The following is a 288,358-nucleotide window of genomic DNA, read 5'->3' on the forward strand; positions in this document are numbered from 1 at the left end:
TTTTTCTCCCCCCCCCCAAAAAAAAAATTGGTGCTTTCAAGACTGAGATCGATTGTTGTTGGGTAAGAAGGGTCTCCTTATTTAAGGAAGGATATACTTGCATTGGAGGCAGTTCAGAGAAGGTTCACGAGGTTGATTCCGGAGATGAAGGGGTTGACTTATGAAGAAAGGTTGAGCAGGTTGGGCCTATACTCATTGGTGTTTAGAAGAATGAGGGGGGATCTTATTGAAACATAAGATTCTGAAGGGGCTTGACGAGGAAAATGCAGAGAGGATGTTTCCCCTCGTGGGGGAATCTAGATCTAGGGGGCATAGTTTCAGAATAAGGGGGCACCCATTTAAATCGGAAATGAGGAGGAATTTCTTCTCTGAGGGTCGTGAATCTTTGGAATTCTCTTCCCCAGAGAGCGGTGGAGGCTGGGTCATTGAATATATTTAAGGTGGAGATAGACAGATTTTTGAATGGTAAGGGAGTTGAAGGTTATGGGGAGCGGGCAGGGAAATGGAGTTGAGGTCAAGATCCGATCAGCCATGATCTTATTGAATGGCGGAGCAGGCTCGAGGGGCCAAATGACCTACTCCTGTTCCTACGTCTTATGTTCTTATGTATCAAGGGATGTGGAGTTAAGATCCAGATCAGCCATGATCTGATTGAATAGACTCATGGGGCTGAATGTCTTACTCCTGTTCCTATTAAAAACATTGCCCAGCCAGTGGATTCATGCCATCACTGGATAATGATCAGTATTTGGCTCCCTCATCAAAGAGTCTAATTACAGGCATGATCACAACAGATGGTTTGAACACCGGTTGACAAATACTGGCACATGCTTTGTGTTTCCTTTCAACACTGTCCAATTCTTACTTGGATGAAGTAGAGTCGGTGCGGATTCCCGTTTTACACCCTGCCCGATTTTACTCTTGGTCAGACTTCAGTCGGACAGAGTGCAAGACGAATGCTGACACTCAAACACATCCTCTTCCCGCAGGGTGGGTCAGGTTAAAGTCAGGGCTATAATGTTACGGTCTTCAATTCCTGTTGAAATAGTTACGATAACATGAAATTTGTAGCTGGTTAAAAATTAAGATTTTAATTGGAGAGCTCTTTCAAAGAGCCGGCACAGGCACGATGGGCTGAATGGCCTCCTTCTGTGCTGTGTCATTCTATGATTCTATAAGATTGAAATAGGGTGATGAAGCGATGGAGGAGGACCTGATCTTTCTGTGCTCTCTGGGCCTAGGCACCTCTGTATCCAGCTATTGTGGGTTTATATTTGTTGCCGTCAGCCTCCGGATGATCCAAAGCCTGTGTGATGGCCCAGAGACCTTTGTTCCACAGTAAAATCCTGCTTTTGATCGTACCAGGGCTGATAGTTCAGAACTTTTGTAGGTTTTGTCCTCAATCCCTTTAGATGACACCAAAAGGGGAGAAACACAAGTAGGCCTATGATGGCCAGAGTGGACTAAATGTACTGGCTCCATCAAATCTTATCAGTGCCCATGTATGCTCTTCCCATTATGGATTCTGCAGGGATGTTTCAGTTCTAGTCAGGATTTGGCACCACACTTCAATCCTGCCCTCTACCTCTCGTTCCTCCTTTAAGACCTACCTCTTTGATCAAATTTTTGGTCACCTGCCCTAATATCTCATCTGGCTCGGTGTCAAATTTTGTTTGATAACATACCTGTGAAGCACCTTGGGACGTTTTCCTACGTTAAAGATGCTATATAAATGCAAGTAGTTGTTGTTGTTGCTGCTCCACCACCTCTGTGCTATCAGACTGCCCATCCAACATCTAGTCGGGTAAGCATTGACATCCTCCAGTTAAACATTGGAAAGACCGCAGATATCATCTTCAGCCTCTGCCAAAATAACTGTACCTTCGCCACTGACTCCATTCCCCTCCCCAGCCACTGTCTCGGGCGAACCAGACTGTTTGCAACCTCTGTGTCCTGTTCACCCCAAGCGAGTTTCTGACTCCATATCCTCTCTGTCACCAAGACCACCCACTTCCACCTTTAATGTCACCCACCTCGGCCCATTTGCTGCTGAAACCCTCATCGTGCCTGTGGCACCACCAGACTTGACTATTCCAGTGTACTGCTGGCTTCGCATCCTCCACCCTCTAAACTGCAACTCATCCAAACTCTGCTACCCATATCCTCTCGGCACCAAGTCCCGCTCTCACCCATCACTGTTAGCTCCTGGCCATTTTAACTTCTGCATTTGTCTAAATTGCTCCACGGCCTGATCCCTCCCTCTGTAACACCTCCCCACCCCGAACTCTCTGCTACTCTAACTCCAGACTCTTGTGCCTATCCAAACACACAGTTACAGACACTCCCAACTCCAGTCTGTACAATGCCATCCAGCGCATTGCTGATGAAAACATCGAATAGGATTGGTGACTGACTGACTGGTCCACAAACTCACTTCCCTCCTGTTTCGAGATGGTTTCAGTGAGTCTTGATGTGCCTCAATAATCCCGAGACTCGATGTTAGCGGAACAAAACAAGGCTTTTATTAACTTAGAAGATAACACGCAGTGGAGAGAGGTATCTTCCATCTGGAGCTCTGCAGTACTGGATATGAGGCCAGACTGAGCTGGCTTACATAGAGGCCAGGTATGGGCGGAGCCCTACACACAACACATTCCATACATTCCAATATACAATACAATGGTGAGGAGAAACCTGAAACCAACCACAGTCACAGGCAATACAATGGTGAGGGGAAACCTGAAACCAACCACAGTCACAGGCAGTGATGAATGGAATATTTCATCACATTCACCCCTTCTATAGATTTAGTCTGTTCGGGGGCTTGGTAGTCCTCTGCGACCGACGTGGCTGTTGTGGTGTCGCGGGTGTCGGCTGGGTGTCCCCGGTGGCCTCCTGGGTCTCTGCCGGGGGTGCCGCCAGGGTTGTTGAAGGGGTAGTTGGTGGGGGTGCCGTTGGTCGATGTTCTTCCGGGGGTGATGAAAGAATAGTGGGTGGGTAAGAGTTGCTGTGGTCGTTGTTGCTGCTATTGCCGTGGTTGTTGTCGTTACGGGCTGGGGCGACGTCTTTTATTGACACGGTGTCCTCCCTTCCGTCGGCATGCCGGACATATGCGTATTGGGGGTTGGCGTGGAGTAGGTGCACTGGCTCCACGAGAGGGTCCGTCTTATGGCCCCTCACATGCCTTCGCACGAATACCGGACCTGGGGTGGAGAGCCATGACGGCATGGATACGCCTGAGGTGGATTTCCGGGGAAAGCTAAACATTCGTTCATGAGGCGTGGCATTAGTGGCAGTACACAATAGTGACCGTATCGAATGGAGCACATCTGAGAGGACTTCCTGCCAGCGGGAGATAGGGAGGCCCTTGGTCCTTAGAGCTAGAGTGACTGCTTTCCATACTGTCCCATTCTCTCGCTCCACTTGACCGTTACCCCGGGGGTTGTAGCTGGTGGTACGGCTCGTGGCGATACCCCTGGACAGCATGTACTGGCGTAGCTCTTCACTCATGAAGGACGCCCCCCTATCCGTGTGGATGTAGCTCGGCATACCGAACAGGCAGAACAGGCTGTTGAGGCATTTAATGACCGTGGCGCTGGTCATGTCTGGGCAGGGGAAGGCGAATGGGAACCGGGAGTATTCATCCACAATGTTCAGGAAGTAAACATTGCGGTCGACGGACGGGAGGGGGCCCTTGAAATCTAAGCTGAGCCGCTCAAAGGGCCGTGTAGCTTTGATTAAGTGGGCTCTATCAGGGTGGTAGAACCGAGGCTTGCACTCAGCGCAAGTGCGGCAGTTCCTGGTCAGAGACCGAACTTCCTCAATCGAGTAGGGTAAGTTGCGGGACTTTATGAAGTGGAACAGCCGCGTGACCCCTGGGTGGCAGAGGTCGTTGTGGAGGGTCTGTAGCCGATCCCCGGTGGCGCTGGCACACATCCCTCGTGAGAGGGCATCTGGGGATTCGTTAAGGGCCCCTGGCCGGTAAATGATGTCATACTCGAAGGTGGAGAGCTCGATCCGCCACCTAAGAATCTTATCATTTTTGATCTTCCCCCTCTGTTTATTATTGAACATAAACGCTACCGACCGCTGGTCGGTAAGTAGGGTGAAGCGTTTGCCGGCTAGGTAGTGGCGCCAGGGGCGCACTGCCTCCACGATGGCTTGGGCCTCCTTTTCCACGGAGGAGTGTCTGATCTCGGGCCCTTGGAGGGTCCTCGAGAAGAAAGCTACGGGCCGCCCCGCCTGGTTGAGGGTGGCCGCCAAGGCAAAGTCAGACGCAGCACTTTCCACTTGAAATGGAGTGTTCTCGTCCACTGCCTGTAGCGTGGCCCGCTCAATATCCTGCTTAATGCTTTTGAAGATGGCGTGGGCCTCAGCAGAGAGCGGAAAAGAGGATGCTTTCAAGAGGGGGCGGGCTTTGTCGGAGTAGTTGGGGACCCATTGGGAATAATAAGAAAATAACCCCAGGCACCTTTTCAGGGCTTTGGGAGTGTTGGGCAGGGGCAGCTCCCGTAGGGGGCGCAATCGGTTGGGGTCTGGTCCGATTTCCCCATTCTCCACCACGCTGCCTAGTATGCAGAGGCGCGTGGTGTTGAAAACGCACTTGTCCTCGTTGTAGGTGAGGTTGAGTTTTTGTGCGGTTTTCAGGAACCTCTCGAGGTTCGAGTCGTGATCCTGCTGGTTGTGACCGCAGATGGTGACGCTGTCGAGGTAGGGGAAGGTTGCCTGCAAGTGGTGGTCATCGACCATGCGATCCATCTCCCTCTGGAAGACCGAGACCCCATTCGTCACCCCAAAGGGGACTCTGAGGAATTGGTAGAGGCGTCCGTTCGCCTCGAAGGCGGTGTACGGGCGGTCCACTGGTCTGATAGGGAGCTGGTGGTACGCTGACTTGAGGTCGATGGTGGAGAACACCCGGTATTGGGCGATTTGGTTCACCATTTCTGATATGCGGGGTAGCGGGTAGGCGTCTAGTTGGGTGTACCTGTTGATCGTTTGGCTATAGTCGATCACCATCCGTTTCTTCTCGCTACCCCTTACCACCACCACTTGGGCGCGCCACGGGCTATTGCTGCATTCAATAATGCGCTCTTTCAGGAGCCTGTCTACCTCGGTCGCGATAAACCGCCTGTCCTCCCAGCTGTACCTCCTGCTTTTGGTCGCTATTGGCCGGCAGTTAGGGGTAAGGTTCGCGCATAGCGAAGGCGGCTTTACCTTCAGGGTAGCCAGGCCGCACACTGTGTGGGGCGGCTGGGACCCACCGTACTTGAGCGTGATGCTTTGGTGGTTGCACTGGAAATCCAGGCCCAAGATCACGCTCGCGCATAGATTCTTCATGATTAATACTTTACAATTATCGTATACAGTCCCGTTAACGGACAATTGTACCGTGCAGTAACCCAGAATGGTCGATGTCTGGGTTTTATCAGCCATAGAGATGGTACCCCGAGTAGGGACCACCTTTAGGGAGAGTTGTTGTGCCAGTTCAGGGTGGATAAAACTCTCCGTGCTTCCGCTGTCAATTAAACATTTAACCCGGCACCCGTTTACCTCGATGTCCACCATTGATTTGGATAGCGGGTGGGGCCTGGTCTGGTCCACTGTGACCGATGCCACTGTAGGGCCCTGATCGAGACAAGATGGCGTCCATGCTGTCTGCTCACAAGATCACAGAAATCACAGAAATCACAGAAACCCCACAGTGCAGATAGAGGCCATTTCAGCCCATCGAGCCTGCACCGACACATATCCCACCCTATCCCTGTAACCCCTACACCAACACATATCCCACCCTATCCCCGTAACCCCACGTATTTAATCCCCCTAACACTAAGGGTCAATTTATCATAGCCAATCAACCTAACCCGCACATCTTTGGACTGTGGGAGGAAACCGGAGCACCCGGAGGAAACCCACGCAAACACGGGGAGAATGTGCAAACTCCACACAGACAGTCACCCGAGGCGGGATTCGAACCCGGGTCCCTGGCGCTGTGAGGCAACAGTGCTAACCACTATGCCACCGTGCTGCCCCCCCGATGGCGGACCCCACGAGGTCGGGCAAGATGGCGTCCAAGATGGCCGCTCCCACGGTGCACACGCGGCGGTGGCGGGTTTTGGTTTTCCGGCGGGGTTCCCTCTGCACACCTTCCCGAAGTGCCCCTTCTTACCGCACTTAAAGCAGGTGGTGCCTTTCGCCGGGCACAGGTTTCAGGTGTGCTTTGGCTGCCCGCAGAAGTAGCAGTTGGGTCCCCGACGCATCGCGGCTGTCGTCGGGCTTCTGGGGGGGAGAGCGGGGCCCCGACGGTGTCGGGCTGCCGGGCGGAGAAGATGCCTTCCAAGATGGCGGCGCCCTTGGTGCACACGTGGCGGCGTGGACGGCGCGGGCTGAAGAGTAGGCGTCCGAGTTTCTCTGGGCCACATCCAGGGATCGCGCGGTGTCCGCAGCCTGTTTCAGGTCCAATCCCGTTTTTTCCAGCAGTCTTTGCCGGATGTAAGTGGAGCTGAGGCCTGTGATAAAGGCATCGCGAACAAGCTCGTCGGTGTACACTGCGGCTTTTACATCTCGGCACTTGCAGTCTTTGCCAAGCATTTTCAGGGTGCCTAGGAACTCCTCCACCGATTCCCCAGGTCGCTGTGCGCGAGTGGCGAGCAGATGCCTAGCATACACCTCATTCGTAGGCTGCTGGTAATGCGCCTTTAAGATGTCACAGGTGGCCAGGTACGTGTCGGCATCTTGGATGAGGGGGTAAACCCGGTGGCTTACCCAATTCCGCAGAATTCCGAGTTTCATACTCGCAGCGTCCGTAGCGTCTTTGACGGCTGCGGAATTGTCCAGGAAGAATTCCATACACATAAACCAGTGTCCGAAGCGTGCTGATGTGTCCGGAGCATGCTGATCCAAATCCAAACGTTCGGGTTTCAGGAGTTGATCCATTGTGTTGAAAAATAAGTTAATAAAATTGATGTGCCTCAATAATCCCGAGACTCGATGTTAGCGGAACAAAACAAGGCTTTTATTAACTTAGAAGATAACACGCAGTGGAGAGAGGTATCTTCCATCTGGAGCTCTGCAGTACTGGATATGAGGCCAGACTGAGCTGGCTTACATAGAGGCCAGGTATGGGCGGAGCCCTACACACAACACATTCCATACATTCCAATATACAATACAATGGTGAGGAGAAACCTGAAACCAACCACAGTCACAGGCAATACAATGGCGAGGGGAAACCTGAAACCAACCACAGTCACAGGCAGTGATGAATGGAATATTTCATCACAAGTCTCTCATCCACCTTTGCATAAACTGCGGAGGAAGAGTACACAGCACGGGTAAAATTCAGAATTTGCTCATGTACTCCATTAGCTTCCAGCATCTTCATGAAAGTTGCATGACTCGCTGGATGAGAATAACATTACATAGAATTTACAGCACAGAATCAGGCCATTTGGCCCAACTGGTCCGTGCCAGTGTTTCTGCTCCACACGAGCCTCCACCCACCCCTGTTCATCTCACCCTATCAGCATATCCTTCTATTCCTTTGGTGTCTTCAGCCATGTTGTGGGTGCTCGGTACAGTTTCCAGTGATGTACAAATTTATACTAGGAACAGCTCTGTAAATAGTAAACACCGTGCACGGATTATGCGTGAACATTGAGTGGTTTTGTGTTGTAAATACTGACCTTTTGCAATCCCAGCAGGATTTCACAAGGGGCCATTCACCATGTTTGAACATTCAGAGGAGACTCAGCCTGGACTGTTGGCAGAATGAGAATCTGCAGTTGTTTGCGATGCTTTGGTGTTTTTTCTCTGAATCCCTTCTTTCATCAACTTGTTTTCTTCGCCCCTTCACAAACAATTGGCTTTCTATGTATTGTTTGAATGAGGCCAGACTGCTTTCATTGTTTTACATTAAAACGCGCAGTGATTAATCCAAGATCTGTAACGCAGTGAATGATAAACTTTAAACTGGTAAATTCTCATGTTACGCGATTAAGTGAGTCTTGCTGATATGCTAATTGTTAAATTTCAACCTTTCTCTGCGCAGGGAGACATCAGCCAAGCCTATTCCTATTGACCCTATTCGAGCAATCGGATGTAGATGCCCCAAAAAACTGAAGAGGAGAGGTTGGGTGTGAATATATCAGCCTGATTCAGTTCAAACTCTTTCCCCTGCACACTCCCGGCATTGCTGTGTGCGCGAGTACACAATACTGTAAATGCAAATTTAATTTCCACCACACAATGGCCAGAATGCATAGTAGATTCATGACCACAGTCAGAGCATGTGCAGTCAGGGGACAAGTAGCAGAATGGATAGCAAGCTGGCTACAAGAGGGTAGGGGTTAAAGGTAGTTACACAGACTGGGAAGTGATGGTCCACAAGAAGTGGTGCTGGGACCACTGTTGTTCACCATTTGCATAAACGATTTGGACTCTGGAATCGGAAGCACAATTTCAAAATTTGCAGATGGCACAAAATTGGTGGGTGCAGTTAATACACAGGACTGCGACAAGATACAGGAAGACATTAATAAAATTGCAGAATGGGCACGTAACTGGCAAATGAATTTCAATATAGATAAGTGCGAGTGCTACATTCTGGAAGGAAGAATAAGGAGGCCACATACTGCTTGGAAAATAAAAGTCTAAATGGGGTAGGGAAGCAGAGGGATCTAGGGGTACAGATACACACATTACTAAAAGTTGCGACGCAGGTTAATAAGGCCATTTAAAAAATGCAAACATAAAGCACTTTCTAGAGGGATAGAATTGAAAAGCAGAGAATTTATATTAAACTTGTATGGAACCTTGGTTAGACCACACTTGGGAGTACTGTGAACAGTCTGGTTTCCATATTATCAAAAGGATATAGAGGTACTGGTGAAGGTGCAAAAAAGATTTACTAGAATGATACCAGAACTGAGGGATTATACCTATTGTATCTATCAAGCGCCACTTCATGACCTGCTCACCGATGCTCAATTTGGGCTCCGCCAGGACTACACTGCTCCAAACATGGACAAAAGAGCTGAATTTCAGAGGTGAGCTGAGAGTAGCTGCCCTTGACATCAAGGCAACAACACTCAAGTGTAGTCGCTGTTGTAATGTAGGAAACACAGCAACCAATTGGCACAGATAATTTGTTTGTAGTGATGTTGGTTGAGGGATAAATATTGGCCAGGACACTGGGGAGAACTCCCTTGCTCCTCGACTAGTGCCATGGGATCTTTTATGTCAGACGAGAGGACAGACGGGGTCTCAGTTTAACGTCTCATCCGAAAGATGGTGCAGCGCTCCCTCAGTACTACACTGGGAGTGTCAGCCTAGATTTTGCGCTCCAGTCTCTGGAGTGGGACTTGAGCCCACGGACCTTCTGACTCAGTAAACAGCGACCCTCAAGTCATTCTCGGTATCAACAGACTCTTGCATTTCTGCTTTCCCCCCAGATGAGAGTGGAACAGTCTTGTGCACATCCCCAGAGGCCGGGATGAACCAGGCGTACGTGTTGGGCGGGGGAGGTATGGGGGGAGGGGGAAGGGCAGTGGGGCCCACCATGGTCACCAAGCCTAGGTCACATCCTGAAGGACCCCTACATAATGGAAACTACTGCCTGGATTGGCCCCTACGTTGCAACAGCGACTATGCTTCAGAAGTATTTAATTGATTGTGAAGTGCTTTGGGACGTCCTGAAGTCATGGAAGGCGCTATAGAAATGCAAGTAACTTCTTTCTCTACCTGTAGTTTAGGGGTTTAAGAACATAAGAAATAGGATCGGAAGTCGGCCATTTGGCCCCTCGCGCCTGCTCCGCCATTTAATAAGATCATGGCTGATCATCGACCTCAACTTCACTTTCCCGCTTGATCTCCATATCCCTTGATTCCCAAAAGTCTACTGATCTCAGTCTTAAATATACTCACCGACTGAGCATCCACAGCCCTCTGCGATAGGGAATTCCAAAGATTCACAACCCTCTGAGTGAAGAAATTTCTCCTCATCTCAGTCCTAAATGGCCGACCCCTTATCCTGAGACTGTGACCCCTAGTTCTACATTCTCCAGCCAGGGGAAACATCCTCCCTGCATCTACCCAATTGCAGGAGGGGGGATGGGGGTGAGGTGTTCCCAGTAGTGTAGCCCCACAAGCTGACATCCAGCACTGTGTTTGGCCGAGATGAAAATGGTGTGACCCCGCAAGGGTCAGCGTGGGGTCAGGAGCAGAGGTCACTGGCGCCTGCTAAGCCACACTTTGAAGCTGGCGGAGCGAGGCAGAAGACTTTCGGCCTCATTTCCTTTTAGAGGAGCGTGCATAGAATCCTCTTCAGGCACGATTTGCACGGCCCTCAGGTGTGGATGGCAGCCGTGGAGATTCTCTCCTTAGAGCAGAGAAAGTTAAGGGGAGATTTAATCGAGGTGTTCAAAATTATGAGGGGTTTTGATAAGAGTAGATGGGGAGAAACTGTTTTCACTGGCAGGAGGGTCGGTAACCAGGGGACACAGATTGAAGATAATTGAACAAAAGAACCAGAGGGGGAGATGAGAATTTTTTTACGCAGCGAGTTGTTGTGATCTGGAATGCGCTGCCTGAAAGGGCGGTGGAAGCAGATTCAATAGTAACTTTCAAAAGGGAATTGGATAAATACATAGAAACATAGAAGATAGGAGCACGAGTAGGCCCTTCGAGCCTGCTCCGCCATTCAATGTGATCATGGCTGATCATCCAAATTCAGTACCCTGTCCCTGCCTTCTCCCCATATCCTTTGATCCCTTTAGCCTCAAGAAATATATCCAACTCTTTCTTGAATATATTTAATGAACTGGCCTCCACCGCCCTCTGTGGTAGAGAATGCCACAGGTTCACCACTCTCTGGGTGAAGAAATTCCTCCTCATTTCAGTCCTAAATGGCTTACTCCTTATCCTTAGACTATGACCCCTGGTTCTGGACTCCCCGACCATCAGAAACATCCTTCCTGCATCTAGTCTGTCCAGACCTGACAGAATTTTATAGGTTTCGATGAGATCCCCTCTCAATCTTCTAAACTCCAGTGAGTATAAGCCCAATCGACACAATCTCTCCTCATACGTCATTCCTGCCATCCCAGGTATCAGCCTGGTGAATCTTCGCTGCACTCCCTCCATGGCAAGAACGTCCTTCCTCAGGTAAGGTGACCAAAACTGCACACAATACTCAAGGTGCGGTCTCACCGAGGCCCTGTACAACTGCAGCAAGACATCCTTGTTCCTGTACTCGAACCCTCTTGCTACGAAGGCCAACATACCATTTGCCTTCTTAACCGCCTGCTGCACCTGCATGCTTACCTTCAGCGACTGGTGCACAAGGACACCCAGGTCTCTTTGCACTTCCCCTTCTCCCAATCTATTGCCATTCAAATAATCTGCCTTCCTGTTTTTGCCACCAAAGTGGATAACCTCACATTTATCCACATTATAGTGCATTTGCCATGTTTCTGCCCAATCACCCAACCTGTCCAAATCGTACTGGAGTTTCCCGACATCCTCCTCACAGCTTACCCTCCCGCCCAGCTTTGTGTCGTCTGCAAATTTGGAAATATTACATCCAATTCCCTCGTCCAGATCATTAATATATATTGTGAACAGCTGGGGTCCTAGAACCGATCCTTGCGGTACCCCACTAGTCACTGCCTGCCACTTGGAAAACGACCCGTTTATTCCAACTCTTTGCTTTCTGTCAGCCAACCAGTTCTCTATCCAAGTCAATACCTTGCCCCCCAATCCCATGTGCCTTAATTTTGCACGCTAATCTCTTGTGTGGGACCTTATCGAAAGCCTTCTGAAAGTCCAAATACACCACATCCACTGGTTCTCCCTTATCTATTTTACCAGTTACATCCTCAAAAAATTCCAGTAGATTAGTCAAGCATGATTTACCTTTTGTAAATCCATGTTGACTTTGTCCGATCCAGTCACTGCTTTCCAAGTGCTCTGCTATTACATCTTTTATAATAGACTCTAGCATTTTCCCCACTACCGATGTCAGGCTTACCGGTCTATAATTCCCTGCTTTTTCTCTACCACCTTTTTTGAATAGTGGGGTAACATTAGCTACCCCTCCAATCCATGGGTACCATTCCAGAGTCTATCGAGTTCTGGAAGATGACCAGTAATGCATCTACTATCTCTAGGGCCACTTCCTTAAGTACCCTGGAAGTACTTGAAGGGGAAAAATTTTCAAGGCTATGGGGAAAGAGCAGGGGGGAGTGGAACTAATTGGAGAGCTCTTTCAAAGAGCCGGCACAGGCACGATGGGCCGAATGGCCTCCTTCTGTGGCGTAAGATTCTATGAGCACAGAATGAAGCTTTGTGTCCTTGCGACAGAGCCCAGCATACTGACGGCAGTGGACAAACGTCTAGAACTGTGAAGGAAAGGAAATAAATAGCAACACACAGGAAGAGGATTACAGATTTTATTTAACATTGTTTACCTGGAGGTATCTGAAAGTTGTGTCGGAACAATGTTGACAATTTTGCATTAATTCTTTGATTATATAGGGTTCGCAGAAATAATGAACAGTTTGTAATTAAAGTACTTTAATTTGCAGTACATGAGGGATCTAGAACAAAACATTACAGATCAAGATTATGATGGACTCGCTGAGTAAAATGTATCTATAGCTTGCCAAGTAGAAAATAAAGTGCACGCAGAACATACAGAAAATGAAGCACAGTTTAACCGTGACCTAATTGTTTAAATGTTCTTAAAAAATATATATTTTAGAACATGTTTCACCAGCAACAATTCAATACAAAAATCGATTTACCCAACGGGCCATTGATTGTCATATTCTTGTAAAGATCAGTAACATCTTAACATTAAAAAAAAAATAAAGTATGTGTCGTCCACTGTGTTCTAACAATTCTCTCCTTCACGTGACACAGCAACAACAGGAGATGCCGAATGTTCACAACTCTCTTCAGCCCATGTTGTTCTGAGGGAAGACGGGAGCTGGAATGTATTAACGTATTAAAGTTACCGTGGTTATCATTACAAAGAATTGCTAAATGTTTTTTATTATTCGTTCATGGAATGTGGACGTCGCTGGCAAGGCCAGCATTTATTGCCCTCGAGTAGGTGGTGGTGAGTCACCTTATACAACTGAGTGTCTCGCTCGGCCATTTCAGAGGGCAGTTAAGAGTCGACCACATTGCTGTGGGTCTGGAGTCACATATAGGCCAGACCGGGTAAAGACAGCAGATTTCCTTCCCTAAAGGACATTAGTGAACCAGATGGGTTTTTACAACAATCCAGTAGTTTCATGGTCACCATTACTGATACCAGCTTTTTATTCCAGATTTATTTCATTAACTGAACTCAAATTCCCCAGTTGCCGTGGTGGGATTTGAACTCATGTCTCTGGAACATTAGTCCAGGCCTCTGGATTACTAGCCCAGTAACATAAACGCGATGCTACCATAATGTATATTTGCAGCTTTTAACAAACCCCTAAGGAACTTACGCAGGTTATTATAAAGGTTAATATTAATGTTGAATTGGATTAAAGTTAACTAGCTCACAGGCCACTGACATAATGTAACCCGTACAGAAAAAAGGGAACATATCCTTTATCTAAAAATTGCCAGATCGATTACCCAGACAGTATGCGGCATTAGCATGTTTTTATTAGATAAAATATTGCATAGTTACTGTCAAACATTAAAAACAGGATGTGATGACTACACCAAGCCTTTGCACAAGCTAGAGATTCACGATCAGGTCAATGCTTAAGGCCAAGGCACCACAGAGTTAAGAGATGGGAAAGGAACGTCTGCACAATACACCTCCCTAGAAAAACGTGAAATTATATCACCTACCCAAAAAGAAGCAAGTGCACTCGATGGCAGTTTGAGCATCTCAAACAGAAGACATTATGAAAGTAGTGTACACCTGAAGCGGGTTGTACATTCGGTGTCCTGTAACTAGCAGAGTAGATAAAGGGGAACGAGTGGATGTGGTGTATTTGGCTTTTCAAAGTGGATGCGGTGTATTTGATAAGATGCCACACAAGCGGTTATTACACAAAATTAGGGCTCATGGGGTTGGGGGTAATATATTAGCATGGATTGAAGATTGGTTAACGGACAGAAAAGAGAGAGTAGGAATAAACGGGTCATTTCCGGGTTGGCAGGCTGTAACTAGTGGGGTGCCGCAAGGATCAGTGCTTGGACCTCAGCTATTTGCAATCTATATCAATGACTTAGATGAGGGGACCGAGTGCAATGTATCCAAGTTTGCTGATGATACAAAGCTAGGTGGGAAAGTAAGCTGTGAGGAGGACACAAAGAGGCTGTAAAGGGATTATAGATCGGTTAAGTGAGTGGGCAAGAACATGGCAGATGGAATATAATGTGGAGAAATGTGAAGTTATCCACTTTGGTAGGAAAAATAGAAAAGCAGAATATTTTTTAAATGGTAGGACTGAGATGTGAAATTTCTTCACTCAGAGGGTGGTGAATCTTTGGAATTCTCTACCCCAGAGGGCTGTGGAGGCTCAGTCGTTGAGCATATTCAAGACTGAGATCGATAGATTTTTGGACTCGAGGGGATTCAAGGGATATGGGGATCGGGCGGGAAAGTGGAGTTGAGGTCGAAGATCAGCCATGATCTTATTGAATGGCGGAGCAGGCTCGAGGGGCCGTATGGCCGACTTCTGCTCCTAATTCTTGTTATGGAAATCGAACTTTTGGTATAAACCGAGGCGAATTATAACTAGCCAGCAACCAACCTGAAAATCCTTCCCAAAGTCTTGAGAGAAGTGGCGGTAGGGATTGTGGATGCATTGGTGATCATTTTCCAGAACTCCCTGGGCTCAGGAAAGGTCCCGGCAGATTGGAAAACTGCTAATGTAACACCCTTATTTAAGAAGGGAAGTAGGCAAAAAGCTGGAAACTATAGACCAGTTAGCCTAACATCTGTGGTTGGCAAAATGTTGGAGTCCATTATTAAGGAAACAGTAACAGAGCATTTGGATAAACATAATTTAATAGGACAGAGTCAGCATGGTTTTACGAAGGGGAAGTCATGTTTGACAAATTTGCTCGAATTCTTTGAGGATGTAACATACAGGGTGGATAAAGGGGAACCAGTGGATGTAGTGTATTTGGACTTCCAAAAGGCATTTGACAAGGTTCCACACAAAAGATTACTGATCAAGATAAAAAATCATGGGATTGGGGGTAATATACTGGCATGGGTGGAAGATTGGCTATCTAACAGAAAACAAAGAGTTGGGATAAATGGTTCGTTCTCAGGCTGGCAATCAGTAACTAGTGGTGTTCCGCAGGGGTCAGTGCTGGGACCCCAACTCTTTACAATCTATATTAATGATTTGGAGGAAGGGACCGAGTACAACATATCCAAGTTTGCCGACGATACAAAGATGGGAGGGAAAGCAGTGAGTGAGGAGGACATAAAAAACCTGCAAAAGGGCATAGACAGGCTAAGTGAGTGGGCAGAGATTTGGCAGATGCAATATAATGTTGGAAAGTGTGAGGTGTAGTGTATGTACCTTTAAGAGGAGAACTACTTTTACAGCTCCTGTATACTGTAGTACCGGCAGTGACCACACCTGTATATAAACCCTGAGTAGGGATCTGTACTGTTAGTTTTTAGAATACCCTCATCCAGTAAACACCTGTTGATTGTTCATCTGCAGTCTCCGTCTATTTATTGAAGAACACCATACCTAAAGATTCACGGATTTAACAGTGGCGACGAGGCAGATTCGAACCTACCTGCAACTCTGCATTTCCTCCCAGGGATTCGCTCCTGGAGGACAGGGGAAGAAAGTCGAGGCCAGAAGCACGGGCATCGACCACGAGCAACCGCCCAGTCATCCAGCAGAGATTGAGCATCGCAGGGGAGGCTGTTGAGAGCTGGGCTTGGTTCTCCAGTCACGACGATCCAGCGCAACAGGCTGGCAACAGGTACGGCGCAGACCCTTCCCAGACAGCGGCGGCTGGAGCCGACCGACGGCACAGAAAAGGCCGAGCAGCGTCAATGGGGTAAGAGAGAGGGTAAAGCGCACAGGGCGCAGCCGGGGGTTGAAGACCGAGCGGCATCGACGGAAAACAAAAAGAGAGAGAGGGTAAAGCACAGCTGGGGTTCAGGACCGAGCAGCGTCAACGAGAGAGGCGCGCAGGAAAATGCGCAGAGCGCAGCCAGTACTCAAGGGCTGAGCAGCGTCCGCGGGGGAAGAAAGGAAGCGCGGGAGACGTCATTTGAGCCGCAGCGGAGAAGAAGGGAGAGCGCGGGAGATGCCATTTTTGAAGCCGCAGCGGAGAAGAAGGGCGAGCGCGGGAAGAAAGGGAAGCGTGGGAGACACCATTTTGAGCCAGCGGAGAAGAAGGGAGAGCGCGGGAGACGCCATTTTAGCCAGTCTAACCACACCCAGGGATGCCGAAGAGTGGCAGTGTCACAGCATTCGACAATGAAGTCGAAGATTGGGCGACATATGTAGAACGCATTGAAGTGTACTGCAAGGCGAATGAAGTGCCAGATGCTAGGAAAGCACTGGTATTGTTGAATTCCATGGGTGCAAAAACGTATGGCTTACTGCGAAACCTAGTAACCCCAGAGAAGCCAGTAGAAAAGGATTTTGAAAACATAGTGGCAATCCTACAGGACCACTTAAACCCCACAACGCTGCTGATAGCAGAAAGATTTAAGTTTCACAAAAGGAACCAGCATAAAGACGAAAGTAATGCTGAGTATTTAACGGAACTGCGCAAGCTATCGAAACACTGCCAGTTTGGAATGGGACTAGCAGATACGTTAAGGGACAAGTTTGTGTGTGGGCTTCAAAGTGAAGGAACCCAGAAACGGCTTCTATCAGAAAAGGATCTTACGCTGGACAAGGCTTTCAGCATGGCAGTATCACACGAAGCAGCCGCACGGGGCGCTGCAGAGATACAACGGAGACCGCAAGAATATGGCACCAATGAAATGTCATATGGAGCAGTGAAGTGTTATCGCTGCGGCAGAACAACACACGACCAGAAGGATTGTTGGTTCAAGGACCAAGTGTGCAGACAGTGTGGAAAAGCAGGACACATAGCAAGAGTCTGCAGGTCGGGAAAGAAAACCAGCAGCTAGAAATCTCCACAGGAGAAGTACAAAAAGGTACATAAGGTGACGGAGAGTAGTTCAGACGAACAGAAAAGTGATACAGACTCCGGAAGCAAGGAGCTGGGTTGACTGAAACTACATAATGTAATCAAAATGGAGGATCACCAAACTATCTGGGTCACGCTCAAGATAGATGGAGTCCAAGTGAAAATGGAATTGGACACAGGATCAGCCCTAACAGTCATAAACCGAAGGGACTATAAGCGGCTATTCTCACATATACCCTTGAGAGATACAGAGATTGTCTTGAAGACGTACACGGGGCAAAAAGTCTACCCCAAAGGAAAAATAAGGGTGAACGTGATATACAACGGCAAGGAAACACCAAAAATGGACCTATATGTATTGCCAGATGGAGGACCACCACTACTAGGACGTGAATGGATCCGGAAGATACAGTTAGATTGGCATTCCATACAAGCACTGACGGTAGAGGCCAAAAAGGATGACGACGTCACACCTGGACGACTGTCAAAAATGTTAAGTGACGCACAAGAAGTGTTCCAGGAGGGACTTGGAACACTAAAAGGCATAACAGCGACGATCAAAATAGAGGAAAATGCAAGCCCAAAGTTTTTTAAGGCCAGACCGCCCAGCCGTCGAAGCAGAGCTGGAAGGTTTGGAACGTTCAGGAGTACTGTCCAAAGTGGACTGGAGCGAGTGGGCTACACCCATCGTTCCTGTAATGAAGAGGTCATTGAGCAATATGCCTGGGGAACCAAAGAAGGTCCGCGTCTGTGGGGACTTTAAGGTGACAGTGAACCCAGTCCTTCACACGGTACAATATCCGCTTCCGCGGATTGAAGATATTTACGCCTCGCTATCTGGAGGAAAATGCTTCACTAAGATTGATCTGGCCCAGGCGTACCTGCAAATGGAGGTAGAAGAAGCCTCGAAACAATACCTCACGATCAACACTCACAAAGGTCTCTACCAATACAACCGGCTGGTATTCGGGGTAGCATCAGCTCCGGCTATTTGGCAAAGGGCAATGGATCAAGTCCTGCAAGGGATTCCAGGGACCTAGTGTTATTTGGACGACATCCTGGTCACGAGCGAAAATGACAGTGATCACCTCGCCAACCTGGAGCAGGTGCTCACTAGATTGAAGGAATATGGGCTCCAAGCTAATCGCCACAAATGCGAGTTTTTCCAGAAGCAGATCTCGTATTGTGGCCACGTTATTGATGAAGAGGGGTTACATAAGTCCCCTGAAAAGATTGGGGCAGTAGTCAAGGCTCCAGCACCGGAAAATGTGTCACAACTGAGGTCGTTCCTCAGGCTGGTGAACTACTACCATAAGTTCTTGCCAAATTTGTCTACAGTATTACACCCACTGAACACCCTACTGCAAACGGGGGTACCATGGAAGTGGAATGATGAATGTAAACGAGCTTTCCTGAAGTGCAAAGAATTGATCACATCAAAAGAGGTGTTGGCTCATTTCAACCCAGCACTACCAATTCGGTTGGCGTGTGCTGCATCACCCTATGGTGTTGGAGCGGTGCTGTCGCACAAATTCCCGGACGGTTTGGAGAGGCCAGTAGCCTTTGCGTCTCAGTCACTAACCTCAGCCGAGCGCAACTACACCCAGATTGACAGGGAGGCCCTCAGCCTAGTGTGGGGAGTGAAAAAGTTCAACCACTATCTGCACGGGCAGAAGTTCACCTTGCTGACTGACCACCAACCACTTGTCTCCATCTTTAATCCAAAGAAGGACGTTCCAGTGATGACTGCACAACGGCTACAAAGATGGTCCCTTTTTCTAGGGGCGAACCAATATGAAATAGAGTATAAGGGCACGAAACAGCATGGAAATGCTGATGGGCTATCACACCTGCCACTGCCTACTGCGGAGGAAGTACCAGCAGTGGACCCTGTCGAAATATTTTATTCAACTATAATTGAACACTTGCCAGTAACTAACGCGGATATAGAGAAGGAGACCCGAAATGATCCGACACTGTCTCGGGTATATGATTTGACGGTGAAGGGATGGCCAACACATGGCGACTCACTGTTGCCAGCATTCTCATCCAGAAGAGAACAGCTGTCAGTATGCCAGGGGACATTGATGTGTGGATCCCGAGTGGTAATTCCACCCAAGTTAAGGGAGAGAGTGCTCAATGAGCTTCACGAAGGCCATCTGGGAGGGGTGAAAATGAAAAGCCTTGCTAGGGCTTATGTGTGGTGGCCGGGGATCGATCAATAAATCGAGGACCTAACAAAGAGCTGCTCAGGATGCCAGAAGGTCCAAAATGCACCACCACATGCCCCTCTACACCCATGGGAGTGGCCCTCCTCTCCATGGCAATGGGTGCATATTGATTTTGCTGGTCCATTCATGGACTCAATGTTCTTAATAGCAGTGGATGCGCACTCGAAATGGCCTGAGGTGATCAAAATGTCCTCCACCACTACGGAGAAAACGATTGCAGGAACGGCTTGCAAGAGCAGATTTTCTCTGATAACGGACCACAGTTTGTGTCCGAAGAGTTTCGGAAATTTATGAGAAGGAATGGGGTAAGGCATTACACATCCGCCCCATATCATCCAGCCACAAATGGATTGGCTGAGAGGTTCGTACAAACCTTTAAAAAGGCAGTAAGGGTCATGTGCGATGACGACATTCCACTGCAGCATAAGGTGGACAATTTCCTGTTAGCCTACAGAAATGTGACACATGCAGTTACCAACCAGACCCCGGCCATGATGTTCTTTAACCGAAGGTTGAGATCTCGTCTGGATTTGCTCAGACCAAATGTACGAAGAAATGTTGAGAATAAGCAATTCCAGCACATCAATGAGAAGCCGACAAGGAGCTTCAATGTAGGACAACCAGTCTTGGCCCGCGACTACCGAACAGAGAAATGGCAACCAGGAACGATATGCACACGGCAGGGGCCACTAATGTACACAGTGGATGTTGGGGAGAACATTGTGAGACGCCATGTCGACCAGATCCTAGCGTCGCAGGAACGAGTCAACCCCATGTCTCGCATACCTGGTGATGAACCCGACATACCGGTAGCATCTACCCCAGAAACAGTAGCATCGGAAGCTGATGAACTAACCGACGACAGGGGGCCAGAATTGCCTCCGCACCAATAGCAAGACACTCAGGAAAGGCGCTATCCAGAAAGGATCAGGAAGCCGCCCCAAAGACTGAATTTATAAATGTTCTATTTCAGTTAATGTGCATGTTGAAAGTGTTAACTGTTAAATGAATGTTATGGTACTGTTAATCTAAAAGGGGAGGAATTGTAGTGTATGTACCTTTAAGAGGAGAACTACTTTTACAGCTCCTGTATACTGTAGTACCGGCAGTGACCACACCTGTATATAAACCTTGAGTAGGAATCTGTACTGTTAGTTTTTAGAATACCCTCATCCAGTAAACACCTGTTGATTGTTCATCTGCAGTCTCCGTCTATTTATTGAAGAACACCATACCTAAAGATTCACGGATTTAACATGAGGTTATGCACTTTGGCAGAAAAAATCAAAGAGCAAGTTATTATCTAAATGGAGAGAAACTGCAAAGTGCTACAGTACAAAGGGATATGGGGGTTGTAAAGTCTGTGGGTTGTTTAGTTAATTAATACACAGACTACCAGAGTAACTTAAAACAGGACTTTACTATTCGAAGGTCAGGGCGAATCTGCCCAATAAATCCTGACACAACACTTATATACTGGTGTGGTCACCGTCGGTATTACAGTATACAGAAGCCAAACAAAGTAGTGCCACACCTAAAATAGTTCTCTTAAAGGTGAACGGTTGCATACAATAGTTCTCTTAAAGGTAGACGGGTACATACACTACAATCCTCCCTTTTTAGCTTACAACATACTTATTCCCCATTAAACATAACATATAATCAACTTCATGTAAAACAATTCACAGATATAGTCTCTGCGGGAAACAGTTCACAGATTCAGTCTCTGCGGGAACAGTTCACAGATTCAGTCTCTGGTCTTGACTCGGTCCGAACAACATCTCTGTGGTGTAGCCGGTTCACATTTCTAGCGTGACTCATCCAATAGTCTTTCCCTTGGCTTAACAGCTTGAACTTCCGTCCTGCTGAACCAGCAGTGCTGACTTTTACAAACAGCTGGACTGCCTTGGTAATTTTTCCTACTTTCCAACTGATTTGGCCCCCTTCGTAGGGCCCACGTACATGATCTGATAGAAGTGATAATGATTTAGATGGTTATCGTCTTCTGCTTCGTCTTTTTCTTTTCTGCTTCTTGGAGACTCTCGGGGCTCCCTTATCCGCTGCCAGCTGTAGCACCACCATCTCCCTATGTTCCTTAGACTTTAAGTGCTTCATCCTGATTTCTGCACTTTGGGAGTTTTCATCACAAGCTGGGCAGACCAAGTCATCGTAATATTCCGTGTCACTCAACAGGTCATGGTAATATTCGGTGTCGTCCTGAGCTAGTCTAGCGAGAGGGCCTGCTACTTCTTCCTTACCCAACTGGACGTTAGCCGACTGTTGTTCCCTCCCTAGACATCTTTCCTGAAGAGACTTCTTCATGCGTTCATATTCATCCCGCTCTTCCTGGGTTTCCTGCCAATCCTTCACTAATGACCTCATTTGTGATTCCAATACTTCCCCTTCCATCGGGGATTGATTGATCGGGCTATTCAATCCTTCTACTGGAGCAGCTGTTTCAACATTCTGTAGTTCACATTGACGTGATTCAGCGTACTTTCGGCAGCCCCGTAAAATCTGTGTTGCAACCTCAACTATTCCCCAAACTTTTGAGAGCTCCGAACCCCTTCCCTTTGAAGATTGAAGCTCGTGTTCAAATGGTTCCCATTGCAGAGTCTTGTCTCTCAGCATATGAAGGAGTTGGCTGACCGTTAACTCTTCCACGGGGACCCTGTGGATCAGAGTCTTCTCCATTTCATCCACCTTTTCCTCCAATGCTTTCACTTTTTTTTCTCTTGTACTTTGGCTTTAAGCGCTCGGAGAAGTTGCGCCTTGATGCTCTCTAGCTCATGTTCAGGGGCCATTCTTACAGTCTCTGTGTTTCTTACAGTTGCCTTTTCTTTCACTGAAAGAATTCCCAGTTGAATCTGTTCTTCAAGTTGTTGAACCTCGGTCATTGCCGCCTCATATTTGTCTTGGGTTTCCTTCAATATTTTTATGAGTTCTTGGACATCTTGACTTTCATGTTCTGCCATGTCTTTCACCTCTAATTTCTCATCTATGGATGGAACTTCTACCGATGAGTCTGTCTTGGCCTTGAGCTCATCAAGAATTTCCTGCAGCCTTTGGACTTCTTGCTCATGTTCAACCTTTAGTTGCTCATATGCTTCCACTGAAACTAGCTTTTCGGAGGTTGCCGAGTTAACCCCCTCCAGGATTGTAGCCTGGGCCTGTTCATACTGTTCCTTCAACTTCTCAAACTCTGCTTGTAAGGAGTCGTAGAGAAGAACTGGAATAAAATCCTGGCTTCCTGAAGATTCCTCTTCATTTGCTTCTTTCTGCAAATATTCTAACTCCTGAACATCATAAGGGAGATGTGATCGGTGATTGGTCACGATGGCTCTATGGTCGCTCTCTGCTTGAGCTAGCTGCTTCTGTTGTCTTTCCAGATTCTCCCATTCGGTGTCATAGAACTTTTTCATTGTTTTCATCTCTTGTATGAGACGGCAACTCAATTGTTCTAATTGTTGTCATAATTTGAAATAAAGTTGAGTCCGAGCTCGGTGTTCTGCCGTCATGGATATGTCCTTAAACTGAACAGACTCAGAATTCTCTGTCAAACTATGTTGTCGTTGTTCGGTGGAGATCTGTTCTGAAACTTTGTTCTTCTCTGGAGCATAAGCCTTTCTGCATGCCTTCGTTTTTCCAACCTTAGTCGGCAAGTCCATTTTAGCCTTGTCTTTCACATTTGGGTTGGTCTTATCGTCATCCGATTCAGAATCTGAGCTGATTGTCTGCACCGAGTCCTCACTCGTTATGGCTTTTAGATAGTGCCATTCCATGTCTATTTTCTTGATCCACTCCCGTCCTAGAAGTGGTGGTCCTCCCTCAGGTAGTACATATAAGTTCATTCTTGGGTGTTCTTTACCCCTATCTCTCACCTTGACTCTTATCTTTCCCATGGGGTATACTTTATGCCCCGTGTATGTCTGCAATACGAACTTGGTATCTCTTAAGGGTATATGTGAGAATAGCTGGTGGTAATCCCTTCGATTTATGACTGATAGAGCTGATCCAGTGTCCAACTCCATTTTCACTTGGACTCCAGCTATTTTTAGCATGACCCAGATAGTTTGTAGGTCAGCTTCCTTACTCACATTGTGAATTCTCAGACTACCCAGCTCCTGGCCGTTTGGGTCTGAGTCCGAATTCTGTTCGTCTGAACTCTTCTCAGCCACCTTGTGTACCTTGTTGTACTTTTCCTGTGATGGCTTCCTTTGGTTGTTGGTCCTTTGGTTGTTGGTCTTCTTCCCTGACCGGCATACCTTAGCTATGTGACCCAGTTTGCCACATTTCCTACATTCCTGGTTCTTAAACCAGCATTGGTTCTGGTCGTGTGTTGTCTTCCCACAACGATAGCATTTTGTTGTTGTCGAGGTAATTTGATCCACACTGAGTGCCGCTGTCTTTAGCTGCATTTCCGCAGTTCCCTTCGCTGCGGCTTCGTGCGATGCTGCAATAAGGACAGCCCTGTCAAGTGTAAGGTCGTTCTCTTCGAGTAGTCGCTTTTGCGTTCCTTCCTTTGCCAATCCGCACACGAACTTGTCTCGCAATGCCTCTGTCAGATTCCCTCCAAACTGGCAGTATTTCGCTAGCCTACGCAGTTCGACCAAGTATTCTGTGTTGCTTTCGTCTTTCCGTTGCGTTCTCGCATAGAATTTGAATCGTTCCGCCAACATCAACGGTGTGGGGTTCAAGTGATCCTTCAGAACAGCCACAATATCATCGAAAGTCTGATCCGCCGGTTTAGCCGGTGATAGTAGATGCTTCAAAAGCCCGTATGTCTTCGCGCCCATCGAGTTTAGCAAGGTTATAGCTTTGTCATCTTCTTCTATTTTATTGGCCTCACAATAGATCTCAATGCGTTCCACATACGTGGCCCAGTCTTCTGCCTCGGAATTAAAATCGTTGATGTTACCACGCCTAGGCATCTTCCTCTCTTCCTGATAAACACCACGAATTATTTCTTTAAATTTTTTTTTTTTTTTCCAAGATGGCGGTTCCCACGAAAATGGCGGTTTCCCGCGCTTATCTTCTCTCCCCGCCCACTTCAATGGCGGTTTCCCGCTTCTGTCTTCTTCCCCGCCTAATGGCGGCTTCCCGCGTTTCTTCCCTGGCGGGAGGGGTACACTTTCCCCACGGGCGACGTCCGCTGGCTTTCAGGTTCACAGCCTGCGCGTCGGCTTCAGTGCTTTCCCTTTTCTCGGCAGGGCAACCGGCGCTGGGTACACCCCGTTGACGGCGAACAGTTTCAGCCACTGGCTGGCTCTCGCTCAGTTCCCCTTGCTCGGGCTCTGTCTCTCTCCCGCTCGCTCGGCTCTACCGGCGCTGGGTACACCCCGTTGACGGAGAACAGTTTCAGCCGCTGGACTGGCTCTCGCTCAGTCTCCCTTGGTCGGCTCTGCCTCTCCCGCTCGCTCGGCTCCCAATCGCGCCTCCCAGCCCTCTCGCAGTCCGGTGCTTCCCTCCCCGGCTGCGGCTGAGTTTATCTCTTCCCGCGCCTACATTCCCGGTCGCAGCGCTTCGTGGCTTCGGTCGCTGCCCGGCCTTTTTCGCCGGTCGCGGTCTAGCTGTCTCACGACGCCGTTGCGTCCCCCAGCCTGTCTGTACCGCGGCTTCCTTGCTCCACGCTGCCCCAGTCTCAGCGCCTCTGGACCCGACTTCTGTCCGGCTCCTTTCCCCCTCGACCGTGGTCGAGTGCACCGCCCTTATGCTCCGGTTATTCTTTTTACTTTCCCTTACTCACAGTCACCGTGGCCGCCTTGCTTCTCGTGCTGATCGGCTCACTCCTCACCGTGGCAGAAGGGACAGTCAGTGCCTGTTGCTGATGGAAGTCTTTGTCTCTAAATTCTTCCTCCTTTCTAGTTCTGCAGCCTCGAGTTTTCTCCCAGCAGAACGACGAGGGCGGTTGCCTCTTCTCGACGCTCGTTAACTGCTTCGGAAGTATTGTTGCCGCAGGGTACGATCGGACTCGTCGCCACTGTAAAGTCTGTGGGTTGTTTAGTTAATTAATACACAGACTACCAGAGTAGCTTAAAACAGGACTTTACTATTCGAAGGTCAGGGCGAATCTGCCCAATAAATCCTGACACAACACTTATATACTGGTGTGGTCACCGTCGGTATTACAGTATACAGAAGCCAAACAAAGTAGTGCCACACCTAAAATAGTTCTCTTAAAGGTGAATGGTTACATACAATAGTTCTCTTAAAGGTAGACGGGTACATACACTACAGGGGTCCTGGTGCATGAAACACAAAACGTTAGTGTGCAGGTGCAGCAGGTGATCAGGAAGGCCAATGGAATCTTGGCTTTTATTGCAAGGGGGATGGAGTATAAAAACAGGGAAGTCTTGCTGCAGTTATACAGGGTATTGGTGAGGCCACACCTGGAATACTGCGTGCAGCTTTGGTTTCCATATTTAAGAAAAGATATACTTGCTCTCGAGGCAGTTCAGAGAAGGTTCACTCGGTTGATTCCAGAGATGAAGGGGTTGACGTATGAGGAAAGGTTGAGTAGGTTGGGACTCTACTCATTGGAGTTCAGAAGAATGAGAGGCGATCTTATCGAAACATATAAGATTGTGAGGGGGCTTGATCGGGTGGATGCGGTGAGGATGTTTCCACTGATGGGTGAGATTAGAACTAGGGAGCATAATCTTAGAATAAGGGGCTGCCCTTTCAAAATTGAGATGAGGAGAAACTTCTTCACTCAGAGGGTAGTAAATCTATGGAATTTGCTACCCCAGAGAGCTGTGGAAGCTGCAACATTAAATAAATTTAAAATGGAGATAGACATTTTCCTAGCAGATAAGGGAATTAGGGGTTACGGGGAGAGGGCAGGGAAGTGGACGTGAGTCTAGATTCAGATCAGCCATGATCCTATTGAATGGCGGAGCAGGCCCGAGGGGCCGTATGGCCTACTCCTGCTCCTATTTCTTATGTTCTTATGTTCTAAGTAACAACCTAAACTAATCATTTCATGTTGAATCGCTGCTCTTATTTTAATTGCCCCCTCTCCCCCCAGTTTCCGCCAGGCGGAGGGAGTTACAATCGGGGCCATTGCTGCGGTGACGGACTTTATAGTGAGCCTGTACATCCATTAGACCCAGTCAGCAAGGCATCAGTAAATATCCCGCCCGCGCTCCAAATACAGCATCAAATACAGCTGATACTAGGGCCAAAAGGGTTAAATTGTGAGGACAATTTGCACAGACTAGGCTTGTATTCCCTCGAGTTTAAAAGATTAACTGGTGATCTAACTGAGGTGTTTTAAGATGATTAATGCATTCGACAGGGTAGATAGAGAGAAACTATTTCCTCTGGTTGTGGGGGGCGGGGAGTCCAGAACAAGGGAGCATAACCTTAAAATTAGAGCCAGGCCGTTCAGGGGTGATGTCAGGAAGGGTAGTGGAAATCTGGACCTGTCTTCCTCACAAAAGATGTTGAGGCTAATTGAAAATTCCAAAATTCAGATTGTTACCCTGATCATCGACCTGAAACGTTAACTCTGTTTCTCTCTCCACAGACGCTGCCTGTCCTGCTGAGTATTTCCAGCATTTTCATTTTTTATTTCAGATTTCCAGCATCCACAGTATTTTGCTTTTGTTGGTAGATTTTTGTTGGGCAAGGGTATTAAGGGATAGGAAACCAGAGCGGGCCTGCGTGGGAACACTGAGCATTGGCGGCAGGTAAAACTGGCGGCAGTGAGTGAGGAGCAGCCCGACCAGAGCAGCCCTGCGTGGGAACACTGAGCATCGGCGGCAGTGAGTGAGGAGCAGCCCGACCAGAGCGGACCTGCGTGGGAACACTGAGCATCGGCGGCAGTTTAAAACTGGCGGCAGTGAGTGAGGAGCAGCCCGACTAATTCAACAGCAGGGGGGAGAGGTAAAAAGTAATCAAAGTGTGACGTCACCAGGAAGCAGGTAAGTGATTGGTTGGTGAGTACTTTTCTCTTTTTTTTAAACTTTAACTCTGGTTTATAGTTTCTAAGGTCTCTCTAGTGTAGCAGGGACTGTTGGTAAACCAGTTAACTGTAGTGTAATTAGTGGGATTGATTGATTTAATTTAAATTCAATTAATTAAAGGGTACGTCATGGCAGGACAGCCGGGCCCCGTGATCTGCTCCTCCTGCGATATGTGGGAACTCAGGGACACTTCCTGTGTCCCTGACAACTACATGTACAGGAAGTGCATCCAGCTGCAGCTACTGACAGACCGCATTGCGGCGCTGGAGCTGCGATTGGATACATACTGGAGCGTTCACGATGCTCAGGACATCGTGAATAGCACATTTACGGAGTTGGACACACCACAGGTAGAGGTTGGACAGGAAGAAAGGGAACGGGTGACCAACAGGCAGAGTACTAGGCGCAAGCAGGTAGTGCAGGGGTCCCCTGTGGCCATCCCCCTCTCCAACAGATACACCACTTTGAGTACTGTTGGGGGGAATGGCTTATCAGAGGAAGGCAGCAGCAGCCAACTTCCTGGCACCAGGGGTGGCTCTGCTGCACAGAATGGGAGGAAAAAGAGGGGTAGAGCTATAGTAATAGGGGATTCAATTGTAAGGGGAATAGATAGGCGTTTCTGCGGCCACAAACAAGACTCCAGGATGGTGTGTTGCCTCCCTGGTGCAAGGGTCAAGAATGTCTCCGAGCGGCTGCAGAACATCTTGGAAGGGGAGGGTGAACAGCCAGTTGTCGTAGTGCATATAGGCACCAACGATATAGGTAAAAAGCGGGATGAGGTCCTAAAAGCGGAATATAGGGAGTTAGGAGATAAATTAAAAAACAGGACCTCAAAGGTAGTAATCTCAGGATTGCTACCAGTGCCACGTGCTAGTCAGAGTAGAAACAGAAGGATACTTCAGATGAATACGTGGCTAGAGGAATGGTGCCAGGGGGAGGGATTCAAGTTCCTGGGACATTGGAACCGGTTCTGGGGGAGGTGGGACCAGTTCAAACCGGACGGTTTGCACCTGGGCAGGGCTGGAACCGATGTCCTAGGGGGAGTGTTTGCTAGTGCTGTGGGGGAGGGTTTAAACTAAAATGGCAGGGGGTTGGGAACCTGAGCAGGGAGACAGAGGAAAGGGAAACAAGGATAAAAGCAAAAGATAGGAAGGAGAAAAACAAAAGTGGCAGTCAGAGAAATCAACGGTTTAAACCAAACATGGCCACAGTAAATAATAATTCTAATAGGTCTAAGAGCGTTAAAAAAACAAGCCTGAAGGCTTTGTGTCTTAATGCGAGGAGCATTTGTAATAAGGTGGATGAATTGGCTGCGCAAATAGGAGTAAACAAATATGATTTGGTTGGGATTACGGAAATGTGGCTCAAGGAAGGCCAGGACTGGGAACTCAACATCCAGGGGTATTCGATATTCAGGAAAGATAGGCAAAAAGGAAAGGGAGGTGGGGTAGCATTACTGGTTAAAGAAGGGATTAACACAATTGTAATGAAGGATATTAGCTCTGATGAGGTGGAATCTGTATGGGTAGAATTGAGAAATACTAAGGGGAAAAGAACGTTAGTGGGAGTGGTTTATAGACCTCCAAACAGTAAGGCGGAGGTTGGGGATGGCATTAAAAGGGAAATTAAAGAAGCGTGCAATAAGGGCACAGCAGTCATCATGGGTGACTTTAATCTACATATAGATTGGGCCAACCAAATTAGTAACAATACTGTGGAGGAGGAATTCCTGGAGTGTTTACGGGATGGTTTCCTGGACCAATATGTCGAGGAACCAACCAGAGATCAGGCCATCTTAGACTGGGTATTACGTAACGAGAAAGGATTAATTAGCAATCTTGTTGTACAAGGCCCCTTGGGTCGGAGCGATCATAATATGATCGAATTCTTCATTAAGATGGAGAATGAAGTAGTTGACTCGGAGACTAGGGTCCTCAATTTAAATAAAGGAAACTACGATGGTCTGAGGAGCGAGTTGGGTAGGATTGATTGGGGAATGGCACTCAAAGGGTTGACGGTGGATAGGCAATGGCAAACATTCAAAGGCTGAATGGATGAACTACAGAATTTGTTCATCCCAGTTTGGCATAAAAATAAAACAAAAAAGGTGACCCAACCGTGGCTAACAAGGGAAATTAGGGATAGCATAAGGTCCAAGGAGAGGGCATCTAAATTGGCCAGAAAAAGCAATAATCCTGAGGATTGGGAGCAGTTTAGGATTCAACAAAGGAGGACAAAGGGATTAATTAAGAAAGGGAAAATAGAATATGAGAGTAAGCTTGCAGGGAACATAAAAACTGACTGTAAAAGCTTTTATAGATATGTGAAGAGAAAAAGATTGGTGAAGTCAAGCGTAGGTCCCTTGCAGTCAGAATCGGGGGAATTTATAATGGGAAACAAAGAAATGGCAGACCAACTAAATACATATTTTGGTTCAGTCTTCACAAAGGAGGACACAAATAACCTCCCAGAGATGTCGGGGAACATAGGGTCTGATGAAAGGGTGGAACTGAAAGAAATCAGCATTTGTAGGGAAATGGTGTTAGGAAAATTGATGGGACTGAAGGCCGATAAATCCCTAGGGCCTGATAATCTACATCCCAGGGTGCTTAAGGAAGTGGCCCTAGAAATAGTAGATGCATTGCTGGTCATCTTCCAGAACTCGATAGACTCTGGAACGGTACCCATGGATTGGCGGGTAGCTAATGTTACCCCACTATTCAAAAAAGGTGGTAGAGAAAAGGCGGGGAATTACAGACCGGTAAGCTTGACATCGGTAGTGGGGAAAATGCTAGAGTCCATTATAAAAGATGTAATAGCAGAGCACTTGGAAAGCAGTGACTGGATCAGACAAAGTCAACATGGATTTACAAAAGGTAAATCATGCTTGACTAATCTACTGGAATTTTTTTGAGGATGTAACTGGTAAAATAGATAAGGGAGAACCAGTGGATGTGGTGTATTTGGACTTTCAGAAGGCTTTCGATAAGGTCCCGCATTAGAGATTAGCGTGCAAAATTAAGGCACATGGGATTGGGGGCAAGGTATTGACTTGGATAGAGAACTGGTTGGCAGACAGAAAGCAAAGAGTTGGAATAAACGGATCGTTTTCCGAGTGGCAGGCAGTGACTAGTGGGGTACCGCAAGGATCGGTCCTAGGACCCCAGCTGTTCACAATATATATTAATGATCTGGACGAGGGAATTGGATGTAATATCTCCAAATTTGCAGACGACACAAAGCTGGGTGGGAGGGTATGCTGTGAGGAGGATGTCGTGAAACTCCAGTACGATTTGGACAGGTTGGGTGATTGGGCAGAAACATGGCAAATGCACTATAATGTGGATAAATGTGAGGTTATCCACTTTGGTGGCAAAAACAGGAAGACAGATTATTATTTGAATGGCAATAGATTGGGAGAAGGGGAAGTGCAAAGAGACCTGGGTGTTCTTGTGCACCAGTCGCTGAAGGTAAGCATGCAGGTGCAGCAGGCGGTTCAGAAGGCAAATGGTATGTTGGCCTTCGTAGCAAGAGGGTTCGAGTACAAGAACAAGGATGTCTTGCTGCAGTTGTACAGGGCCTTGGTGAGACCACACCTTGAGTATTGTGTGCAGTTTTGGTCGCCTTACCTGAGGAAGGACGTTCTTGCCATGGAAGGAGTGCAGCGAAGATTCACCAGGCTGATACCTGGGATGGCAGGAATGACGTATGAGGAGAGATTGTGTCGATTGGGCTTATACTCACTGGAGTTTAGAAGATTGAGAGGGGATCTCATCGAAACCTATAAAATTCTGTCGGGCCTGGACAGACTAGATGCAGGAAGGATGTTTCTGATGGCCGGGGAGTCCAGAACCAGGGGTCATAGTCTAAGGATAAGGGGTAAGCCATTTAGGACTGAAATGAGGAGGAATTTCTTCACCCAGAGAGTGGTGAACCTGTGGAATTCTCTGCCACAGAGGGCGGTGGAGGCCAGTTCATTAAGTATATTCAAGAAAGAGTTGGATATATTTCTTAAGGCTAAAGGGATCAAGGGATATGGGGAGAAGGCAGGGACAGGGTACTGAATTTGGATGATCAGCCATGATCTCATTGAATGGCGGAGCAGGCTCGAAGGGCCTACTCCTGCTCCTATCTTCTATGTTTCTATGTGAGTAGATGGAGTCGAGATACAGATCAGCCGTGATCTAACTGAATGGCGGAACAGGCTCCAGAGGCTGAATATCTTCGTCCTGTTCACGTGTCTGTGCATGTTTCATTCTAGATTCAAACGTTTTACCACTTTAAAGGCATTGTATAAATGCAAGTTTTTGTTATTGGGGTTGGGGGTAATATATTAGCATGAATTGAGGATTGGTTAACGGACAGAAAACAGAGAGTAGGAATAAACGGGCCATTTTCAGGTTGGCAGGCTGTAAGTAGCCGGGTACTGCAAGGATCAGTGCTTGGGCCTCAGCTATTTACAATTTACATCAATGACTTAGATGAAGGGACCGAGTGTAATGTATCCAAGTTTGCTGACGATACAAAATTAGGTGGGAAAGTAAGCTGTGAGGAGGGCTCAGAGGCTGCAAGGGGATATAGATTGGTTAAGTGAGTGGCAGGAACATGGCAGATGGAGTATAATGTGGAGAAATGTGAAGTTATCCACTTTGGTAGGAAACTTAGAAAAGCAGAATATTTTTTAAATGGTGAGAGATTGGGAAATGTTGGTGTTCAGAGGGACCTGGGTGTCCTTGTATATGAATCACTGAAAGTTAACATGCGGGTACAGCAAGCAATTAGGAAAGCAAATAGTATGTTAGCCTTTATTACAAAGGGATTGGAATACAAGAGTAAAGACGTCTTACTTCAATTATATAGGGCCCTGGTGAGACCACACCTGGAGTATTGTGGACAGTTTTGGTCTCCTTAACCAAGGAAGGATATACTTGCCATAGAGGGAGTGCAACGAAGGTTCACCACTGATTCCTGGGATGAGGGGATTGTCCTATGAGGAGAGATTGAGTAGACTAGGCCGATATTCCCTAGAGTTAAGAATGAGGTGATCTCATTGAAACATACAAAATTCTTAAGGGGTTTGACAGGGTAGGTGCAGGGAGGATGTTTCCCCTGGCTGGAGAGTCTAGAGCCAGGGGTCACAGTCTCAGGATAAGGGGTCAGCCATTTAGGACTGAGATGAGGAGGAATTTCTTCATTCAGAGGGTGGTGAATCTTTGGAATTCTCTACCACAGAGGGCTGTGGATGCTGAGTCGTTGAGTATATTCAAGGCTGAGATCAATTGCTAGATTTTTGGGCACTAAGGGAATCGAGGGATATGTAGATCGAGCGGGAAAGTGGAGTTGAGGTCGAAGATCAGCCATGATCTTATTGAATGGCGGAGCAGGCTCGAGAGGCCGTATGGCCGACTCCTGCTCCTATTTCTTATGTCCAAATCCGAGTCCTTCAAAAACCGCTCCATTATATTTCTGGACAACGCAAAGTTAATGAGACAAAAACCTTTATGTACATTTGATTTTTAGTTTAATTGAAGAAAGATAGAAAGACAATACAAGAGTCACGTGTTTGCTCAGAGCTAAATTAAGTAACTTTCCCACCCAGAAAGCAAAAATTTGCAGCATATAAATATATCTGTAGGACAACCTGAGGAACTCCACTTTTACATTTAGAAAGTTTTAGCGAGTAACATTGTAGATCAATAGGCTGATTATGTCTATTTTTTGCATTATGTGCACTCTCATAATTCCACTACTGAGCCTGCAGTAATACTAGATAACAGTATACACCGGCAATCTAAACTATCAAAACTAAAGTTAGTTATGAGAATTTGGAAGCTTAACCGGTCGATTAGTGAACAGTTTACGCCAGAGACCCAGGTTCGAATCCGGCCTCGGGTGACTGTGTGGAGTTTGCACATTCTCCCCGTGTTTGCGTGGGTTTTCTCCGGGTGCTCCGGTTTCCTCCCACAGTCCAAAGATGTGCGGGTTAGGTTGATTGGCTATGATAAATTGACCCTTAGTGTTAGGGGGATTAAATACGTGGGATTACAAGGATAGGGTGGGATATGTGTTGGTGTAGGGGTTACGGGGATCGGGTGGGATATGTGTCGGTGCAGGCTTGATGGGCCGAAATGGCCTCTATCTGCACTGTGGGGTTTCTGTGATTCTGTGATGTGGGCGTCGCTGGCAAGACCAGCATTTATTGCCCATCCCTAATTGCCCTCGAGAAGGTGGTGGTGAGCCGCCTTCTTGAACCACTGCAGTCCGTGTGGTGAAGGTACTCCCACAGTGCTGTTAAGGAGGGAGTTCCAGGATTTTGACCCAGCGACGATGAAGGAACGGCTGATATGTAGTGTAAACCTTCTGTCTGTCACAATACATTGAACACCGTCGACTGTTACAACTACAGCAGAATTTACACGTTATTAAACTTGTCTCCAAACCTTTCTCTGTTCTACAAATCGACAGGTGCCCACCTCCCCCACCCCTACATCCGCTTGTTAATTTGACAGATTAGCGACGGAAATATCAGCTTGCTGGAGTTCTAATCAGATAGCATTGTGTGCTATTTGCATCGTCAGGTTAAACATATTGCACAGTACAAGAGTTTAGGTTAAAATTGTATAACAAAATCTGTTTGTGTGTAAAAAATAAATGTTTCTTCATTGAGAAACTGCATCATTACGCATACATGACCCTTACTCACGCCATCACATTATGACCATCTTTCTAATGCTGTCTTACAGAACAAACGACAAAATTAAAAAGGACAGAGAGCTACACATCAGTAGCTTACATTGATTCAAACACAGTAATTTGCCCATTAGGAGGAGGACATTTGCCATTCACAAAACAATACCAGCATTCAACTGTTTATATGCATTAATACAATGTTCCCTTTGTAACCACAGATCACGTTATTCCGCTGGTGTTGCCCTGTGCGGCTGTGCAGTTTTACAGAAGGAAGCTACCTTGTTTGACAGTGAGTCGTTGGCAGATAAATCGAATGTTAGTCCCTCACAGCTGACTTGGATTCTACCCGATTGCACAGAATCGATAACTGGATCGCAACTCAGGAAAGAATCAGATTGTGACATGGTTTCCCCTCTCCTCCCCCCCAAGCCCCAAACCTGGTCTGCGCTGGCTCACCTTGGTGCCGCATTACACAGTAGGTTTTTCTCACCGAGACCTTCCCACCACTTGACCTGGTGCATCATCACACTCTGGAACATTTCACATGAAGGGTTAGGTCATAGAGAGTCCGATTGCAAGGCCTTGCATATAAACATGAATGGCTACGGTGGAAATGATATTAAGCTTTGCAAAAACGTGCAGCTATGGAGCTCGAATTTTATGCATGCACATTTGACGTTATCGGGTGGGCGAGGAATTACAACAGATGCTGTTCATTCTTTTTGAAACTGTATTGAAATAATTTAATTGATAATTACAGGGCCTTCTAGATTAATAAGGTCTTGTTGGTTTAGCACTTGATCAGGATTTCTGTTGCTAGATAATGTCTGGCTTTCACTGGTGTGGACCCTCTCCACTTCTGCCTCCTCCTTGTGGGCAAATTGTCAGTCACGGTGGTTCTGAACCTGCTCAGGAGCTTGGTACGGGATTCTGAAGACCTCAATGCGGAGGTGTGATGCGATCTGAATGCAGACAGCAGTGCAGTAAATCAGCAAATCGCACAGGGAGAAGATCTGAAAAAAAATCAAAACCGGGCTCAGATTTTACATCTCATGAACCAGCCAACAACCACTTGCATTTATATAGCGCCTTTAACGTAGTAAAACGTTTCACAGGAGCGATTATCAAACAAAATTTGACACCGAGCCACGCAAGGAGATATTAGGACAGGTGAAAGAGGCGGGTTTTAAGGAGAGGCGGAGAGAAGGAATTCCAGAGCTTAGGGCCTAGGCTGCAGAAGGCACAGCCGCCAGTGGTAGAGGGATGGAAATCCAGGATGCGCAAGAGGCCAGAATTGGAGGAGTGCAGAGAGCTCCGAGGATTGTAGGGCTGGAGGAGGTTAGAGATTCGGGCAGCAGAGCTTTGGATGAGCTCAAGTTTACAAAGGGTACAAGGTGGGAGGCGGGCCAGGAGTGCGTTGGAATAGTCAATGTCTGGAGGTAACAAAGACATGGGATGAGGGTTTCAGCAGCAGATGAGCTGAGGCAGGGGTGGAGACGGGCCGATGTTGTGGAAGTAGGCGGTCTTGGTGATCATCCAGTACAACAACACCCCCTTACACTTGGAGAACACCTTCAACATAGAAAAACACCCCATGGCAGTTAATGGAGGAGAGATTAGGAAGGGTGACCAAAAGCTCGCTGTAAGGAGGGTTTTAAAGGACCCCAGAATCCCAGAAACTTATTAATTTTCCTTTGGTTGGCTGCATAACAGGTTGAAATCGCTGGTTTTAAAAACATTTTTATCAAATTATTTAGTTCCAGGGGAGAGCTCACCTCTAAAATTAAGAGGTCAGGTTGCACAGACTAGACTTGTATTCCCTTGAGTTTAGAAGATTAAAGGGTGATCTAATTGAGGTGTTTAAGATGATTAAAGGAGTTGTTAGGGTAGATAGAGAGAAACTATTTCCTCTGGTGGGGGGAGTCCAGAAGAAGGGGGCAGAACCTTAAAATTAGAGCCAGGCCGTTCAGGGGTGATGTCAGGAAGCACTTCTTCACACAAAGGGGAGTGGAAATCTGGAACTCCCCCCCCCCCCCCAAAAAAAAGCTGTTGAGGCTGGCAGGGGGCGTCAATTGAAAATTTCAAAACTGTGATTGATAGATTTTTATTAGGCAAGGGTATTGAGGGATATGGAACCAAGGCGGGTAGTTGGAGTTAAGATACAGATCAGCCGTGATCTAACTGAACGGCGGAACCGGTTGGAGGGGCTGAATGGCCTCCTCCTGTTCCTAAAATGATTGAATGTTTGGTTACAATTAAGGAATAAGAAGGGAACTGTTACTCAATTGGCAGTGTATTATAGAATGTCAAACAGTGGAAACGAGACAGAGAAAAAGACAAATTAGAGAAAGATGGAATGCCAATGGTGGAATGAAGGAAATCCAGGATGCGCAAGAGGTCAGAATTGGAGGAGCATTTCTGGGGATGACCCAGAGTGGGATCACTCTGCTTATAAACCTGTGCTGTGCCGATATTGGGTGCAAAATAGTCTGAATTTCAATAGTCACATCACAATTTGAGCACAAACCACCTCCAATATGACAGTGGACAGAATGGGCTCAGTATTTCGTACCAACATTTAATTCACAATCCCAACTTTTTCTCCAACATTTGAGGTTTTGGAACACGGAGTAACAATGCTTTGAATTGTCTAAATTTGTATTCTTTGCAAAGAAATAAACATAAGGTACTTACCATCGCTGCCCATAGTACAAAGTACTCATTAATAAAACTATTAAAGTATTGGTTCAGGAACAGGAGCCCAGGCCCGATGAACGCTGTATCTTGTAGTTTCATTTTACTTCTTGTCATATGTGCCACCTACAAAATCAACCAGGAAATGTTTCAGCGATGAACAGTACGCAGAACTATGACAGATTTGGTAAGCATTCAGATTATAATAGAAAATCATACAGCATAGAAGGCGCCCATCATGCCTGCTCTTTGAACGAGCTTTCCAATTAGTCCCACTCCCCCGCTCTTTCCCCACAGCCCTGCAAATTCTCTCCCTTCAAGTATTTATCGAGAGTGAGATAAACCCATCAGTCCCACTCCGTCCGAGCCCATTGATTACTCTATCCTGAACACGCCTTTTAACCTCCTGCTTTAGGTAACCAAGTTCCTTTGCATCTCTCCAGGAAAAAATCCAAATTCAGTACCCTGTCCCTGCCTTTTCTCCATATCCCTTGATCCCTTTAGCCTTAAGAAATATATCTAACTCTTTCTTGAATATATTTAATGAATTGGCCTCCACTGCCTTCTGTGGTAGAGAATTCCACAGGTTCACCACTCTCTGGGTGAAGAAATTCCTCCTCATCTCTGTCCTAAATGGCTTACTCCTTATCCTTAGAAGTGTTACTATTTCTATAATCCCTCAACCCCCTTCACTATTTGAGAAATTATTTCCGCTGGTTGGGGAGTCTAGGACTAGGGCACATGGCCTAAAAGTTAGAACCAGGTCTTTCAGGAGTGAAGTTAGGAAACACTTCTACACACAAAGGGTGGTAGAAGTTTGGAACTCTCTTCCGCAAACGGCAATTGATGCTGGGTCAATTGTTAATTTTAAATCGGAGATTGATAGATTTTTATTAACCAAAGGTATTAAGAGATATGGAGCAAAGGCGTTTTTTTAGAGTTATGTCACGGATGAATCATGATTTCAATGAATGGAGGAACAGGCTCGAGGGGCTGAATGGCCTCCTCCTATGTTCCTGAGAGACACTGATCTAGCTCCTTTTCTAAGGCAGCAAATGACCCCCAAAACCAACTCCCTTCTCTGGGGAGTTTGTAATATTACAGTTGAAAACTTATACTGAACACGGCAGGCATTGTCTTACTGGAGTTTGCAGCAGCTGACACCAGTGTTCCACACAAATAAACAACAAAAAAACAAACCCGATGCACTGCAATAGCTTTGTTACTCAAGCAACCCCCTGGGAGGCAGCGCCCAGTAAATGTGGGTTAGCAGCTGCTCCAAGTGATTCTGATAAAGTTGAGAACACCATCATCAAATAGAGTTCACAAAGAATCATACAGCACAGAAGGAGGCCATTCGGCCCATCGTGCCTGTGCCGGCTCTGCGAAAGAGCTCTCCAATTAGTCCCACTCCCCCTGCTGTTTCTCCATAAATATGCAATTTCTCCTTTTCAAGTATTGATCCAATTCCCTTTTGAAAGTTACTATGAATCTGCTTCCACCGCCCTTTCAGGCAGCGCGTTCCAGATCACAACAACTCGCTGCGTAAAAAAACATTCTGCTCATTTTCCCCCTCTGCTTCTTTTGCCAATGACCGTAAGTCTGTGTGAAAGCACAATCAGAACAGACAGAATTCTGCTCTGCACACTTGAGCGAGCCGGCGATTGAGGGATTAATGGTTGGGACAGCCTACCATCCTGTGCGGTGGTGGCGCTTTGGGTCATGGGAGTTGGATTTCCAATAGCCGTATAGCGTTGAAAGGAGGGACCCAATAAAAAAAAAAGGCAACACTTGTCACTTCGATTTGTTTGAAATTAACGTACCACTAATTTGTTCGTGATTTTTGAAGCTACGCATCCGAATGTTAAAACGTAGAGGCAAGGGTGATTCTCAAACAAACGCGTTGTGGATTTTTTGTAGATCATTGTGGCCATGATTAGAACCAGCCCAATGTGCAAGGCTGGTGAGAGGACACTGGTACCCTAGAAAAATAAGGAATGTAACAATGAACATCAGCAGCTACAGGTCGATAATAACTTGTGGAAAATACGCTGGTCTTCATTGGCTCTGCATACCGCTATCGTGGACCCGTTCTTGCCTGTGCCACCAGTGAAGATGACCCGGAAGTAATTGGTTAAGGAATAGATTGCTCCCCCTATTATTCCGAACACAGGTAGCATCTTCATTCTCAGTCCTAGTACTGGAATCTTTATTGGAAGAAATAATCAAAAGAACTGGATTAACATCAATAGTAAGACGGTAAAATGTGCTGTGAGTGCACCACACAACAGAACCACGATCAATCTATTGATGGCTGAGGCACTGTTAATGCAGAACTCAAAAACACCATCCGTCTTCACATTCTGACCCTCACTCACTCACTCGGCATAATTACAACACAAGTTTAGAAAGAGTATTACCTTTCTTTAGCCATCCCGTGTAAAGTTTTATGGGCAATGTCCAGAGGCAGCAGAACACAACAAAAAAAGAAGTAAGCAACATAAATTTTGTGTCAATACCTCTTTGGACTGCACATGTAAACGGAATTTCATCACTACGAGCCTGTTGTGTCCCGGTTACGTGCAACTTAAGGCTTGTAACACGGGGGCTCCCGTCACAAAGGAAGCCACTGCCCGAGATCGAAGAGTCGTAAACATCGCTCGCTGGACTGAAATCTCAATTTTAAATAAGACGATAAATCTTCATTTCAGTTAAGTTGGAGGAAAAGCAAATTGCCCGCCTTGCACTGTTGTACTTTCTAAATTAAAATGACCTCCAAGCACTGCTAGAGAGGAGACAGAAGCAATGTTTCCCCCTAAGGTGCGTGGCCGTGCGTTGATCGGGAGGTCCCGTGCAGGTCGCTCACCGGCTGGTGCCGCTGGAAAAGACACCGCGCATGTACGGCAAATTTAAAGGGACCACGCACGAGTAAAAAAAAAAATTAGAGGGAACATTGGACAAAAGTAAAACAAATTACAATTGAGACTCATCTAAGAGTAACTGTCCAGGAAGAATGAGCTTACTATATCATCCCCTCTATAAAGGATGAAGTAGGGTGGGAGGAGGCTCGTGTGGAGCAATAAACACTGGCATAGACCCGTTGGGTGAATGGCCTGTTTCTGAGCCGTAAATTCAATGTAATATGTTAACCCCCACTCACCCATGGACAACCTCAGCTCCAATTGAGCAGAGGAAGTGAAAAAACAAGAATAAAACCAACAACAGCAGTGCAGTAACTGGGAACAGCTGCTTAAACAATAACAATGAGCAATAGTAACGGGATCTTCCCCGTGACCATACACGCTCCTGCTTACACAGAGAGCTGTGGAAGGATCACAGAGCATCAACCTCTTTCCTACTCCGAGATACTCCGTACTAGAACAGAAATGATTCTTACGGACCGCTCATAAATCGAGTAATTGAGACTCATACTAGAATGCAAAAACGTGCACGGCTAATTAACCCTTTACCAGAGGAAGAGGAGTGAGGAACGTGGAATAGGAAGAATGAACAAACTTGCATTTTGACATCTCTCAAAGCCCCGCCAAACCACTTCACAAACAGCGATTTACTCTAAAGGGCAGTCAATGCATACAATGAATTGCTTTGAAGGGCGGTCAACTACATAGAGGAACGTGGCAGCAATATCAGGGTACAGTGAAATCCCACAAACAGCAGTGAGGCAAATGACCAGTTAATGGTGTTGTTTGAGGGAAGAATGTTGTCCAAGGCATCTCATTGCCAGAACAAACACGTTTCAAGATGAGTAACGCATTCTGCGATAACCTAGGTAACAGGAAAGTGGTGTCTCCTGGAAAGAGGCAGGCACTTTGCGATTTCCCCCACTGGTTGATTGATAGAGCAGCAGGGTGGCAGGTATTGACAACAAGGCAATTACTAAACATCCAGTATAATGTTCAGAGAGTCTATGAAGACAAGATACACAATCTCACCAAATGTCATTAACGCAGCATATTTTTAAACACACATTTTTGATGTAGAACATTAATAATCCACAGACCAACCCAGCCCTAATTAACGGTATATGTATAGCACTTATTTCAGACTAACTGTACAGGGACGATCAGAAGGTCCCTTCAAAAAGAGCAAACAAATGAACTACTCTTCCCGGATCACACAGCAACTGAACTTGCTCTGACAATAAAACTCCGCCCGTTAAACGGGAAGGAGAATCTGAGCCCGCCGAGGCGGATCGCTGGATCAGAGCGGGCTGACTCGGATTCAGCCAGCATGACCTCTGCCGTTTTGCAGTTAGGCCGCAGACGGGCGTGATGGGACCCACGTGGGAGGGTGCAGCCCCGTCACTGCCGGCCCCTGTGTGCAGGTCTGTAGCCCGTCAGGTGAAGCCGGACATGCCACTCCCCGGGGCCAGGGTCCAGGACAGGGGGTAGCAAGGATGGCAATTCAAAACTGGGCGAATGGAATGGGGCGGGGGAAGAGAACAAAACCAGTGACCGTGGGTTGTACTTTCTCTGGTACAGCTCAGATTTAAACGCCACCCTCCGGTGATATCTACAGGTCCACGGTGATATTACAATCTCGGTCACCGTGCAGAACCAATCAGAAGTGAGGTGTGGGTGGAGGTGGGGGGTGTTCAGAGACACGTTCAAAGACTTTGCCTCAAGACCCCCCTCGGCCCTAGAATAGAATCATACAGCACAGAAGGAGGCCATTCGGCCCATCGTGCCTGTGCCGGCTCTTTGAACGAGCTCTCCAATTAGTCCCACTGCCCCCTGCTCTTTCCCCACAGCCCTGCCCCATACCCACTCTCCCCTATCGAATACCCTCTTGTCCCATATCCTCGGTCCTCAATCCCATACCCCCTGTGCCATATCTCATACCCCCATCTCCTACCTCCATCCCATACCCTCATACCCCCGTCCCGTATCCCATACCCCCAATCTCCTACCTCATCCCATACCCACTATTCCCCAGCCTCTCGCTGTTTACCCTCTTACATCTCCCGATCAAATCTGGAGCAGCCTGACGGGAGACTCACAGATCTCCGCACCCACGGCCCTATCCTCATCCTCTCGGCCCAGGTGGACAGATGGCATCTGAAGGGAACGCACAGCTCGGGTTAAGGGGATACAAAGCGCGTGCTGTGCCGGAGATTTAGAGAGCTGGACTCAACGCTAGCCTTGGACTATTGCTGTTTGTGGGATCTTGCTGTGCACAAATTGGTTGCCATGTGTCCCTGCATTACAGCAGTGACTGCACTTCAGGATGAATTCATTCGCCCGAGGATGTGGAATACCCGACATAAATAAATCAATCCAATTCTTTTATTCTAGTTACAGCTCGGCCTCGCACTGCAGCTCATCAACAAAAGCAGGCAGCCATCACTTAAAGTACAGCTCACCTCGTAATCCCAAAGCGTCGCTCCTCCAATGGCAGACAAGAAAAAGATGAGTATTATGCAGATTTGAACTTCAGTTACATCAACTCTGATCGGACACAGAGAGATCAGTGGTTAAAACTGCTGTCAGTTAACGTACAGCCAATCAGACAGCCACCAAGCCAAACACTTTGTGGCTGATTCTAGAGCCGGCATCGCCCAAGGGGAGCCTCAGCTGCCTGACGCGCATGAATCAGGAAATCTCAGGCCCGCAACCCACCACCCTCCGCCAATGCTCCCTGTAAGCTGCGCTTCGTTCTGCGCGGCCTGTTTCTGTTGGTCCCTTTAAATCTCCGCGCATGCACAGTATCTACAACGGAGAAGCCGGTGAGCATCCTGCGAGGGACCTTTGCCATAGCTACGCCGCCTCGCGGGAACATTGCTCTCCGCCCTTGCATTCTAATCACCCATTACCTCATGGTATGGGTGGCTGGACGGCTGTGCGGCTCCCCCATTGATTAACCTGCGCTCGTAGAATCAGCCCTCTTAGATGTTACATACAATGAGCCTGCGTGTGTGCAGTAACATCAAAACATAAGTCACTTTAGTAACACGCTCTCTCTATATTATTACAGTTTACATCGTAAATTGGTCGTACGCTCACAACGAGTCATCGCACGCAAAGTCGGGTAGAGGATCCAATTGGCACAGATCGATTTCAAATGCTTAATACACTCGCACTAATATCCTGTTGGTGTTATTTTTAAGCAGGCTTTAACACTGTTTATTTTAGATGGGTTAACATCTGATAATCATAGAATATTACAGCACAGGAGGCGGCCATTCGGCCCATCGTGCCTGTGCCGGCTCTTTGAACGAGCTCTCCAATTAGTCCCACTCCCCCCTGCTCTTTCCCCATAGCCCTGAACATTTTTCCTTTTCAAGTACATATCCAATTCTTCTGCATTTTGGCTATTAAATATATCAAAACTGTACAGTAGTGGAAACTGTGAGTCGTGAAAGCCGTGCAATACGATGGGCTGAATGGCCTGTTTCTGTGCCGTGATTCAATAATAGTTTATGACTCGAAGCTCCAATCCAATGAGCAGCTCCTGCTTGCAAAATAGAAATTACACAGTATTCACAGCACAGAAACAGGCCATTCGGCCCAACGGGTCTGTGCCGGTGTTTCTGCTCCACACCAGCCTCCTCCCACCCCTCTTCATCTCACCCCATCAGCATATCCTTCTATTCCGTTCTCCCTCATGTGTTTATCCAGCTTCCCCTCAAATGTATCTCTGCTATTCGCCTCCACCACTCCCTGTGGCAGCGAGTTCCACATTCTCACCACTCTCTGGGTAAAGAAGTTTCTCCTGAATTCCCGATTGGATTTATTAGTGACTATCTGATATTTTTGGCCCCTAGTTCTGGTCTCCCCCACAAGTGGAAACATCTCTATGTCTACCCTATCAAACCCCTTCATAATCTTAAAGATCTCGATCAGGTCACACCTCAACCTTCTCTTTTCTACAGAAAAGAGCCCCAGGCTGTTCAACCTTCCCTGATTAGTACAACCTCTCAATTTTGGTATCATTCTAGTAATTCTTTTTCTTGCACCTTCTCCAGTGCCTCTATATCCTTTTTATGATAAGGATACCGGAACCGCTCACACTACTCCAAGTGCGTTCTCTATGGGAATGCACCGGAAGTCAATGTCCAGTTCTGCACTCACACTCAGTTACTTCTGCCTTTTGTTCATGCAGCTACATTCTTGGACACATAACCTCCCTCCTCCCCATCTTCCCCCCTCCCCATCTTCCCCGCACGAGAGAGAACTATCCCCATGGGTAGATCCTGTGGGGTGGGGAAAATAAAACATGCGGACTTACTTGCCAAATCGTAGGGACCCGGAAACGTAGGTCTGCCAGTGAGCGCAGTAGAACATAAAGACGCCAATAAAACAGCAGAAGAACATCAGGTCGGACTCGGTTCCCAGGCGAACGGCCAGGCAGCTGCCCAAACCAATGATAACTACAAGAAAGAGAAAGGAGCAACAGAGTTACAACGCGGCAGGAGGAAGCACTACAGGCTCACCGTCAGCGCTCTAAGTTGCAGTTATGTGAGAGTTTATTAAAGTTCGCAGAGAAGATGGCTTTTAAAGCGATCAGAAACAAATTCTGACCCGTTTTTGATCTCCCGCTTTCTCTGGCACTCAGCGGAGGTGCTCTGGTCCGCAAATCAACAAACGCATTTGCTGCCGGAATTGGAATGAGATTACGAAGTATTCGAGTATTCACAGCACAGAAACTGACCATTCGGCCCAACTGCTCCGTGCCAGCGTTTATGCTCCACACGAGCCTCCTCCCACCCCTCTTCATCTCACCCCATCACCATAACATTATATTCCTTTCTCCCTCATGCGTTTATCCAGCTTCCCCTTAAATGTATCTATACTATTCACCTCAACCACTCCCTGTGGCAGCGAGTTCCACATTCTCACCACTCTCTGGGTAAAGAAGTTTCTCCTGAATTCCCGATTGGATTTATTAGTGACTATCTGATATTGATGGCCTCTAGTTCTGGTCTCGCCCACAAGTGGAAACATCTTCTCTACGTCTACCCTATCATAATTTTAAAGACCTCTATCAGGTCACCCCTCAGTCTTCTATTTTCTAGAGAATAGAGCCCCAGCCTGTTCAATCTTTCCTGATGGGTGTAAGCTCTCAATTCTGGTATCATTCCAGTAAATCCTTGTTGCACCCTCTCCAGTGCCCCGAAATCCTTTTTATAATATGGAGACCAGAACCGCTCACAATGTGGTTTAACCAAGGTTTTATGCGAACAAAGACGGATGGGAAAAGACCCACTGGTCCATCCGGCCTCTCCCACACAGTAGTGATGACTTATATATCACAATATTATACAATTCCCACTCACCCGGAGCCATGTGATCTCCTGGGAGAGGCAAAATAGAATCAGCCTGTTCAATCTTTCCTGATAGGTATAACCTCAGCGCTGGTATCATTCTAATTAATGTTTTTTGCACCTTCTCCAGTGTCTCGATATTCTTTTTATAATATGGCGACCAGAACTGTATGCAGTACTCCAAGTGTGGTCTAACCAAGATTCTATACAAATTTAACATAACTTTTCTGCTTTTCAATTCTATCCCTCTAGAAATGAACCTGAGTGGTTGGTTTGCTTTTTTTTTTATGGCCTTATTAACCCGCGTTGCTACTTTCAGTGATCAGTGTATCTGTACCCCCAGATCCCGCTGTTCCTCTACCCCCACGTACCTGTGGAAAAGGAATCACAGCCATGGTCGAAAAGCTCCCCGAGCGGAGAGCTGCTATTGGTTCTTCTGGCTTGTTTCCCATCGATGGCGTCCAAAGATTGGTAAATAAATAACCCCAGGCCGCACAGCACGTACACGTACGCTGGTGCCTGTTAAAAGGGAGAATACCAGGTCACAGATTAAATGGTCCAACACGAGCAAACGCCTCAAGAGACTGCTTAATACAGTGCTTAGCACCAGTCAGATCAGCCGTGGTCTAACTGAATGGCGGAACAGGCTCGAGGGGCTGAATGGCCCACTCCTGTTCCCGAAACAGCTTTTTAAGTGTCAGCCGTGGCTCAGTGGGCACCACTTTCGTCTCTGAGTCAGAAGTTTGTGGGTTCAAGTCCCACTCCAGAGACTTGAGCACAAAAACCTAGGCTGACACTCCAGTACTGAGGGAGTGCTGCACTGTCGGAGGTGCTGTCTTTTCAGATGAGACGTTAAACCGAGGTCCCCTCTGCTCTCTCAGGTGGACGTAAAAGATCCCACGGCACTATCTGAAGAAGAGTAGGGGAGTTCTCCCCGGTTTCCTGGCCAATATTTATCCCTCAATCAACATCACTAAAGAAATACGTTACCATGTCATTTATTTAATGGCTGTTTGTGGGAGCTTGCTGTGCAGAAATTGGCTGCTGCATTTCCTACATTACAACAGTGACTACACTTCAAAAGTATTTCATTGGCTGTAAAGCGCTTTGGATGTCCTGAGGTGGTGAAAGGCGCTAGAGAAATACAAGTTCTATGGGGAGGAGGGGGGAGGTATGCCATTTCTCCTCTCTCTCTATACCCTCCCTCACAGGACTGGATGGAGTCTGGAATCACGGTGCTGTAAGAATAGCTGACGTGTCCCTACGGGGAGTAAGCATTCCATTGTACTAGTTACATATGGCAAATAAAATTGAATTGAATTGAATCTGAACTCTGCTCCCCTTATCACAAACCCAGAGCTCCAATAACAACCGTTATCAGCCAGTGCACTCAACAAAACGCACCTAGCTCATTCTAGCTACACAACTCCTGCACACACAAAGTCAGATAGGAAAGATTGCACTGGGTAAGGTCCAGTTTTTCCACAATCCTATCCACGTGAACCTATTATCATTTAGGACACGTGTAGAAAGCAGAGGTTACAGGAGAGAATTCCAGAGCTTAGGACCTTGACAGCTGAAGGCACGGCCGCCAATGGTGGAGCGATTAAAATCGAGGATGCGCGAGAGGCCAGAATTGGGGGAGCGCAGAGATCCCGGGGGTGGTGGGGGGGGGGGTTCTAGAGCTGGAGGAGATTACAGAGATAGGGAGAGGGGCGAGGCCACGGAGGGATTTGAAAACAAGGATGAGAATTTTTAAATCGAGGTGTGGCCGGACCGGGAGCCAATGTAGGTCAGCGAGCAGGGGGGGTGATGGGCGAACGGGACTGGTGCGAGTTAGGACACGGGGCAGCAGAGTTTTGGATGAGCTGAAGTTTATGGAGGGTGGACGATGGGAGGCTGGGCCAGGAGAGCGTTGGAATATTCGAGTCTGGAGGTAACAAAGGCAGGGATGAGGGTTTCAGCAATGTTGCATAAAGCTCAAATAAATAAATTCGGAAACTACAGCCTGTTCTGCTAGTGTTGATGCAATGCCCATCCAGAGAGGTTTACAAACTGCTCACTGAGTCATCGTACAGGACTGATCTTCAGCGCTACAGGAAACAATGTACAAAAGCTTTCCCCGAGTTCTCCACCGCACCCCAAACTAAATCTTACTCTGTCCTGCACACTACAATCGTGGCTCGGGTGCCTTGCTGAGGTTGTTGGTATTCTGGTGTCAATATTACAGTGTGGCGCATCCCTTCCCGAAACCATCGTGCATTGTTTTTGTTTCCCAATGGCCAACTTCTTAACATCCTTTTATGAAGCTCAAGTCAAGCTCGAGGAACAGCACCTCATTTTTCAATGAGGCACTTTGCAGCCTTCTGGACTCAACATTGAGTTCCACAACTTTTGCTTACAGGCCTTCGAAGTAGCTGGGGTCCTGCGGTTTGAGAAGAGCTGATGGCATGGTGATGGGGGTAGGCAATGCGATTACTGGATTGGAGAACCTCACTATTCACTCTTCCCCTTACATCAGATATGATGATCATCTCGCCTCTAGTCTTCCTGCCCTCTGCTGCCTCAGCCTGCCCGCACCACTTTCCTCTGTGCTGTAATCTTGGTAAAACCCACTACTTATTTAAATATTCAGAACTTGACCGAAATAAAGCATCAACTAACGTCATCCTGCAGCCACTCCATTGGTCCCTCTTGACTTCCATCATTCCTCCTTCCCTCTCCTGCCGTGACAAATCAGTGGCTAATTCTCCGAGAGAATGCTGATACCTTTGGCTCACTTTGCCCCAACTCGATGACCATGGTAAAGAAACCACTTCCCCCTCTAAACACCCTCTTCTCCATCCAACCCGCCCCCTCCCTCCAACTCCCCCCTCCTCCCTCCAACTCCCCCCTCCTCCCTCCAACTCCCCCCTGCCTCCAACTCCCCCCTCTTCCCTCCAACTCCCCCCTCCTCCCTCCAACTCCCCCCTGCCTCCAACTCCCCCCTCCTCCCTCCAACTCCCCCCTCCTCCCTCCAACTCCCCCCTCCTCCCCCCTGCCTCCAACTCCCCCCTCCAACTACCCCCTCCTCCTTCCAACTCCCCCCTCCTCCCTCCAATTCCCCCCTCCTCCAACTCCCCCCTCCTCCAACTCCCCCCATCTCCCTCCAACTCCCCCCTCCTCCAACTCCCCCCATCTCCCTCCAACTCCCACCCTTCCTCCCTCCAACTCCCATCTCCCTCCAAGCCCACTGACTTAAGAAAACGACAGGAAACTTTCGATTATCTGGAGGTTAAATGTCCGGAAAGCTCTATCTACCGGCAAAATTCAGGAGCCGTTTCCTATAAGTTTTTTTACTTCTCGTTGCTTTTTTTCCCCCCAGTCAGGCTCTGCAAGGTCTAGCTGAAGCTGTTACTTAGCTACAGAGACACTTGCAAGCTACGGCCGACTGTTTAGGAGCTCAAAAGCTCCGTATATTTTAACATTCGCACTGGTTTGTCCGGCAGTTTTGATCTAACGGCAACAACTCGGTCCCGTCGGTGCCGGATATCACAAATGTTCCTGTACTAGGACGGTGGCATAGTGGTTAGCACTGTTGTCTCACAGCGCCAGGGACCCGGGTTCGAATCCGGCCTCGGGCGACTGTCTGTGTGGAGTTTGCACATTCTCCCCGTGTTTGCGTGGGTTTCCTCCGGGTGCTCCGGTTTCCTCCCACAGTCCAAAGATGTGCAGGTTAGGTTGATTGGCTATGATAAATTGACCCTTAGTGTTAGGGGGATTAAATACGTGGGGTTACGGGGATAGGGTGGGATATGTGTTGGTGCAGGGATTACGGGGATCGGGTGGGATATGTGTCGGTGCAGGCTCGATGGGCCGAAATGGCCTCTATCTGCACTGTGGGGTTTCTGTGATTTCTGTGATTTAGGCACTTTGCCCCTTCTCACCCTTTCAATGCCCATACATCAATCAGTACTTTCCCCAAGTTATAGAAGATGTAGTGGACTTCCAGATACTCTTCAAAGCTCTGCCCTAATCTATCATTTGCAGTACTTTATTTAATCTCAATTATATTATTATTCGCTTCAGATGTAACGATTGAGAACAAATGAAAGCACAGGGGAAGGGTCAGTTACAATGGCAGACATTGCAAGAGACACTCACTATAGTCTGTGACAAACCGCAGCCTCTGATATCATTCTGCATGATTCACAATCGTATCATGAAGAGAAATGGTACCAAATTTCCCCCTAAGGTGCGCGGATCGATCGGGAGGTCCTGCGCGGGCCGCTCACCAGCCCCGCCGCTGGAACAGATAGCCTGCCTGTGCGGCCGCGCAGCAAATTTAAAGGGACCGCGCACAAAAAAAATTAGAGGGAACGTTGCCCATCACTCCCTCCCGATATATGAGAGCGCATGGAAATTGCAGGCAACCTTTTGACAAGGGTTATTGGTTAGGAGGGAGGAGGCAGAGAGTAGGGATAATGGATATCTGCACCAAGTTTGCTGGCACATTAAGTCGTGTAGAGGGGAGCAGAACGTTGCAAAGGGACATTGAGAGATGAAGTGAGTGGGCAAAACTGTGGCAGATCGGAGTTTAATGTGGGGAAAGTGTGAGGACATCCATTTTGAACCCAAGAAAGATCGATCAGCGTTTTTTCTAAATGGTGACAAACTGTGGAGGAGCCGAGAGATTTAGGGATCCGTGTACAGAAATCACTAAAAACTAGTGGACAGCTACAAAAAATAATTAAAAAGGCTAATGGAATGTTAACCTTCATCTCAAGAGGGCTGGAATACAAAGGGGTGGAGGTTATGCTACAGTTTAAAAGAATTCACGCACAGGCATCTTCCACCCTTTAAGTCATCCTCGGTTTCGAGGGGCTGCCTAAGAAGAAGAGACAGTTGTATAAAGCTCTGGTTAGACCCCTTCTGGAGTAGTGCATTCAGTTCTGGGCACCGCACCACAGGGGAGTTATATTGGCAACATCCATCGCCCCCCTCTCTGCATATCCATCGCCCCCCTCTCTGCATATCCATCGCCCCCCCTCTCTGCATATCCATCGCCCCCGTCTCTGCATATCCATCGCCCCCCCTCTCTGCATATCCATCGCCCCCCTCTCTGCATATCCATCGCCCCCCCCTCTGCATATCCATCGCACCCCTCTCTGCATATCCATCGCCCCCCCTCTCTGCATATCCATCGCCCCCCTCTCTGCATATCCATCGCCCCCCTCTCTGCATATCCATCGCCCCCCTCTCTGCATATCCATCGCCCCCTCTCTGCATATCCATCGCCCCCTCTCTGCATATCCATCGCACCCCTCTCTGCATATCCATCGCCCCCCTCTCTGCATATCCATCGCCCCCTCTCTGCATATCCATCGACCCCTCTCTGCATATCCATCGCCCCCTCTCTGCATATCCATCGCCCCCTCTCTGCATATCCATCGCCCCCTCTCTGCATATCCATTGCCCCCTCTCTGCATATCCATCGCCCACCTCTCTGCATATCCATCGCCCCCTTTCTGCATATCCATCACACCCCTCTCTGCATATCCATCGCCCCCTCTCTGCATATCCATCGCCCCCCTCTCTGCATATCCATCGCCCCCCTCTCTGCATATCCATCGCCCCCTCTGCATATCCATCGCCCCCTCTCTGCATATCCATCGCACCCCTCTCTGCATATCCATCGCCCCCTCTCTGCATATCCATCGCACCCCTCTGCATATCCATCGCCCCCTCTCTGCATATCCATCGCCCACCCCCTCTGCATATCCATCGCCCCCCCTGCATATCCATCGCCACCCTCTATGCATATCCATGGCCCCCCCTCTCTGCATATCCATGGCCCCCCTCTCTGCATATCCATGGCCCCCCCTCCCTGCATATCCATCGCCCCCCCTCTCTGCATATCCATCGCCCCCCCTCTCTGCATATCCATCGCCCCCCCTCTCTGCATATCCATCGCCCCCCCCTCTGCATATCCATCGTCCCCTCTCTGCATATCCATCGTCTCCCTCTCTGCATATCCATCGCCCCCCCTGCATATCCATCGCCCCCCCTCTGCATATCCATCGCCCCCTCTGCATATCCATCGCCCCCTCTCTGCATATCCATCGCCCCCTCTGCATATCCATCGCCCCCTCTCTGCATATCCATCGCCCCCCTCTCTGCATATCCATCGCCCCCCTCTCTGCATATCCATCGCCCCCCCGCATATCCATCGCCCCCCTCTCTGCATATCCATCGCCCCCTCTCTGCATATCCATCGCCCCCCCTCTCTGCATATCCATCGCCCCCCCTCTCTGCATATCTATCGCCCCCCCTCTCTGCATATCCATCGCCCACCCCCTCTGCATATCCATCGCCCCCCCTCTCTGCATATCCATCGCCCCCCCTGCATATCCATGGCCCCCCTCTCTGCATATCCATGGCCCCCCCTCTCTGCATATCCATGGCCCCCCCTCTCTGCATATCCATGGCCCCCCCTCTCTGCATATCCATCGCCCCCCCTCTCTGCATATCCATCGCCCCCCTCTCTGCATATCCATCGCACCCCTCTCTGCATATCCATCGCACCCCTATCTGCATATCCATCGCCCCCCTCTCTGCATATCCATCGCCTCCCCTCTCTGCATATCCATCGCCCCCCTCTCTGCATATCCATCGCCCCCCTCTCTGCATATCCATCGCCCCCCTCTCTGCATATCCATCGCCCCCTCTCTGCATATCCATCGCCCCCTCTCTGCATATCCATCGCCCCCTCTCTGCATATCCATCGCACCCCTCTCTGCATATCCATCGCCCCCTCTCTGCATAGCCATCGCCCCCCTCTGCATATCCATCGCCTCCCCTCTCTGCATATCCATCGCCCCCTCTCTGCATATCCATCGCCCCCTCTCTGCATATCCATCGCCCCCCTCTCTGCATATCCATCGCCCCCCTCTCTGCATATCCATCGCCCCCCTCTCTGCATATCCATCGCCCCCCCTCTCTGCATATCCATCGCCCCCCCTCCCTGCATATCCATCGCCCCCCCCTCTCTGCATATCCATCGCCCCCCCTCTCTGCATATCCATGGCCCCCCCTCTCTGCATATCCATGGCCCCCCCTCTCTGCATATCCATGGCCCCCCCTCTCTGCATATCCATGGCCCCCCCTCTCTGCATATCCATCGCCCCCCCTCTGCATATCCATCGCCCCCCTCTCTGCATATCCATCGCACCCCTCTCTGCATATCCATCGCACCCCTATCTGCATATCCATCGCCCCCCTCTCTGCATATCCATCGCCTCCCCTCTCTGCATATCCATCGCCCCCCTCTCTGCATATCCATCGCCCCCCTCTCTGCATATCCATCGCCCCCCTCTCTGCATATCCATCGCCCCCTCTCTGCATATCCATCGCCCCCTCTCTGCATATCCATCGCCCCCTCTCTGCATATCCATCGCACCCCTCTCTGCATATCCATCGCCCCCTCTCTGCATATCCATCGCCTCCTCTGCATATCCATCGCACCCCTCTCTGCATATCCATCGCCCCCTCTCTGCATATCCATCGCCCCCTCTCTGCATATCCATCGCACCCCTCTCTGCATATCCATCGCACCCTCTCTGCATATCCATCGCCCCCTCTCTGCATATCCATCGCACCCCTCTCTGCATATCCATCGCCCCCTCTCTGCATATCCATCGCCCCCCCCTGCATATCCATCGCCACCCTCTCTGCATATCCATCGCCCCCCCTCTGCATATCCATGGCCCCCCCTCTCTGCATATCCATCGCCCCCCCTCTCTGCATATCCATCGCCCCCCCTCTGCATATCCATCGCCCCCCCTCTCTGCATATCCATCGCCCCCCTCTGCATATCCATCGCCCCCTCTCTCTGCATATCCATCGCCCCCCCCCTGCATATCCATCGCCACCCTCTCTGCATATCCATCGCCCCCCCTCTGCATATCCATGGCCCCCTCTCTGCATATCCATGGCCCCCCCTCTCTGCATATCCATCGCCCCCCCTCTCTGCATATCCATCGCCCCCCCCTCTGCATATCCATCGCCCCCCTCTGCATATCCATCGCCCCCTCTCTGCATATCCATTGCCCCCCCTGCATATCCATCGCCCCCCCCTGCATATCCATCGCCCCCCTATCTGCATATCCATCGCCCCCCCTGCATATCCATCGCCCCCCTCTCTGCATATCCATCGCCCCCCTCTCTGCATATCCATCGCCCCCCTCTCTGCATATCCATCGCCCCCCCTCTCTGCATATCCATCGCCCCCCCTCTCTGCATATCCATCGCCCCCCTCTCTGCATATCCATTGCCCCCCCCTGCATATCCATCGCCCCCCCTCTGCATATCTATCGCCCCCTCTCTGCATATCCATCGCCCCCCTCTCTGCATATCCATCGCCCCCCCTGCATATCCATCGCCCCCCTCTCTGCATATCCATCGCCCCCCTCTCTGCATATCCATCGCCCCCTCTCTGCATAGCCATCGCCCCCCTCTGCATATCCATCGCCTCCCCTCTCTGCATATCCATCGCCCCCCCCTCTGCATATCCATCGCCCCCTCTCTGCATATCCATCGCCCCCCTCTCTGCATATCCATCGCCCCCCTCTCTGCATATCCATCGCCCCCCTCTGCATATCCATCGCCCCCCTCTCTGCATATCCATCGCCCCCCTCTCTGCATATCCATCGCCCCCCCTCTCTGCATATCCATCGCCCCCCCTCCCTGCATATCCATCGCCCCCCCCTCTCTGCATATCCATCGCCCCCCCTCTCTGCATATCCTGTGTAAAATCCACACTCACTGGAATCCTGTTCTTGTATTATGTATGAAAATAGGATAAAGCATCTACCTGGAATTACGTGCAAAGGGACATGCTACAGCAGCACCGGGAAATAGCAAATGGACGTGATAGGATTATAATCAGGTAGGAATGCACTGGGGTTGTGGAAATTTGATACAAATCAATCATTAAAAAGTGAGAAGGCTAGAGCGTACGGCAATTAATGTTTATTACAGAACAAACCCTTCTCTTGAATTCGCATTCTGGAATTTACTACCATAAAACCCAATAAATCTAAAATGAGGACCAGTTATAAATCTCACTTCGCAAGCACACCTACAAACTGTGGATTGGGGCATACAGACAGAGATGGTATGAGGGACAGATTCTAAATCTACGTGGAGAGACTACAGAAGCTGGGAGTGTTCACCTTGGAGCACAGAAGGTTAAGGGGAGATTTAACAGAGGCGTTCAAAACCATGAGGGGTTTTGATAGAGTAGACAGGGAGAAACTGTTTCCAGTGGCAGGAGGGTCGGTAACCAGAGGACACAGATTGAAGATAATCGGCAAAAGAACCAGGGGGGAGATGAGGAGAATGTTTTTACGCAGTGAGTTGCTGTGATCTGGAATGCGCTGCCTGAAAGGGCGGTGGAAGCAGATTCAATAGTAACTTTCAAAAGGGAATTGGAGAAATACTTGAAAGGGAAACATTTGCAGGGCTCTGGGGAAAGAGCAGGGGGAGTGGGACTAATTGGAGAGCTCGTTCAAAGAGCAGGCACAGGCACGATGGGCCGAATGGCCTCCTTCTGTACTGTGTCATTCTATGATTCTATTGTCTTTTTCTCTAGTTTGATGACGGAATGTACGACTTTAAAATGGGGATTCAATTACGTCTGTACGTCCTGGTGTAATTATCCCCACGCCCTCTAAGCCTGCCTCACCCAACGTCTACATTTGGTCATAACTCCACGGGAGATCGACTGCGTATACTATTAACCCTTTAAGTGCCGTAACAAACTGAAAGTTTGATCCTTGGCTCTGAAACAAGATTTTAGGGTTTTATTTTTAAACCTTGCTATCATTTGGGTGTCCACGTTGCAATAAAATCTACACGGGGCAGACACAGGAACAGGAGCAGGCCATTCAGCCCCTCGAGCCTGCTCCGCATTCTATTAAAAGAAAGCAAGACTTGCATTTATAGAGCGTCTTTCACAACCAAAGCCCTTCACGTGGTATGAAGTACTTTTGAAGTGCAGTCACTGTTGTAATATAGGAAGCGCAGCAGTCAGGTTGCGCACAGCAAGATCCCACAAACAGCACTGTGATAATGACCAGATAATCTGTTTTTTAGTGATGTTGGTTGAGGAATAAATATTGGCCAGGACAGCGGGGAGAATTCCCCTGCTCTACTTCGACGTAGTGCCATGGGATCTTTAGAATTACATACAATGTACAGCACAGAAACAGGCCATTCGGCCCAACTGGTCCATGCTGGGGTTCTGCTGACGAGACACTCTGTTTAAACATTTAAAACCAATGATTCTGTATCACAGAGCACAATCTTTCTCAGCTTATATCCAAGCATACTGTCCCGATCACATTCCGCCTGCAAATTACAGTCTACCCCTGTTTATGGCACTTGCAATCCCTACTTTAGCTTCATCACAAATGAGCCATATTAAGACAGAAAGACATCAACTACAACTTGCATTTAAGAACATAAGAAATATAAGAATTAGGAGCAGGAGTCAGCCATACGGCCCCTCGAACCTGCTCCGCCATTCAATAAGATCATGGCTGATCTTCGACCTCAACTCCACTTTCCCGCTCAATCCCCATATCCCTCGATTCCCCTAGAGTCCAAAAATCTATCGCTCTCAGCCTTGAATATACTCAAGACTCAGCCTCCACAGCCCTCTGGGGCAGAGAATTCCAAAGATTCACAACCCTCTGAGTGAAGAAATTCCTCCTCATCTCAGTCTTAAATGGCCGAGCCTTTATCCTGAGACTGTGCCCCCTAGTTCTAGACTCTCCAGCCAGGGGGAAACAACCTCTCAGCATCTACCCTGTCAATCCCCCTCAGAATCTTGTATGTTTCAATGAGATCACCTCTCATTCTTCTAAACTCCAGTGAGTATCGGCCCAATCTACACAATCTCTCCTCATAGGGCAGCCCTCTCCTCCCAGGAATCAATCTAGTGAACCTTCGTTGCACCGCCTCCAAGGCAAGTATATCCTTCCTTAGGTAAGGAGACCAAAACTGTGCACAGTGCTCCAGGTGTGGTCTCACCTGGGCCCTGTACAATTGTAGCAAGACTTCCTTACTCTTATACTCCAACCCCCTTTGCAATAAAGGCCAACATGCCATTTGCCTTCCTTATTGCTTGCTGTACCTGCATGCTAGCTTTCTGTGTTTCTTGCACGAGGACACCCAGAACTCTCTGAACACCAACATTTGAAAGTTTCTCACCATTTAAAAAATATTCTGTTTTTCTATTCTTCCTACCAAAGTGAATAACCTCACATTTCCCCACATTATACTCCATCTGCCACCTTACTGCCCACTCACTCAGTCTATCTATACCCCTTTGCAGACTCTTTTGTGTTCTCACAGCTTACTGTCCCACCTAGCTTTGTATCATCAGCAAACTTGGATACATTACACTCGGTCCCTTCATCTAGGTCATTCATCTAGACTAGATGCAGGAAGGATGTTCCTGATGGTTGGGGAGTCCAGAACCAGGGGTCACAGTCTAAGGATAAGGGGTAAGCCATTTAGGACAGAGATGAGGAGGAATTTCTTCACCCAGAGAGTGGTGAACCTGTGGAATTCTCTACCACAGAGGGCGGTGGAGGCCAATTCATTAAATATATTCAAGAAGGAGTTCGATATATTTCTTAAGGCTAAAGGGATCAAGGGATATGGGGAGAAGGCAGGGACAGGGTACTGAATTTGGATGATCAGCCAAGATCCCATTAAATGGCGGAACAGGCTCGAGGGGCCGAATGGCCTACTCCTGCTCCTATCTTCTATGTTTCTATTAATATAGATTGTGAATAGCACCTTTAACATAGTAAAACGTCCCAAGGCGCTTCACAGGAGCGTAATCTGAAAAAATTTGACACCGAGCCACCCAAGGAGAAATTAGGACAGGTGACCAAAAGCTTGGCCAAAGAGGTGGGTTTCAAGGAGCGAGAGAGAGGCGGAGAGGTTTAGGGAGGGAATGGTGGAGTGAAGGAAGTCGGGATGCGCAAGAGGCCAGAACTGGAGAAGCGCAGAGATCTCGGGGGGGGGGGGGGGTTGTGGGGCTGGAGGAGGTTACAGAGATAGGGAGGGGCGAGGCCATGGAGGGATTTGAAAACAAGGATGAGAATTTTAAATTCGAGGCGTTGCCGGACCGGGATCCAATGTGGGTCCACCGCCATCTATTTACCGCCTGACGGAGTTCAGGATTTACAAAGGTAGATTTATTTTTGGGCTCAGTAATGAGTTGATCGTGTGATGTAGATCTACTTCAAAGTGACTTTACTCTGACCCGTTGCCTATAACAGGGTTCACTGCTATAGCCCAGGGGTGTTCAAACTACAGCTCATGGGCCAGGCGTGGGTTGGGAGCCCTGACATGCCTCTCTCCCACCAAGTTCAGACAGGACAGTTCGATCTGTGTTTGTATTTCTTAGTTCTGGGCTTTATCTGTCTGACTGTTCCCAGCCCTGATGGCTCGTAAGGGGTCGAGATGAGTTGCAGAGAGCAGTGGGGGATGGAGCGGGAGAGCGGAGGAGGCGGTAATTGAGGTTGCGAACAGTCAGCGAGAGTGGGTGAGGGGGGAGGTATCGGCACTTGGTGCGGGGGTGGGTGAAGTCTGGTTTTCTTAGCTCCCAAGCGGATGGAGAACAGCACCACCACAACAACTTGCCTTGCATTTACAGGAAACTTTGTGCTATCCGGCACCGACGGGACCGAGCTGTTGCCGTCCCATCAAAACTGCCGGACACACCAGCGCTAATGTTGAAACATACAGAGATTTTGAGCTCCGTATCTGGCAACAAACCCTGTTGCTTAGCAACAGCTTCTAAACAGTCGGCCGTACCTTGCAAGCGTCTCTGTAGCTTAGCAACAGCTTCAGCAAGACCTCGCAGAGCCTGACTGGTGAAAAAAAAGCAACGAAAAGAAAAAAAAACTAACGAAACGGCTCCTGATTTTTGCTGGTGGCTCGAGCATTCCGGACAGTTAACCTCCGGATAAACCAAAGTTTCCTGTATATAGCGCCTTTAATGTAAATCAGACAAAGATTGGACACCGAGCCACATGAGGAGATATTGGGACAAGTGACCAAAAGCCAAAGAATGTCTTAAAGGAGGAAAGAGAGTTGGAGAGGCAGAAAGGTTTACGGAGGGAATTCCAGAGTTTCGGGCCCAGTCAGCCGAAGGCAGGCCACCAATGGTGGGATGAAGAAAATCCGGGATGCACAAGAGGCCAGAACATGACCTACCTTGGGAGGACTTGGTGAGAGGCAGGTTTGATTCGATAGGTTCGATGTTAGGTGTGACAGGCAGGCGTGACAGAAAAGACATGGCAGGAAATTGCTACGTGAAGCAAGTGTTACATTTACAGCTTCTGGTCCGAATTAGAAGCTCCACAATCCAGTTCACACACAGCTGGTGGCAACAAGAGGCCCGCAGGCAAAAGAAAAGTTGAATTAGCAGCGGGGCAGATTTCAAGTGTGTGCACGAGCAAAAGCCAGCTTGGGCGGCACGGTGGCATAGTGGTTAGCACTGTTGCCTCACAGCGCCAGGGACCCGGGTTCGAATCCGGCCTCGGGTGACTGTCTGTGGGGAGTTTGCACATTCTCCCCGTGTTTGCGTGGGTTTTCTCCGGGTGCTCCGGTTTCCTCCCACAGTCCAAAGATGTGCAGGTTAGGTTGATTGGCTATGATAAATTGACCCTTAGTGTTAGGGGGATTAAATACGGGGGGTTACAGGGATCGGGTGGGATATGTGTCGGTGCAGGCTCGATGGGCCGAAATGGCCTCTATCTGCACTGTGGGGTTTCTGTGATTCTTTCTGTGATGACTCGCACATAGACTCTGCCACTCACTTAACCGATCTATATCCCCTTGCAGCCTCTGAGCCCTCCTCACAGCTTACTTTCCCACCTAATTTTGTATCGTCAGCAAACTTGGATACATTACACTCGGTCCCTTCATCTAAGTCATTGATGTAAATTGTAAATAGCTGAGGCCCAAGCACTGATCCTTGCGGTACCCGGCTACTTACAGCCTGCCAACCTGAAAATGGCCCGTTTATTCCTACTCTCTGTTTTCTGTCCGTTAACCAATCCTCAATTCATGCTAATATATTACCCCCAACCCCAATAACAAAAACCTGCATTTATACAATGCCTTTAAAGTGGTAAAACGTTTGAATCTAGAATGAAACATGCACAGACACATGAACAGGAGGAAGCTATTCAGCCTCTGGAGCCTGTTCCGCCATTCAGTTAGATCACGGCTGATCTGTATCTCGACTCCATCTACTCACATAGAAACATAGAAGATAGGAGCAGGAGTAGGCCCTTCGAGCCTGCTCCGCCATTCAATGAGATCATGGCTGATCATCCAAATTCAGTACCCTGCCCCTGCCTTCTCCCCATATCCCTTGATCCCTTTAGCCTTAAGAAATATATCTAACTCCTTCTTGAATATATTTAATGAATTGGCCTCTACTGCCTTCTGTGGTAGAGAATTCCACAGGTTCACCACTCTCTGGGTGAAGAAATTCCTCCTCATTTCAGTCCTAAATGGCTTACCCCTTATCCTTAGACTGTGACCTCTGGTTCTGGACTCCCCCGCCATTGGGAACATCCTTCCTGCATCTAGTCTGTCCAGGCCTGACAGAATTTTATAGGTTTCGATGAGATCCCCTCTCAATCTTCTAAACTCCAGTGAGTATAAGCCCAATCGACACAATCTCTCCTCATACGTCATTCCTGCCATCCCAGGTATCAGTCTGGTGAATCTTCGCTGCACTCCCTCCATGGCAAGAACGTCCTTCCTCAGGTAAGGTGACCAAAACTGCACACAATACTCAAGGTGCGGTCTCACCAAGGCCCTGTACAACTGTAGCAAGACATCCTTGTTCCTGTACTCGAACCCTCTTGCTACGAAGGCCAACATACCATTTGCCTTCTTAACCGCCTGCTGCACCTGCATGCTTACCTTCAGCGACTGGTGCACAAGGACACCCAGGTCTCGTTGCACTTCCCCTTCTCCCAATCTATTGCCATTCAAATAATAATCTGCCTTCCTGTTTTTGACACCAAAGTGGATAACCTCACATTTATCCACATTATAATCACTTCTCTGCAGTAAGACTGGTGTCTGATGACAGGAGAGTGAACACAGCCTTTCCTCCTACTGTTGTGTACGTCCATGGAAATGTAACTGAAATCTGCCCTTTCCCAAAGAGACACAAACGCACATTTTTTGCATTCAAGATGTCACTTGTACACAAACCTAGAAAGGCAGCCCTGCATTTTTTTTTAACCAGGGTGCAATCTCAACAAACTCCTCGCCCCAGATGGGGCACTGACTCCAGACCCCAAGACCAAACCGCTGCCTCGCCCCTCCCACACGAACCCTCCTCCACCCCTCCACTGGCCTGCATCTCATAGAAACATAGAAAAATAGGAGCAGGATTCGGCCCTTCGAGCCTGCTCCGTCATTCAATATGATCATGGCTGATCCTCTATCTCAATATCATATTCCCGCTCTCTCCCCATACCCCTTGATGCCTTTTGTGTCTAGAAATCTATCTCCTTCTTAAATATATTCAGTGACTTGTGGTAGAGAATTCCACAGGTTCACCACCCTCTGAGTGAAGAAATTTCTCCTCATCTCAGTCCTAAATGTCCTACCCCGTAGCCTGAGACTTCGTTCTAGACACACGGACCGAGATCAGGCTCGCGGGCTGGGATCAGGCACGCGGGCCGGGATCAGGTACGCGGGCCGGGATCAGGCTCTCGGACCGGGATCAGGCACACGGACCGGGATCAGGCACACGGACAGGGATCAGGCACACGGACAGGGATCAGGCACACGGACCGGGATCAGGCACACGGACCGGGATCAGACTCTCGGCCCTGTTCCTGGGACTAGGGACAGGGTCACTGGCAAGGCTTGGAAGCTAAGCAGAGCCAGGCCTGGTTAGTACCTGGAGGGGTGCCCATCAGGGAAGACCAGGTGCAGAAGGTCACGGAAGGAGCCCCGAGGAGGGGCGGTTGGTGAGAAGGTCACGGAAGGAGGAGCGGCTGGTGAGCAGGCCCGGGCGTTGGGCTGAAGATTGTCGGACAGGAGGAATGGTGGAAATGGAATGGCGGCGCGCACCGACGCAGCGGCTTTGCTTCTCCCAGTCATGGGAGCTTGCAAGATCACATTTCGTTGTTCATGTACTTGTGCAATGACAATAAAGTTGAATTATTATTATTATTATTATTACGGACCGGGATCAGACTCAGGGCCCGGGATCAGGCTCTCGGACCGGGATCAGGCACACGGACCGGGATCAGGCTCTCGGACCGGGATCAGACAAACAGAGACCCTCAGACCGGGATCAGACTCTCGGACACACAAACCGGGATCAAACCCTCAGACACACAGACCGGGATCAGGCTCTCGGACCGGGATCAGACACACGGACCGGGATCAGACTCTCGGACCGGGATCAGACACACGGACCGGGATCAGACTCTCGGACCGGGATCAGACTCACGGACCGGGATCAGACTCTCGGACCGGGATCAGACTCTCGGACCGGGATCAGACTCTCGGACCGGGATCAGACTCACGGACCGGGATCAGACTCTCGGACCGGGATCAGACTCACGGACCGGGATCAGACTCTCGGACCGGGATCAGACTCACGGACCGGGATCAGACTCTCGGACACACAGACTGGGATCAGACTCTCGGACTGGGATCAGGCTCTCGGACCGGGATCAGGCTCTCGGACCGGGATCAGGCTCACGGACCGGGATCAGGCTCTCGGACCGGGATCAGGCTCTCGGACCGGGATCAGTCTCACGGACCGGGATCAGACTCACGGACCGGGATCAGACTCACGGACCGGGATCAGACTCACGGACACACAAACCGGGATCAAACCCTCAGACACACAGACCGGGATCAGGCTCTTGGACCGGGATCAGACACACGGACCGGGATCAGACTCTCGGACCGGGATCAGACTCACGGACCGGGATCAGACTCACGGACCGGGATCAGACTCACGGACCGGGATCAGACTCACGGACCGGGATCAGACTCACGGACCGGGATCAGACTCTCGGACCGGGATCAGACTCTCGGACCGGGATCAGACTCTCGGACCGGGATCAGACTCTCGGACACACAGACTGGGATCAGACTCTCAGACCGGGATCAGACTCACGGACCGGGATCAGACTCTCGGACCGGGATCAGACTCTCGGACACACAGACTGGGATCAGACTCTCGGACTGGGATCAGGCTCTCGGACCGGGATCAGGCTCTCGGACCGGGATCAGACTCGCGGACCGGGATCAGGCTCTCGGACCGGGATCAGGCTCTCGGACCGGGATCAGGCTCTCGGACCGGGATCAGGCTCTCGGACCGGGATCAGGCTCTCGGACCGGGATCAGACCCACGGACCGGGATCAGACCCACGGACCGGGATCAGTCCCACGGACCGGGATCAGACCCACGGACCGGGATCAGTCCCACGGACCGGGATCAGTCCCACGGACCGGAATCAGACTCTCGGACCGGGATCAGACTCTCGGACCGGGATCAGACTCTCGGACCGGGATCAGACTCACGGACCGGGATCAGACTCACGGACCGGGATCAGACTCTCGGACCGGGATCAGACTCTCGGACACACAGACTGGGATCAGACTCTCGGACCGGGATCAGGCTCACGGACCGGGATCAGGCTCTCGGACCGGGATCAGGCTCAGAGCCCGGGATCAGACCCACGGACCGGGATCAGTCCCACGGGCCGGGATCAGACCCACGGGCCGGGATCAGACCCACGGGCCGGGATCAGACCCACGGACCGGGATCAGACCCACGGACCGGGATCAGACCCACGGACCGGGATCAGACCCACGGACCGGGATCAGACCCACGGACCGGGATCAGACACACGGACCGGGATCAGACACACGGACCGGGATCAGACACACGGACCGGGATCAGACACACGGACCGGGATCAGACACACGGACCGGGATCAGACACACGGACCGGGATCAGACACACGGACCGGGATCAGACACACGGACCGGGATCAGACACACGGACCGGGATCAGACACACGGACCGGGATCAGACACACGGACCGGGATCAGACACACGGACCGGGATCAGACACACGGACCGGGATCAGGGTCGAGGCTCTCGGACCGGGATCAGGCTCACGGACCGGGATCAGGCTCTCGGACCGGGATCAGACTCACGGACCGGGATCAGACTCACGGACCGGGATCAGACTCTCGGACTGGGATCAGACACACGGACCGGGATCAGACTCACGGACCGGGATCAAACTCTCAGACCGGGATCAGACTCCGGGCCCGGGATCAGACTCCGGGCCCGGTTTCAGACTCAGACCGGGATCAGACTCTCGGACCGGGATCAGACACAGACCGGGATCAGACACACGGACCGGGATCAGACTCCGGGCCCGGGATGAGACACAGACCGGGATCAGACACACGGACCGGGATCAGACTCCGGGACCGGGATCAGACACACAGACCTGGGATCAGACTCACGGACCGGGATCAGACTCCGGGCCCGGGATCAGACACAGACCGGGATCAGACTCCGGGCCCGGTTTCAGACTCAGACCGGGATCAGACTCTCGGACTGGGATCAGACGCACGGACCAGGATCAGACACACAGACCCGGGATCAGACTCCGGGCCCGGGATCAGACACAGACCGGGATCAGACACACAGACCCGGGATCAGACTCACGGACCGGGATCAGACACAGACCCGGGATCAGACACACGGACCTGGATCAGACTCCGGGCCCGGTTTCAGACTCAGACCGGGATCAGACTCTCGGACTGGGATCAGACACACGGACCGGGATCAGACTCTCGGACTGGGATCAGACACACGGACCGGGATCAGACTCACGGGCCCGGGATCAGACTCACGGACCGGGATCAGACACACGGACCGGGATCAGACTCACGGACCGGGATCAGACTCCGGGCCCGGTTTCAGACTCAGACCGGGATCAGACTCTCGGACTAGGATCAGACACACAGACCCGGGATCAGACACACGGACCGGGATCAGACTCAGACTCCGGGCCCGGATTCAGACGGCCCCGCTCCCCCCGGTTCCCCCCCCGGCCCCGGGCTCACCTGCTCGCGGGCCCCCGGGCAGTAGTAGACGAGCAGCAGGCTGCTGGCCAGGTTGATGACGAGGCCGAGCATGGTGATGGCGTTGGGCGCCAGCCAGGCGGGGACGAGGCCCAGGAGCCAGGCCCAGAAGTGCTGGAGCGGCGGCTCAAGCAGCGAGCGGCCCCCCGCGCTGTACCGGTGCTCCTCCAGCCGCCTCAGCTGGGCCTCACTCAGCGGCTGCAACAGGCGGCCCATCGCAGCAACCAGCCCCGCCGCCAATCCCCGCTGCCGGCAACCGCTCTCCCCAGGCTGCGGCCCGTCACTGGGCCCGGGGGCGGGGCCTGGGCAGAGGGCGGGGTCTGTGGGTGATTGACAGGGCGGGGGCGGGGTCCGGTTCAGGGGGCGGGGCTAGGCTCAGGGGGCGGTTTGATTGACAGGGCGGGGCGGGGCCAGGTTCAGGGGGCGGGGCCTGGACAGAGGGCGGGGCCCGAGTTGATTGACAAGGAGAGGGGCAGGACAAGGCTCAGGGGGGCGGGGACTGTGGGTGACTGACAGCGAAAGGGGCGGGGTAATATTCAGTGGGCGGAGTCTGGCTCTGGGGGTGGGGGCCGTGGGTGATTGACAGGGAGAGGGTGGGGCAATGTGCAGGGGGCGGGGTCTGGCTCCAGGGGCGGGGCTGCAGGTGTTTGACAGGGAGAGGGCAGGGCAAGGCTCCGGGGGCGGGGGCTGTGGGTGACTGACAGGGAGAGGGGCAGGCCAGGCTCAGGGGGCGGGGTCTGTGGGTGATTGACAGGGAGAGGGGCGGGCCAGGCTCAGGGGTCTGCAGAGAGTGAGAGAGTCTGCAGAAGGTTAAATTCCTCCTCTATGCAGATGACCTGGTTCTGCTGTCACCAACTAAGGAGGGTCTACAGCAGAACCTGGATCTGCTGGAGTCGTTCTGCCAGACCTGGGCCCTGACAATAAATCCCCAAAAAACCAAAGTCCTTGTGTTCCAGCACAGATCCAAACATCAGGGACCCAAAATAAATTTCACACTAGGAACAACCAAAATTGAACAAACCACTAACTACACATACTTGGGCTTAAAAATCAGTTCTACGGGAAATTTTCATCTGGCTGTGAATGAACTAAAAGAGAAAGCAAGATGGGTTTTCTATGCCATTAAAAAATCAATCCAAATAGAAATCCCAATTAGCATTTGGCTCAAAATTTTAAAATCAGTAATTGAACCAATTGCACTCTATGGCAGTGAGGCGTGGGGACCGCTAACACAACAAGAATTTGCAAAATGGGACAAACACCCAATTGAGATCCTACATGCAGAATTCTGTAAAAGTATCCTCCGGACTCAAAGGAAAACCATAAACAATGCATGCAGGGCAGAACTAGGCCAATATCCATTAATAATCACTATCCAAAAAAGAGCCACGTAATTTTGGAAACACCTAAAAATGAGCAACCCCCACTGCTATCATTACGAAGCCCTGAAATGCCAAGAGAGGACCATAAAGAAGAATACCCTCAGTCAACTAGTCCTGGGACTCAGTGAAGTAACTACTAACACTACTAACAATAACCAGCCCCAGGACAGTGACAGCGTAACACAAAGAATTCGACCCAACACAATCGTCACTAAGCAAAAGGAAAAATATCTGTCATATTGGGCAGAAACAACAAAAACCCAAAACAAACTCAATTGCTACTTGGCCCTAAACAGACAATACAACATGGCTGATTACCTGACCATGGTAAAGGATAGCAAACTGAGAAAAACCTTGACAATGTACAGACTTAGTGAACATAGCCTGGCAATCGAAAAAGGTAGACACAGGCAGACCCGGCTACCAAGAGAGGACAGGATATGCTCTCACTGCAGTCAGGGAGTGGTGGAGACAGAGATGCACTTCCTCACAGCTTGTAGAAAATATCAGGGCATAAGGGAGAATTTCTACCCAAAATTCACAAAAATATGCCCGGAATTCAGAAATTTGAATGACGACCAAAAACTCCCATACCTACTAGGGGAAGAGAGAAATTGTGTAACCTTAGCGGCACACTATGTTACAGCTTGCCATAAACAGAGGGACAACCACTAAATATAAGAAAAGAGTATATACAAATTATATGAATGTATATTTATACACTCAGGGATATATCTGTTTATACACTGTATGGATAGATCTGTATTTATGTGTTCAACCATGAATGTTTTTCGATGCTTTGGCAACATAAGATGTACCTTGTCATGCCAATAAAGCGATTTGAATTGAATTGAATTGAATTGAGTGCTGTGAGTTTGGGTAAGTGTGTGAGTTCTTTAATTGTTATTTCTCTTTAAATGATTCTTGATAAGATTACTTAAGCAGTTTAAGTAAAGGGGAAAAGTTGAATATTTGGGATTCTGTTGGTTTAAGAAGAGTAAAATAAGGTTACACTGCAGTAGGAGTAAATTGGCACAGCAGGCAGTGGAAACCAGTTTTCTAACCAATCAGCAGGGGTGACTCATTTGACTGTAAACAAACAAACAGTATAAAAAGACCAGGCTAGTGCGAGTCTGCAGAGAGTGCTGTGAGTTAGGGTAAGTGGGGTGTTAGGTGCTCTTTTCAAACTTTAACTCTGTGGGTTGTAGTTAATAAGGCCTTTCTGGTGCAGAGTGACTGTTGGTAAACCATTTAACTGGTGTAATTAGAGGGATTGATTTAAATTAAATCCAATTAATTAAAGGGGATACTAGCATCTATAATCGGGCAGAGGGTGTCCATAACTAACAATAAAAAATTTAATTAATTACATAGAATGGAGCAGGTGATGTGTTACTGTTGCGAGATGTGGGAGCTGGTGAACCCCATTGAGGCTCACGGTGATTACGTCTGTGACAAGTGTCTGCTGTTACAGGAACTCCAGCTCCGTGTTGATGAGCTGGAGTCTGAGCTTCAGACACTGCGACACATCAGGGAGGGGGAGAAGTACCTGGACTCTGTGTATCAGGAGGTGATCACACCTATGAAGTTAATTAATTCAGATGTAGCCCATGGTCAGGGACAGGACAGTGTGACTACAAGTGAGGCAGGTACGGGGATCCAGGAGGTAGACCTGGAGGAGCCGCAGCCCTTGCTCTTGTCCAGCAGGTTCAAGGTTCTTACTCCCTGTGGGGACGGGAGCAGGGACTGCAGGGAGGATGAGCAACCTGGCCACAGCACCGTGGAACGGGGGGCCATTCAAGAGGGGGGAGTAACTAGAAATGTTGTAGTGGTAGGGGATAGTATTATTAGGGGGATAGATAGAGTTCTCTGCAGCCGAGAGCGAGAGTCCCGAAGGCTGTGTTGCCTACCTGGTGCCAGGGTTAAGGACATCTCCTCTGGGCTGGAAAGAAACTTGCAGTGGGAGGGGGTGGATCCAGTTGTCGTGGTCCATGTTGGTACAAACGACGTAGATAGGACTAGGAAGCCGGTTCTGTTAAAGGAGTATGAGCAGCTAGGGGTCAAATTAAAAAACAGAACCTCAAGGGTAATAATCTATTACCTGAGCCACGAGCGAATTTGGCTAGGACAAATAAAATTAGAGAGTTAAATGCGTGACTCAAAGACTGGTGTGGGAGAAATGGGTTTTGCTTCCTGGGACACTGGCACCAGTACTGGGGCAGGAGGGAGCTGTTCCGTTGGGATGGGCTTCACTTGGCCAGTGCTGGGACTAGAGTCCTGGCGGATCATATAACTAGGGCTGTAGAGAGGGCTTTAAACTAACTAGTAGGGGGGAGGTTCCTAGAGAGCAAATAATAAAAATGACAACAGAGAAGGTCATAGACTTAGGTAGCAGTGGGGAAATTAAAAACCAGAGCGTGTCAGGAAGGGGCAGAAGGTATGGAGTAAAAGGTAAAGTAATAAAAAGGGCAAAAGCAGGAACTAAGTGTCACAAAACATATTTGAAAGTTCTCTATCTGAATGCACGTAGCATTCGTAACAAAATAGACGAGTTAATGGCATAAATAACTACATATGGGTATGATCTTGTGGCCATTACAGAAATATGACTGCAGGGTGACAATGCTTGGGAATTAAACATACCAGGTTATTTAACGATCAGGAAGGACAGGCAGGAAGGAAGGGGAGGTGGGGTGGCTATGTTAATAAAGGAAGGAATCACTGTAATACAGAGAAATGATATTGGGTCAAAAGATCAGGATAATGAAACAGTTTGGGTGGAGGTAAGGAATAATAAGGGGAAAAAACACTAGTGGGCGTAGTCTATAGGCCTCCGAACAGTTGCAACTCTGTTGGACGGAGTATCAATCAGGAAATAGTTGAGGCTTATAATAAGGGAACATCTATAATTATGGGGGATTTTAACTATCATATTAATTGGACAAATCAAATTGGGCAGGGCTGCCTTGAGGATGAGTTCATTGAGTGTATTAGGGATGGGTTTCTTGAGCAGTATGTAACTGAACCGACCAGGGGGCAAGCAACCTTAGATCTGGTCCTGTGTAACGAGACAGGATTAATTAAAAATGTCCTAGTAAAGGATCCCCTTGGAATGAGTGACCATAACATGGTTGAATTCCATATTCAATTAGAGGGTGAGAAGGTTGGATCTCAAACAAGCGTGCTAAGCTTGAATAAAGGAGACTATGAAGGTATGAGAGCGGAATTGAGTAGAGTGGATTGGGAAAATAGATTAAAGGGTAAGACGATACATGATCAGTGGTGTACATTTATGGAGTTATTTTACAACTTCCAAAAAATATATATTCCACTGAGAAGAAAAGGGTGTAAAAGAAAAGACAGCCATCCGTGGCTAAGTAAAGAAATTAAGGATAGTATTCGACTAAAAACAAGGGCATATAAGGTAGCCAAATCTAGTGGGAGGATAGAGGATTGGGAAAACTTTAAAAGACAGCAAAAAATAACAAAAAGATTGATTAAGAAAGGGAAGATAGATTATGAAAGTAAATTAGCAAAAAATATAAAAACAGATAGTAAGAGTTTTTATAGTTATATAAAAAGAAAAAGGGTGGCTAAAGTAAATGTTGGTCCCTTAGAGGATGAGACCGGGAAATTAATGGTGGGAAATATGGAGATGGCAAAAACACTGAATGAATATTTTGTATCAGTCTTTACAGTAGAAGACACTAAGAATATCCCAACACTGGACAAACAGGGGGCTATGGGGGGGAGGAGCTAAACACGATCAAAATCACTAAGGAAGTGGTACTCGGTAAAATAATGGGACTCAAGGCGGATAAATCACCTGGACCTGATGGCTTACATCCTAGGGTCTTGAGGGAAGTGGCGGTAGGGATTGTGGATGCATTGGTAATAATTTTCCAAAACTCCCTGGACTCAGCAAAGGTCCCGGCAGACTGGAAAACTGCTAATGTAACACCCTTATTTAAAAAGGACAGTAGACAGAAGGCTGGAAACTATAGACCGGTTAGCCTAACATCTGTGGTAGGTAAAATTTTGGAGTCCATTATTAAGGAGACAGTAACAGGACATTTGGATAATCATCATTTAATAGGACAAAGTCAGCATGGTTTTATGAAGGGGAAGTCATGTTTGACAAATTTGCTGGAGTTCTTTGAGGAAGTAACATTAAGGGTGGATAAAGGGGAACCAGTGGACGTAGTGTATTTAGACTTCCAAAAGGCATTTGACAAGGTGCCACACAAAAGATTATTGCTTAAGATAAAAAATCACGGGATTGGGGGTAATATTCTGGCATGGGTAGAGGATTGGCTATCTAACAGAAGGCAGAGAGTTGGGATAAATGGTTCATTCTCAGAATGGCAATCAGTAACTAGTGGTGTTCCGCAGGGGTCGGTGCTGGGTCCCCAACTCTTTACAATCTATATTAACGATTTGGAGGAGGGGACCGAGTGTAACATATCAAAGTTTGCAGATGATACTAAGATGGGAGGGAAAGTAGTGAGTGAGGAGGACATAAAAAACCTGCAAGGGGACATAGACAGGCTAAGTAAGTGGGCAGAGATTTGGCAGATGGAATACAATACTGGAAAGTGTGAGGTTATGCACTTTGGCAGGAAAAATCGTAGAGCAAGTTATTATCTTAATGGCAAGAAACTGGAAAGTACTGAAGTACAAAGGGATCTGGGGGTTCTGGTGCACGAAACTCAAAAGGTTAGTATGCAGGTGCAGCAAGTGATTAAGAAGGCCAATGGAATGTTGGCTTTCATTGCTAGGGGGATAGAATATAAAAATAGGGAGGTATTGCTTCAGTTGTACAAGGTATTGGTGAGACCGCACCTGGAATACTGCATACAGTTTTGGTGTCCATACTTAAGAAAAGACATACTTGCTCTCGAGTCAGTACAAAGAAGGTACACTCGGTTAATCCCGGGGATGAGGGGATGGACATATGAGGAGAGGTTGAGTAGATTGGGACTCTACTCATTGGAGTTCAGAAGAATGAGAGGCGATCTTATTGAAACATATAAGATTGTGAAGGGGTTGGATCGGGTGGATGCGGGGAGGATGTTCCCGATGATGGGTGAAACTAGAACTAGGGGGCATAGTCTTAGAATAAGGGGCTGCTCTTTCAAAACTGAGATGAGGAGGAACTACTTCACTCAGAGGGTGGTAGGTCCATGGAATATGCTGCCCCAAAAAGCTGTAGAAGCTACATCATTACATAAATTTAAAACAGAAATAGACAGTTTCCTAGAAGTAAAGGGAATTAAGGGTTACAGGGAGCGGGCAGGAATTTGGACACGAGTCTAGGTTCGGATCGGACATGGCCCTGTGGGTAGCGGAGCGGGCCCAGGGGCCGTGTAGCCTGATCCTGCTCCTATTTCGTGTGTCTAATTCTGTTAGATTCAGGAGATGGTTCTGTGATAGTAGATTGGCGGTTAGGATCAGATCAGCCATGATCTTATTAAATGGCGGAGCAGGTTCGAGGGGCCGATTGGCCTACTCCTGCTCCTATTTCTTATGTTCTTATGTTCTTATGGGGCGGGGGCTGTGGGTGATTGACAGGGAGAGGGGCGGGCCAGACTCATGGGGCAGGGGCAGCTGATGATTGACAGGGAGAGGGCGGGGCAAGGCTCAGAGGGCGGGGGCTGCGGGTGATTGACAGGGAGTGGGCGGGCCAGGCTCAGGGGGCGGGGGCTGTGGGTGATTGACAGGGAGAGGGGCGGGCCAGGCTCAGGGGGCGGGGCTGTGTGTGATTGACAGGGAGAGGGGCGGGCCAGGCTCAGGGGACGGGGGCTGTAGGTGATTGACACAGAGAGGGTGGGGCAATGTTCAGGGGGCGGGGTCTGCGGGTAATTGACAGGGAGAGGGGCGGGCCAGGCTCAGGGGGCGGGGGCTGCGGGTGATTGACAGTGAGAGGGCGGGGCAATGTTCAGGGGGCGGGGTCTGAATCTGGGGCATGGCCAGGTTCAGGAAGAGGGGCCAAGCTCCGGGGGCGGGGGCTCTGGGTGATTGACAGGGTGGGCCGCTGGGCGAGAAAGACTTGTATTTATATAGCGCCTTTAACGTTTATGCTCCACTCGAGCCTCCTCCTGTCTTTCCTCATCTAAATCTATCAGCATAACCCTCTATTCCCATCTCCCTCATAGGCTTGTCCAGCCTCCCCTTAAATGCATCGATACTATTCTAAAAATGTGACACCATTGTTCAAGAAAAGGTGTAAGGACAATCCTAGTAACTACAGGCCAGTCGGTTTAGCATCAGTGGTGGGTAAAGTTTTAGAAACAATAATCAAGGAAAAAATTAACAGGCACTCGGAGAGGTTTAAGCTAATTAAGGAGAGCCAACACGGATTTGTAAAAGGCAGATCGTGTTTGACTAATTTAATTTTTGATGAAGTAACGGAGGATTGATGAAGGGAATGCAATGGATGTTGTCTACATGGATTTTAGGAATGCATTTGACAAAGTACCACATAGAAGGCTGGTTAACAAAATTAAGGCTCACACCTTGAGTATTGTGTGCAGTTTTAGTCGCCTTATCTGAGGAAGGATGTTCTTGCCATGGAGGGAGTGCAGCGAAGATTCACCAGACTGATACCTGGGATGGCAGGAATGACGTATGAGGAGAGATTGGGTCGATTAGGCTTATACTCGCTGGAGTTTAGAAGAATGAGAGGGGATCTCATTGAAACTTATAAAATTCTGACAGGACTAGACAGACTAGATGCAGGAAGGATGTTCCCGATGGCGGGGGAGTCCAGAACCAGGGGTCACAGTTTAAGGATAAGGGGTAAGCCATTTAGGACAGAGATGAGGAGGAATTTCTTCACACAGAGAGTGGTGAACCTGTGGAATTCTATACCACAGAAGGCAGTTGAGGCCAATTCATTAAATATATTCAAGACGGAGTTAGATATATTTCTTAAGGCTAAAGGGATCAATGGATATGAGGAGAAAGCAGGGACAGGGTACTGAATTTGGATGATCAGCCATGATCTCATTGAATGGCGGAGCAGGCTCGAGGGGCCGAATGGCCTACTCCTGCTCCTATCTTCTATGTTTCTATGTTTCTATGGAATAGGTGGGTCAATGGCAGCTTGGATAAGGAATTGGTTTAAGGATAGAAAACAGCAAGTTGTGGTAAATGGCTGTTTTTCAGACTGGAGGATGGTAGACAGAGGTCATAGAGTCATAGAGTCATAGAGTAATACAGCACGGATAGAGGCCCTTCGGCCCATCGTGTCCATGCCGGCCATCAAGCCCTGTCTAATCTAATCCCATATTCCAGCATTTGGCCCGTAGCCTTGTATGCTATGGCATTTCAAATGCTCATCCAAATGCTTCTTAAATGTTGTGAGGGTTTCTGCCTCCACAACCCTTTCAGGCAGTGAGTTCCAGACTCCAACCACCCTCTGGGTGAAAAAGTTCTTTCTCAAATCCCCTCTAAACCTCCCGCCCTTTACCTTGAATCTATGCCCCCTAGTTATTGACCCCTCTACTAAGGGGAAAAGCTCCTCAGCATCCATCCTATCTATGCCCCTCACAATTTTGTACACCTCAATCATGTCCCCCCTCAGCCTCCTCTGCTCCAAGGAAAACAAACCCAATCTGCCCAGTCTCTCTTCATAGCTGAAGCGCTCCAGCCCTGGTAACATCCTGGTGAACCTCCTCTGCACCCTCTCTAACGCGATCACATCTTTCCTGTAGTGTGGCGACCAGAACTGCACACAGTATTCCAGCTGTGGCCTAACCAGTGTTTTATACAGCTCCATCATAACCTCCTTGCTCTTATATTCTATGCCTCGGCTAATGAAGGCAAGTATCCCATATGCCTTTTTTACCACCTTATCCACCTGTTCCGCCGCCTTCAGGGATCTGTGTACCTGCACACCCAGATCCCTCTGACCCTCCGTCTTGCCTAGGGTCTTTCCCTTCATTGTGTATTCCCTTGCCTTGTTAGACCCCCCAAAGTGCATCACCTCGCACTTTTCCGGGTTAAATTCCATTTGCCACTGTTCCGCCCATCTGACCAACCCATCTATATCGTTCTGCAGACTGAGGCTACCCTCCTCGCTATTTACCACCCTACCAATTTTAGTATCATCCGCGAATTTACTGATCATACCCTTTACATTCATATCCAAGTCATTAATGTAGACCACAAACAGCAAGGGACCCAGCACCGATCCCTGTGGTACCCCACTGGCCACAGGTTTCCAGTCACAAAAACAACCTTCGACCATCACCCTCTGCCTTCTGCCACTAAGCCAGTTTTGTATCCAATGTGCCAAGGCACCCTGGATTCCATGGGCTCTTACCTTCTTGACCAGTCTCCTGTGCGGGACTTTATCGAAGGCCTTACTGAAATCCATGTATACCACATCCACTGCGTTACCCTCATCCACACACCTAGTCACCCCCTCAAAAAATTCAATCAAATTAGTCAGACATGATCTTCCCTTGACAAAGCCATGTTGACTATCCCTGATTAATCCTTGCCTCTCCAAGTGGAGACAAATTTTGTCCCTCAGGATTTTTTCCAGTAATTTTCCTACCACTGATGTTAGGCTCACTGGCCTGTAGTTCCCCGGTTTTTCCCTACTACCCTTCTTGAATAATGGTACTACATTAGTGGTTCTCCAGTCCTCTGGCACATCCCCTGTGGCCAGAGAGGTCCTGAATATATGTGTTAGAGCCCCCGCAATCTCCTCCTTTGCCTCACACAGCAGCCTGTGTTCCCCAAGGGTCAGTGCTGGGGCCACTGTTTTTGTGATATATATAAATGACCTGGATATTGGAATACAGAGTAGAATTTCTAAATTTGCCAATGACACCAAACTTGGGGGGGTGGCAAACATTGAGGATTGATTGCAGCAGGACATAGAAAGGCCAGCAGAATGGGCAGACAAGTGGCAGATGGAATTTAATACAGAGAAGTGTGAGGTGATGCATTTTGGCAGAAGGAACAGGGAGAGGCAATATACACTTAATGGCACAGTTTTAAAGAGTGTGCAGGGACAGAGGGACCTGAGAGTTAATGTGCATAGGCCCCTGAAGGTGGCAGGACATATTGAGAGAGTGGTTAGCAAAGCATGTGGTGTCTTGGGCTTCATAAATAGAGGTATTGAGTACAAAAGTAGAGAAGTTATGCTGAACCTTTATAAAGGGCTGGTTAGGCCACAACTGGTGTATTGCGTCCAGTTCTGGTCACCACACTTTAGGAAGGATGTGAAGGCCCTTGAGAGGGTGCAGAGGAGATTTACCAGAATGGTTCCGGGGATGGGGGATCTTAGCTACAAGGACAGGTTGGAGAAGCTGGATTTGTTTTCATTAGAGCAAAGGAGGTTGAGGGGTGATTTGATAGAGGTGTACAAGATTATGACGGGTTTGGATTGGCTAGACGGGGAAAGGCTGTTCCCACTAGTTGATGGTACAAGGACTAGGGGACACAGATTTAAGGTTTTGGGCAAGAGATACAGGGGGGACGTGAGGAAAAACCTTTTGATGCAGCGAGTGGTGATGACCAGGAACTCGCTGCCGACGGAAGTGGTGGAAGCGGAGACACTCGATGTTTTCAAGGGGAGACTGGATAGGCACTTGAGGGAAATAAACTTGCAGGGCTGCGGGGATAGAGCGGGGGAATGGGACTGACTGGATTGATCTACAGAGAGCCGGCACGGACTCGATGGGCTGAATGGCCTCCTTCTGTGCCGTTATGACTCTATGACTATGACTATTCGCCTCAACCACTCCCTGTGGTAGCGAGTTCCACGTTCTCACCACTCTCTGGGTAAAGAAGTTCATTCTGAATTCCCAATTTGATTTCTTGGTGACTATCTTATATTGATGGCCTCTAGTTATGCTCTTCCCCACAAGTGGAAACATTCTCTCTGTATCCACTCTATCAACATTTTTCATAATTTTAAAACTTCCATTAGGTCACCCCTCAGCCTTCTATTTTCAAGAGAAGAGACCCAGCCTGTTCATCCTTTCCTGATATGTATACCCTCGCATTTCTGGTATCATCCTTGTAAATCTCTGCACCCTCTCCAGTGCCTCTATATCCTTTTTATAATATGTCGACAAGAACTGTACGCAGTACTCCAAGTGTGGCCTAACCAAGGTTTGATACAGGTTTAACATAACTTCCCTACTTTTCAATTCTATCCCTCTAGAAATAAACCCTAGTGCTTGGTTTGCTTTTTTTATGGCCTTGCTAACCTGTGTCGCAACTATTAGTGATTTGTGTATTTGTATTCTGAGATCCCCTTGTTCCTCTACCCCACCTAGACTCCCACCCTCCAAGTGATAAGTGACCTCCCTATTCTTCCTACCAAAATGTAATACCTCATATTTATGACTAAAAGCTTGGTCAAAGAGGTAGGTTTTAAGGAGCGTCTTAAAGGAAGAGAGAGAGTTGGAGAGGCGGAGAGGTTTAGGGAGAGAATTCCAGAGCTTAGGGCCCAGGCAGCTGAAGGCATGGCTGCCAGTGGCGGAGCGATTAAAATCGGGGATGCACAAGAGGCCAGAATTGGAGGAGTGCAGAGATCTCGGGGGGTTGTAGGGCTGGAGGAGATTACAGAAATAGGGAGGTGTGAGGCCATGGAGAGATTTGAAATCGAGGCGTTGCTTAACTGGGAGCCAATGTAGGTCAGCGAGCACAGGGGATGTTGGGTGAATGGGACTTCACAACCTCACAACGTCCCAAAGTGCTTTACAGCCAATGAAGTACTTTTGAAGTGTAGTCGCTGTTGTAATGTAGGAAACGCGGCAGCCAATTTGTGCACAGCAAGCTCCCACAAACAGCAATGTGATAATCACCAGATAATCTGTTTTTTATTGATATTGATTGAGGGATAAATATTGGCCCCAGGACACCAGGGAGAACTCCTCTGCTCTTCTTTGAATAATGCCATGGGATTTTTTACGTCCACTTGAGAGAGCAGACGAGGCCTCGGTTTAACGCCTCATCTGAAAGACGGCACCTCCGACAGTGCAGCACTCGCTCAGCACTGCACTGGAGTGTCAGCCTAGCTTTATGTGCTCAAGTCTCTGGAGTGGGGCTTGAACCCACAACCTTCTGACTCAGAAGTCTCTTGTTTCTTTTCTGAGGGAGAGCTGCATTGTTAGTCTATTGGATGAGATATTACTGTTGCGTTTGCAAAGATAATCCAGAGACCGTAAGCAGAGTTCAGTTCATGGTGCTTTTATAATGGCTGCTCCACACACACACTCCCAGGCACAAACAATTGAATACCTATACACAATACAATGATAACAGCACTATCAAACTCCATGTGCTCAGGCCAAGGCAATCGAGTACCTATCACCAATGTCAGACATAACATTTCCTCCCCCCTCACAGAATTTCAAACATGAAATGTAGTGACAAAGTCCTGTAGGTGGCCAGGGCGAGAACGTGTACGAACAGGCCGAAGTGCGGACTGGTGAAGAGCAGGCTGAAGTGGGGACTAGTGAGGAGCAGGCTGAGGCACAACATCTGCTTGGGGGTTGGCTGGCTGAGCCACATGTGCATCCCGCCACTCTGGGGGTAAGGCTTGGGGATTAGGTCTGTATAATCCCGCATCAGGGGGTGCTGGCACCTTCCGAAGGCGGCTGGCATGCCACCGAGAGCCGTCAGTGAGGCAGAAAGTGGCTGGTCCAAGTTGGCGGCTGATTTGGAGAGGGGAGGACCAGAATGAAGCCATCTTATTGTTGCAGTGAGGCCTGCGGACTCTGACCCAATCGGAGACTGAGATGTTGGGGGCCTTGGCCCTCTTCGACTGGTCGAAGCAGAGTTTCATCTTCTCCTGCTGTCTAATAATAATAATAATCAACTTTATTGTCATTGTTAGTGCACAAGTGCAGTACAACGAAATGTATGCTTGCGGCTCCCAAGAGTGTACATTTAGATTAAGACATTTAAACATTCAACATACATTTGGCTTGTAATACATTAACATAAACATAACCATAGTAAAGTGCATTGGCAGATGTGCAGGCTTTGGAGTTTATTTGTGGAGTTCAGTAGGATGACAGCCCTGGGAAAGAAGCTGTTCCTAAATCTGGTCGTACGGGTGCGAATGCATCTGTAGCGTCTCCCAGATGGCAGGGGGGCGAACAAACTGTGGCTGGGGTGGGTAGGGTCTTTGATGATGGTCCGTGACCTCCGTAAACAGCGTTTCTGGTATATGTGCTCTATGGTCGATAGCCGGGTGCCGGTAATGCGTTGGGCAGTTTTGACTACCCGCTGCAGGGCTTTCCGGTCATAGTAGCTACAGCTGCCATACCATACTGTGATACAGTTCATCAGGATGCTCTCTATTGTGCAGCGGTAAAAGTTAGAGAGGATCAGGGGTGACAGGTTACATCCCTTCAGCCTCCTTAGGAAATATAGGCGCTGCTGGGCCTTCTTCACCAGAGAGGAGGTATTGAGGGACCAGGAGAGGTCTTCCGTGATGTGGACTCCGAGGAACTTAAAGCTGTCCACCCTTTCCACCACAGCCCCATTGATGTGGATGGGGGTGTGACTTCCGCCTTTAGACTTCCTGAAGTCCACAATGATTTCTTTGGTTTTCTTGATGTTAAGGGCCAGGTTGTTATCGGCGCACCACTTCACGAGATGCTGGACCTCCTCCCTGTAGGCTGACTCATCGTTGTTGGTGATCTGGCTTACTACCGTGGTATCATCCGCAAACTTGATGATGGTGTTGGAACCATGAACAGCTACACAGTCGTGGGTGAAGAGGGAGTAGAGGAGGGGGCTCAGCACACATCCTTGTGGGGCCCCTGTGTTCTTGTGGCTTGTGACTGTGGCTTGAGCCGGTGGAGCAGGGCTCTGAGCTAGCGAGGGGCGGAGCCTGCCAAGGGGCAGCATGAGCTCACGGCCTAGCATGAGGGATGCAGGTGAGACCCCTGTAGTGGAATGCTGGGAGGCTCTGTAGTGCAGCAGTGTGTGGAGGAGGGCCTTGTCAAACGCACACCCCTGGGATAGGTGTGCTCTGAGGCCATTTTTCAGTGTCTGGTTAAAACGCTCCACCCCCCCATTTGACTCGGGGTGGTATGTGACAGATGCCCTTGCTCTCAAGGTAAGAGGAGAGTTCCGAAGAGGCCATTTGGGGGCCATTGTCTGTGGTGATGGCCTTTGGATGCCCCCAGTGGGAGAAGAGGGACTCAAGGATATCAATGATGACCCGAGAGGTGACGGAGCCCACGGCAGTGACCTCTGGCCATTTTGAGTGCAGGTCATAGGTCACCACTAGGAACCGTTGATGGTGGGGGACACCATGGATCTCCCCGCAGACGTCCAGCTGCAGGTGCTCCCAGGGCTGAGAGGGCCAGGCAAGGGGTTGCAGGGGTGGAGGAGCTTGGTGGCCAGTCTTGCCACTTACAAGGCAGGCTGCACAGTCCTTGACCAGGGCCTCGATTTCCCTGTCGATACCCGGCCACTACACTAGGTCTCGGCATCGTTGTTTGAGCTTCACTATGCCCAAGTGGCCCTCATGCGCCATGGATAAAACACGCGCACGAAGGGCACTTGGGACCACAGTGCAGAGCCCACGTGCAACACAGGAGTCATTCCAGCAGGAGAGCTCCTCTTTAACTCTGGAGTAGGCAGACAGTTCCTCAGGCACCTTGCGAGACCAGCCATCTCTGATGAAGGTGCACAGCTGGGAGAGGGCCGGATCCTGTTCAGAGGCCTCTTTGAGCTCCTGGAGAGAGACTGTGGTTTGGAGAGACATGTGCAGCATCTGGACAATATCCTGTTCCACATGGTCAGACCCGACGAGTGGGGCTGGGGCAGAGACAGTGCGGGAGAGCAGATCTGCAACAACATTGTCACGTCCTGGTGTGAACTGGAGACTGAAATTGTATTGGCGGAGGCGGTCAGACCAGCGGTGTAGACGCAGTGGTCTGTGGCCCGTGCCGGATGTCGACATCAGGGCAGTGAGAGCCTGGTGATCGGTTCGCAGGGTGAAGGCATGGCCATAAGTGTACAGGTGCCACCGCTCACATGCCCAGACGCACGCCAGCGCCTCATGCTCGCCTACTGAGTACTTCTGTTCGGTGGGTCTAAGGGCTCGGGAGGCAAAGGCGATTGGTTTCTCCACTCCATTCTGTATCTGCGATAACACCGCCCCCACAGCTGCAGCGGACGCGTCGCAGGTGACGAGGGTGGGGCTGGCGACGTCAAAGTGAGCCAACACTGGAGGCGACGTGAGCTGCGATTTGAGGAGGCGAACAGCTTCCGTACAGGCTTGTGACCACACCCAGGGCTCATCCTTTCACAGGAGCTGGCGCAGTGGAGCTGTGGTGGCTGAGTACTGGGGCAAAAACTTCAGGTAGTACCCAGTCATGCCAAGGAAGGAGGCAACCTGTGCTGCAGAGCTGGGTTCTGTGATGCTGTGAATGGCATCCATGTTTGACTGGAGTGGGGATATACCATCAGCCGACAACCGAAACCCCACAAATTCGATCTCTGAAACAGCAAAGACACACTTTTCGCCATTCAGTGTGAGCTTGTGTTTTGCTAGAGCCGTGAAAACTCTGCGAAGGCGTTCATCATGAGTGGAGGTCGAGGGCCCATGCACGACGATGTCATCCAGGTAGATGGCCACCCCAGGAATGCCCGCGAGCACAGAGGACATCACCTTTTGGAAGCAGCTGGGTGCAGAGCTAAGTCCAAATGGCATCCTGGTGTACCGAAAGACGCCAGCATGTGTCACAAAAGCAGTGAGGTCCCTGCTGCTGGGGTAGAGGGGAACCTGTAGATAGCCCTGTCGAAGGTCCAGTTTCGAGAACAGGATGGAACCATAGAACTGCGCTGTGAGTTCCTCTGACGTGGGCAGTGGATATTTGTCAGGGATTATGGCCTTATTCACTGCTCGAAGATCGACACAGACGCGTAGACCACCTGACTTTTTCGTTTCGACCACCAGGTTGGAGACCCATGGGGAGGCATCAACTGGTTCGATGATGCCAGCTTCCAGTAGCTGCTTTAGTTCAGCTGTGACCCCATCACGGAGAGCAAGCGGGATGCGGCGCAGTGGCTGAATGACAGGGGTAACGGTGGAGTCAACCATGGGCTGGTGGGTGAAGGCAGTCAGGCAGCCCAGACCCTCGAAGAGTGCTGGCCATGTTTGGCGCCACAGTGAGGCGACGTGCAGAATCGCAGACCCGCCGGTGTCCAAGAGAGTAAAACCCAGGTCAGTGAAAAGATCCAGTCCCATCAGGTTAGCTCCTTGGCGTGCCACATGAAAACAAAAATCTGGCAAAACTTTTGTTCCATAGCGTACAGTGAGGTTGACTGAGCCCACTAGTCCAATTTTCGAATTACCATACCTGCAAAGGGCAGTGGAGGGCGCAGAGAGTGGCAGGGAGCTGAAAAAGCGTTTGAATGTGTCCACATTCAGCAGTGAGACGCTGGCACCGGTATCCAATAACAGAGGGATGCACACATCATTCAGGTTAATTGTGCATGACTTGAAAGCCACTACTGGCCCAGAGGTCACGTTGTGAATTATAGGCCAACTGCTTGAGGACTGAGAGTGTTCATCTGTAGCAACAGGGGCAAAGCGGCAGACCTTGGCAAAGTGATTTTGTTTTCCACAATTGCGACAGGCTTGGCCACGCGCGGGGCAATTCTGCGCTCTGGTAGCATGTGAACGAGATCCGCAGTTTCCACACTGTTGCCGTGGTAGCGCGCGTTGCTGCCGTCGCGCGAGCATTACCGTGTCAGGGCTGTCGGGGCCGAGGGCACCGTCACTGGGTGTGTGTGCTAGTTTCGCTGCACATTCAGCTGCAGTCTCCACTTGAAAGGCAATGTTGACTGCCTGTGACAACGACAGATTGTTGGACTCGAGTAACAGTCTTTCACGCACTCTCACGTTGTTGGTGTGCTCTATTAGTTGATCACGCACCATCTCATCTTGTAGCACACCGAACTTGCACGAGCTAGCTAACCCCCTCAAATTAGCCACGTATTGATGCACTGACTCGCCGGGAAGTTGGTGACGCTGTCTAAAAATGAATCGCCGCAGGAGGGCACTTTGTGGGGCAGAGAAGTGTGTGCTTAACAGAGCCACAGCCACATCATATGTTTGGATTGAGTCTGCTGTGCATAATGTCCCAAGAACACGCTGGCCCTCCGCTCCCAAGCAATGGGATAACAGTGCCTTTTTCCGAGCCGTACTCACAGTTTCTAGTCCAAGAGCAATGAGGTAGGTTTCAAAGGACTGTAACCAGCGAACCCATGGGATCAGGGGCTCACCTGGTAGTGCAAGGAAGGGAGGAGGTGGTGGAAGAGAGATTTTATCCCATTCTCGTCGCCAAATGTTGCGTTTGCAAAAATAATCCAGAGACCGTAAGCAGAGTTCAGTTCATGCTGCTTTTATAATGGCTGCTCCACACACACACTCCCAGGCACAAACAATCGAATACCTATACACAATACAATGACAACAGCACTATCAAACTCCATGTGCTCAGGCCAAGGCAATAGAGTACCTATTGTGGTGTATGTAACCTGTTCCACCTTAAGAGAACTTAAGCCTGTTCCACCTTAAGAGATGTACTACTTTCTCTGGCTGCTGTATACGTAATACCGGTGGTGACCACCGGTATATAAGTACCGTGTAGTGATATTGCTGTTAGTATAGCCCTGACCTCCAACTAGTAAAGACCTGTTGAAACGTTATTCTTGTAGTCTGTGTCAGTAATTAATCTTAAATACAACTAGAACACACAGACTTAACAGTGGCGACGAGTCCGATTCTTACCCTGCGGCAGTTTATATCCACGGCGGCTTCGTCCACAGAACGGGCGTCGAAGAGAGGCATCCACCCTCATCACCCTGCTGGAAGACACGTCGCGCGGCAGGCATCGAGAACCCGGAGTGCAGAAGATATCCTGAACTCGAAGCCTCCATCAGCGGCAGTCAGCTATCTTCCTTCTACCTAGGTGGTGGGTAAGCCGGTCAGCGACGCGAGCAGAAAGTCGGCCGCGTTGGCTGTACAGACGGGGAGGGAAGACGGAGGAATAAGGGCGGTGAGATCGATCGCGACCGGAGATAAGGGCCGGGCCGCATTCGGGCCAAAAGGCGCAGCGCGGGGACATCGATCGCGGCTGGTGATAAGGGCCGGGCCGCATTCGGGCCAAAAAGGCGCAGCGTCTGGGGCGACTGAAGGCGCGAGAGCCGCGGTGAAGGCGAACACAGCCGGTGCTAATAACCGGGCTGCAAGAAGGGCTGCGAGGCGCGACATCGGGGAAGCGCGAATGCCCAAGGGAGCCACGGTGAAGCGGAGACAGCGTCGGGGGAGTAACTAACCGCTGGGAAAGGGGAGCAGCAGCGGCACGCCAAACGCCATTGCAGCCAGCGGGTGAAGAAGGCGAGCGCGGGAAAGACCGCCAAGCGCGGGAAACCGCCATTTTGTAGGCGGAGGACGAAGACAAGAGCGGGAAGCCGCCATCTTGGAAAAAGGGAAATCACTAAAAAAAAAAAAATTGCAACGATGCCTAAACATGGGAACATTAATACCTTTGATAGTGACATCGAAGATTGGGCCACGTATGTAGAACGCATACAAAATTATTGTAAAGCAAATAAAATCCCAGATGATGAGAAAGCACTAACTTTATTAAACTTAATGGGTGCGAAGACATACGGGCAATTGAAACACCTTTTATCACCAGATGAACCGGCGGAGAAGACGTTCGAGGAGATTGTTACTGTCCTGAGAAATCATCTAAACCTCACGCCGCTGATGCTAGCGGAACGATTTAAATTTTACAGCAGAAAGCAGCTGAAAGATGAAAGCAATGCTGAATATTTAATGGAATTGCGTAAGCTAGCAAAGTACTGTCAGTTTGGAACGGGACTAACAGATGCGCTAAGAGATAAATTTGTGTGTGGATTATTAAAAGAAGATACACAAAAGCGACTGCTCGAGGAGAATGAGCTGACGCTTGAGAAAGCGGTCACTATGGCAGCATCACATGAAGCCGCAGCGAGAGGCACGGCAATAATGCAGCTACGGTCACCGGAACTCAGTACAAATCAATTGGTTTTGAGTACTGTAAAATGTTATCGTTGTGGAAAGACAACGCACGATCAGAACCAGTGTTGGTTTAAAAACCAAGAATGCAGAACGTGTGGCATGCTTGGCCACATAGCTAAAGTATGCCGGTCAGGAAAGAAGACCAGCAACAAAAAGTCACCGCAAGGAAAATACATAAAGGTACACAAGGTGACAAAGAACAGTTCGAACGAACGGAAGTCAGATTCAGACGCCAGCAGTAATGAACTGGGTAGCTTAAGAGTACACAACGTTGGTAAGGATGCAGATCTCCAGACAATTTGGGTCACTCTTCAGATAGCAGGAGTCCAAGTAAAGATGGAATTGGACACTGGATCGGCATTGACGGTCATGAATAAGAAAGATTACAAAAGGTTATTCCAACATATTCCCCTACGGGATACGGAGATTATATTGAAAACATACACGGGGCAAAGAGTGTACCCCATCGGAAAGATAGAGGTAAAAGTGGTCCACAAGGGCAAAGAAAGCCAAGTAATGGACTTATATGTGCTACCTGAAGGAGGTCCACCACTACTGGGATGGGAATGGATTAGGAAAATGAATATGGACTGGCACTCCTTAAAGGCACTAACGGTAGATTCCGGGGAAACAGATGTCAAACCTAAACAATTGTCCAGAATATTGGATGATGCTAAAGAGGTGTTCCAGCAGGGACTGGGAACACTGAGAGGAATTATGGCAAACATCAAGATTGATGAACATGCACACCCAAAATTTTTCAAAGCCAGACCGGTACCTTATGCAATACGACCTGCTGTAGAAGCGGAACTGGAAGCGCTAGAACATTCAGGTGTACTGTCTAAGGTAGATTGGAGTGAGTGGGCTACGCCCATTGTTCCCGTTATGAAACGTCCTTCGAGCAACAAGCCAGGAGAACCAGGGAAGGTTCGCATCTGTGGAGACTTCAAGATCACCGTTAATCCGGTGCTTCACACGGTGCAGTATCCGCTTCCGCGGATTGAGGATATTTTTGCTTCGTTGTCTGGCGGGAAACACTTCACCAAGATAGACCTGGCGCAGGCGTACTTGCAGATGGAGGTTGAAGAAGAGTCACACCAGTACCTCACGATCAACACGCATAGAGGTTTGTACCGGTATAATAGGCTGGTTTTTGGAGTGGCATCGGCTCCAGCAATTTGGCAGAGGGCCATGGAGCAGGTATTACAGGGAATTCCAGGCACACAATGTTACCTGGACGATATTCTGATTACAGGAGATGGTGATGAAGAACACCTCGCAAACTTGGAACTGGTGCTCAACAGACTGAAAGAGTATGGACTTCGAGTTAATCGGCAGAAATGTGAGTTCTTTCAGAAGCGGATCTCGTACTGTGGTCATGTCATTGACCGGGAGGGGCTTCATAATTCTCCTGACAAGATAGAGGCAGTTGTAAAGGCTCCCGCTCCGGATAATGTCTCTCAGTTGAGGTCGTTTCTAGGATTGATTAACTATTACCATAAGTTTCTACCGAATCTATCCACGGTACTGCACCCGCTGAACGCTCTTTTACAGAAGGGGGTACCATGGGAATGGAGCGAAAACTGTAAGAAGGCATTTCGCAAAAGCAAAGAATTGATCACCTCAGAGGAAGTGTTGGCTCACTTCAACCCGACACTGCCTATTCGGTTGGCTTGTGATGCTTCTCCATATGGTATTGTGGCAGTACTCTCACACAAGTTGCCAAATGGCACGGAAAGGCCAGTCGCATTTGCATCCAGATCATTGACCTCCGCTGAGCGCAACTATGCGCAGATCGATAGGGAGGCTCTCAGCCTTGTATGGGGAGTGAAGAAGTTTAATCATTAACTGCAGGGCCAAAAATTCACACTTCTGACAGACCATCAGCCGTTGGTATCCATTTTTAACCCTAAGAAGGGTGTTTCGGTGATGACAGCACAGAGACTCCAGAGATGGTCCCTTTTCCTAGGGGCACATCAATATCAAATAGAATTCAAAGGTACAAAGCAGCATGGCAATGCTGATGGGCTGTCGCGCCTGCCACTACCTGAAGAAGAAGAGACGACGAAAGTTGACCCTGTTGAGTTATTTCATTCGACCATCATCGAGTGTTTACCAGTCACCAATGCAAGTATTGAAAGAGAAACCAGGAACGACCCGACACTGTCCCGAGTCTACGAGGTGACAGTGAAGGGATGGCCAACACATGGTGATCCTCTGTTACCGGCATTCTCGGCAAGGCGAGACCAGCTGTCCGTCTGCCATGGTACTTTGATGTACGGGACAAGAGTGATTATTCCTCCCAAGTTAAGGGAAAGAGTTCTAAAGGAACTGCATGAAGGTCATCTGGGGGGAGTTAAGATGAAAAGTCTTGCTAGGGCTTATGTATGGTGGCCGGGTATTGACCAACAGATAGAGGAGTTGACGAAAAGCTGCGCTGGGTGCCAAAAAGTGCAAAATGCACCTCCGATCGCACCGCTACACCCATGGGAATGGCCTTCAGCCCCATGGCAACGCGTACATATTGACTTTGCTGGTCCATTCATGGACTCCATGTTCCTAATTGCGGTGGACGCACATTCCAAATGGCCAGAAGTGATCAAGATGAATACCACTACTTCAGAAAAGACAATTGCGGTGTTAAGAACAATATTCGCAAGGAACGGATTGCCAGAACAGATATGTTTGGACAACGGACCACAGTTCGTGTCGGAAGAATTCCAAAAATTCTTAAAGAAGAATGGGGTGAAACATTATACCTCTGCCCCATATCATCCGGCGACAAACGGGTTGGCCGAGAGATTTGTCCAAACATTCAAAAAGGCAATAAAGGCCATGAACGATGATCAGATTCCGTTACAACACAAGGTGGACAATTTCCTAATGGCATATCGAAACGCCACTCATGCAGTGACTAACCAAAGTCCTGCCATGATGTTTTATAACAGGAGTTTGCGGTCCAGGTTGGACTTGTTAAAACCAAATGTGCGGAGGGAAGTGGAAAACAAACAGTTCCGGCATATTAATAACAAGACCACTCGAAGTTTCGACGTAGGACAACCAGTGTTGGCAAGGGACTATGGAAACGAAAAATGGCAGTCTGGAACAATTCGGGCCAGACAAGGACCTCTGATGTACACAGTAGATATTGGTAACAATGTGATAAGGCGTCATGCGGATCAACTGGTAGAATCGAGAGCAAGGGTCGAACCCATGGTTGCGACAGAGACAACTGTGGAAGACGTTAATGAACCTGAAGCATCTACCTCGGCAGGGAATGTACCTGATGATGACGTCCAATACATAGGAAACCAACTAGAGGAGTCACCTCAGCAACAAGAATCAGAGACCACTGAAAGGCGTTATCCAACCCGAATCAGAAGGCCTCCTGAGAGACTGAACCTTTGAACTGTTTATACCTGAAGTTATATATGTTATTATGTTATGTTAAATGGGGATATGACTGTTAAGCTAAAAAGGGAGGATTGTGGTGTATGTAACCTGTTCCACCTTAAGAGAACTTAAGCCTGTTCCACCTTAAGAGATGTACTACTTTCTCTGGCTGCTGTATACGTAATACCGGTGGTGACCACCGGTATATAAGTACCGTGTAGTGATATTGCTGTTAGTATAGCCCTGACCTCCAACTAGTAAAGACCTGTTGAAACGTTATTCTTGTAGTCTGTGTCAGTAATTAATCTTAAATACAACTAGAACACACAGACTTAACACCTATCACCAATGTCAGACATAACAATTACACCGAGGGCCTGTACTGGCCAACACTGGAACAGGAGGAGGCCATTCAGCCCCTCGAGCCTGCTCCCCCATTCAATCAGATCGTGGCTGATCTGTACCTCAACACCATTTCCCCACCTTTGCTCCGTATTCCTCGATACCCTTACCCAACAAAAATCTATCAATCTTAGTCTCGAAAATGTTCAATTAACCCCTGGCATCCACAGCTTTTTGAAGGAGAGATTTCCACCACCCTTTGTGTGAAGAAGTGCTTCCTGATTTCGCTCCTAACAGGCCTGGCTCTTCCCACAGCCAACAAAACAGATTAACCTAAAGGTTAAAAGGTCACTTACCGCAGTGCGGTTTGTGGGATGCTGCGGTTTCCCCACATAACAATGTGACTGTACTGTATTTGCAACCCTTGAGGGTGTGATAGGCATGATATAAATACACGGTCTTTCATTCATTTATATTGTCAGGTCTGAAATTTGACCTCAGACATAAATCTGTCTCTTGGTAACTCCAAATGTATTTAGATCATAAATTTATGTTATATATTGCCCACACGTCTGTGGCCTTCAAGCCAAACCTGTCATCTCTTGGTCTGGTTATACTTATCCATAAATCGTTGTAAATGGAGGGTGTGATGAACGAGGTTGTATGTATACAAATGCAAAATACTGTGGATGCTGGAAATCTGAAATAAAAATAGAAAATGCTGGAAATACTCAGCCGGTCAGTCAGCATCTGTGGCGAGAGCAACAGAGTTAACGTTTCCGGTCGATGACCCTTCGTCAGAACACTTTTTTTTTGGAAGGCAGGAGAGATTAAGAGACAAAAGGGATGATGGTGCGAGGCAAAAGGAGATGGTAATGGGACAAGTTAAGAAACAAAAGATGACTCTGGATGAAGTGTAAATGGCGCTGGCAGAATGATCAACAGCTGCCATGCGAGAGAGAAAAAAAAATGAAAAAAAAGAGATGGGGGCCGAGGTTATGGTCTGAAATTGTTGAACTCGATGTTGAGTCCAGAAGGCTGTAAAGTGCCTAATCGGAAGATGAGGTGCTGTTTCTCGAGCTTACATTGAGCTTCATTGGAACAGTGTAAGAAGCCGAGGACAGAGAGGTCAGAGTGGGAGTGGAGTGGAGAATTAAAGTGACAGGCGACCGGAAGTTCGAGGTCACCCTTACGGACTGAACGGGGGTATTCCGCAAAGCGGTTGCCCAATCTGTGTTTGGTCTCCCCAATGTAGAGGAGACGGCATCGTGAGCAGCGAATACAGTATACTAGATTGCAAGAAGTACAAGTAAATTGCTGGTTGTATGTATCCTTGACTATCTTGCCTTGTGGTTTTTCCGTAGCCAATCCAAGGGCAGAATGAACATAAGAACAAAACAACATAAGAATTAGGAGCAGGAGTCGGCCATACAACCTCTTGAGCCTGCTCCGCCATTCAATAAGATCATCGCTGATCTTCAACCTCAACTCCACTTTCCCGCCTGATCTCCATATCCCTCGATTCCCCTAGAGTCCAAAAATCTATCGATCTCAGCCTTGAATATACTCAACGATTCAGCATCCACAGCCCTTTGGGGTAGAGAATTCCAAAGATTCACAACCCTCTGAGTGAAGAAATTCCTCCTCATCTCAGTCCTAAATGGCCGACCCCTTATCCTGAGACTGTGCCCCCCAGTTCTAGACCCTCCAGCCAGGGGAAACAACCTCTCAGCATCTACCCACATGCTCCATATGTGCCTCAGTAATTCAATGCCCTCTTGTCTTTCAGCCAACATTTAACCACTTTGTAGCTGGTTATCGGCAGAGACACAGCAACCCTTTTGTTGGCCTTCAATAGATCATTTATGATTTGAGGCCAAGCCCACTTTCCCCGGTAGAGATGTCACACTGGAGGAACACATGTCCATTGACATACGATGCAATATTTCTGTCTTGTGAGCAATGGGTAGATTTTAACCCCCGACCCCTTCCCGACAGGAATGGTGCGGGCGACGGGGGAGCGGGGGTGGGGGGAGAGTCGTGCCTTGCCCTCAATGCGTGCCCACCGCCCCCCACACCATCTTTACTAAACTTCATTCAGGCGGGAGAGGAGCCTACTTTGCATTGAAAGGTTGCGGCCCAATGATGTCATCGGCGACACAACGGAATTTTAACTTCTGGAACCGAGAGTGCCGAAAACCGATCCACGGCTGGTGTCGTGGAGTTGTCAGAGGAGGTAAGTTTAGTCTGTGGACTCCCTTTGGGTGAGCAGGAGCAGGAGTCCTTGGGCCTCCCCAGCCCCCGGCCTTGCCTCTCCCTCCCAGTGCTGGCATCGGATGCCAAGCCACCCCTCCCCACCGCTAACTTTATGCCGGGGCCTGTCCTCTTGGGTCCTCGGGCTGTTGTCCCAATTCCCACCCGCTGGTCCTGAAGTCACTCCCGCTGGTCTCGAGCAGGAAGATGGTCCTGGATTAAATTAATTCAGATCTGGGGGTTAAACTAGGCTGGGCTTCACGCTGAGCTCCCTGTAGGGATTTCCCCCTCCCGTCCCATCCCGAAAGCACCCCTCCAGCTAAAGTCAACCCCGAAGTCACAAAGTCCCTCACCATGTTTTGTCACAAAAGCCAAATTTTTCAATGAGGCCAAGGTGCCATTCACTTCAATAAATCTAGAATTTAATCCTCAATTTCCTTCGCTCCACCATTGGCGGCCGTGCTTCAGCTGCCTAGGCCCTAAGCTCTGGAATTCCCTCCATAAACCTCGACGCCTCACCTCATTTAAGATGCTCCTTAAAACCTACCTCTTTGATCAAGCTTTTGGTCACCTGTCCTCATATCTCCTTATGTGGCGCAGTGTCAAACTTTGTTTGATAATCGCTCCTGAATTGTGCTGTGAAGCACCATGGGACATTCTACTACGTAAAAACGCTATATAAATGCAAGTTGTTGTTGTAGAATGGAGATCTGCTGCTTTCAATTCAAGCTACCTATTGAAGGCCGCATTTCTAGTCTAGCAGATTGTGAGCAGCACATACTAATGTCTGTCTACTTGGCTCTAAGTGTTGGCTTGGTTCAGCTGGTTAACAACCTTGCCTCAGTCCAGACTGAAACTCCAGCCTCGTACTTTGGGAATGTTGCATTGCCAGAGTTGCTGTACTTTAGGGAAACGGGAAACTGTTCAACCTCCGTCGCCTCCAGTCCAGGTCCAAGGTCGTCCCATCCTCTGTCGTCGAATTACAGTATGCAGATGACGCTTGCGTCTGCGCTCACTCGGAGGTCGAACTCCAAACCATCGTCAACACCTTCACCGAAGCGTACGAGAGCATGGGCCTTACACTAAACATCCGTAAGACAAAGGTCCTCTACCAACCTGCCCCCGCCACACAGTACTGCCCCCCGATTATCAAAAAACAACAAGGCATTGGACAACGTGGACAACTTTCCATACCTCAGGAGCCTACTGTCAACAAGGGCAGACATCGATAACGAAGTCCAACATCGCCTTCAGTGTGCCAGTGCAGCCTTCAGTCGCCTGAGGAAGAGAGTGTTTGAAGACCAGGACCTCAACCCCGGCACTAAGCTCATGGTCTACAGAGCAGTAGTAATACCCACCCTCCTGTATGCCTCAGAGACATGGACCATGTACAGCAGGCACCTCAAAGCACTGGAGAGGTACCACCAACGCTGCCTCCGCAAGATCCTGCAAATTCATTGGCAGGATAGGCGCACCAACATCAGTTTTCTCGCTCAGGCTAACATCCCCAGCACTGAAGCTTTGACCATGCTCAATCAGCTCTGATGGACGGGTCACATCGTTCGCATGCCCGATACGAGACTCCTAAAACAAGCGCTCTACTCGGAGCTCCGGCACGGCAAGAGAGCCCCAGGTGGGCAGAGGAAACGCTTCAAGGACACCCTCAAAGCCTCCTTGAAAAAGTGCAACATCCCCATCGACACCTGGGAATCCCTGGCCCAAGACCGCACAAAGTGGAGGAGAAGCATCCGGGAAGGCGCCGAACACCTCGAGTCTCTTCGCCGGGAGCAAGCGGAAGCCAAGCGCAGGCAGTGCAAGGAGCGCACGTCAACCCAAGCACCCCACCCACCCGCCCCTTCAACCACCGTCTGCCCCACCTGTGACAGAGACTGTAGGTCCCGCATTGGACTCATCAGTCACCTGCGAACTCATTTTTATTGTGGAAGCAAGTCATCCTCAGTTCCAAGGGACTGCCTAAGTAGGAGAAGAAGGAGACTTTAGATAAGATATTAAACGCAAGTCCTGTCCTGGTGGTTCTGGTGGATGTTAAAGATCCCACGGCATTATTTGAAGAAGAGCAGGGAGTTTGCCTGAACAACATTCATCCTTCAACCCACACTCACTCACTGACAACAGTCTATTCATCTCATTGCCGTTTATGGGATCTTGCTGTGTGAAGAAAGGCAGCTGTGTTTGCCTAATCATAGCAGTGATTGTGCTTCAAAGCAACTTACCGTATTTCCTCCAACTAAATATTGGGAAGACCGAAGCCACTGACTCCATCCCTCTCCCTAGCATCTGTCTGAGGCTGACTGTTCGCAACCTTGGTGTCATATTTGACTCTGAAATATCCGCACCTATTTCCACCTCCGTAACATCGCCCAAGTCTGCCCCGCCTCAGCTCATCTGCTGCTGAAACCCTCGTCCATGCCTTTGTTACCTCTAGACTTGACTATTCCAACACACTCCTTGCTGGCCTCCCACATTCTACCTTATGTAAACTTGAGGTCATCCAAAACTCGGCTGCCCGTGTCCTAAGTCGCACCAAGTCCCGTTCGCCCATCACCCCTGTGCTCGCTGACCTACATTGGCTCCCGGTTAAGCAATGCCTCGATTTTAAAATTCTCATCCTTGTTTTCAAATCCCTCCAAAGCCTCGCCCCCTTCCTATCTCTGTAATCTCCTTCAGCCCCACAACCCCCCGAGATATCTGCGCTCCTCAAATTCTGCCTTCTTGAGAATCCCTGATTTCAGTCGCTCAACCATTGGTGGCTGTGCCTTCAGCTGCCAAGGCCCTAAGCTCTGGAATTCCCTCCCTAAACCTCTCCGCCTCGCTACCTCTTTTTCATCCTTTAAGATGCTCCTTAAAACCTACCTCTTTGACCAAGTTTTTGGTCATCTGCCCTAATTTCTCCTTATGTGGCCCAGTATCAAATTTTGTTTTATAACACTCTACCTCACTACTTCTTCTCTCGACCCCCTCCACGGTCTCTAAATTGTCAGACTACTTGTCCGACGTACAATTTTCTCCAATTAAATATCGGGAAAACTGAAGCCATTGTTTTCGGTCCCCGCCACAAACCCCGTTCCCGAGCCACTGACTCCATCCCTCTCCCCAACATCTGTCTGAGGCTGAACCAGACTGTTCGCAACCTTGGTGTCATATTTGACCCTGAAATGAGCTTCCGACCACATATCCGCAGCATAACAAAGACCGCCTATTTCCACCTCCGTAACATTGCCCGTCTCCGCCCCGCCTCAGCTTATCTGCTGCTGAAACCCTCATCCATGCCTTTGTTACCTCTAGACTTGACTATTCCAACGCACTCCTGGCTGGCCTCCCACATTCCACCCTATGTAAACTTGAGGTCATCCGAAACTTGGCTGCCCGTGTCCTAACTCGCACCGAGTCCCGTTCACCCATCACCCCCTGCGCTCGCTGACCTACTTTGGCTCCCGGTTAAGCAGCGCCTCGATTTCAAAATTGTCATCCTTGTTTTCACATCCCTCCATGGCCTCGCCCCTCCCTATCTCTGTAATCTCCTTCAGCCCCACAACCGCCCCCCCCCATCCCGAAATATCTGCGATCCTCTAATTCTGAGTTTTGACCCCACAGCATGCGTATTTTCTTTCTGACAGTGTCCCCGCCCGGATGTCAGCCTGATTGACATGCTTGGCTTCTAGTTGGGTGGGGAACAGACCCAGGTAGTGAGCCTGCAGCTGCTAATGGGAGCGTTGGCGGTGGGGGGAGGGGGTGGAGGTGTTCCTATCCCCGATGTTGGGGCGGAGGGAGAGGGAGGTTCCAATCTTCTCCCCAAAGCTGTCTTCGCCTCCTTTCCGCTGCCGGGTTTCCCGAGGCCTGGGAAACCTGCCAGGCGAGTTAAATCTGAGGCCGACAGCCTCATTAAAATATTAAAATTTAAAATAATTGTAACCCCCAAAAAGCGGTGGTTTGGGGGGTCGGATGAGATAAAAATTTAAAAATCTCAAAGCCAACCCCAACCCGCCCCTTGTCCCACCTCCGTTAAAACCCGGAAGTGGTCAGAATAGAAAGCCTTAGGTGAAAGATGTTTAGAGACACTGGACATCTTGATCAAGGCTTGAGTCTCGATTCCTTTATATTGTCCTGGGCAATGTTGCTTGTAATTTTTTTTGGGGTGCACGGCCCATTCAAACATATCCAAGTTTGCCGACGATACAAAGATGGGAGGGAAAGCAGTGAGTGAGGAGGACATAAAAAACCTGCAAAAGGACATAGACAGGCTAAGTGAGTGGGCAGAGATTTGGCAGATGGAATATAATGCTGGAAAGTGTGAGGTTATGCACTTTGGCAGAAAAAATCAAAGAGCAAGTTATTATCTAAATGGAGAGAAACTGCAAAGTGCTACAGTACAAAGGGATCTGGGGGTCCTGGTGCATGAACACAAAAAGTTAGTATGCAGGTGCAGCAGGTGATCAGGAAGGCCAATGGAATCTTGGCTTTTATTGCAAGGGGGATGGAGTATAAAAACAGGGAAGTCTTGCTGCAGTTATACAGGGTATTGGTGAGGCCACACCTGGAATACTGCGTGCAGTTTTGGTTTCCATATTTAAGAAAAGATATACTTGCTCTCGAGGCGGTTCAGAGAAGGTTCACTCGGTTGATTCCAGAGATGAGGGGGTTGACGTATGAGGAAAGGTTGAGTAGGTTGGGCCTCTACTCATTGGAGTTCAGAAGAATGAGAGGCGATCTTATCGAAACATATAAGATTGTGAGGGGGCTTGATCGGGTGGATGCGGTGAGGATGTTTTCACTGATGGGCGAGACTAGAACCAGGGGGCATAATCTTAGAATAAGGGGCTGCCCTTTCAAAACTGAGATGAGGAGAAACTTCTTCACTCAGAGGGTAGTAAATCTATGGAATTTGCTACCCCAGAGAGCTGTGGAAGCTGCAACATTAAATAAATTTAAAATGGAGATAGACATTTTCCTAGCAGACAAGGGAATTAGGGGTTACGGGGAGAGGGCAGGGAAGTGGACGTGAGTCGAGATTCGGATCAGCCATGATCCTATTGAATGGCGGAGCAGGCCCGAGGGGCTGTATGGCCTACTCCTGCTCCTATTTCTTATGTTCTTATGTTCTTATGTGCAGTTTTTCCATTGAGAAAGTGGCAAGCGACCTGCGCGGGAGCTTCAGCCGGCTACGCGGCTAAACGGAAACAATAGTCCCGGTGTTTCTAGATTCCTTTATGTTGTGCTGGTGTTCCTAGGATTCCCAAGTAGCTTGGCTGTTAAAAAAAAGCATACAGGATCCTTGGTTTTATAAATAGAAGCATAAAGTACAGAAGCAAGGAAGTTGTGCCAAACCTTTATAAAACGCTGGTTCGGCCCCAGCTGGAGTATTGTGTCCAATTCTAGGCACCGCACTTTAGGAAGGATGTCAAGGCCTTGGAGAGGGTGCAGAGATTTACTAGAATAGTACCGGGGATGAGGGACTTCAGTTTTGTGGAGAGACTGGAGAAGCTGGGGTTGTTCTCCTTAGAGCAGAGACGGTTAAGAGGAGATTTAATAGAGGTGTTCAAAATCATGAAGGGTGTTGATAGAGTAAATAAGGAGAAACTGTTTCCAGGGCAGGAGGGTCGGTAACCAGAGGACACAGATTGAAGGTAATTGACAGTGAAATGAGGAGAATTTTTTTTACACAGCATGTTGTTGTAATCTGGAATGCGCTGCCTGAAAGGGCGGTGGAAGCAGATTCAATAGTAACTTTCAAAAGGGAATTGGATAAATACTTGACGAGGAGAAATTTGCAGGGCTGTGGGGAAAGAGCAGGGGGGAGTGGGACTAATTGGAGAGCTCTTTCAAAAAGCCAGCACAGGCCTGATAGGCCGAATGGCCTCCTTCTGTGCTGTAAGATTCTATGATTCTAAGTCCTGCTGAAAAACAGCAAGTCCCGATAGCTTTACATTGCAGTACTCAGGGAACCTGGGACAGCAGCATGGGTCTCGTACGGTTTTAAATCACCGATCAATTTTGGTGTCAAAGAGCCTGTGGTATTGAAAATACTGAATGCATATGGAAATTCAGCACTCACTCAGTACTGCACTGGGAGGGTCAGCCTAGATTTTTGTGCTTGAGTCTCTGGAGTGGGACTTGAACCCACGACCTCCTGACCCCAGAGGCGAGGGTGCGGCCCACTAAGCCACAGCTGACAGATGGATGTCTGATTAATCTGCACTCTGGTCTGCCGCTGTACTGTAGCACCAATGAGCATTACTGTACAGCTCCGGAAACCGGTCATAGCAGTAACACGAGTTGGGGGCGGGTGGAATTTTCTGCAGGGATTCCTGCTGTAACTTTGACGTATGATTGGCGTAAACCCTGGAGAAGCAGCGTAAACACCAGGAGGTCGGAGAATTGCCGCAGATGCTCCATCCGGTGATTATTGCATTGGACTGAGTAAGTACTTAGTACGTCAGAGCCAAAAACCCCTAAAAGGACCTTGTTTCTATCAATGCAGTTGGAGCCACAATATGTGACTGGGGTAGCAGAAACTAAGACAGAATGAACTTGCATTTCTATAGCGTCTTTCACGACTTCATAAAGCACCTTAATGTAGGAAACGCAGCAGCCAATTTGCACACAGCAAGCTCCCACAAACAGCAATGTGATAATGACCAGTCAATCTATTTTAGTGATGTCGGTTGAGGGATAAATATTGCCCAGGACACTGGGGAGAACTCCCCCTGCTCTTCTTCAAAATAATGGCAGGGGATCGGAGAAGTTGGGGCCTTGGTTTAACTTCTCATTTGAAAGACGGCACCTCCAACAGTACAGCACTGAGCCACAGCTGACTGTGTCTTTTTATATGGAAAGAACTGGACCCCATATCATGTTCTCAAAACATCCCAAAGTGCTCCCCATCCAATGAATTACTTACGAAGCACGGCCAGTGTTGTTATGAAGGGATCAGCCGTGTGCAGCTTGGATCCAACGCGGGCATAAGGAGGCTGACTTTCCGATTGGGTGCTCCTGGCTTGACAGGGTAGATGCTGAGAGGCTGTTGCCACTGGCTGGAGAGTCTAGAACTAGGGGTCACAGTCTCAGGATAAGGGGTCGGCCATTTAAGATTGAGATGAGGAGGAATTTCTTCACTCGGAGGGTTGTGAATCTTTGGAATTCTCTACCCAGAGGGCTATGGATGCTCAGTCGTCGAGTATATTCAAGACAGAGATCGGTAGATTTTTGGAATCTAGGGGAATCAAGGGATATGGGAATCTGGCGGGAAAGTGGAGTTGAGGTCGAAGATCAGCCATGATCTTATTGAATGGCGGAGCAGGCTCGATGAGCCATATGACCTACTCCTGCTCCTAATTTTTATGTTCTTAGAGCCGCGTTCACAGGGATCGCTCATCGGGAAAATGGTGGGATCTGCGGCCACTGATTTCTGGTCCATTCGTTGACATGCATGGTAAAAATGAGGGACTGGTTTCTCGATTAGCGTTCCCCGCGGGTGCTGCTCCACACTGGCAGGGCCCGACTTGAAGCAATTACGTCCCTTGTGGGTTTTAATACAAACCAACACCATTAGGTTAAGCAACACCTCGACTTTAAAATTCTCATTATTGTTTTCAAATCCCTCCACGGTCTCGCCCCCCTCCCTATCTCTGTAACCTCCTCCAGCCCCACAACCCCCTGAGATCTCTGCGCTCCTCCAATTCTGGCCTCTTGAACATCCCTGATTTTCATCGTGCCACCATTGACGGTGGTGCCTTCAACTGCCTGGGCCCTAAGCTCTGGAATTCTCTCCCTAAACCTCTCCGCCTCTCTTTCCTCTTTTAAGACGCTCCTTAAAACCTACCTCTTTGACCAAGCTTTTGGTCACCTACCCTAATATCTCCTTATGTGGCTCGGTGTCAAATTTTGTCTGATAATCGCTCCTGTGAAGCGCCTTGGGATATTTTATTACGTTAAAGGCGCTATATAAATACAAGATGTTGTTGCTGTATTACATTAATAAAAAGTCAGTAAGATACACCAATAACCAATGCAGAAAAGTCCCGCGATTACAACTTGAAGCCGTTTATTTATCATTTTCCAAAACACATTTTCATGCAATAAAGATATTGTAGCACTTTACAGCAGTTTAAAAACCATCTCATCACTTGTAATCCACTTCCTTCAAAGAAATGCAACAGGACATTGTAAGAAAATGGTTTGTGAATGCAGGCTGCACAAGTGAGTGTGAACAACACACGACGGGTCACTTGGCCGAAGCAGAGGCCTCCAATGGGATCTGTGCACAGCAAAAAGCCTTTTCGACAAAGTAACATGGAAATATCAAACTGTGGGTCAGGATACACGGGGATATTAAGCAGATCCTCAAACTAACACATTGGTCAGCGTCAATCTATTAACATTTTAATTTAAGAAGTGCTGATAACACATCATGCAGGGTTTTCAGAATGCAAGATTATCAGGTAGACAACAGTTTGTAATGTCGGACTATTGGGGAACTGAAGAGACTATTAATAGGTTGTAAGGTCATTGCAATGTCATCTCAGTCAATATTTAACCATCATAATTCAGCATGCAATGCTCAACCCGCTGTTTTATATCATATTAATGCTGCATTGACTTGTGATTAGGAATTAGGCATACAAACAAACCTTAGCCCCGCCCCCCCAATCGGTTATGTTTAAGTGTGAAATCATTGATATGTTAAAAGCATCACTAAACCTTGCTCAGAGCATCACACGCCTTTATAGCCCGTTCGAGTTCATTCCAAGCCCAAAAACATTGCAAATTAGTACCGTCCGTCTGCACATTGCAAGCGCTTGTTAAACTCTAAGTAATCTACAGTCACATCCTGATCGGAGAAGAGAAGCGAACACGGTTCACAATGACACATTGTGACGACCATCATTATTTCTGGGGTAAAGTTTTCTTTGAGTTCATGTACGAGCTTATGATACTCAGTGGTACTCCCTGCAGCAAGAGCTCCTGAAATGGGAAGCCCCCTAAAAATGGTATGAAAACAAGGATTAATTTTTTCCAAAAAAGGACAGGCCTTATGCAGAAATTGTCCACACAAAAAAAAAACAGATGTTGGAGTAACAACGCTCAGAATTCAGTGCCGTTTTACAAAATAATTCACAGCACAGGAACAGGCCACTCGGCCCCACAGGTCCGTGCCGGTGTTTCTGCTCCACTCGAGCCTCCTCCCACCCCCTCTTCATCTCACCCCATCAGCATAACCTTCTATTTAAAAACGTTTTCCAATTCTTAAAAAAATGAGACCGCTTACAATTTTTTGTAATTGAACACCTTCGTAACATTTTAATACTTTATGACCTCACACAGTTTTATCCCGTGAAACTGCCTTCATCGCGACGTCACCAAACAGCAGCGATTCTAGTCTTCATCGCAAACAGATTTAATTAAAACTCACTGATATGTAAATTTGAGAGAATGGTTAAGTTTCCCCAGCTTTACTACTTACCTTGAATGATTGTGTAATTGATGATCAGGTTTTAAATGTGATGATTTTGAGCTGGGAATTTGTAATAGAAAAGTTGACAGGAAAGAAAGAGCTTGTGTTCATGTAGCACCTTTCACCACCTCAGGATGTTCCAAAGTGCTTCAAAAGTACTTCATTGGCTGTGAAGTGTAGTCACTGTTGTAATGTGGGAAATGCGGCAGCTAATTTGCGCACAGCAAGCTCCCACAAACAGCAATGTGATAATGACCAGATAATCTGTTTTAGCGATGTTGGTCAAGTGATATTGGCCAGAACCACCCTGCTCTTCTTTGACTAGTGCTGCGGGACCTTTTACTTCCAGCTGAAAAGGGCAGACAGGAGCCTCGGTTTAACGTCTCATCCGAAAGACGGAACCTCTGACGATGCAGCACTCCCTCAGCGCTGCACTGGAGTGTCAGCCTGGATTTTGTGCTCAAGTCTCTGGAGTGGGAATCGAACCCACAACCTTCTGACTCAGAGAAAGTGCACCCAGTTTTAATATATTAATACTTAGATATGTTCAAAATGAACCAATACTGTAGTTTTAGCTGAACTGACAGACATTTTTGTGTGGCAAGATTCGTATAAACCAGGTGTTATATTTAAGAATTATAGGCTAGAAATAGCTGCTGCAGATAGTAATAGTTGACACTTAACATATTGTTTGGGATTCCTTTGTCCATTATTTTAATGGGAGTGCTAACCTGTTTTTAATATTTGTTCTGGGGATGTGGCCGTCGCTGGCAAGACTAGCATTTATTGCCCATCCCTAATTGCCCTCGAGAAGGTGGTGGTGAGCCGCCTTCTTGAGTCACTGCAGTCCGTGTGGTGAAGGTGCTCCCACAGTGCTGTTAGGGAGTTCTAGGGTTTTGACCCAGCGACCTTGGTGACTTGCTGCAGGGCATCCTGTAGAAACAGTGCGACGGTGGTGGAGGGAGTGGGTATTGTAAAGGAGATACTAATCAATTTATTTTGAATAGGTTAACAATGCCTTTAAAATAGTGGACGGCAGATTGCCATACCAATGGATTAAGTGTTACTCTACTCATATTCCCAACAGATATTTCTAGCCTTACGTCTTTGAGAGATATGTTTTCCTATTATTGAGAAACAAGGTTCATGGCACAGGACACCACCAGGTTGAAAAGAGTGTGAAGGTGAGTAAATCGGGAAGGCAGAAAGACACCACCTTAAGTTTTAAAAGCCTTAAAAAACCAATGGTGAGCAGGGAAGGGAAGAGTTAGAGGTAAGGAGTTCACAAGCTTTGAGTTCTGGAAAGAATAAGTTGGAGCAGGAGTCTTTATTTCACCATAATGAGGATGTAGAGAGGAGAAGATGTAGGACAGTGTACTTGGAGGTCAGAAGGAATAAGAGAGCAAACTTCATTAGGGTCACGGACGACAGCAGATTTGGGAAAACAGAGAACGGGAAGGAAAACTGCCAGAAAGAAGTTGGAGATTGGGGGAACGAGGGATTCTCCAGGTGATGTTTATTCCTGTTGTACAGGAGAGAGATGCTAAGGAGATTTCCCAGAATTGAGAGCATTGTTCCAGTCTTGGGTGGATTTGGGCTTTTTGGAGATTGAAGAGGTGTTGTGGGGACAAGCGATTGACACAAGAGAGGACATTAAGTTGCTTGGAGGCAGTTTTATCATTGAAGGAGATGGAGGAGTTTCACTTGAGGACAGAAATCAGGAAGCACTTTTTCCACACACAAAGGGGGGTGGAAATCTGGAATTCTCTCCCCCAAAAGGCTGTGGATGCTGGGGGCCAACTGAAATGATCAAGACCGAGATCGACAGATTTACATTAGGTAAGGGTATTAGGGGATTTGGTGCAAAGGCAGGTAAAATGGAGTCGAGGTGCAGATCAGCCATGATCTGATAGAATGGCCGAACAGGCTTGAGGGGCTGAATGGCCCTCCTCCCATTCCGAGGAGATGGTGAAGTCACAGACATTGATTGATAAAGAAGGACTCAGGGCAGAGCCATCGAGGGCAAGACATGGGAGTTGTTGGTTAGACTTGCAAGAATCATGAAGAAACAGATGGCTTAAAATTGCATTTTGAAAACATCACTGTACAACTATTCAACACATTCTTTCTCCATTATTTTAACAGAAGTGTTCACCTATTTATTTTAAACAAGTTACTGGTACGGTGAAAATAACAGACAAAGGAATTGCCTGTGAACAGGTCGCGCATTCGTATGTTGACATTCACACAGCATAATTCGAAGGCAACTGTCGTTGAGGAATTGAAACCATTTTCAGTGTCCCATTTAAAGGCAAGTGGATCAATATTTAACAATTCAGCCGCTGCATGGGTGGAGGACTGGAAGTTGCGAGCACTGGTCATCAGCAGAGAGGCATTATTGGAGCACAGAGAATGGAATCCAATTATGTTTCGACTCAAGGGAAACTAGTTGGGAGCTCCTGGACTGTGCGCTCCAGTTGTGGTGATAACTCTTTGCAGTTTTATATACAAGGTGGCAACAGAGTTGAAAGAAAGACCTCAAGAACGCATTCCACAGATCCATCTTGTGGCCATCGTCAGCAACTGCATCGTGACAGTTGACATAGCAAAATTGAACGGAAAATGTTGAAACAGCAATTTACAATGTTAAATGTTGGCCACAATAGGTTAAGGGGATAGTTGATAGAATTGTTCAAAAATCATGATGGGAGTTGATAGAGTAAATAAGGAGAAACTGTTTCCAGTGGCAGGAGGGTCGGTAGCCAGAGGACACAGATTGAAGATAATTGGCAAAAGAACCAGAGGGGGAGATGAGGAGAATTTTGTATTATGCAGCGAGTTGTTGTGATCTGGAATGCGCTGCTTGAAAGGGCGGTGGAAGCAGATTCAATGGTAACTTTCAAAAGGGAATTGGATAAATACTTGAAGGAGAAAAATTGCAGGGCTATGGTACTAATTGGATAGCTCTTAAAAGACACGATGGGCCGAATGGCCTCCTTCTTATGCTGTATCATTCTAGGATTCTATGAAAACCAACCATTGTGGCGGCAGGTTTGTGGAGAGGAAGTGTGCACAAATGTAAGATTTGTAATAACGTACGGATGTGGAGAAAAGTAAAGAAAGCCTAGAAAGAAAACACGGAATAATCTTTCTTTTTCTTTCCCATCTCATTGAACAAGAGTTCACCATCTTACTGAGAACAGCAAAACATTTGAATCCAACTCCCGTCATTTGCAGTATAGTTTCCAATATGTTTTATGTAAATAGTTAAGCTAAAAGTGCCAGCTATTGGTATTAGTTTCAATTAAATGTTAAAAGGGGTGATGGAAATGATGATATTACCATGTCACCTGGCTCTATCAGCAGATATCTCATGATCTGTGACGAGACAGGACTGACCATACTCAATGATATAACACAGTCCAACCAATTCTCCTCTCAAGTGCACAGGTGCAAGTACTAATTCTGACAGCGCAAAGTGTCTGCTTGGCGGCAAACTGGGGTACAGGTGGGGGCACGCGCCTGCACATAGGGTGCGCACCTGCCAATGCAGGGGTTACCCAACACAGGGAATTATTGACTTCGAAAATGGGAGCACCAAGCCACCAAGGAGAAAGTTGGCAGCCTGCCCGACCCACGCATGGCCTGGCAAAGCAGCACGTTAACTATTTAGGGGCTTGTAAATAAGGTCATCCTAGAGTCGATATTAAACAGGCGCAAACTTCATAAAATAAATATTTGACAAAACTTTTTTTTTTAAATTTGTTTCTTTGCAACAGCGTCTGGATGTAAGAAAGTGGCAGCTGGCATTCCCAGCTCATCCTGCTTCCCAAACAGGTACAGTAAATGGGACCGGGCGGAGAGCTCTTTCACAGAGAGTCAGCACAGGCACAATGGGCTGAATGGCCTCCTTCTGTGCTGTATCGATCTACCATCCCACACTTCAAGCAGCGACAACAAAAATAATGGGCAAGTACCTCCTCATGGAGAGGGGACCCCTTTAGGAGGTCACATCATAAAATAACCTTTTCTTTTACAAAATTGACTGACGTCTTAGTCAAGGTAGGAATCGGAGCACCATTTCTAGACATATTGTTGTAAAAACAGCTTTAAAATTTTACAGTGGCAATTACAGTCGGCACTGTGCTCATCCGAGGAATATTAGGAACAGGAGGCCATTCAGCCCCTCGAGCCTGTTCTGCCATTCCATTAGATCATGGTTGATCTGTATCTTAAACCCCATTTACCCGCCTTGGTTCCATGTCCCTTAATATCCTTACCTAACAAAAATCTATCAATCTCAGTTTTGAAATTTTCAATTGACCCCCAACCTCAACAGCTCTTTTGGGGGAGAGAGTTCCAGATTTCCATTACCCTTAGTGTGAAGAAGTGCTTCCTGACATCACCCCTGAACGGCCTGGCTCTAACTTTAAGGTTCTGTCCCCCTTGTTCTGGACTCCCCCCACCAGAGGAAATAGTTTCACTCTATCGACCCTATCAAATCCTTTAATCATCTTAAACATCTCGATTAGATCACCCCTTAATCTTCTATACTTGAGGGAATACAAGCCCAGTCTGTGCACCCTGTCCTCAGAATTTAACCCTTTTAGCCCCGGTATCATTCCGTTGAATCTGCGCCAAACCCCCTCCAAGGCCAAGATATCTTTCCTGAGGTGCGGGGCCCAGAACTGAACCCAGTTACTCTAAATGGGGTCTAACCAGAGCTTTATATAACTGTACCATAACTTCCAGCCCTTTGTATTCCAGCCCTCTGGAGATGAAAGCTAACATTCCTTTAGCCTTTTAAATTATTTTTTTGTACCTGTCCACTAGCTTTTAGTGATACAAGCCTAGCCTTAACGCATCGCTGCCAATGCCCTCCCTGTGCAACTTGGACATGGGTTGCAGCCTGAAACACGCAGAGGCCAATTTGGAATTGGTGCGTTAGGTCCATGTACAAGTACAGCGGCGACTGTAATCTCCGCCATGTATAATTCGGGGGGGGAGGGGGGGGCGTAAACACGCGCTTCCGAAAAGGACTGTTGTGGCCACAAAGGCAGGTTTGACACTTTTGAAAACCTCCATTACACTTTAGCACTCTGCAGCCTGCTTTGTCGGAGCGAGAGGAAAATCGGGCTCAGTATGGCAAATGAGGTAATACATAAGCTTCATATGCGTTGGTTCATATGAAAGCTTACCTGGATGAACATATATAAACCACAAATCCTTACTGTGCAACTAAGGAGAAAAAGAGACAAACTGTGAGACTTCAGCATCAGTGAAAAGTCAGAACACACGACTGTGGCAGCAAGGTGGTGCGGTTCCATTGTTAACCAGAGCAGCGGTGAAAATATGGGACCGCCGACCAACGTGAAATAAAAAATAGAGAAACAGCGGGGAGAAAGGACAACTGCCCGGGAGAAAGATGCAGGCAGACATTAAGTTAAGCGGAGACGTTAGGTTAAAGCGTGCAAACTGTGATCAAGAGAAGCAAAGAACCACTTAATGGGGATCAGTAAAGATATAAACCCCTGGAAAGATGCAGTCAGTGGGTGTTAGAACGTCTCTACAGCACAGAAACAGGCCATTCGGCCCAACTGGTCCGTGCCGGTGTTTATGCTCCACAGGAGGCTCCTCCCACCACCTCTTCATCTCACTCTATCAACATAACCTTCTATTCCCTTTTCCCTCATGTGTTTATCCAGCTTCCCCTTAAATGTATCTATGCTATTCGTCTCAACCACTCCCTGTGGCAGCGAGTTCCACATTCTCATCACTCTCTGGGTAAAGAAGTTTCTCCTGAATTCCTTATTCCTCTATAGTACCGTAACCATGAGGCTACAGGTGTATTTAAGAACCTGTGTTGCTTTTTCATAAGAATCAGGAGCAGGAGTCGGCCTTAAGGCCCCTCGAGCCTGCTCCTTCATGCATGTGCCTTAAACGTCAGACCAGACCACTAGGCTAAAGCATCATGGCCATTAGTTAAAGGAGGAAAATGAGCCGAGTCATCACAACAACAAAAAAAAGGGAAATTCCTCTCCGACCCTCCTCGGGCATTCGAAACTAGTCCAGGGGGAGATCAATCTGATGCCGATTGACGTTACAAGATGCCGACCTCTTGTACCAGGTGATCTCCGCCCCAGCCTGAAACAGGTCCTGCTCTCACCTGAAGGAATTCAGCGAGGCGCCGTCCACCGCACGAGGCGGCCACCTGTTCCAGAGGTCCACCATTCCCTGGGAAAAGGTCCACCTCCTGACCTCTAACCTCGATCCGGCCTCGTACACAACTTGAGACTGTGGCTCCTGATCCTCCCTAATTGGAACAAACTGCCGACTAGAACGCAATCTATTCCCTTTATCCTCTTATAAACCTTGCAATTTTGGGACTCGTAACTTCAGTCCTTCATAGATCTGATGGCAAGATTTCCATAAAAATTGCACGCGTTACAGTTTGAAATTAATTTTCTAAATATGACCATTAATTACGCCTTATTCCCCAGACTGAATCGATTGCTGTATAACCTGGTTGGGACTGGGATCCTTTCTTAATACGGTAGTTATTTAGACGTCCTGGTAACGGCACCATTGATTCCGTTCACACGGCCAACTGGACTACGACTAACACCAGTCTGCAACTTACTGGTATTGTTCAGTTCACGCTGGTGCTTGAACATATTACGGATTGAGAGTATAACATTTTAAAATTCTCATCCTGGTTTTGAAATCCCTCCATGACCTTGCCCCCTCCATATCTCTGTAATCTCCTCCAGCCCTACAACCCTCCACGATCTCTGCGCTCCTCCAATTCTGGTCTCTTGCTCATCCCCCGATTTTAATTGCTCCACCATTGGCGGCCGTACCTTCAGCTGCCGGGGCCCTAAGCTCCGGAATTCCCTCCCTAAACCTCTCCACCTCTCTCTCTCCTCTTTTAAGACGCTCATTAAAACCCACCTCTTTGACCAAGCTTTTGGTCATCTGCCCTAATATCTCCTTATGTGGCTCGGTGTCAAATTTTGTTTGATAATCGCTCCTGTGAAGCGCCTTGGGACGTTTTACTACATTAAAGGCGCTATATAAATACACGTTGTTGTATGCAAGAGAGCTTGCACAAAGCCATAGGCTACCAGTGAATGTTGGCACTGCTACTGTTCCAGAGGGTTTAGCACAGATACACACAAGTTCGTTAGAATTCATTAGCAAATGGTACATCTGGCAAGCACGTTGAGTCTTAGACTGGAAACCATAAGGAGAGTCCAATGCAGCATCACTTATCATTCCTCTTGCGCACAACTTCATTTATCTCGGGTGAGTGCTAACTGGTTCAATCAACGCAGTGACATATTCAACTCTAATCGAGTGCTGTTCCGCATGCGCTCCAATGCATGCAGTACAGTGCAACGATGCAGTCATCCAACTTGCGTGACGATCCATGCGATAACCAACCAAGAGTCCATCACATTCATAACGGTCCACAAGTCTTCAACTTACCATTTCCCCCCCCAAAAACACAGCAATGACAGCAAAACATAACAGAGTGCGACAACGTAAAGTCCACCACACAGCATCACAGCAACAATGCCCATTGTAATAAAATAAAACATTTCAAAAACTTTACTTCAGCGATATTTCATGTTGTGTCCTTACCTTATCCAGAGCAATGATGGAACAAAATAAATAGACAATGTAGAGGAGGGGGAGGGGCTTAATGTCCAATGGGATTCTGGGACTAGATACCAGCTAGCCCAGGGCGGGCGCTGGTGGAACTTTGCATTAGGTTACAGGCCCTCGGGGAGTCAACTGCATCACTTTCCAGATTGGAGGCACCTGAGCTAGCCTTCCTTATAAAATTTATACAAGTTTATAAACCAAGTACCTCATTAAAAGATTGTATTCCGTTAGACCCTCTGGTTTTCAAATAATGTTTGCGCCACGGAAATCTAAACCCGAGGTTGAGAGCAGGATGGGTGATGAGCAAGGTTTGTTCTGAGCAGTGTGGATGGCGAGCCAGGGTGCATGGGGGGGGCGGATAGCGAGCGGGGGGGGGGGGGGGAATGGAGGGATAGCGAGTGGGGGGGGGAAATGGGGGGATAGCGAGTGGGGGGGGAAGCGAGCAGGGGGGGAAATGAGAGTTATATATAAAAAAAGGACAATACATGTTGAAGACAGTATGGGTTGAGAGCAACGTTCTCATTAAGCTGCGTGGCCACACAGCGGTCTGGAGGTCCCGCGCAGGCCGCTCACTGGCTTTACAGAGGAAATAACCGCGCGTACGCGAAAAACTGACTGGGCCGCGCAGCCAGTTAAGGGGCCCGTGCACCCAAAAAAAAATTCCAGTGAACACTGGTTGAGAGCAGTTTGGATGGCGAGTTTGAATGGCAGTATTTTGAGAAAGTGATCATCTATATTTCCATTGATCCATAGCTGGATTCCTGGTTCTTGTAGCACGGTGACAGACCTATCAGGCTCCCTATCATCTCTCTCCATTCGGAGTGGGGAGTCCCCAATTATTTGAATCTTGCTGAATAAATAATCTGACTGCATAATTACTTAACCCTAAGATAATACATAGGTTTGAAAAAGATTCCCACATGAAGACGACCAAAGTTAAATTGAATTTACATTTTGAAAAGATACAGCTCGTATCTATTGATCGATCTATTGGAGAGCAGTTAGTGCAAATACTGTAAAGCTTCTAGCTTTCTGAACTGTCCTACTATTTAAATGTGAAACACCTTTCTCTTGCACGCTAAATTACTTTTGCGACAGCCTGTTTCCGCGGGGCCTCTTGTTGTGCAAAATCACTAACGTACGGTCATGCAAAGTATGTAAAAACTCTCTGTTCAAGTGTGTACTCTGTCGATGGGCCGAATGGCCTCCTTCTGTGCTGCACTATTCTATGACTTGGTCATTAAAGAAGGTATAGACTGTAACTTAGGCCTTACTTTTAAAGAATTGCTGCTTCTAAGTAGTCGCTGGCTGCAGTGCCCATTTATTCCGCAATTTTATACATCGTAATTCTTTAATTGAAAATAAAGGCTAATAAAAGGTGCGGAATTAAAGGGGTAGATTTTGCCTTCCTGGCGCGAATGGGTACAAATCAAGAGGGGTGTAAAATGGGCACATTAACCCTGAACCCCGCAATCCTAATTTGCAAAATCTGACTGTTAATGTGGGCTAAAGTAGCCCGGCTGTTTGGAGACTTCCCGAGTTCCAAATCGACGGCACTGCCTCTATTAGGGAAAGATTGGGGCAATAAAATAAAAGAGGGGGGGAATATTTCCCAACGGTGTCTAATTTTACTTGGAAAGTTGACATTGATATAAAGCAGGAAGATGGGAATATTACATGGGAACAGGAGGAGGCCATTCAGCCCCTCGAGCCGGTTCCACCATTCAATGGGATCATGGCTGATCTGCGCCTCAGCTCCACCTACCCGCCTTGGTTCCGTAACCCTTAATCCCCTTGCCGAACAAAAATCTAACAATCTCAGAAATTTTCAATTGACGCCCCAGCCTCATCAGCTTTTTGGGAGAAAGAGAGTTCCAGATTCCCACTGCCCTGTAATACGTGGCACAGATCATTCCATCAGGGAACATGACAGTCTCAAGTGTTATTTTTTAATTGTGACGCGCCGCTCCTTTAACTTGTGAAATGATTCTCTATCCCGTTAATGATTAATCACCAGCAGCAGTAAGACTCTCTCAAATCCTTCCGAGGTCCGAAGTCCACACATGCTACCGGAAAGAATGACAACATAGTGCAGCTCACGATTATTTTAGCCCGTGTGTCAAAAAACAAAGCGCGATTGAGGTGTCTGCACGCCATTACTGGGCCAGCTTATCTTGACCGAATTGCTAGCCGGTTTCAAAGAAATCTGGGAGCGCCTCCATTAAAATAGTGGGCCAAGTAACGCAGTATGGAGGGGCACTAAAGGGGAGCTCCCTCGTAAGCTCTTTTCTGTGGTGAGCTCTCGGAGTGCAGTGCTCCCCACTGGGAGCAGCAGATTGCTAATATCACCCAACTGTAACTTCTAGCCTAATGAGATATCACACTGTAAAAGAAAAAAAAGATACAATGTCGTTGAAATAATGTAATTTTTTTTTAAGAAAGCGAGTGAAACAGTGAATAGCCAAGCTTGTGTCCGGGTGACCTTACCTTTGACTTCCATTTTACATTCCACCTCATCCTCACCAAGAGCATTGATTGCTTTACAAGCGTACAGCCCGCCATCATACGGACTGGGCTTGCGGATCTCCAGGGTACAGACTCCCTGGCTGCAGAACATCCGATAGTGAGGGTTATTCTCGATTATTATTCGGTTCTTCATCCAACTTATTTTAGGCTAAATGGGGGGGGGGGGAAAAAAGATAAAATGAAGTGTAAAGCACTTGCTCAGGAATAAGTAGGAACATCCATTTGTATATTACAGGGGCTCACTGTCGTTACATAGTCAATGCAGGAGCCAATCAGGCAAATGGCCACTTATTGATTGATTGATTAGAAAGAAAGAGACAGAGAAAGAGAGAAAGAGAGAAAGAAAGAAAGAACTTGCATTTATCTAGCACCTTTCACGACCTCAGGACATCCCAAAGCAGTTTACAGCCACAGAAGTACTTTTTATTTTTGAAGTGTTACTGTTGTAATGTAAGAAACACTGCAGTCAAACGCACAGCAAGCTCCCACAAACAGCAATGAGATAATGGTCCAGATTTTGCGGTCAGCTGTGAAGGAACGATGCTCGCCATTCACTACGCTGACAGCTGCCCACAGAGTTTTGGCGGGCTTTTGAGTTTAGACTTGCTCAAATTCGGCGTCTGATCCAGCGCGGCACCCTCTACAGGGCATCTGTGGTGTCTGTGAGCAGGTCACGAAACAGAGAGGCTCTTCAACCAATCAGATTGAAGAATCTTCACTGAGACACACAGGCCTAGAAATTGAGTTGACGCCGCGCCAGGGCTTTAGCGCCAGAAATTTAGCGCCGGCGCTAATTCCTTGCGCGCGCCAAAAATTCAGTAGCGCCGCGCCCAGACGGCTGCCGGCGCTACTGGCGGGCGTGAGCGCCTCCCAATGGGCGCTGACTGCCGCATTGCGGCGCTAATCCGGCGCTGCGGGACCCGATGCGGTGCGGCAGGCTGGGGAAGTGCAGGCCTCCTCCTTCAGTTAAGGAGGAGCTGCCTGCACCCGCCCGCTGTCCGTTCAAATATTGAAAAAAATGAGCCCGGCACCTCGGACAAGTGCCGGGCTTGCAGGCCAGACGCATCTGTTCCGCGGGGGGGGGGGTGGAGGAGTCCGGGGAGGGAGGTGCGGGCAGGCGGCCGGCGGGAAAGCGGCCGGCCGACGCGCGACCTTAATGCGCCGGCGCTAACTCGGGGAAGACTCGGTTGCCAGAGTCTTAGTTGCGGCTGCCATGGGCGAGGCGGCCGCAACTGAATTTCGGCGCTGGGGCCCGTCGGCATGGCAACCGGGACGCTGCGCACACCGATGACGTCATCGGTGCTGGCGCAGCGCTACCGGCTTAACGCCGACGGAAGGGCCCCACTCAATTTCCCAACTGGCCATAACTCCGGCGCTAGGCCCTCTAGCGCCTCAAATGCGGCGCTAAGGCTACTCAATTTCTAGGCCACAGAGTCTACACCAGGAAGTATAAAGCAGGATGTATAAATTCGATTTAAATCATGTACAGAAAGCAAAATAAAGAGAGGGAAATAAAAATGGGATTAAGAGAGAGCGATAAAAGACAGATAGAAAAAGTAAAAAAAAATTTTTTTTTTCTAAATCTCCAACACTAATTAAATTACAAAGTAATGAGACTCCACACTAGTAAAATTAAATTTTTAGGGCCAGAGAGGTTGTTTGGCAGTAATTGTGACTTATCACGCCATTAAAAATTCACCTACACCTGAATGAACCAACCCTAACTTTTTCTGGCATATTTAGTGGGTAACTAGTGGGGAGGTACCACAACTTCACACCGTTGCATGTCTTTCAATGCCGAGTTTATCGGCGAAGTTCTGTTATAGCGCAGCCTGCAGAGGAGCAGGATAACTTGGACCGCAACTTCCGGATTTCCGCGTTTAACCGCGAATGTGCATAGTCCAGAAGTTGCTGTCCGATTTACTCCATATAATGGCGAGTGTTGACGGCCTCACTGTTACACTCAACGCAAAATCTGGGCTTATCTGTATTTTTTAGTGACGTTGGTTGAGGGAATAAATATTGGCTCCAGGACACTGGTACTCATCTCACAGCGAGCCTGGTAAAGCCAGAAATGCTATCTATTTACGACAAATCAATTATTAAAAATACAGAAGTGCAGGAAGCTTTTGCAAATCAGTCATAAATTGCAGAGAGTAAAGACTGAGGGCACAATTAATATCGAGGAAAGATAAACCACATTAGACAATAGCAATTAGAGCGATATAATATTAAAGACATTTTTTTCGCAGTGCAAAATGTGGAGATTGACCCACCAAAATGTGCCAATACCTTGGGGTTGCCTCTCACACTGCAGTTCAAGGTAGCATTGTATCCAGCCACTGCTATAGTGTTGATCAAAGGGTGGGTAAACTTGGGCATCTCTTTAAAATCAAAGTCATTGTACTTGGGAACCTTCAACGTCAAACCTACAACAGATGATGGCAATTAGAACATCGCACCCACTGGAGCTGCATTGCTCCCGAGTCAAAGTTCGGTGACATTATTACAACAGCAACAACTTGTATTTATACAGTGCTTTTAATGTAGTAAAACATCCCAGGGCGCTTCACAGGAGCGATTATCAAACTAAACTTGACACCGAGTCACCTAAGGAGATATTAGGGCAGGTGACTAAAAGCTTGGTCAAAGAGGTCGGTTTTAAGGAGCGTCTTAAAAGGAGGAGAAAGAGACGGAGAGGTTTAGGGAGGGAATTCCAGAGCTTAGGGCCCCGGCAGCTGAAGGCACGGCCGCCAATGGCGGAGCGATTAAAATCAGGGATGCTCAAGAGGGCAGAATTAGAGGAGCGCAGAGATCTCGGAGGGTTGTGTGGCTGGAGGAGATTAGAGAGATAGGGAGGGGGCGAGGCCCTGGATGGATGTGAAAACAAGGATGAGAATTTTTTTTAAATGGCTTTGCTTAACCGGAAGCCAATGTAGGTCAGCGAGCACAGTGGGTGATGGGTGAACGGGACTTGGTGCGAGTTAGGATACGGGCAGCAGAGTTTTGGCTGAGTTTACAGAAGGTGCAAGGTGAGAAGTCGGCCTGGAGAGCATTGGAATACAGGAAACTCTTTTTTATCCAGTACCGACGGGACCACCGTGGTGCCGGTTTATCAAAAAGTCCGGATTACAGAGAGGTATAGTTAAAAGGTACGAGAGCTCCGTACACAGCAACAAATCCAGGCTTCCCTGTTGCTTAGCAACAGGTGCAAGAACCCCGGCCACAGACCAAGCGTCCCTGTTGCTTAGCAACAAGTGCAGGAACCCCCGATTACACGGCCAAGAATCAAGAAACGGCCACTAATATGAAGAAAAACTTAACTGAACCTACTCCTGAATTTTGCCGGTTAACCGAGATTTCCGGTTGTTTGGGTGCCGGTAAATCAAGAGTTTCCTGTAGTTGACTCTAGAGGCATTATATGGCTATTGTCCAATTTTATTGACCAGAGAAATCAAGAGCGACGGGATCCGGATATGCTGCCCACTGCGTCCGATTCTCTGAACCCCTACGCAGACGTAGTGAGACTACGTGCCGGGAGCAGATACTCAAGAAAGTTACCTAAAGGTATCTATGGCAATAGTTGCCGAGCCACAGTAAGTAACATTATGTGACACTAACCGGCTCCCCAACATTCGAGTGCGAAAGCTTAGAAAACGTTGAATTGAAAGCCAGTGTATTTTATATGATGCCACTTAAGTAGTTTTTGCACCGTGGCACAACACAGGGTTAGCTCTGTTGACCTTGGATGGGGTGCTGTGCAGATTCAGCAGAATAATACAAAGCCTAGGTCAGACCCCATCTGGAGTCACTGTGTTCAGTTCCGGGCCCCGCACCTCAGGAAGGATATATTGGCCTCGGAGGGGGTGCAGCCCAGATTCACCAGAATGATACCGGGGCTAAAAGGGTTAAATTCTGAGGACAGGTTGCACAGACTGGGCTTGTATTCCCTTGAGTTTCGAAGATTAAGGGGCGATCTAATTAAGGTGTTTAAGATGATTAAAGGACTTGATAGAGAGAGACTATTTCCTCTGGTGGGGAATCCAGAATAATGGGGCAGAACCTTAAAATTAGAGCCAGGTTGTTTAGGAGTGAAATCAAGAAGCACTTTTTCCACACAATGGGTAGTGGAAATCTGTAACTCTCTCCCTCAAAAGGCTGTGGATGCTGGGGGTCGATTAGAACTATGAAGACCGAGATGGATAGATTTTTGTTGGGTAAGGGTATCGAGGGATAGGGAGCAAAGGCGGGTAAATGGGGTTGAAGTGCAGATCAGCCGCGATCGCACTGAATGGCGGAACAGGCCCCTGCTCCTATGTTGCTACTAGTGTGGAGTCCAAAAAGCTAATGAGATTTAGTGATGGGACATTGCAAATACAGAATGGACGAGTGTTTAAGATGGAGAATTCTGATTGATTAACAAAAGGCCATCATCAGCACTCTTGTACTATGGGTAGTCTTTGCGAGCCGCTTCTCCTATGGGGGAGCCTCTTTAGACAGGAGCGCAGGTCAGAGATGGAGCGGGGGGAAGGGCCAAATCTTCTTGCCCAGAGCAGCCCCTTAGAAAGTGACTACACAAGGAATCATTGCGCCGGAGCATTTAAACAGACCCTCCTTCTGAATCATGGCGCTGTTCTTCGTTCTCATGGCCTCGTCACTCAGTCCGCACATATTCTCGGAAAAGATTCTGAAGTAATACTCGTTTCCAATGATGAGATCATTTATGACGCAGTTGGTTCTGTGGTAGTGCTCGATCACCGTGTACCAATCCTACAGAGGGAAAGCAACAATCACAGCATCAAATCTGTTGCTGTCTTTCCTGTTCTTCTCCTGTAACACGACAGAGGTATTAGGTCTTTGCACCAAAGAACATGCGAATATGAGGATCACAGCAGTGCTATCAGTCTAGAATCATAGCATCTTCCAGCACAGGAGGAGGCCATTTGGCCCATCGTGCCTGTGCCGGCTCTTTGAAAGAGCTCTCCTATTAATCCCATTCCCCCTGCTCTTTCCCCATAGCCCTGCAAACTTCTCTTTTTCAAGTATTTATCCAATTTTCTGTTGAAAGTTACTATTGAATCTGCTTCCACCGCCCTTTCAGGCAGCGCATTCCAGATCACAACAACTCGCTGCGTAAAAAATAAATACTCCTCATTTCCGCCCTGGAACTTTTTGCCATTATCTTCAATCTGAGTCCTTTGGTTACTGACCCTCCTGCCAGTGGAAACAATTTCTCCTCTATTAAATCTCCCCTTAACTTTATCTGCTCTAAGGAGAACAATCCAAGATTCTCCAGTCTCTCCACATAACTGAAATCCCTCATCCCTGGTACCATTCTGGTCAATCTCCCCTGCACGGTCTCCAAGGCCTTGACATCCTTCCTAAAGTGCGGTGCCCAGAATTGGACACAATACTCCAGCTGAGGCCTAACCTGTGATTCATAAAGGTTTAGCATAACTTCATTGCTTTTGTACTCTCTGCCTCTATTTATAAAGCCCAGGATCCCAGATACCTTTTTAACAACCTTCTCAACTTGTCCTGCCACTTTCAAAGATTTGTGTATGTGAACCTCGAGGTCTCTCGGTTCCTGCACCTCCTTTAAACCTGTACCATTTAGTTTTTATTGCCTCTCCTCATTCTTCCAACCAAAATGCATCACATCACATTTTTCTGCATTAAATTTCATCTGCCACGTGTCTGCTCATTTCACCAGTCTGTCCATGTCCTCCTGACGTCTGCTTCTATCCTCCTCATTGTTTACTACATTTCCGAGTTTTGTGTCATCTGCAAAGTTTGAAATTATGCCCCTTATACATAACACAAGAACATAATAACTAGGAGCAGGAGTAGGCCATTCAGCCCCTCGAGCCTGCTCCGCCATTCAATAAGATCAGGGCTGATCTTCTACCTCAGCTCCACCCTCCTGCCCTATCCCCGTATCCCTTGAGTATCCAAGTCTTTTGTCTTCATGAGCCAGTTGGGTACATTCCTTGGAGCCTTACAGGCCAGTATTAATCTGCATCAAACTCAAGCTGCTGATACCAGCAGATCTCGGGGCTCTGATTTAGGGATTCCTCCACCAATGAGGCAACAGCAACAGCCCCCTTCCCAAACCTCCAGGCCCAAGAAATCCAAACCGGACACGCCAGCGATCAAGAACTATGACCGCAAGTAGGGACTGAGTTAATCCCGAGTTTCCTGGGATGGACCTCCTAGCCTCGTGAAGCACCTGCAGATGGCAGTTTGAACACCTCTGGCTTATCATTAACAATAGGGGCAGGTTTAGTGAGCACACAGGGATTGAGTAGTTTGGGCCGATACTCTCTGGAGTTTAGAAGAATGAGAGGTGATCTCATTGAAACATATAAGATTCTGAGGGGGATTGACAGGGTAGATGCTGAGAGGTTGTTTCCCCCTGGCTGGAGAGTCTAGAACCAGGGGTCACAGTCTCAGGATAAGGGGTCGGCCATTTAAGACCGAGATGAGGAGGAATTTCTTCACTCAGAGGGTGGTGAACCTTTGGAATTCTCTGCCCCAGAGGGCTGTGGATGCGGAGTCTGAGTATATTCAAGACTGAGATCGATAGGTTTTTGGACTCTAGGGGAATCAAGTGATATGGGGATAGTGCGGGAAAGTGGAGTTGAGGTCGAAGATCAGCCATGATCTTACTGAATGGCGGAGCAGGCTCGAGGGGCTGTATGGCCGACTCCTGCTCCAATTCTTATGTTCTTATGATTTGTTTTTAGTTCAATCCCAGGATATGGGCATCGCTGGCAATGCCAGCATTTATCGCCCATCCCTTATTGCCCCGAGGTGGTGGTGGTGGGCCTTCTTCTTGAACCGCAGAACATTTTAACGCAACCAAGCGGTTGAGTTCACTTCCCTCTCTCCATTTCTGAAAGAAAATGTTTGGAGGCATGCGGACATTTTAACATCAAATAGCGAGAGACCCAGCTCTTTATCTTACTCTCAGAATTCACCTTTCCAACAGAGAGAAGTTGAGAAGGTTTAACATTCCAGATATGCTCCTTGACCTCAGAGATCCCATTTCACACTTACCATGGTCTTCTTATCAGCTTTTTGAATCGTGTATCCCGTGATAGTGGCATTCCCATCATCCTTTGGTGGTGTCCATTCCAACTCAACATTGGTGTCCCAAACATCGACAATTTTCACAACTGCTGGTGGACCAGGTTTTTCTGTGGAAACAATTCATTAAAGCAACCGTTTCTCTTCTTCTACCATTCACACGTTTCCTCATTTGGCATGTTTATTTCTGCCATAATTCCCTGTACCTCTGCTTCCCTTCTGCTGTGGTGCAGCTCATATCCTTATCCATTGTCACAGCCGCCTGTAAACACTAAAATACAATCCACTAAATAATAATCATTTTCTACCCACCCCCAAACCCCCACAATTATACCTCAAAGACGCTTGAGATTTCTTCCAGCTTCCTGCACCAGATCTCCATGACGTAGCCCATCTCGCTCCAGGGATCCAAACTATAGCCTACATCCACCTCAAGCCGACCTTCCGCCCATATCAGGGATCCAAGATTCAGGCTACTTGCCAACCAAGTATACTTCTCTCCATTACCAAGGATCACATTTCCAGAGTGCCTCTCATTCATACTGGGGATAAAACGTTTAGGCTATCTTCATCCCAAGCCTATATACCACCCATACTAGATATGCAAGTTTCAACCTACTCCCCACCCAAGACTACCTCCTACCAATACCAGGGATCCAAGATCCCTCACCCTCCTGCTATTAGCTCTCTGAGAGAGAGGAAAAATTCACTGCGCTACATTTACCCTTCCATCGCTAATGTTCAAAAGAGGAAAATAGATTTCTACATCTTTTGTCCAGCAAATCCGTGTCTCAGAGAGGTTGTTGTTTTGAAAGCATTCAAAGAAAGGCTTGCATTTCTATAGCACCTTTCACCACCCAAAGCGCTTTACAGCCAATGAAGTACTTTTGAAGTGGAGTCATTGTTGTAATGTAGGAAACACAGCAGCCAATTTGCACACAGCAAGCTCCCATACACAGCAATGCGATAACGACCAGATAATCTATTTTAGTGATATTTGCAGGCTGACTAACAGTCTGGCAGGGTGGCGTTGTTGTTATTTTTGTATCTTCGCGGTCTTCCCTTGGCACACACTGAAACAGTGGAAGGATTCGTGGGCTGAGTAACAGTCAACGTAAACGCACTTTCATCTATATACCAGCCAATGGGGAAGGGGGGGTGGGGGGGGTGGAGGGTTTATGGGCTCCCACAATCCCACACGATGGCGGGGGGCACCCACACCCACAACCACTGGACGCGAGGATCCCACTGAGTGCCAACCCGGAATTCTGTGCCGGAGCCCCGATCTCCACTCGCCGGGACTGTCTGGAGCGGGGTTCGAACTGGAGATCATCTGACTCGGAGGTGGGAATGGCTACCACTGAGCCAATGGCTGGCTCCTCTGAAAGACCAATAATATTGGGCCAGAAGAGGCTCACATCAAACAGAGCAAGGATTTCAGGTAAATGGAACGCAGCATTAACATAGCTTGACCCCAAGCGACCTGCCGCTCTCTATATCGAGCCACCAAGTCGCAGGGATGTGTAGCCATGCAATGGTGTAATGCTGGATTACATACCCACTATCTGAATGATTATTGTGGCCTTGTCCTCTATCTTCTCCACCTGGACTCTTAGCTCATAGTTGCCCGAATTGTTCCGCTCAGCTTTGCGGATGAACAGCACCGTGTCTGATTCCGTGTTGCGGATGCTGACTGTATTCAAGTCCAAGGGACTTCCATCCTTTGTCCACTTAACCTTTGGCCTTGGTTTACCCTGGTAATAAAAGGTTAATTTGCATACATCAGTGCATGACCCAACTCTGCTTCAACGCTCATTTTTGTAGCAATGGATGGAAGGAGCTCCTTCGCATTGTGACTGCTGCAAGGTCCTACCACAGAAAGAAAAGAACTTGCATTTCTCCAGTGCATTTCACCACCTCAGGATGTCCCAAAGCACTTCACAGCCAATGAAGTACTCTTGAAGTGTTGTAATGCAGGAAACACGGCAGCCAATTTGTGCATAGCAAGATCCCACAAACAGCAATGTGATAATGACCGGATAATCTGTTTTAAGTGATGTTGATTGAGTGATAAATATTGGCCAGGACACCGGGGAGAACTCTCCTGCTCGTCTTCGAAATAGAACCATGAGATTTTTTACGTCAACCTGTGATCTCATGATGTAAATTAAAATGGCCGGGGGTCGATTTTGACTCCCAGCGAGTTTCCGGGGGGTGGGGGGGGGGCAGTGCCCGGACCTCATCCACCTGCCGCCGGCCTGCTGCCCGCCCGAAACATCTGGAAAGCAGCAGCAGGCTGGCCGGCTGGCGGGAGTGGAAAAAACCAGGCGGCTGGAGGCCGCCAAGGGGAGGCTCGCCGGCAAGAAGGTGAGACGTGGGGAGAGGGGGCTTCGGGGGTGGGGGGTCTCACAGGACAGATGGGGGTGTTGGCGGGGTGGGTGCTGGGGGGTAAGGGAGGCTGCAGCTTTCCTGCTGGGGCACAGAGGAGCATTCCAGCTGGTCCGGACCCCAACAAAAGCAACTTTGTTTAGATATTAAGAAAGTGATCAAATTAAATAGTTCATGGACCCTCCCCCCCCCGTCTCCGGATGCCGCTCATGCCCAGTATGATGCCTCGTTGGAGTTACATTCTACGCGTTGCCAAACCGCTGCAGTGCGAGACTAGCCCCTCAGTGTAAGGGTGGGGGATGGAGAAGAGGGGGATGGGGGAGAGGGAGATGGGGGAGAGGGAGATGAGGAGAGGGGGATGGGGGAGAGGGGGGTGGGGGAGCGGGTTGCCAACTCTGGTTGGATGTATTCCTGGAGGTTGTCACATGACTGCCAACTGCCCCGCCCTCACTCTCCCACCATTGGTTGCCCGACACGTCCATCCCCGCCGAGCCCCGCCTCCCCACACCCATTGGAAAGCGAAGCGACGCTTCATTACCCGATTGATTCTCGACCGTCAGTCAAATGACCACCTGTCCCTTCCCACACCAATATTTTCATAATTAATATGTTCCAATAAAATGGCAAAATAAAAAACCACACAACTTTTTTTTAACGCCCCTGTGATTGTTCTCCCGGTGTTTAGAAACATAGAAACATAGAAGATAGGAGCAGGAGTCGGCCATTCGGCCCCTCGAGCCTGCTCCGCCATTCAATGCGATCATGGCTGATCATTCAAATTCAGTACCCTGTCCCTGCCTTCTCCCCATATCCCTTGATCCCTTTAGCCTTAAGAAATATATCCAACTCTTTCTTGAATATATTAAAGAACTGGCCTCCACCGCCCTCTGTGGCAGAGAATTCCACAGGTTCACCACTCTCTGGGTGAAGAAATTCCTCCTCATTTCAGTCCTAAATGTCCTACCCCTTATCCTTAGACTATGACCCCTGGTTCTGGACTCCCCGACCATCGGGAACATCCTTCCAGCATCTAGTCTGTCTAGGCCTGACAGAATTTTATAGGTTTCGATGAGATCCCCTCTCAATCTTCTAAACTCCAGCGAGTATAAGCCCAATCGATGCAATCTCTCCTCATACGTCATTCCTGCCATCCCAGGTATCAGCCTGGTGAATCTTTGCTGCACTCCTTCCATGGCAAGAACGTCCTTCCTCAGATAAGGTGACCAATACTGCACACAATACTCAAGGTGTGGTCTCACCAAGGCCCTGTACAACTGTAGCAAGACATCCTTGTTCCTGTACTCGAACCCTCTTGCTACGAAGGCCAACATACCATTTGCCTTCTTAACCGCCTGCTGCACCTGCATGCTTACCTTCAGCGACTGGCAGCAGTGTCCGGGGGATTAATCTTCAATTCCCGGAGACTCCAGGCCAATCCTGGAAGGTTGGGATCCCTCGTGGGGGTGCGGGCGGTGGGGCTGGGGGTCTCGGTCTGCTTTTCTCAGGAGTTGGGTGGGGCCCAGAATTTATACATCAACTTTAATGTTGGTGTGACATGCAAGACCTTGGATGGTGGAAACACTCCCTCAGCCTGCTACCCCGGGAGAGCTTGCTCAATGGCAGCCAAGGGGTTGGGCAGAGAGATTGCAGAACTTCACTTCTGTGGTTACCTCCTTCCCTCAGGCGCAGAATGAATCATAGAGAGTGCACGACAGTGAAAAGCGAACAAGGTTCATACAGCGGAACAGAATTGGGCTGGATATCTTTGTGTGTTTAGAGGTCATGGGGGGTCATTTTCACCTTAACCACTTGGCTGGTAATCTGGCAGAACAGAACACATTCTCACTTAAATCAATAGAATGAAAGAAAAGATTTTGCAATTCTATAACACCTTTCACGATTCCAGGACACCCTAAAGCACTTTACAGCCAATGAAGTACTTTTTGAAGTGTAGTTACTGTTGTAATGTAGGAAACGTAGCAGCCAATTTGCGCACAGCAAGCTCCCACAAACAGCAACGTGATGATGACCAGATAATCTGTTTTAGTGATGTTGGTTGAGGGATAAATATTCGCCAGGACACCAGGGATAACCGGAAATCTGCAACTCTCCTCCCCCAAAAAGCTGTTGAGGCCGGGAGTCAATTTCACATCCTCAGGACGTCCCAAAGCACTTTACAGGCTGGGCAAATGCAGCTGCCAATTTACACACAGCAAGGTCCCACTGTAAAAGGAATGAGATAAGCAACCGGTTTAACCTGTCTTTGTGGTATGATTGAGACATAAATATTGGCCCAGTAGACTGGGGAGATCTCCCCTTCTTCGAAATTGTGCCATGGGATCTTTCAGGTCCATCTGAGAGAGCAGACAGGGCCTCGGTTTTATGTCTCATCCGAAAGACGGCACCTCCGACAGTGCAGCGCTCCCTCAGCACTGCACTCGAGTGTCAAACTGGATTTTGTGCTCAAGTCTCCTGGAGTGGGACTCGAACCCACGACCTTCAGACTCTGTGGTGAGGGTGCAGCCCACTGAGCCAGTGACTGCATGAGATGAAAATACTTGCTCTTGAGTCAGTACAAAGAAGGTTCACTCGGTTAATCCCGGGGATGAGGGGGTGGTCATATGAGGAGAGGTTGAGTAGATTGGGACTCTACTCATTGGAGTTCAGAAGAATGAGAGGCGATCTTATTGAAACATATAAGATTGTGAAGGGGCTTGATCGGGTGGATGCGGTGAGGATGTTCCCAATGATGGGTGAAACTAGAACTAGGGGGCATAATCTTAAAATAAGGGGCTGCTCTTTCAAAACTGAGATGAGGAGAAACTTCTTCACTCAGAGGGTGGTAGGTTTGTGGAATTTGCTGCCCCAGAAAGCTGTGGAAGCTACATCATTAAATACATTTAAAAACAGAAATAGATAGTTTCCTAGAAGTAAAGGGAATTAAGGGTTACGGGGAGCGGGCAGGAAATTGGACATGAGTCTAGGTTCGGAATGGTCATGGCCCTGTGGGTAGTGGAGCGGGCCCAGGGGCCGTGTAGCCTGGTTCTGCTCCTACTTCTTGTGTTCTAATTCTGTATTAGATTTCAGGAGATGGTTTTATTCCTGTTCCTGGCTGAGGTGGAGATTGCCTTTACAGAAGGTAAGTACTGCAGAAAATATAGGGACAGAGTGATCTCCTGGAAGAGTTTCGATCGCCTAGATGGGTCAGAGAGGAATTTCCCAGATTTTTTCTCCCAAATTGGCCATTGGGTTTTTTATCTGGTTTTTCGCCTCTCCCGGGAGATCACATGGGTTCGGGTGGGATGGAGAGTGATAGAAGATTTGAGGTTAGGATCAGATCAGCCATGATCTTATTGAATGGTGGAGCAGGCTCGAGGGGCCGATTGGCCGACTCCTGCTCCTATTTCTTATGTTCTTATGTAAAAGCTGGCAGGTCCTACAACGAGCGGACAAGCCACCAGGTTTGTGCCCGGGACGTGAAGGCAGAGATTTCCCTCAATCACTTTTTTTTGGTGTCTTGTTCCATTCAAAATAAGGTGAAGTCATGTTGGAAAAAGTTGGGGGTAGATCTTGGCTTTGTGAGATTGTGTAAAACGGGTGATAGCGAATCGGCCGCCTGCTTTACATCTCTCCACGATTTTTTATTTTTCCGTTGAAGTCAATGCAAATAAAAATGGGCAGGGTAGTAAAGCGGGCTGCCGATTCGCTATTGCCAGTTTTACACTATCGCACAAAGTCGAGAGCTACCCCAATGGGCACGATGATTGACTGGCAGGTTTAAGTTGACAGAGATACAAGCCCTCGCCCCCGGAACGCAGCCCCTACCTGGAAAGGGATCAGCAGATTCAGGGGTTCACCAACTCTGCGAATGTACGTTTGCTTCAGCAGCCGAGGGAGACGGATTCTGGGGGGTTCTGAAAGAGGTGAACGATAGATCACACAGCAATTAGCAAATTCTAACAACATCTGTGTCTGTGAAGATCAGGGACACACTCTCACAGGCACTCGCACACTCACAGAGACACACCACACACTCACACGCTCACAGAGACACACACACCACACACTCACACTCACATAGAAACATAGAAGATAGGAGCAGGAGTAGGCCATTCAGCCCCTCGAGCCTGCTCTGCCATTCAATGAGATCATGGCTGATCATCCAAATTCAGTACCCTGTCCCTGCCTTTTCCCCATATCCCTTGATCCCTTTAGCCTTAAGAAATATATCCAACTCTTTCTTGAATATATTTAATGAATGAATTGGCCTCCACTGCCCTCTGTGGTAGAGAATTCCACAGGTTCACCACTCTCTGGGTGAAGAAATTCCTCCTCATCTCTGTCCTAAATGGCTTACCCCTTATCCTTAGACTGTGACCCCTGGTTCTGGACTCCCCGGCCATCAGAAACATCCTTCCTGCATCTAGTCTGTCCAGTCCTGTTAGAATTTTATAAGTTTTCAATGAGATCCCCTCTCATTCTTCTAAACTCCAGCGAGTACAAGCCCAATCGACCCAATCTCTCCTCATATGTCATTCCTGCCATCCCAGGTATCAGTCTGGTGAATCTTCGCTGAACTCCTTCCATGGCAAGAACATCCTTCCTCAGATAAGGCGACCAAAACTGCACACAATGCTCGAGGTGTGGTCTCACCAAGGCCCTGTACAACTGCAGCAAGACATCCTTGTTCCTGTACTCAAACCCTCTCGCTACGAAGGCCAACATATCATTTGCCTTCTTAACTGCCTGCTGCACCTGCATGCTCAGACACACACACAGATACACACACACACACTTACATACACACACACATACACACACACACACTCACTCAGATACACTCACACACACACACACACACTCACTCAGATACACTCACACACACACACAGACAGACACACACACACTCACAGATACACACACACATACTCACACACACACTCACTCACAGATACACACACACTTACATACACACACACACACACACACACTCAGCGACACACTCACACACTCACATACACACACACTCACACAGACACACACACACACACACACTCACAGAGACAAACTCAGGCAATTATAGAATCACACATAGATGTACATATGTGGACACCTAAATGTACACACACACAGACTAACATCCACAAGCACCTACACAGCCTAATGCAGACATACAAACATGTAGCATGACTAGACCCTTGTCCTTATACGGAGAGGCTCCCGATTCACACATCTCCTGCAGCCAACAGCAACACCAAAATAAACTGGCCAGGTCTCTAAGCCCAGCCGCCCAGACGGTCTGATTCTTTATTACGGAGTTTTCCCGGATCTGGAGGAGTTTCCTTTGGTGTTGACGTCAGTATAGCGAATTAACTCATTCTCAAACAGAGAAGGCTGCTCACCCACGACTTCTTTGACTAGAATGGCTTGCGTTATACAGATCGGGGGGCTTTCACCAGCCGCGTTCACAGCCTTTACTCTCACGTAGATCTTCTCCCCGGTCGGGAGGCCATTTATCGTGTACTTGGTTTTATCGGTCAGCTTACTGTTCGATGCAATCCACTCATTCGCTGGATCGAAACAAAAGAAGGAAAAGGGAAGTGATGTTCCACAAGGATCAGTGCTGGGACCACTGCTGGTCACAATTTACATTAACGATTTAGACTTTGGAATCAAAAACACAATGACTACATTTACAGATGATACCAAATTGGGGGGGGGGGATAGTCAATACTGAGGAGGACTGCAGCAAATTACAGGAGGACGTTAATAAACTTGCAGAATGGGCAAATAATTGGCAAATGAAGCACTTTTGGGGATCACTTAGGTTTTCAAAAGTGCGGTTTCGGCAGCCTGAGTGTCTGTATGCACATATTTATGCTCTTTGTCATATGCCAGCTTTGTCCAGCAGTTGGCTCAGCTCCACTCAAGTCAAATGGAAGTTGCCCAAACTGAACTAAACCCAAGCTGGCCAATCACTCTGCTGGGTTCAAATCATGTTGCAAAGAGGTTGACTGAAGCTGCAAAGCTCTCAAATGATCTAAAATGCCTTAAGACATCCATTAAAGCTAAATTGACTAAGATAAAATAACATTTTGGGATGCAGTATGTGAGTAATTGGAGACATGACGTGTGGGGAGTGCAGCGAGCTCGGGAGGAACAGGTGACTTTGGACCCCTGGTCCCCAAAGCTCTCCACCACTAGTGGTTTTCCTCGCCTCATGTCTGGGTCTCTTGTAGACTCATTGATCGAGATTGATCGCTGTGATTGGTCAACGACTCCATTATCGTTGGATCATGTGACTACAGGATGGTAGAAGGTGAACCAGATGGACCCAGGTATTTTTCATCTAGCAATTCCCATGCACATTACTTATCATTAAGGCATTTGTGGACAAGACGGGCTTACTTCCTTCAATGCAGTACTCAATGAGGTAACCGTCTAGCCCCGCTGCTCCAATACGTTCAGGGGGCCGCCACTTGAGTGATATGCTGGTGTCCGTCACACCATCAGGAGAGAGGAGCGTTGGTTCGCTGGTTGGGGCTGGAGGAAAAAAAAACACAGGACAATTCACGGTGACGAGGGGCCATCAATGTATAATTGTCACTGAGAGAGTGAGGAAAGAGGTCAGGAGAAACGTCTTTGTACAAGTGGTGTCAGTACAAAACGAGTGCTAATTCTTGCCCTAGAATTCATGCTTCACATCGAAAAATCAACGGTGTTTAACACTGGCGAGTCAGAAATATAAGTGCACCTTTTCCAAATTGGTGGAAGAGTATCCAGGTAAGTCCTATCCATAAAGAACAGGATAAATCTAAGGACAGCAATTGCCTGTCCTATCAGTCGCCTCCCAATCAGTAAAGTGATGGAAGGAGTCATCAATAGTGCCATCAAGAGACACCTACTCACCAATAGCCTGCTCACTGATGCTTAGTTTGGGTTCTGCCAGAACCACTTGGCTCCAGACCTCCTCACAGCTTTGATCCAGACATGGACACATCAGCTGAATAGCCGAGGAGATGGGAGAGCAGAAGCCCACGACAAAGGCAGCATTCGACCGAGTGTGGCACCATTGAGCCCGAGCAAAACGGAGCTCAATGGAGGTCAAAGGGGAAACCCTCCCACGGCCAGAGTCGTATTTGGCACAAAGGAAGATGGCCGAGGTTGTTGGCGGTCAGTCATCAGAGTCTCAGGACATCACTGCAGGCATACCTCAGGGAAGCAGCATTGACCCAGCAATCTTCAGCTGCTTCATCAACAACCAGCCCTCCAGAAAGTCAGGAGTGGGGCTGATTTCATAGTGTTCAGCTCCATTCACAACTCCTCCAATAATGAAGCAGCCCCTGCCAGCCTACAACAGGATCTGGATAACATCCAGGCTTGGGCTGGTAGCATTCATGCCACATAACGACCATCTCAAACAAGAGAAATCCCAGCCTTCCCTCCTTGACTTTCAATGGATGCCACCACTGCCAAGTCCCTCTATCTTTCAGGTTATCATTGACTAGAAACTAAACCGGACCAGACTTATCAGCATGATGGCTACAAGACCAGCTAGAGACTGGGTGCTCTTAACCCCTCAAAGCCTCCCAACCACCTACAAGGCTCAAATCAGGAGTGTGATGGAATACTCACCACTTGCCTGGATTGGTGGAGCCTCAACATCACTCAAGAAGCTCGACACCATCCAAGACAGAGCAGTTCAGTGCCCCTGCCACTGGACTCAATATTCGCCCCTTTCACCACCGGCGCACCGTGGCTGCAGTGTGTACCCTCTACAAGATGCACTGCAGCAACTCACCAAGGCTTTTTCGACAGCACCTCCCAAACCTGGACCCCCACCAACTAGAAGGGCAAGGGCAGCAGCTGCATGGGACACCACCAGCTCCAAGTTTCTCTCCGAGTGATATACCATCCAGACCTGGACATATATCGGCCATTACTTCATTGTTCCTGGGTAAACATCCTAAATTTCCCTCTCTAACACCATTGTGGGAGTACCATCACCACACGGACTGCATCGGTTGAAGGAGGAGACCCACCACCACCTTCTCAGGGGCAACTAGAGATGGGCAATAAATGCCACCCTTGCCAATGTCACCCACATCCTGAGAACACTAAAAACAAAACCGGAAACCCCACCTTTACATAGTCTTACCAAGAGGGATGAATGCCTTTGACGGCTCGCTTGGTTTAGACATTCCAATGGCATTGACGGCAAAGACCCGGACTTCGTAGGGAATCCCTTCAATCATGTTCTTGGGTTCAAAGGTCGTTTCTTTGCAGAGGTCAAAGTTGAGTCTCATCCAACGGGAGCTTTGTTTCTTCTTTCTTTCAATGATGTAGCCTAAATATAATGGAGAATGGCACCAGAGTGCGCCATGGTAAACACCAGCAACTCACCAATCAGCTCATTCGCACAGCCCCGCCCCATTCGCACAGCCCCGCCCCATTCGCACAGCCCCGCCCCATTCGCATAGCCCCGCCCCATTCGCACAGCCCCGCCCCATTCGCACAGCCCCGCCCCATTCGCACAGCCCCGCCCCATTCGCACAGCCCCGCCCCATTCGCATAGCCCCGCCCCATTCGCACAGCCCCGCCCCATTCGCACAGCCCCGCCCCATTCGCACAGCCCCGCCCCATTCGCACAGCCCCGCCCCATGCAAGTACAGCCCCGCCCCATTCGCACAGCCCCGCCCCATTCGCACAGCCCCGCCCCATGCAAGTACAGCCCCGCCCCATTCGCACAGCCCCGCCCCATTCGCACAGCCCCGCCCCATTCGCACAGCCCCGCCCCATTCGCACAGCCCCACCCCATTCGCATAGCCCCGCCCCATTCGCACAGCCCCACCCCCATGCAAGTACAGCTCACACAAATTTCCTGAATTTAGCCAGAAATGAACGGGTTGTAAATTAGGCGCAATAAATCCCAACGTCATGCCAGGTCTTTTATGGCAATTTAAAAAAAATCTCCTCACTGTGTACAACAATGTATTTTCTGTGCATCTTTGTGGCATCAGAATGATTCGCGTTAAAAATTGAAAAACTTCCAGGATTGAAGGAGAAAGCAGGTGATTTTTATTGAAAAGAAAGAACTCTCATTTCTCCAGCGCCTTTCAGGACCTCCCAAAGTGCTTTACAGCCAATGAAATACTTAAAAAAAAAATGTCCAGTCATTTTTTTTTAATGTAGGAAACGTGGCAGCCAATTTTCACATCCAAAACAGATGATCTGGTCATTTATTTCATTGCTGTTTGTGGGATCTTGCTGTGCGCAAATTGGCTGCCGTGTTTCCTACATTACAACAGTGACTACACTTCAAAAGGTACTTCATTGGCTGTAAAGCGCTTTGGGACATCCTGAGGCTATATAAATGCAAGTTTTTCTTTCATTACAGATACTGACCAACCTGCTGTGTATTTCCGTTTTATTTCCAACGTCCGGTGATGGCTCAGGCTCTCAGCTTACCTAAAATTGGGGAGCTTCCATCGTAGTCGGGAGGGTTCCAGGCCATTGAGCAGCAGTCACCTCCCACTTCAGTAACTATCGGCGCTGCTGGTGGGTCTGGAATATCTATGGGAGAAGGCACAGGGATCCAATGTTAGCACCCTCACAGACTGCACCCTCTCTGCATTCTGCGGGGACGCTTCGATTCGGTTGCCGGCACAGAATGCACTCGATCTATCCTCAGGACACTGGAGGTTCTCCCACACTGGGCACGACCACTTTTCCACTCGAGTATTTTATAAAATAGTCCCCTTGAAGCCATAGCAAGTTATTCTAAAATTCACACAAGATGCCACAGAACTGCATCAACTGGTAAATCACACTCACCTGGAATCATAGAACCATGAAACGTACAGCACAGAAGGAGGCCATTTGGCCCATCGTATCTGTGCTGGTGCTAGCTTTTTAATTGTAGCTGCCTGCTCTAATCCCAGTCCCGTGCCCTTTAATATTCCTCCTTTTTCAAATACTTATCCGAATCCTTTTTAAACGATATATTCTCTGCCTCAATAGCCCCTTGCGGTAAAGCATTCCATATTCTACTAACGCTCTGCATTAAAACATTTCTTCTAACTCCCTCCTTGCGATAATCCTCAGTCTGGACCCCCTTGTTTCTGATTAGCTGCCCAATCTTGCACCATTTACCCTCTCAAAACTGTTCATCCTTTTGAAACTCCTGCCCCAGTAAAAAAGCCGCAGACTTTCACACCTTTCTTCATAAACTAGAACTTCTCATTCTTGGCATCATTCTGGTGAATCTCTGCCGTATCCTTCGCGTGGATCTAGTTGTCAAGTGCCTAGAAATCGTGCAAGTGGAACATTATTCCACCAGGAGAGGTTGGAAGAGGGGGGTGGAATCCAAACCTTCTGGGATTCTGTCCAATGAGCTACAAATCCCCTTTAAAATTGTACCATTTAGTTTATATTGCCTCTCCGCAATCTTCCTATCAAAATGTAAAAGGGTAGTTACTGAATGTACAGCTATGATCATAGAATTATACAGCACAGAAGGAAGCCATTCGGCCCATCGAGTCTGCGCTGACTCTTTTTAAAAAATTCGTTCATGGGATGTGGGCATCACTGGCAAGGCCAGCATTTATTGCCCATCCCTAGTTGCCCTCGAGAAGGTGGTGGTGAGCCGCCTTCTTGAACCGCTGTAGTGATACTTCTTTGTAACGGTTTGTTAGTGGTCATTTCAGAGGGCCGTTGAGAGTCGACCACATTGCTGTAGGTCTGGAGTCACATATATAGGCCAGACCGGGTAAGGACAGCAGATTTCCTCTCCTATAGGACATTAGTGAACCAGATGGGTTTTTACGGCAATCCGGTAGTTACTGGTCACTTTTACTGATACTAGCTTTTTATTCCAGATTTATTTAATTAACTGAATTTAAATTCCCAGCTGCCGTGGTGGGATTTGAACTTGTGTCTCCGGATCATTAGTCCAGGCCTCTGGATTACGAGTCCAGTAATATAACCGCTATGCTACTGTACCCTTTCGAAGAGCAATCCAGTCAGTCCCACTCCCCCGCTCGCTCCCCATATCCCAGCAATATTTTCCCCTTCAAGTATTTATCCAATTCCCTTTTGAAGGCGACTATTGAATCTGTTTCCACCGCCCTATCAGGCAACGCATTCCAAATCCTAACCACTCGCTGCGTAAAAGTTTTTCCTCATGTCGCTTCTGGTTCTTTTGCCAATCACCTTAAATCTGTGCCCTCTGGTTATCGACCCTTCCGCCAATGGGAACAGTTTCTCTTTAATAATCCTTCGAAACGACGACTAAAAGCACAGCGGGCAATCGACATTATCTCTTTCTTCCGGTCACTTACCGACTACCTTTATTTTCAACAGAGCAGAATCCTCCCCGGCTTCATTTTGCACCAAAATCTTGTAGGACCCGGAGTCGTCTCTCTCGGCCGACTCAATGACCATTGAGGTGTGGTCAGGGAACGTCTCCACCCTCACCCGGCTCCCGGTCTCCAGGATTGCCTACAGACAACAGCAAGAGCCTGAGCAGGAAGAAAACCTCACCGCGCAGCAGCAACCTGCATCTATATAGCGCCTTCACTGTAGTAAAACCTCAGTTGGATTGTTGTTACGAGAATCCAACAGCTTCATGGTCATTTGGAGGGGGGGGGGGGGGTTGGTCCCGTTGATCGTGAATGTAGAATTAGGACGATCCGCGGAGGATTCTATATTCCTTTATTATGGAGCAGACCCTTCTTTTTGTCTCCTGCGTCAACAGTCTATCATCTGTCCGTTCAGGCACAAGACCACAGTACCGTACCCCAGAGAGGTTGGGGAGAAGGGGAAAATGCACAGTGGCCACGTCAGATGTCATTTGTGACGTTGATTAGGGCCGTTTCAATGCTGCGGCAGAGGCGGAAACTCGATTGGAGAGATTCAAGCGTGGATTTGAGCACGGATTTGGGAGGTGACAACGCGGTCAAGGACTTTGGAGAGGAAAGGGAGGTTGGCTATGGCGGGGGGGGGGAGGGCGGGGTGGGGTAGCTTACAGGGACAGAATGGTTGAAAGTGGGTTTGTTTGTTTGAGGTGGAGGGCTGTTGTTGACAGCGGGTTTGAAAGGCAGGCGGACCGTACTCAAGGAGAGGGAACCATTTACAATGCCAGCAATTGCGGGGGCCCAGGGAGGGAGGTGGGGTAGTCAGCAGTCTAGTGTGAATGGGCTCAAGGCAGCCTCATAGACACGGTGAGCTTGGAGAGGGCATGAGGGGAGATGGGAGGAAAACGGGAAACTGGGTTAAGTTCCCTCTCGATTGTCCTTACCCAATATGGAGTGCAGCGCATTTTCAGCCGGAAACGCGCGCGCACTTCCTGCCTGCCATATTAAAAAAAAATGTTTTATTCATTCTCGTGATGGGTGTGGGCATCGCTGGCAAGGCCGGCATTTATTGCCCATTCCTAATTGCCCTCGAGAAGTTGGTGGTGAGCCGCCTTCTTGAACCGCTGCAGTCCGTGTGGTGAAGGTGTTCCCACAGTGCTGTTAGGGAGAGAGTTCCAGGATTTTGACCCAATGACGATGGAGGACTAGTTTCCATTGCCCAAGAGGGTCAGAGAGGAATTTCCCAGATGTTGCTCCCCTCCCCCACCCCCAAATTGGCCTGTGCTTTGATAATTTTTTTCACCTCTTCCAGGAGATCAGATGGATTTTGGGTGGGGTGGGGAGTGTCTGTACTGTGATGCACAAGCACATTTAGGACAGGCTGGATAGACCAGAGGGTCTTGTCTGTCATTTTTCATATCTTTTCTACAAGATGCACTGCAGCAACTCGTCAAGGCTCCGTCGACAGCACCTCCCAAACCCGTGACCTCTACCACCTAGAAGGACAAGGGCAGCAGGTGTGTGGGAACACCACCACCTCCAAATTCCCCGCCAAGTCACACACCACCCTGACTTGGAAATATATCGCCAATCCTTCATCGTCGCTGGGTCAAAATCCTGGAACTCTCTCCCTAACAGCACTGTGGGAGTACCTTCACCACACAGACTGCAGCGGTTCAAGGCGGCTCACCACGACCTTCTCAAGGGCAATTAGGGATGGGCAATAAATGCCGGCCTTTCCAATGAAGCCCACATCCTGTGAATGAATATTTTTTTATATATATAAAATGCTGAACGTTTAATTAAAAGAAATCCCACAGATGCCTCCGGAGGGTTAGTTTCTCGGACATGTTGGGTCCAATCTTTTTTTAAAATTCATTTATGGGATGTGGGCATCGCTGGCAAGGCCCAGCATTTATTTGCCCATCCCTCATTGCCCTTGAGAAGGTGGTGGTGAGCCGCCTTCTTGAATCGCTGCAGTCCATGTGGTGAAGCTGCTCCCACAGTGCTGTTAGGGAGAGGGTTCCAGAATTTTAACCCAGTGACGATGAGGAACGGCCGATATATTTCCAAGTCAGGATGGTGTGTGACTTGGCGGGCAACTTGGAGGTGGTGGTGTTCCCATGCGCCTGCTGCCCTTGTCCTTCTAGGTAGTAGAGGTCACGGGTTTAGGAGGTGCTGTCGAAGGAGCCTTGGCGAGTTGCTGCAGTGCATCTTGTAGAATAGATATGAAAAATGACAGACAAGAAAAGACCCTCTGGTCTATCCAGCGTGTCCCAAACGTGCCTTGAGGGAGTTCCAGGATTTTGACCCAGCGACGATGAAGGATCGACGATATACTTCCAAGTCAGGATGGTGTGTGACTTGGAGGGGAACTTGGAGGTGGTGGTGTTCCCATGCGCCTGCTCCCCTTGTCCTTCTAGGTGGAAGAGGTCGCGGGTTTGGGAGGTGCTGCCGAAGAAGCCTTGGCGAGTTGCTGCTGTGCATCTTGTAGATGGTGCACACTGCAGACACGGTGCGCCGGTGGTGGAGGGAGTGAATGTTTAAGGTGGTGGATGGGGTGCCAATCAAGCGGGCTGCTTTGTCCTGGATGGTGTCGAGCTTCTTGAGTGTTGGAGCTCATCCAGGCAAGTGGAGAGTATTCCATCACACTCCTTACTTGTGCCTTGTAGATGGTGGAAAGGCTTTGGGGAGTTAGGAGGTGAGACACTTGCCGCAGAATACCCAGCCTCTGACCTGCTCTTGTTGCCACAGTATTTACGTGGCTGGTCCAGTTAAGTTTCTAATCAATGGTAACCACCAGGATGTTGATGGTGGGGGATTCGGCGATGGTAATGCCGTTGAATGTCAAGGGGAGGTGGTTAGACTCTCACTTGTTGGAGATAGTCATTGCCTGGCACTTCTGTGGCGCGAATGTTACCTGCCACTTATCAGCCCAAGCCTGAACGTCGTCCAGGTCTTGTTGCATGCGGGCATAGACCGCTTCATTATCTGTGGAGTTGTGAATGGCGCACACCTACAACTAGAAGAAAGAGCACTTTCAAATTGCTGGACATCGGGATTACCTCGGAAGGTAAGGAAGTGACTTACTTTTTCACCTTTCATCCACACAATTTTTGGCATTGGTTCTCCTGTGACGGGGATGTCCAGCCGCAGTTTGTTTCCAGCCACAATCACTATCTCCGGCGTCTTGGAAAGTTGGTTGAGGTGGAGTTTGGGAACATCTAGCGGAGCCAATGTTTAAAAGAGACAAAATTATACACAGAAGCCCCCCTACCCCAGGAACTACTGGCTTGGAAATGTGGGTTAGCATAATCTTTGCGTTGCTTTTTCCATTTACTTGTGTAATGCCTCATCACTAAGGGTCGCCAACCCTGATTGGACGCAATCCAGGAGGTTTCATCCACCCCGCCCCCCACTCTCCCGCCATTGGCTGCCTGACACGCCCATCCTTGTAATGCCCCGCCTTCCCATTCCGATTGGAAGGCGAAGAGAACCTTCGTTTCCCGATTGGATGATTCTGGACTGTCAGTCAAACAAGTTATTTCTCCCGCTTCCACCCCTCCCCCCCTCGACGTCAATATTTTTATGACTAATAAACAAAAGAAAAGCGTTTTTAAAGCCCCAGTGAAGTTTCCGCCGAGTGTTCGATCGCAGCAATGTCCTGGAGATTGACCTTTGCCACCTGGAGACTCCAGGGCCAAGCCGGAAGGTTGGAAACCCCTCACTGCACCAGGCCCGACACGGAGGAGATTCAGCTCCCGCGGCGGAATCGCGGCTGATTGATGGGAGTGCGAATCTGAGAACGGGTGGAGGATGTTAGTGAAGGACCGAGGATCGAAGCAAATTCCTCCTCGGGTCTTGTTTTACAATAAACCAGGCCTGTTGCGGCCGCCAATCAGGCGGTTCGATGCAGCTTGACCCGTCGGGGGCCTGACCAATTTCGCCCCGCGCCAAGCCCCAGAGGCAAATTCCGGAGGCGGGGAGGTGATCGGGGCGGTGGGTGGTGAGGGTGCTCAGTTGTCCTGTGTGGAGCCAGGAGTATTGAACTCTTGCTTCTCCCAACTCCACCAAATATTAAAAATGTTCCGAGTTCCTTTGGGCCTGTTTTGTGAGGCCTCTAACGGGGTCCCTTTAAGGATCAGGCTGCTCAAGACCCAGACATGCCCGTCGGAATTTGCACATCCCCAGCCCCAATTAGTGCAAAAACAATTTAGGAGTCCAGGCCCCAGACCAATTTACCATTGGCTCGAACGCCGGTGCAGATCGGGCGTGGGCCTTAGCCTTGCTAAATTGGTCATTGTTGCACCTGTTTTTGGTCCATAAAACAGGGAGTAACGATGTTACATTTAGACCCCGATTACTGATGAGGTAGGCCGTTCGGCCCATCTTTACTCATCCACCCCGAGAGACCCCACAGCCCCCCCCGCCACCGACCCCCCCATTACAGCATCCAATTGCTTCTTAAATGATTCTGGGGTTTCTGGCTCCATTGCTGTATCTGGGCATCCCTCCCATGTGTTGATCACTCTGTGTGCAGGAGATTGGCCTGATATCAGTGCTAAATTTACCTTTTGCTACTTTCAACCTGTGACCCTTGTCCTACTCTCTCAAATTAATTTACAGTAATATTCCAGATGTACTTGTCCCATTAACTACCTTATATCCCTCCATCAGGTCACCTCTCAGTCACCTCCTTTCAAGGCTCAAATACTCAAGTTTCACCCCTTGACCCTGAGGACTGGCCAGTGACACATTCAACACAGACAATATTGTTTGACTGAGTGTGGAGTAGGAACGTTACTGCCTCTGCCCCATCTGGCCTCTTGAGACGATCAGAAATGACTAACATGCAGTAAAGACTTGCATGTGGGTAAGGAATTAGCTCATCAATAGGAAGCAGCGGGTATCAGTTAGGGGAGCGATGTTGGCCTGGGGAGATGCACTGGGCAGAGAGTCCCATGGATTGGTGCTGGGGAGATGTATCGAGTGGAGAGTCCCAGGGATCGGTGCTGGGAGATGTATCGAGTGGAGAGTCCCAGGGATCAGTATCGAGTGGAGAGTCCCAGGGATCAGTGCTGGGGAGATGTATCGAGTGGAGAGTCCCAGGGATCGGTGCTGGGAGATGTATCGAGTGGAGAGTCCCAGGGATCAGTATCGAGTGGAGAGTCCCAGGGATCGGTGCTGGGGAGATGTATCGAGTGGAGAGTCCCAGGGATCGGTGCTGGGAGATGTATCGAGTGGAGAGTCCCAGGGATCGGTGCTGGGGAGATGTATCGAGTGGAGAGTCCCAGGGATCGGTGCTGGGAAATGTATCGAGTGGAGAGTCCCAGGGATCGGTATCGAGTGGAGAGTCCCAGGGATCGGTATCGAGTGGAGAGTCCCAGGGATCGGTGCTGGGGAGATGTATCGAGTGGAGAGTCCCAGGGATCGGCGCTGGAGAGATGTATCGAGTGGAGAGTCCCAGGGATCGGTGCTGGGGAGATGTATCGAGTGGAGAGGCCCAGGGATCGGCGCTGGAGAGATGTATCGAGTGGAGAGTCCCAGGGATCAGTGCTGGGAGAGGTGTGGGGTAGTATAGATTGGGTTGGTAATTGGTTAGGAGTCAGGAGACAGAGAGTGCGGATAAAGGGAATGTACTCTGATTGGTGGAATGTGATAGGCTTCTGTACTGGGGGCCTCTGCTCTTCACCACATTTATTAATGACTTGGATGAAGGAAGAGAGAGCTGTAGATGCAAGTTTGCAGATGGCACTAAGTTAGGAGGCACAGTAAGTTGTGTGGATGGGAGGAGGAAGTTACAAAGGGACACAGACAGACTAAGTGAATGGGCAAAACTGTGGCAGATGGACTTCAAGTGTAGAAAGACATCTGAAGCAGAGGAAAATATGGGGCTATGACGAGAGAGCGGGACAGTAGAATTCATTTTTTGGATTGCCCGAGCAAAGAGCCGGCACAGACAGGATGAGGCCAATGGCCGCCTTCTGTGCTGTCAACTTCTATGGTTGTGTGCGGTTTCCATGGTTTCAATTACCAATCATGCGCAGTCTGGCTCCCAGGGTCATGGAGTAGCCACTCGGGACGAAAGTGTAGCCCCCATCGTCGTCCGCAGCCATCTTCTCCACCACCAGCTTGTGCACTCTTCAATTGCAAAACACAACTTGTTAGGTTCTCGCGCAAACTAACCAATGAGGAATCTGTAAAAGCAGCAGCTGTTCCTAACTTTTATTTACAGAAGTTGTGTTAAACTTCTACAGAACCTTGGTTAGACCACACTTGGAGCACTGCGCACAGTTCTGGTCTCCATATTTATAAAAAAAAGGATACAGAAGCGCCGGAGAAGGTGCAAAATATGATTTACCAGAACTGAGAGGTTATAATGATCAGGAAAGATCAAACAGGCTGGGGCTCTTTTTTCTAGAAAAGAGAAGGCTGAGGGGTGACCTGATCGAGGTCTTTAAAATTAGGAAGATGTTTGATAGGGTGGATGTAGAGAAGATGTTTCCACTTGTGGGGGTAACCAGAACTAGGGGCCATAAATATCAGATAGTCACTAATAAATCCAACAGGGAATTCAGAAGAAACTTCTTTACCCAGAGAGTGGTGAGAATGTGGAACTCGCTACCACAGGGAGTGGTTGAGGCGAATAGTATCGATGCATTTAAGGGGAAACTGGATAAACACACGAGGGAGAAGGGAATCGAAGGTTGTGATAGGTTGAGAATTTGAAGCGTGGGAGGAGGCTCGTGCGGAGCATAAACCCCGGCACGGAGCAGTGGGGCCGAATGGCCTGTTTCTGTGCTGTAAATACTCTGTAATCCTATCTTCAGTTATGTGATTTCACACACAAGCTACATTTAAATTATAGCCTCCATCTTATGCGAGAAAATGCAGGTACAGAGGAGCAAGAATTCCTCTGGTCACTATAGGGTAGATTTGCCTGACCTTTGCCCCTGGGAATTTTAAAAGAAAAATTACTTCTTGGGATGTGGGCGATGCTAGCAAGGCTGGAATTTATTGCCTATCCCTAGTTGCCCCGAGAAGGTGATGAGCTTATTCCTGAACTGAAGCGGTTTGAAACAACTGAGGGCAGAGAAGAGTTGGTGTGGGGACTGGAGTCACATATAGGCCCAGACTGGGTAAGGAGGATGGAGTATAAAAGCAGGGAAGTCTTGCTTCAGTTATACAGGGTACTGGTGAGGCCACACCTGGAATACTGCATGCAGTTTTGGTTTCCATATTTAAGAAAAGATATACTTGCTCTTGAGGCAGTTCAGAGAAGGTTCACTCGGTTGATTCCAGAGATGAGGGGGTTGATGTATGAGGAAAGGTTGAGTAGGTTGGGCCTCTACTCATTGGAATTCAGAATAATGAGAGGCGATCTTATCGAAACATATAAGATTGTGAGGGGGCTTGATCGGGTGGATGCGGTGAGGATGTTTCCACTGATGGGTGAGACTAGAACTAGGGGGCATAATCTTAGAATAAGGGGCTGCCCTTTCAAAACTGAGATGAGGAAAAACTTCTTCACTCAGAGGGTAGTAAATCTATGGAATTTGCTACTCCAGAGAGCTGTGGAAGCTGCGACATTAAATAAATTTAAAACAGAGATAGACAGTTTCCTAGCTGATAAGGGAATTAGGGGTTACGGGGAGCGGGCAGGGAAGTGGACATGAGTCTAAGTTCGGATCAGCCATGATCCTATTGAATGGCGGAGCAGGCCCGAGGGGCCGTATGGCCTACTCCTGCTCCTACTTCTTATGACGGCAGGTTTCCTTCCCTAAAGGACATCAGTGAACCAGTTGGGCTTCTACGACATTCCGACAGCTTCACGGTCACTTTTACTGGTTCCAGCTTTTTAGAGCTGAATTCAAATTCTGAATCAGCCATGGTAGGATTTGGACTCATTACCTGCTGAACTGCTGGTGATGGGCTTCAAGCCGTAAACCTTCTAACTCAGCGATGAGCATGTTACCATCTAAACCGACAGCTGGCAAGCGTTTATTAATGCAGCTGCCAAACTGGAATGCGCTGCCTGAAAAGGGCGGTGGAAGCAGATTCAATGGTAATTTTCAAAAGGGAATTGGATAAATACTTGAAAAGGAAAAATTTGCAGGGCTACGGGGAAAGAGCAGGGGGACTAATTGTGCTGCTCCTTCAAAGAGCTGGCACAGGCACGATGGGCCGAATGGCCTCCTTCTGTGCAGTGAGTTTCTATCAACTGAGAATGGAGAGCCGTTAATTGGTCACAAGTGACTGTGACTCAATGTGACTGTGACTCCCGGCTAAGCAGCGCCTCGATTTCAAAATTCTCATCCTTGTTTTCAAATCCCTCCATGGCCTCACCCCTCCCTATCTCTGTAATCTCCTCCAGCCCTACAATCTCCTCTGCCCCACCCCCCCAGAGATATCTGCACTCCTCTAATTCTGCCCTCGAGGATCCCTGATTATAATCGCTCCACCATTGGTGGCCGTGCCTTCTGTTGCCGGGGCCCTAAGCGCTAGAATTCCCTCCCTAAACCTCTCCGCCTCTCTATGTCTCTTTCCTCCTTAAAACCTACCTCTTTGACCAAGCTTTCAGTCACCTGCCCAAATTTATCCTTTTGTGGATCGGTGTCAAATTTTTTTGTCTTAAAATACACCTGTGCACGCCTTGGGATGTTTCACTACGTTAAAGGCGCTGTATAAACACAAGTTGTTGTTGTGCTCACTTTCCTCTGTGAGATATCTTTATGTTGTCACTCGGATCGATCACTTGACCGTTTCTGTACCACTTTCCACCCACACTCGCTTCCGACAATTCACACTGAAGCGTAGCCTGTTTACCCGCTCTGACGACTTGGTCAGTTAGATTCTGCAATATCTTCAGGGGTATCACTGGAAAGGAAGGAAACAAAGTCAGGTCATCTTATGCATCTTATATAGAGCACGAAAAACTACCTCGCTTCCTCACCTAACCCTTTACTTTCATTGAAAAGGGGAACCATAGCGGTCATTCACGCTCACCCAAGTGGGACCAATTTTCCTTGGGCTGATTCTCGCCCCAACGGCCCCCAGTTAAAATCGGGGCTGAAGGTTGGGGTGGGACTGAGTCGCGCATAGGCCCAGGCCTGGCAAGGTGGACAGGTTTCCTTTCCTGAAGGAGCTCAGCGAACCAGTTGGGCTTTTCCAACAAGCTTTCACGGGGCAGGAATTTCCTCAGAGATGTTCCACCGCAACTTTGCCGGAAGTGCAACAGAAACTCCGCTTACACGTGGTTTCCGCCACTCTTCTCCCGGTGGAGTTCCAAGGAAATTCACGGTCATTGTTGGTTGTTTTTCCTGGTGCTAGCCCCACAAAGATGACCAGATTGATTGAATTCAATAACTTGCTGTAATAGGATCTGGACTGGGGAACTCTGTATTTCTATTATTTTTTAATTATTCATTCCCGAGATGTGGGCACCATGGCAAGGCCGGCATTTATCGCTCATCACCCTAGTTGCCCTTGAGAAGGTGGTGGTGAGCTGCCTTCTTGAGTTTCATACAACTGAGGTGCTTGATAAGCCACTTCACGGGGCAGTGTGGGACTGGGGACACATGTAGGCCCCGACTGGGCAAGGGCGACAGGTTTCCTCCCCTAAAGGGTCATTAGGAAAGAAAGACTTGTATTTCTACAGCGCCTTTCATGACCACCAGATGTCCCAAAGCGCTTTACAGCCAATGAAGTACTTTTGAAGTGTAGTCACTGTTGTAATGTAGGAAACACGGCAGCCAATTTGCGCACAGCAAGCTCCCACAAACAGCAATGTGATAATGACCAGAGAATCTGTTTTTAGTGATGTTGGTTTAGGGATAAATATTGGCCCCAGGACACCGGGGAGAACTCCCCTGCGCTTCTTCAAAATAGTGCCGTGGGATCTTTTACGTCCACCTGAGAGAGCAGACAGGGCTTTGGTTGAACATCTTATCCGAAAGACAGCACCTTTGACAGTGCAGCACTCCCTCAGTACTGCCCCTCTGACAGTGCAGCACTCCCTCAATACTGCACATGCGGCAGTGCAGCACTCCCTCAGTACTGCCCCTCCGACAGTGCAGCACTCCTTCAGTACTGCCCCTCCGACAGTGAAGCACTCCCTCAATACTGCCCCTCCGACAGTGCAGCGCTCCCTCAGTACTGCCTCTCCGACAGTGCAGCACTCGCTCAGGACTGCCCCTCCGACAGTGCGGCGCACCCTTAGTACTGCCCCTCCGACAGTGTAGCGCTCCTTCAGTACTGCCCCTCCGACAGTGCAGCACTCCCTCAGTACTGCCCCTCTGACTGTGTAGTGCTCCCTCAGTACTGCCCCTCCGACAGTGCAGCACTCCATCAGTACTGCCCATCCAAAAGCGCAGCGCTCCCTCAGTACTGCCCCTCCGACAGTGCGGCGCTCCCTCAGTACTGCCCATCCGACAGTGCAGCGCTCCCTCAGTACTGCCCCTCTGACAGTGCAGCGCTCCCTCAGTACTGCTCCTCCGACAGTGTAGTGATCCCTCAGTACTGCCCCTCTGACAGTGCAGCACTCCGTCAGTACTGCCTCTCCGACAGTGCAGCACGCGCTCAGTACTGTCCCTCTGACAGTGCGGCGCTCCCTAAGTACTGCCCCTCCGACAGTGCAGCGCTCCCTCAGTACTGCCCCTCCGACAGTGCGGCACTCCCTCAGTACTGCCACTCTGACAGTGCAGCGCTCCCTCATACTGCCCGACTGACAGTGCAGCGCTCCCTCAGTACTGCCCCTCCGACAGTGCGGCACTCCCTCAGTACTGCCCCTCTGAAAGTGCAGCGCTCCCTCAGTACTGCCCCTCCAACAGTGCGGCGCTCCTTCAGTACTGCCCCTCCGACAGTGCGGTGCTCCCTCAGTACTGCCCCTCCAACAGTGCAGCGCTCCCTCAGTACTGCCCGACTGACAGTGCGGCGCTCCCTCAGTACTGCCCCTCCGACAGTGCGGCACTCCCTCAGTACTGCCCCTCCGACAGTGCAGCGCTCCCTCAGTACTGCCCCTCTGACAATGCAGCGCTCCCTCAGTACTGCCCCTCCGACAGTGCGGCACATCCGCAGTACTGCCCCTCCGACAGTGCGGCGCTCCCTCAGTACTGCCCCTCCGACAGTGCAGCGCTCCCTCAGTACTGCCCCTCCGACAGTGGGGCGCTCCCTCAGTACTGCCCCTCCGACAGTGCGGCGCTCCCTCAGTACTGCCCCTTCAACAGTGCGGCGCTCCCTCAGTACTGCCCCTCCGACAGTGCGGCGCTCCCTCAGTACTGCCCCTCTGACAGTGCAGTGCTCCCTCAGTACTGCCCGACTGACAGTGCGGCGCTCCCTCAGTACTGCCCCTCTGACAGTGCAGCGCTCCCTCAGTACTGCCCCTCCGACAGTGCGGCACTCCCTCAGTACTGCCCCTCCGACAGTGCAGCGCTCCCTCAGTACTGCCCCTCTGACAGTGCAGCGCTCCCTCAGTACTGCCCCTCCGACAGTGCGGCGCACCCGCAGTACTGCCCCTCCGACAGTGCGGCGCTCCCTCAGTACTGCCCCTCTGACAGTGCAGCGCTCCCTCAGTACTGCCCCTCCGACAGTGGGGCGCTCCCTCAGTACTGCCCCTCCGACAGTGCGGCGCTCCCTCAGTACTGCCCCTCCAACAGTGCGGCGCTCCCGCAGTACTGCCTCTCCGACAGTGCGGCGCTCCCTCAGTACTTCCCCTCTGACCGTGCGGCGCTCCCGCAATACTGCCCCTCCGACAGTGCAGCACTCCCTCAGTACTGCACTGGAGTGTCAGCCGTGAACCAGTTGGGTTTTTAATCGACAGTCCGACAGCTTCATGGTCACTTTTACTGATTCTGGCTTTTTATTTCCAGATTGTAGTTTTGTAACTGAATTCAAACGACACTACCTACCGTTAGGATGACATTGCTCTATCTAGTGCAAAAAGAAAACACTGCAGATGCTGGAAATCTGAAACAAAAACAGAAAATGCTGGAAATACTCAGCAGGTCAGGCAGCATCTGTGAAGAGAGAAACAGAGTTAACGTTTCAGGTCGATGGCCTTTCGTCAGAACGTTCTGATGAAAGTTCATCGACCTGAAACGTTAACTCTGTTTCTCTCTTCACAGATGCTGCCCTGACCTGCTGAGTATTTCCAGCATTTTCTGTTTTTATTGCTCTATCTAGGTTGTGTTGCTTTTTAAAATAATATGACAGTGTTGTGGCTGCCGCGGAACACGAATGGAGGCCGAACCAATCTGAGGAACACATGGCTTTTATTACATTCTCTTGAGAGATGGCTGCCCCAGCTCCTCTCTCTGCTAAACCCGAAAACGGACTGAGGGCGACACCCGCGCTTTTGAGTACACACTGAGGGCGACGCCCGCTCCTTTGTCATGCCTTAAAGGCAGCATGCTTCTTAAAGGCAAGGTGCCCGATTTATTGTCCACGGATGGAAAAGTGGATTGCGCCCGTTTAGGTGGCGATCCGCCACACAGCTCCCCCCAGAATTCGCTTAGGAGGTGTGGACGAGACGGTGCGGTGGTCTGATGGGCCGGCCGGAGCGGCTCTTGTAGGACGCCGGTGGACGTGGAACGGCCGGGCGTGGAGCAGCCGGGTGTACTGGCTTGAGGGCAGGTCGGCCGCGTGGCGGTGGACGAGCTACTGGGACCTGCTCACCGGGCTCCGAGTGTGCTGGCTTGAGTCGGTCAACCGACACTTTTTCAGTCCTGTTGCCCACTTGTAGGGCGAAAAATTTGTCCCCAGCCTGTAGCACTTTGTAGGGCCCGTCGTACGGGGGTTGAAGGGGTCCGCGGTCGGCATCGTGCCGGACGAAAACGAACCGTGCCTGGTGCAGGCTTAGCGGGACGTGTGAGGTGGATTTGCCGTGCCGGGCAATGGGCACCGGGGCGAACTGTAGCGCCGGTGAGGCGAAGTCGTGGCGTTGCTGGTCGGCTGACCAGGGTGTCGTGGCGGTGGGCAGGAACTCGCCGGGTACGCGCAGCGGCTGGCCGTACACGAGCTCTGCTGCCGATGCGTGGAGGTCTTCTTTAACCGCGGAGCGCAGGCCGAGGAGGACCCACGGGAGTCGGTCGGTCCAGGCGCCGTCCTGGATGCTGGCTCGAAGAGATGCCTTCAAGGATCTGTGGAACCGCTCACACAGTCCGTTGGCTTGGGGGTGGTACACTGTGGTGCGGTGAATGGTCACCCCGAGATTGCGTGCGATGGCGGTCCAGAGTTCAGAGGTAAATTGCGGACCTCTGTCCGACGTCATGTCGGAGGGGACGCCGAACCGTGCGACCCAGGTGCTGACGAAGGCTCTGGCGATGTCGGCGGTGGTGGTAGAGGTCAGTGGAATTGCCTCGGGCCAGCGCGTGGTGCAGTCGACGATCGTCAGCAAGTGCGTGTGGCCTTGCGACGGCGGCAGGGGCCCGACGATGTCCACGTGGATGTGGTCGAATCTACGTGAAGGGACGGTGAACTCCTCGAGGGGTGCTTTCGTGTGTTGCTGCACCTTGGCCCGTTGGCAGGCTAGGCAGGAGATGGCCCAAGTACGCACATCCTTGCGAAGGCCGCGCCAGACAAAGCGGTTGGCTACCAATTTGATGGATGCACGGGTGCCGGGGTGGGAGAGGTTGTGGAGAATCTCGAATACCCGGCGGCGCCAGGACGCTGGGACGACGGGCCGAGGTTGAGATAGGGATATGTCGCACTTGACCGTGACTGCGGTCGGGCCGCAGGCGACGTCGGCCAGGCGTAGCCCTGGTAGGTTGGTAGGTGCGGAGAGCAGATCAGGGTCCGTGAGCTGGTCTGCTGCGAGTTGAGCGTAGTCGACTGCCAGGTGTGCGGCATGGATGGCAGGGCGGGAGAGGCAGTCGGCTACCACGTTGTCTCGGCCGGAGACGTGTTGGATGTCCGTGGTGAACTCGGACACTGCCGCGAGCTGGCGCTGCTGCCTGGCGGACCAGGGGTCGGTTGTCTTTGCCATTGCGAATGTCAGGGGTTTGTGGTCGACAAACGCAGTGAAGGGGTGGCCCTCCAGCAAAAACCGAAAATGGCGGACCGCCAGGTACAGCGCGAGGAGCTCGCGGTCGAAGGTGCTGTACTTGACCTCCGGGGGGCGTAGTTGGCGGCTGAAGAAGGCAAGTGGTTGCCAGGCGCCGTTGACCCACTGCTCGTACACGGCGCCGACCGCGTGGTCGGAGGCGTCCGTGGTGAGTGCTACTCTGGCATTGGGCCGTGGGTGCGCGAGCAGGGTGGCGTCAGCGAGCGCGGTCTTGGTGGAGTTGAAGGCGGCTGATACGTCTGCCGTCCATTCGACCGCCATCTTGCTGCTCCTGCCCCGGAGGGCTTCATACAGGGGCCTCATGAGGGACGCCGCTTTGGGGATGAAGCGGTTGTAGAAATTCATCATCCCGAGGAACTCCTGGAGTCCTTTGATGGTGGTGGGACAGGGAAATTGCTGGACGGCCTGCACCTTGGTGGGCAGGGGAATGGCCCCAGCATGGGTGATGTGGTGGCCGAGGAAGTCGATCTTGTCCAGGCCGAACTGGCACTTGGCTGGGCTGAGGATGAGCCCGTGGTCGCTGAGGCGCCCGAACAGGATGCGAAGGTGTTCGAGGTGTTCCTGCTTGGAGGAACTGGCTACCAGGATGTCGTCCAGGTAGACGAACAGGAACTTCAGGTCCCGAAGGACCGAGTCCATGAGCCGTTGGAATGCCTGGGCCGCATTTTTGAGGCCGAAGGGCATCCGCAGGAACTCGAAAAGCCCGAAGGGGGTGATTACGGCCATCTTGGGGACGTCCGCGGGGTGGACGGGGACTTGGTGGTAGCCGCGCACCAGGTCGACTTTGGAAAAGACTGAGTGGCCGGCCAGTCTAGCCGAGAAGTCCTGAATGTGCGGCACGGAGTACCGATCAGGGGTGGTGGCATCGTTGAGGCGGCGGTAATCCCCACAGGGGCGCCAACCCCCGCCTGGTTTGGGGGCGATGTGGAGTGGGGAGGCCCAGGGACTGTTGGAGCGGCGGATGATGCCGAGCTGTTCCATAGTGGCAAACTCGGTCCGCGCGATCTCCAGTTTGGCCGGGTCCAGCCTGCGGGTGTGGGCGTACACTGGGGGGCCTGTGGTGGGGATGAAGTGTTCCACCCCATGTTTGGCGACCTCCGCGGAGAAGGTCGGGTTGGTGAGGGCCGGGAATTCGGCCAGGAGTGCCGAGTAGTCATCCGTGGCCCGGGCGTGGCACTGTGACGCCATGTCGGCGGGTTGACGGGGGGCCATGGCGCCCAGGATGGGGGACATGGTGTTCATGTCCACGAGGCGGTGTCGAGGGATGTCTACCAGTAGGCCGTGGGCGCACAGGAAGTCTGCGCCGATGAGAGGGGAGAGTACCTTGGCAGTGATGAACTCCCATCGGTAGCGGCGACCAGCGAGGTCGAGGGTGACTGTGCGGGTACCGTACGTCCGGATGTCCGAGCCGTTAGTGGCAGCCAGCGCCTGTCCTCGTTCGCCCTTTTGGATGTCGAGGGCGGAGGCCGGGATGATGCTGTGCTGAGCTCCAGTGTCGCACAGGAACCGGCGGCCGGTTTTGTCATCCGTGACGTACAGCAGGGAGCCCGCGTGGCCCACGGCCATTGCGGGGGCTGGTACGGGGGCGGACTTGAAGGAGCAGGGAGGTGTGCACCGTTGTGCCCTGGCGCCGAACCGTGCGTGGTAGTAACAGTAGCCCGGGTTTGTGAGGCGCGAAGGCCCCGTGGGCCCCGTGGCTGGGCCTTGTGGCCGCGTGGTGGCCGGTGAGGGGCGCACCCAGGCTGTGGCTGCCCGGTCCGGAGCGACGTCGTGGCTGGAGTGAGCGGACAGCAGCTTATCGGCCTCGTCGGCCAGGGCTTCTAGGTCCATGAGGCCGGACGCCACGATCGCTGGGCGGATGCTGGGAGGTAGCTGGTGGATGAACAGCGTGCGGAAGAAGGACCCGGGTGGGCTCTCGTCGGTGAGTGAGAGCATGTGGGAGAGGAGGTCTGACGGTGAGGCGTCACCGAGGCCTGGAAGGTCGAGGAGGCGGCAGTTTCGCTGGTATGTCGAGGTCGTAAATTTTTTAAGGAGCGCGGCCTTAAGAGGTGCATACTTGCCCTCCTCTGGTGAGTTCTGCAGCGCTATCCAGACCTTCGTGACTATGGAGCTACCGAGTGATGCGACGAGGTAGTCATACTTCGTCCCATCTGTGGTGATGTGTCGCAGCCGGAATCGGGACTCAGCTTGGAGGAACCAGGCTTCGGGCTGGTTTTCCCAAAACTCCGGCAGTTTCACGGAAACTGCGTTCGTGTCCGCCATTGCAGTGCTCGGAATACGTTCTGAGCGTCGGGGTCACCAATGTTGCGGCTGCCGCGGTACACGAATGGAGGCCGAACCGATCTGAGGAACACATGGCTTTTATTACATTCTCTTGAGAGATGGCTGCCCCAGCTCCTCTCTCTGCTAAACCCGAAAACGGACTGAGGGCGACACCCGCGCTTTTGAGTACACACTGAGGGCGACGCCCGCTCCTTTGTCATGCCTTAAAGGCAGCATGCTTCTTAAAGGCAAGGTGCCCGATTTATTGTCCACGGACGGAAAAGTGGATTGCGCCCGTTTAGGTGGCGATCCGCCACAACAGCTACGATCACCTCACACTAAAAACCTCAGTTTGGAAAGAGTCATACAGTACTTACTGACATGAATCAACTGAGCAGCCTGCGGGTGGCGCTGTCCAGGGAGAGTATAAATACTCGGGCACGGGCCCAGCTTGTGCAGGACATTTTTAACAGGAACTAGTGAAGGACACAACCAGACCTCCATGTTGTAAAACAGTTGATTAAAGCTTTGTTTAATGCTTAGACCAAGTGCCTAGTAGTTTTCTTACATCACTTACTATCAACTTTCAGCACTGCCGAAGATTGCCCTCCAGTAGCCTTTACCGAGTACGTTCCTGAATCAGCCTTGTTCGCCTCTGGGATGATAAGCCAGTGCTTTGTTCCTTCAGTCCTAAACCGGTGTTTGGGTGAAGCGCCGAGTTCAACACCATTTTTATACCTGGGGAAGAGGACGACCAAAATCTGATTAGGACACCAGCAAACCAGAAACTGAGTATGATTTTTTTTAAAGACAACTAACACACCACAAACTGAGTGGATTAAATGGCCGTTTCAGATGCTTATAGACTGATACAGCACAGGAGGCCATTCGGTCCATCGTGCCTGTGGCAGCTCTTTTGAACGAGCTCTCCAATTAGTCCCGCTCCCCTGCCTCTTTCCCCATAGCCCTGCAAATGTTTTCCTCCTGTCAAATATTTATCCAATTCCTTTTTGAAAGTTACTATTGAATCTGCTTCCACCACCCTTTCAGGCAGTGCATTCCAGACCACAACAACTTGCTGGTTCTTTTGCCAAATACCTTAAATCTGTGTCCTCTGGTTACCGACCCTCCTGCCAATGGAAGCAGTTGCTCCTTATTTACTCTATCTAAACCCTTCATAAATCAGAGAAATTTCAGCACAGGAGGAGGAGGCCGTTCAGCCCATCGTGCCTGTGCTAGCTCTTCAACTGGAACTAATCCCAATTACCTCCCCTTCCCAGTAATCTTTTACAGTGCTCCTTTCCAAATACTTATCCAATTCCCTTTTCAGTTATGCTACAGTCTCTGCCTCAATAGTCACTTTTGTTAATGCATTCCATATTAGAACAGAAGAATTAGGAGCAGGAGTCGGCCATTCGGCCCCTCGAGCCTGCTCCGCCATTCAATAAGATCATGGCTGATCTTTGATCTCCACTCCACCTTCCCGCACTATCCCCATATTCCTTGATTCCGTTCGAGTCTAAAAATCTATCCATGTCAGCCTTGAATATACTCAACGACTCAGCATCCACAGCCCTCTGGGGGAGAGAATTCCAAAGATTCACAACCCTCTGAGTGAAGAAATTCCTCCTCATCTGAGTCCTAAATGGCCGACCCCTTATCCTGAGACTGTGACCCCTGGTTCTAATAACCTTCTCTCTGAAGTCATTTGTTTTAACTTCCCCCTTCATTCTTCAATTGATAATCCTCAGTCAACACCATCTTCTTGCCAATTTGCCAACTCCTGGAAACAATCACTACTTATACTCTCAAAAACTCGCTCATCAATTTGTAAAACTCAATCAGATTCCGCCTTGGCTCTCTGTTCCAGTGAAAAAGTCTTCAGGTTTTCAAATTTTTCTTCACCTTTATAATCTCTTGTTCCTAGTACAGGTTGAGCTTCCCAAATCCGGAGTGTTCCGGACTCCGGGACGATTGGTGGCAGGGGTCCAGAATCCGCAAAATGTTCCGGAATCTGGACGCCCTGAGGGAGGCTTACCAAAAACACAACCTGGGCCCAGGCATTTCCGGACTCGGCACGTGTTTCTGATGTCCGAAGTCCGGAAATATCGTAACTTAGGCTTGGGCATTTCTGGACTTCATATATCAGAAACACGTTCCGAAGTCCGTTAAAAAAACCGGCTCGACCTCGGTCCCAAGGTTGCCGGATTCGGGACGCTCAACCTGTATTATTCCAGTCAATCTTCGCTGTCACCTTCCCATGGCTGTGATATCCTTGCTATAATGGGTGCCCAGAACTGCACGCTTCAGTGGCCTAACCAACGTCTTGTACAAGTTCTAATTCCTTGCTTTTGTAACTAGGCCATAGAGATTTACCACACAGAAGAACGAGGCCATTCTGTCCGTCGCGTCCGTGTCGGCTCTTTTCTGGAACAATCCAGAACCAATCCACCTGTCCCACTCTCTCCCCGTTGCAAATCCAAGGGGGGGCAATTTTTTACCTTCACCGTTTGGGCGATAAACTGACTGACGATTCACCCACCCAGGCACAGGCACGATGGGCCGAATGGCCTCCTTCTGTGCTGCATCATTCTATGATTGCAGAATCAACTGATTATGCCATTTCCACAGAAATAAAAATCAGGCGGGTTCTATAACGGGCAGGCGATTTGTTCTGCCCATTCACGACCAAAATGTTCACGGTGAAAATTGCCCCTAACATCTGCTTTCCTCAACGAAGGAGTTCAAACAGGAGGCGTTGCAAGCAAACATCAGTTTGATTGATTTTATATGTTCATTAGTCCCGTGGGCTTTACCTGCTTTACTTGTTTTTCTTTCCTGATCTCTCTCTTTCTCTCGCTCTCTCGTTGACTTGCCTGCTTCAGCTTCTCTCTTTCCGACCATAGTCCATATCTCGAAGGTGCCCGTTGTGAAGGGGGAAGCAGTCAATCATCGAAAGCAGTCGCATTATCCAATGATCCCTCCCTGGACTCGCCCCTCATTATCTCTGTGACCTTCTCCAGCTCCTCAACCCTCCGAGATCTCTGCACTCCTCCAATTCTGGCCTCTTGAGCATCCCTGATTTTAATCGCTCCACCATTGGCGGCCATTCCTTCAGCTGCCTGGGCCCTAAGCTCGAATTCCTTCCCCAAACCTTTCCGCCTCTCTCTGCTCCTTTAAGGCACTCCTTAAAACCTACCTCTTTGACCAAGCTTTTGGTCACCTGTCCTAATATCGCCTTATGTGGCTCGGTGTCAAATTTTGTTGGATTACGCTCCTGTGAAGCACCTTTAAGGGTGCTATATAAATGCTCGTTGTTGTGAACTGCAGCACTAATGGATTAAGCTAGTTTCTTTCCTATCTTCACATAAAATGGCTACCATGTATGCTTTTTAATGAAATCAAGGAAGTAACCTCATATTGAACTGAACTTTGCATAACTTATGAAATATATTTGTTAAAAAAGTCAGTGAATTAAAGAGAATAAACCACTTGTGACCAGGGTGATTCATTCAATCATACTCCTAACACATGGTGTTATCATAGAATCATAGGGGGAGAAATTTGATATAGCCCCGTTAGGGGCGCTAGTCCTGGCGATGCGCAAAGTTTAGCGCCAGGCGCAATTTAGCGCCACCTAGCGCGATATTGGGTCGTAGCGCCCCTGAAGGTGATTGCGGCGCTAAATCAGGCGCTGCACGATACTCTTAAGGCGCTAACCCGGTGGCGCAACCCAATTTCGCGGCGGCGGGACGCAGTGCAGGTGCTGTCAATAATCACTTTCCCCGAGACACACTGGCGCCGGCCAGCTCTTAAAGGGGCGGGTCATCAGCCACAGGCACAGAGGATAGCCCTTGTCCCCGAGAAGCCAGCCTTCTGGGTGAGTCGGGGCCTCGAAAAGGTCTGCCACAGAAGTCTGGCGCAGGATGAAGGCGTCGTGGAAGCTGCCTGGGAACTGTGCATTCACTGCGAGGATCTGCTGTCGGTTGTCACAGACCAGCTGGACATTCAAGGAATGGAACCCCTTGCGGTTGCGAAACTCCTCCGGATTGAAAACAGGTGCCCGCAAAGCCACGTGCGTGCAGTCAATGGCACCCTGCACCATGGGGAAGTCCGCTATTGCAGCGAAGCCCTCTGCGCGCTCCCGCTGCTTGTCCAGGGTCATTGGGAAGGAGATGTACTGCCGCCTCCTTTTAAACAGGGCATCAGTCACTTGACGGATGCAGCAATGCATCGCAAACTGCGAGATGCTGGCTATGTCCCCAGATGCAGCCTGAAAAGAGCCGCTCGCGTAAAAGTTCAGGGCAACAGTCATCTTCACAGCCACCGACAGAGATGTCCTGCACCTTATCTGAGGCTGCAGATCTGTCTGAAGCAGGTGGCACAGCTCAGTCACCACCTCCTTTCTAAATCGCAGCCTTCTGACACACTGCTCCTCCGACATGTTCATGTAGGAAAACTGCTGTCGGAAAACCCTGCCAGCGTAAGGTCTGGTGTGGCGACGTCTGTTGGCCCTCCTCTGTCTGGCCATGCCCGCCCCCCTCTCCCTGCGTCTCTGTGCCCTTTCCAGATGATTCAGCAGCAGGACGTTCCCCTCCAATGCAGCCCCCATAATAAGTGCGCACAGGAAGTTTTCCCGTTGTAAATGCTCACCAACAGCAAGGCGATGGTCAGAAGGCTGAAGTTCCTCTGCCTGCGCGGGCTCAGTGGTCAAAAGGCTCTCTGTGTGCAGCTCAGCAACTCTTTGTAACTCTCGAAGAAGTTGTGCTCCAGAAACGGCTGCCGCTTTTAAACCACACCAGTCCCCTTTAAATAACGCCCCCCCAGGCCGAGAGCGACTGGGTAAGGCTCCAGGTAAGCTGTCACTATTAGCGCCAGGTGCTACGAAGGGGGGCACCACTGAATTTCCAGTCCGGGGCGCCCAAAAGGCGTTGCACACTCAAATGACGTCATAATCAGCCGACGCTAAATGCATGCTCAATATGGGGCGAGGCACTAGGCTCCCTGCGCCCGGCCGGAAATTGGCTAGCGCCCCACTTCTCGGCCTCTTTAGGCGCTAATCGGTGGCGCTAACAACCGAATTTCTCCCCCATAGAATCTTACAGCACAGAAGGAGGCCATTCGGCCCATCGTGCCTGTGCCGGCTCTTTGAAAGAGCTCTCCAATTAGTCCCACTCCCCACCCCACCCCCCGCTCTTTCCCTATAGCTCCGTAATTTTTTTCTTTTCAAGTATTTATCCAATTCGACTATGTCTCCCTCTCACCCCCATAGTTTATTCTGTGTAACTCACCAAATGTGGCCTGTACCCTCTCTATATTTAATAAACATGAAGGCATCATGGGGTATGGGGATGAGAGCGGGAATATGGTATTGAGACAGAGGATCAGCCATGATCGTATTGAGTGGCGGAGCAGGCTCGAAGGGTCGAATGGCTGACTCCTGCTCCTATTTTTCTATGTTTCTATGCTTCTAAACGCTCAGTTCAGTCTGTACAATATGGTTAGCATTCACTTTAAATCATGCTCTTGCAATCCTGTTTCAAGTGTTTGTAAAACGCCCTTTTCTTTTTGAACTAACAAGGTCCCGAGATCAGGGTTCCCATACCATTTCAGTTGTGCGTCTTCTTCCGACACTTCGCATTCCAATTCCACCCGGTCACCAACCAGCTCGTTCAGATCCACCAGCTGACGAGTGATTAAAATGGGAGGCTCTGCAAGGAAACACCACAATGTAGGAGGATCAAAACCATAGGGTCACTCAATAGCCATTCTGCCCATTCCTCCTCAATCTTGCCATTTCAGTGACACATCTTTTAAGTTATACCTGAAATCCACCATGGAGAAGGGACTTCAGACAGATACCAGTTAGGACCTGGTTCCTAATGGACCAAGTTTTCATTGATACACTCTGGTTATTACAGGTCCTCATCCAAAAAAAACCCCCACAAGAATCAGATGATCCTGGATGATGATTCATGTCTAAGGTCAGAGCACGTGGAACAAGTAGCAGAATGGATCGCAAGCTGGCCACAAAACAGAAAACAGAGAGTAGGGGTTAAAGGTAGTTACTCAGACTGGTGGAAGGTGGGAAGTGTGGTATCGGACCCTGTTCTGACCGCACATCCGCTCCATCAGCACGCCCCGCAGGGAATGGTGCTGGGTCCACTGTTGTTCACCATTTACATAAACGATTTGGACTTGGGAATCGAAAGTGCAATTTCAAAATTTGCGGATGACACCAAATTGGGGGGTGTAGTTAATAGAGGAGGACCGCGACAAAATACAGGAAGACAATAATAAACTTGCAGAATAGGCGTGCAAATGACAAATTAATTTCAATATAGATAAGTGTGAGGTTGTGCATTTTGGTAGGAGGAATAAGGAGGCCACATACTGCTTGGAAAATAGTCTAACTGGTGTAGAGGAGCAAAGGGATCTGGGGATACAGATTCACAAATCATTAAAAGTAGAGACACACATTAGCAAAGCCATAATAAAAAGCTAAAAGCACTGGTTTCATTTCTAGAGGAATGGAATTGAAAAGCAGTGAGAGTTTATGTTAAGTTTGTAGAGAACCTTGGTTAGACCACACTTGTAGTACTGTGCACAGTTCTGGTCTCCATATTACAAAAGGGATATAGAAGCACTGGAGATTTACAAGAATGATACCAGAACTGAGAGGTTATAATTATCAGGAAAGATTGAACAGGTTGGGGCTCTTTTCTCTAGAAAAGCAGGGTGACCTGATAAGATTATGAAGGGGTTCGATAGGGTAGACGTAGAGAAGATGTTTCCACTTGTGGGGGTGACCAGAACCAGGGGCCGTAAATATAAGATAGTCACTAATAAATCCAACAGGGAACTCAGGAGAAACTTCCTTATCCAGCGAGTGGTGAGAATGTGGAACTCGCTACCACAGGGAGTGGTTGCGGCGACTAGCACAGATATATTTAAGGGGAAGCTGGATAAACACATGAGGGAGAAAGAAATAGAAGGTTCTGATAGGTTGAGATAAAGAGATGTGGGAGGAGGCTCGAGTGGAGCAGAAACACTGACCAGTCACGCTGAATGGCTGGTTCCTGTGCTGTAAATTTTATGTAATTCTAAAGAACAGGAAGGCAGCAAAAAAACGTACAAAGAATGAAGAGGAACAGTACAGAGGAGGTTTTGTGATTTATTTACCTTTAACAAACAATTCTGTCGTACACTTCTCGTCCCCGGCTTTTACCTGGTACGCTGCATCATCTGCCATTGTGCAATTTTTTATCGTCAACATACGCAACGTCCCCTTATGTTCAAAGATATATCTGTTAAAAATTGCAAAGAAAGAAGTCATTAAATACCAGCTCAACAGGTCAGTTTGGTGAGAGTTTATTTGGAATACTACAGCTGACTTTCCAATTCCATCTCCCTCCTCAGCTTCCCACTCATGCTGAAGCTAAAAGTGCACAACCTTGGGTGTCTTGTTTGATCCTCAAACCCCATATCCTGTCCATCACCGAGATTGTCCTTTTCCACCTCAGCAACATCACCCACCTCTGCTGTTACCCATCCCCCATCAGTAATGAAACCATCGCCTCATTCGTGCTTAGGTCAGTTTTCTTTACATTTATTCTTGGGATGTGAGTAAACGTTGGCAAGGCTGGCATTCATTGCCCCAGCCTAGTTGCCCCGAGAAGGTGGTGGTGGGCCGCCTTCTTGAAAGACTACAGTGGCAGTTCGATACAACGGACTGCTGAGCTAGCCCACTCTTTAAACTGTTGCAGTCCATGTGGTGATGGTGTTCGGTAGGCAAACCCCTGGCTGGGGAGTCCAGAACTAGGGGTCACAGTCTCAGGATAAGGGGTCAGCCATTTAGGACTGAGATGAGGAGATCTTCATTTCTTCACTCAGAGGGTTGTGAATCTTTGGAATTCTCTACCCCAGAGGGCTGTGGAGGCTCAGTCATTGAGTATATTCAAGGCTGAGATCAATAGATTTTTGGACTCTATGGAAATCAAGGTATATGGGGAGCGGGCGGGAAAGTGGAGTTGAGGTCAAAGATCAGCCATGATCTTACTGAATGGCGGAGCAGGCTCGAGATGCTGTGCAAATAAACATCCTGATGCAATTTCTTTCAACACATCCCTTAGCGGCATTGCAAGATCCATCCTACGTAAACTCCAACTCACAAACTCCGCTGTCTGCATCCTATCCCACAGTACGAAGGGAGCGCTGCGCTATCGGAGGTGTCGTTTTTCAAGTAAGGTGTTAAACCGAGGCCTTTGTCTGCCTGCTCCCTAAAAGATCCCACGGTACTATTTTGAAGAAGAGCAGGGGAGTTATCCCCGGTGTCCTGGCCAATATTTATCCCTCAACCAACATCACTGTAAGAGAGATGATTTGATCATTATCTCATTACCTCTAGACTTGACTATTCCAAGGCACTCCCGGCTGGCCTCCAATTTTCTACCCTCTGTAAACTTGAGGTCATCCAAAACTCTGCTGCCCGTGTCCTAACTCGCACCAAGTCCTGTTAAGCCATCAGCCCTGTGCTCGCTGACCTACATTGCCTCCCAGTAAAGCAATGCCTTGATTTTAAAATTCTCATCCTTGTTTTCAAATTCCTCCAAGGCCCTCGCCCCTCCCCATCTTTGTAACCTTCTCCAGCCCTACAACCCTCCGAGATCTCTGCGCTCCTCCAATTCTGGCCTCTTGCCCATCCCCGATTTTAATCGCTCCACTATTGGTGGCCGTGCCTTCAGCTGCCTGGGCCCAAGCTCTGGAATTCCCTCCCTAAACCTCTGCGCCTCTCTCTCCTTCTTTAAGGTGCTCCTTAAAACCTACCTCTTTGACCAAGCTTTTGGTCATCTGCCCTAATATCGCCTTATGTGGCTCAGTGTCAAATTTTGTTTGATAATCGCTCCTGTGAAGCACCTTGGGATATTTTACTACATTAAAGGCGCTGTATAAATACAAGTTCTTGCTGTTGTTGTATGTGGGAGCTTGCTGTGCACAAATTGTCTGCTGCATGTCTTCAACAGTGGCTACACTTCAACCTCGGCGAGGCCTCGGCGCTACTAAAGGTGAGCGGGAGCCCAGTAGAGCGGGAGCCCAGGAGAGAGCGGGAGCCCCAGGAGAGAGCGGGAGCCCCAGGAGAGAGCGGGAGCCCCAGGAGAGAGCGGGAGCCCAGGAGAGAGCGGGAGCCCCAGGAGAGAGCGGGAGCCCCAGGAGAGAGCGGGAGCCCCAGGAGAGAGCGGGAGCCCCAGGAGAGAGCGGCTATAACAGACTGGTGAGTGTAAACATAGAAACATAGAAGATAGGAGCAGGAGTAGGCCATTCGGCCCCTCGAGCCTGCTCCGCCATTTAATGAGATCATGGCTGATCATCCAAATTTAGTACCCTGTCCCTGCCTTCTCCCCATATCCCTTGATCCCTTTAGCCTGAAGAAATATATCTAACTCCTTCTTGAATATATTTAATGAATTGGCCTCCACTGCCTTCTGTGGTAGAGAATTCCACAGGTTCACCACTCTCTGGGTGAAGAAATTCCTCCTCATCTCTGTCCTAAATGGCTTACCCCTTATCCTTAGACTGTGACCCCTGGTTCTGGACTCCCCGGCCATCGGGAACATCCTTCCTGCATCTAGTCTGTCTAGTCCTGTTAGAATTTTATAAGTTTCAATGAGATCCCCTCACATTCTTCTAAACTCCAGCGAGTATAAGCCCAATCGATCCAATCTCTCCTCATACGTCATTCCTGCCATCCCAGGTATCAGTCTGGTGAATCTTCGCTGCACGCCCTCCATGGCAAGAACATCCTTCCTCAGATAAGGCGACCAAAACTGCACACAATACTCAAGATGTGGTCTCACCAAGGCCCTCTACAACTGCAGCAAGACATCCTTGTTCCTGTACTCGAATCCTCTCACTACGAAGGCCAACATACCATTTGCCTTCTTAACCGCCTGCTGCACCTGCATGCTTACCTTCAGCGACTGGTGCACAAGGACACCCAGGTCTCGTTGCACTTCCCCTTCTCCCAATCTATTGCTGTTCAGATAATAATCTGCCTTCCTGTTTTTGCCACCAAAGTGGATAACCTCGCATTTATCCACATTATACTGCACCTGCCATGCTTCTGCCCAATCACCCAACCTGTCCAAATCATACTGGAGTTTCTCGGCATCCTCCTCACAGCACACACGCCCACCCAGCTTTGTGTCATCTGCAAACTTGGAGATATTACATCTCGTTCCCTCGTCTAGATCATTTATATATATTGTGAAAAGCTGTGGTCCTAGGAACAATCCCTGCGGTACCCCACTAGTCACTGCCTGCCACTCGGAAAATGACCCGTTTATTCCAACTCTTTGCTTCCTGTCTGCCAACTAGTTCTCTATCCAAGTCAGTACCTTACCCCCAATCCCATGTGCTTTAACTTTGCACGCTAATCTCTTATGCGGGACCTTATCGAAAGCCTTCTGAAAGTCCAAATACACCACATCCACTGGTTCTCCCTTATCTATTCTACCAGTTACATCCTCAAAAAATTCCAGTAGATTAGTCAAGCTTGATTTACCTTTTGTAAATCCATGTTGACTTTGTCCGATCCTGTCACTGTTTTCCAAGTGCTCTGCTATCACATCTTTTATAATGGACTCTAGCATTTTCCCCACCACCGATGTCAGGCTTACCGGTCTATAATTCCCCATTTTCTCTCTACCATCTTTTTTGAATAGTGGGGTAACATTAGCTACCCTCCAATCCATGGGTACTGTTCCAGAGTAAAGAAGTAAAAAGTAATCGAAGTGTGACATCACCAGAAAGCAGGTGGTTGGTGAGTACGATAGCAAAATACTGCAGATGTTGGAAATCCGAAATAACAACAGAAAATGCTGGAAAAACTCAGCAGGTCAGGCAACATCCGTGGAGAGAAATTTGAGTTGACGTTTCGGGTTGGACCCTTCTTCAAAACTGGAAAGAAAAGAAACTAGCGATCGGACAAAAGAATAAAAGAAACAAAAGAAGTAAAAGAGATTAGAAGCTAGACGAGATGGTGATAGGCTGGGATTAGGTGTAAAGTGTACTGGCAGGGCAAAAGATAGCTGCCAGGTGTGAGAGAGAAACAAAAGGAAAGGGGGGGGGGGGGAAAAGGAGTGGAACAATTACAAGAGAAAATGAAATGGGGGCCGAGCTTATGATCTGAAATTGTTGAACTCGATATTGAGTCCGGAAGGCTGCAGACTGCCTAATCGGAAGGGCTGTTTGGGGTGATAGAGGAGTGGACTAGGGTGTCTCGGAGGGAGCGGTCCCTGCGGAATGCTGAAAGGGGAGGGGAGGGGAAGATACGTTTGGTGGTGGGATCACTTTGGAGGTAGCGGAAATGCCGGAGGATGATCCGTTGAATGTGGAGGCTGGTGGGGTGAAAGGTGAGGACAAGGGGAACCCTATCGTGGTTCCGGGAGGGAGGGGCAGGGGTGAGGGCAGAAGTGCGGGAGATAGAACTGACACGGTCGAGGGCAGTGTCAACCACAGTAGAGGGGAATCCTCGGTTGCGGAAAAAGGAAGACATGTCTGAAGCACTGGTGTGGAAGGTGGCGTCATCGGAGCAGATACGGCGGAGGCGGAGAAACTGGGAGAATGGAATAGAGTCCTTACAGGAAGCGGGGTGGGAGGAAGTGTAGTCCAGGTAGCTGTGGGCTTGTAGTAAATATTGGTCGATAACTTATCCCCAGAGATGGAGACGGAGAAGTCGAGGAAGGGAAGGGAAGAGTCCGAGATGGACCATGTGAAGGTGAGGGAAGGGTGGAAATTGGAGGCAAAGTGAATGAAATTGTCAAGTTCGGGGCGAGAGCAGGAAACGGCACCGATACAGTCATCAATGTATCGGAAAAAGAGGTGAGGGAGGGGACCCGAGTAGGACTGGAACAAAGATTGTTCCACATAGCCCACGGTTGGTGAGTATTTCGATATTTCTCACTTTTTTTCCAAACTTGGGAGTCTAAATTTAAGTGCCTTGGTGTAGATTAAAAGGTATACGTGTTCCAAATTTTAAAACAAATTAATGAATTAATTGAGATGGGAGACCAGGCAATGTGTTGTTGTTGGATGTGGGAGCTGGTGGACACCATCGAGGTCCAGGGCGACCACACCTGCAGCAAATGTTGGCTGCTCGAGGAACTTCGGCTCAGAGTTGATGAGCTGGAGTCCGAGCTTCAGACACTGCGACACATTAGGGAGGGGGAGCGTTACCTGGACACCAAGTTCCAGGAGGCAGTCACACCCACTAGAGTAATTACTTCCAATTTGGCCCATGGTCAGAGACAGGAGGGTGTGACTACAAGCGAGGCAGGTATTGGGATCCAGGAGGTAGTGATGGAGGAGCCTCAGCCCTTGGCCTTGTCCAACAGGTACGAGATTCTTGCTCCCTGTGTGGACAAGGCCAGGGACTGCAGGGAGGATGAGCAATCTGACCACAGCATCGTGGTACAGGGAGCCATTCAAGTGGCGGGGGTGGGGGGGGGGGTAAAAAGAAATGTTGTAGTGATAGGGGATAGTATAGTGAGGGGGATAGATACTATTCTCTGCAGTCAAGAGCGTGAGTCCCGAAGGCTGTGTTGCCTGCCCGGTGCCAGGGTTAAGGACATCTCCTCTGGGCTGAAGAGGAACTTGAAGTGGGAGGGGGAAGATCCAGTTATCATGGTCCACATAGGCACCAATGACATAGGTAGGACAAAGAAAGAGGTCCTGCTGAGAGAGTATGAGCAGCTAGGGGCTAAATTAAAAAGCAGAACCACAAAAGTAATAATCTCTGGATTACTACCTGAGCCACGAGTGAATTTGCATAGTGTAAATAAGATCAGAGAAATGAACGAGTGGCTCAAAGACTGGTGTGGGAGAAATGGGGTTCGATTTGTGGGGCACTGGTACCAGTACTGGGATAAGAGGGAGCTGTTCCGTTTGGACGGGCTTCACTTGAACCATGCTGGGGCTAGAGTGCTGGCAAATCGAATAACTAGGGCTGTAGAGAGGGCTTTAAACTAAATAGTGGGGGGGGGGGGGGGGGAGGATCCAAGTGAGCGGGAACTTAAAAAGTCAATGAGAAAACAATAGACCAGGATAGAGATGGGGGAAATAATAACCAGAGTGTGATAGGAAGGGACAGAATAAGAGTACAACAGAAAATGGAGCCAAAACAAGGAAAAATGGTAAAAAGACAAAGTTAAAAGCTCTATATCTGAATGCACGCAGCATTCGTAACAAGATAGATCAGTTGATGGCACAAATCGATACAAATGGGTATGATCTGATCGCCATTACAGAGACATGATTGCAAGGTGACCAGGGCTGGGAACTGAATATTCCAGGGTATATGATAATTCGGAAGGACAGACAGAAAGGAAAGGGAGGTGGGATAGCTTTGTTGGTAAAGGATGGGATCAGTGCAGCGGTGAGAAGTGATATTGGATCAGAAGATCAAGATGTAGAATCGGTTTGGGTGGAGATAAAAAATAATAAGGGGAAAAAGTCTCTGGTGGGCGTAGTCTACAGGCCCCCGAACAGTAGCAATGCTGTTGGACAGAGTATAAATCAACAAATAATGGAGGCCTGTAAAAAAGGTACGGTAATAATCATAGGTGATTTTAATCTCCATATTGATTGGACAAATCAAATTGGCCATGGTAGTCTTGAGGAAGAGTTCATAGAGTGCATCCGGGATGGTTTCCTAGAACAGTATGTAATGGAACCAACCAGGGAGCAGGCTATCTTGGATCTGGTACTGTGTAATGAGACAGAATTAATAAATGATCCCATAGTAAAGGATCCTCTAGGAAAGAGTGATCATAGCATGGTTGAATTTCAAATTCAGTTGGAGGGTGAGAAAGTTGTATCTCAAACCAGTGTCCTGATCTTAAACAAAGGCAATTACAGTGGCATGAGGGCAGAACTGCCTGCCCGATGCCAGGGTTAAGGACATCTCTTCTGGGCTGGAAAGAAACTTGGAGTGGGAGGGGGAGGATCCAGTTGTCGTGGTCCATGTTGGTACAAACGACGTAGATAGGAGAAGGAAGAAGGTTCTGTTAAAGGAGTATGAGCAGCTAGGGGTCAAATTAAAAAACAGAACCTCAAGGGTAATAATCTCTGGATTATTACCTGAGCCACGAGCAAATTTGGCTAGGATAAATAAAATTAAAGAGTTAAATGCGTGGCTCAAAGACTGGTGTGGGAGAAATGGGTTTTGCTTCTTGGGACACTGGCACCAGTACTGGGACAAGAGGGAGCTGTTCCGTTGGGACGGACTTCACTTGGCCAGTGCTGGGACTAGAATCCTGGTGAATCATATAACTAGGGCTGTAGAGAGGGATTTAAACTAATTAGTGGGGGGGGGAGGTTTCTAGAGAGCAAATAATAAAAATGACAACGGAGAAGGTTATAGACCTAGGTAGCAGTAGGGAAATTAAAAACCAGAGCGTGTCAGGAAGGGACAGAAGGTATGGAGTAAAAGGTAAAGTAGTAAAAGGGGAAAAAGCAGGAACATAGGGCTAGATTTTCAGTATAGACAGTTTTGGGGCGCTAACCTTAGCGCCCGCCCGAAGTTAGCGCCCGCCCCAAAGTAGCGCCCCGTTGCCGGAAATTCAGTGGCTTCGCCCTAAGAGGTTGGTGGAGCGCTAAAAGAGGCGTTCCACTACTATCTTTAGGCGCTAAGCCGGCGGTGCAGAGCGCTGCGCCCAAGCTCGGGCGCAGCGCACGGCAGACACTCTGGTGCCAGTGAGCTCTTAAAGGGGAAGGATGCATGTGTTTTTTGCAAAGGCAGAGTCTGGGGGGGGGGGAAAGACGAGGAGGAGGAGGAGGAGGAGGAGGAGGAGGAGGAGGAGGAGGAGGAGGAGGAGGAGGTCGGAAACTTAAATACACCATTCACAACACACTGGATCCGTCCATTATAGTGCAGGAGGAGGGCCCTTTAATTTGCGCTCCCCAGGGTGTGTTGCGTTCCATTTTACAAACGCTCTGGACGCCAGCCGCACAATCGGGCGGTCCGACTGAAGTTTGTATTCGGGGCGGCCAAAGGGCGTTGCACGAGGATGTGACATCATTTTCTGCGCGCGCAGCCGGGCGGCCGCTAAACTTTGCGCCGGCGCTAACGAGCAACTTAATTTGGGGCGGGGCGCAAACTGCACTGCGCCCGGGCGCTACACGCATAGCGCCCGAAAATCACTTCTCTTAAGGCGCTAACTGCTGGCGCAAGCAACTGAAAATCTAGCCCATGGTGTCAAAAAACATATTTGAAAGTTCTTTATCTGAATGCACGTAGCATTCGTAACAAAATGGACGAGTTAACGGCACAAATGACTACATATGGGTATGATCTTGTGGCCATTACAGATACATGGCTGCAGGATGACCATGACTGGGAATTAAACATACCAGGGTATTTAACAATTAGGAAGGACAGGCAGGAAGGAAGGGGAGGTGGGGTGGCTATGTTAATAAAGGAAGGAATCACTGTAATACAGAGAAATGATATTGGGTCAAAGGATCAGAATAGTGAAACAGTTTGGGTAGAGATAAGGAATAATAAGGGGAAAAAAACACTAGTGGGCATAGTCTATAAGCCTCCTAACAGTTGCAACTCTGTTGGACGGAGAATTAATCAGGAAATAGTTGGGGCTTGTAATAAGGGAACAGCTATAATTATGGGGGATTTTAACTATCATATTAACTGGACAAATCAAATTGGGCAGGGCAGCCTTGAGGAAGAGTTCATTGAGTGTATTAGGGATGGGTTTCTTGAGCAGTATGTAACTGAACTGACCAGGGGGCAAGCAACCTTAGATCTGGTCCTGTGTAATGAGTCAGGATTAATTAAAAATGTCCTAGTAAAGGATCCCATTGGAATGAGAGACCATAACATGGTTGAATTCCATATTCAATTAGAGGGTGAGAAGGTTGGATCTCAAACAAGCGTACTGAGCTTGAATAAAGAAGACTATGAAGGTATGAGAGCGGAATTGATTAGAGTGGACTGGGAAAATAGATTAAAGGGTAAGACAGTACATGAGCAGTGGTGTACATTTAAGGAGTTATTTTACAACTTTCAAAAAAAATATATTCCACTGAGGAAAAATGGGTGTAAAAGAAATGATAGCCATCCGTGGCTAAGTAAAGTAATTAAGGATAGTATCCAACTAAAAACAAGGGCATATAAGGTAGCCAAATCTAGTGGGAGGATAGAAGATTGGGAAGTCTTCAAAAGGCAGCAAAAAATAACTAAAAGATTGATTAAGAAAGGGAAGATAGATTATGAAAGTAAATTAGCAAAAAGTATAAAAACAGATAGCAAGAGTTTCTATAGTTATATAAAAAGAAAAAGGGTGGCTAAAGTAAATGTTGGTCCCTTAGAGGATGAGACCGGGAAATTAATGGTGGGAAACATGGCGATGGCAAAAACGCTGAACAAATATTTTGTTTCAGTCTTTACGGTAGAGGACACTAAGAATATCCCAACACTGGACAAACAGGGGGCTCTAGGGGGGGAGAAGCTAAATACGATTAAAATCACTAAGGAATTGGTACTCGGTAAAATAATGGGACTCAAGGCGGATAAATCCCCTGGACCTGATGGCTTCCATCCTAAGCTTTTGAGGGAAGTGGCAGTAGGGATTGTGGATGCATTGGTAATAATTTTCCAAAACTCTCTGGACTCAGCAAAGGTCCCGGCAGATTGGAAAACTGCTAATGTAACACCTTTATTTAAAAAGGGTAGTAGGCAGAAGGCTGGAAACTATAGACCAGTTAGCCTAACATCTGTGGTTGGTAAAATTTTGGAGTCCATTACAGTATTAAGGAGACAGTAACGGGACATTTGGATAAACATAATTTAATAGGACAAAGTCAGCATGGTTTTATGAAGGGGAAGTCATGTTTGACAAATTTGCTTGAGTTCTTTGAGGACGTAACATACAGGGTGGATAAAGGGGAACCAGTGGACGTAGTGTATTTAGACTTCCAAAAGGCATTTGACAAGGTGCCGCACAAAAGATTATTGCTCAAGATAAAAAATCACGGGATTGGGGGTAATGTTCTGGCATGGGTGGAGGATTGGTTATCTAACAGGAAGCAGAGAGTTGGGATAAATGGTTCATTCTCAGACTGGCAATCAGTAACTAGTGGTGTTCTGCAGGGGTCAGTGCTGGGACCCCAACTCTTTACAATCTATATTAACGATTTGGAAGAGGGGACCGAGTGCAACATATCAAAGTTTGCAGATGATACAAAGATGGGAGGGAAAGTAGTGAGTGAGGAGGACATAAAAAACCTGCAAAGGGACATAGACAGGCTAAGTAAGTGGGCAGAGATTTGGCAGATGGAATACAATACTGGAAAGTGTGAGGTTATGCACTTTGGCAGGAAAAATCATAGAGCAAGCTATTATCTTAATGGCAAGAAACTGGAAAGTACTGCAGTATAAAGGGATCTGGGGGTCTTGGTGCACGAAACTCAAAAAGTTAGTATGCAGGTGCAGCAGGTGATCAAGAAGGCCAATGGAATGTTGGCTTTTATTGCTAGGGGGATAGAATATAAAAACAGGGAGGTATTGCTGCAGTTATATAAGGTATTGGTGAGACCGCACCTGGAATTCTGCATACAGTTTTGGTGTCCATACTTAAGAAAAGACATACTTGCTCTCGAGGCAGTGCAAAGAAGGTTCACTCGGTTAATCCCGGGGATGAGGGGGTGGACATATGAGGAGAGGTTGAGTAGATTGGGACTCTACTTATTGGAGTTCAGAAGAATGAGAGGCGATCTTATTGAAACATATAGGATTGTGAAGGGGCTTGATCGGATGGATGCGGTGAGGCTATCAGTTTCTGCTCTACGATTTTGCGTTGTCGTGTGTCTTGAAGGCCGCCGGAGCATGGTACATCGGCGAGACCATGCAGACACTGCGACAACGGATGAACGGACACCGCGCAACAATCGCCAGGCAGGAGTGTTCCCTCCTAGTCAGGGAACACTTCAGCAGTCAAGGACATTCAGCCGCCGATCTTCGGGTAAGTGTTCTCCAAGGCGGCCTTCGAGACACACGACAACGCAAAATCGTAGAGCAGAAACTGATAGCCAAGTTCCGCACCCATGAGGACGGCCTCAACCGGGATCTTGGGTTCATGTCACGCTACATGTAACCCCACCTGACGTAGGGTCATCCAGACTTGAGTCGTCGTTGGCTTGTTCTCTCTACACAGATGCGACCGGACCTGCTGTGATTTCCAGCAAAGAAAATGTTTTTTGTCTGTTTTTTGTTTTTCATACAGACCCCAGCATCTGCAATATTTTACCCCTTGTGACCCCACCTCATTGTTCTTTGATGTAATGTTTTCCTGACTGACCTGTTTGGACACCATTCACACCTTTGATTGCTGTGATTATCTCTCTGCCGAGGTGTGATAAATGGCAGTTAGAAAGATTACCTGTAATCATCTGGCATTATTCTCTGACTATATAATCTGTGTCTTTATGCATCTCTCCACTTCACCTGACGAAGGAGCAGCGCTCCGAAAGCTTGTGATTTCAAATAAAACTGTTGGACTATAACCTGGTGTTGTGTGACTTCTTACATTTGTCCACCCCAGTCCAACACCGGCATCTCCACACCATGGCAAAGATTGGTGGGAGACCAGAGGATTGGGAAATTTTAAAAAACCTGCAAAGGATGACTAAAAAAATAATAAAGAGAGAGAAGATGAATTATGAGAGAAAACTGGCAAGAAACATTAAAACAGATAGTAAGAGCTTCTACAGGTATATAAAAAGGAAGAGGGTAGCTAAAGTAAACGTTGGTCCCTTAGAGGATGAGACTGGGGAATTAATAATGGAGAACGGGGAAATGGCAGAGACTCTGAACAAATATTTTGTATCTGTCTTCACAGTAGAAGACACTAACAACATCCCAAAAATGGATAATCAAGGGGCCACAGGGAACTAAAGACAATCACTATCACTAAGGAAATAGTATTTGGTAAAGTAATGGGACAAAAAGACGACAAGTCCCTTGGACCAGATGGCCTGCATCCCAGGGTCTTAAAAGAAGTGGCTGCAGAGATATTGGATGCATTGGTTGCAATATACCAAAATTCCCTGGACTCTGGAGAGGTCCCAGCGGATCCCAGCAGATTGGAAAACCGCAAATGTAACACCCCTACTTAAGAAAGGAGGGAGACAGAAAGCAGGAAACGATAGACCAGTTAGCCTAACATCTGTCATTGGGAAAATGCTGGAGTCCTTCATTAAGGAAGCAGTAGCAGGGCATTTGGAAAATCATAATGCAGTCAAGCAGAGTCAGCATGGTTTTATGAAAGGGAAATCATGTTTAACACATTTGCTGGAGTTCTTTGAGGATGTAACGAGCAGGTGAACCAGTAGATGTGGTGTATTTGGATTTCCAGAAGGCATTCGATAAGGTGCCACATAATAGGTTACTGCATAAGATAAGAGCTCACGGAGCTGGGGGTAATATATTAGCATGGATGGAGAATTGGCTAACTAACAGAAAGCAGAGAGTCGGGATAAATGGGTAATTTTCCGGTTGGCAAACGGTAACTAGTGGGGTGCCACAGGGATCGGTGCTGGGGCCTCAACTATTTACAATCTACATTAATAACTTGGATGAAGGGACCAAGTGTAATGTAGCCAAGTTTGCGGATGATACAAAGATGGGTGGGAAAGCGAGTTGTGCAGAGGACTCAAAGAACCTGCAAAGGGATATAGACAGGCTAGGTGAGTGGGCAAACATTTGGCAGATGGAGTATAATGTGGGAAAGTGTGAGGTTATACACTTTGGCAGGAAAAATAAAAAAGCAAACTATTATTTAAATGGAGAGAGATTACAAAATGCTACAGTTCAGAGGGACCTGGGGGTCCTTGTGCATGAAACACAAAAAGTTAGCATGCAGGTACAGCAAGTAATCAAAAAGGCAAATGGAATGTTGGCCTTTATTGCAAGGGGGTTGGAGTATAAAAGCAGGAAGTCCTGTTACAACTGTACAGGGTATTGGTGAGACCACACCTGGAGTACTGCGTACAGTTTTAGTCTCCTTATTTAAGGAAGGATATACTTGCATGGGAGGCAGTTCAAAGACGATTCACTAGGTTAATTCCAGAGATGAGGGGGTTGACTTATGAAGAAAGGTTGAGCAGGCTGGGCCTATACTCATTGGAATTTAGAAGAATGAGAGGTGTTCTTATTGAAACATGTAAGATACTGAGGGGGCTCGACAGGGTAAATGCAGAGAGGAAGTTTCCTCTAGAACTCGGGGGCACAGTTTTAGAATAAAGTGTCGCCCTTTTAGAACTGAAATGAGGAGGAATTTCTTCTCTCAGAGGGTCGTAAATCTGTGGAATTCTCTGCCCCAGAGAGCCGTGGAGGTGATATATTTAAAGTGGAGATAGACAATTTTTTGCAAGATACGGGAGTGAAGGGTTATGGGGAGCAGGCTGGGAAGTGGCTTTGAGCCCAAGATCAGCTGTGATCTTATTGAATGGCGGAGCAGGCTCGAGGGGCCCAATGGCCGACTCCTGCTCCTATTTCTTATGTTCTTATATAAAAAGTGCTTTGTTGGCTGTAAAGCGCTTTGGGACATCCTGAGGTGGTGAAAGGCGCTGGAGAAATGTGAGTCTTTTCTTTCTTTTCACTGTGGCTGAAGGTGAAATGGGCTGGAATATTAACCTAGGAAGTAGAAACATTAAGACAAATACTCACTTTGGACTGGGCCGGAGCTCTTGCCCGTTGCGATACCATTTCAGCTCAACGGTTGGATCTGACAAATCCACAACAAGCTTTATCCTTTCACCCTTCTCCACTTGGTACCCAGGGTCCAGAACCTTCGCGAAAGCTTTGTGTATAATTGAAAGAAAGAAATGTAAAGCAAAGGCCAGATTTAAAGTGTCATCTAAATTTTTTATTGTGGGAGAAGGCAATAGAATAAAACTTGATATGAAAGGCTGGATAAAGCCATATTACAAAAAAAGGCCAACAGCATTTAGGGTTTTATAAATAGGGGAATAGAGTACCTGAGTAATGATAAAGTTGGTCTGGCCACAGTACGGCACAGAAACAGGCCATTCGACCCAACCAGTCCGTGCCGGCGTTTATGCTCCACTCGAGCTTCCTCCAGTCTTTCCTCATCTAAATCTATTAGCGTAACCCTCTATTCCCTTCTCCCTCATATGCTTGTCCAGCCTCCCCTTAAATGTATCGATACTATTCGCTTCAACCACTCCCTGTGGTAGCGAGTTCCACATTCTCACCACTCTCTGGGTAAAAAAGATTCTTCTGAATTCCCTATTGGATTTCTTGCTGACTATCTTATATTGATGTCCTCTAGTTTTGCTCTTCCCCACAAGTGGAAACATTCTCTCTGTATCCACTCTATCAAAACCTTTCATAATTTTAAAGACCTCTATTAGGTCACCCCTCAGCCTTCTCTTTTCAAGAAAAATAGACCCAGCCTGTTCATCCCAGAAAGGACACTTGTTGCTGTTGTTGTTTAGGTAGGTTCCTCATCTGCCTGCAAGACCCTGCAGATTAACATCGCAAACAGCCAGGTTCCGAGCGGGCAAGTTACCTACTGGTTTTTAACTGCCCACCTGCCAGGTTTCTCCCGGGCAGGTGGGGTTAAAATCGATCCCAATGGTTCCACTTACCAACGCCAGGGCCTCGAAATTTAGTTGTTAGCGCCAGCCGCTAGTGCATTAGGAGGAGGAGAAGTGGGGTGCTAAGCGGCTAGCGTCCGGGCGTGGCGCGATCTGCGCCTCTCGCGAACTTCACTCAAGATTTAGCGGTGGCGCAAAACCGCAGCGCCCGCTCAGCTGCGCGTGCAGATCGTGACGTCATTTCATGGTGCAACGCCCTTGGTGCGCCCCGAACCGGAACTTCAGTGGTGCCGCCCTTCTTTGCGCCTGGCGCCCCCAGCGACTGGTAGAGGGGAACAGTTCCCAGTCGCTGCGGGGCACGGGGGGCGCTATTTAAAGGGGACTCCTCCTGCATTATAAGTGGCAGCCATTTTGTGCCAATCCTTCTGTGTGAGAGACGGATATTTGGAGAGAGACAAAGGGAGAGAGCTTTCCGCTTTGACTCAGCGCTCGCACAGGTACTTCTGGCTTCAGGCCAGAGCTTTGCACTTGGATTTAACTTTCAGTGCCATAGCCTTGAGTCGCCACATATAATGGGGGCTGGAATGGGTGGAAACGTTGGCTTTCTGCATTGCATTCAAAGGGCTCAGAGACGCCGTGAGAGAGTGCCAGTCATGGCCTCACGGAGAAGGGCCAACAGGCATCAGCACAGGAGGCCTTACCCACCCAGGGTATACCGCCAGCAGTTCTCATATCTGAACATGTCTGAGGAGCAGTGTGTTCGGAGGCTGCGATTCAGAAGGGAGGTGGTCACTGAGATCTGCCACCTGCTTCGCAGAGATCTGCAGCCACAGCTGAGGAGCAGGACGTCTCTGTCGGTGGCAGTGAAGGTGATGGTGGCTCTCAACTTCTATGCCACCGGCTCCTTCCAATCCGCTACTGGGGACATTGCCAACATCTCCCAGTTCGCGGTACATTGCTGCATCCGCCAGGTGACCAATGCCCTTTTCAGAAGGAGACATCAGTACATCTCCTTCCCCATGATCCTGGACAAGCAGCAAGAGCGTGCAATGGGATTTGGAAGAATAGCGGGCTTCCCCATGGTCCAGGGCGTAGAACTGATGAACCAGCAATGGTCAGGCCTTGCTTCAGGGCTGCAGTGTGCAGGGCATGGCAGCCAAACAAGTCGACCCTCCCCCTTTAAGAGCTGACCGGCGCCAGCGTGTCTGCCTTCATTCAGAAACTCGCCGCACCTGCGCTGCGCCCGCCCTCGGTGTTAGCACCTCGGCTCGCCGGCTTAGCACCTTATGATAGTCGTGCATCGCCTGCTTTAGCGCAGCAGCAACCTCTTGGGGCGATGCAACTCAATTTCGGCGAAGGTGGCGCTAAGTTGCGCCGGGCGCTAAATTTAGCGAACACCCGGCTGTAGCACCCCAAACGTGGCGATACTGAATTTCTAGGCCCAGGTGTTTGCAAGAACTCAATGCATTTGCTACACCTTACTTCCTGCAAAACTGCCAAAAAAAAGTGTTGGGATGCAAGGTATTTAATGGCACATCCCTATGGGCAGGATTCTATCATCTTTGGTGAGAGTGTGGAGGAAACCTACCAGGATGGTCCCAGGGATGAGGGAGTTCAGTTATGTGGAGAGACTGGAGAAGCTGGGATTGTTCTCCGTAGAGCAGAGAAGGTTAAGGGGAGGTTTAATAGTGATGTTCAAAACTATTAGGGGTTTTGATAGAGTAAATAAGGAAAAGCTGTTTCCACTGGCAGGAGGGTCGGTAACCAGAGGACACAGATTTAAGAGAATTGGCAAAAGAACCAGAGGGAGATGAAAAAAAAATTATGGAATGAGTTATGATGGTCTGGAATGGACTGCCTGAAAGGGTGGTGGAAGCAGATTCAATAGTAACTTTCAAAAGAGAATTGGATCAATACTTGAAAAGAAAAAGAAAAACAAATTGCAGGGCTATGGGGAAAGAGTGGGACTAATTGGAGAGCCTGTTCAAAGAGCCGGCACAGGCACGATGGGCCGAATGGCCTCCTCCTGTGCTGTATGATTCTATGATTCAGACATGTTGGATGATTTCATGCTTTGAAAGCACTTAAAATCGCGCCGGCCATTCTGGGAAACAGCAACCAATATTCATGCAGCTGCTATCGACCCACTGTCCCAGGTGGGCGGAATCACGGGACACATGCAACATAAAGAACCAACACCTCATCACTGACCCAGCAGCAGAGGTCCCTGGCTCCAACCTCCCTCGAAGACAGTGGACGGCGCTCAACCCAATCCGCACGGGACATGGACGCTGCGACCGCCTGCTCCACGAGTGGAAGATGAGGAGACGACCCGAAGCGCGACTGTGGCCTTGAGTCCCAGACCGTGGAACACATCACATCAACCCACCCACTGAGATCTGTTGCCGGAGGCGCCTCATTTCCCCACTCGGCATCTCAGGAGGCCGTCGAATGGATCACCATTCTAGACATCCCATTATCAGCTTTCCCCGTCACACGAAACAACAATGATTCAGGCAATGCAAAAATAAAGCAGTGATGTGCGTCCTTTTATCTGATCTTTGAAGGTACTTGCCGGCACTTTTCTTCTCTTCCCTCTTTATTTTCTTCAAGCGTTTCAGCAAACCCCTGAGGTCAGTGATGCCATATTCAAAAGCTATTTTTTCATACTCGCTCGGCTGGGCTTTCTTCAGGAGCTCCCAAACATCGACCTCCGGTTCCGTGCTTTCTTCCTTAATTTCACTGACAAGAAAAATAACGTTGAGACACTGGTTTCAATTCCTTGTTTTCCAATCCCTCCATGGCCCTCGTCCCTCCCTATCTCTGTAACCTCCTCCAGCCCTACAACCCTCCGAGATCTCTGCGCTCCTCCAATTCTGGCGTCTTGCCCATCCCCGATTTCCATCGCTCCACCATTGGCGGCCGTGCCTTCAGCTGCCGGGACCCTAAGCTCTGGAATTCCCTCCCTAAACCTCTCCACCTTTAAAACTGCGTCACTTTCTCTCGCTCTCTTGTTGACTTGCCTGCGTCAGCTTCTCTCTTTCCTACCATAGTCCACATCTCGAAGGTGCCCAATTTGAAGGTGAAAGCAGTCAAACATCGAAAGCAGTCGCATTGTCCAATGATCCCTCCATGGACTCGCCCCTCATTATCTCTGTGACCTTCTCCAGTTCCTCAACCTTCCGAGATCTCTGCGCTCCTCCAATTCTGGCCTCTTGAGCATCCCTGATTTTAATCGCTCCACCATTGGTGGCCGTGTTTGCAGCTGCCTGGGTCCCAAGCTCTGGAATTCCCTCCCTAAACCTCTCCGCCCCTCTATCTCTCTTTGCTCCTTTAAGACGCTCCTTAAGACCTACCTCTTTGACCAAGCTTTTGGTCACCTGTCCTCATAGCTCCTTATGTGGCTCGGTGTCAAATTTGTCTGAGAATGCTCCTGTGAAGCGCCTTGGGAAGTTTTACTCCGTTAAAAGGTGCTATATAAATGCAATTTGTTGTTGTTGTTTGAGATTAGTATAGCTCTAGTGTATAGATCTCAAAGATCACAACCAGGCTAGAGGGGCTGAATGGCCTACTCCTATCCCTATGCTCCCACGCCGTCAAACAATTGCTACGACACAATAACAACAGAAAACGCTGGAAAACTCTGACGAAGGGTTTCGACCTGAAATGTTGACTCTATTTCTCTCTCCACAGATGTTGCCTGGCCTGCTGAGTTTTTCCAGCGTTTTCTGTTGTTATTTCGGATTTCCAGCCTCCGCAGTATTTTACTATCGTAATTGCTACTACATGATGGACTGTAAAGTGCTTTGGGACAGCCCAAGGTTGTGAAAGGCGCTATAGAAATGCAAGTCTTTCATTCTAGGGCGATTGGTTGCATTTATAGGACAATTCACTGCAAGACAAAACATTCCATTTTGTCCTTATACAAGGCTTTGGTTTGGCTTTAGTTAGAATACAGTGTCCAGTTTGGTCTCCTCACATGATGGGTGATATTGAGGCTTTGGAAAGGGGTACAGAGGAGGAGCCACTAGACTAATTCCCAGCCTGAAGCATCTTAGTTACCCAGATAAGCTCAACGAGCTGGGACCCTACACTTTAGAGAAGTGTAGATTTTCCACCACACTCGCCTGCCTCAAATTGTCAGGACTATTTAAATGAGGCAGGGTGGTGTAGTGACCTGATGTGTCCTGCTTTCTGTCATTAACACCACATTAATGCTGATGGCACATGATGCGAGTTAAAACCAGCCCCCAGTGTTGCTAAACGGTCGGGGAAAAGGCAGAGGTGGATTAAAAAAGCGTTCACAGAAAGGTTATTGCTCAGTCGATTCGGATCAGTTATTCCTTTGTTGGTTCCATTCTGATGACTACTTCACCGTCTGCCTTTGGACAGTCTGCTACTCCTCTCCTTCTCGTTGCTCCAAAGGCACCGTGGGCATCCCAGCGGGATTTCTCCGACGTCTTTGTGTGAGCTCACAAAGATGAGCGAGAGATTAGATTTCAGCTACTGCAAGGGCGTTTATCAGCAAGGTTTAAGGGCTCGCGAAGGAGCCAACCTTCGGCACAGTGGTAGCATTCCCGCCTCCGAGACAGAAGGCGGAGGGCTCGAATCCCGCTCCAGACCAGGAATTCTGGGTTGTCATCCAGCAGGATACGTGTGTCCAGTGGGTGGGTATGGGTGCCCCTCCCCCCGCCCATCATAAGAACATGAGAAATAGGAGCAGGAGTCGGCTATTTGGCCCCTCGAGCCTGCTCCGCCATTTAATGAGATCATATCTGATCTGATCTTGGGCTCAGCTCCATTTCCCTGCCCGCTCCCCATAACCCTTCACTCCCTTATTGTTCAACAATCTGTCTATCTCCACCTTAAATATATTCAATGACCCAGCCTCCACAGCTCTCTGGGGCAGAGAATTCCACAGATTTACGACCCTCTGAGAGAAGAAATTCCTCCTCATCTCCGTTTTAAATGGGCGCCCCCTTATTCTGAAATTATGCCCCCTTGTTCTAGATTTCCCCACGAGGGGAAACGTCTTCTCTGCATCTACCTTGTCGAGCCCCCCTCAGTATCTTATACGTTTCAATAAGCCTCAGTATCTTGTATGTTTCAATGTGGGTTGTGGGAGCCTATAAAGCTCACCTGCCGTATGGGACTAACCCCGCTCTCGGCTAGTATAGAAATGGCCACGGCCACGGAAGGAGCATTCACGTCATGAGCAAGACCATTAATCAGACCTGTGAACCCTTCCACTGCTTCACACTGTTCCCCAAGATACAAAAAGCAGCAATTTCAAAAGATTACCAAATAACATTTATATTTTGCTGACGCTTAAATATCTTACCGGTGTTTTAGTAATCCGCTGAAGTCCAGTTCTCCAGCATCATCTGGAGCATCAGTGCCACTTTTAACAGAGAAAAAAAAGAAAAAGATTGAGGCTTTTAGGAATCCAGTCACAGAGAAATCATAAAAAGTTCATTCAGATCAATCTGCTCTGCCACATCTCAGTTGGTGTGCAGTTTGAATTCTAAAGAGAAAAGGAACCAGCAGATTTCTAAAATTAGCTTGGCCACCAGGATTCTGAAATTTCATGCGATGCAAAAGGGATAAAGTTGAGGTCATGCCCGTCACAAAATAAAAACAGCACATGCCCAATTTATTGTTATATATTTAAATGAAATTCTAAATTAGCCCAATTAATTTTCACCTCTGATAATCCCAAGTCTATCCGAGTTCAAAGATTGTCTGCAACTCTGGAAATCCAAATGTTTTCAATAAATGACTTTCCAAAACAAAAATTAAAGTATTTTACCCTCCCCTCCACACACAGATGTTGGGCCTAATCAGAGTTGGAGAATTAACACCGGCACGCACATTTACAGAAGTATAGAGCATCATAATCCTACAGAACCTCATAGTTCATGGACGTTCAATGGTGTTCATGGACTCTTTGACTTAAAACTGTTTTGAGGGTCTAATGGTTTCTGGCCATGTGATGGACTTCACATTTCAATCGTGGTTATCGATGGTCCATGAATTGAGAAGATGCCTCGTGATCAGATGTGGTCAACACGTGAACCCATGAACCACTTGGGTGGATTATTATGATGTTCATATACAGATCACCCAGGGAAATTCATGACATTCTCATTGACAATTATGAATGATCTTTGATCGATTCAAAGACCAAACACCCTCAGCAATGGAGATATCTCGACAAGAAATGCCTTAAAGCAATCAAGAACACCAGCCAGCAAACTGGCCACAGCATCACACTGTGTCCTGTGTGTTAGTTGGTGGAGCATGATAAGTGACTGTAACAGTGAAGAGACGATTACTGGATGGGATTGTGTAAGTATTACCCCAACATTTACCATAAGATCTGCTGTACAAGTTACACCTGTTTTTCAGGACTTTCACATACAAGAAGCAAGTGATGTACAAGAGCAGCATCTTGCCAAACGAGTGCAGAAAAGTCACTTATAATCCAGACTTCATGGTAATTAAACTTTAAAAAAGAATTAGTGAGATTAGTTAACCAGCCCACTTACTGACAAATAAAGATTCACGATCAGATACTTGCACAGAACGATGTGGTTTGAAGTCTAATCCACCCATACGCAGACTCCGTGCACCCGCGCTCAATATCGCATTCAATAGACAAAGACCGGTCAGCGACAAGGCAGGCAATGGAACCTTGTCATTTCAAGATTCAAGAGTCGAGAGCATTTGACTTCTGCTCCCGGCAGCAACCGGCAATTTCAGGTTAATGTCAGCGTGGTACGACTAAGAATTCATTCAGTTACACAGCGGTGCGGAGGCCATTTTGAACACATGGACCCCTTTACTGGCAATCCAGGGAAAGGCAAGACACAGGATGCTGGTGGAGTCATTAAGTAAAATGAAGATTACATAGAAGATACATTTAGGTCTCTCTCGCGTAATCCACGTAAAGATATTAAGAGGGATAAGGAGTTTCTCTCCTTCTCCAAGGGTACCATAACATAGAATGATGAAGGACCTCCTTACCTTACTGGTGCGGCCCTATGATTGAAAGAAGACAAAAACAATAAACATCTTAGAAATGAGCTTGCAGGTCATGTAGGCTAGCAAAGAACTAAAGTTATTCCAAGTGCCCTTAAATGTCGTCAGGCACCTGGGCAAACAAGGTTAATCCACCCATCCAACAACCAAGACCCACCCATCTACCCAACAACCAAGACCCACCCACCCATCCAACAACCAAGACCCATCCATCCACCCAACCACAAAAACCCACCCATCTACCCACCCAACAACCAAGACCCACCCATCTACCCAACAACCAAGACCCACCCAACCACAAAAACCCACCCATCCACCCAACAACCAAGGTCCCTCTGGATGCTTCCTGTAGATGGTTGCTCATCTTGCACCTGCCTCTGCAGTTGCCGTCATGTATCTGGCTACCTCTATCGCTCTAGTGGCAGAGATAGGCATTTCCTCATGGCTAGTTCCATGGTCTCATTGATTGGAAAGGATTCCTCATTTAACTTTCACTTGGCTCTTCATTAAACTTCCTGCAGTGTTCCTTGAGCTTCAGACCAAGATAGCCTGGAAATTTGTTTTCTAATCCCCGGTTCATTATGTTCTTCCCCCTTTCCAAAGTATTGCAGCAACTTCGCTGTGATGGGGCAGAGACCTTTGAGATATTTGGATAGTGTATGGGAGCCCAAGATGTATCTTCTAATTCAAATACATTCATACCACATGACAGAACTTGGATATACCTCTTAGTTTGGGCATTTGGAATGTCGATGGGTACATCTAAGAATTAAGGTTTTCCAAATAATTTCCAATCCTATTTTTTGACCTTAACAAATCATAGGATCCTCCAACGTTATAGATGACAGCTGCTCAGTTTTGTACTTTTAGGAACCGACACATCTTTGCTTTTCTGCAGCGCTTGCTTCAAACATCTCTCCAAGTCTCGGGTCTACATTTTAGTGCTTTACACTTCACAAGATATTCTTTCCAGAATGCTACGCTCTCCAACGTGGCATCCATTTGTGTGGGAGTTTTCATTGCGGGACATATTGCGCTCCCTTCTTGTAGCAATGATCTCCGCACTTTTGGGTAACACAGTGTCAGCCATGGCTCAGTGGGTAGCACACTTGCCTCGGAGTCAGAAGGTCGTGGGTTCAAGTCCCCCTCCAGAGATTTGAGCACAAAAATCCAGGCTGACGCTCCCAGTGCAGTACTGAGGGAGCGCTGCACTGTCAGAGGTGCTGTCTTTCGGAAGAGACGTTAAACTGAGGCCCCGTCTGCGCTCTCAGGGGGACGTAAAAGATCCCAAGGCACTATTTCGAAGAAGAGCAGGGGAGTTCTCCCCGGTGTCCTGGGGCCCATATTTATCCCTTAACCAACATCACAAAAACAGATGATCTGGTCATTATCACATTGCTGTTTGTGGGAGCTTGCTGTGTGCAAATTGGCTCCCGCGTTTCCCACATTACACCAGTGAATACACTTCAAAAAAAGTACTTCATTGGCTATAAAGTGCTTTGAGACGTCCGGTGGTCATGAAAGGCGCTATAGAAATTCAAGTCTTTCTTTCTTTTCTAACACCATAAGCTTTATGCCTTTTGTGGTGGTCATCGCTGCTCCAGCAGGTGGATTTGATGCAACGATCGACGGAGCTATCTGTTCAGCTGTCGTCTCCAGGGTTACTGCACCGCTTCCAGCACCATGATTCCTTCCATGTTTACTCCACCCTCTCTGAAGGTTCCCAGATTGAGAGTTAGTGACTCATTCTCCAGAGCCAGGGCCAGGAGTAGGAGTGAAATCAGGAAGCACTTTTTTCCCCCCCACACAAAGGGTAGTAGGAATCTGGAACTCTCTCCCTCAAAAGGCTGTGGATGCTGGGGGGGGTCAAGTGACATTTTCCAGACTGAGATCGACAGGCTGTTGGGTAAGGGTATCGAAAGATATGGAACAAAGATGGGTAAATGGAGTTGAGGTACAGATCAGCCATGATCTAATAGAATGGTGGAACAGGCCAGAGGGGCTGAATGGTCTCCTCCTGTTCCTTTGAGACCTGGTACAAGGAATGGTTGACTTTGTTCCCTTTGTTTTCCAGATACTACATGAAGAAGGCTCAACACCAAGACCCCTTTCTTTTTAGTAGATAATCGGCAACCTATGCACTTACCACATCGAAACGCATGTGCCTGTCAAGCACCGGACAAAATATACCAAACTCATAAACATGTCTCCAAGCATTGAATTTCTTAAGAAAACGTTTCCTTTTACATCTTATTCACCCAGAAACAAACAGTTTTGATACAAACCTGGTGGAGACCCAATTCATGCAACAGGTGGGCATGGATGAAGAGTAGCTCGCAAGCAGTGGCCTAGAAGGGGAGAAACTGTTTCCACTGGCAGGAGGGTCGCTAACTAAAGGACACAGACTTAAGAGAATTGGCAAAACAAAAACAGAGGGGAGATGAGGAGAAATTTGTTTTTTACGTAGCGAGTTGTTGTGATCTGGAATGCGCTGCCTGAAAGGGCGGTGGAAGCAGATTCAATAATAACTTTCAATGGGGAGTTGGATCAATACTTAAAAAGTATATAGAAACTCACTACCACAGAGAGTGGTGGAGGCGAAGAGCAGAGATGCCTTTAAGGGGAACCCAGATAAACACATGAGGGAGAAAGGAATAGAAGGAATTGCTGATGGGGTGAGATGAAGAGGGGTGGGAGGAGGCTGGTGTGGAGCAGAAACACCAGCACGGACCTGTTTTTGTGGGGGGGTGGTGGTGGTGGCCTGATTCTGTGCTGTAAATTCTATGTAAATCTATGTTAAAAAGGAAAAATTTGCAGGGTTATGGAGGAAAGAGCGGTGTGGAGCGAGACTAATAGGAATCAGGCACGACGGGCCCAAAGGCCTCCTTCTGTGCTGCTAGTCTATGATTCCAGAAGAGGGCTGAATATGATGAATAAGGATCAGGGCATAGGGAAAGCCCGAGTGCAACTAAAGTTTTATTGTAGTTACCTGCGTTTAAAGGCCGCTCGGATATCAATCTGCTGAACCTCCGGCACCTCTGCAAAAAGAATTCAAATGAAATGCCACACGTTAGGTTGGCTAAAAAGTTACAAGGAGTTTAGAAACTTAGAAACATAGAAGATAGGAGCAGGAGTAGGCCATTCGGCCCCTCGAGCCTGCTCCGCCATTCAATGAGATCATGGCTGATCATCCAAATTCAGTACCCTGTCCCTGCTTTCTCCCAATATCCCTTGATTCCCCTTAAGAAATTTATCTAACTCCTTTTTGAAAATATTTAATGAATTGGCCTCAACTGCCTTCTGTGGTAGAGAATTCCACAGGTTCACCACTCTCTGGCTGAAGAAATTCCTCCTCATCTCTGTCCTAAATGGCTTACCCCTTATCCTTAGACTGTGACCCCTGGTTCTGGATTCCCCCGCCATCGGGAACATCCTTCCTGCATCTAGTCTGTCTAGTCCTGTTAGAATTTTATAAGTTTCAATGAGATCCCCTCTCATTCTTCTAAACTCCAGCGAGTATAAGCCCAATCGACCCAATCTCTCCTCATACGTCATTCCTGCCATCCCAGGTATCAGTCGGGTGAATCTTCGCTGCACTCCCTCCATGGCAAGAACATCCTTCCTCAGATAAGGTGACTAAAACTGCACACAATACTCAAGGTGTGGTCTCACCAAGGCCCTAAACAACTGCAGCAAGACATTCTTGTTCCTGTACTCAAACCCTCTCGCTACGAAGGCCAACATTTGCCTTCTTAACTGCCTGCTGCACCTGCATGCTTACCTTCAACGACTGGTGCACAAGGACACCCAGGTCTCGTTGCACTTCCCCTTCTCCCAATCTATTGCCATTCAGATAATAATCTGCCTTCCTGTTTTTGCCACCAAAGTGGATAACCTCGCATTTATCCACATTATACTGCATCTGCCATATCACCCAACCTGTCCAAATCATACTGGAGATTCTCGGCATCCTCCTCACAGCACACACACCCACCCAGCTTTGTGTCGTCTGCAAACTTGGAGATATTACATCTAGTTCCCTCGTCTAGATCATTTATATATATTGTGAATAGCTGGGGTCCTAGCACCGATCCCTGCGGTACCCCACTAGTCACTGCCTGCCACTCGGAAAAAGACCCGTTTATTCCAACTCTTTGCTTCCTGTCTGCCAGCCATTTCTCTATCCAAGTCAGTACCTTACCCCCAATCCCATGTGCTTTAACTTTACACGTTAGTAAATGAATGAGGCGTGAGCCGTGGCTCAGTGGGTGGCACGCTCCCGCCTCCGAGTCAGAAGGTTGTGGGTTCAAGTCCCACTCCAGAGACTTGAGCACAATATCTAGGCAGAGACTCCCAGTGCGGTTACTGAGGGAGCGCCGCATTGTCGGAGGTGCAGTCTTTCAAATAACACGTTAAACCGACGCCCTGGGTCTGCCCTCTTCCTAAAAGATCCCACTGCATTATTTCGAAGAAGAGCAGGGGAGTTATCCCCGGTGCCCTGGCCAATATTTATACCTCCACCAACATCACTAAAAACCCACCAGATTATCTGGTCATTTTCACATTGCTGTTTGTGGGAGCTTGCTGTGCGCAAATTGGCTGCCGCTTTTCTTACATTACAACAGTGACCACACTTCAAAAGTACTTCATTGGCTGTGAAGCTCTTTGGGACATCCTGAGAATGTGAAAGGCGCTATAGAAATGCAAGTTCTTCCTTTTTATTCTTCTTTCCCCTCCTCTAATGCTAATTACCCGTTCTCTTGTTCGCCCTCCGTGGAACTTTGGCTGCACTGTTTCCTGCTGGATATTCTGCCTAGTTTAACCACATCGGAACCCCGTACAGAATATCGTCAAATAAACAAGTCAGCTACTTGTTAAAAAGGAAATCACCCATGATAGAAAGACACAAATCGGGAGATTTTTTAACATCATGGAAATTCAGGCAGCTGAACGGCGCGGGGCGAGGGAAGAAATCTGGTTGAGGGGCCACTCAAAGCTCTCATTAATACTCCCATGAAAATCTCTGTAATATAATCTTTTGGGTCCATGTTTTGAGTGGCCACGCTCCTCCCATTGGTAGACGGGAATGGTGCGAGGATCCTACAACCAGCGTAGGACCCCGATTTATACGTCCGTTTTGGGTGGAAGCACGGGGTGGCCCAGTTTGAAGCCTGCCTGAAAATGGAGTCAATAATTATTTTTTTTTAAGTTTCAGCTGCCTGTTCGCCCTCATTTTCCAGATCAAAAATGACAGGCGGATGTTAAAAACTCTGCCGATTTGTGTCTTTCTATCATGGGTGATTTCCTTCTCCCTTTAACAGTTGCTGACTTGTTTATTTGACGATATTCTGTACGGGGTTCCGATGTGGTTAAACTAGGCAGAATTGCCAGCAGGAAACAGTGCAGACAAAGTTCCACGGAGGGCGAACAAGAGAACGGGATTTTGCAAAGTGCGTAGTTTGCTGTATGATGGAGAGGATTTGCATTGGCGAGTGAGCGATTTAAAACATCCATGTGTAAAGAAGATAGAGCAGATTCGCTTTTAGGGTAAAGAAACAACGGTGATGAATTGTAATATAATCAGCTTGACACTGAAGCACAAACCATCGAGACAGCCCCAAGAATCCTCAATCACTCCTGTGTGTGCAATCAGGTCAGGGAAACAATAAAGGAGAAAGAAAGGAAGACTTGCATTTCTATAGCGCCTTTCACGACCACCGGATGTCCCAAAGCACTTTACAGCCAATGAAGTACTTTTTGAAGTGTAGTCACTGTTGTAATGTAGGAAACGCAGCAACCAATTTGCACACAGCAAGCTCCCACAAACAGCAATGCGATAATGACCAGATAATCTGTTTTAGTGATGTTGATTGAGGGATAAATATTGGCCCAGTACACTGGGGAGAACTCCCCATCTCTTCTTCAAAATAGTGGCCATGGGATCTTTTACGTCCACCTGAAAGAGCAGATGGGGCCTCGGTTTAACATCTCATCCAAAAGACGGTACCTCCGACAGTGCAGCTCTCCCCCAGTACTGCCCCTCCGACAGTGCAGCGCTCCCTCAGTACTGCCCCACCGACAGTGCAGCTCTCCCTCAGTACTGCCCCTCCGACAGTGCAGCGCTCCCTCAGTACTGCCCCTCCGACAGTGCAGCGCTCCCTCAGTACTGCACTCCGACAGTGCGGCGCTCCCTCAGTACTGCCCTACCGACAGTGCAGCGCTCCCTCAGTACTGCCCCACCGACAGTGCAGCACTCCCTTAGTACTGCCCCTCTGACAGTGCAGCTCTCCCTCAGTACTGCCCCTCCGACAGTGCAGCTCTCCCTCAGTACTGCCCCTCTGACAGTGCAGCGCTCCCTCAGTACTGCCCCTCCGACAGTGCAGCGCTCCCTCAGTACTGCACTCCGACAGTGCGGCGCTCCCTCAGTACTGCCCCTCCGACAGTGCAGCGCTCCCTCAGTACTGCACTGGAGTGTCAACCTGGATTTTTGTGCTCAAGTCTCTGGAGGTGGACTCGAACCCACAACCTTCTGACTCAGGCGAGAGTGCTGCCCACTGAGCCACAGCTGACACAATAAATGCCACTTTAAGCTGTTGGAAGCAAGAGTAAATTAAATGTGTATTTAAGTTATGCCTTATCAGTTAGAGAACACAAAGTACAACGAGTACATATCAATACACCAGGTATTCCCTGCACTCGGGCAGCAGTTAAGGTGGTGTGGCGTTTCCGCTGGGAGCACAATCGGCAAACTGCGGTCTTGCCGAGGTGAAGTCACACTCCAGTTTACGCACAAAGTCATCAGCAGAAGCCGCAGCATAAAACCTCCCTCGAATCAGCGCAATCGAGCAGCATAATCGAGCGGTGACTGGAACAGAACATTCTCCAGCATCGCAAAGAGGCTTGGGATGGCCGAGAAATGAGCCGATCTTCAGCTGGCTGCTTTGATCTGCCCGAGGTACACAAGACCTGCGACCGGCAGTCAATTGAAGCCCCACAGGGGTGTCCTGCTCTGCTGTAACTTGTACATTTTATTTATTCATTCTCGGGATGTGGGCGTCGCCGGCAAGGCTGGAATTTATTGCCCATCCCCAGTTACCCCTCGAGAAAGTGGTGGTTGTAATGATCAATAACATGTCATTCTATAGTGGACACTAGGTGGAGCCGTAGAGCTGTGTAGAGCTGTATATATATATATATATAAGACTACACTACCCAGCTGTATGTATATTAAGACTACATTACCCATGAGGCACTAGGCTACCCACAAGGCAGCAGTCAAGATGGCGGCCTCTACAGATACTGTACCTAGTCCACATGTGCTCAATAAAAGTGTCTAGCAAAAGCTAGCTGTGTTCATAATAAGAATGTCTATTTATTAATGAACATAAGATGGTGAGCCGCTTTCTTGAGCTGCTGCAGTCCGTGTGGTGAAGGTGCTCTACTCGGAGCTACGACACAGCAAGAGAGCCCCAGGTGGGCAGTGGAAAGGCTTCAAGGACACCCTCAAAGCCTCCTTGAAAAAGTGCAACATGCCCACCGACACCTGGGAATCCCTGGCCCAAGACCGCACAAAGTGGAGGAGAAGCATCCGGGAAGGCGCCGAACACCTCGAGTCTCTTCGCTGGGAGCAAGCGGAAGCCAAGCGCAGGCAGCGCAAGGAGCACACGTCAACCCAAGCACCCCACCCACCCGCCCCTTCAACCACCGTCTGCCCCACCTGTGACAGAGACTGTAGGTCCTGCATTGGACTCATCAGTCACCTGAGAACTCATTTTTAATGTGGAAGCAAGTCATCCTCGGCTCCGAGGGACTGCCTAAGAAGAAGGTGCTCCCACAGTGCTGTTAGGGAGGGAGTTCCAGGATTCTGACCCAGCGATGATGAAGGAACGGCCGATATATTTCCAAGTCAGGATGGTGTGTGAGACTCGGAGGGGATCTTGGATTTGAATTGACTGAATTTAGACTAATTTAAACTGAATTGAAAGAAATTTTAAGTAATTGCAGCACCTGCAGGAGAAACAGACCTGAGCGATGCTGCCCGGTCGCTGCAGGTGATCAGCGCTGGATCCCCGTGACCACGGGTGCCTGTGCACCCGAGATTCTGGGCGCAGTGTGGTGAACAGCAGCCGCTCCCCCCCGCCCCCCACCCCCGAATGGGCACAATCGCCGCAAACTCTGACCCGGGTACGGAAAATTTTTGTGGGCAGGGACTGCGGTTGGGGGCGGGGGGCAAACTGACTTTTGCACCAGCGCAAAGGAATACGACTACTCCCCCGTACAGTGGTCACGGGCCTCAGCTCACTCACGCTTAAAAATCTGCGATCTTTTGCGCTATTTAGTTCCGCTCCATCCGGATTTCGCCGATATCTGTGCGGAAACCATGTGGAAACTCCACGCCTGTAGCTCGAACACACCCTTTGCATTCCTGAAATGATTAGTGTCGGAGACAGTCTGAATATAAAACGATGGAAATTTTCTCTGAACCCAAAGCTCTAGGGTTAAAAAAAACCCAAACTCTCACCTATGACTTCCAGGTCAAAAGAACAACTGTCAAACTTGTCCTTCCAGGTCACTTCACAGCGATAGTTCCCGGCATAATTTTCCTTCGCTTTGATAATGAGCATCTCAAAGGTGTGAACCTGCAAAAGAAAAAGGAGTGAGTTCTGCACAATGAGAGTAACATGAGAATAAAGACAGGAGAAGGTGGAAAGACAAGGGCAAAGAAAACCAGGAACTCACCAATTAGGGTTTGTCAACCCGCCAGGATTGCCCTGGAGACCCCAACAATTAAAGATCAATATTAAAATCATAAAGGACATTAAATATTACGTGGTTTCTTTCATTTTCTTTGAAAACGTTTGTTTATTAGTTGAGTGTCAGCCGTGGCTCAGTGGGCAGCACTCTCGCCTCAGAGTCAGACAGGTCATGGGTTCAAGTCCCACTCCAGAGACTTGAGCACAAAAATCTAGGTTGACACTCACAGTGCAGTACTGAGGGAGTGCTGCACTGTCGGAGGGTCAGTACTGAGGGAGCGCTGCACTGTCGGAGGGTCAATACTGAGCGAGCGCTGCACTGTCGGAGGGTCAGTACTGAGGGAGCACTGCACTGTCGGAGGGTCAGTACTGAGGGAGCGCTGCACTGTCGGAGGGTCAATACTGAGCGAGCGCTGCACTGTCGGAGGGTCAGTACTGAGGGATCGCTGCACTGTCGGAGGGTCAGTACTGAGGGAGCACTGCACTGTCGGAGGGTCAGTACTGAGGGAGCGCTGCACTGTCGGAGGGTCAGTACTGAGGGAGCACTGCACTGTCGGAGGGTCAGTACTGAGGGATCGCTGCACTGTCGGAGGGTCAGTACTAAGGGAGCGCTGCACTGTCGGAGGGTCAATACTGAGCGAGCGCTGCACTGTCGGAGGGTCAGTGCTGAGGGAGCGCTGCACTGTCGGAGGGTCAATACTGAGGGAGCACTGCACTGTCGGAGTGCAGTACTGAGTGAGCGCTGCACTGTCGGAGGGGCGGTACTGAGGGAGCGCTACACTGTTGGAGGTGCCGTCTTTTGAATGAGACATTAAACCGAGGCCCCGTCTGCCCTCTCAGGTGGACGTAAAAGATCCCACGGCACTATTTTGAAGAAGAGCAGGGGAGTTCTCCCCAGTGTCCTGGGGCCAATATTTATCCCTCAATCAACATCACTAAAAATAGATGATCTGGTCATTATCACATTGCTGGGTCTATGTTCATGAGTACAGGTCATTGATGCTACGCTAAACACTTGCGAAGGTAATATTTAGTCAGCAGATTGCAAGTCGCTGAGTTGAAGGATTCGATTTTGAAAAACTTCACCAGAATGATAGTGGGGCTAAAAGGGTTAAATTCTGAGGACAGATCACATAGTATACCTTGAGTATAGAAGATTAAGAGATGATCTAATCGAGGTGTTTGAGATGATTAAAGGGTTTGACAGGGTAGAGAGAGAGAAACTATTTCCTCTGGTGGGCGGAGTCCAGAACAAGGAGGCAGAACCTTAAAATTAGAGCCAGGCCGTTCAGGGGTGACGTCAGGAAGCATTTCTTCACACAAAGGGTGGTGGAAATCTGGAACTCTCGCCCCCAAAAAGCTGTTGAGGCTGGGGGTCAATTGAAAATTTCAAAACTGAGATTGATAGATTTTTGTTGGGTAAGGGCATTAAGGATTACAGGATCAAAGGCGACTGGATGGAATTGAGATGCAGATCCGCCCTGATCTAATTGAATGGCAGAACAGGTTCAAGGGGCTGAATGCCCTCCTCCTGTTCCGGTTTTTAAAGACTTAAATAGTGTGCAGGTGTGGTGGAACAGCAGTCATTCTTTTTTAAATTAACACTTATAGAATGAAGGAAAGAAAACGGGAAAATGCTCTGCAATATTTCCAAATGTACTGAGAAGTGGCTGGAAGGAAACTGGCACATGTTCGATGACACCAGGGCCACAGCTAATTTAAAAATAGCCCAGTATGTCCACACTTCATCCCTTGGTCAAATACTTCCAAAGGTCCTTTCATGGGCTGTCGCCTCAACGGTAATACACAACAGCTTGAGCCTGGCAAAAATTATTTGGAGAATAGAGAAGCGCCATAAATAGCCGAGGGTTCAACCTGTTGGAAAACTGCTCTACAAATATGAAACACGATTAGAATCCACGGCACCCCCACGGGAGGCATCTGCTTGGAATGGGTTGGAAGCTCATTTTACGACTCGGGGCTCCCTGCTGTTTCACTTTGGCAGTCATTGATGTTGTTGGTTCTCTGGCACCCATTGGGTTATGCTAGAAACTGTGGGGATGAAATTCCAGTGCCGGAGTGGGGAGGGGGGTGGGGGAGAAGAGAAGCCGGATTGCTTGCTGGGGGGTCCGGAGATTGGGGAAGAACCTGGATCCACCCGGTTTAATTTACAGGCCCAATTCCGTTGGAGGGGGAAAGGGAACGAGTCTTCCGTTCATGCCCTTTTTACGTACTGGGGGAGTTCCCGAGATACCCTGGGAATTCTGTCATTGGTGCCCTCTTCACGCCCAACTCTCCCCAGTGAACCAGCAGGGGTGAGACCCATTGAAAGCACAGCAAAGGCTCCAAGACAAAGGTCATCAATCCCACAGGAGGATGGATTATCTTTAGGGGGCAGAAGGAAAATGAAATTCACTCTGCCTTCCTAGCTCATGGGGTCACCCCAGTCACCATCTGTCGGAAGAATGGGGGCAGGTTCCTCAGAAACACCCTCTCCAGACTGATGGTGACCCCAATCCCCGTGATTTGGGAAGGGCATTCAGGAATTCCTTTCCCCCAATGCTATCCGGTAGAGGAGCAGGGACTCTGGAATTTCGAGCACTGGGTGTTGTAAGTCCAGAGGAGATCAAGGCTGCACTCACATTACAACTGGAGCCTTGGTGCAGAGTAGTTCAAACTTAACGGATGGAACTGGACTAGTAATCCAGAAATCTGGACTTCCCATCCATAGACCTGGACTTCCCATCCAGAGACCTGGTCTTCCCATCCAGAGACCTGGTCTTCCCATCCAGAGACCTGGTCTTCCCATCCAGAGACCTGGTCTTCCCATCCAGAGACCTGGTCTTCCCATCCAGAGACCTGGACTTCCCATCCAGAGACCTGGACTTCCCATCCAGAGACCTGGTCTTCCCATCCAGAGACTTGGACTTCCCATCCAGAGACCTGGACTTCCCATCCAGAGACCTGGACTTCCCATCCAGAGACCCAGTCTTCCCATCCAGAGACCCGGACTTCCCATCCAGAGACCCGGTCTTCCCATCCAGAGACCCGGTCTTCCCATCCAGAGACCTGGACTTCCCATCCAGAGACTTGGACTTCCCATCCAGAGACCTGGTCTTCCCATCCAGAGACCTGGTCTTCCCATCCAGAGAACGCAAGTTCAAATCCCCACCCATGGCAGTTTGAAAATTTGAATTCTCTGGAAATAAAAATCTGGTTATTGGTGACCATAAAGCTGTTGGATTGTGATAAAACCCCATCTGGTTCACTAATGTCCTTTAGGGAAGGAAACCTGCTGTCTTTACCCGGTCTGGACCTATATGCGACTCCAGTCCCAAACCAACGTGGCTTCTGAAGTGGCCCAGCCAGACTCTAAGTTCAGGGCTACTAGGGATGGGCAATAAATGCTGGCCTTGCCAGTGACTCCCACATCTGGAGAATGAATAATAAAAGAAAGCCGTGAGCCGTGACTGCCTGAATTGCCGTTATGGTGCTCCAAGCGGCCCAGACTTCTCGACGAGGACCAGCCCAGACTGAGGGCTCAACCTCTGGAAGAAAGCAGAGCAAGGCCATTTCCCCAGGGAGGAATCTCTACTTTGGTCTGCACCTGAAACTCTCCCTCCGACACCATAGGTTATAACTTAAATTGGGCCCCAAACTGATTGATGCCTTCGTCCCTTCCACTAAAGAAAACATTGCATTTCTACAGCACCTTTCACGACCATCGGACGTCCCAAAGCGCTTTACAGCCAATGAGGTACTTTTTGAAGTGTAGTCACTGTTGTAATGTAGGAAACGTGGCAGCCAATTTGCGCACAGCAAGCTCCCACAGACAGCAATGTGATAATAACCAGATAATGTGATGTAGGGTGATGTAGGTTGAAGGATAAGTATTGGCCAGGACACCGGGGAGAACTCCCCTGCTCTTCTCAAAAGAGTGCCATGGGATCTTTTACGTCCAACTGAGGGGGCAGACAGGGCCTCGTTTTAACGTCTCATCTGAAAGACGGCACCTCCGACATTGCAGCACTCCCTCAGCACTGCACTGGGAGTGTCAGCCTGGATTTGGTGCTCAAGTCTCTGGAGTGGGACTCGAACCCACAACTTTCTGACTCCCAGTGGGCCACGGCTGACACTGAAACTGCAACTTTACCTCTGGTAGTTACAGACTGGATGGAACAGAGGGTGTTCTCCTGTCCGTTACTGATCATATGTTCGTATGGAAGTCACTCCAAATGTATAAAATCCATCCGTGATGTGGACTGTCTGATACATCAGCAGGAAGCAAGAGCTTGATGAGAGGGAAACAGAAAAAGATAGCAGGAAAACATTTTAGAAAAATGCACGTTTCTTACCTTGGTGTTTCTGTCAAAGGATTCCTTCAGCTGCAGGTGCTTTCCTGCCTTGCTCGCGAGGTCCAGCCATTTACCCTTGAACCACTTGGCATTTGGCTTTCGCAGTAGATCCTTGGCCTCAATCTTTGCCACGAAAGTGATATCACCACCTTTAAGGAGGACATTAGCAGCCTAGTGTTAGGTTTGGAGCAGGAGTTTCCTACGTGGTGTTGCAAGGCAACATCGCCAGTGGTGAGCTCTTCCAGCTCGTCAATGACTGAACTGGTTGAGGCAGAGAGTTGCTGAGCAACAAAGACCGGGATGGTCCCTAACTCCATATACCCGCCTTTGGCCCATACCCCTTAATATGCTGAGTTAGCTGACCTCCTCTGGGGTGGTAGTAAGGGGGAAGCTAAGTTTTACCTTAGTGCCCCTGGGTTAAGGAGGGGAGGATTGGCCAAGAGTTCCTTCTCCTGGTTGCCTGCTGGATGAATGGACATTGGGTGAAGGCAGGGGCGGGTTTCGCTGCGATGCCCTCCACTGCTCCATATATTTATGCTGACCCTCACTATCTAGGCTCTCGCGAGAAATGGCTACTTGGGCAAAGTATCAAAGAGGGTAACACATTGGGCAATTCAGGCAGGGTGAGGGGAAACCGAACAAGATGGCACAATCATAAAATTACAGCTAGGCCATTTGGGATTCAACTCAGGAAGCCTTCCCCCCACCCCCACACAAAGGGTCGTGGGAATCTGGAATTCTCGACCCTAAAAAGTTGTGGCTGCTGGGGATCAATTGGAGCTTTCAAGATCGAGATCGATAGATTTTTTGTAGGTAAGGGGTATCAAGGGATAGGGAGAAAAGGCAGGCAAATGGGGTTGAGGTGCAGATCAGCCAGGGTCTAATTGAATGACAGAATAGAATTGAGGGGCTGAGTGGCCTCCTCCTATTCCTATGACCCACTGGGTTATGGGGGCCCCAATTTGAAAAGTCATAAAGAGAGATCGCATGGCTGGCTGGTGGGGTGGCGAGTGTCTGTGCGTGACGCACAAGGCATCGCATTTGTGTGGGATAGACTGGATGGAACAGAGGGTGTTCTCCTGTTCGTTACTGATCATATGTTCGTATGGAAATCACTCCAAATGTATAAAATCCATCAACTTACCAGGGCAACTGACATCATACCGCAAACGGCAATTGACGCTGGGTCAATCGTTAATTTTAAATCGGAGATTGATAGATTTTTGTTAACCAAAGGTATTAAGGGATATGGGGCAAAGGTGGGTAGATGGAGTTAGGTCGCAGATGAGCCATGAACTCATTGAATGGCGGAACAGGCTCGAGGGGCTGAATGGCCTCCTCCTGTTCCTATGTTCACAACCGATTAGAGTAAAAATGTCTAATATACAGCAACAGACAGAAAGTACGATTGAGTAGAAAAATACAGAAATCTGCTGACTGATGGACATAAATTGGGACCATGTTTCTGGGAAGGATATCTTGGCCTTGGAGGGGGAGCAGTGCAGATTCACCAGAATGATACCGGGGCTTAAAGGGCTGTAAAAGTAAGTCATAGAGTTATACAGCACAGAAAGAGGCCCTTCAGCCCATCGTGTCCACGCCGGCCATCAAACCCTGTCTATTCTAATCCCATTTTCCAGCACTTGGTCCGTAGCCTTGTATGCTTTGGCATTTCAAGTGCTCATCTAAATGCTTCTTGAATGTTGTGAGGGTTCCTGCCTCTACCACCCTTTCAGGCAGTGAGTTCCAGATTCCAACCTCCCTCTGGGTGAAAAAGCTTTTCCTCAAATCCCCTCTAAACCTCCTGCTCCTTACCTTGAAACTATGCCCCCTGGTTATTTACCCCTCTACTAAGGGGAAAAGTTCCTTTCTATCTACCCTATCTATGCCCCTCATAATTTTGTACATCTCAATCAGGTCCCCCCTCAGCCTTCTCTGCTCCAAGGAAAACAACCCCAGCCTGTCCAGTCTCTCTTCATAGATGAAGCGCTCCAGCCCAGGTAACATCCTGGTGAATCTCCTCTGCACCCTCTCCAATGCAATCACATCCTTCCTATAGTGTGGCGACCAGAACTGCACACAGTATTCCAGCTGTGGCCTAACTAGTGTTTTGTACAGCTCCATCAGAACCTCCCTGCTCTTATATTCTATGCCTCGGCTAATGAAGGCAAGTATCCCATATGCCTTTTTAACCACCTTATCTACCTGTCCTGCTGCGATCTATGTACATGCACACCAAGGTCCCTCTGATCCTCTGTCCTTCCTAGGGTCCAACCATTCATTGTGCAGAAAATGCCGGGAATATACAGCATCTGGAAAGCGCAAAGCAACTGACCCTGTTGGGTGGAGTCCCCTTGTCGAATCCATCAGGGTACATGACTTGTCACAGAGTTAATTATTGCTGGGATTAATACCTAAAATTGGGAACTCACCGACGGTGACGGTTCCACTCTGAGGCTTCTCGACAAACAGAGTCGACAGTTTTGAATTGTCAAGTTTAGCGAGCTCCTCCGTAGCTGCTTCTCCGCAGGACCACACTGCTCAGCCGTAAAGCAAACAAAAACGCAGATTAAAATCTCCTTTGTGCACAGGGATAATGCCGAAATATCCCCGTTCTGCTGCTTTCTCTCTCTTCTTTCCGAGCTCCTTAAATGGTGGTGTTAAAACACAGGTTAGCCTTGGCATAGGACACGAGTTCAACTTGTTGCAATCACGGTAATGGTGGTTATGGATGGTGACACTTATGGGAGTGCGGTTCAAGGGATCAGTTTGACAAAGGACCATGTCATGTTAAGTGAGAACACCCTGGATGGGATATAACGGTTCAACGTTCACACGACAGCGATCATACACCAACTGTCAACATAGATATCGATGCATCCTTTCACCAAAAAACAAAGCAAAGGAGTGTGTCGGGGGACAAACAATTTTCTAGTGCCTCATTTAGTGGCACAACGCTAAACATTTCAACAAGAGAAACGGCAGCTGGGGTTCACGTGATGCTGCGGGAGGTGCCAGTTCAGAGTGGTCATCGTCAGAGTCAAGCAGTCAGACGTTGAATGGTTACGGAACCAAGGCGGGTAGATGGAGCCAAGATACAGAGCAGCCATGATCTAATCGAATTGGCGGAACAGGCTCGAGGGGCTGAATGGCCTCCTCCTGTTCCTATGATGAATTTCGGAGTCTTAAATTCCAACCTAGGAATCCAAGAAGCTGTGATTTGCGTTTCTGCGGTCTACAAGTTTTAAGTGTGCCATGCAGATGTGAATGTGTTCATGCCGCTGTGCCATGGCTGGAAAGGACAGCGGTACCCCAAGTCTGGGTACCCCTGCAGTCTGTCATGGAGGGAGTTGGTAAAAAGGACTTCACAGTGGTGACAAGGAGGTGGTGGAGGAACAGGAAAGCAGAGGGTGGGTGTGAAGGAGAATGATGGTGCGGTGATAGGAGGAAGTTTGATTTCTCTTCTCATTCATTCAAGGTGAAAGCGAGCAGGCATAGGGGCAGGGGCGGTTCTTCGACAGCACCTCCCAAACCCGTGACCTCTACTGCCTAGAGGGACAAGGGCAGCAGGCGCATGGGAACACCACCACCTCAAAGTTCCCCTCCAGGTCACACACCATCCCGACTTGGAAATATATCGCTCGTTCCTCCATCGTCGCTGGGTCAAAATCCTGGAACTCCCTCCCTAACAGCACTGTGGGAGTACCTTCACCACACGGACTGCAGCGGTTCATGAAGGCGGCTCACCACCACCTTCTCAAGGGGCAACTAGGGATGGGCAATAAATGCTGGCCTCGCCAGCGATGCCCACATCCAGTGAATGAATGAAAAAAAGGGTGGGGGGGGGAAGACAGATTCCTACATTTGTGGAGGGGAAAAGCTGTTACTGGCTGAGGAGAGGTCCAGGCTAATATCGTCAGCAGCTGTTGAGAGGGCTTGTGGTCGTTTCTCCTCAGCTGTCTCCAAACAGGTCATATCGCAAAAGAGAGATGGGGTGTGGGGGGAGGGCTAGCGCCATCTCTGTCACTAGGTGTAAAATATTAACAGTGATCGGGAACAAGTTCTGAAGCAGCATAACCATTTTTTTAAATTCCAAAATTCAAATGTAAAGGTCTTTCTCGACAATGCCAGCCTGCCCCTCAAGACTGGTGATTCTTAAACATCAAGTCAGGAAACAGGATTTTATGGGGAAGATTCAAGGTGGGATCAAGCATGTGTAGGGACAAGTGGGGGGGGGGGTGGTGTGAAGGAATTCCTACTCTGTGAAAGGGAAAATGGTTGTCGGTGCCTCAGGACTCGAGAGTCACTGATTGATTCCGTCAGCACCAGTGTACCCCAGACCAGCCTGCCAGCTACAGTTCCTCCAGTATATTTCAACTGAAACGTCGTCACAGAAAGGAAATCGAATCATGGCCAAATCTTGAATGCATCGACGTGTACATCGACAACGTGGTGATGTGTCGTGTCAGGCGTTTTAAGAGCAGACATACCCGAATCTTTCCTGGCCAGTGCAGAATCGGAAGGCTTTTCATCTGTTTGGAAACATACTGGTCAAACTAAGGTTCTGATACACACACAGGAAGTTTCAGCATTAATATGGGTTAGAAGTAGGCTTGCCAACTCTGGGTTGGACGTAATCCCGGAGGTTTCATCACATGACCTCTCGCCCCCCACCCCCGCCATTGCTCGCCCGGCATGTCCAACCTCCCGAAGCCCCCGCCTCCTCACACCAAGTGTAAAGCAAACTCTGACATGAATCTTATCATTCATGAAGAAATGACTCATGAAATAACACTGGGCAGCCAGCTGGTGGTGCCGCCCAAGGAGTATAAATACTTGAGCGTGGGTCCAGCTTGTTCAGGACATTTTTGTAACCAGGAACTAGTGATGTAACTAGAATCTCATGGTTGTGAAACAGTTGATTAAAGCCTTGTTTTATACTCAACCAAGTGCTCAGTAGTCTTTTTACATCACTTTTACTGCCACTATGATTTTTTTTTCTCACAGCAGTGCCCGGGAGATTAATCTTTAATTCCTGGAGACTCCAGGCCAATGCTGGATGAGTTGGCAACCCACTGACAGTAAATTGACAACCGACTACTTACCTTAGAACCAAAGGGGCCCTACTGAGCAGAAATGAAACATTTTTACTTCCAGCACCAATTTCTTTCCCATTTTTACCCCCTTTTTGCCTCTCTGAAGGAACTGGGTTGTGTATGGATCAGAGATGGCAATGCCCCATTGATACCGCACTCCTGTGGAGTCTTCCTTCATGGGGGAGCCTAGGGACATAGTGACAGCTACCAAGAGAGGACAGGATATGCTCTCACTGCAGTCAGGGAGTGGTGGAGACAGAGATGCACTTCCTCACAGCTTGTAGAAAATATCAGGACATAAGGGAGAATTTCTACTCAAAATTCACAAAAATATGCCCGAAATTCAGAAATTTGAATGACGACCAAAAACTCCCATACCTACTAGGGGAAGAGAGAAATTGTGTAACCTTAGCGGCACACTATGTTACAGCTTGCCATAAACAGAGGGACAACCACTAAATATAAGAAAAGAGTATATACAAATTATATGAATGTATATTTATACACTCAGGGATATATCTGTTTATACACTGTATGGATAGATCTGTATTTTTTGTGTTCAACCATGAATGTTTTTCGATGCTTTGGCAACATAAGATGTACCTTGTCATGCCAATAAAGCGATTTGAATTGAATTGAATTGAATTGACAGGGTCTACTGGGGAACGCCGAAAACTGGCTCCAATCCTGTCCTCGGCTGGGAGGAAGGTTTCTTCTGGCTGCTACGTATTAGCAACGAGAGTGAATGCGCTGTTGACTCTTCAATGCCCTCTGGCTTGCTAGGCCACACCACTCAGCTGTATCAAGCCGCTAAAAACAATTCAGGGCAACTTGGGGTAGGCAATTAATGCCACCCCTTGCCAGCGACGCCCACCTACTGAGCACGAATAAAAAAGGAAAGCGGGAAGGTTTTGTATGCTTGCTAATTCTTGCAAAATGGTTTGTTAAAAAAGGAAGAAACTGCATTTCTACAGCACCTCTCACACCCTCAGAACATCCCAAAGCACTTCGCAGCCAGTTAATTATTTTTGGAGCGTAGTCGCTGTTGTAATGCAGGAAATGCGGCAGCCAATTTGCACACAGCAAGGTCCCACTAACAGCAACGTGATAATGACCAGATAATCTGTTTTTAAATGACGTTGATTGAGGGATAAATATTGGCCCAGGACACCGGGGAAAATTTTACTGCTCTTCTTCGAAATAGTGCCGCGGGATCTTTTACATCCACCTGAAAGGGCAGACGAGGCCTCGGATTTTAACGTCTCATTTGAAAGACAGGGTACAGGGGTGTAATGGTTATGTTACTGGATCACTAATCCAGAAGCCTGAACTAATAATCCAGTAGGTCGTGGGGTCAAATTTCACCACGGGGAGTTTGAGAATTTGAAATCAGTTTTAAAAAATAAGCTGGTATCAGGAACTTGCCCATGAAGCTGTCGGATTATCATAAAAACACAATTAATGTCCTTTAACTTGACGCTTAAATGTCCTCTGAAGTGGCCCAGCAAGCCACTCAGTAAACTGCTATAAAGAGTTCAGGGCAACTAGGGTTCAGCAATAAATGCCAGCCTCGCCAGTGATGCCCACATCCCGAGAATTAATTAAAATGTGCATGAGGCATAAATACAAGGCAGTACTGAGGGAGCGCCGCACTGTCGGAGGGGCAGTACCGAGGGAGCGCCGCACTGTCGGAGGGGCAGTACTGAGGGAGTGCCACACTGTCAGAGGGGCAGTGCTGAGGGAGCGCCGCACTGTCGGAGGGGCAGTACTGAGGGAGCGCCGCCCTGTCGGAGGGGCAGTACCGAGGGAGTGCTGCACTGTCGGAGGGGCAGTACTGAGGGAGCGCCGCACTGTCGGAGGGGCAGTGCTGAGGGAGCGCTGCACTGTCGGAGGTGCAGTACTGAGGGAGCGCCACACTGTCGGAGGGGCAGTACTGAGGGAGCGCCGCACTGTCGGAGGGGCAGTACTGAGGGAGCGCTGCACTGTTGGAGGGGCAGTACTGAGGGAGCGCCGCACTGTCGGAGGGGCAGTACTGAGGGAGCGCCGCACTGTCGGAGGGGCAGTACTGAGGGAGTGCTGCACTGTTGGAGGGGCAGTACTGAGGGAGTGCCGCACTGTCGGAGGGGCAGTACTGAGGGAGCGCCGCACTGTTGGGAGGGTCAGTACCGAGGGAGCGCCGCACTGTCGGAGGGTCAGTAGGAGGAAGCGTTGCACTGTCGGAGGGGCGGTACTGAGGGAGTGCCGCACTGTCGGAGGGGCAGTACTGAGGGAGCACCGCACTGTCAGAGGGGCAGTACTGAGGGAGCGCCGCACTGTTGGAGGGGCAGTAGTGAGGGAGCGCTGCACTGTCGGAGGTGCCGTCATTCGGATGAGGCATTAAACCGAGGCTCCGTCTGCTCTTTCAGGTGGATGTAAAAGATTCCATGGCCACTATTTCAAAAAAGAGCAGGGGAGTTATCCCCGGTATCCTGTGCCAATCCCTCAAACAGCACCACAAAGACAGATTAACCGGTTGTTTATCTCATTCCCGTTACTGTGGGAACTTGCTGTGTGTAAATTGGCTGCTGCGCCTGCCCAGAAGCTGTAAAGCACTTTGGGACGTCCGGAGGATGTGAAAGGCTCTATATAAATGCAAGTTCTTTCTTATTTTGAAGAAAAATATTCAAGTGATTGATGGAAAAAATCAGGGAACGAGCGACACCATCAAATATACAGCAGACCAGATTCTCAGTGGGACAGACATTTTATCAGTCCTTTCCACCCCCACTCCCCCCACCCAGTAGCTGTATCTATGAAAAACCAACTTCCAAATAGGCTCTGACCCAATGGCCTTGGACTGGCGGGAATGAATTGCAACCCACATTAGTGGAACAATCTTCATTTCTTAACACGTCAAAAGTTTCCTAAACAAAGAAATGGAACAGCTGCTCCATTCCCACTTTTCCTAATAACATCACAAAGAGAGGTATGGATGAGGGAGGCCATAAGAACATAAGAACATAAGAAATAGGAGCAGGAGTAGGCCAATCGGCCCCTCGAGCCTGCTCCACCATTCAATAAGATCATGGCTGATCTGATCCTAACTGCCAATCTACTATCACAGAACCATCTCCTGAATCTAACAGAATTAGACACACGAAATAGGAGCAGGATCAGGCTACACGGCCCCTGGGCCCGCTCCGCTACCCACAGGGCCATGTCCGATCCGAACCTAGGCTCATGTCCAAATTCCTGCCCGCTCCCTGTAACCCTTAATTCCCTTTACTTCTAGGAAATTGTCTATTTCTGTTTTAAATTTATGTAATGATGTAGCTTCTACCACTTTTTGGGGCAGCATATTCCATGGACCTACCACCCTCTGAGTGAAGTAGTTCCTCCTCATCTCAGTTTTGAAAGAGCAGCCCCTTATTCTAAGCCCATCTAGCTCATTCGGCCATTGAAACTACAACCCCCCCAATCAAAGCATCTGTCTCTTGAATGACCCCAGGATTCTTGCCTCAACCTGTCCACAGACCGTTCCAGTTATTCATCACCTTCTGTGTGAAGAAGTACTTCAGCCCTGAACTCATCTTCAAACAGAAGAAGCTTTGATCAGTGTTTATCCTGTTTCATCTTCCTCAGAAATGACAGACCTTCTTGATGTGCACCTCACTGTAGCGGTCTCCTTAGCGGGTCTGGGCTCCGAGGCATGGTCTAGTACAGCGCTCAGAGTTGGCAATTGGTCATTTTTTCCCCGAGGAATCCTGCACTCCATCCCTACGCTGGACATCCTCTGTCCCCTCAACCTCTGAGTCAGCATTTGCCTCGCAGGAGCCTCTTGTAAAGGGTCGGATTGGGGCCCCTACATTTTACCAGACAATGATAGTACCTACTTAATCTACACCCGCTCGAAGCCTCTGACTGGCACAGCACCACCCAAACCCGTGACCCCCGCCCCCTAGAAGGACAAGGGCAGCAGGTGCTTGGGAACACCACCACCTCCAAGTTCCCCTCCGAGTCGCACAAACCATCCCAACTTGAAAATATAATTGGCCGTTCCTTCATCATCGCTGGGTCAAAATCCTGGAACTCCCTCTCTAACAGCACTGTGGGAGCACCTTCACCACATGGACTGCAGCGGCTCAAGAAGGCAGCTTACCACCACCTTCTCGAGGGCAATTAGGGATGGGCAATAAATGCTGGCCTTGCCAGCGACGTCCACATCCTACAACTCTGTCAATCTCCACTGGCGTTATTCCATTTATTCCTAAAATAAAAGTGCCTGAACATGACCAATAAACATTTAAGTCTTACCACCACCAGTGCTAAGTAGCTGTGATATTAACCGTAACCCTTTATTCACACCAGCAGACCCATTCTGCCCACCTATACGTGAAAATCCAGCCCAATAATAAATGAACTGAATGCGCTATGAAGAGAACTTATGAAGATAAAGTTATCAGTACACAGTGCTGGCAGGTGGAACACCAGACTGGATCTGAACAACGCGAGCTGATAACATAGCAGTGGCCATTCAAAGAATTAAGACCAGGGCAATCCCAAGATACAAGAAGAACACCAAGGCCTCTGAATGGCAGAAACCCTCATCACATTTAAAAAGTACTTGGATGTGCACTTGAAGTGCCGTAACCTACAGGGCTACGGACCAAGAGCTGGACAGTGGGATTAGGCTGGACAGCTCTCTGTCGTCCAGCACAGACACGATGGGCCGAATGGCCTCCTTCTGTGCTGTAAATTTCTAGGATTCTATGACTCTCTTTGGGCTCGGGTAATATCTTTGGGCTGAGTTAGAATCCAGTCTGGATCAGAAACACCAAACAATACAAAGTCACTTTGCACGGCTTGGTACCAATCTGACCGCAGGGTTTCTGCTCGCGTTTTTAAGCGTTTAAACTGCAGCCTTCATATCGACTGTTTGCGCCGCTGTTTCCACTTCTGGCGAGTGGTGGACATGGGGAATTGTCTGCCTGGACAGCAGAGTGAATGCAACACCAGATGCCGGCTTGTTCAGCGAGAGTGTTATTATTATTATTCAACATTATATAATATTATATAATATTATACAATATAATATTATTCAACAAGCTAAGCCAAACAACCCCAGATTTCAAGGAATTGGATGACCTGTCAAAATTGAGATTAGTCCTGGGAGAAGGAGACAGACCATACCTTGGGGCCAAATATGTAACAACATGTCACAACCTGAGGACTGTTTAAAATTAAGACTGTTTAAAATTAATATTGAAAGTACAAAGACTGTTTAAAATTAATATTGTTTAAAAGTAATATTGTATGTACCCAACAAATGTCAAATCGATTGACGCCTACAGAATGTTTGAAAATGTACCTTTTTGCTATGTAAGCTTTGGCAATATGGTTCTCTGTAAACTTTCATGCCAATAAAGCATTTGAATTTGAATTTGAATTTGTGTGTGTACATGAAACACTAATCACCCGCACATGACACAATCAGATGATCAGTCTTCATCTGAAGGAGGTTTATTAGACGATTTCTTTATGAAATTTGGTTTTTTTTTGCTTTTGAATATTGTGTTATTTATCCTGGTAGTTCCTTCATGTCAGGTACAATAGTAAAATACTGCGGCTGCAGGGAATCTGAAACAACAACAGAAAAATGCTGGAAATACTCAGCAGGCCAGGCAGCATCCGTGGAGAGAGAAACAGAGTCAACGTTTCGGGTGGAGGACCCTTGGTCAGAACTGTTGTTCTGAACTGCATTTTCTGTTGTTCCCTCATGTCCTGTCCCGGTCTATCCAGTCCTTCATGTCCCGTCCCTTCCAGTCACACCCTGTCCCGTTACACGCTCTTCCTCCTTGCAGGTTCGGATCTCACTTCCACCTGGGACGCCTTGGCTGCCCGTTTGCAGGCAAGTTGGCGGCGATGTGGGTTGGACAACAGCGGCAAGCCAAGTGAAGCAAGCAGCGGTTTGTTATCCCTACACATCAGCACAGGGTCTGGTCGAATGGCTACAGCATTTACCGAACGCAGCCAATGGCTTTGGAGGGTCCATCGTGGAACTTAAAAACCAAACGGGAGAAGGAAAAAATAAATGTTCATTTTTGGGTCACATCTGTAAATGATGTGGAAACTTTGCTGATTTAATCTATTGCAGCCCAACAGCCTCCGTCACCCCCCGGCCCGTTTCGGTAATAAGGTTCTGAGTGCCAGTAACAATACTTACCCTGGGCATCATTAGGCAGTTGGAGACCAGGGATTTCTTCTGCTAAAAGAAAAGAATGATCATTGGGGGAAACCAGCATCGGTTTAAGACTGTCACTGATTTAAGATGAAATAAATAGTGCTTTTTTATAATTGGACAAGCTCATTTAAGAACTGTGCTCGTTATCAGCTAGTGACTCGCCATTCTGTGTTCTGTAAGCATTACCTGGGAGGGGAGTGGCTGCTGGGACCTCTGCCTCTCTCTCTGCAAACGTACAGTGCACAAGGTACAGAGACAAGTGAATAAAAACTCTCTGAACAAATATACATAGGTAGACACAAAACAGGCAACAACACATGGAGGATTGCAAGCAGAAAGTAAGAGTGATGGGCATTATGTGTAATGCGACACAGAACTGGTTGAATTATTTTTTTTCTCTAATCTAGAGATTACATGAAGTGCTATTGGTTCATAGAAACATAGAAGATAGGAGCAGGAGAAGGCCATTCGGCCCCTCGAGCCTGCTCCGCCATTCAACGAGATCATGGCTGATCATCCAAATTCAGTACCCTGTCCCTGCCTTCTCCCCATATCCCTGGATCCCTTTAGCCTTAAGAAATATATCCAACTCCTTCTTGAATATATTTAATGAATTGGCCTCAACTGCCTTCTGTGGTAGAGAATTCCACAGGTTCACCACTCTCTGGGTGAAGAAATTCCTCCTCATCTCTGTCCTAAATGGCTTACCCCTTATCCTTAGACTGTGACCCCTGGTTCTGGACTCTCCGGCCATCGGGAACATCCTTCCTGCATCTAGTCTGTCTAGTCCTGTTAGAATTTTATAAGTTTCAATGAGATTTAGTTCAAGACTTTAGCTCACACCATGAATATACCAACCAAAAATCAAGCAAAGTCACAATCCAAGATTCGTATTCCTATTTCAAGAGTAATATGGCACAACTAAATATTCTGTGATAACCTTGGTACTAAAGAGGCATTGGCTCCTCGCTGCAGGTTTGTGTTACCCAGAGACCCTTCAGATACCATTCCGCACCTCCAAAGGGCCAACCCCTGTCTGACGAGTGCAGCCAACCGGTTGTGATCCAACGTTCTCCCAAAGGGTCTATTTTCCAGCTCCCACAACTGGTGAGGAGTATAAACACCAGCACAGGCTAGTTGGACCGAATGGCCTACTTATGTTCTATGTGATAATTAAAACGTGCATTGAAATAGATTGGTTTTGGGGCGGCTTCATTTTTAACCTTCACATTTCCAACTGATTACATTGCGAGATGCCCAACTCAATTCTAAATTGATGTTGTGTTCGCCAGCGTGAATCCCGAGTGGGGGACACTTAATCTCCCCCACTGTCACTAAATATAATGTGTTCTTGGTCTATTCATTCCTAGACTATTGTACTGCAGCTGACTGCGGTATCCATCTGTCCTGTCAATCAGTAAGAAACTGCAGCTGCACACCAGAGATAGATTTATCACTAGAACACTCCCTGCAGTGAAGTAACCAACACATTCCAAACTCCTCGGCGTGCAGGCAAGACCCCGGTTGCTTTACTCATCCCGGAGAGAAATCAAGTCTGGAGGAAAATTCTTCGGTGCCCTTCTAATCTGCACTAGCTCAGGGTCTGGCCGTGCCCGAGCCTGTACCGATTACTCAAGTCCTCCCACGACAATCCTGCTGGTTCCTCAGATTCCATCTCCCTCAGAAGAGGGGGACTTCTCCAGCAACATGGCCACATTCTCCAGCGCGGCATCCAGCTACAGATCTTCCAGCTTTGTCCCCATTCCTTCTCGCAGGTTGTCCTCGGCGAGAGTTGCCTAATCACTTAATCGAGAACTTACAACCATCGCTCTCTAGCCTTTCCCTTGTGCGTCTGATAACCGAGTTGACGGAACTCCGACACGAGAAGGCACACGATTCACCAGTTTAACAAAATATAGCGATTATATTAATTATTTCTACTTATTTGTCCCTCTCAGTCACTTTTAGCCAGCTCTGTACTTGAAGTGGTAAGTCAAGGACCAGAGTGGAGATACCAATCGGGCAAAGAGCCCCCACTGCGTTTCTTAACTCCATCAAAACTTCCAATGAAATGGTTAAACCTGTTACTTTCCTGTAAAGGTAAATCAAGGGCCAGGGTTCAACCCAGCAAGTAACTACTTCAATCTGGTAAAACATAAACTGCTAATGAGGAGGTGAATAAACGTAATTCAAACGTGAAAGTGAGTAGCTAACATACTGATCTCTACTGCAAGACATGGTTAATCACACTGTGGTAATTAGTTAATCCATGATGCCATTCAGTATTGTAACACACACTACCACAGGTACAGACACAGTCCCACACACACAGACACAGTCCCCCACACACAGACACAGTACCACACACACAGACACAGTCCCACTCACACAGACAGACATAGTCCCACTCACACAGACAGACACAGTCCCACACACACAGACACAGTCCCACACAGACAGACACAGTCCCACTCACACAGACAGACAAGCCCCACACACACACAGACACAGTCCCACACACACACACAGACACAGTCCCACACACACAGACACGGTCCCACTCACACAGACAGACACAGTCCCACACACAGACACAGTACCACACACACAGACACAGTCCCACTCACACAGACAGACACAGTCCCACACACACAGACACAGTCCCACACACACAGACAGACACAGTCCCACACACACAGACACAGTCCCACACAGACACAGACAAGTCCCACACACACAGACACAGTCCCACACAGACACAGACACAGTCCCACACAGACAGACAGACAAGTCCCACACACACACAGACACAGTCCCACACAGACAAGTCCCACACACACACAGACAAGTCCCACACACACACAGACACAGTCCCACACAGACAAGTCCCACACACACACAGACACAGTCCCACACACACACAGACAAGTCCCACACACACACAGACACAGTCCCACACAGACAAGTCCCACACACACACAGACACAGTCCCACACACACACAGACACAGTCCCACACAGACAGACAGACAAGTCCCACACACACACAGACACAGTCCCACACAGACAAGTCCCACACACACACAGACAAGTCCCACACACACACAGACACAGTCCCACACAGACAAGTCCCACACACACACAGACACAGTCCCACACACACACAGACACAGTCCCACACACACACAGACACAGTCCCCCACACAGACAGACATAGTCCCACACACAGACACAGTCCCCCCCCCACACACACAGACACAGTCCCACACACACACAGTCCCACACACACACAGTCCCACACACACACAGACAGTCTCACACACAGACAGACAGACACAGTACCACATAGACAGAAAGACAGTCCCACACACAGTCACAGTCCCACAGACACGAATCAAGCGGGTGTCTAACCTCCTGTTGGTGACGGCGGTGCATTCTTTGACTGATCTTCATCTCTGTCAGCAACAAGACCATCTTCTGAAGAAGCCCTTGGAAAGTTAACATGGCGAAACATACACCTGGACACATACATGCAGATAGACACACAGATATACACACACACGGACACGGACACACAGATATACAAGCAGTAACAGGCAGGGTTGGCAACAGTTGAAATGCAAAAAGGAAGACACTCAAGGGGAGATTTCCTGGAGACAACATGAAGCTATCACTCATTCTCCAAACTATGCATCGCCCGGGGAGGGGGATAAACACAGGGGCCTGAGCCTAGGTATAGGCCCCCCGGTAAAACTTACAATAACGCAGAAAAACTGCGCACAACCACTGGATCCGTTTAATTTGAGCGTGGTACATTGTGATATGATTTGCTTCATCATTAATGCAGTGTGTGAACATTCTACTGGCCGATTTCTTCACGCATTTTACAAAAGGTTGCGTTTTAATGGATCGGGGGGAGGATTATGAATGGGGAGGGGATGCAATTAGTCCCCGAAAGTTAATGGTGTCCAGAGCCCTAAGAATTCTCAATGCTGCTCTGGGATTGCCCACTATAATTGCTGAGAGTTCACTGGCGTACACATCCTTGACATGCAAGCTGAAAACAGAGCAAATGTGTCATCACTAGGGTCTTGGCAGGCTCAAATGACCCCCGACCCAAACCCATGCTTTCTCTACACTGCCCCTCAGATCTGATCTTCCGTACTCTGTCCCAAGTTGGGGAAAAGCCCAACTGCTTGATCCTGGTCCAGCCCAGTAGCTTATTGCCCTCGCTCCTACATAAGAACTAGGAGCAGGAGTCGGCCATTCGGCCCCTTGAGCCTGCTCCGCCATTCAATAAGATCATGGCTGATCTTCGACCTCAACTCCACTTTCCTGCCCGCTCCCCATATCCCTCAACTCCCCTGGAGTTCAAATATCTGTCCATCTCCGCCTTGAATCTGCCTGTGATGGGGACATCCGGAGGGAGATTTCACTGGCAGCGTGAATAAATCTCGGTCTTCACCGCACTGCGATAATCCGGTGGAGTGGATCGCCCCTCCCCTGCCCCGCCCGATTTTCATCCGACTGATTTCAATCGGGCAGGTTCTAGAACAGGTCAGCAATACATTCCGCCAGATTAGTAAACTCTGCAGCGAAGAGGCAACTTTAACCCCACGGCAGACAGGCCTAAATGGCAGCTATTCTTACCCATACACCTCAGCACAAAGGAACGTGCTCTATAATGCAATATTGGGCATGTCAATTGGGCTGGATTGTTGCAGGCAACACAATGGCCCCAATCTTACTGGAGCGGGTCATCTCACAGTGTGCTCCGTTAGTTAGACATTCCCTCGCACCCCTCAGCTCAAAAAATGTTTACGCGGTAAGTTGCTGGGAGTGCGAGCCGATAACGGTGCGGCGAGGGCAATGAGGCATCTGGGACCTCGGTGAACGACGGGACCAACAGTCCGTCTCCTTAATCAATGAGATTGAAGGATTGAGAACGAATCAGAGGAACGATGGAGAAGGAAATAGATTGAGTTAGAGTCAAATCAGGTACGGAATTTTAACTCCAGGCGGATTCCCCGCTCAGGCCAGAGTTAAAATTACAGTCGGGTCTCAATGATGTCATCGGGCCACAACATGCGTATGTAAAGAAGGACCCCGTTGGCTCTGGGTGTGTGTCCTTGCTGCCTGCTCAGGTTAAAATTGCAGATGTTGGGATCATGGTGGCTTTCAGACATGCAAGAGCCCGGGCGATTTTAACTACCCACCCGCCAGGTTTCTGCTGAGCGAGTAGGGTTAAAATTGCCCCCTTTAAGAGGTAAAGAAAGATTGGTTTGAGAGAGAGAGAGCACAAGAAAAAAATTAAAACATTTAAAAATCTCTAACAATTAATGAGCTGCAGGAATGAGACTTCACAGTTTCAATTGTTCCCTCTCTGGGCCGGAGAGGTTGAGTGGCATTGCAGGAACAGAAATCTCCTCATTAAATGGATCCTTACGCTGTTAAGTACCAGCCCTAACTTTCTGCGGCGAGTTTAATGAGTAATTAATGCGCAAATGCAGCAATTTCCTGAACCGCACGGGGAGGTTGAGGGCGAGCTGTCGTTTTCACGAGGCGGACGATGGAGTGGCGCAAATCGTCCGGCAACTTGTGCCGATTCAGAACTCGCGGCATATCACTCCCTCACCACAAGTCACCGGGCGATTTACACATTAATAATGGCGAGCGCCATTAAACTCACCGTGATTTTGGCCAGCAAATTCTGTGGCCTGTATCATCGTCCAGGCTACAGGCCAATGACAAACTAACATTCTTGGCCCTGGACTTTGGCAGGTCTTCAAAGGCCATCGACAGCCAACAACAAAATGCCACATTGGCAACGGAGGAGCTGGAGTTTATTGGCCGCCCATCCTGGGGGCCGCAGTTCGGTTGCCGGTAAATTGATGCAAGATTCCTGAATGAGTGTCTTACAGCTCCTGTGATTTAGGTGGCAAGTGCCTTAATCCGAAATCGGATGTTTCCACGACCGAGGAGACAGGACACAGAATTACACTGAGCCCAAGATACTCCGGGCCTACTCACACTACAAGGTTGGAGTTATTGTGAAGAGGTTTCTAATTCGTTAAACTGGTGTCGTGTAATTCCAGAATGGAGGCCAAACCTGGCTCAGGAACAACACTCCCTCTTTCCAAGGAGTCTCGCTCCCTTTACCTTGGGCCGTAGGTCAAGCGGCGATTCTGGATTTCGGCTGCAATAACAGTATGACTGGGGCGTGGACCTGAAGTGAAACCATTTCGCAAGGGGTTAGATTTTAGCATTCCCAGGACCATCTGTCTGGGCGATCGCTTGCCCGCTATAGAACCCGTCCGATTTTCATTCCATCCGAGCAGTTCTAAAGCCTGCGACCGATCCACTCCACCAGATCCCCACCCAGCAACTGGAAACAGAAATCTACCCCCACCAGTCTCGAATTGTAATGAGAATGTAACTTTAGAATCTAGTGAATGAACTAGACCGGTGACAGGACGGCCAGACTGAAAATCATCCCTCAGCCTGAGGCAAGCCTGGTCTGGGGCAACCTGTCCTCTCCATCACTGCCCTGCAGAACTTGTCTCCCACTCTTGCCATTTCACACATGCTTTCTGACCCCTGGTCTTTGACCCGTGACATGAAACCAAAACCAGGCCGAGTCAGTCTGCAAACCTTAGATTAACCTGCGTGACAAAAATAATCAAATACATAGTTAGACACAAGAAGAGGTGAACTGTGCGACCAGTGCAGTTAATATCCCTTCACTCGGTTGGCACGAAGGGGTTGATTTCCACAGTTTCAAGGTCCATGAATACTGTGAGGTGCGAAGACACATTAGAAGGGCAAGCAAAGGAGCGGCAGAAAAATACGAACATCTGCCGATGAGGAAAGTGACTCCAGTTAGTTAAACGGAATTGAAAGGAATGGCACACAGCAAGGTATCCTACTCTACTCCGACTATCCTCTACAGTAGGTTAATGGGTTCAGTGCGTAGATCACCAGAACGGTATTTCACTAACCTGCAGTGTTTGCTGCGACATCTTCCTTTTGTCCTGAAAACAAATTGGGCGCCAAATGTAATTATAAACCCATATATTGAAACTTGCATCATCACAACCTCAGGCCGTCCCAAAGTACTTTACAGCCAATGAGGTACTGTTTGAAGTGTAGTCACTGTTGTAATGTAGGAAACGCAGCAGCCAATTTGCGCACAGCAAGGTCCCACAAAACAGCAATGTGATAATGACCAGATAATCTGTTTTTAGTGATGTTGTTTGAGTGATAAATATTGGCCCAGGACACCGGGGAGAACTCCCCTGCTCTTCTTCAAAATAGTGGCCGTGGGATCTTTTACACCCACCTGAGCAGACAGACGGGGCCTCGGTTTAATGTCTCATCTGAAAGACGGCACCTCCAACAGTGCAGCTCTCCCTCAGTACTGCACTGTGAGCGTAAGCCTAGATTTTTGTGCTCAAGTCCCTGGAGTGAGACCTGAACCCACAACCTTCTGACTCAGAGGAGAGAATGCTACCCACTGAACCACAGCTGACGTAAAATAAATACAACCCCCAGGGACCTAGGAATGTACAAGAGCAGAAAAGAGTATTTCGCTCCAGCTGGCTAGCCCAGTAGTTCAAAATCACAACACACAGCTCTCGACTGATATCACTCGGTTGATTTCCTCACCAAATTCCTGCCCAACTCCCTCTTAAAATCCCTGATATTATCAGCCTCATCACCTTCCTGGGCAGAATATTCCCAACATTTCCCCATTCTCTGTGTGACATTGCTACATTTGTACAAGATGCCATGGCTCAGTGGGTAGCACTCTCTCTCTCTCTTGCCTCGGAGTCAGAAGGTCGTGGGTTCATAGTCCCACTCCAGAGACTGGAGCACAACAAAAATCTAGGCTGACACTCCCAGTGCTGCACTGCCAGAGGTGCCGTCTTTGGGATGAGACGTTAAACCGAGGCCCTCGTCTGCTCTCCCAGGTGGACGTAAAAGATCCCAGGTCACTATTGCGAAGAAGAGCTCTCCCTATGTGTCCTGGATAATATTCCTTACTCAACCAACATTACTGGAAAAAAAAAGATAATCTGGTTGCTGTTTGTAGGATCTTGCTGTGCGCAAATTGGATGCTTCATTTCCTACATTACAACAGCGACTACACTTCAAAAAGTACTTCATTGGCTGTAAAGTGCTTTGGGACATCTGGAAGTCAGAAAAGGGACTATATAAATGCAAATTGTTCTTTCTAAACGACTCATGCTAAATTCCTCTTCATGCGATGTTAACCCAGTCGATAATTTACCAGATGAGTAATTTATTTTACTAAAATTATTTTTCATGACTTTAATCTCACAGCAAGTTACATTGTTTGGAATAAATAAAAAGAACTGATGTGCTCGAAATCTGAAACAAAAACGGAGAATACTGGAAGTAATCAAACAGGTCAGTCAGAAGCCGAGGTTTTCTGCTCGTGTGGCCACGGTTTGGGAATGTTTTCCCTAGTGCACTTCAGTGGACAGGAGAATCACAGGTTGGTGAGCACAGAAAACACCAGCCACACCTGGAGAGAGAAATGTCAGTTAACATTTTGGGCAGAAACTCGTCCTCAGAACTGGAAAACTGAAAAAAGATAAGTCAGTATTTTAGTAGAATTGGAATAGAGGAGAGGGAACAATCAAAAACAACAGATAATCCCAAAACAATGAACATTTCATAGGTTGAATGAACTACCATCACCTTTACAGAATAATCAGAGGGATTTGGGTGTCCTTGTACCTGAAGCTAATATGCAAGGAATTAGGAAGGCAAATGTTATGTTAGCCTTTATTGCAAGGGGGTTGGAGTATAAGAGTAGGGAAGTCTTTCTGCAATTATATAGGGCTTTAGGGAGACCACAGCTGGAGTACTGTGTAGTTTTGATCTCCTTACCTAAGGAAGGATAAACTTGCCTCAGAGGGGCTGCAATGAAGGTTCACTAGATTGATTCCTGGGGTGAGAGGGTTGTCCTATGAGGAGAGATTGAGTAGATTGGGCCGATACTCTCTGGAGGTTAGAAGAATGAGAGGTGATCTCATTGAAACATACAATTCTGAAGAGGGCTTGACAGGGTAGATGCTGAGAGGTTGTTTCCCCTGACTGGAGAGTCACAGGATAAAGGGGCCGACCATTTAGGACTGAGATGAGGAGAAATTTCTTCATTCAGAGAGTGGTGAATCTTTGGAATTCTCTACCCCAGAGGGCTGTGGATGCTCAGTCATTGAGCATATTCAAGACTGAGATCGATAGATTTTTGGGGAATCAAGGGATATGTGGATAGGGCGGGAAAGTGGAGATGAGGTAGAAGATCAGCCATGATCTTATTGAATGGCAGAGCAAGCTTGAAGGGCCGAATGGCCTACTCCTGCTCCTAATTCTTATGTAGAAGAGTATGGGCCCGCTAGAGGATATAAAAGATCATCTCAGTGAGGCAATGGAAAGGCAGGATGGACTGAATGGCCTCCTTCTGTGCTGTTAGATTCTGTGATTCTATGATGGGGTGCCAATCAAGCGGGCTGCTTTGTCCTGGATGGTGTCGAGCTTCTTGAGTGTTGATGGAGCTGCACTCATCCAGGCAAATGGAGAATATTCCATCACACTCCTGACTTGTACCTTGTAGATGATGGAATCACTTTGGGGAGTCAGGAGGTGAGTCCCTCACCACAGAAGACAGTATTTATGTGGCTGGTCCAGTTAAGTTTCTGGTCAATGGTGACGCCCAGGATGTTGATGGTCCGGGATACGGCGATGGTAATGCTATTGAATGTCAAGAATGGTGGTTAGACTCTCTTTTGTTGGAGATGGTCATTGCCTGGCACGAATGTTACTTTCCACTTATCAGCCCAAGCCTGGATGTTGCCCAGGTCTTGCTTTGTATGGGCATGGACTGCTTTTCTGAGGAACTGAAAACACTGCAACTTTCTGCGAGCGCCCCCCATTTCTGGCCTTATGATGGAGGGAAGGCCATTGATGAAGCAGCTGAAGATGGTTGGGCCTAGGACACTGCCTCGAGGAACTCCTACAGCGATGGCCTGGGGCTGAGATGATTGACCTCCAAGAACCACAGCCATCTCCCTTTGTGTCAGGTATGACTCCAGCCAGTGGAGAGTTTTCCCCCTGATTCTATGACCTGCGATTTAATGACTAACAACGGGTCGAGGTAAGTCATGGCCAACGGATTTCCAATGCGTCCATTAGGTTAATCATTACTGTGCTCGCACCACGGTCTCTATGGTAAGTAGAACGCTCAGTGAGGACATTTAGTTGGTTCAATATTTCACTGACCTGCTGGCGCTGCTGGTGTGGCGGGTGCTGCTGGTGCGGCTGGCGCTGCTGGTGCTGCTGGTGCAGCGGGTGCTGCTGCTGGTGGGCTTGCTGGAGTTCCGGCAGTCCCCTTTGCCTCTGCAAGAAACATCAGAAGCAACACATCCATTATTTTTCCTGGAAGGGTCAAAGTTCACTGGTGTAGGCTGCATAGGAACGAATTATTTTACCCCAGAGTAATTTCCTTATTATTCATTCTCGGGATGTGGGCGTCACTGGCAAGGCCGGTATTTACTGCCCATCGCTAGTTGCCCTGAGAAGTTGGTCGTGGGCCCACTTGAACGGAGTGGCTTGATACAACTGTGTATAGTTCTGGTCACCGCACCTGAGAAAGGATATATTGGCCTTGGAAGGAGGGCAGCGCAGATTCACCAGAATGTTACCAGGGCTCCAAGGGTTAGATTATGAGAAGAGATTACACAAACTAGGCTTGTATTCCCTGGAATATAGAAGGTTAAGAGGTGATTTTGAAAGGAATTGATGGGGTAGAGAGAAACTTCTTCCACTGGTGGGGGAGTCTAAGACAAGGGGACATCACCTTAAAATCAGAGCCAGGCCAGTCACGAGATGTTAGGAAACACTTCTTCATGCAAAGGGTGGTAGAAGTGTGGAACGGTCTCCCACAAAAAGCAGCAGATGCCAGCTCAATTAATAATTTTAAATCGGGGATTGATAGATTTTTGCTAGCTAAGGGTATTAAGGGATATGGAGCCAAGGCGGGTGGATGGAGTTGAGGTCACAGATCAGCCATGATCTCATCGAATGGCGGAACAGGCTCGAGGGGCTGAATGGCAGCGGCAGCAGCGGGAGTGGTGGCAGAATTCGAGAGTGACGTCACAGTACAGAAAGTGACGCCAGCACAGGGGAAGAAGCTGATTGGTGAGCAGTGGGTGAGTGCTTTTTTTTTCTTCAATTTTAAGTTTATTTCTTTTAAGGTAGTTCATAGTTAAGGTAGTTCGGGAGAGCGAGAATCTGAGAGTTTAAATTTGAGGTAAGAGTTCTTTAATTAAAAGTATGGCAGGGGGACCTCAGTCCCGTGCGTTGCATGGCCTGCAGCATGTGGGAATTCCTAGACGCTTCTTGCAGTCAGGATGACCACCTGTGCAGTAAGCGCCAACGGTTTGGCCAACTTGAGATCTGGTTTTCAGAGCTCGAGCGTCAGCTGGAGGCACTGCGGTGTATCCGCGAGGCTGAGAGTTACGTGGATAGCACGTTTTTAGACATGGTCACCCCGCAGCTTAAGAAAGTGCATTCAGAGAGGGAATGGGTGACCACCAGTCAGAAGAAGGGGGGCAGGCAGGTAGTCATGAAAGCCCCAGAGGGCATCACACTCAACAACCGTTTTTCTGAGTTGGAAAACGGTGAAAGTGACGGTTCCTCTGGGGAGTGCAGCCAGAGCCAAGTTCACGGCACTGTGGGTGGCTCAGCTGCACAAGGCGGGAGGAGTAAGAGTGGAAGGGCAATAGTGGTAGGAGACTCAATAGTGAGGGGTGCAGACAGGTGATTCTGTGGCCGCAGACGTGACTCCAGGATGGTATGTTGCCTCCCTGGTGCCAGGGTCAAGGATGTCACTGAACGGCTGCAGGGCATTCTGAAGGGGGAGGGTGAACAGTCCAAGGTCGTGGTTCACATTGGTACCAACGACATAGGTCGAAAGAGGGATGAGGTCCTGCAACAAGAATTTAAGGAGCTAGGTAGCAGATTAAAAAGCAGGACCTCAAAGGATTACTCCTGGTGCCACGTGCTAGTGAGTATAGGAATAGGAGGATAGAGCAGATGAATGCGTGGCTAAAGAGTTGGTGCAGGAGGGAGGGCTTTAGTTTCCTGGATCACTGGGTCTGTTTCTGGGGAAGGTGGGACCTATACAAGTCGGACGGGTTGCACCTGAACCGGAACAGGACCAACATCCTTGCGGGGAGGTTTGCTAGTGCTGTTGGGGGGTGGGGTTTAAACTAACTTGGCAGGGGGATGGGATATGGAGTGGAGCTATAGTAGGGGGTGATGCACAGCCAAATATAGAGGGAAAAACAAGTCAGTCTGGAAGGCAGAGCAAATATGTAACGGCACAAGGGAGTATGGCAAAGCTGGATGGCATTTATTTTAATGCAAGGAGTCTTACGAGTAAGGCAGATGAATTGAAGGTGTTGATGAACACATGGGAGTATGATATTGTTGCTATCACAGAGACATGGTTGAGGGAGGGGCAGGACTGGCAGCTCAATATTCCGGGGTATAGAAACTTCAGGCGAGACAGAGGGGGTGTAAAAGAGGAGGGGGTGTCGCAATATTAATCAAGGAGTCAATTACTGCAGTAAGGAGGGATGATATCTTAGCAGGTTCCGCTAATGAGGCCATATGGGTAGAACTTAAAAACAAAAAGGGGGCAAGCACTTTGCTGGGAGTGTACTATAGGCCGCCAAGCAGTCAGGGGGAGATAGGGGAACAGATATGTGGGCAAATCTCAGAGAAGTGTAGATATAATAGGGTAATAATAGTAGGGGATTTCAATTTCCCCAATGTTAACTGGGATAGTCAGAGTGTGAAAGGCTTAGAGGGTGCGGAATTCTTAAAGTGCATCCAGGAGAGCTTTTTGAGCCAGCATGTAGAAAGTCCTACAAGAGAGGGGGCGGTACTGGACCTAATTCTAGGGAATGTAGCCGGGCAAGTGGTAGAAGTCAGTAGGAGAGCATTTTGGTGACAGTGACCATAATTCAGTGAGATTTAAGGTAGTCATGGAAAAGGACAAAGCTGGACCGGAAATAAAGGTTCTAAATTGGGGGAAGGCCGATTTTAATATGATAAGGCAGGATCTGGCCAAAGAGGACTGGGATCAGCTACTTGTAGGAAAATCCACATCAGAGCAGTGGGAGTCATTCTGAAAGGAAATAGAGAGAGTACAACGCCAACATGTTCCCATAAAGGTCAAAGGTGGGACCAACAAGTCCAGGGAACCCTGGATGTCAAGGGATATACAAGAATGGATTCGGAAAAAAAGGGAGGCTTTTGGCAGATACAAAGGACTAAAAACAGTGGAAGTCCTAGAGGAGTATAGAAAGTGCAGGGGGGTACTTAAAGAAATTAGAAGTGCGAAGAGGGGGCATGAAAAAACACTGGCGGGCAAAATAAAGGAAAATCTCAAGGTGTTTTATAAGTATATTAAAGGCAAGAGGATAACCAGGGAAAGAGTAGGGCCCATTAGGGACCAAAGTGGCAATCTGTGTATAGAGCTGGAAGATGTAGGTGAGGTTTTAAATGAATATTTTGCATCTGTGTTCACTAAGGAGAAGGACGATGTAGGCATAGAAATCAGGCAGGGGGATTGTGATATACTTGAACAAATTAGAATCGAGGGGGAGGAGGTACTAGCGGTTTTAGCGGGCTTAAAAGTGGATAAATCCCCAGGCCCAGACGAGATGTATCCCAGGCTGCTATGTGAGGCAAGAGAGGAGATTACAGGGGCTCTGACACAAATTTTCAGAACCTCTCTGGCCACAGGGGAGGTGCCAGAAGACTGGAGGACAGCTAACGTAGTACCATTATTCAAGAAGGGTAGTAGGGATAAATCAGGGAATTACAGGCCAGTGAGCCTAACATCAGTGGTAGGGAAATGATTGGAAAAAATTCTGAGGGACAGAATTAGTCTCCACTTGGAGAGGCAAGGGTTAATCAAGGATAGTCAGCATGGCTTTGTCAGGGGGAGATCATGTCTAACCAATTTGATTGAATTTTGAGGGGGTGACTAGGTGTGTGAATGAGGGTAGTGCAGTTGATGTAGTCTACATGGACTTCAGTAAGGCTTTTGACAAAGTCCTGCATGGGAGACTGGTCAAGAAGGTAAGAGCCCATGGGATCCAGGGCAATTTGGCACATTGGATCCAAAATTGGCTTAGTGGCAGGAAGCAGAGGGTGATAGTCGAAGGTTGTTTTTGTGACTGGAAGCCTGTGTCCAGTGGTGTACTGCAGGGATCGGTGCTGGGTCCCTTGCTGTTTGTAGTGTACATTAATGATTTAGATATGAATGTAGAAGGTATGATCAGTAAGTTCGCAGATGACCTGAAAATTGGTGGAGTGGTAAATAGCGAGGAGGGAAGCCTCAGGCTACAGGACGCTATAGATGGGTTGGTCAGATCAGTGGCAAATGGAATTTAACCCTGAAAAGTGTGAGGTGATGCATTTTGGGAGGACTAACACGGCAAGGGAATACATAATGGCCCAGTAATTCGGGTCCCAATGCGTGAGTACGGACGGGGTACTCACGCGTGGGCCCGATGGAAGTGCCGGTTTTCAGGATGCACAGCGCATGCGCTGAAAACCGGCATTTCCTGTCCTCTGAACCAAGGGGTTAAGAGGCGGAACGCGTGCGACATATCAGGCAGCGCGTGCGCGCTGAAATTCCTTTTTTTGTAAAGAGTTGCCCGTGCGTAAAGGCCTCCGGTTTTTACGCTTGAAAAAACCAGACGTAAGTACTTAGTTTTACAGGTAAGTGGTCTATTAATACAATTAAAAAAAAAATTCCCACAGGTTTATTATTTTTAAAGAATTTACAGTAAGGTAAGTGTATTTTTAGACCCGATTTGTTAAAAAATTATTTTTTTTTAAAATTTGATTAATTGTTTAAAATAGTTTTTTTTTTACAGTTATTCATAGTTCATTTATTTAGTGGGATGTTTTTTTAACTTTTATTTGTAGTTTAAATGCTGTTTTGGGCGCCCTGAGTTTTCATGAGTTTGACAGTTCTTACTATCAAACTCATGAATGAACTTTTGCAACCTCCCATTGGTTGCCCATTGCCCACGTGATCCCAGCCGGCTCATCAAAATAACTACGCTTTAATTCTGTTTAAAACTACTTTACATTCTTCAAAATAATGTAAAAGTATTTAAAACTTTATAAAAGTTACCTAAAGATTAATAAAAATACAAAAAATTTATTTAAAATGCTGCTCTGCATGTAAAATTGCTTTGCAGCTTGTGTTAATAATTGGGGGCGTGGCCTATGTTAAGGAGACCTCAAGGGGCGTGTCTAACTTAGACTCCGCGCGTGAGGCTTCGCGCTGGCTGCACTCCTGGGCGGTGTGACGTCAGACGCTGCCTGGGAGTAATCAACTGAAAACAGGAATTGCAAGCGTCCCGGGAGCAGAACGGCAGGCGCGCCGGGTAAGTGCACATCGGGGGCTTGCACACGCGGCAAGCCCCCGAACCTAATTTCTGGGCCAATGAATGGTAGGATCCTAGGAAGGACAGAGGATCAGAGGGACCTTGGTGCACATAGATCCCTGAAGGCAGCAGGACAGGTAGATAAGGTGGTTAAGAAGACTTATGGGATACTCATATTCCATGCCTCGGCTAATGAAGGCAAGAGCAGGGAGGTTATGATGGAGCTGTACAAAACGCTAGTTAGGCCACAGCTGGAATACTGTGTGCAGTTCTGGTCGCCACACTATAAGAAGGATGTGATTGCATTGGAGAGGGTGCAGAGGAGATTCACCAGGATGTTACCTGGGCTGGAGCGCTTCATCTATAAAGAGAGACTGGACAGGCTGGGGTTGTTTTCCTTAGAGCAGAGAAGGCTGAGGGGGGGACCTGATTGAGGTGTACAAAATTATGAGGGGCATAGATAGGGTAGATAGAAAGGAACTTTTCCCCTTAGTAGAGGGGTCAATAACCAGGGGGCATAGTTTCAAGGTAAGGGGCAGGAGGTTTAGAGGGGATTGGAGGAAAACGTTTTTCACCCAGAGGGTGGTTGGAATCTGGAACTCACTGCCTGAAATGGTGGTAGAGGCAGGAACCCCCACAACATTCAAGAAACATTTAGATGAGCACTTGAAACGCCATGGCATACAAGGCTACGGACCAAGTGCTGGAAAATGAGATTAGAATAGACAGGGCTTGATGGCCTCTTTCTGTGCTGTATAACTCTATGACTCTATGGCCTCCTCCTGTTCCTAACTAAGTGGCTTGCTAGACCATTTCAAAAGGGCAGCTAAGAGTCTACCACTTAGTGTGGGACTGGAGTCATGTGTAGACCCAGACCGGGTAAGGACGGCAGGTTCCCTTCCCCGAAGGACATTAGTAAACCAGATGGGATTTTACAACAATCGGGCAGCTTCTCCCCCAGTACTAGCAGCCCATTAACAGTCCATAAAAATACCTCCTGTTGGTTGGACTACTCACAGCCATCAATGTACATTGACCTGGTCACTGCTGAGGTATGGCGTTAGATCAAAACAGTATCAATAGATAACTGGATAAAGCAGACTCTGCTCAGCAATATTTCAATAAAGCAGACTCTGCTCAGCAATATTTCAAATTCAATACTATGGGAGTGAGCTCTGGCGCTGGTTGAAGTGTCCTTTGAAGCACTGATTTTGTAGAGTGGAAACTGCGATCAGTGCAGTTCTAGTTTAAGGACTGCGGCTTATGCGGGCACTTAAAGCACATGTACAAGGACAGTCGATTATAAATCCTACCCCAGATTAGTGCTGGCAGTACATTCCTTTTCAATGGTTTCACACTGACCTTTTTAAACAGTCTGCATGTTGCCGGTCCTTGTGCACACACAGTCTGGGTGACACAGTAGGGCTGATTTTCAAAATTGCACTCCCCAGTGCAGTCCAGAAAAATCAGGGGGGACCGGGTGTCCAGATTCCCAACACGAGCACCCGATGGGAGGGGAAATGGGGTCAGGTACTGCGCTGGAAACATGAATTCCTAAATTCAGCCACACTGTGTTCGCACACTGCCGAGGCTGGGGCTTCGAACAGCCCAGAGGGATGGGATGAAACTCTGGTTCTTCTCTACTGGTTGTAAAGCTCGCACGTGATCTGAGGAAATAAGCCATGGGGATCGGGCGGGAAGGTGGAGTTGAGGCAGAAGATCAACCATGATCTTATTGAATGGCGGAGCAGGCTCGAGGGGATGAATGGCCTCCTCCTGCTCCTATTTGTTACGTTCATCTTAAATTCCGAGGATACCTTGTACAAAAGCATCTTTAATCCTCAGCATACTGCCGGCAGGTGAAAAGAAAATTATTTTTGACTATTGTGAATTATTCATTACACTCCACGCGCGCCGATCATGTATAAACATCGGCATAGACCCGTTGGGCCGAATGACCAGTTTCTGTTTTGTAAAATTCTATGGAACAGATGGAATTAAATTAAACCAGTTTCAGTTGATGAAGACAGAGTCAGACTGAGAAAATGAAAGATGAGATTGAGAGATAAAAGAGACAGAAAGAAAAGAACAAGTTTTTAAAAATGTATTTTTTTAAATCTCCAACAACAATTAAAATCTGAAGGAATGAGAATCCACACTTGTAAAAAAGTTAATTTTCAGTGCCAGAGAGGTTGTTTGGCAGTAAATAAGACTTATCACGCTGTAAAAAAACTGTATTTATATTGGCATGGATGGACAAGCCCTAACTTCTTCTGGTGAGTTTAGTGGGTCTCGATCGCACAAGTACAGCAACTTGACGCCCGTCTATGTGTTATAATACCGAGCGACACACCGGCATAGCAAAGCTTCTGGAGGAGCAGGGCATCTCGGACATCAACTTCCTGATTCCCGTGTTTAATTGCGCATGTGCGGTCGCTGGAAGTTGCTGTCCGATTTATACTTTAATAACGGCGAGCGCTGATAGTCTCACTATTACTTCTGCAGCAAAATCCGGGCCATTTTCTTCTTCAAATTAACAAGTTACATAAAAACTATGGAACAAGGAAAAGTCAGGTGACCGATCAAGCCAGATCTTTCAATTTTGTATTCCCAAAATGATAATGGCCAAGGTTTTCCGATCGGCCGCTCCCGAGGCGGAGCCTCACATGCCGGGAGCACCTGCCGGGAACCAGTGCGTACGCAGCCCACTATTTCAATGGATGGAAAATGGCGGGCCACATGCGCCAGATTCCCCGCTATACATAGCTCTGTGCGTGAAATGCGCAATCCGAAAATGTACTCTGCAGTTACCCGAAGGAGGGCGAGTAGACGCGGGCAAAACTACAAAAGCAGATTAAAAAAAGTAATCACATGAAATTCTGGGGGCTCATCCTAACTTGACCCCGAAGAGATGCTTTCATGGTCACAGCGGGAGTCGAACTGCAGCCTCCCACTTTAGTGTATAAAATTATGAGGGGCAGAGATAGAGTGGATAGGATGGACCTACTTCCCTTAGCAGAGAGGGTCAATAACCAGGGGCATAGATTTAAAGTAATTGGTAGAAGGCTTAGAGGGGATTTGAGGAGAACGTTTTTCACCCAGAGGGTGCTGGGGGTCTGAAAGTCACTGCCAGAGAGGGTGGAAAAGTACTTGGATAAGCACTTGAAGTGCGGTAACCTACAGGGCTACGGACCAAGAGCTGGAAAGTGGGATTAGGCTGGATAGCTCTTTGTCGGCCGGCTCAGACACAATGGGTCGAATAGCCTCATTCTGTGCAGTAAATTTCTATGCTTTAATCATCGAAGTCTATAATTATCATTTAATCTTCAAGACACAAAATGTCCCTCCGGCTCCCATTAAAAGGAGTTGGCCGCCTCACTGTCTTCAAGCCCGCTCCTCCCGTCTGATAACCGTGCGGGAAACAATAAATTCTCCCCATGTCTTGAATATTCCAACTTGGTCCCAGTGGGCTACAGTTGTCCTATTAATAATGGACCAAATTCAAAATTCTTAAAAGTACTTAGTAGAGTCTTTACTTTGACATGATATAATGGCTGGTGACAGGAGGAGTGGGAAAGACGAACGCACAAAGTATGAGGTGACATCATGTCTGGTAGCTCCTCGATACGGGGCCATCAACATCACACATGTTGGATCCAATAATAGAAAAAAAGAAGTGAGCCAGAACTTTAAATCTGACATTGAATAATTACAGATTGAATTTCCAGAGAGATGGGAACTTTAAACCAGGGATCATTATTAATGAGAGTTGGGTTTTATCCAAAATCACAGCTGAGCTTCGGAAAGGGTAAGTATGCAGGGCTCAGTTTCCCCCTGTGCCTACAATCCGAATGCATAAAATGATTGAGGGGAGGCTTGCTATTTTTTCCTCCCAGACACCACCACTTCCATCCTCTCACCTCACCTACGGGATCAGGGAATATAGCCTCTGGGGTTGGGAAAGGTGATGTGCTGTAAACGAGAAATCCAATCACTCCCTAAGCCCAGCGTTTGGGTGTTATACTCGGTCATTTCAAAACTCAGTCATTTCAAAAGGGGACTTAAAAAAAAAAATTGGTTCATGGAATGTGGGCATCGCTGGCAAGGCCAGCATTTATTGCCCATCCCTAATTGCCACCTTCTTGAACTGCTGCAGTCCGTGTGGTGAAGGTACTCCCACAGTGCTGTTAGGGAGGGAGTTCCAGGATTTTGACCCAGCGACGATGAAGGAACGGCGATATACTTCCAAGTCAGGATGGTGTGTGTCTTGGAGGGGAGCTTGGAGGTGGTGGTGTTCCCATACGCCTGCTGCCCTTGTCCTTCTAGGTGGAAGAGGTCATGGGTTTGGGAGGTGCTGCCGAAGAAGCCTTGGCGAGTTGCTGCAGTGCATCTTGTAGATGTTAAACACTGCAGCCACGGTGCGCCAGTGGTGGAGGGAGTGAATGTTTAAGATGGTGGATGGGGTGCCAATCAAGCGGGCTGCTTTGTCCTGGATGGTGTCGAGCTTCTTGTGTTGTTGGAGCTGCACTCATCCAGGCAAGTGGAGAGTATTCCATCACACTCCTGATTTGTGCCTTGTAGAAGGCTTTGGGGAGTCAGGAGGTGAGACACTCACAGCAGAATACCCAGCCTCTGATCTGCGCTTGTTGCCACAGTATTTATGTGGCTGGTCCAGTTAAGTTTCTGGTCAATAGTGGCCCCCAGGATATTGATGGTGGGGGATTCGGCGATGGTAATGCCGTTGAATGTCAAGGGGCGGTGGTTAGACACTCGCTTGTTGGAGATAGTCATTGTCTGGCCTTAAGTGGCAGCTAACATTCGCGCCACACATCAGCCCAAGCCTGAATGCTGTCCAGGTCTTGCTGCATGCGGGCATGGACTGCTTCATTATCTGAGGAGTTGTGAATGGCACTGATTACTGTGCAGTCATCAGCGAACATCCCCATTTCTGACCTTATGATGGAGGGAAGGTCATTGATGAAGCAGCTGAAGATGGTTGGGCCTAGGACACTGCCCTGAGGAACTCCTGCAGTGATGTCCTGGGGTTGAGATGATTGACCTCCAACCTACACAACCATCTTCCTTTGTGCTAGGTATGACTCCAGCCAGTGGAGAGTTTTCCCCCAGATTCCCATTGACTTCAGTTTTACCAGGGCTCCTTGATGCCACACTCGGTCAAATGCTGCCTTGATGTCAAGGGCAGTCACTCTCACCTCATCTCTGGAATTCAGCTCTTTTGTCCATGTTTGAACCAAGGCTGTAATGAGGTCTGGAGCCGAACGGTCCTGGCGGAACCCAAACTGGGCGTCAGTGAGCAGGTTATTGGTGAGTAAGTGCTGCTTGGTAGCACTGTCGACGACACCTTCCATCACTTTGCTGATGATTGAGAGTAGACTGATGGGGCGGTAATTGGTTGGGTTGGATTTGTCCTGCTTTTTGTGGACAGGACATACCTGGGCAGTTTTCCACATTGTCAGATAGATGCCAGTGTTGTAGCTGTACTGGAACAGCTTGGCTAGAGGCGTGGCTAGTTCTGGAGCACAAGTCTTCAGCACGATAGCCGGGATGTTGTCAGGGCCCATAGCCTTTGCTGTATCCAGTGCACTCAACCATTTCTTGATATCACATGGTGTGAATCGAATTGGCTGAAGACTGGCTTCTGTGGTGGGGGGACCTTGGGAGGAGGCCGATATGGATCATCCACTCAGCACTTCTGGCTGAAGATGGCTGCAAACGCTTCAGCTTTGTCTTTTGCACTCACGTGCTGGGCTCTGCCATCATTGAGGATGGGGATATTCATGGAGCCTCCTCCTCCTGTTAGTTGTTTAATGGTCCACCACCATTCACGACTAGATGTGGCAGGACTGCAGAGCTTTGATCTGATCCGTTGATTGTGGGATCACTTAGCTCTGTCTATAGCATGCTGCTTCCGCTTTTTAACACGCATGTAGTCCTGTGTTGCAGCTTCCCCAGGTTGGCACCGCATTTTTACGTACGCCTGGCGCTGCTCCTGGCATGCTCTTCTACACTCCTTATTGAACCAGGGTTGGTCCCCTGGCTTGATGGTAATGGTAGAGTGAAGGATATGCCGGGCCATGAGGTTACAGATTGTGGTGGAATACAATTCTGCTGCTGCTGATGGCCCACAGCATCGCATGGATGCCCAGTTTTGAGCTGCTAAATCTGTTCTGAATCTATCCCATTTAGCACGGTGGTAGTGCCACACAACACGATGGAGGGTGTCCTCAGTGTGAAAGCGGGACTTTGTCTCCACAATGACTGTGCGGTGGTCACTGCTACCAATGCTGTCATGGACAGATGCATCTGCGACAGGTAAATTGGTGGGGATGAGGTCAAGTAGGTTTTTCCCTCATGTTGGTTCTCACCACCTGTCGCAGGCCCAGACTGGCAGTTACGTCCTTTAGGACTCGGCCAGCTTGGTCAGTAGTGGTGCTACCGAGCCACTCTTGGTGATGGAAATTGAAGTCCCCCACCCAGAGTACATTCTGTGCCCTTGCTACTCTCAGTGCTTCTTCCAAGTGGTGTTCAACATGGAGGAGTACTGATTCATCCGCTGAGGGAGGGCGGTAGGTGGTAATCAGCAGGAGGTTCCCTTGCCCATGCTTGACCTGAAGCCATGAGACATCATGGGGTCCGGAGTCAATGTTGAGGACTCCCAGGGCCACTCCCTCCCGACTGTATACCACTGTGCCGCCACCCCTGGTGGGTCTGTCCTGCCGGTGGGACAGGACATACCCAGGGATGGTGATGGAGGAGTTTGGGACATATGAAGTTACACTCAGTGTGACTTCAAAGGGGGATAATAGCTCAAAATGGAAATACTAGCTTTGCGCTAGCTGTACAACTTGGAGGTCATTTATAATTTGGCAAATGCTGTGCCTCCTGAGAACATGGGCCTTGTTGGGGGAGGGGGGGTGGATGATGGGTCCTGGGGGGGTTAGAAGAGTGGTGAGAGTGAGAAAAGGTTGGAAGAGTTCGGACTGTTCTCCTTGGAACAGCGAAGGTTAAGAGGTGACCTAATAGAGGTTTTCAGGATGATGAGCGGTTTTGATAGAGTCGAGAGAGAAAAACTATTCCCTCTGGCGAGTGGGTCAATAACCAGAGGTCAAAGATTCAAAATCATTGGCAAAGGATCTAGAGGGGAGATGAGGAGAAATGTTTCACTGAGTCGTCGGGATCTGGAACGCTCGACCTGAGAAGGTGGTGGAAGCTGATTCCATCAATAATTTAAAAAGGGAGTTGGACGGGTTCTTGAGGATGAGGAACTCACAGGGTTAGGGACACAAAGCAGGGGTGTGGTACTGAGCAGGACTGCTCTTTCAGAGAGCCAGCACAGGCACGATGGGCCGAAGAGCCTCCTTCAGGGCTGTAAGATTCTATGCTTCAATGTGGAACTTGCTACCGCGTGGAGTAGTTGAGGCGAATAGCAGAGATGCATTTAAGGGGAAGCTAGATAAGTACATGTGGGAGAAAGGAATAGAGGGATAGGCTGATAGCATGAGATGAAGTAGGGTGGGGGGGAGGCTCGTGTGGAGCATAAACACCGGCACTGACCAGGTGGGCCGAATGGCTTGTTTCTGTGCAAGATGTGGCTTGTAGCAGATGATGTGCCTTGAGGATTGCAAGTCCCTTTACCTGTCGCTTATTGTGATTTGCTCTACTGATAGGAACCACCAGTTTAAATGTTGAAATAACCCACTGATCAGGGAGTCAGACATTTTGCCTGATAATCACTGGCATGAGATGGACAGTTTACTCCAGCATCTTCTAGTTGCTGCCACAAGAAAGGGACAATTTCTTGTTGTACCTCCCGGCCTGGATTCCATTTGAGCACGTGGATATCTAAAAAGGAGTCCTCCAATTTCACCTCTGATTTACTGTTCTTGCCCCCCTCCCCCCCCACAATCATCCAGTCTTTCGGCATAGCTCCCAACCCAGGGCTCGGAATTCACCTACATGTGTGAACTCAGCCATAAACGACAGGATGGTATCTGACCCCGAGCCACGCTGCTGAGGTCAAATCTCGAGACTGAAGGAGGAACCTTCCCAGTCAGTGTGGTTCCATATAGTACATTACTCACTCAGTTACTCGGAGAGCTCATCCCCTTTCACTTCCAACAACTTGCATTTATGTAGCGCCTTTAGCGTAGTAAAACCTCACAGGAGCGATTATCAAACAAAATTTGACACCGAGCCACATAAGGAGATACTAGGACAGGCGAGCAGAAGCTTGGCCAAAGAGGTAGGTTGAAATGAAAAGCAGAGAGAGTACTGGTGGTTGAAATGAAAAGCCCATTTACACCACAGGTTAGGGTCCAACATAACGCAAGAGTGAATCAGAGTGAGGTGCTCTCTCCTCCTGGAAATCTAATTCTGCTTCATTCCAGCCTCTGGTTGGTCGCGGACTCCAGGTTTAGGCTGCATTAACACTGCTGCTGAACAAAACCGCTTCACAATGGCATCAGGTTTGTAGTATGAACTACAGAAGGACGCCATCGATCAACAGAGTGTGCCCGCCATCTACAGACAGCCCACAGTCATGGCGCATTGGTGAGAATGTATTCATTAATCTTTGTGTAACTCCCAACTCCCTACATGGTTTAATAAAGAAGACTTGCATTTAAGCGCCTTTCAGGACCTCAGAACGTCCCAAAGCACTTTACAGCCAATGAAGTACTTTTTTTTTTTAAGTGTAGTCACTGTTGTAATGTAGGAAACGCGGCAGCCAATTTGCACCCAGCAAGCTCCCACAAACAGCAATGTGATAAATGACCGATAATCTGTTTTTAGTGATGTTGATTGAGGGATAAATATTGACCGGGACACTGGGGAGAACTCCCCTGCTCATCTTCGAAATAGTGCCGTGGGATCTTTTACATCCACCTGAGAGGGCAGACGGTGCCTCGGTTTAAGGTCACAGCCAAAAGACGGCACCTCAGACAGTGCGGCTCTCCCTCAGTACTGCACTGGGAGGGTCAGCCTGGATTTTTGTGCTCAAGTTTCTGGAGTGGGACTTGAACCCACAACCTTCTGACTCAGAGATGAGAGAGAGAGAGAGAGAGAGAGAGAGAGAGAGTGCTACCCACTGAGCAACTATAATGTCATAACATCACAACACTTTTGACATCAACAAGAATCTTAAAACAAGAACGACAGTGTTTATATTCAATAAGACTACAGTATTATAATTAAAGGAAGGAAAGCGATGAAATTATCCTCAAACCTTCCCGTTCCATCCCTACCTTCCTCTTTGACTTTGAGGTCGAATTTCACTTTGGACGTGCCACTGATGACCGCGTACACCACATCATCCTCCTTTGTTGCGTTGCTCACTATGAGTGCGTGCTGCACTCCTTCCGATTTAATCGTGTATTTCTCACTTGCTTGAATGTCTTTGCCGTCCCTTTGCCATTTCACTTTGGCATCTGCCTTGCCGGTCTCAGCCACGAACTCTGCGGTGCTCCCAGTGGTCACCTCGAGGCTTTTCGGTTTCTTGGTAAACGCCGACACTGAGAGACAGAAACCAGTGTTGTACAATGAGGCCGCACTGCATCGCATCTAGCAAAATCCCATTCGCCATTTCAAAATTGCTCAAAAACCACTTGAGAATGATTGGTCTCCTGGACTAGTTTCGAAGGCCTCGGGAGGGTCGGAGTGGAAATTCCCAGATTTCCCTCACATGGTTTCGGGTGGGGTGGGGAGGGGAGGGGTGTGCTAATATACTGTGATACACAAAGCACAACAATCGTGTGGGACAGGCTGGGTGGACCAGAGGGTCGTTCCCTGTCTGTCATTGTTTATATGCAGTGACTAATTGATTTCCTGGCTTATCATCTTACATTGCGTTTACACTGTAGATCATCATTTTCGTATCTTCTCGCTGTTCCCTTGGGGAACAGTGGAAGGATTTGTGGGCTGATTAACAGTCCGACAGGCCGCGACGTTAACGCTCCTTCCATGGCCGTAACCATCCTTATACCAGCCGGTAGGGTGGCTAGTCCTATACGGCAGGAGGGCTTTATGGGCTCCCACGGCCCATATGATGAGGGGGGGTGGGGGGGGGGCCACCCGCACCCACTGGCGCGAGTATCCCACTGGATGTCAACTATGATTCGAAGCCGGAGCTCCAACTCCACTCGCCTGGACTGGCCCAGAGGAGGGAATGCTACCACTGTGCTCACTCCTACACCATAGATGGACCGGTGCAAAGAGTTTCGCTTTGCACAGGCTTCTTTCTTGGACTTCTTTCAGAAAAGAATAATTTTGGGGTCCAGTATCTGAGTAATTGGAGACGTGACGTGTGGGGAGTGTAGCGAGCTCGGGAGGAACGGGTGACTTTGGACCTCTGGTTTCCAATGCTCTCCCCCACTGGGGGTTTTCCTCACCTCATGTCTGGGTCTGTTGTAGACTCATTGATAGAGATTGATCGCTGTGATTGGTCAACGACTCCATTATCGATGGATCGTGCGATTACCAGGCTGGTAGAAGGTGAACTAAATGGACTTTGGTCTACATTAAGAAGTTGTGGTGTAAATCTGGAGCCATGGAGGAACCCAACTCCGCAGGAAGACTCTTTCCTCCGGACAGTCCCACTTAAATTTTACTCTGGAGCAAGGTTGAGCTTTGACTCTGGATTTACACTACAACTTCTTAACATCAGTGAGAACAGAAACTGCTTCACACCAACACTACGACAGTTGTGCAAATACAGTGTCAGGCATGGTCCTTTGCAATGCAATAGCCCAGGCAGGATTATTCTCTTAATTAGGTGATTAACAATACTGCATAAAAACTAGCCAGCAAGATTAGTCAACACAAAAATAAATGTTCCTGTACATGTGAATTGGCTGATTATCCCTGCAGTCCCCCAGTGTTATTTTTAAACCTTATAACAGCCCTCTGCTGCCTAACTGACCAACCAATAATTATTCCTCAACATCACTTAAACAAAACCCAGATGATCTGGTCATTATCACATTGCCGTTTGTGGGAGCTTGCTGTGCGCAAATTGGCTGCCGCGTTTCCTACATTACAACAGTGACTACACTTCAAAAAGTACTTCATTGGCTGTGAAGCGCTTTGGGACGTCCGGTGGTCGTGGAAGGCGCTATAGAAATGCAAGTCTTTTTTTCTTTCTTTCAATTTCCACGCGATTCTACCCAAACAAAGCATCAGATCTTGATGTGACAACTTGCACTCCCTTCGTGGTAACGAGGAGGAACTCGAGACGAGATCAGCCCATGGTTCCCGTACGTGCAGCCTGTACCTTCCACACATCAGGCGCGACTTGTGTCAGCGTGCACTGTTACCTTATTGACTTTGGGGGAAGGCATGTCTCTAATGTCCGCGCTCTCGGTGAGCTAAAGCTTTGTGGAAACCTCCCTGACCCCCTAATGTCAACGTGCACAGTCTAACATTGCAGCTTACATTATTCCAACCTGACCCAACTGCATTCCACATATGACATTTCCCTGAGCCAGTAGCATAGGAAGCACCAAGTTCCACAGAGCATTGCTCATCCCTATCTATATTTATCCTCATAACCTTCAATCTGTTCCATAGCCAGATATTCACTCAGCATCTTACACACTACACCTTTAACAGACATCTATTCTACATTTTCCACTACTCTTCTCAGACAGATCTCCTGGTGGCTCGTTTCTCAAATATTGCACTCGTACTTCACTGGATCTGCAGTCACATTTGAAACGGAACCACTTGCTGCGTGAGTCTGCATTGACCATGCCTCTCGACGCTTTAAAACACTGGATCAACGTCCCGATTTTCTCCCAAAGAAGACAACGACAACAACTTGCATTTATATAGCGCCCTTAACGTAGTAAAAGCCACCCAAGGTGCTTCACGGGAGTGATTATCAAACAAACGGTGGCACCGAGCCACAGGAGGAGATATTAGGGCAGGTGACCGAAAGCTTGGTCAGAGGTAGGTTTTAAGGAGCATCTTCATAGGATCATAGAATGGTTACAGCACAGAAGGAGGCCATTCGGCCCGTCGAGCCCGTGCCGGCTCTCTTTAAGAGCACTTCAGCTCGTCCCACTCCCCCGTCCTTTCCCCGTAGCCCTGCAAATTTTTCTCCTTCAGGTACTTATCCAATTCCCTTTTGAAAGCCACGATTGAATCTGCCTCCATCACCCTCTCAGGCAGTGCATTCCAGATCCTAACCACTCACTGAGTAAAAAAGTTTTTCCTCATGTCGCCTTTGGTCCTTCTGCCAATCACCTTAAACTGTGTCCTCTGGTTCTCGACCCTTCTGCCCATGGGAACAGTTTCTCTCTATCTACTCTGTCCAGACCCCTCATGATTTTGAACACCTCGATCAAATCTTCTCTCAACCTTCTCTGCTAAGAAGAACAACCCCAGCTTCTCCAGCCTATCCATGTAACTGAAGTCCCTCATTCCTGGAACCATTTTTGTAAATCATTTCTGCACCCTCTCTAAGGCCTTCACATCCTTTCAAAAGGGAGTTGGATAAGTACCTGAAGGAAAAAAAAATGCAGGGCTATGGGGAAAGGGCGGGGGAGTGAGACTAGCTGAAGTGCTCTTGCAGAGAGCCGGCACGGGCTCAATGGGCCGAATGGCCTCCTGCTGTGCTGTAACCATTCTATGCTTCTATTTAAGGTAATTGGTTAAAGAGCCAGAGGGGAGAAGAGGAGAATTTTATTTTCCGTGGCTTGTTATTGTGATCTGGAATGCACTGCCTGAAAGGGCGGTGGAAGCAGATTCAATGGTGATTTTCAAAAGTGAATTGGATAAATAATTGAAGAGGAAAGAATTTTCAAGGCATGGGGAAAGAGCAGGGGTAGTGGGACTAATTGGAGAGCTCTTTCAAAGAGCCGGCACAGGCTCAATGGGCCAAATGGCCTCCTTCTGTGCTGTATCATTCTATAACATCACACCAAGGCAAGTCAAAAAATTTTAACTCACCTTTCTGGGGGCAGCCTACAGCGGCCCTTTAAGGACTGCTGGTTTGGCTGCCAAGACTGACGAAACTGACCACAGCACACACAATGCCTTGGGAGGTTTTATTAGGATAATGGGGCTGCATACATGCAAGTTGTTGATAGCCGGTTATGCACAGGTTGTCTGTTTTCTCGATTTGGGAATGGCTGTTGGCTCATAGAAACCTAAAGATCAGTCGAAATAAAACTAGTAATGAATGTAAATGAGATTAATCAGTAGATAGTTCACGTTAGGCTGATACCTGGGATGGCAGGAATGACGTATGAGGAGAGATTGGGTCGATTGGGCTTATACTCGCTGGAGTTTAGAAGAATGAGAGGGGGTCTCATTGAAACTTATAAAATTTGTTCCCGATGGTCGGGGAGTCCAGAACCAGGGGTCACAGTCTAAGGATAAGGGGTAAGCCATTTAGGACAGAGATGAGGAGGAATTTCTTCACCCAGAGAGTGGTGAACCTGTGGAATTCTCTACCACAGAAGGCAGTGGAGGCCAATTCATTAAATATACTCAAGAAGGAGTTGGATATATTTCTTAAGGCTAAAGGGATCAAGGGATATGGGGAGAAGGCAGGGACAGGGTACTGAATTTGGATGATCAGCCATGATCTCATTGAATGGCGGAGCAGGCTCGAGGGGCCGAATGGCCGACTCCTGCTCCTATCTTCTATGTTTCTATGTATCTATGTATCTATGTATCTATGTATCTATGTATCTATGTTTCTATGTATCTATGTATCTATGTTTCTATGTATCTATGTTTCTATGTTTCTATGTATCTATGTATCTATGTTTCTATGTATCTATGTATCTATGTTTCTATGTATCTATGTATCTATGTATCTATGTTTCTATGTATCTATGTATCTATGTTTCTATGTATCTATGTTTCTATGTATCTATGTATCTATGTTTCTATGTTTCTATGTATCTATGTTTCTATGTATCTATGTATCTATGTATCTATGTTTCTATGTTTCTATGTTTCTATGTATCTATGTATCTATGTTTCTGTTTCTATGTTTCTATGTATCTATGTATCTATGTTTCTATGTTTCTATGTATCTATGTTTCTATGTATCTATGTATCTATGTATCTATGTATCTATGTATCTATGTTTCTATGTTTCTATGTATCTATGTATCTATGTTTCTATGTTTCTATGTATCTATGTTTCTATGTATCTATGTATCTATGTATCTATGTATCTATGTATCTATGTATCTATGTTTCTATGTTTCTATGTTTCTATGTATCTATGTTTCTATGTATCTATGTATCTATGTATCTATGTATCTATGTTTCTATGTTTCTATGTATCTATGTTTCTATGTATCTATGTTTGTATGTATCTATGTTTCTATGTATCTATGTTTCTATGTATCTATGTTTCTGTTTCTATGTTTCTATGTATCTATGTATCTATGTTTCTATGTTTCTATGTATCTATGTTTCTATGTATCTATGTATCTATGTATCTATGTATCTATGTATCTATGTTTCTATGTTTCTATGTATCTATGTATCTATGTTTCTATGTTTCTATGTATCTATGTTTCTATGTATCTATGTATCTATGTATCTATGTATCTATGTATCTATGTATCTATGTTTCTATGTTTCTATGTTTCTATGTATCTATGTTTCTATGTATCTATGTATCTATGTATCTATGTATCTATGTTTCTATGTTTCTATGTATCTATGTTTCTATGTATCTATGTTTGTATGTATCTATGTTTCTATGTATCTATGTTTCTATGTTTCTATGTATCTATGTATCTATGTATCTATGTTTCTATGTTTCTATGTATCTATGTTTCTATGTATCTATGTTTGTATGTATCTATGTTTCTATGTATCTATGTATCTATGTATCTATGTATCTATGTATCTATGTTTCTATGTTTCTATGTATCTATGTATCTATGTATCTATGTTTCTATGTTTCTATGTATCTATGTATCTATGTTTCTATGTTTCTATGTATCTATGTATCTATGTATCTATGTATCTATGTATCTATGTTTCTATGTATCTATGTTTCTATGTAAATCCCTTCCAGTTGACAATTTAATTAGCGTAAATAACTTTATAATGTTAACTTGGTCGCAGTTGCTCGATTTGAAAAAGAATAAGGTGTTCCCCTTGTATCCTGGCCAATATTCTTCCCTCAATCGCCAATTTGAAAAAAAACCAATTAGATTAAATTGGACATCAATCTGATTTCTGTTTATGCGACATTTGCCCGTGAGTTTGTCCATATAAAACGTGACTGCGCTTCAAAGCAATCCATTGCTTGAATGAGTTGGGATGTTTCTGATAGACATGATAAAGTGCTGTATAAATACAAGCACCGGTAATTTCTGTGCGGTTCTCCTGGTCTCCCACAGTAACTTTGACGTAAACCCTGAAGAAACTATCGGAAGGAGTTTGATACACTAGATTAATGTACGCTGCCCCTGACACTTTTCAGAAAACTTCTAACATGCATATCTCTCGCTACACATTTCCAAGTTGAAAGAAATCCGTCTTTTTAAAAAAAAAATCGGTTCCTACATTGGACACTGTTCCTGTTGGATTCAGAATGCGTTTGCTCTTGAAAAAAAGTGTTTATAGGAACATAAGAAATAGGAGCAGGAGTCGGCCATTCGGCCCCTTGAGCCTGCTCCGCCATTCAATAAGATCATGGCTGATCTTCTACCTCAACTCCACTTTCCTGCACTATCCCCATATCCCTTGTCTCCCTTAATATCCAAAAATCTATCGATCTCTGTCTTGAATATACTCAGCTCTCTGTGGTAGAGAATTCCAAAGATTCACCACCCTCTGAGTGAAGAAATTTCTCCTCATCTCAGTCCTAAATGGCCAAGCCCTTATTCTGAGACTGTGACCCCTGGTTCTAGACTCCCCAGCCAGGGAAAACATCCTCCCTGCATCTACCCTGTCAAGCCCTGTAAGAATTTTGTATGTTTCAATGAGATCACCTCTCATTCTTCTAAACTCTAGAGAATATAGGCCTAGTCTACTCAATCTCTCCTCATAGGACAATCCTCACATCCCAGGAACCAGTCTGGTGAACCTTCGTTGCACTCCCTCTATGGCAAGTATATCCTTCCTTAGGTAAGGAGGCAAAAACTGTACACAATACTCCAGGTGTGGTCTCACCAGGGCTCCATATAATTGCAATAAGACTTCTTTACTCTTATACTCAAATCCTCTTGTAATAAAGGCCAACATACCATTTACTTTCCTAATTGCTTGCTGTAACTGCATGTTAACTTTCAGTGATCCGTGTACAAGGACACCCAGGTCCCTCTGAACACCAACATTTTCCAATCTCTCACCATTTAAAAAATACTCTGCTTTTCTAATTTTCCTACCAAAGTGGATAACTTCACATTTCTCCACATTATATTCCATTTGCCATGTTTTTGCCCACTCACTTAGCCTGTCTATATCCCCTTGAAGCATCTTTGCATCCTCCTCACAACTTACATTCCCACCCAGCTTTGTATCATCAGCAAACTTGGATATATTACATTTGGTCCCCTCATCCAAATCATTGATGTAGATTGTGAATAGCTGAGGCCCAAGCACTGATCCTTGCAGTACCCTACTAGTTACAGCCTACCAACCCAAAAATGACCCGTTTATTCCTGCTCTCTGTTTTCTGTCCGTTAACCAATCCATGCTAGTATATTACCCCCAATCCCATGAGCCCTAATTTTGTTTAATAATCTCTTGTATGGCACCTTATCAAATGCCTTGTGAAAATCCAAATACACCACATCCACTGGCCCCCCCTTATCTATTCTGCTAGTTACAACTAGCTCAACTAACAGATTCGTCAAACATGATTTTCCTTTCATAAATCCCTGTTGATTCTGCCCAATCCTATTATTATTTTATAAGTGCCCTGTTACCACGTCCTTAATAATAGATTCTAGCATTTTCCCTACTACTGACGTCAGGGAACGACGTCTGTAATTCCCCATTTTCTCTCTCCCTCCTTTCTTAAATAGTGGGGTTACATTTGCTCCCTGCCAATCCGCGGGAACTGTTCTAGAATCTATGGAATTTTGGAAGATGATAACCAATGCAGCCACTATCTCTACAGCCACCTCTTTCAAAACCCTAGGATGTAGGCCATAGGAATTACTAGACAAAAGAAAAAGGCCAAGATCCATCTAGTTCACCTTCTCCCATCCGAGTCATCGCTTGATACAACAAGAATGTTAAGTAATCATAGCAATCAAGCTCTATCAATTAGTCTACAACAGACCTGACTGTTCACTAGATTGATTCCTGGGATGAGAGAGTTGTCCCAGGAGGAGAGATCGAGTAGATTGGGCCTATACTCTCTGAAGTTTAGAAGAATGAGAGGTGATCTCATTTAAAGATATAAGATTCTGAGAGGGCTTGACAGGGTAAATGCTGAGAGGCTGTTTCTCCTGGCTGGAGAGTCTAGAACCAGGGGGGGGGGGACATAGTCTCAGGATAAGGGGTCAGCCATTTAGGACTGTCCATCACCGAGATTGTCCTTTTCCACCTCAGCAACATCACCCACCTCTGCTGTTACCCATCCCCCATCAGTAATGGAACCATCGCCTCATTTGTGCTTTGGTCAGTTTTCTTTACATTTATTCTTGGGATGTGGGTACTGCTGGCAAGGCTGGCATTCATTGCCCCAGCCTAGTTGCCCCGAGAAGGTGGTGGTGGGCCGCCTTCTTGAACGACTACAGTGGCAGTTCGATACAACGGACTGCTGAGCTAGCCCACTCTTTCAACTGTTGCAGTCCATGGTGATGGTGTTCGGTAGGGAAACCCCTGGCTGGGGAGTCTAGAACTAGGGGTCACAGTCTCAGGATAAGGGGTCGGCCATTTAGGACTGAGATGAGGAGATCTTAATTTCTTCACTCAGAGGGTTGTGAATCTTTGGAATTCTCTACCCCAGAGGGCTGTGGATGCTGAGTTGTCGAGTATATTCAAGGCTGAGATCGATAGATTTTTGGATTCTAGGGTAAATCGAGGGATATGGGGATCGGGCGGTAAAGTGGAGTTGAGCTAGGAGATCAGCCATGATCTTATTGAATAGCGGAGCAGACTCGAGGGACTGTATGGCCGACTCCTATTTCTCATGTTCTTATGACACAAGGCAAGGAAAACCCCCAGTGGTGGAGAGCTTTGGGAACCATAGGTCCAAAGTTACCTGTTGCTCCCGAGCACGCTGCACTCACCATCACGTCATCTCACCAATTACTCATACACTTTATCCCAAAATGGTGTTTAAATCAGATCAAAGACTCTAGCCTCCCTACTTTGTAACACTCCAGCTGAAATCAAACATTTTCAGAACCTGAACTTGAAACCCCACCTGCCTTGATGTGGCAGATCCCATCGCGCATAACTGACAAGCCCTGTGAATCCCGCCTGAGCGCTTAGAAGGAAGGTCACCTTCGACTAATATCTGTTAATAGCTGGAAGTGAGACCAGTGCTGTCAGCTGCTGTCTACCAGCGGGACGCCTGCAGTTCCGAAGGGATGCTGTCAACAGCTGGAGCCTGGCCAAGGTATCAATGGATGCAGGAGAAACTGCTCTGCAAGCTTGGGAGACAGGCTACACTTCAATACAGGGACCAGTAAAGTTGGACTCAGCACCATATCCCACTTTGGAATCATTACTGTTCTCAGGGGATGGAAAGAGAAAGAAAACATTTCACGTTGTCTCTCCTCGGTCACTATCCATCTCTCCTCTCTATCTATCCATCTATCTATCTATCTATCTGTCTATCTTCAGTGTATCGTTGCAGGTCAGCAGTGATAGAAAGCAAGAACTTGCATTTGTATCGCACCTTTCACCACCTCAGGACGTCCCAAAGTGCTTTACGGCCAATGAAGTACTTTTTGAAGTGTAGTCACTGTTGTAATGTAGAAAAAACACGGCAGCCAATTTGCGCACAGCAAGATCCCACAAACAGTAATGACATAAATGACCAGATCATCTGTTTTTTTAAAGTGATGTTGGTTGAGAGCTAAATATTGACCAGGACACCGGGGGATCTCTTCTTCGAAATAGTGCCGTGGGACTTTTGGAACGAAACCACCATATCCATTAAGTTGGCATGACACACACGCTAAGCGCTGCCAACCGTTACACTCCGAATCGATGAAATTACCATAGGTTTCAGACTTTATGAATTTGCAGGTGCTGCCCATGTATTCCTGACCCGGGCTGTAAGATGGCATTGGATGAGCTTGGGAAATTAATTTAGTATTTTTCCAGAGGCTGGTACGGCTGTTTAAAGTTACACAATACACTTTTTGAATTCTCAACCTTTCACATGCCATTGGAATTGGGAATCTATTATGTAGATTGTACAGCACAGAAACAGGCCATTTGGCCCAACTGGTCTGTGCTGGTTTTCATGCTCCACACGAGCCTCCTCCCACCCCTCTTCATCTCACCCCATCAGCATATCCTTCTATTCCTTTCTCCCTCATGTGTTTATCCAGCTTCCCTTTAAATGCAACTGTGCTATTCACCTCAACCACTCCCTGTGGCAGAAAGAAAGACTTGCATTTATATCGCTCTTTTCATGATCACCGGACATCCCAATGCGCTTTACAGCCAATGAAGTACTTTTTGAAGTGTAGTCACTGTTGTGTAATGTAGGATTTTAAGTGACGTTGGTTGAGGAATTAATATTGGCTGGGACACCGGGGAGAACTCCCCTGCTCTTCTTTGAAAATAGTGCCATGGGATCTATTATGTCCACCTGAGAGCAGACGGAGCTTCGGTTTAACGTCCCATCTGAAATATGGCACCTCTGACAGTGCAGCGTTCCTTCAGTGTCAGCCTGCCTTATGTGCTCAAGTCTCTGAAGTAGGACCTGAACTCATGATTCAAGAAATGAGGGTGCTACCCACGGAGCCACAGCTGACACCCAATGAGAGGTGGTGAGAGGAAGCCAGTGTAAGAGCTCACTAAGGGACATTCACTCCCAGTTTACTTTGTGCGGTGTAACTGCACCTTTAGACTCTGTCCTTGATCTGGCTTGGGGGGAGGGGGGGATGAGGAGGGGGGGGGGGGGTGGTGTTGGTCAGGCATAGGATTACAGCTTGCAGCACAAAGCCTGCCCTCGTTTTTCACTTGCCCTGAAATGCTGTCATCGGGCAGGGACATACTGACAGGCGGCAGGCGGTTGTCACACACTGGTCTGTCACTACAAGACAGAGTGCTGACAAGCAACACATGGCACGAAATCCAATCCCAATCACTTGACTAAAATTGGATTCACAAAAAAGTGCTCCTAAATCTACTGCATTCTCATATTTATAACTACGAGGAGCATCAACACGCTCTGCCAGGCAGGGTGGCTTTGCACAGCTGCGTCCCCACCCTGCCTTTAAAATGGTCCAGGAATGTAGGAGAGAGAGAGGGAGAGAGAGCGAGCGAGTGGAGAGAGAGCAAAAGAACTTGCATTTCTATAGTGCCTTTGACTATCTCAGGATGTCCCAAAGCGCTTTACAGCCAATGAAGTACTTTTTGAAGTGTAGTCACTGTTGTAATGTGGGAAATGCGGCAGCCAATTTGTGCACAGCAAGCTCCCACACACAGCAATGTGATAATGACCAGATCATCTGTTTTAGTGATGTTGATTGAGGGATAAATATTGGCCAGGACACCGGGGAAAACTCCCCTGCTCGTCTTCGAAATAGTGCCGTGGGAGCTTTCACGTCCACATGACAGAGCAGGTAAATAGCCAAATAATCTCGCACTCTCTCCCCGGGACAATCTCTCGCACTCTCTCCCCGGGACAATCTCTCGCACTCTCTCCCCGGGACAATCTCTCGCACTCTCTCCCCGGGACAATCCCTCGCACTCTCTCCCCGGGACAATCCCTCGCACTCTCTCCCCGGGACAATCTCTCGCACTCTCTCCCCGGGACAATCTCTCGCACTCTCTCCCCGGGACAATCTCTCGCACTCTCTCCCAGGGACAATCTCTCGCACTCTCTCCCCGGGACAATCTCTCGCACTCTCTCCCCGGGACAATCTCTCGCACTCTCTCCCCGGGTCAATCTCTCGCACTCTCTCCCCGGGACAATCTCTCGCACTCTCTCCCCGGGACAATCTCTCGCACTCTCTCCCCGGGACAATCCCTCGCACTCTCTCCCCGGGACAATCTCTCGCACTCTCTCCCCGGGACAATCTCTCGCACTCTCTCCCAGGGACAATCTCTCGCACTCTCTCCCAGGGACAATCTCTCGCACTCTCTCCCCGGGTCAATCTCTCGCACTCTCTCCCCGGGACAATCTCTCGCACTCTCTCCCCGGGTCAATCTCTCGCACTCTCTCCCCGGGACAATCTCTCGCACTCTCTCCCCGGGACAATCTCTCGCACTCTCTCCCCGGGACAATCTCTCGCACTCTCTCCCCGGGACAATCTCTCGCACTCTCTCCCCGGGACAATCTCTCGCACTCTCTCCCCGGGACAATCTCTCGCACTCTCTCCCCGGGACAATCCCTCGCACACTCTCCCCGGGACAATCTCTCGCACTCTCTCCCCGGGACAATCTCTCGCACTCTCTCCCCGGGACAACCTCTCGCACTCTCTCCCCGGGACAATCTCTCGCAATCTCTCCCCGGGACAATCTCTCGCACTCTCTCCCCGGGACAATCTCTCGCACTCTCTCCCCGGGACAATCTCTCGCACTCTCTCCCCGGGACAACCTCTCGCACTCTCTCCCCGGGACAATCTCTCGCAATCTCTCCCCGGGACAATCTCTCGCACTCTCTCCCCGGGACAATCTCTCGCACTCTCTCCCAGGGACAATCTCTCGCACTCTCTCCCCGGGACAATCTCTCGCAATCTCTCCCCGGGACAATCTCTCGCACTCTCTCCCCGGGTCAATCTCTCGCACTCTCTCCCCGGGACAACCTCTCGCACTCTCTCCCCGGGACAATCTCTCGCAATCTCTCCCCGGGACAATCTCTCGCACTCTCTCCCCGGGACAATCTCTCGCACTCTCTCCCCGGGACAATCTCTCGCACTCTCTCCCCGGGACAATCTCTCGCACTCTCTCCCCGGGACAATCTCTCGCACTCTCTCCCCGGGACAATCTCTCGCACTCTCTCCCCGGGTCAATCTCTCGCACTCTCTCCCCGGGTCAATCTCTCGCACTCTCTCCCCGGGACAATCTCTCGCACTCTCTCCCAGGGACAACCTCTCGCACTCTCTCCCCGGGACAATCTCTCGCACTCTCTCCCCGGGACAATCTCTCGCACTCTCTCCCAGGGACAATCTCTCGCACTCTCTCCCAGGGTCAATCTTTCCTTTGGGTAGAAGATCTGATGAAGGCTCCCCACCTGAAAGAATAACCTGTTCTTACTCCAGATACAGGGGTGGGTATCTGCTTCTGTATTTCCAACATTTACCACCCAAGGGATGATGAAGTGAGACGTTTGCACATTATTTTCGAACTAAAATTGCTTGCTTCAGTTAGAGGGGGAAACTTGATTTATAAATAAAACCAGTACACGAGATGATGAATTTCAGTCGCGAGCTGTCAGTGCACCAGGACCCCCCACAGAACCTGCCCCTCTCATCACACCAGGTGCTTGCTGGAGCTCAGCTTACCTGCTTTTTTCGCTGGCTCTGGCATTTTGTAAATTCCCCGCGGTTTCTGCTCCAGATACTTGAACTAAAAACGGCCCCCACTTTCAAAACATGACCGGCTGCAGAACGGTGCAAAAGGCTGAGATCAAAGACAATAGCCTTATCCTTTTTATATGGTGCGGGGGGACTCCTGACCGCTGCCGCTAGCACCGCCCCCTCGCAGCATTGGCGATGGTCAGACTGCAGTTGTTCAGTCCTCCATGTGGTCTAGTGTGGGACAGGAGGGTCGCTTTAATCACAGAAATCGTGTTTTGCTACAGAGAGACAATGACATTCACCGTGCTCCGGATGGATTATATTTCAACAGCTCCCTGCAACTGTGATGAACTTTTCTTAAAATCTTTTCTTAAATCATCCGACATGTACAACTGCTGAATTTTCACAAACGATTAAAAAAGTCTTCAGTATTTCTGGTAAAATTGTACTTTAAAAAAAAATCTGATTTTTTTTTTCTCTTTGCGGTTTTTCTAAAAGGAAATCTTAAAATCAAGTTTTTCATTTGTTTTACTGGAATTAACTCAATGCAAACTAATGAAACTTTCTCTCTTGGAGTTAGTTAAATAAAACCCGGAGTTATTTACAGTGTCGGTGTTCAAAGTGCTCTCTAGATTTTCCAAATCTCCTTTAGTTAAATACTGCGAGGGGAGGGGTGTTTTTTAATTTAATAATAAACGTGGCCGCCTCCGACACATCGGGTGTGGATTAATGACACAGGGAGACACCAACCGCTGTTAATAATCATGGGGAATCGATCCGACTCGGTGAATTAAGTAGAAATCCCGGAGACCCTCCTGGAGTAAAACAATCCCGAGATGTGATTTACTAGAAAACTGAGGCAGGTCAATATCACACACACTCTCACACACACAGACCCCCACACACACATACACACTGTCACATATACCCCACACACAGACCCCCCCCACACATACACACTGTCACATATACCCCACACACAGACCCCACACACACACACTGTCACATATACCCCACACACAGACCCCCCACACACACACTGTCACATATACCCCACACACAGACCCCACACATACACACTGTCACATATACCCCACACACAGACCCCACACATACACACTGTCACATATACCCCACACACAGACCCCACACACACACACTGTCACATATACCCCACACACAGACCCCACACACACACACTGTCACATATACCCCACACACAGACCCCACACATACACACTGTCACATATACCCCACACACAGACCCCACACATACACACTGTCACATATACCCCACACACAGACCCCACACACACACACTGTCACATATACCCCACACACAGACCCCACACATACACACTGTCACATATACCCCACACACAGACCCCACACATACACACTGTCACATATACCCCACACAGACGCCACACATACACACTGTCACATATACCCCACACACAGACCCCACACATACACACTGTCACATATACCGCACACACAGACCCCACACATACACACTGTCACATATACCCCACACACAGAGCCCCCACACACATACACACTGTCACATATACCCCACACACAGACCCCACACATACACACTGTCACATATACCCCACACACAGACCCCACACATACACACTGTCACATATACCCCACACACATACCCCCCACATACACACTGTCACATATACCCCACACATATACCCCCCACATACACACTGCCACATATACCCCACACACATACCCCCCACATACACACTGTCACATATACCCCACACACAGACCTCACACATACACACTGTCACATATACCCCACACATATACCCCCCACATACACACTGTCACATATACCCCACACACATATATCCCCCACACAGACTCCACACATACACACGGTCACATATACCCCACACACAGACCCCACACATACACACTGTCACATATACCCCACACACATACCCCCCACATACACACTGTCACATATACCCCACACATATACCCCCCACATACACACTGTCACATATACCCCACACACATACCCCCACATACACACTTTCACTCACACACACTCTCACATACCCCCCACATACACACAGACACAGATACACACACATATACTCCAAACACACATACACTGTCACTCACACATATACACACACACACAGACACACACCAATAGCGCCTTTAACGTAGTAAAACGTCCGAAGGTGCTTCAAATGACTGTTATAAAACAAAATTTGGCACACACACACAGACACTTAAATATACACACTCACAAATAAACACAAACAGACACACATATACAGACAGACAGACACACACATATACAAATTCTCACACTCACATTCACACATACACACACATATACACACACACACTCACATATACACACACACATTCACATATACACACACTCACATACACACACACTCACATATACACACATTCACATATACACACACTCACATACACACACACTCACATATACACACACATATTCACATATACACACACTCATATACACATGCTCACACACTCACACGTGTACACAGACACACATCTGTTCAGTCAGTTGCATAATCCTGTGTTTTTTTGAGGAATTGTTGCCTTTATAGGAAATCCATGCAGCTGGTTTCCAAATATAAACACTCCAGGCTGCAGCTCAAACAGATTTGTGTCCCATCCTGAACAATACAATCCCCGGTGACCCATTGAACTGGCAGGGAGTTTACAGGGCGCTTGTTTTTAGACACCGAGCGTAACCGCTCTGGATCTCGCATTATTTTTAGCAGTCAGGGTTAAAGAATCAAACTTCTCTCCCTCCCTCCGCATGTGTTTGCCGGAGATGTTTTTAAAAAGCAACAACTGCACAGCAATTGGATCAACATCTGAGAGAAAGCCAGAGCAAATGCTAGGATAAAAGAAAATTAATTGCAAAGCCTGGAATGAAGATGGGGAAATACATGACAGCTCAGCCAGTGAAAGATCAGGTTAATGACAATTTGGGGGTCCCAACTTTGGTTGGACCTTTTCCTGGCGGTTTCATCACATGACCTCCTGCCTCCTACCACCCCGCTCCGTCAAACAACCTTCTCCTTTCCCCATCGTCGATCTTTTTTATAACTAAATAAACGAAATGTTCAAAGTCAATGGAAAAAACACATTCTCCCCCGTGTCTCTCTCTTTCCCCTGTGTCTCTCTCTTTCCCCTGTCTCTCTCTTTCCCCGTGTCTCTCTCTTTCCCCTGTGTCTCTCTTTCCCCGTGTCTCTCTCTTTCCCCCGTGTCTCTCTCTTTCCTCTGTGTCTCTCTCTTTTCCCTGTGTCTCTCTTTCCCCCGTGTCTCTCTCTTTCCCCCGTGTCTCTCTCTTTCCCCTGTGTCTGTGATGAAATATATTCCATTCATCACTGCCTGTTTTCTGTGTCTTCTAACTGCCTGCTTTCTGTGTCTTTTCCCTTCCCCCAGTCCTCATGTATTATGCATTGGAATGTGCTGGAACTGGTTGTGTGCAGGGCTCCGCCCATACCTGGCTCCTTTGTAATCTAACTTCAGTCCGGCATCAGCCTCCTGAAGGTAGACATCTCTCTATTTTACGTGTTATGTTCTGAGTTAATAAAAGCCTTACTTTTGTTCTGCTAACTTCGAGTCTCGGAATAATTGAGGCACATCAATTTTATTAACTCAATTTTCAACACTATGGATCAACTCCTGAAACCCGAACGTTTGGATTTGGATCAACATGCTCCGGACGCATCAGCACGCTTCGGACACTGGTTTGACTGTATGGAATTCTTCCTGGACAATTCCGCAGCCGTCAAAGACGCTACGGACACTGCGAAGATGAGACTCGGAATGCTACGGAATTGGGTAAGCCACCGGGTTTACCCCCTCATCCAAGACGCCGATACGTACCTGGCCGCCTGCAACACCTTAAAGGCGCATTACCAGCAGCCTACGAATGAGGTGTATGCTAGGCATCTACTCGCTACTCGCGCACAGCGACCTGGGGAATCGGTGGAGGAGTTCCTAAGCATCCTGAAAAAGCTTGGCAAGGACTGTAAGTGCCGAGATGTAAAAGCCGCAGTGTACACCGACGAGCTTGTTCGCGATGCCTTTATCACAGGCCTCAGCTCCACTCACATCCGGCAAAGACTGCTGGAAAAAACGGGGTTGGACCTGAAACAGGCTGCGGACACCGCGCGGTCCCTGGAGATGGCCCAGAGAAACTCGGACGCCTACTCTTCAGCCCACGCCGCCCACGCCGCCACGTGTGCGCCGAGGGCGCCGCCATCTTGGAAGGCATCTTCCCCGCCCGGCAGCCCGACACCGGCGGGGCCCAGCTCTCCCCCCAGAAGCCCTACGACAGCCGCGACGCGTCAAGGACCCAACTGCTACTTCTGCGGGCAGCCAAAGCACACCAGAAACCTGTGCCCGGCGAAAGGCACCACCTGCTTTAAGTGCGGTAAGAAGGGGCACTTCGGGAAGGTGTGCAGAGGGAACCCCGCCGGAAAACCAACCGCCGGAAAACCCGCCACCGCCGCGTGTGCGCCGTGGGAGCGGCCATCTTGGACGCCATCTTGCCCGACCTCGTGGGGTCCGCCATCTTATGAGCAGACAGCGTGGACGCCATCTTGTCTCGATCAGGGCCCTACAGTGGCATCGGTCACAGTGGACCAGACCAGGCCGCATCCGCTATCCAAATCAATGGTGGACATCGAGGTAAACGGGTGCCGGGTTAAATGCTTAATTGACAGTGGAAGCACGGAGAGTTTTATCCACCCTGAACTGGCACAACAACTCTCCCTAAAGGTGGTCCCTGCTCAGGGTACCATCTCTATGGCCGATAAAACCCAGACATCGACCATTCTGGGTTACTGCACGGTACAATTGTGCGTTAACGGAACTGTGTATGATAATTTTAAAGTATTAATCATGAAGAATCTATGTGCGAGCGTGATCTTGGGTTTGGATTTCCAGTGCAACCACCAAAGCATCACGCTCAAGTACGGTGGGTCCCAGCCGCCCCTCACAGTGTGCGGTCTGGCTACCCTGAAGGTAAAGCCGCCTTCGCTATTCGCGAACCTTACCCCTAACTGCCGACCAATAGCGACCAAAAGCAGGAGGTACAGCTGGGAGGACAGGCGGTTTATCGCGACCGAGGTAGACAGGCTCCTGAAAGAGCGCATTATTGAACACAGCAACAGCCCGTGGCGCGCCCAAGTGGTAGTGGTAAGGGGTAGCGAGAAGAAACGGATGGTGATCGACTATAGTCAAACGATCAACAGGTACACCCTACTAGACGCCTACCCGCTACCCCGCATATCAGAAATGGTGAACCAAATCGCCCAATACCGGGTGTTCTCCACCATCGACCTCAAGTCAGCGTACCACCAGCTCCCTATCAGACCAGAGGACCGCCCGTACACCGCCTTCGAGGCGAACGGACGCCTCTACCAATTCCTCAGAGTCCCCTTTGGGGTGACGAACGGGGTCTCGGTCTTTCAGAGGGAGATGGATCGCATGGTCGATGACCACCACTTGCAGGCAACCTTCCCCTACCTCGACAACGTCACCATCTGCGGTCACAACCAGCAGGATCACGACTCGAACCTCGAGAGGTTCCTGAAAACCGCACAAAAACTCAACCTCACCTATAACGAGGACAAGTGCGTTTTCAACACCACGCGCCTCTGCATACTGGGCAGCGTGGTGGAGAATGGGGAAATCGGACCAGACCCCGACCGATTGCGCCCCCTACGGGAGCTGCCCCTGCCCAACACTCCCAAAGCCCTGAAAAGGTGCCTGGGGTTATTTTCTTACTATTCCCAATGGGTCCCCAACTACTCCGACAAAGCCCGCCCCCTCTTGAAAGCATCCTCTTTTCCGCTCTCTGCTGAGGCCCACGCCGCCTTCAAAAGCATTAAGCAGGATATTGAGCGGGCCACGCTACAGGCAGTGGACGAGAACACTCCATTTCAAGTGGAAAGTGATGCGTCCGACTTCGCCTTGGCGGCCACCCTCAACCAGGCGGGGCGGCCCGTAGCTTTCTTCTCGAGGACCCTCCAAGGCCCCGAGATCAGACACTCCTCCGTGGAAAAGGAGGCCCAAGCCATCGTGGAGGCAGTGCGCCACTGGCGCCACTACCTAGCCGGCAAACGCTTCACCCTACTTACCGACCAGCGATCGGTAGCGTTTATGTTCAACAATAAACAGAGGGGGAAGATTAAAAATGATAAGATTCTTAGGTGGCGGATCGAGCTCTCCACTTTCGAGTACGACATCATTTACCGGCCAGGGGCCCTTAACGAATCCCCTGACGCCCTCTCACGAGGGATGTGTGCCAGCGCCACCGAGGATCGGCTACAGACCCTCCACAACGACCTCTGCCACCCAGGGGTCACGCGGCTGTTCCACTTCATAAAGTCCCGTAACTTACCCTACTCGATTGAGGAAGTTCGGTCTCTGACCAGGAACTGCCGCACTTGCGCTGAGTGCAAGCCTCGGTTCTACCGCCCAGATAGAGCCCACTTAATCAAAGCTACACGGCCCTTCGAGCGGCTCAGCTTAGATTTCAAGGGCCCCCTCCCGTCCGTCGACCGCAATGTTTACTTCCTGAACATTGTGGACGAATACTCCCGTTTCCCATTCGCCTTCCCCTGCCCAGACATGACCAGCGCCACGGTCATTAAATGCCTCAACAGCCTGTTCTGCCTGTTCGGTATGCCGAGCTATATCCACACGGATAGGGGGGCGTCCTTCATGAGTGAAGAGCTACGCCAGTACATGCTGTCCAAGGGGATCGCCACGAGCCGTACCACCAGCTACAACCCCCGGGGTAATGGCCAGGTGGAGCGAGAGAACGGGACAGTGTGGAAAGCAGTCACTCTAGCTCTAAGGACCAAGGGCCTCCCTATCTCCCGCTGGCAGGAAGTCCTCTCGGATGTGCTCCATTCGATACGGTCGCTATTGTGTACGGCCACTAATACCACACCTCATGAACGAATGTTTGTCTTTCCCCGGAAATCCACCTCGGGCGTATCCATGCCGTCATGGCTCTCCACCCCAGGTCCGGTACTCGTGCGAAGGCATGTGAGGGGCCACAAGACGGACCCTCTCGTGGAGCCAGTACACCTACTCCACGCCAACCCCCAATACGCATATGTCCGGCACGCCGACGGAAGGGAGGACACCGTGTCCATAAAAGACGTCGCCCCAGCCGGCATCAACAACAACCACGGCAATAGCAGCGACGACGATCACAGCAACCCTTACCCACCCACTATTCTTTCATCACCCCCGGAAGAACATCGACCAACGGCACCCCCACCAACTACCCCTTCAACAACCCCGGCGGCACCCCCGGCAGAGACCCAGGAGGCTACCGGGGACACCCAGCCGACACCCGCGGCACCACAACAGCCACGTCGGTCGCAGAGGACTATCAAACCCCCGAACAGACTAAATCTATAGAAGGGGTGAATGTGATGAAATATATTCCATTCATCACTGCCTGTTTTCTGTGTCTTCTAACTGCCTGCTTTCTGTGTCTTTTCCCTTCCCCCAGTCCTCATGTATTATGCATTGGAATGTGCTGGAACTGGTTGTGTGCAGGGCTCCGCCCATACCTGGCTCCTTTGTAATCTAACTTCAGTCCGGCATCAGCCTCCTGAAGGTAGACATCTCTCTATTTTACGTGTTATGTTCTGAGTTAATAAAAGCCTTACTTTTGTTCTGCTAACTTCGAGTCTCGGAATAATTGAGGCACATCAGTGTCTCTCTCTCTTTCCCCCGTGTCTCTCTCTTTCCTCTGTGTCTCTCTCTTTTCCCTGTCTCTCTCTTTCCCCCGTGTCTCTCTCTTTCCCCTGTGTCTCTCTCTTTTCCCTGTGTCTCTCTTTCCCCCGTGTCTCTCTCTTTCCCCCGTGTCTCTCTCTTTCCCCCGTGCCTCTCTCTTTCCCCCGTGTCTCTCTCTTTCCCCGGTGTCTCTCTCTTTCCCCTGTGTCTCTCTCTTTCCCCTGTCTCTCTCTTTCCCCCTGTGTCTCTCTCTTTCCCCTGTGTCTCTCTTTCCCCTGTGTCTCTCTCTTTCCCCTGTGTCTCTCTCTTTCCCCTGTCTCTCTCTTTCCCCTGTGTCTCTCTCTTTCCCCTGTGTCTCTCTCTTTCCCCTGTGTCTCTCTCTTTCCCCTGTGTCTCTCTCTTTCCCCCGTGTCTCTCTCTCTTTCCCCTGTGTCTCTCTCTTTCCCCTGCCTCTCTCTTTCCCCTGTGTCTCTCTCTTTCCCCTGTGTCTCTCTCTTTCCCCTGTGTCTCTCTCTTTCCCCTGTCTCTCTTTCCCCTGTGTCTCTCTCTTTCCCCCGTGTCTCTCTCTTTCCCCTGTGTCTCTCTCTTTCCCCCGTGTCTCTCTCTTTCCCCTGTGTCTCTCTCTTTCCCCTGCCTCTCTCTTTCCCCTGTGTCTCTCTCTTTCCCCTGTGTCTCTCTCTTTCCCCTGTGTCTCTCTCTTTCCCCCCTGTCTCTCTCTTTCCCCCGTGTCTCTCTCTTTCCCCTGTGTCTCTCTCTTTCCCCCGTGTCTCTCTCTTTCCCCCGTGTCTCTCTCTTTCCCCTGTGTCTCTCTCTTTCCCCTGTGTCTCTCTCTCTTTCCCCTGTGTCTCTCTCTTTCCCGTGTCTCTCTCTTTCCCCTGTGTCTCTCTCTTTCCCCTGTGTCTCTCTCTTTCCCCTGTGTCTCTCTCTTTCCTCTGTGTCTCTCTCTTTCCCCTGTGTCTCTCTCTCTTTCCCTGTGTCTCTCTCTCTTTCCCCTGTGTCTCTCTCTTTCCCCTGTGTCTCTCTCTCTTTCCCCGGTGTCTCCCTCTTTCCCCTGTGTCTCTCTCTTTCCCCCGTGTCTCTCTCTCTTTCCCCTGTGTCTCTCTCTTTCCCCTGTGTCTCTCTCTTTCCCCCGTGTCTCTCTCTTTCCCCTGTGTCTCTCTCTTTCCCCTGTGTCTCTCTCTTTCCCCTGTGTCTCTCTCTTTCCCCTGTGTCTCTCTCTTTCCCCTGTGTCTCTCTCTCTTTCCCCTGTCTCTCTCTTTCCCCTGTGTCTCTCTCTCTTTCCCCTGTGTCTCTCTCTTTCCCCTGTGTCTCTCTCTTTCCCCTGTGTCTCTCTCTTTCCCCTGTGTCTCTCTTTCCCCTGTGTCTCTCTCTTTCCCCTGTGTCTCTCTCTTTCCCCTGTGTCTCTCTCTTTCCCCCTGTGTCTCTCTCTTTCCCCTGTGTCTCTCTCTTTCCCCCTGTGTCTCTCTCTTTCCCCTGTGTCTCTCTCTTTCCCCCGTGTCTCTCTCTTTCCCCTGTGTCTCTCTCTTTCCCCTGTGTCTCTCTCTTTCCCCTGTGTCTCTCTCTTTCCCCTGTCTCTCTCTTTCCCCTGTGTCTCTCTCTTTCCCCTGTGTCTCTCTCTTTCCCCTGTGTCTCTCTCTTTCCCCTGTCTCTCTCTTTCCCCCATGTCTCTCTCTTTCCCCTGTGTCTCTCTCTTTCCCCTGTGTCTCTCTCTTTCCCCTGCGTCTCTCTCTTTCCCCTGTGTCTCTCTCTTTCCCCTGTGTCTCTCTCTTTCCCCTGTGTCTCTCTCATTCCCCTGTCACTCTCTCTTTCCCCTGTGTCTCTCTCTTTCCCCTGTGTCTCTCTCTTTCCCCTGTCTCTCTCTCTTTCCCCTGTGTCTCTCTCTTTCCCCTGTGTCCCTCTCTTTCCCCCGTGTCTCTCTCTTTCCCCTGTGTCTCTCTCTTTCCCCTGTGTCTCTCTCTTTCCCCCATGTCTCTCTCTTTCCCCTGTGTCTCTCTTTCCCCTGTGTCTCTCTCTTTCCCCTGTGTCTCTCTCTTTCCCCTGTCTCTCTCTTTCCCCTGTGTCTCTCTCTTTACTCTGTGTCTCTCTCTTTCCCCTGTCTCTCTCTTTCCCCTGTGTCTCTCTCTTTCCCCTGTGTCTCTCTCTTTCCCCTGTGTCTCTCTCTTTCCCCGTGTCTCTCTCTTTCCCCTGTGTCTCTCCCTTTCCCCGTGTCTCTCTCTTTCCCCTGTGTCTCTCTCTTTCCCCTGTGTCTCTCTCTTTCCCCTGTCTCTCTCTCTTTCCCCTGTGTCTCTCTCTTTCCCCTGTGTCTCTCTCTTTCCCCTGTGTCTCTCTCTTAGAGTCATAGAGTCATAGAGTTTTACAGCACAGAAAGAGGCCCTTCGGCCCATCGTGTCTGCGCCGTCCATCAATCCCTGTCCAGTCTAATCCCTTTTTCCAGCATTTGGTCCATAGCCTTGTATGCAATGGCATTTCAAGTGCTCATCCAAATGCTTTTTGAATGTTGTGAGGGTTCCTGCCTCTACCACCCTTTCAGGCAGAGAGTTCCAGATTCCAACCACCCTCTGGGTGAAAAAGTTCCTCCCCAAATCCCCTCTAAATCTCCTGCCCCTTACCTTGAATCTATGCCCCCTTGTTATTGACCCCCCTACTAAGGGGAAAAGTTCCTCTTTATCTACCCTATCTATGCCCCTCATCATTTTGTACACCTCAATCAGGTCCCCCCTCAGCCTTCTTTGCTCCAATGAAAACAACCCCAGCCTGTTTAGTCTTTCTTCATAGCTGAGGCGCTCCATCCCAGGTAACATCCTGGTGAATCTTCTCTGCACCCTCTCTAAAGCAATCACATCCTTCCTATAGTGAGGCGACCAGAACTGCACACAGTACTCCAGCTGTGGCCTCACCAGCGTTTTGTACAGCTCCATCATAACCTCCCTGCTCTTATATTCTATGCCTCGGCTAATGAAGGCAAGTATCCCATATGCCTTTTTAACCACCTTATCTACCTGTTCCACTGCCTTCAGGGATCTATGTACATGCACACCAAGGTCCCTCTGACCCTCTGTACTTCCTAGGGTCCTACCACTCATTGTGTACTCCCTTGCCTTATTTGTCCATCCAAAATGCATCACCTCGCACTTTTCAGGGTTAAATTCCATTTGCCACTTTTCCGCCCATCTGACCAACTCGTTTATATCTTCCTGTAGCCTGAGGCTTTCCTCCTCACAATTTACCACCCCACCAATTTTCGTGTCATCTGCGAACTTACTGATCATACCTTTTACATTCTCATCCAAATCATTTATGTAGATCACAAACAGCAAGGGACCCAGCACCGATCCCTGAGGTACCCCACTAGACACAGGCTTCCAGTCACAAAAGCAACCTTCGACCATCACCCTCTGCCTCCTGCCACTCAGCCAGTTTAGGATCCAACGCGCCAAGGCACCCTGGATCCCATGGGCTCTTACCTTCTTGACCAGTCTCCTATGCGGGACTTTGTCAAAAGCTTTACTGAAGTCCATGTAAACCACATCCACAGCATTTCCCTCATCCACACACCTAGTCACCCCCTCGAAAAATTCAATCAGATTTGTCAGACATGATTTACCCTTGACAAAGCCATGCTGACTATCCCCGATTAATCCTTGCCTCTCCAAGTGGAGACTAATTTTGTCCCTCAGAATTTTTTCCAATAATTTCCCTACCACAGATGTTAGGCTCACTGGCCTGTAATTCCCTGGTTTATCCCTGCTACCCTTCTTGAATAATGGTACTACGTTAGCTGTTCTCCAGTCCTCTGGTACATCCCCTGTGGCCAGAGAGGTTCTGAAAATTTGTGTCAGAGCCCCTGCAATCTCCTCCCTTGCCTCACACAACAGCCTGGGATACATCTCATCCGGGCCTGGGGATTTATCCACTTTTTGGCCTGCTAAAACCGCTAGTACCTCCTCCCTCCCGATGCTAATATGTTCAAGTATGTCACAGTCCCCTTGCCCGATTTCTATGTCTACATCATCTTTCTCCATAGTGAACACAGATGCAAAAAATTCATTTAAAACCCCACCTACATCATCGGGCTCTACACAGATTGCCACTTTGGTCCCTAATGGGCCCTACCCTTTCCCTGGTTATCCTCTTGCCCTTAATATACTTATAAAACATCTTAGGATTTTCCTTTATTTTGCTCGCCAATGTTATTTCACGGCCCCTCCTCGCCCTCCTAATTTCTTTTTTAAGTATGCCCCTGCACTTTTTATACTCCTCTAGGGCTTCCTCCATCTTTAGTCTTTTCCCCTGTGTCTCTCTCTTTCCCCTGTCACTCTCTCTTTCCCCTGTGTCTCTCTCTTTCCCCTGTGTCTCCCTCTTTCCCCTGTGTCTCTCTCTTTCCCCTGTCTCTCTCTTTCCCCTGTGTCTCTCTCTTTCCCCGTGTCTCTCTCTTTCCCCTGTGTCTCTCTCTTTCCCCTGTGTCTCTCTCTTTCCCCTGTGTCTTTCTCTTTCCCCTGTGTCTCTCTCTTTCCCCTGTGTCTCTCTCTTTCCCCTGTGTCTCTCTTTCCCCTGTGTCTCTCTCTTTCCCCTGTGTCTCTCAAATTCAAATTCAAATTCAAATGCTTTATTGGCATGAAAGTTTACAGGGAACCATATTGCCAAAGCTTACATAACAAAAAGTACAACATTCTGTAGGTGTCAAACATTTTTGACCCTCGTTGGGTACAGACAGTATTAATTTAAACAGTCGTTGACCCTCGTTGGGTGCATTCAGTATTAATTTAAAACAGTCGTTGGGTACATTCGGTATTAATTTAAACATTTTTAGAGTATATATGCTATGGGTGTGCTCGTTAGTCACTCACTGTTCCTCAGGTTGTGACATGTTGTTACATATTGGCCACCAAGATATGGTCTGTCTCCCTCCCCCAGGACTATTCTTAATTTTGACAGGTCATCCAATTCTTTGAAATCTGGGGTTGTAAGGCTGAGCTTGTCAAAATATATGTTTCTTGTCTTGTTGAATTTTTCGCATTTTAGGAGGAAGTGCACCTCTGTCTCAACCTCGCCGGCCAGACAGTGATCACATATTCTATTTTCTTTAGGTTGCCAGGATTTCTTGTATCTTCCTTTTTCAATTGCCAGTTGGTGGTCGCTTAGTCTGCATCTGGTGAGGGTCTGTCTCTGTTTTGTGTCTCTGATGGTCGAGAGACAGCCTGCCAGTTTATATTCTCTTTTTAGGGCCCGGTAGCATTCTAATCTGCTTTGGCTTTTGGTTATTTTGTTCCAATGTTCCAGGTAGGTTTCTTTGCATTGTTTAATGATTTGGTTCACTTGGATTGGTGTTTGGGCAGCAGTGTTGGTCTGGGACTGGTCAGGGTCCGGCTGGGTAGGAGAACTTAGTTTCAGTAACATCTGACTCAGGGGACTCGTTTCTGGGTTCAGCTCTTGGGTCTGGAGGGCTTTAAAATGAAGGGTGTCTGGGGAACTAGATTTGAGGTGATTTAGAAAGTTTAGTGCTCGTTTTTGGATGTTTATTATCAGTGGGTATCTGCCTAGTTTGGCTCTACATGCATTTGTTGGTGTTTTCCTTTGGGTGCGAAGAATGCTTCGGCAAAATTCTGCATGTAGGGCTTCTATTGTGTGTTTTTCCCATTTAGTGTAGCTATGGTGATTGAGTGGGCCCCATACTTCACTACCATACAGCGCAATGGGCAGGATTATACTATCAAATATTTTGAGCCAGATTTTGATTGGAATTTGGATGTTGTAGAATTTTCTTTTTATTGCATATAGGGCTCTTTGGGCTTTTTCTTTTAGTGCATTCACTGCTATGTTGAAGCTCCCTGATGCTGTAATGGTTAGACCAAGGTAAGTGTAGCTCATAGTGTGTCCTATGATGGTATCACTGAGAGTAAACTGGTATTTGTTTTCCTGACATCTGGGCCTTTTTTGAAAAATCATGATGTTGGTTTTCTTTAGATTTACTGTCAGGGCCCAATTTTGGCAGTATTTGTCGAGTAGGCCTAAATGTTGCTGTAATCCCTGTTCTGTGGGAGACAGCAGAACCAGGTCAGCCGCATAGAACAGGGACCTCACTTCCTCATCCAGGAGGCAGAGACCCGGTGACTCGCTTTGCTCCAGCTTGTCTGCTAACTCATTTATGTATATGTTGAACAGGGTCGGACTCAAATTGCAACCCTGCCGGACGCCTCTTCTCTGGGTGAAGAAACCGGTGCGTTTGTCTCCAATTTTGACACCGCATTTATTTTTCAGATACATCGATTTAATAAGGTCATAGACTTTGCCCCCTATTCCACACTGAAGAAGTTTGTAATAGAGCCCTTCGTGCCAAATAGAGTCAAAAGCTCTGTTGAAGTCAATGAAACAAGCGAATATTTTCCCATTTTTTGTTTGGTGTATATGTTTTTCAATGAGAGTGTGAAGGGTATAGATATGGTCGGTGGTGCGGTGTTTTGGAAGAAAGCCTATTTGATTTTTTCTAAGGATATTATGTTTATTAAGAAAATCCAGTAATCTGCTATTTAGAATACTGCAGAATAACTTCCCTAGACAACTGTTGACACAGATGCCACGGTAGTTGTTTGGGTCTGATTTGTTTCCACTTTTATATATGGGAGAGATGAGTCCTTGGCACCAGATATCTGGAAAACAGCCCGAACGTAATATGATGTTGAATAACTTGAGTACAGCACCCTGCATCTCCATAGTGCTGAACTTGAGCATTTCATTTTTGATGTTGTCTGGACCACAGGCTTTCTTTAGGTGGAGAGATTTTGTTTTTGTGGCCAGTTCTTTCCAAGTGATTGGGGAGTCCAGAGGGTTTTGGTTGTCTTTAATTGTTGCTTCTAATGTGTGGAGTTTTTCTGTGACATGATGTTGACTTGAGTTTGATTCGTTTACTGGGATGTCTTTGTAGAGGTTTTCAAAATGTGTTCTCCAGATGTCACCATCTTGGATTGGTAATGCTTGTAATTGAGTTGTACTCAGGTTATTCCACATATCCCAGAATTGATTTTGATTAATGGAGTTTTCAATTTCTTCAAGTCTTTTGTGGGTATAGTTTTGTATTTTGTTCCTAATGGTGTGTTTATATCTTTTGAGGGTCTCATTGTATCTAATACGCAGGTCTGGGTTGTTTGGTTGGCGATGCTTTTGGTTTGATATTTTTCTCAGGTCTTTTCTGGCATTTTTGCATTCGTGATCAAAACATTTCTCATTTTTTTGTCTTTTGTAACGTTTCCTCTTCTGTTTCACAAGGTCGGCTTTTACAGCTGCCTCATGGGAGATCCTATTAATATCGTCTATGGCCATGTTTACACCATCTCTGGTGATCTCATATAGATTTTCTTTAAATTTTGATATTTTACTTGTGAGATCAGGTGAATTTAGTGCTGTGATGAATTTATCTCCACTGCCTGGGGCCCATCTGTATGTCTGGTTTAGTTTATGGAGCTTACTGGGTTCCTTTTTTGTGTCTGTAGTTTGGGCAGAAAGTTTAAGGTACACATTTATTTGGTTATGGTCTGAGAGGGGGGATTGCTGCCTGACAGTGAATGCGTTGATATCGCAGGGGTCCATGTCAGTGATTGTACAATCCACCACACTAGACCCAAGAGTTGAGGAATAGGTGAGTCTCCCTAAGGAGTCCCCTCTGAACCTACCGTTTACTATGTACAGGCCTAAGGCTCGGCAGAGTTGCACTACCTCCCTGCCGCTTTTATTTATTTCACAGTCAAGGTTGTTCCGATTTGTGATGGCTGGTGTGACATATAAAGGGGTCTGGCCTGTGTCTCTCTCTTTCCCCTGTGTCTCTCTCTTTCCCCTGTGTCTCTCTCTTTCCCCCGTGTCTCTCTCTTTCCCCCGTGTCTCTCTCTTTCCCCCGTGTCTCTCTCTTTCCCCCGTGTCTCTTTCTCTTTTCCCTATGTATCTCTCTCTCTTTGATCTCCACTCACGCACCATTGTCCGGGAGATTAATCTTTAATTCCTGGAGACTCCAGGGAAATCCTGGAGGGTTCAATTCCCATCCTTGTTTTCCAATCCCTCCGTGGCCTCACCCCCTCCCTCTCTCTGTAACCTCCTCCAGCCCTACGACCCTCCGAGATCTCTGCGCTCCTCCAATTTTGGCCTCTTGCGCGTCCCCGATTTCCATCACCTCACCATTGGTGGCTGTACCTTCCGCCGCCTGGGCCCAAAGTTCTGGAATTCCCTCCCTAAACCTCTCCGCCACTCTCTCCTCCTTAAAACCTAACTCTTTGACCAAGATTTTGGTCCCCTGTCCTAATATCTCCTTATGTGGCTCGGTGTCAAATTTTGTTTTATCACGCTCCTGTGAAGCACCTTGGGATATTTTACTATATTAAAAGCACTATATAAATGCAATTTGTTGTTCTCCCACATTTTTTATTTTATTTGACTTTCGGTTTCCAATATTGGCATATATACATTTTCTTATTTAATCCAGGATGATTTGGACAGGTTGGGTGATTGGTCAGAAGCATGGCAGATGCAGTATAATGTGGATAAATGCGAGGTTATCCACTTTGGTGGCAAAAACAGGAAGGCAGATTATTATCTGAACGGCAATAGATTGGGAGAAGGGGAAGTGCAACGAGACCTGGGTGTCCTTGTGCACCAGTCGCTGAAGGTAAGCATGCAGGTGCAGCAGGCAGTTAAGAAGGCAAATGGTATGTTGGCCTTCGTAGCGAGAGGGTTCGAGTACAGGAGCAAGGATATCTTGCTGCAGTTGTACAGGGCGTTGGTGAGACCGCACCTTGAGTATTGTGTGCAGTTTTGGTCGCCTTATCTGAGGAAGGATGTTCTTGCCATGGAGGGAGTGCAGCGAAGATTCACCAGACTGATACCTGGGATGGCAGGAATGACGTATGAGGAGAGATTGGGTCGATTAAGCTTATACTCGCTGGAGTTTAGATGAATACAGACTAGATGCAGGAAGGATGTTCCCGATGGCGGGGGAGTCCAGACCCAGGGGTCACAGTCTAAAGATAAGGGATAAGCCATTTAGGACAGAGATGAGGAAGAATTTCTTCACCCAGAGAGTGGTGAACCTGTGGAATTCTCTACCACAGAAGGCAGTTGAGGGCAATTCATTAAATATATTCGAGAAGGAGTTGGATATATTTCTTAAGGCTAAAGGGATCAAGGGGTATGGAGAGAAGGCAGGGACAGGGGACTGAGTTTGGATGGTCAGCCATGATCTCATTGAATGGCGGAGCAGGTTCGAGGGGCCGAATGGCCTACTCCTGCTCCTATCTTCTATTGTTTCTATGTTTCTATCTCAATTATGCGCTTCCTATATTGAGCGTGTGAGCAGCAGGCTGACCCAGGAGTTGTAGAACATCAAGGGGGACCCAGAGCAGGACAGTGGGTTATTTTTACAATGATGAGAGCACAAAAATAAAGAAAGAAATAACTTGCATTTCTATAGCACCTTTCTCGACCTCAGGATGTCCCAAAGTGCTTTAAGGCCAATGAAATACTTTTGAAGTGTAGTCACTGTTGTAATGTAGGAAGTCTAATTCTATTATTATTTTAACCCAGTCGGCCCCCATATTGATCAAATGATGATTTACTCTAGCACATTTCCCGTGACATTGCCATAGTAATTTTTTCATGTATACAAGATGGCGACTGAGTTGGGCGATTTCAGCTCCTCACTCCTCAGAGTGGCCCAGTCCTCAGAGGCTTCAACTGCATGGTGTAGAGGAGATTTACCAGAATGATAAATGGGATGATCTTACAGGGGTATCTAAGGTAGTATAAACGGTACGGTAGTGTAGTGGATATGTTACTGGGCTAGTAATGCACAGTGCTCGTACTTCAAATCTGACCGTGAGAATTTAAGAATTTGAATTGTGGAGATAAAAAGCTGGTGTCAGTAAAAGTGACCATGAAGCTGTTGGATTGTCGTAAAAACCCAACTGATTCACTAATGTTCTTTTATGGGGTAACAACTTGGCGTCCTTACCCAGCCTGGCCTGTATGTGACTCCAGTCCCACGCCAACCTGGTTGTCTCTTAACTGCCTTCAGAAGTGGTCTAGCGAGACACTCAATTGTGTCAAAGTCGCCACTCAATGGTTCATCAGGAAGAAGGCCCACCATCACCTTCTCAGGGGAACTAGGGATGGGCAATAAATGGTACTTTTAGGACTGATATCAAGAAATTCTTCTTTACACAGAGACTGATCAACATGGGAATGAGGGACTTCAGTTATGTGGAGAGACTGGAGAAGCTGGGATTGTTCTCCTTAGAGCAGAGAAGGTTAAGGGGAGATTTAATAGAGGTGTTAAAAATTATGAAGGGCTTTGATAGAGTAAATAAGGACAAACTGTCTCCAGTGGCTGGAGGGTCAGTCATCAGAGGACACAAATGTCAGATTGGCAAAAATACCAGAGGGGGAGTTGAGGAGGCTTTTTTACGCAGCAAGTTGTTGTGATCTGGAACGCGCTGCCTGAAAACTGCGGTGGAAGCAGATTCAATAGTAACTTTCAAAAGGGAATTGGGTAAATACTTGAAACAGAAACATTTTCAAGGCTATGGGAAAAGAGCAGGGGGAGTGGGACTAATTGGAGAGCTCTTTCAAAGAGCCGGCACAGGCACGATGGGCCGAATGGCCCCCTTCTGTGCAGTGAGATTCTATGACAGTTGATGAAGAAATTTAGAATAGTAAATGTTATTGGAAAAGTGTCACCAAATATTGTGACAACAGGAAGTAAGGTTTGTGTGCAGTAAGTGTGCAACATTATATATGGTTAAAAGGATGGAATCTTGATCTCTTTGGGTGCATTTACACTGCAAGCATGGTGTTTGGTATCAATTTTCTTACTTGGTGCTGCTGTTGCAGTTGTAGAGGTAAATTTTACAAAATGCATGCTCCTGGTATGGGACCTCGCCCACCGGGAGTGCCCATTGGGAGATTGTAGCCACTCCCCAGGATTTTCTGCCAGAGTACCATGGGAGAGTATGGCTGCGATCTCCTGACCTGCAGTTCAGACAGGTAAGACTCCGTGCTGGGAGCGCACAACCGTAAAACAATCTGTGCCAGCCGTGGCTCAGTGGGTAGCACACTCGCCTTTGTGTCAGAAAGTTGTGGATTCAAATCCCACTCCAGGGACTTGAGCACAAAAATCTAGGCTGACTCTCCCAGTGCAGTGCTGAGGGAGTGCTGCACTGTCGGAGGTGCCGTCTTTCGGATGAGGTACTAAACCCAGGCCCCGTCTGCTCTCTCAGGTGGATGTAAACGATCCCATGGCACTATTTCGAAGAACATAAGGAATAGGCCACTTGGCCCCTCGAGCCTGCTCTGCCATTCAATAAGATCATGGCTGATCTTAGGAGCAGAAATAAGAAGAGCAGGGAAGATATCCCCGGTGTCCCGAGCCAATATTTATTCCTCAACCAACACATAACAAAAACAGATTATCATTGCTGTGCGCAAATTGACTGTCGCATTTCCTACATTATAACAGTGACTACACTTCAAAAAGTAGCTCATTGGCTGTAAAGCGCTTTGGGACGTCCTGAGGTTGTGAAAGGCGCGATAGAAATGTAAGTCTTTCTTTTTTCCATAAGAGCTGTGAAAACACATTCATTCAAAGTGCAGCTTATTCTTTACTTCAAAAGATGGCATTATATAAATATTCGTCACTCTGTAACTGGCTAGGTTAGACTGGATTTACCAAGTTTGGAGTCAGCCTTGTTAATGTGATAGTCAATCTCTTTGCTAGCGTTTCTTCAGTGCTGACTGCTGTTATTCGAAGCACACCCTTAGTTTCAAATATCTGTGTGAATTTGTTGGCGCATTTTAATGGTTTTGCTGCCTTAATTGGGGTGGTCCTGGGGTTAAAGAGATATCATTGTAACAGTAGCCCAGCCGCTAAACTCTGCGGGGCAGTGAGTGTGGAATTACACGAGCAGTTTAGTGGAAACCACATCAGGCTTAAATATTGGCCTGGTTGCGGAGTGAAGTGGTGTGAGATTCCAAGATGTCTCGCTCTGCTTCACGGCACTGTCATTTCTGGTCATGACTCCAGATTTAGACTACTTTACACTGTTGCTGCAGCATCAGTGTGGGGCTAAAGTTGGATCATAAACATGTAGTGAGAAAGTGGTCTGACTCCCAATTCACTGAAAACTGGAAAATGAACCCTTTTTTGCGAATGAGGAGTGGGGGGGGGGGGGGGGAGGGGGAGTTGGGGATGGTGGTGGAATGGGTGAGGTTTCGAACCTGAAACACAGACGCTTCAATTGCAATGTGATCATAATCTTTGGTAATCTGGGTTTTGAACCTTTCCTTAGAGTACTGAGGGAGCGCTGCACTGTCGGAGGGGCAGTACTGAGAGAGCGCCGCACCGTCGGAGGGCCAGTACTGAGGGAGCGCCGCACTGTCGGAGGGGCAGTACTGAGGGAGCGCTGCACTGTCGGAGGGGCAGTACTGAGGGAGCGCCGCACTGTCGGAGGGGCAGTACTGAGGGAACGCCGCACTGTCGGAGGGGCAGTACTGAGGGAGCGCCGCACTGTCGGAGGGGCAGTACTGAGGGAACGCCGCACTGTCGGAGGGGCAGTACTGAGGGAGCGCCGCACTGTCGGAGGGGCAGTACTGAGGGAGCGCCGCACTGTCGGAGGGGCAGTACTGAGGGAACGCCGCACTGTCGGAGGGGCAGTACTGAGGGAGCGCCGCACTGTCGGAGGGGCAGTACTGAGGGAGCGCTGCACTGTCGGAGGGGCAGTACTGAGGGAGCGCCGCACTGTCGGAGGGGCAGTACTGAGGGAGCGCTGCACTGTCGGAGGGGCAGTACTGAGGGAGCGCCGCACTGTCGGAGGGGCAGTACTGAGGGAACGCCGCACTGTTGGAGGGGCAGTACTGAGGGAGCGCCGCAGTGTCGGAGGGGCAGTACTGAGGGAGCGCTGCACTGTCGGAGGGGCAGTACCGAGGGAGCGCTTCACTGTCGGAGGGGCAGTACTGAGGGAGCGCTACACTGTTGGAGGGGCAGTACTGAGGGAGTGCTTCACTGTCGGAGGGGCAGTACTGAGGGAGCGCTTCACTGTCGGAGGGGCAGTACTGAGGGAGCGCTGCACTGTCGGAGGGGCAGTACTGAGGGAGCGCTGCACTGTCGGAGGGGCAGTACTGAGGGAGCGCCACACTGTTGGAGGGGCAGTACTGAGGGAGTGCTGCACTGTCAGAGGGGCAGTACTGAGGGAGTGCTGCACTGTCGGACAGGCGTGTGGGCGTGTGTGCTGTGAGGAGGATGCCGAGAAACTCCAGTATGATTTGGACAGGTTGGGTGATTGGGCAGATGCATGGCAGATGCAGAATAATGTGGATAAATGCGAGATTATCCACTTTGGTGGCAAAAACAGGAAGGCAGATTATTATCTGAACGGCAATAGATTGGGAGAAGGGGAATTGCAACGAGACCTGGGTGTCCTTGTGCACCAGTCGCTGAAGGTAAGCATGCAGGTGCAGCAGGCGGTTAAGAAGGCAAATGGTATGTTGGCCTTTGTAGCAAGAGGGTTCGAATACAAGAACAAGGGTGCCTTGCTGCAGTTGTACCTGGCCTTGGTGAGACCACACCTTGAGTATTGTGTGCAGTTTTGGTCACCTTATCTGAGGAAGGATGTTCTTGCCATGGAGGGAGTGTAGCAAAGATTCACCAGACTGATACCTGGGATGGCAGGAATGACGTATGAGGAGAGACTGGGTCGATTGGGCTTATACTCGCTGGAGTTTAGAAGAATGAGAGGGGATCTCATTGAAACTTATAAAATTCAATCAGGACTAGACAGATTAGATGCAGGAAGGATGTTCCTGATGGCGGGGGAGTCCAGAACCAGGGGTCACAGTCTAAGGATAAGGGGTAAGCCATTTAGGACAGAGATGAGGAGGAATTTCTTCACCCAGAGAGTGGTGAACCTGTGGAATTCTCTACCACAGAAGGCAGTTGAGGCCAATTCATTAAATATATTCAAGAAGGAGTTGGATATATTTCTTAAGGCTAAAGGGATCAAGGGATATGGGGAGAAAGCAGGGACAGGGTCCTGAACTTGGATAATCAGCCATGATCTCATTGAATGGCGGAGCAGGTTTGAGGGGCCGAATGGTCAAATCCTGCTCCTATCTTCTATGTTTCTATGTTTCTATCTTTCAGTACTGAGGGAGCGCTGCACTGTCGGACAGGCAGTACTGAGGGAGCGCTGCACTGTTGGAGGGGCAGTACTGAGGGAGCGCTGCACTGTTGGAGGATAAGTACTGAGGGAGCGCTGCACTCAGAGGGGCAGTACTAAGGGAGCGCTGCACTGTCGGAGGGGCAGTACTGATGGAGCGCTGCACTGTCGGCGGGGCAGTATTGAGTGAGCGCTGCACTGTCGGAGGGGCGATACTGAGGGCGCGCCACACTGTCGGAGGGGCGGTACTGAGGGAGTGCTGCGCTGTCGGAGGGCCAGTACTGAGGGAGCGCTGCACTGTTGGACGGGCAGTACTGAGGGAGTGCTGCACTGTTGGATGGGCAGTACTGAGGGAGCACTGCACTGTCGGAGGGGCAGTACTGAGGGACTGCTGCACTGTCGGAGGGGCAGTACTGAGGGAGCACTGCACTGTCGGACAGGCAGTACTGAGGGAGCGCTGCACTGTCGGACGGGCAGTACTGAGGGAGTGCTGCACTGTCGGAGGGGCAGTACTGAGGGAGCACTGCACTGTCGGACAGGCAGTACTGAGGGAGCACTGCACTGTTGGAGGGGCAGTACTGAGGGAGCGCTGCATTGTTGGAGGATAAGTACTGAGGGAGCGCTGCACTCAGAGGGGCAGTACTAAGGGAGCGCTGCACTGTCGGAGGGGCAGTACTGATGCAGCGCTGCACTGTCGCCGGGGCAGTATTGAGTGAGCGCTGCACTGTCGGAGGGGCGATACTGAGAGCGCGCCACACTGTCGGAGGGGCGGTACTGAGGGAGTGCTGCGCTGTCGGAGGGCCAGTACTGAGGGAGCGCTGCACTGTCGGACAGGCAGTACTGAGGGAGCACTGCACTGTTGGAGGGGCAGTACTGAGGGAGCGCTGCATTGTTGGAGGATAAGTACTGAGGGAGCGCTGCACTCAGAGGGGCAGTACTAAGGGAGCGCTGCACTGTCGGAGGGGCAGTACTGATGCAGCGCTGCACTGTCGCCGGGGCAGTATTGAGTGAGCGCTGCACTGTCGGAGGGGCGATACTGAGAGCGCGCCACACTGTCGGAGGGGCGGTACTGAGGGAGTGCTGCGCTGTCGGAGGGCCAGTACTGAGGGAGCGCTGCACTGTTGGACGGGCAGTATTGAGGGAGTGCTGCACTGTTGGATGGGCCGTACTGAGGGAGCACTGCACTGTCGGACGGGCAGTACTGAGGGAGTGCCACACTGTCGGAGGGGCAGTACTGAGGGAGCACTGCGCTGTCGGACAGGCAGTACTGAGGGAGCGCTGCACTATCGGAGGGACAGAACTGAGGCTGCACTGTCGGAGGGGCAGTACTGAGGGAGCGCTGCACTGTCGGAGGGGCAGAACTGAGGGAGCGCTGCACTGTCGGAGGGGCAGTACTGAGGGAGCGCCGCACTGTCGGAGGGGCAGTACTGAGGGAGCGCTGCACTGTCGGAGGGGCAGTACTGAGGGAGCGCCGCACTGTCGGAGGGGCAGTACTGAGGGAGCACTGCACTGTCGGACGGGCAGTACTGAGGGAGTGCCGCACTGTCGGAGGGGCAGTACTGAGGGAGCACTGCACTGTCGGACAGGCAGTACTGAGGGAGCGCTGCACTATCGGAGGGACAGAACTGAGGCTGCACTGTCGGAGGGGCAGTACTGAGGGAGCGCTGCACTGTCGGAGGGGCAGAACTGAGGGAGCGCTGCACTGTCGGAGGGGCAGTACTGAGGGCGCGCCACACTGTCGGAGGGGCAGTACTGAGGGAGCGCTGCACTGTCAGAGGTGCCGTCTTTCAATTATGACATTAAACCGAGGCCCCGTCTGCCCTCTCAGGTGGATGTAACCAACATTACTAAAAGAGATGGTCTGATCATTATCACATTGCTGTTTGCTGTGTGCAAATTGACTACTGTTTTCCCTTCATTACAACAATGACTACCTTTCAGAAGTACTTCATTGGCTGTAAAGCGCTTTGGGACGTCCTGAGGTTGTGAAAGGTGCTGTAGAAATGGAAGTCAGTCTTTCTTTGTCAACATTCAGGGTCAGATTGGACAGGTGGATGAAGGAAAAGGGGCTGAAGGGATGTGGGAACAGGGCGGGTAAACATGATTAGAACGACTTGCTCGCGCAGAGGGTAAATGCCAACACAGGCAGGATGGGCCGAATGGCCTGTTTCCCCGTGGAAATTCCTATGTATTACCACAGACAGCCTTGTAACGTCAGAATATCGCAGGAGGTGAAAACTGGCTTCAGGAAGTGGGAGGGACAGCAGGTTTGGAACCAGCATAAATCAGTTCTCCAAGCCCATCGTGAACTCCAGTGATTTCCTGCCAGTTCAGTGTGTGTAGCGGGTGTACACGCTCTAAAGGTGCATCACCCTGCGATGTTTCACAATGTTAAAGACGCTATATAAATGCAAGTAGTTGTTGAAATACTAACAGTCTCAGCAACATAGGAACAGGAGGAGGACATTCAGCCCCTCGAGCCTGTTCCGCTATTCAATCGCATCAGGGCTGATCTCTGCCTCAACCCCATTTACCTGCCTTTGCTCCGTCTCCCTCGATACCCTCACCCAACAAAAATCTGCCGATCTCAGTCTTGAATTGAACCGCAGCACCCACAGCCTTTCGGGGGAGAGAGTTCCAGATTTCCACCACCCTTTGTGTGAGGAAGTGCTTCCTGACATCACCCCTGAACGGCCTGGCTCTAATTTTAAGGTGATGCCCCCTTGTTCTGGACTCACCCCCATCCCCCCCATCCCCCCCCCCCCTGCTACCAGAGGAAATAGTTTCTCTCTCTACCCTATTGAATCCTTTAATCATCTTAAACACCTCAATTAGATCACCCCTCAATCTCGTAAACGCAAGGGAATACAAATCAAGGCTGCGAGTCTAAGGCTGCACAAAGCTTCTTACTCTGATCTGTAAGTACTTTTGAGATGTTTTTCTATGTTAAAGGCACAATATAAATGCACTTTGCTGTTGTCAGCTGTGGCTCAGTTGGTAGCGTTCCTCATCTCTGAGTCAGAAGGTTGTGGGGTCAAGTCCCGCTCCAAGGACCTGAGCCCAAAAACCCAGGCTGACGCTCCCAGTGCAGTGCTGAGGGAGCGCCGCACTGTCTTACAGATGAGACGTTAAACCGTCTGCTCTCTCAGCTGGATGTAAAAGATCCCGCGGCATTATTTTGAAGAAGAGCAGGGGAGTTCTCCCCAATATTTGTCACTCAACCAACATCACCAAAACAGATTACCTGGTCATTATCACATTGCTGTTTGTGGGAGCTTGCTGTGCGCAAATTGGCTGCCGCGTTTCCTACATTACAACAGCGACTACACTTCAGAAAGTACTTCATTGGCTGTAAAGCACATCTGGACATCTGGTGGTCATGAAAGGTGCTGGAGAAATTCAGGTCTGTCTTTTCTTCTTTGAATCTAGAGGCAGTTATGCTGAAAATAGCTCACCAGCACCACCCTCAGACCAAAGAGAAACAGCACACTCTATGAATCCCTGTTTATGAATCCCATTTCTCTACATTACTTCCTGTGACTATACAATACATTTTTAATGCTACAAATCTGTAACAACGACATGTTTTTGAATTGGAACTTTGCCTCTGGGCTGATTCTTTAACCAGTTTATTTCATTGCTTCCCTAAGATTTAAAAATAGAAAACTGAGAATGCAGGAAATCTGAAATCCAAATACGCATCATGAACAGAGAACAGCCAGATTAATGATCGGAGTGGAGACCCCGCTCAAAACGTAACATTTTTCTTCATTAACATTTGACTAATGAAGTATGAATTACATTTGAAAGCCATTTCTTAAAGGAAAGTGATGAATTTAAGAAATTTGATGAGATTTTTCATGTCTCGGTAAACCTGTATCTCCTGACTTTCATACTTACACGTGTGCATATACACACAAACACAATATACATGCAAAGAAAGAAAGACTTGCATTTCTACAGCGCCTTTCACAACCACCAGACATCCCAAAGCGCTTTACAGCCAATGAAGTACTTTTTTAAAGTGCAGTCACTGTTGTAATGTAGGAAATGCGGCAGCCAATTTGCGCACAGCAAGCTCCCACAAACAGCGATGTGATGATGACCAAATAATCTGTTTTTTAGTGATGTTGATTGAGGGATAAATATTGGCCCAGGACACTGGGGAGAACTCCCCCGCTCTTCTTCAGAAATAGTGGCCGTGGGATCTTTCACATCCACCTGAGAGAGCAGACGGGGCCTCAGCTTAACGTCTCTTCCGAAAGACAGCACCTCTGACAGTGCAGCACTCCCTCAGCACTGGGAGTGTCAGTCTGGATTTTGTGCTCAAGTCTCAGAAGTGGGACTTGAACCCACAACCGTCTGACTCAGGGTGCTACCCACTGAGCCACAGCTGACACCTAATCTACAGATATACACACGTTTAACATACTCATGTATACATATATACACATACATGTGTGCATATATACATTATTATACACAAACACAATGTGCATGGACATATATACACACATACACACATAGATGCACAAATATACATATATAACATACACATATATGCATTCATACATACAAACACACATATACACAAAGGCAATAGCAAAATACTGCGGATGCTGAAAATCTGAATTAACAACAGAAAATACTGGAAACACTCAGCAGGTCAGGCAGCATCTGTGGAGAGAGAAACAGAGTTAACGTTTCGGGTCAATGACCCTTCGTCAGTTCCGTTTCTCTCTCTTCGATGCTGCCGGGCCTGCTGATTATTTCCAGCATTTTCTGTTGTTATATACATAAAGATATTTACACGCGTGCACATATAAAAACACAAACATATACGCAGTATCTATACACAAACACACATACACAAATGTACGCACCCGGATGTACATATGCATACACAAATAATGGTAACATGAATATTTAACAGAATCCTGGAATAGACGTGGGTTCCCCTGTTGATTCAATTGTGCCAGCCCATTGCCTGTCCCAATCTCAGAGTTTTCCAACATCGCATTTTCATTGTAAAAGCATCGCAGCCAAAAACATTAAGCGATGTCAGACACTTCGCCGTGTCACATGATTCCCTTCTAACCTACTTTCTCGCTCAGCTCCTGCAATGGTTCTGAGCTTGTTCCTGTTCTCCTTCTTGCAAACATTAGCTGGTGCAGCTGAATGAGGAACACTGACCCCGCAGAGTGTGGACAGTGACCCCTCAGAGTGCGGACACTGACCCCTCAGAGTGTGGACACTGACCCCTCAGAGTGCAGACACTGACCCCTCAGAGTGCGGACACTGACCCTCAGAGTGTGGACACTGACCCCACGGAGCGTGGACACTGACCCCTCAGAGTGCGGACACTGACCCCTCAGAGTGCGGAAACTGATCCCTCAGAGTGCGGACACTGATCCCTCAGAGTGCGGACATTGACCCCTCAGAGTGTGGACACTGACCCCTCAGAGTGTGGACACTGACCCCTCAGAGTGCGGACACTGACCACTAAGAGTGCGAACACTGACCCCTCAGAGTGCGGACACTGACCCCTCAGAGTGTGGACACTGACCCCTCAGAGTGCGGACACTGACGCCTCAGAGTGCGGACACTGACCCCTCAGAGTGCGGACACTGACCCCTCAGAGTGTGGACACTGACCCCACAGAGTGCGGACACTGACCCCTCAGCGTGCAGATACTGACCCCTCAGTGTGCGGACACTGACCCATCAGAGTGCGGACACTGACCCCTCAGAGTGTGGACACTCACCCCTCAGAGTGCGGATACTGACCCCTCAGAGTGCGGACACTGACCCCTCAGAGTGTGGACACTGACCCCTCAGTGCGGACACTGACCCCTCAGTGCGGACACTGACCCCTCAGAGTGTGGACACTGACCCATCAGAGTGTGGACACTGACCCCTCAGAGTGTGGACACTGACCCCTCAGTGTGGACACTGACCCCTCAGAGCGTGGACACTGACCCCACAGAGTGTGGACACTGACCCCTCAGAGTGTGGACACTGACCCCTCAGAGCGTGGACACTGACCCCACAGAGTGTGGACACTGACCCCTCAGAGTGTGGACACTGACCCATCAGAGTGTGGACACTGACCCCTCAGAGTGTGGACACTGACCCCTCAGAGTGCAGATACTGACCCCTCAGTGTGCGGACACTGACCCATCAGAGTGCGGACACTGACCCCTCAGAGTGTGGACACTCACCCCTCAGAGTGTGGACACTGACCCCCCAGAGTGTGGTCACTGACCCCTCAGAGCATGGACACTGACCCCACAGAGTGTGGACACTGACCCCTCAGAGTGTGGACACTGACCCCTCAGAGTGTGGTCACTGACCCCTCAGAGTGTGGACACTGACCCCTCAGAGTGTGGTCACTGACCCCTCAGAGTGTGGACACTGACCCCTCAGAGTGTGGTCACTGACCCTTCAGAGTGTGGACACTGACCCCTCAGAGTGTGGACACTGACCCCACAGAGTGTGGACACTGACCCCTCAGAGTGTGGACACTGACCCCTCAGAGTGTGGACACTGACCCCTCAGAGTGTGGACACTGACCCCTCAGAGTGTGGACACTGACCCCTCAGAGTGCGGACACTGACCTCTCAGAGCGCAGACACTGACCCCCTCAGAGTGTGGACACTGACCCCCTCAGAGTGTGGACACTGACCCCTCAGAGTGCGGACACTGACCTCTCAGAGCGCAGACACTGACCCCCTCAGAGTGTGGACACTGACCCCTCAGAGTGTGGACACTGACCCCTCAGAGTGTGGACACTGACCCCTCAGAGTGCGGACACTGACCCCTCAGAGTGTGGACACTGACCCCTCAGAGTGTGGACACTGACCCCTCAGAATGTGGACACTGACCCCACAGAGTGTGGACACTGACCCCTCAGAGTGTGGACACTGACCCCTCAGAGTGTGGACACTGACCCCTCAGAGTGTGGTCACTGACCCCTCAGAGTGTGGACACTGACCCCTCAGAGTGTGGACACCGACCCCTCAGAGTGTGGTCACTGACCCCTCAGAGTGTGGACACTGACCCCTCAGAGTGTGGACACTGACCCCTCAGAGAGTGGACACTGACCCCTCAGAGTGTGGACACTGACCTCTCAGAGTGTGGTCACTGACCCCTCAGAGTGTGGACACTGACCCCTCAGAGTGTGGACACTGACCCCTCAGAGTGTGGACACTGACCCCTCAGAGTGTGGACACTGACCCCTCAGAGTGTGGACACTGACCCCTCAGAGTGTGGTCACTGACCCCTCAGAGTGTGGACACTGACCCCTCAGAGTGTGGACACTGACCCCTCAGAGAGTGGACACTGACCCCTCAGAGTGTGGACACTGACCTCTCAGAGTGTGGACACTGACCCCTCAGAGTGTGGTCACTGACCCCTCAGATTTTAGACACTGACCCCTCAGAGTGTGGACACTGACCCCTCAGAGTGTGGACACTGACCCCTCAGAGTGTGGTCACTGACCCCTCAGAGTGTGGACACTGACCCCTCAGAGTGTGGTCACTGACCTCTCAGAGTGCGGACACTGACCCCTCAGAGTGTGGTCACTGACCCCTCAGAGTGTGGACACTGACCCCTCAGAGTGTGGACACTGACCCCTCAGAGAGTGGACACTGACCCCTCAGAGTGTGGACACTGACCCCTCAGAGTGTGGACACTGACCCCTCAGAGTGTGGACACTGACCCCACAGAGTGTGGACACTGACCCCTCAGAGTGTGGACACTGACCCCTCAGAGTGTGGTCACTGACCCCACAGAGTGTGGACACTGACCCCTCAGAGTGTGGACACTGACCCCCTCAGAGTGTGGACACTGACCCCTCAGAGTGTGGACACTGACCCCTCAGAGTGTGGACACTGACCCCTCAGAGTGTGGTCACTGACCTCTCAGAGTGTGGTCACTGACCCCTCAGAGTGTGGACACTGACCCCTCAGAGTGTGGACACTGACCCCTCAGAGAGTGGACACTGACCCCTCAGAGTGTGGACACTGACTCCACAGAGTGCGGACACTGACCCCTCAGAGTGTGGACACTGACCCCCCAGAGTGTGGACACTGACCCCACAGAGTGTGGACACTGACCCCTCAGAGTGTGGACACTGACCCCTCAGAGTGTGGACACTGACTCCTCAGAGTGTGGACACTGACCTCTCAGAGTGTGGACACTGACCCCTCAGAGTGTGGACACTGACCCCACAGAGTGTGGACACTGACCCCTCAGAGTGTGGACACTGACCCCTCAGAGTGTGGACACTGACCCCACAGAGTGTGGACACTGACCCCACAGAGTGTGGACACTGACCCCTCAGAGTGCGGACACTGACCCCACAGAGTGTGGACACTGACCCCACAGAGTGTGGACACTGACCCCTCAGAGTGTGGACACTGACCCCTCAGAGTGTGGACACTGACCCCTCAGAGTGTGGACACTGACCCCTCAGAGTGTGGACACTGACCCCTCAGAGTGTGGACACTGACTCCTCAGAGTGTGGACACTGACCCCACAGAGTGTGGACACTGACCCCTCAGAGTGTGGACACTGACCCCACAGAGTGTGGACACTGACCCCTCAGAGTGTGGACACTGACCCCTCAAAGTGTGGACACTGACCCCACAGAGTGTGGACACTGACCCCACAGAGTGTGGACACTGACCCCTCAGAGTGCGGACACTGACCCCACAGAGTGTGGACACTGACCCCACAGAGTGTGGACACTGACCCCTCAGAGTGTGGACACTGACCCCTCAGAGTGTGGACACTGACCCCTCAGAGTGTGGACACTGACCCCTCAGAGTGCGGACACTGACCCCTCAGAGTGTGGACACTGACCCCTCAGAGTGTGGACACTGACTCCTCAGAGTGCAGACACTGACCCCCTCAGAGTGTGGACACTGACCCCTCAGAGTGCGGACACTGACCCCACAGGGTGTGGACACCGACCCCTCAGAGTGTGGACACTGACCCTCAGAGTGTGGACAGTGACCCCTCAGAGTGTGGACACTGACCCCTCAGAGTGCGGACACTGACCCCCTCAGAGTGTGGACACTGACCCCTCAGAGTGCGGACACTGACCCCTCTGAGTGCGGACACTGACCCCCTCAGAGTGTGGACACTGACCCCTCAGAGTGCGGACACTGACCCCCTCAGAGTGTGGACACTGACCCCCTCAGAGTGTGGACACTGACCCCTCAGAGTGCGGACACTGACCCCTCAGAGTGTGGACACTGACCCCTCAGAGTGCGGACACTGACCCCTCAGAGTGTGGACACTGACTCCTCAGAGTGTGGACACTGACCCCCTCAGAGTGTGGACACTGACCCCTCAGAGTGCGGACACTGACCCCTCAGAGTGCGGACACTGACCCCTCAGAGTGTGGACACTGACCCCTCAGAGTGTGGACACTGACTCCTCAGAGTGTGGACACTGACCCCTCAGAGTGCGGACACTGACCCCCTCAGAGTGTGGACACTGACCCCTCAGAGTGCGGACACTGACCCCTCAGAGTGTGGACACTGACCCCTCAGAGTGCGGACACTGACCCCTCAGAATGTGGACACTGACCCCTCAGAGTGTGGACACTGACCCTCAGAATGTGGACACTGACCCTCAGATTGTGGACACTGACCCCTCAGAATGTGGACACTGACCCCTCAGAATGTGGACACTGACCCCTCAGAGTGTGGACACTGACCCTCAGATTGTGGACACTGACCCCTCAGAATGTGGACACTGACCCTTCAGAGTGTGGACACTGACCCTCAGAATGTGGACACTGACCCCCCAGAGTGCGGACACTGACCCCCCAGAGTGCGGACACTGACCCCTCAGAGTGCGGACACTGACCCCTCAGAGTGCGGACACTGACCCCTCAGAGTGCGGACACTGACCCCTCAGAGTGCGGACACTGACTCCTCAGAGTGCGGATACTGACCCCTCCAAATGTGGACACTGACCCCTCCGAGTGCGGACACTGACCCCTCAGAGTGCGGTCACTGACCCCTCAGTACGGACACTGACCCCTCAGAGTGTGGACACTGACCCATCAGAGTGTGGACACTGACCCCTCAGAGCGTGGACACTGACCCCACAGAGTGTGGACACTGACCCCCCAGTGTGTGGACAGTGACCCCTCAGAATGTGGACACTGACCCCTCAGAGTGTGGACACTGACCCTCAGAATGTGGACACTGACTCCTCAGAGTGCGGACACTGGCCCCTCAGAATGTGGACAGTGATCCCTCAGAGTGTGGACACTGACCCCTCAGAGTGCGGACACTGGCCCCTCAGAATGTGGTCAGTGATCCCTCAGAGTGTGGACACTGACCCCTCAGAGTGTGGACACTGACCCCTCAGAGTGTGGACACTGACCCCTCAGAGTGTGGACACTGACCCCTCAGAGTGTGGACACTGACCTCTCAGAGTGCAGACACTGACCCCCTCAGAGTGTGGACACTGACACCTCAGAGTGCGGACACTGACCCCTCAGAGTGCGGACACTGACCCCACAGAGTGTGGACACTGACCCCTCAGAGTGTGGACACTGACCCCTCAGAGTGTGGACACTGACCCCTCAGAGTGTGGACACAGACCTCTCAGCGTGTGGTCACTGACCCCTCAGATTTTAGACACTGACCCCTCAGAGTGTGGACACTGACCCCTCAGAGTGCGGACACTGACGCCTCAGAGTGCGGACACTGACCCCTCAGAGTGCGGACACTGACCCCTCAGAGTGTGGACACTGACCCCACAGAGTGCGGACACTGACCCCTCAGCGTGCAGATACTGACCCCTCAGTGTGCGGACACTGACCCATCAGAGTGCGGACACTGACCCCTCAGAGTGCGGACACTGACCCCTCAGAGTGTGGACACTGACCCCTCAGAGTGCGGACACTGACGCCTCAGAGTGCGGACACTGACCCCTCAGAGTGCGGACACTGACCCCTCAGAGTGTGGACACTGACCCCACAGAGTGCGGACACTGACCCCTCAGCGTGCAGATACTGACCCCTCAGTGTGCGGACACTGACCCATCAGAGTGCGGACACTGACCCCTCAGAGTGTGGACACTCACCCCTCAGAGTGCGGATACTGACCCCTCAGAGTGCGGACACTGACCCCTCAGAGTGTGGACACTGACCCCTCAGTGCGGACACTGACCCCTCAGTGCGGACACTGACCCCTCAGAGTGTGGACACTGACCCATCAGAGTGTGGACACTGACCCCTCAGAGTGTGGACACTGACCCCTCAGTGTGGACACTGACCCCTCAGAGCGTGGACACTGACCCCACAGAGTGTGGACACTGACCCCTCAGAGTGTGGACACTGACCCCTCAGAGCGTGGACACTGACCCCACAGAGTGTGGACACTGACCCCTCAGAGTGTGGACACTGACCCATCAGAGTGTGGACACTGACCCCTCAGAGTGTGGACACTGACCCCTCAGAGTGCAGATACTGACCCCTCAGTGTGCGGACACTGACCCATCAGAGTGCGGACACTGACCCCTCAGAGTGTGGACACTCACCCCTCAGAGTGTGGACACTGACCCCCCAGAGTGTGGTCACTGACCCCTCAGAGCATGGACACTGACCCCACAGAGTGTGGACACTGACCCCTCAGAGTGTGGACACTGACCCCTCAGAGTGTGGTCACTGACCCCTCAGAGTGTGGACACTGACCCCACAGAGCATGGACACTGACCCCTCAGAGTGTGGTCACTGACCCCTCAGAGTGTGGACACTGACCCCTCAGAGTGTGGTCACTGACCCCTCAGAGTGTGGACACTGACCCCTCAGAGTGTGGACACTGACCCCACAGAGTGTGGACACTGACCCCTCAGAGTGTGGACACTGACCCCTCAGAGTGTGGACACTGACCCCTCAGAGTGTGGACACTGACCCCTCAGAGTGTGGACACTGACCCCTCAGAGTGCGGACACTGACCTCTCAGAGCGCAGACACTGACCCCCTCAGAGTGTGGACACTGACCCCCTCAGAGTGTGGACACTGACCCCTCAGAGTGCGGACACTGACCTCTCAGAGCGCAGACACTGACCCCCTCAGAGTGTGGACACTGACCCCTCAGAGTGTGGACACTGACCCCTCAGAGTGTGGACACTGACCCCTCAGAGTGCGGACACTGACCCCTCAGAGTGTGGACACTGACCCCTCAGAGTGTGGACACTGACCCCTCAGAATGTGGACACTGACCCCACAGAGTGTGGACACTGACCCCTCAGAGTGTGGACACTGACCCCTCAGAGTGTGGACACTGACCCCTCAGAGTGTGGTCACTGACCCCTCAGAGTGTGGACACTGACCCCTCAGAGTGTGGACACCGACCCCTCAGAGTGTGGTCACTGACCCCTCAGAGTGTGGACACTGACCCCTCAGAGTGTGGACACTGACCCCTCAGAGAGTGGACACTGACCCCTCAGAGTGTGGACACTGACCTCTCAGAGTGTGGTCACTGACCCCTCAGAGTGTGGACACTGACCCCTCAGAGTGTGGACACTGACCCCTCAGAGTGTGGACACTGACCCCTCAGAGTGTGGACACTGACCCCTCAGAGTGTGGACACTGACCCCTCAGAGTGTGGTCACTGACCCCTCAGAGTGTGGACACTGACCCCTCAGAGTGTGGACACTGACCCCTCAGAGAGTGGACACTGACCCCTCAGAGTGTGGACACTGACCTCTCAGAGTGTGGACACTGACCCCTCAGAGTGTGGTCACTGACCCCTCAGATTTTAGACACTGACCCCTCAGAGTGTGGACACTGACCCCTCAGAGTGTGGACACTGACCCCTCAGAGTGTGGTCACTGACCCCTCAGAGTGTGGACACTGACCCCTCAGAGTGTGGTCACTGACCTCTCAGAGTGCGGACACTGAACCCTCAGAGTGTGGTCACTGACCCCTCAGAGTGTGGACACTGACCCCTCAGAGTGTGGTCACTGACCCCTCAGAGTGTGGACACTGACCCCTCAGAGTGTGGACACTGACCCCACAGAGTGTGGACACTGACCCCTCAGAGTGTGGACACTGACCCCTCAGAGTGTGGACACTGACCCCTCAGAGTGTGGACACTGACCCCTCAGAGTGTGGACACTGACCCCTCAGAGTGCGGACACTGACCTCTCAGAGCGCAGACACTGACCCCCTCAGAGTGTGGACACTGACCCCCTCAGAGTGTGGACACTGACCCCTCAGAGTGCGGACACTGACCTCTCAGAGCGCAGACACTGACCCCCTCAGAGTGTGGACACTGACCCCTCAGAGTGTGGACACTGACCCCTCAGAGTGTGGACACTGACCCCTCAGAGTGCGGACACTGACCCCTCAGAGTGTGGACACTGACCCCTCAGAGTGTGGACACTGACCCCTCAGAATGTGGACACTGACCCCACAGAGTGTGGACACTGACCCCTCAGAGTGTGGACACTGACCCCTCAGACTGTGGACACTGACCCCTCCAGAGTGTGGTCACTGACCCTCAGAGTGTGGACACTGACCCCTCAGAGTGTGGACACCGACCCCTCAGAGTGTGGTCACTGACCCCTCAGAGTGTGGACACTGACCCCTCAGAGTGTGGACACTGACCCCTCAGAGTGTGGACACTGACCCCTCAGAGTGTGGACACTGACCTCTCAGAGTGTGGTCACTGACCCCTCAGAGTGTGGACACTGACCCCTCAGAGTGTGGACACTGACCCCTCAGAGTGTGGACACTGACCCCTCAGAGTGTGGACACTGACCCCTCAGAGTGTGGACACTGACCCCTCAGAGTGTGGTCACTGACCCCTCAGAGTGTGGACACTGACCCCTCAGAGTGTGGACACTGACCCCTCAGAGGTGGACACTGACCCCTCAGAGTGTGGACACTGACCTCTCAGAGTGTGGACTACTGACCCCTCAGAGTGTGGTCACTGACCCTCAGATTTTAGACACTGACCCCTCAGAGTGTGGACACTGACCCCTTCAGAGTGTGGGACACTGACCCCTCAGAGTGTGGTCACTGACCTCACAGAGTGCTGGACACTGACCCCTCAGAGTGTGGTCACTGACCCTCAGAGTGTGGACACTGACCCCTCAGAGTGTGGACACTGACCCCTCAGAGAGTGGACACTGACCCCTCAGAGTGTGGACACTGACCCCTCAGAGTGTGGACACTGACCCCTCAGAGTGGTGTGGACACTGACCCACAGAGTGTGGACACTGACCCCTCAGAGTGTGGACACTGACCCCTCAGAGTGTGGGTCACTGACCCCACAGAGTGTGGACACTGACCCCTCAGAGTGTGGACACTGACCCCCTCAGAGTGTGGACACTGACCCCTCAGAGTGTGGACACTGACCCCTCAGAGTGTGGACACTGACCCCCTCAGAGTGTGGTCACTGACCTCTCAGAGTGTGGTCACTGACCCCTCAGAGTGTGGACACTGACCCCTCAGAGTGTGGACACTGACCCCTCAGAGAGTGGACACTGACCCCTCAGAGTGTGGACACTGACTCCACAGAGTGCGGACACTGACCCCTCAGAGTGTGGACACTGACCCCCCCGAAGTGTGGACACTGACCCCACAGAGTGTGACACTGACCCCTCAGAGTGTGGACACTGACCCCTCAGAGTGTGGACACTGACTCCTCAGAGTGTGGACACTGACTCTCAGAGTGTGGACACTGACCCCTCAGAGTGTGGACACTGACCCCACAGAGTGTGGACACTGACCCCTCAGAGTGTGGACACTGACCCTCAGAGTGTGGACACTGACCCACAGAGTGTGGACACTGACCCCACAGAGGTGGACACTGACCCCTCAGAGTGCGGACACTGACCCCACAGAGTGTGGACACTGACCCCACAGAGTGTGGACACTGACCCCTCAGAGTGTGGACACTGACCCCTCAGAGTGTGGACACTGACCCCTCAGAGTGTGGACACTGACCCCTCAGAGTGGACACTGACCCCTCAGAGTGTGGACACTGACTCCTCAGAGTGTGGACACTGACCCCACAGAGTGTGGACACTGACCCCTCAGAGTGTGGACACTGACCCCACAGAGTGTGGACACTGACCCCTCAGAGTGTGGACACTGACCCCTCAAAGTGTGGACACTGACCCCACAGAGTGTGGACACTGACCCCACAGAGTGTGGACACTGACCCCTCAGAGTGCGGACACTGACCCCACAGAGTGTGGACACTGACCCCACAGAGTGTGGACACTGACCCCTCAGAGTGTGGACACTGACCCCTCAGAGTGTGGACACTGACCCCTCAGAGTGTGGACACTGACCCCTCAGAGTGCGGACACTGACCCCTCAGAGTGTGGACACTGACCCCTCAGAGTGTGGACACTGACTCCTCAGAGTGCAGACACTGACCCCCTCAGAGTGTGGACACTGACCCCTCAGAGTGCGGACACTGACCCCACAGGGTGTGGACACCGACCCCTCAGAGTGTGGACACTGACCCTCAGAGTGTGGACAGTGACCCCTCAGAGTGTGGACACTGACCCCTCAGAGTGCGGACACTGACCCCCTCAGAGTGTGGACACTGACCCCTCAGAGTGCGGACACTGACCCCTCTGAGTGCGGACACTGACCCCCTCAGAGTGTGGACACTGACCCCTCAGAGTGCGGACACTGACCCCCTCAGAGTGTGGACACTGACCCCCTCAGAGTGTGGACACTGACCCCTCAGAGTGCGGACACTGACCCCTCAGAGTGTGGACACTGACCCCTCAGAGTGCGGACACTGACCCCTCAGAGTGTGGACACTGACTCCTCAGAGTGTGGACACTGACCCCCTCAGAGTGTGGACACTGACCCCTCAGAGTGCGGACACTGACCCCTCAGAGTGCGGACACTGACCCCTCAGAGTGTGGACACTGACCCCTCAGAGTGTGGACACTGACTCCTCAGAGTGTGGACACTGACCCCTCAGAGTGCGGACACTGACCCCCTCAGAGTGTGGACACTGACCCCTCAGAGTGCGGACACTGACCCCTCAGAGTGTGGACACTGACCCCTCAGAGTGCGGACACTGACCCCTCAGAATGTGGACACTGACCCCTCAGAGTGTGGACACTGACCCTCAGAATGTGGACACTGACCCTCAGATTGTGGACACTGACCCCTCAGAATGTGGACACTGACCCCTCAGAATGTGGACACTGACCCCTCAGAGTGTGGACACTGACCCTCAGATTGTGGACACTGACCCCTCAGAATGTGGACACTGACCCTTCAGAGTGTGGACACTGACCCTCAGAATGTGGACACTGACCCCCCAGAGTGCGGACACTGACCCCCCAGAGTGCGGACACTGACCCCTCAGAGTGCGGACACTGACCCCTCAGAGTGCGGACACTGACCCCTCAGAGTGCGGACACTGACCCCTCAGAGTGCGGACACTGACTCCTCAGAGTGCGGATACTGACCCCTCCAAATGTGGACACTGACCCCTCCGAGTGCGGACACTGACCCCTCAGAGTGCGGTCACTGACCCCTCAGTACGGACACTGACCCCTCAGAGTGTGGACACTGACCCATCAGAGTGTGGACACTGACCCCTCAGAGCGTGGACACTGACCCCACAGAGTGTGGACACTGACCCCCCAGTGTGTGGACAGTGACCCCTCAGAATGTGGACACTGACCCCTCAGAGTGTGGACACTGACCCTCAGAATGTGGACACTGACTCCTCAGAGTGCGGACACTGGCCCCTCAGAATGTGGACAGTGATCCCTCAGAGTGTGGACACTGACCCCTCAGAGTGCGGACACTGGCCCCTCAGAATGTGGACAGTGATCCCTCAGAGTGTGGACACTGACCCCTCAGAGTGTGGACACTGACCCCTCAGAGTGTGGACACTGACCCCTCAGAGTGTGGACACTGACCCCTCAGAGTGTGGACACTGACCTCTCAGAGTGCAGACACTGACCCCCTCAGAGTGTGGACACTGACACCTCAGAGTGCGGACACTGACCCCTCAGAGTGCGGACACTGACCCCACAGAGTGTGGACACTGACCCCTCAGAGTGTGGACACTGACCCCTCAGAGTGTGGACACTGACCCCTCAGAGTGTGGACACAGACCTCTCAGCGTGTGGTCACTGACCCCTCAGATTTTAGACACTGACCCCTCAGAGTGTGGACACTGACCCCTCAGAGTGCGGACACTGACGCCTCAGAGTGCGGACACTGACCCCTCAGAGTGCGGACACTGACCCCTCAGAGTGTGGACACTGACCCCACAGAGTGCGGACACTGACCCCTCAGCGTGCAGATACTGACCCCTCAGTGTGCGGACACTGACCCATCAGAGTGCGGACACTGACCCCTCAGAGTGCGGACACTGACCCCTCAGAGTGTGGACACTGACCCCTCAGAGTGCGGACACTGACCCCTCAGAGTGTGGACACCGACCCCTCAGAGTGTGGACACTGACCCTCAGAGTGTGGACACTGACCCCTCAGAGTGCGGACACTGACCCCTCAGAGTGTGGACACTGACCCCTCAGAGTGCGGACACTGACCCCTCAGAGTGTGGACACTGACCCCTCAGAGTGTGGACACTGACCCCTCAGAGTGCGGACACTGACTCCACAGGGTGTGGACACCGACCCCTCAGAGTGTGGACACTGACCCTCAGAGTGTGGACAGTGACCCCTCAGAGTGTGGACACTGACCCCTCAGAGTGTGGACACTGACCCCTCAGAGTGTGGACACTGACCCCTCAGAGTGTGGACACTGACCCCTCAGAGTGTGGACACTGACCCCTCAGAGTGTGGACACAGACCTCTCAGAGTGTGGTCACTGACCCCTCAGATTGTGGACACTGACCCCTCAGAGTGTGGACACTGACCCCTCAGAGTGTGGACACTGACCCCTCAGAGTGTGGTCACTGACCCCTCAGATTGTGGACACTGACCCCTCAGAGTGTGGACACTGACCCCTCAGAGTGTGGACACTGACCCCTCAGAGTGTGGACACTGACCCCTCAGAGTGTGGACACTGACCCCACAGAGTGTGGGCACTGACCCCTCAGAGTGTGGACACTGACCCCTCAGAGTGCGGACACTGACCCCGCAGAGTGTGGACACTGACCCCACAGAGTGTGGACACTGACCCCACAGAGTGTGGGCACTGACCCCTCAGAGTGTGGACACTGACCCCACAGAGTGTGGGCACTGACCCCTCAGAGTGTGGACACTGACCCCGCAGAGTGTGGACACTGACCCCACAGAGTGTGGACACTGAACCCACAGAGTGCGGACACTGACCCCTCAGATTGCGGACACTGACCCCTCAGAGTGCGGACACTGACCCCTCAGAGTGTGGACACTGACCCCCCAGAGTGCGGACACTGACCCCTCAGAGTGCGGACACTGACACCTCAGAGTGCGGACACTGACCCCTCAGAGTGCGGACACTGACCCCTCAGAGTGCGGACACTGACTCCTCAGAGTGCGGATACTGACCCCTCCGAATGCGGACACTGACCCCTCCGAGTGCGGACACTGACCCCTCAGAGTGCGGTCACTGACCCCTCAGTACGGACACTGACCCCTCAGAGTGTGGACACTGACCCATCAGAGTGTGGACACTGACCCCTCAGAGTGTGGACACTGACCCCTCAGTGTGGACACTGACCCCTCAGAATGTGGACACTGACCCCCCAGTGTGTGGACACTGACCCCACAGAGTGTGGACACTGACCCCCCAGTGTGTGGACAGTGACCCCTCAGAGTGTGGACACTGACCCTCAGAATGTGGACACTGACCCTCAGATTGTGGACACTGACCCCTCAGAATGTGGACACTGACCCCTCAGAATGTGGACACTGACCCCTCAGAGTGTGGACACTGACCCTCAGATTGTGGACACTGACCCCTCAGAATGTGGACACTGACCCCTCAGAGTGTGGACACTGACCCTCAGAATGTGGACAGTGACCCCTCAGAGTGCGGACACTGACCCCCCAGAGTGCGGACACTGACCCCTCAGAGTGTGGACACTGACCTCTCAGCGTGTGGTCACTGACCCCTCAGATTTTAGACACTGACCCCTCAGAGTGTGGACACTGACCCCTCAGAGTGTGGACACTGACCCCTCAGAGTGTGGACACTGACCCCTCAGAGTGTGGACACTGACCTCTCAGAGTGTGGTCACTGACCCCTCAGAGTGTGGACACTGACCCCTCAGATTGTGGACACTGACCCCTCAGATTGTGGACACTGACCCCACAGAGTGTGGACACTGACCCCTCAGAGTGTGGACGCTGACCCCACAGAGTGTGGACACTGAACCCTCAGAGTGCGGACACTGACCCCTCAGATTGCGGACACTGACCCCTCAGAGTGTGGACACTGACCCCTCAGAGTGTGGACACTGACCCCCCAGAGTGTGGACACTGACCTCTCAAAGTGCGGACACTGACCCCCTCAGAGTGTGGACACTGACCCCTCAGAGTGCGGACACTGACCCCACAGAGTGTGGACACTGACCCCTCAGAGTGCGGACACTGACCCCACAGAGTGTGGACACTGACCCCTCAGAGTGTGGACACTGACCCTCAGAGTTTGGACACTGACCCCTCAGAGTGTGGACACTGACCCCTCAGAGTGTGGACACTGACCCCACAGGGTGTGGACACTGACCCCGTCAGAGTGTGGACACTGACCCCTCAGAGTGCGGACACTGACCCCACAGGGTGTGGACACTGACCCCTCAGAGTGCGGACACTGACCCTCAGAGTGTGGACAGTGACCCCTCAGAGTGTGGACACTGACCCCTCAGAGTGTGGACACTGACACCTCAGACTGTGGACACAGACCTCTCAGAGTGTGGACACTGACCCCTCAGAGTGTGGACACTGACCCCTCAGAGTGTGGACACTGACCTCTCAGAGTGTGGTCACTGACCCCTCAGATTGTGGACACTGACCCCTCAGAGTGTGGACACTGACCCCTCAGAGTGTGGACACTGACCCCTCAGAGTGTGGACACTGACCCCTCAGAGTGTGGACACTGACCCCTCAGAGTGTGGACACTGACCTCTCAGAGTGTGGTCACTGACCCCTCAGATTGTGGACACTGACCCCTCAGAGTGTGGACACTGACCCCACAGAGTGTGGACATTGACCCCTCAGAGTGCGGACACTGACCCCCCAGAGTGCGGACACTGACCCCCCAGAGTGCGGACACTGACCCCTCAGAGTGCGGACACTGGCCCCTCAGAGTGCGGACACTGACTCCTCAGAGTGCGGACACTGACCCCTCCGAATGCGGACACTGACCCCTCCGAGTGCGGACACTGACCCCTCAGAGTGCGGTCACTGACACCTCAGAGTGCGGAAACTGACCCCTCAGAGTGTGGACACTGACCCCTCAGTACGGACACTGACCCCTCAGAGTGTGGACACTGACCCCTCAGAGTGTGGACACTGACCCCACAGAGTGCGGAAACTGACCCCTCAGAGTGTGGACACTGACGCCTCAGTACGGACACTGACCCCTCAGAGTGTGGACACTGACCCCTCAGAGCGTGGACACTGACCCCACAGAGTGTGGACACTGACCCCCCAGTGTGTGGACAGTGACCCCTCAGAATGTGGACACTGACCCCTCAGAGTGTGGACACTGACCCTAAGAATGTGGACACTGACCCCTCAGAGTGTGGACACTGACCCCTCAGAATGTGGACACTGACCCCTCAGAGTGTGGACACTGACCCCTCAGAGTGTGGACACTGACCCCTCAGAGTGCGGACACTGACCCCTCAGAGTGCGGACACTGACCCCACAGAGTGTGGACACTGACCCCTCAGAGTGTGGACACTGACCCTCAGAGTGTGGACAGTGACCCCTCAGAGTGTGGACACTGACCCCTCAGAGTGTGGACACTGACCCCTCAGATTTTAGACACTGACCCCTCAGAGTGTGGACACTGACCCCTCAGAGTGTGGACACTGACCCCTCAGAGTGTGGACACTGACCTCTCAGAGTGTGGTCACTGACCCCTCAGATTGTGGACACTGACCCCCCAGAGTGTGGACACTGACCCCACAGAGTGTGGACACTGACCCCTCAGAGTGTGGACGCTGACCCCTCAGAGTGGGGACACTGACCCCACAGAGTGTGGACACTGAACCCTCAGAGTGCGGACACTGACCCCTCAGATTGCGGACACTGACCCCTCAGAGTGTGGACACTGACCCCTCAGAGTGCGGACACTGACCCCACAGGGTGTGGACACTGACCCCTCAGAGTGCGGACACTGACCCTCAGAGTGTGGACAGTGACCCCTCAGAGTGTGGACACTGACCCCTCAGAGTGTGGACACTGACCCCTCAGAGTGTGGACACTGACCCCTCAGAGTGTGGACACTGACCCCTCAGAGTGTGGACACTGACCCCACAGAGTGTGGGCACTGACCCCTCAGAGTGTGGACACTGACCCCTCAGAGTGCGGACACTGACCCCGCAGAGTGTGGACACTGACCCCACAGAGTGTGGACACTGACCCCACAGAGTGTGGGCACTGACCCCTCAGAGTGTGGACACTGACCCCACAGAGTGTGGGCACTGACCCCTCAGAGTGTGGACACTGACCCCGCAGAGTGTGGACACTGACCCCACAGAGTGTGGACACTGAACCCACAGAGTGCGGACACTGACCCCTCAGATTGCGGACACTGACCCCTCAGAGTGCGGACACTGACCCCTCAGAGTGTGGACACTGACCCCCCAGAGTGCGGACACTGACCCCTCAGAGTGCGGACACTGACACCTCAGAGTGCGGACACTGACCCCTCAGAGTGCGGACACTGACCCCTCAGAGTGCGGACACTGACTCCTCAGAGTGCGGATACTGACCCCTCCGAATGCGGACACTGACCCCTCCGAGTGCGGACACTGACCCCTCAGAGTGCGGTCACTGACCCCTCAGTACGGACACTGACCCCTCAGAGTGTGGACACTGACCCATCAGAGTGTGGACACTGACCCCTCAGAGTGTGGACACTGACCCCTCAGTGTGGACACTGACCCCTCAGAATGTGGACACTGACCCCCCAGTGTGTGGACACTGACCCCACAGAGTGTGGACACTGACCCCCCAGTGTGTGGACAGTGACCCCTCAGAGTGTGGACACTGACCCTCAGAATGTGGACACTGACCCTCAGATTGTGGACACTGACCCCTCAGAATGTGGACACTGACCCCTCAGAATGTGGACACTGACCCCTCAGAGTGTGGACACTGACCCTCAGATTGTGGACACTGACCCCTCAGAATGTGGACACTGACCCCTCAGAGTGTGGACACTGACCCTCAGAATGTGGACAGTGACCCCTCAGAGTGCGGACACTGACCCCCCAGAGTGCGGACACTGACCCCTCAGAGTGTGGACACTGACCTCTCAGCGTGTGGTCACTGACCCCTCAGATTTTAGACACTGACCCCTCAGAGTGTGGACACTGACCCCTCAGAGTGTGGACACTGACCCCTCAGAGTGTGGACACTGACCCCTCAGAGTGTGGACACTGACCTCTCAGAGTGTGGTCACTGACCCCTCAGAGTGTGGACACTGACCCCTCAGATTGTGGACACTGACCCCTCAGATTGTGGACACTGACCCCACAGAGTGTGGACACTGACCCCTCAGAGTGTGGACGCTGACCCCACAGAGTGTGGACACTGAACCCTCAGAGTGCGGACACTGACCCCTCAGATTGCGGACACTGACCCCTCAGAGTGTGGACACTGACCCCTCAGAGTGTGGACACTGACCCCCCAGAGTGTGGACACTGACCTCTCAAAGTGCGGACACTGACCCCCTCAGAGTGTGGACACTGACCCCTCAGAGTGCGGACACTGACCCCACAGAGTGTGGACACTGACCCCTCAGAGTGCGGACACTGACCCCACAGAGTGTGGACACTGACCCCTCAGAGTGTGGACACTGACCCTCAGAGTTTGGACACTGACCCCTCAGAGTGTGGACACTGACCCCTCAGAGTGTGGACACTGACCCCACAGGGTGTGGACACTGACCCCGTCAGAGTGTGGACACTGACCCCTCAGAGTGCGGACACTGACCCCACAGGGTGTGGACACTGACCCCTCAGAGTGCGGACACTGACCCTCAGAGTGTGGACAGTGACCCCTCAGAGTGTGGACACTGACCCCTCAGAGTGTGGACACTGACACCTCAGACTGTGGACACAGACCTCTCAGAGTGTGGACACTGACCCCTCAGAGTGTGGACACTGACCCCTCAGAGTGTGGACACTGACCTCTCAGAGTGTGGTCACTGACCCCTCAGATTGTGGACACTGACCCCTCAGAGTGTGGACACTGACCCCTCAGAGTGTGGACACTGACCCCTCAGAGTGTGGACACTGACCCCTCAGAGTGTGGACACTGACCCCTCAGAGTGTGGACACTGACCTCTCAGAGTGTGGTCACTGACCCCTCAGATTGTGGACACTGACCCCTCAGAGTGTGGACACTGACCCCACAGAGTGTGGACATTGACCCCTCAGAGTGCGGACACTGACCCCCCAGAGTGCGGACACTGACCCCCCAGAGTGCGGACACTGACCCCTCAGAGTGCGGACACTGGCCCCTCAGAGTGCGGACACTGACTCCTCAGAGTGCGGACACTGACCCCTCCGAATGCGGACACTGACCCCTCCGAGTGCGGACACTGACCCCTCAGAGTGCGGTCACTGACACCTCAGAGTGCGGAAACTGACCCCTCAGAGTGTGGACACTGACCCCTCAGTACGGACACTGACCCCTCAGAGTGTGGACACTGACCCCTCAGAGTGTGGACACTGACCCCACAGAGTGCGGAAACTGACCCCTCAGAGTGTGGACACTGACGCCTCAGTACGGACACTGACCCCTCAGAGTGTGGACACTGACCCCTCAGAGCGTGGACACTGACCCCACAGAGTGTGGACACTGACCCCCCAGTGTGTGGACAGTGACCCCTCAGAATGTGGACACTGACCCCTCAGAGTGTGGACACTGACCCTAAGAATGTGGACACTGACCCCTCAGAGTGTGGACACTGACCCCTCAGAATGTGGACACTGACCCCTCAGAGTGTGGACACTGACCCCTCAGAGTGTGGACACTGACCCCTCAGAGTGCGGACACTGACCCCTCAGAGTGCGGACACTGACCCCACAGAGTGTGGACACGGACCCCTCAGAGTGTGGACACTGACCCTCAGAGTGTGGACAGTGACCCCTCAGAGTGTGGACACTGACCCCTCAGAGTGTGGACACTGACCCCTCAGATTTTAGACACTGACCCCTCAGAGTGTGGACACTGACCCCTCAGAGTGTGGACACTGACCCCTCAGAGTGTGGACACTGACCTCTCAGAGTGTGGTCACTGACCCCTCAGATTGTGGACACTGACCCCCCAGAGTGTGGACACTGACCCCACAGAGTGTGGACACTGACCCCTCAGAGTGTGGACGCTGACCCCTCAGAGTGGGGACACTGACCCCACAGAGTGTGGACACTGAACCCTCAGAGTGCGGACACTGACCCCTCAGATTGCGGACACTGACCCCTCAGAGTGTGGACACTGACCCCTCAGAGTGCGGACACTGACCCCACAGGGTGTGGACACTGACCCCTCAGAGTGCGGACACTGACCCTCAGAGTGTGGACAGTGACCCCTCAGAGTGTGGACACTGACCCCTCAGAGTGTGGACACTGACACCTCAGACTGTGGACACAGACCTCTCAGAGTGTGGTCACTGACCCCTCAGATTGTGGACACTGACCCCTCAGAGTGTGGACACTGACCCCTCAGAGTGTGGACACTGACCCCACAGAGTGTGGACACTGACCCCTCAGAGTGTGGACACTGACCCCTCAGAGTGTGGTCACTGACCCCTCAGATTGTGGACACTGACCCCTCAGAGTGTGGACACTGACCCCACAGAGTGTGGACACTGACCCCTCAGAGTGTGGACACTGACCCCTCAGAGTGTGGACACTGACCCCACAGAGTGCGGACACTGAACCCTCAGAGTGCGGACACTGACCCCTCAGATTGCGGACACTAACCCCTCAGAGTGCGGACACTGACCCCTCAGAGTGTGGACACTGACCCCCCAGAGTTTGGACACTGACCCCCCAGAGTGCGGACACTGACCCCCCAGAGTGCGGACACTGACCCCTCAGAGTGCGGACACTGGCCCCTCAGAGTGCGGACACTGACTCCTCAGAGTGCGGACACTGACCCCTCCGAATGCGGACACTGACCCCTCCGAGTGCGGACACTGACCCCTCAGAGTGCGGACACTGACCCCTCAGAGTGCGGAATCTGACCCCTCAGAGTGCGGACACTGACCCCTCAGAATGCGGACACTGACCCCTCTGAGTGCGGACACTGACCCCTCAGAGTGTGGACACTGACCCTTCAGTGCGGACACTGACCCCTCAGTGTGTGGACACTGACCCCTCAGAGTGTGGACACTGACCCCTCAGAGTGTGGACACTGACCCCTCAGAGTGTGGACACTGACCCCTCAGAGTGTGGACACTGACCCCTCAGAGTGTGGACACTGACCCCTCAGAGTGTGGACACTGACCCCTCAGAGTGTGAACACTGACCCCTCAGAGTGTGGACACTGACCCCTCAGAGTGCGGACACTGACCCCTCAGAGTGTGGACACTGACCCCTCAGGTTTAACGTCTCATCCAAAAGACGGCACCTCCGACAGTGCAGCACTTCCTCAGCACTGCACTGGAGTGTCCACCTGGATTTTTTGTGCTCAAGTCTCTGGAGCGGGACTATGAACCCACAACCTTCTGACTCAGATGCGAGGGTGCTGCTCATTGAGCCACAGTTGACACCTTCACACGATCTGTGGCACTGTTCTCACCTGGATTAGTGTGGTAAACCACTGTTAACTCTGTACATGTCTGTGTCGTAAACCACTGTTAACTCTGTACAGGTCCGGGCATGTCTCCACCCCTGGCTCCACCCCTAATCCCGGGTATAAAGGTGACTCACCACCCTTTCCCCGGGAGCTCTTAGGATGGATTCACTAGCAGAGGCATGCTCCAGTTCTTAGTCAATAAAAGCCTACTTCATATAAGTCCATCTCGTAGTCTTTGGTGTTGTTGATAGCGCATCAATTAGTACTTCTTGTTCATCTCGGCAAGTTGTGCCTGGTATCCACTCAAATTTGACGCTTGGATTTTGAAAAGAAGTTTATTTTTTTTGCTCGTGGCTTGTAAACAGTACAAGTATATACAACGAGAAGCAGTGGTACATTGTACAGTGCTCAATCAATCAGAAAGTCCAAAGTAAATCGTTTAGACTTGCAAAAGTTGGAATTTAGCTCGCTATTTCCCCAGAACACTAGACGCAAGCCTTAAATCCTCTTTCCAGATTGAGGTTGGTCTGGTCGACGGGGGATTCTGTCACAGGTGAGTTTACAGTCCAGCTCCAGTGATAGTGTGATGGGGCTGTCGTGTAAATCTAGGCTCGAGGCATGACCTGACTCCTGGGTGAAGAGGGTTGAGACGCCCTGGAGATGGCCGCCACTCGCTGCTTGGGTTTGTCACTGCGAGGCACCAGGGAGGCTGCTTGCATGGTGTGGGGGACCCCCTGCAGAGGTTCGGTTTTGCATTGATTCCTGGGATGGGGAGGATTGTCCTCTGAGGAGAGATTGTGTAGAATGGGCCGATACTCTCTGGAGTTTAGAAGAATGAGAGGTGATCTCATTGAAACATACAAGATTCTGAGGGGGATTGACTGGGTAGATGCTGAGAGGTTGTTTCCCCCTGGCTGGAGAGTCTAGGTGTGGAGATGCCGGAGTTGGACTGGGGTGCACAAATGTAAGAAGTCACACAACAACTAGGGGGCACAGTCTCAGAATTAGAGGGTTGTGAATCTTTGGAATTCTCTACCCCAGAGGGCTGTGGATGCTCAATCAATGAGTATATTGAAGACTGAGATCGATAAATTTTTGGGAATCAAGGGGTATGGGGATTGGGCGGACAAGTGGAGTTGATGTGAAAGATTAGCCATGATTTTACACAATGACAGAGCAGGCCTACTCCTGCTCCTACTTCTTAAGTTCTTATATTTGGTGCCCCTACACATTACTGGACAAACCCATCGCTGGATCAGCTCGGGGACGCTGACCAACTCTGGCCCTCTGTCAAGGTTGCTGTCATGGGGCCGTGTAGACACGGGGCCGTGCTGTCCGGGCGAGGCTGGTTCTGGACCCAAGTGCAGACAGACAAGGCGAGAAGCAGATATGCAGTCTTAAATAACAGTACTTTACTAGAATCACACAGGTAAACAGTTACAAAACATAGGAGCTCAAGACAAGCTATCACATAGGCAAATGGCTAGTCAAGATAGGAACTCAAGACAAGCTACCGTGAGGCAACCGGCTTGTCCAGACTGAGCTCAAGACAAGCTACTGTGAGGCAACCGGCTTGTCCAGACTGAGCTCAAGACAAGCTACTGTGAGGCAACTGGCTTGTCCAGATAGGAACTCAAGACAAGCTACCGTGAGCCAACCAGCTTGTCCAAACTGAGCTCAAGACAAGCTACCACAGGGCAATCAGCTTGTCCAAAACTGAGCACCTAGTCAAGACAGTGCAACTTGTCAGCACCTTGTCAAGACCAAGAACAAAGGGAAAAACCACAGAACTTAATACAAGCAAAACATAACACAGATAAACAGTTATAGACATAGGAGCTCAAGACAAGCAACCACTAAGGCAACCGGCTTGTCGAGACTGAGCACCTAGTCAAGACTAACTCCCTTGTCAGGACTGAGCCCAGAGGGAAGAAACCACAGAACTTAAATACAAGCAAAAACAGGTGAAACCAATAAACCAAATGAAAGGCAGTTAAGTAATAAACAGGAGAAACAAGTAACAATTAACAAAGGGAAACCAACCAGTGAAGGTGCCATCTAGGGGTTACTGAAGGAACTGACCAACTCAGGCCCTCATGCAATTGCACGGTTCCAACCCCGCCCTGGGATGGTGAGCAGATCCAGTGCGATGACAAATCATGTGTAAAAATTGCCCAGCCTCTGTCTTGTAGCTCCTGGACTCTTGTCAAACTTACCCGCTGCTAATCTAAATGTTTAGATAGCACAGACGCCGATGCCCAGGGTTGGCGCTTTCTCATACAAAAAATAACCCTCCCCCACATGCATGCTCCTGGGTAGCTTATCGAAGTATCAGCCAAGCAGTGTGTACTCCAAGACCAAGCAGCCCGCTTGATTGGCACCCCATCCACTGACCTAAACATTCACTCCCTCCACCACCGGCGCACCGTGGCTGCAGTGTGTACCATCTACAAGATGCACTGCAACAACTCGTCAAAGCTTCTTTGGCAGCACCTCCCAAACCCGCGACCTCTTCCACCTAGAAGGACAAGGGCAGCAGGCGCATGGGAACACCGCCACCTCCAAGTTCTCCTCCAAGTCACACACCATCCTGACATATTGGCCGTTCCCTCATCGTCGCTGGGTCAAAATCCTGGAACTCCCTCCCTAACAGCACTGTGGGAGCACCTTCACCACACG

At 49.3% G+C, this 288,358-nt stretch overlaps 2 protein-coding genes across 26 annotated transcripts; both read right to left on the reverse strand.

Annotated features, from left to right (window-relative positions):
- Positions 1 to 32,850: 32,850 nt before the first annotated feature.
- Positions 32,851 to 64,544, reverse strand: chpt1 (choline phosphotransferase 1). 2 transcript variants are annotated; one of them, XM_086009606.1, is made up of 8 exons: positions 64,224 to 64,544; positions 45,392 to 45,539; positions 43,985 to 44,126; positions 42,120 to 42,204; positions 38,812 to 38,943; positions 38,560 to 38,718; positions 36,737 to 36,862; positions 32,851 to 35,055 (listed from the first exon to the last, which is right to left on the reverse strand). In XM_086009606.1, the coding sequence occupies exons 1-8, from the start codon at positions 64,455 to 64,457 to the stop codon at positions 34,927 to 34,929; spliced, it is 1,155 nt and encodes a 384-aa protein (XP_085865732.1). In that variant the 5' UTR covers positions 64,458 to 64,544; the 3' UTR covers positions 32,851 to 34,926. The 2 variants fall into 2 exon arrangements, with proteins under 2 accessions (XP_085865732.1, XP_085865733.1); XM_086009607.1 differs by lacking the exon at positions 38,812 to 38,943.
- Positions 64,545 to 97,720: 33,176 nt separating this feature from the next.
- Positions 97,721 to 237,903, reverse strand: mybpc1 (myosin binding protein C1). 24 transcript variants are annotated; one of them, XM_086009616.1, is made up of 35 exons: positions 237,734 to 237,902; positions 224,357 to 224,623; positions 209,899 to 210,015; positions 206,589 to 206,621; positions 203,002 to 203,067; positions 200,300 to 200,380; positions 199,574 to 199,615; positions 192,766 to 192,807; positions 190,708 to 190,812; positions 188,276 to 188,424; positions 183,689 to 183,806; positions 178,157 to 178,205; positions 175,153 to 175,167; positions 173,468 to 173,527; positions 170,702 to 170,868; positions 167,234 to 167,366; positions 153,676 to 153,800; positions 152,099 to 152,204; positions 147,071 to 147,231; positions 138,884 to 139,049; positions 136,207 to 136,313; positions 133,263 to 133,396; positions 130,158 to 130,317; positions 128,287 to 128,391; positions 126,977 to 127,165; positions 125,227 to 125,361; positions 124,221 to 124,388; positions 122,644 to 122,732; positions 117,989 to 118,184; positions 116,401 to 116,540; positions 113,952 to 114,111; positions 111,634 to 111,770; positions 109,303 to 109,489; positions 104,346 to 104,385; positions 98,591 to 98,674 (listed from the first exon to the last, which is right to left on the reverse strand). In XM_086009616.1, exons 1-34 carry the CDS (start codon positions 237,756 to 237,758, stop codon positions 104,375 to 104,377), a joined length of 3,945 nt encoding a protein of 1,314 aa, XP_085865742.1. In that variant the 5' UTR covers positions 237,759 to 237,902; the 3' UTR covers positions 98,591 to 98,674; positions 104,346 to 104,374. The 24 variants fall into 24 exon arrangements, with proteins under 24 accessions (XP_085865736.1, XP_085865735.1, XP_085865734.1 ...); XM_086009610.1 differs by lacking the exon at positions 104,346 to 104,385 and having other exon boundaries at positions 97,721 to 98,674; positions 203,002 to 203,064; positions 237,734 to 237,903; XM_086009609.1 differs by lacking the exon at positions 104,346 to 104,385 and having other exon boundaries at positions 97,721 to 98,674; positions 199,574 to 199,612; positions 237,734 to 237,903.
- Between the last annotated feature and the right edge of the window lie 50,455 nt (positions 237,904 to 288,358).

Source organism: Somniosus microcephalus, chromosome 16, assembly GCF_052327205.1.
Source record: "Somniosus microcephalus isolate GS21.2 chromosome 16, FLI_Smic_1.0, whole genome shotgun sequence".
In the NCBI taxonomy this organism is placed as follows: domain Eukaryota; kingdom Metazoa; phylum Chordata; class Chondrichthyes; order Squaliformes; family Somniosidae; genus Somniosus; species Somniosus microcephalus.

Coding starts and splice junctions, on each gene's coding strand:
- chpt1 (XM_086009606.1), bottom strand. CDS start 64,457: ATGGGCCGCCTGTTGCAGCCGCTGAGTGAGGCCCAGCTGAGGCGGCTG. Junction 42,205..43,984: donor GGGTCCCTACGATTTGGCAA/GTAAGTCCGCAT, acceptor GTGTCCGATCAG/AGTTGATGTAACTGAAGTTC. Junction 38,719..38,811: donor AGAACGGGTCCACGATAGCG/GTATGCAGAGCC, acceptor TTATTTTTCTAG/GGTACCAGTGTCCTCTCACC.
- mybpc1 (XM_086009608.1), bottom strand. CDS start 237,758: ATGCCAGAGCCAGCGAAAAAAGCAG. Junction 147,232..152,098: donor GAAGACGCACAACTGAAATG/GTATGGGAACCC, acceptor CCTCTTCCCCAG/GTATAAAAATGGTGTTGAAC. Junction 124,389..125,226: donor TGAGTACTGCATTGAAGGAA/GTAAGCCCGTCT, acceptor GTTTCGATCCAG/CGAATGAGTGGATTGCATCG.